At 38.9% G+C, this 288,358-nt stretch overlaps 3 protein-coding genes and 2 long non-coding RNA genes across 6 annotated transcripts; 1 reads left to right on the plus strand and 4 right to left on the minus strand.

The window, feature by feature from the left end:
- Positions 1-60,730: 60,730 nt before the first annotated feature.
- On the minus strand, positions 60,731-187,345 carry SNCAIP (synuclein alpha interacting protein). Of its 2 annotated transcripts, XM_058170999.1 has the most exons (12): positions 186,696-187,345; positions 123,664-123,766; positions 107,371-107,443; positions 100,094-100,941; positions 96,311-96,490; positions 92,642-92,755; positions 87,267-87,392; positions 84,880-85,049; positions 77,829-77,921; positions 75,516-76,563; positions 72,406-72,476; positions 60,731-61,394 (listed from the first exon to the last, which is right to left on the minus strand). In XM_058170999.1, the coding sequence occupies exons 2-12, from the start codon at positions 123,718-123,720 to the stop codon at positions 61,310-61,312; spliced, it is 2,865 nt and encodes a 954-aa protein (XP_058026982.1). In that variant the 5' UTR covers positions 123,721-123,766; positions 186,696-187,345; the 3' UTR covers positions 60,731-61,309. The 2 variants fall into 2 exon arrangements, with proteins under 2 accessions (XP_058026982.1, XP_058026983.1); XM_058171000.1 differs by lacking the exon at positions 72,406-72,476 and having other exon boundaries at positions 186,696-187,341.
- On the minus strand, positions 133,870-134,847 carry LOC131190721 (uncharacterized). Its single transcript, XM_058168076.1, has one exon. The coding sequence runs from the start codon at positions 134,845-134,847 to the stop codon at positions 133,870-133,872; it is 978 nt and encodes a 325-aa protein (XP_058024059.1).
- On the plus strand, positions 185,820-192,962 carry LOC131192140 (uncharacterized). Its single transcript, XR_009153652.1, has 3 exons — positions 185,820-185,903; positions 187,956-188,059; positions 188,962-192,962. It is a non-coding gene; the product is annotated as an uncharacterized LOC131192140 (long non-coding RNA).
- Positions 192,963-267,729: 74,767 nt separating this feature from the next.
- ZNF475 (zinc finger protein 475) lies at positions 267,730-281,375 on the minus strand. The gene is made up of 3 exons (XM_058173862.1): positions 280,638-281,375; positions 273,440-273,620; positions 267,730-269,475 (listed from the first exon to the last, which is right to left on the minus strand). Exons 1-3 carry the CDS (start codon positions 281,283-281,285, stop codon positions 269,324-269,326), a joined length of 981 nt encoding a protein of 326 aa, XP_058029845.1. The 5' UTR covers positions 281,286-281,375; the 3' UTR covers positions 267,730-269,323.
- A 37-nt stretch (positions 281,376-281,412) lies between these two features.
- On the minus strand, positions 281,413-287,549 carry LOC131190197 (uncharacterized). Its single transcript, XR_009153256.1, has 3 exons — positions 287,416-287,549; positions 282,237-282,351; positions 281,413-281,536 (listed from the first exon to the last, which is right to left on the minus strand). It is a non-coding gene; the product is annotated as an uncharacterized LOC131190197 (long non-coding RNA).
- Positions 287,550-288,358: the final 809 nt, after the last annotated feature.

The following is a 288,358-nucleotide window of genomic DNA, read 5'->3' on the forward strand; positions in this document are numbered from 1 at the left end:
CCGAGCTGCAGTCGATAACAAGCCAGCTGATGGCAGGTTGAAATCCCCCATGACTATAAGTCTGGGGGTCTCAACCGCCACAGCGGCAAGTACCTCCAACAGCTCGGGCAGGGCTGTGGTCACGCAGCAAGGAGCCAGGTACGCAATCAACAAGCCCAACTGATTCCTATGGCCCCACCTCACATAGAGGGATTCACAGCCGGCAATCTGAGGAACAGTGGCCTCCCTCGGCTCTAGATCTTCCTTGATGACAATTTAACAAGGTTAAATTAGTAACCTTGTTACTAATTTAAGAACTGCAGTGATTCACTTAAAAATGTGAGAAAAATGGAGCAAACTTAACAAATTTCTCAACAACATAAATTTTGGGTTCAATTGTGGTCGAAAATTGAGGACTACCTGTACTGCTCTCACCTTTGACAGTTTAGAAATTCTTTCTAAGGTGACATAAATGGCTGAAATATTGGGAAGTTACACGATAATGTAGACACTTGATTAACAAAACACAACAAAGAAATGAACTTTTATTAGATAACTAAAAGGTGTGTTTGTGTGTGTGTGGGTATTCTTAACCCTATCTCTCTAACAAAGGGAGATATTTCCAAACTCTGAGCCTCCTTAAAACCTGTCCTTATATCTGCATCTCTCAAATCCTTTCTCCAGTTTTCTTTCCTTCTAGAATATAACCTACCCATAAGATATCCTACATTGCCAAGGTTTCATTGCAGTTTCCTCACCCAATTTTAGGAATCCCTACTAAAGCATTATGGAGCTTCTTTCAACAAAGTATGCATAAGACTATGATTTAAAATATATTGATTATAGTGGGACTCATATACTACATCCACTGAATTTTTAAGCCTAAAATTGATTATTTTTTTGTAAGTTTATATTAAGAAACCTAAAATTGCATCATTTTATTCACCCAGGCTTAACAGCTTTTGTCTACATGATTAACCTTTAAAACCTTATCACACAGTTAATAGTGGGCCTCTAACTCTGATATTAACTATGAAGGGTTCCTTTTACTTACATCCTATTAAACTTAGATAGATGCATATGGCAATGGAGTAAAAGACAATGGAAAGAGTAGATCATTTTTAATTACACCAGCTAATTAGATTCTTAATGTGATTGATTTTGTGCCATCAAGTTGGTGTCAACAACCACATAGATAGATTTTTCTCCATGACAATCTGTCCCCAGCTTGGTCTTTCAGATCTTCGGGCAATGCTCCTATGGCTAATTAAGTCCATTTTTCTTTGGTAGTCCTCTTCTCTTTCCTTCCACTTTCTCAGCATTGTAGATTTCACCAGAGAGTTAGGACTTTACATAATGTGTCTGAGCTGGGATAATTGGAGCCTAGTCATTGTGCCTCAAGGGAAAACTGTGGTTTGAGGTGTTGATTTTATGAATTGGGATGTGGATCGAGTTTATAGAGTTAATTCACAATATGCACGCACGCATGCAGTTCCTAGAGAGGTTCATGTCAAATTTGTGAAAAGAGAGACGAGAGATGAAATTCTTAGAAAACATAGGAGTGGGGCACTGACTTATAGGGGCAGGGAGATAGCCATTCTGAGGCAGATTCCCAGACAGGTACGTGAAATGAGAAAGAAATATTACTTTTTGTCAAGCAAATTGTACCAGAAGGGAGTAGGCTTCAGATGGCTGATGCCAGAGGGATTGATGATTTTCCGGGAGGGCATTACGAAAAAAATTAGTACAATTGCGGAGGCCGCGGCCTACGTGGAGGAACACAAAGCCCTCCTGGAATTAGATGACCCAGGAATTGAAGAAGGGGAGGTTATAGACCATGGGGCGGAGGCAGCTGCCGCTGTTGCGGCCCTGGAGTTGGGTCAGGCTGAACCCAGAGTTCTGAGATCCAAAACTAGGAGGTGACAAAGATATTTGGTATTGTGTTGGTTTTACTTATTCTCTTTCGTATGATATTCTGATTATTCTTGACCCTTCTTTATTGCGTATGTAAGATTGGTAAACTTAGCTACTCAGACACCTGCTTGCCATATGGCTGTTGTATGTGTTTAAAATTTTGAGTAAAATTCTTATCATGTATAAGAAAAATGAAAATTTACCATACCTGATATGTATTTGTATAAACCTTTTTTTGACCAATAAAAACTTTTAAAAATAAATAAGGGAAAACTGTGGTTTGATTAGTTCAATGATCAAATTATTTGTTTTCTTAGCTGTTTGTGGTATTCTCAGGTGTCTGTCCAAAAACAGAGTTCAAAAGCATCAATATTTTTTCTATTTCTTAGGGTAACTTTAAAACAAAGATAGAGTTAGTATTCATTGTTGTGCTTCTTGTCTGGACTACTTCTCACAAGAGTCCAATCATTTTCCCCTTCTCTTTTACTCTCTGGAAACTTGGAGGGCCTTCCTTGAAATGCTCTCTCCTTCTATGAACTGAGAGATATTTTACATACTGCATGCCCAGTCTGTGGCTTTTCCTCCAGTCTCTCAAGGTTATTGATAGTGGTTCAGCAGTTTAGCAGTTAAGAAGCTAGGTTTGTCAGCTGGAAAGCTGGGAGTCCAGGTTCAAGACCTGAGCACACATGATGGAGTGAACTCCTATCCTCGCCCCAGCTCCTGCCAACCTAGCAGTTCAAAAGCATGCAAATGCAAGTAGATAAATAGGTACCACTTCGGTGGGAAGGTAATAGTGCTCCATGACATTGGCCTTGAAAATATTTACAGATCCCTCACATCCAGGACATAAACTGTTTCAACTCCTACCCTCAAAACGACACTATAGAGCACTGCACACCAAAACAACTAGACACAAGAACAGTTTTTTCCCGAAGGCCATCACTCTGCTAAACAAATAATTCCCTCAACACTGTCAAACTATTTACTAAATCTGCACTACTATTAATCTTCTCATAGTTCCCATCACCAATCTCTTTCCACTTATGACTGTATGACTGTAACTTTGTTGCTGGCAATCCTTATGATTTATATTGATATATTGACCATCATTTGTGTTGTAAATGTTGTACCTTGATGAACGTATCTTTTCTTTTATGTACACTGAGAGCATATGCACCAAGACAAATTCCTTGTGTGTCCAATCACACTTGGCCAATAAAAATTCTATTCTATTCTATTCTATTCTATTCTATTCTATTCTATTCTATTCTATTCTATTCTATTCTATTCTATTCCATCATGCTGGACAGATGACCATAGAAATGTCTTTGGACAGGATCAATGGCTTTGAAATGGAGATGTAATCAGCAATAACTAGCATAGTAAAATCCACAGGGACTCTTTTACCTTTTGTTTAACCTCCAGATCATTCCCATATACTATTAAATCCCCTTAGGTAGTTCAAGATATTGTCTATGAAATATGATAATAAAACATCCTTTTCCTTTTCTTGAAACTTTTTCTAAGTAATAGTCATGACACATTTTTAAAATGACAAGAGAGGGAAACTCTTCTAAAAGAGATATTCAATAAATATTACATATAATACAGGATCAATTAGACATCCAGAATACAAGTGGACATCCTTGCCAAAGAGAAAATAAAGTATGCTTTATTTGTAATTAAGAAATTAAAAATTAAGATAAAAGTGAGGGCATTGGACCTTTAGGATGAGAGACACATAAGTCATACCAGTTGCCTAAATTCTTATCATTTTCTCATTAGGCCCATCTATCATGGTCATTCATCTACTTATCAGATCTGTATAACAGTGCAAACATCAAAAGGCACAAAATGTCAGAAAAGTTCCCTGAAGGAATTACCATGTGCCTAATCTTTCAAAACAATTCAGCAAGAAATCAGGTTCTTATCATTACTCTACTATGATTAAAATTACACGTATTAAAGGCAGCACCAAAAATGGAAATGAGATTTTCTTCTTGTAACCTTGTCAGAGTTTTCATTTATTTCTCTAAATATATTAAAGGTAAGAAAGTTTTGTCCTTTTGATAAATTCTATTTTTGCATTGGTATGCTGTAATGCAAACTCAATGCATACATGATCAAGTTGAGTCGGAATTAAATTCTAATATTAAGAATTAATTAAAAACCTGGAAATAATATTCTGTCTTTCCAATGAATCTAGACACAATTTTAGGAAAGGAAAATATTCTGTTCCTGAGAATTGCTTTTTTAAAGGATAATTATTTTAGAATACTTTGAAAGCCCCCCAAAGTATTAATTAGTATTAATAAAAATATTAACCTTTATTAATCAAAACAAAATATTTTACTATAGATTTACATTGTTGTTATACCCTTGGCATTTGTACTATTGCAATTGGAGTTAAAAATAAATTACCTCTGGAAGTCTGATTCAAAATATTTAATTTGTGCTTATTACACGAACTTAACTTTTGTAGATGATAATTAAATACACTGCAGATTTAAAGTAATCACCTCCATAACTTTGAAGCTGCAGGAGAGACTGATGAGCAACAGCTACACAGCTGGAAGAAAGTCATGTTGTATGGTGCTACCATTAATAAAATCATCACTAAGAGATTGTTATAGAAGAGTAGTGCAGGTGAAAATGGCTGGTGAAGGGTATATTTATTCCTTCTCCTAACTATCATTTGTTTCTTCCATAGCCCTTTTCCCCATGAAAAGGGAAAAGAAAAATAGAAGGTAGAGAAAAGGTTAGTTGTTTCTTCCACTTTACTTCTCTATTACATATTGTTCTGTCCCAAACTGAAGTTCATTCACAACAGTTGCATTACTTACATGTTTGCTTCCAGATGAACAGCAAGCATTGCCAAGAAGAAGATGCTGTGTCTTTTCCATCTTGCATCTAAAAACATGCCCTAGCAATATCATTTTTCCTACCAGTTCCGCTTAATGTTTATTATTAATTGTTAGATTTGTACCCAGTCTTTCATTTGAGAGTTCAAGATTGTGTATATAGAGAGGAACCAACAGTTTATTCATCATTTCTTCACCCATAAAATCAGGACAGCATCATGTGGCAGTGAGTCAGAGTAGAGGCAATAAAAATTGGGTAAAGGAGTCCCTATGTGTCTTAGTCCGCTAGCCGTTGCTGACTGTAGAGGAGGTGCTCATCTCCATTTCAAGGCCCTTGAGCCAGCACTATCCGAAGACATTTCTGCAGCCATGTGGCCAGAATGACATCATGGAGTGCTGTCACCTTTCCACTGATATCTATTTATCTACTCTTGTTTGCATGCTTTTGCATACTGCTAGGTTGGCAGTAGCTGGGGTGAGATCAGGAGCTCACCCCGTTGTTGTGTCTGCGCCCCCCGAGCCGGGCCTCCTGCCAGAAAGTGACTTGGAAAGTGAGGGGGAAGGGCGTCAGGACTTACCTTGGGAGCACCAGCTCTCCTGGCTCAACTCCAGGAGCCAGAAGCAGGGCAGGTGGAAGAGATAACGAAGCCTCCGTCCCCTGACTCTTCCCCCCCCCAGGCCACACCTTCAGACCCAGCTGATAGCAATCAGACTTGGTTGGATCCTAGCTTTCGTAGGCAGGAGAAGAGGAAACAAGAGAAGCAGGGGTGGGGCAGGCCTAGGAAGTGCTGAGTCATGGAGCCACACCCCACAGGATATAAAGGCAGTGAGCACTGCTGTGTCTCTTTGTAGTTGGAAATGAACTGATTAACTGAGAACTGAAGTGACTCACCAGCGTCGAGGGAGATATCAGAGAACTTGGCAGACGTTCGCTATTCTGCTGCCAGAGCTGATAGTGCCGGCTAATTAAGTCATCACTCGGATAGAGGCGAAGGAGGACAGAACACCCGTCGTGTGGTGTTTGGGTCTCAAATCTGGGCTGCCGGCTTTCCAGCTGACAAGACCCCCATCTTAACCATTGAGCCGCCATGCCAACCCAGAGGCAATAAAGGCAGGATATAAATCAGCCAAGGGAGTGCAAATATGCCAGCAGTTTTCTGCATTTTGAGGATAAACGAGGCTCTTTTTATACAAATTATTTACACTCTTACCCAAAGCCGACTTCCATGTTGTTGACTCTGTCTCATCTCCAGACCATAATTTATATGGTATTTATCCTGCTCTTTCCCAAACCACAAGATACTTGACAGACAAAACAAGGATAGTGAATTAAGGCAAGCCAACACATCATTGTTCTGACACCACAATAAGGGCAAGGAGTTCTGTTCACTGAGCATATATTTCTTCAGTTCTTTGCTGAAGACTGAAATAGTATAACGGAGTAGAAAAGGTTAGTGGGAGAATTACAAACTGACAATACTTGGACTTTCCCACTTCTCAATAAAATGCAGAAAATAAAACAGTGATTGCACAATAGAAAATGAGATGCACTTTATCTATTTAAGATGAGCAGGGTTTATTCTGCTAGTGACTAGATCACTGGTCTTCAACCTTGGCAACTTTAAGCCTGTTGGACTTCAACTCCCAGAAATCCCCAGCCAACAAAACTGGCTAGGGAATTCTGGGAGTTGAAGTCCTCCAGGCTTAAAATTGCCAAGGTTGGAGATCACTGGACTAGATTATTGGTAGAGATATATTTCCTGAAAGGAAGGAATCTTTGAAATAGCAAACATAGGATCAAAGTAAATATATAGGGTAACTGCTGTAAACATACTGTTAATCCCGAGAGTCACAGAGATAGCTATACCATTGATTTCATCTGAGCCTAAGAAAGCTAAGCACCTATTTAGTACTTGAATAATGGATGACAAGGAAACCCTAGGATTGTGTACCATACAGGGAATTGAAACAACCCCACCCCTGCCACCAGAAGAAAGCTTCCCACCAGATCTCTGTAATAAATCTCTGTTCTGAAGATACATAACCTCTTATTCAGGAACTGAGTTACCTGGCAGAAGACATACATGAGATGACTTAGATAGAATGTCTTTATTGTAGACAAGATTGAAGCCACGCACAGAGAATATCTGCCCCTTCAAACATGTCAAAACGTGTCTGGGTATGTGTGTCAAAAGTAGCCTTTTTTCTCATTTTTTTTCCTTCCATGTAATCCAGCCGGTTCGAACCGATTCGCCCAAGCCAGTAGCGGAAATTGCAGGTGGGTGCATCCCGCCCCAGTTCTATGCTATCCTATTTAGGCATGTTTTTGAGGCCAGGCGCATGTGCAGAAGGCGTGCGTGCGAGCAAAGCACATGTCCAGAAGGCCGGGTGCATGGGCGGAAGGCAGGCACACGTGCGAACCGGGCGTGCGCGGGGTGAACCAATAGTAACATAATGTGAAACCCACTGCTGATTTAATCATGTCCAATTCTCAAAGACTGCCTGGACAGACCCCTGCAGTTTTCTTGGCAAGGTTTTTAAGAAGTAGTTTGCTATTTGCTTCCTTCCTAGGAGGCAAATGAAGTAACTTTGCCCAAGGTCACCCCAGCTGGCTTTGTACCTAAGGAGGAAGTAGATCCCATGATCTCCTAGTTTCTAGCCTGATGCCCTAATCACCGCACCAAACTGTCTCCTTTTTCCTCTTACTTGTTTGAATTAATGAATACACAGTGGTTTACTTGGTGGGCTTGAGTACCTGAGATACATTTACAAAACAGGGCTCGCTAACTGGGAACTCCTGGTTGCTACTTCACCAGATTCCCTCCCTCCCTCCTTACAAAAGAAACGGCAGACCATTTGCATATCATTGCTCATTAGGTTACATGGCTATGATTCTAAAATCACCAGGAATTGAACTCAGTTTGGGAGAATCCTTATTTATACATTGAGACAGCTCCATGCTCACACGTAGCTGCATGACATATGGGGCTTTCCAAACACAGAATTGTTTGAAAATGTATAAAATCCTTGTGATCTATAAAAAGCATAATGTTTTCGGATATGGAATTTTAAATACTAGATTCATGCCCGGAAAGTGTATTGGGAATATAGAGAGTAAGGAAATTAAAAATAAATGTTATTTTGGCTGATGATTAAGGCTCTCAGTTGTTGCTAGAAGCTGAATGGAATTCCTGTATAGACAAAGCATCGTGGGGCAACAGATCACAGTAATAACATTTACAATAAACAATAACAGAACAAAGCCAACTTCTATAAAAATCCCATAAGGAATTTGCTTTATCCATAATTTTTCTGTACATTTGAGGAACTATGTCAGAAAAGACCATTATGTTCAATGGCACCAATTAATTTCTTCAGCTTTTAATGGCATCTTCCTGAGTAAAAACCTCAGCTAATATCCCAGGCACATGATTGATGACAGCTTATGTTTGATTTCTACTGGATTCCTGATTTTTTTTAGTATTTTTAAAGAGTCCCACTGCAGCCAATCAAGCAATCAACATGAAATACTCAGATCCTTTCCTGAAAAACAGAAGAAAACCAAACACCAATGTGCCTTCTTTAGCTCGGCTGACAAAGTAGGGACGATTTTCTTTAAGCAATTTTCTGGAAGATGGATTACAAGAATTTTTAGTCCAAGAGAGAATGATAGCCAAGGGGAAATGTTCCATGTGCTTTCCAAATAAAGTATTGCAGTGTTCTTTACATAGTTGTTGCAATGCTGACATGAATATAATTGTTTCTGAAACACATAATAACAGATTAATCTGTTATTTTTCTGCTCCAATATTAGTCCACAATATTTATTTTAAAAAGAGTATTTTGTCTTTAACAGCCTTTTAGACATGCAGACATTGGAAACAGAACATTACTTCTGAGAAAATTAATTGAATGTTTCATGTTAGTTTTGGGCTCAGCACAAAATGGCTGAGTTGAGAATAATATAATTATTTATATATATGTGTGTGTGTGTGTGTGTGTGTATGTGTGTGTGTGTGTGTGTGTATGTTTACAGCTTCGTGCTTCTAGGAAAAATGTGTGATCGCAGCTATTTCTTCTCTGTTTGTTTCTGTTTGTCTCTGGCTCTCTAGCAATACCAGTTTTGCAAATATATACCTTATTTATGTATTTATATCTGACATTTACCAGCACCAGACTGAGTCCAAGATGCCTGAACCTTCAGCCACCCTGGCTCAATTCTGGGGCCCCTGTATTAAAAGAAGGGAAGTGGGGCACTGTGTGGATCCCTCTCCCCATATAATGACCTCCCTAGTGCTCCTTCATACATCCCTACTTTAAAAGAAGATAATTTCTTAATGTTCCACTCCTTCGTCCAGACTCACCTTGCATAAGATTCTATTTCAACACTTACCATGAATCCACCGGCTGCATTGTGTAGGGCTTTTCTTCAGGACTGGCCTAGCTTCTAACGTACCATTAGCCACAGCAATCCCTATCAAGGTCACAACCTAACACCAGTCTTGGCAACTACCACACAGGTATCAACACATGAAAATTTTTCCCCAAGCCCACTACTTAGTGCATGCAACCCAGTTTCTGACCAGTTCTGGAAATTTTGAGTAGTTCGGAGAACTGGTAGTAAAAATTCTGACTGGCCCCTCCCCCATCTATTCTCTGCCTCCCAATTCCCAGCTGATTGGGAGGAAATAGGTATTTTGCAGTAACTTTCCCCTGGAGTGTGGTGGGAATGGAGATTTTACAGTATCCTTCCCCTGCCACGCCCACCGAGCCATGCCTGCCAAGCCATGCCACACCCACCAAGCCACACCCACAGAACTGGTAGTAAAAAATTTTGAAACCCACCACTGATGCAACCCCTTTACCCAGTCCAAGTCCTCTCTTACCAGAGTTCGGTGCTGGGGTCCCATCCCTCTGTTCTATCCCTCTGGGGAGTTCAGTCTAACAACTCTAGATAATTGCACTTTCTGTTGCCCTCGGTCACTTGCATCCAAACTTCTTTCCACCAGTTCTAATTCAGGAAGCATTTTCTAATGAGATTAATTAACAATTGAAAAAAAAATCTAATTGAATAATTTGAATTATATTACCAAGTGCTGTGAGGAAAAGAACTATATTGGTTTGCTTTCCATCCTAGACCTGCAACTTCTATCAGCTTGAGGGTCATCCTGGGTTTTATGCTGTATATTGTGTGGATGGAGGTTCGTTCTCCAAGCTTGTGGGATGGTTTCCAAATGTTTTGTTACCAATCTAGGTAACATCTTCGGTAGAATTTAGGGGATGCCAGTGTCATTGTTCTGATGGCCCAAGTCCTCTTCTGGCCTCTTCTCTGGGCTAATAGAACACTGACACTGACATTCCCTAAATTCCACTGAAGAGATTACCTAGCCTGGTATCAAAAAATTCAGAAACCAGCCCACAAGCTTGGAGAGCAACTTCCACCCTCATCCTATACCCAAGCTACAAATATTCGCCACTATGGCAAGGGTATCATTTATGCCCCTCACTTTGGAGAGGGGCTGACAGGAGTTCTGAGGGGTGAAGTGGAGCCTTAAAAATCTTCAAGGCCAAAACCACAATTTCGCTTCTTAAAATGCCCCTTTCTCTAATGCATAAGGAAGGTTTTATGTTTTTGGTCCCACCCATTCTATTAGCCCACAGAAGGCGGCCAGAAGGGGACACGGACCATGGTTTTTACACCTACATTACAAAAGTTAGTAGTATTTTTTTGTACTATTGAGGTAGATTTTCAATTGTCAGCTGTTAAAGGAAATTAACATTTTGTTTCCAAATATTATATAGTGCTATACTTTAAATAACATTCATCGCAATAGTCAAGATCTTTCATACACACTCAGCAAAAGCCCTGTGAAAATTAAATAGAATTTTCATTCTCATAGTTTCGACTTTTGATCAGTCAACACATTAGGGATGAATTACCATTTAATTGTCCTGTAATTAGTTTTTCTGTTTTCTGGAAGCTTTGCTGTGAAGCAGTGTAATTTTTAGGAGAGACAGCAAGAGGGAGAGTGAATTATGGAAACCAAAGGAGAAATTAAATACATACCAGCAGAGAACAGGAACTGCTAATTAAGGACCAATTCAGTAGTCTTGAATCTTCACAGAAAATGAAGCAATTAAATACTCAAGGCAAAAAGAAGTTTCTAATTAAAAGAACAGCAGGCCAGAAAATGTTCTGCAGAACACTGCACAAGTTGATGTTCTACTGCGCTTTAAGTGAAGAATGGGAGAAAAAATACTAGAAATCAAACTTTAAAAAAAGATGAGACAAACAGTTCAGAAAAATGTAGAAGCAACTAGTTAAATAATAGTGTTTCAGTCAGGATTTTATGGTTAAAGTTGATAGGAAAAGGATGGAAATACTAGACTAAGTGTCTACTGTAGCAGCAGTTATTTCTCTACATCAGCGGTCACCAACTGGTGGTCCGCAAGAACATTTTGGCAGAAAAATTATTTGTATTTTTTTTATATTGCACTAAATCAGGGGTCCTCAAACTACAATCCCTGGGCCAGATACATGCAATAAACAGTTGTGTTGCATCAGATAGTCTCCCCCTTTGGGGTCTTTTTGTGTGGGTCAGAGGGAGCAGAAATTCCGACTTGGGGTCTGCTTCAGCTTCCTGGTGCAGGGCTTTGGGTGAAGGCTGGAGGGAAGTGCCGCTGGTGGCAAAGAACCAGAGGGCCTTGTTCCAGTAGGATTGCATCATGGCCTGAACTGGCTGACTATTTCAGCCTGCTGAGCCTCCAGGTGCCAGTACCTGGCCTTGTACTCCTGCAGGTCTTCCCTCTGCTTGGAAAGCCTATGTTCATAGTCCTCAGTGAGGTGCTTCTACTGAGCCTTCTTCTTGGTCAGATCCAGTTTGAACTGAGCCAGCTGTTTTGCCAATTCTTTCTCATGGTGGCTGCTTAGCTTCAACAACTGCTTGCTGTTGGGGCCCTAAGGAGCCTGGGGAGGCGAGGAGTGGCTGGGAGGGGAGTGGCAAGTAGAGGCTGGCAAGGTGCTCCTCCACATGAGTGACAGCGAGTTGGCCATGCCCACCCAGTCACATGCCCACCTAGCAACGCCCACCAAGCCGGTCATTAGGCAGATCATATTAGTGGTCCACAGGATTTAAAATTATGAATTTAGTGGTCCCTGAGGTCCAAAAGGTTGGTGACCCTTGCTCTACATCACAGAAACCTCTACTGTGCTTGTAAATATTTGTAAAACAAAAAGGGGGAAAACACAGTCATGTATGGTTTTCCCATACTAATCAAGGGGAGATTCACGTATCTTCAGACTTGTTAGTCTCCAAACTGCACTCTTTGATTCACTGAACTTAGCCATAATCAGTGCATACTTCTATTACCATGAGTTGTTTCTGTGACTTCTTTTCTGCAAGCAAAATGTAAAGCTTCATCCAAAGATTATATTAACTGACCTTCTTGCCATTTTCAATAATATACCAAATAAAATTATCCCCAAGCTAAAGATGGACAGACACACTAACAGATAATTCTGTGTGTGTGTGTGTGTGTGAGAGAGAGAGAGAGAGAGAGAGAGAGAAAGAGAGAGAGAGAGAGAGAGAGAGAGAGAGAGAGAGAGAGAGAGAGAGAGAGAGATGACTGGGTAAATGAAATCTGTCACTTAATGAATTTTACAACAGAGCACCTTCAGCTAAATTCCAGAGGGAGGAGATGAAGAATGGAGGGGAGAGCCGTCCAAACATCTCCAACTGTCATGTAGAAGAGAAGGAATTGAGGTTTGGGTAGAAGGACATGTTAGAGAGAACTTTATTTGCCATTAGAGAGAGTGACTTCTTTAAATAACTATCACTTCAGGTAAAAGAAGCAAAGAGGTACATTGACATAGATGCATTGCCTTGTTAACAGCAAGCCTATTTTATCCAATATAGAGTAATGCAATTTTCAAGCAAACTTTTAAAGTTGAATCATAAAAGGTATTTTGATTCCTGCTTAAACTGAACCTATTTATACTATCTCTACATTTCATTTGGGAAAGTAACAGAACAGTTCCAAATTGAGAAAATATCTGGTGGTGACAGCAATACCAGGGGAATGTTACATTAACAACCTAGAGAAAAGTTCTCCAATGTTTCTGGCTTGTAGACTGGCGGGGTGTGTGGGGCAGAGGGGATGGTTCTACACGAGTGGCTGACATGCGCACCTTCCAATCATATAAATGGAGCATGTGTGTATGCGCTCACCCACTGCTTGCGCAAGTGGGGATACTGTGGGTTCTACTTACCTTTACTACTGGTTTGCAATGGGAGCGCGCTCATGCTTCTGCGCATGCACAGATGTCAATTATGACATCTGGGTAAGTGGGTGGAGCCTCCCGCCACTTTTACTACCGGTTCTAAAGAACCAGACAGAACCAGGAGCAACCCACCACTGGGACACCCATGTGCACATGTGTGCTCACTGGCCAATTCTGTAGTCTGGTTACAATCCCTTCACAGTGCATTAGTGGGCCATGGCCCACAAGTTGGGAACCCTTGACCTAGAGGGATATATTTCTTAGTATTGGTTAACGAATATTCAAACAGCTATTGGCTTCCACAGTCAAAAAAGTCAAGTTGGTGTCTGAGGATGCATCAGTAAAAATAACTTTAATCATTCCCTTTGCAATCATTGGGGAATAATTGGGCAATATTCATTGGAGAGGGATGATTGAAAAGGATCTGCATTCACAAGAGGTATATTAAGAAGCCTTCCCAATGGTGACTTATGACCAGGCAGCCAAATAAGACGCTCACATATATTGGACACAGAATGGCAAACTAATTCTTCCGCCTTACCTAAATATCATTTGTAACTCTGCTGCTGTGTGGAAATTAGGAAGCTAACTGAGACATAAAAGAATAACTAAAAGTAGATTTTTAAAAAATTCTGGTCCATTCTGTCACCTTGTATACTACTAACTTGGGAGGAAAATTTAAAAGAGGTCCTTAAAGTGACCAGTGATGATCTAGTGGATGAAAAATGTGGAATACTGGAGTCATATTGCCTCTTCTATAGAAATATAGAAGATAAGTTTATTGCATCACCTCTTTTAGTGGGCTTTTCAGGATGTAAATACCATCCAAACTACAGCTGGCTTTTCTGTATGATTCCAGATCCTTTTACAGTGATCAAATGCAGTTACTCTGCTTTCATGATCAGAACTCAAATTTTGCCCTAGCAAGTTAAATAAATTGCTCCTGGGTAAGAATTTAATCTCTTTTCTTTTGGCCTGGTTTTAAAACTATGCACCTACAAGGTACATTTTCCCCTTTTCCCTTTTGTGTGATTTAGCCTATGACTATAAATTAAACAAGCTACCAATAATTGATAAATGCAGAATTTCTCAAAATTTCTTAGTTCATGGCACCCATGATATCTCGCTAATTTTTTCACAGTGTTCACAGCCAAAAGATTGTCAACAACCCAGCTTCACAAATTAGCATTGCAAAAATCTAAAATATTCTGCAATGTCTTTGTAAATATTGTTACCCATAATCTGTCCCATACATTCTAACTGATGAGAAGTATTTGGTGTTAATCAACTTGGGGAATATCTATATGGTTACTAAGAGTTTCGGCCATGTCATGTGGGGAAGTTCACTGGAGAAAGCAGTTATGTTTGGAAGAGTTAACGGTAAAAGGAAAGCAGGCCGCCAGATAATACAGTGAACGGATACCATCAAAGCTGACGCCAGCTAGAGCATAGAACAATTCAAAGAAGTAGTGCAAAATTGGAAGATGTGGAGAGACCTGGCCCATAGAATCAACAAACTCTCCATTCCTATCCCACTCCAGGGGAAGAATATTGCAAAATCTCCATTCCCACCCCACTCCAGGGGAAGGATACTGCAAAATCTCCATTCCCACCCCACTCTGGGGCCAGCCAGAGGTGGTATTTGCTGGTTCCCCAAACAACTCAAAATTTCCTCTGCCAATTCTCCAAACTGCTCAAAATTTCTGCTACCGGTTCTCCAGAACCTGTCAGAACCTGCTAGATTTCACCCATGGTCCTAAGACTGTTACCCCTTGCCATCATCTGTCTGTTTGCAGAAAGATGAGTAGTTTCTTCCTGGGGTCTAATTCAGTAGATTTATTGACTACAATTACCGGGCTTTGATCACACCAGAATCGGTGGTGTACTGCATGGGGTATAGCTGTCCTTTTCCAATTCACTCTTCTTATCAGGATACATGTCTGTTGATTTGTGGGAAGCTGGCTGTTTTTCGTTCCTGACAAACTCCAGTGATTAAAATGTAGTGGCTTGTTCTAGTTTCCCTGATAAAGGTGACAGCTGCCGAGTTTCCAGTGTTAGTGGATATGGTCCATGCAGATTGCTTTTTAATGAAAGCAATACATTATCTTACCCATGGACCTTGCTGCCTTACCACCTTAATGTATTCTAGCTTGGCACCACATTAATCTATAAATTAGGTATATTAAAGATACGTCTTCGTATTTAGCCTAACTTTAAACAGGTTTTTAACACTGACCTTTAACTTTTTTTCCTCAGCAATTCCACAACTAATGCCCTGTAACCAAACTTGGATTTTTTCTTCTTCTTTATGTTACGTAATCTCTTCACAGGCACTGCTGTCTGGAACATGACATTCCTTTCAAGGAGGCTATTTAAATATTATTTATTAAATTTATATGTTGACCCTCTTACAGATAAGTGACTCTGGGCAGCTTACGGACATAAAAACTTAAAAATAGTCAATTAAAATTAGTTATAATGCTATATAGAAACTAGAACCAAGGAGAAATAACCATTACGCCTGATATGCTCATCCAAGTATTGAATAATACTACACTGGCAAATTTGGAAAGAGATTTTGAGTTTCACTGTAGAGGAAACAATGTAAAACGAGGTGCTTTGTGGAGCATAAAGCTTCCACATCCAAATGGTCAGAGTCGCTTACCTTTGCTACCGGTTCAGAACTGTGAGTGTGTGCATGTACACGTGCTTGCTTTACTTACACGTGGTGCTTCTGCGCATGCGCAGAACGTCCGTGATGACCTCCGGGTGGTGGGTGGAGCCTCCCATCGCCGCCACTACCAGTTCACCCAAATCGGGGCGAACCGGTAGAAACCCATCACTGGTCAGAATGACATCATTTACTGTCTATGTCAAGCCCACCTCTTCACTAGTATGCAAGCCACATAATCTATATATTTTACATTCTGAGCTATTTCAAACAAAGCTTTCCATCATTCATCCCCATGCTAGATTAAAATGTCATTTTTAAATGCTACATTGTAGTTGATAAGGGAAACAATTGTTGAGCTTTTATCCGATAAAATAATATCTAATAAATCTCCTGCTAGGTCTAAGAGGGAAGCTTTCTGCAATGGATTCCATGTATAAATACTTCGAAACTAACAATACCACATGCACATTATTTTTTTAAAATAAAGCTATCTGCATTATTGTTAATGGTCATACCTTCCAATCTGTTAATGATTTTATGAGACTAATTATCAGCATGATGCTGTACATTATAAAAATGTATATAAAATGAATTTAGGCAATTCATTCATTTGAAAACTAATCCAATATGTTTTTGTTGCTATGGTCAATGAAACAAAGGAAGGTTTAAAAGCAAGCATAAATGCCCAAAATTAATTAAACTGGAGAAATTATCCATATATATATATATATATATATATATATATATATATATATATATATATATATATATATATATATATTGGAAGTGTCTTGGCGGCGTTTGACGAAGTCTCATTCGTCATCTTCAGGCTTCAGCTTCGTGCTTCTGGAAGCAATGTGGAAGCACGGCTGAAGCCTGAAGATGACGAATGAGACTTCGTCGAAACGTCGCCAAGACACTTCCAATTTTACGCGGGAGAAAACCCGAATAACCAAAGACCTACATACAAACACCCGCGAAAACCTCAGAAAACATATATATATATATATATATATATGTATATGTATATGTATTTGTATATATGTATATATATGTTTTCTGAGGATGACAAATGAGACTTCGTCAAAACGTCGCCAAGACACTTCTAATTTTACGCAGGAGAAAACCCGAATAACCAAAGACCTACATCTATCTATCTATCTATCTATCTATCTATCTATCTATCTATCTATCTATCTATCTATCTATCTATCTATCTATCTATCTATCTATATGTGCTTTCGTAGGCTTTCATGGGTATAGGTATGTAGCTCTTGGAATATTCGGGTCTTTTCCCGTGTAAGGTTGAGAGTATCTTGGTGATGTTTTGATGAGGTCTCACTCATCATCTTCAGGCTGGTGCTTTCGGCTTCGTACTTTTGCAAGCAAAGCGTGGTCGGAGCTGCCCTCTATAAATACTGGGGGGGGAAGTGGGGAATGTTGCTGTAAGTGGGTTGGTTGGCTGTGTGGTTGTATCTTGATTGGTAAATGGAGTGGGTATTTGCAGATTAGTCAGCTGTTTTGTAGCATCCTGTGTGGGTATGATCCTAGTTGTGTGCTCATTAGACTTTTGTGTTGTAATCCTCTGTATTTAATATTTATAGGCCATTTTAACTTATCCCCCAAAATTTAATATTGCAAACTTAATCATATTTTTTCAGTATTTCTGATCAACAGATTTTTTTGAAAAGCAGAACAGTTTAAGAAGTAGAACAGTTTTTAAAACCTAAAATATTTCATAATATTGTGTTCATATTAAAAATATGCAAACAAGGGTCCAGAAAATCTATTTTAAGTATCCCATCTAAATTTCTTTTTATCCTTTCCTAGTATACTCTAAGAAAGCCTGCTGAAATATTTTGAATGAAATGAATGGTACATCATTTTCAGTCATAGCTGTTCTTAACATCATTAACATACCACATTGCCCTTTGCAGATGATTTTGCCTATCTCATTCTAATGGCATTGACAAAACAGAAATATAAAATTCAGCATATTTTGATGATAATTAATTCAGCTTGGGGTAGGGACTGGGAATAAATAACCAGTGCTGATTTTATTCGCATAACAACAGCTCCCTCTACTGTTTTTCTTTGTAGAAATTTATAAGAGGATTTATTTATTTTTTTACTGTTTCACACATCAAGCGTTTGAAGGACTCCTTTGTTTCAGAACCATCCATCTAAAACTTGAACAGCTTCAATTACACATCTGAAAAAAATTTCATTTCATCCACTTTGTCTTCTTAATGGCCAGGGTGACTTTTTCACAATCCTTTGCTGGCATCTTCCAAATATGCTGGGAATGGATTTTGCCAATCCTAAATTTTGGCCAGGGAGTCTGGAAGCTGCAGACTAAATACATCTGGGACACCCTAGTCGAAAGAGGCTGAGTTAGAAAAAAAGTAGTTTTTTTGCATTGCTGAGTTCCTTCCTTTGACCTTTTTGCTGGAGGATTCTTTTATCTATTCCAGTGTTATAAAACAGAAGATATTCCAGCTGCAAAAAGAGACAGCTGCAGGACTGGGGAAGCAGGTTAGAATTACAGGTAGTAATTTTAAGCAACAACTGATTGTTTTACAACTGGTCAAAATTATGACAACCCTCCTCACCAAAAGCTACCTTAACCTTGTTCTGAAGTTCCAATAACTGCACACACCCCTGTGTTCACAGGACTGCATTTCAGGTGCTTGGCAACTAGCTTACTTTTATGGCCAAATGTAGCATTCCACCATCTTGTGACTATGATTTAAAACTTTTTTTGCCAACTTTGGCCTGTTTGGTTGGTTTCCATTAAAAAAATGCTTATAGGACTACCTGTATGTAGCTTACCCAGGTAAATCTGGTGAGGACTATTCATTTTTTAATCCAAGATATGCTTGAATTGCCCATTTCCATGGAGTTTTTTATGGACTTAAAAGGGATGAGATGGCTCAGTGGCTAAAACACTGAGCTTGTTGATCGAAAGGTCAGCAGTTCAGCAGTTCGAATCCCTAGTGCCGTGTAATGGGGTGAGCTCCCATTATTTGTCTCAGCTTCTGCCAACCTAACAGTTTGAAAGCACATAAAAAATGCAAGTAGAAAAATAGGGACCACCTTTGGTGGGAAGTTAACAGCATTCTGTGCACCTTTGGCATTTAGTCATGCTGGCCACATGACCATGGAGATGTCTTTGGACAGCGCTAGCTCTTCAGCTTTGAAACGGAGATGAGCACCGTCCCTAGAGTCAGAAATGACTAGCACATATGTGCAAGGGGAACCTTTACCTTTATGGACTTAAATTGATCACAGGGGGAACTTTAAAATCTAAATGACACAATCCAAATGACTGCTGCACCTGATTTTTGTAGTACAAAGTTCTTTAGGAAAACTCCCTATACTGCAGGAAATGTAGGGACTGGTAAGAAAAAAGTATCTGATAACTGCAGATACATCTCCTTAGGCTGCATCATAGCAAGGTGTGATTATTGTGCTAAATTTCATAAAAAGATAGGAATATCTCCCTTTATCTTAGTGAGGAGAAGGGAGAGTCTCATCCTGAGGGGCTTTCTCAAGTTATAGTTCTGCCCTGGACCAAGATTTCTTATATCTTCATTCTTTTTTGTCTTCTATTTTTTGTCTTTTTTTGTCTTCATTCTTCTCCCGGTGTTGCAACTCTTCCTCCTGTTATTATAACAAGTTATTGTTTCTACCCATTATACCTTTTGATTATTTATAGAATAGAATAGAATTTTTTATTGGCCAAGTATGATTGGACACACAAGGAATTTGTCTTGCTGCATATGCTCTCAGTGTACATAAAAGAAAAGATACGTTCATCAAGAATCATAAGGTACAACGCTTAATGATAGTCATAGGGTACAAATAAGCAATCAGGAAACAATATCAATATAAATCATAAGGATACGAGCAGCAAAGTTACAGTCATACAGTCATAAGTGGAAGGAGATGGGTGGTCAGAACAATGAGAAGATTAATAGTAGTGCAGACTTAGTAAATAGTTTGACAGTGTTGAGGGAATTATTTGTTTAGCAGAGTGATGGCCTTCGGGAAAAAACTGTTCTTGTGTCTAGTTGTTCTGGTGTGCAGTGCTCTGTAGCACTGTTTTGATGGTGGGAGTTGAAACAGTTTATGTCCAGGATGTGAGGGGTCTATAAATATTTTCACAGCCCTCTTTTTGACTCATGCAGTATGCAGGTCCTCAATGGACGGCAGGTTAGTAGCAATTGTTTTTTTCATTTGTGTGCTTAATATTGGTGTACGGAAAATTGAAGCAATATGCAATACTTAATTCTTATTTGCTGAATTCTGCTTTTCTTGATGTTTTGACTCTTTTTTCCTCACCTTCTCAATAATTTGGGTTTTTGCCAGTATATGAGCAGGTTTTAGGAATAAATTATACATTCTCTTTGGCAACTGGTCTTTGCCAATTCCAAACAATTAGAAATACTTTACGAAATGACTGCAGAGAGTAAAAAGTGTGATTTTATGCATTTATGCAGTAGGGCCAAAAATATTTCTTGGCAGACTGAGCTGCAAGCCTTTTCCATTTAGTTACATTATTCTGATTTTCTAAAATGTTTTCAGGACTAGACCAGGCTTGTTTTCCTTAGTGATCTGGTTATATAGGAATAGGTTGTAATACACTGTTCCCATTATTACCTGTGAACTTAGCTTTCAGGATTTCACTGAAAATTTGAGGAGATACAAATCTGCAGAGCCCTTTCCCAAAGTTGCAACTGGACAAGATTGGCCAGTTTTAAGCCTCAAGTTCAAACATTGGTCCCAAAGGTTTGTTATTTTTGAGTGACCACTTCTGCCTGATAAATTTCTCTGTACTAAATGGTCACTGCTTGCCTGTAGCCACTATGTTCCTGGAACAAAATGGAGGCACTCTTTTAGCAGGCCTGCAGGCACTATTAAACAATGGTATTAGACCAAAAAAAGTTGTTTTTTTGCAGCCAAGTTCACCTATTTATTGATAGATGGTTGTCCTTTAAAGGTTAAAGAAAGTACTTGATGCAGGGGTGAAATGCTACTGGATTGGACCGGATCAGGCTAGTAGGTAGCGGAGATTGGGTCTGGTTTGCTGATCCGGTAGCAATCACTGGCTGGCCACGCCCCCGAACCAGTCCACAGCCTGCAGTACAACCTTCGCAAGCCGGGACACCGGGAAGGCAGCTCGCCACCTGCTCGCCCTTCGGTCAGGGGCCAGAGGCCATTCCCTGAGGCCGCGGAACCGCTGCCTGCCCCAACCGGGTCAGGGAATGCACCATTCCCCAACTCTGGCCTTTCCCCGGAGCTGCTGCCCGCTCGCCGCCTGTTCGCCCTTCACCTTTGGTCAGGGTCCAGGGATGCCTCATTCCCCGAGACCCCGGAGCCATCACCTGCTTTCCTCCTGCCTCAACTGGGTCAGGGAATGCACCATTCCACGACACCAGTCTTGCCCCGGAGCCGCCGCCCGCTCTTCCTTCACTACACGGCGTATACTTACTTTCCTCCAGCAGCTGGCTGCCAGGAAAGGCAAGTGTCCAAAAGTTACTGGAGTCCCTCTCCTTGAATATGCTGCAGCCATTTCTGCTTGTTCCATGCACCAGCTGTGCAAGCACACACTGTTTATTTCATTTATTTATCAGCGGCAGGTTGGGTGTGCGCTTGCACAGCCGGCGCATAGAATAAGGCTGCATATTCAAGGAGAGCAACTCTGGGAACTTTTGGACACTTGCCTTTCCTGCAGCCAGCCGCTGGAGGAAAGTAAGTATATGCCACGTGGTGAAGGAAGAGCAGGCAGCGGCTCCAGGACAAGACTGGTGTCGGGAAATGGTGCATCCCCTGACCCGGTTGAGGCAGGCGGCGAGCAGGTGGCGACTCCGGGGCCTCAGGGAATGGGGCGTCCCTGGGCCCCGGCCCCTGACCAAAGGCAAAGGGTGAGCAGGTGGTGAGTGGACGATGAGTGGGCGGCAGCTCTGGAGAAAGGCCAAAGTCAGGGAATGGTGCATTCCCCAACCCCGTTGAGGCAGGTGGCAGCTCCAGGGCCTTGGGAAATGGCGCATCCCTGGGCCCCGGGCCCTGATCCAAGGTGAAGGGAGAACAGGTGGCAAGCGGGTGGCAAGTGGGTGGAGAGGCTGCAGCTGCAGGCATCTCGCAAAAAGGGAAAAGGCAGAATAGAAATTTAAAAAAAAATTCCTACTGGGTTCTGTGGGCGTGGCTTAGTGGGGGGGTTGTGACTGAGTCGGCATGGCTGTGAGGGACATTGAGCTGGCCATTCCCACTCAGTCACAGGACACACCCACCCACCAAGCCACACCCACAGAACAGGTAGCAAAAATTTTTAGATTTCATCCCTGACTTGATACGATTTTATCATCAAAAAACTGAACTTAAATTGTAAGGGAATTTTTGGAGTCCAAATAAATGTATCATCATCATCATCATCAAGCAACAAATGATACTACAACCAATCAGTAGCTAATTTTCAGCATCAGACTTTCTGGGAATGAAATAAGGGCTAAAAAATGTAGCTGGAGAACCCTGTAACTTGCAGGCTGTGGATCAGATCTTCTGCTAATATACTCTAGAAATTGTAATGGGGTACAAGGAATGACCTTGAGGAATAAGAAGAACAGCTGCTGCTAAAACACAGTCAACGAAAGAGACCTAGCTCTTTTCACTGAGTATTTATTTATTTATTTGTTCATACTTTTATACCGCCCTATCTCCCTAGGGACTCAGGGTGGTTTACAGCCAGATAAAAACATAAATATATACAGAATAAAACATTGATTTAAAAAACTTATTCAATAGGCCGAATATTTAAAATATAAATATAAATAATAAAACCCCATTTAAAACCAAATTTAAAATTTAAAAAATCCTAGTCCAGTCCTGCGCAAATAAATAGATGTGTCTTAAGCTCGCGGCGGAAGGTTCGAAGGTCAGGAAGTTGGCGAAGTCCTGGGGGAAGCTCGTTCCAGAGGGTGGGAGCCCCCACAGAAAAGGCCCTTCCCCTGGGTGTCGCCAGTCAGCACTGCCTGGCCGACGGCACCCTGAGGAGTCCCTCTCTGTGAGAGCGCACGGGTCAGTGAGAGGCAATTGGTGGCAGCAGACGGTCCCGTAAGTAGCCTGGCCCTATGCCATGGAGCGCTTTGAAGATAATTACCAAAACCTTGAAGCGCACCCGGAAGGCCACAGGCAGCCAGTGCAGTCTGCGCAGGAGAGATGTTACGTGGGAGCCACGAGGGGCTTCCTCTATCACCCGCGCAGCCACATTCTGAACTACCTGGAGTCTCCGGGTGCTCCTCAAGGGGAGCCCCATGTAGAGAGCATTGCAGTAATCCAGACGAGATGTCATGAGAGCGTGAGTGACCATGCATAGGGCATCCCGGTCTAGAAAGGGGCGCAACTGGCGGACCAGGCGAACCTGGTAAAAAGCTCTCCTGGAGACAGCCGTCAAATGGTCTTCAAAAGACAGCCGTCCATCCAGGAGAACGCCCAAGTTGCGCACCCTCTCCATTGGGGCCAATGACTCGCCCCCAACAGTCAGCCGCGGCTGCAGCTGACTGTACCGGGATGCCGGCATCCACAACCACTCCGTCTTGGAGGGATTGAGCTTGAGCCTGTTTCTCCCCATCCAGACCCGTACGGCTTCCAGGCACCGGGACAGCACTTCGATAGCTTCGTTGGGGTGGCCCGGTGTGGAAAAGTACAGCTGAGTATCGTCAGCGTACAGCTGGTACCTCATACCGAAACCACTGATGATCTCACCCAGCGGCTTCATATAGATGTTGAACAAGAGGGGCGAGAGAATCGACCCCTGAGGCACCCCACAAGTGAGGCGTCTCGGAGCCGATCTCCCCCCCCGTCAACACCGTCTGTGACCGATCGGAGAGATAGGAGGAGAACCACCGATAAACGGTGCCTCCCACCCCCAATCCCTCCAACCGGTGCAGCAGGATACCATGGTCGATGGTATCGAAAGCCACTGAGAGGTCTAATAGGACCAAGGCAGAGGAATAACCCCTATCCCTGGCCCTCCAGAGATCATCCACCAACGCGACCAAAGCCGTCTCAGTGCTGTATCCGGGCCGAAAGCCGGACTGGAACGGGTCTAGATAGATGGTTTCCTCCAGGTACTGGGGTAGTTGACGTGCCACCACACTCTCTACAACCTTCGCCGCGAAGCGAAGGTTGGAGACCGGACGATAATTACCTAAAATAGCTGGGTCCAGGGAAGGCTTCTTGAGGAGAGGCCTCACCACCGCCTCTTTCATGGCGGCCAGAAAGACCCTCTCCAACAAAGAAGCAAAGAAGCAGGCAACAGGAGAAAGTGGTAGCCTGCAAATTGTTGCTACGGTGTTTCAGAATAGGATTTTCTTAAACAATTTAGAGCCAAACTGGAATAAGGGCAAGATAGGACCTTCTTAAAAATTAAGGACAAATTGTGCCTTCTTTCACTTTCACAAATCAGACCAGTCCCTATTTTCTTTTTATTACCATATAGTTGAGGCTGAATTACACTTTACTACTTATTACTCTATATGCACTCATTTTTTTTTAATATGGAAATTTCTTTGTGATCATTATCTAGCTCATTTTTGGTAACTCAGAGAGAGAAAGCTCTTGACCAACACATATGAAATAAGAAATTGCAAGTGACTGGATGAAAATAACCCTATTTACTGCTCTTATAATTTTGTCTTTTAATTATTTAGAATCAAATAGAATATGTATTAATGACAGTCTAGCTTGTGTGAAAAAGCAAGTAATTTCTATAAATGCCTCTTACAATTAAATATTTTTTTTTACACAAAATAGGACATTATGAAACAATGTAAAACTACTTGATATAAATAACAATAATTTACTACAAGATTGTTTGTATTTTCCTGCTCTAATTTAATGGCTGAATTCCAGCCAGAGCTATTATTCCTGAATTTCCTTTGCCTGTGAAAACAGGATGTGACAACCTCCTAATATTATTAAGCAAACATTTTAGCTGCTTGTTACTGTAATATTGCGTGAATGGATTGAAATGCTCCAGCCAATTAGCCGATTCTAGTCAAAGGTTAGAGAACAAGTAACCAGGGACTACAGTAGCCAAGCGTGAAATAACACGTTCCAGTGCCAACAGCTTTGATTGCATCTGAAAGGAGAAGGGAAACAATGCAGTTTATGGAACAAAATCCTTTGTACTTGGTGTTGTTTTTCATCCTTCTCTATCAAGAGAGTGGGCTGCCTGCCTCAAAAGGTCTTCCAAGTGGAGATTACTGTAGTGAGGAAATCTTCTGTGAGTCTGAAAACTCAATCCACAGAAGCCTGCTTAGTTGAATTATCTGCCTCCCCTCAGGACCACCTAACCATCTGCCCTGCCTTGGCATGCTTATTGGTTTTTAAATAACATTTAAGCTCTTTGCATTTCGCATATAAGGCAGTTTGGGAGAATAAGACAGCCTGAAAAGCAGAATATAAATAACGATAATAAAGAGTGATAAATAAATGTTAAACAAGTGTGGATGTCATTAGCATGTTTTATGGACACATCCAAACAGACAAAGCATTAAGGCAACACCTTTTAAATAGCAATTGCAGCTTTTCAGCTCATCAATCAAATTTATTCTCATCATTGGAAGATGCATGGGTCAGGGTGCCCCTCCTCCGATGGCTGCGCTGAATTAACCCAGTTCTGTGCAATAGACTGGAAAGGCAGAGAGAGATTCTACTGTGGGGAAGCCAAATGGGCTCTTCCCTTGCCTTCCTAGGGTGCAGGTAATTTTGTGGATGGCTGGCAGAAGACTTGGCTGCAATGTAGAAAGAAATAATCACTCACTTGCTGGGAAATGCTGATCTTCTCTCATGTTAAGCACAATATTTTGTGTTAGGGGATTGAGTATATTGACCACCCCTTGGTAATTCAGAGTGGTTGCTAATTGAGAAATAATTGAGGCATTGCAGGTATAAAGAAAGGCCTTTACTAGATGTTTCAGGGCATTAACTACTCATCTGTCTTTTTTCCTTTGAAGGGCTGTGGAAATGTAGAGATTTCATGTCTTAAGCTCTGCATGCTTGAGATACATGAACTAGAAGACACACACAAACACACACACAGTGAAAATGCTCCATTGGTTGATTTATGAAACTAGAATTTATCATGACAGCCCTAACACTGGTAATATTAAGAGTTAGTGGTAGAGCCGCCTGCCAACACTACAAATTTTGCAAGTACTTCTAGAAATGTGGACACATTTTAGTCTTATGTGGCAAAAATGAACGAAGATCTCTGTGGCATCTTTCAATTAAAATATTCACAGGAACAGAAACCTTTCAGGCTGTGGTCCAGGAAACACCTGCCCTAATAACACTTTAATGTTAAGATGCAAGAAAGATATTCCTTAGATCTGTAACAGCAGCATAGAAGGCAATATTCTGCTACATGCATGCATTCAGTCATGTCTTGAGTGTAGATAATTGATTTCTTCTCCTTAGAGTCGGGTTGGGTGGGAGGTGGAAGCATAACCCAGCCTTTTTCCTGGCCATGGATTAGTACTACCAGATTCTATCAGAAATGCTTCCCAGCACAATATGGACGAGTAATCTGTATGTATGGAACCCTTTCATGCAAGGGATAATATTAGCATCAACTGAGACCCTTCTGCTTTGCCTGGTAAGTTATCAAATAATGGAGCAGAATATCCTGTGAATTCTTTATCCAATAAATTGTGATATAGCCTCTCCTTCTCTCTCTCTGGTTAAGTGACAGCAGAAGAATAGGTAATCATAGGGTGCTAAGTCCACACATCCCCTGTATTCTTTGAACATATCCAGGAAAATAGTGCACTGCATATCATCTTCTTGGGTATTTCAGTGAAATAAGCTGTATCTGAGGAATTTACCTTCTAGATATAATGATAGAGGAATTTTCTCAAAATCAAAATCAAGGACTTGATAACGAGGTTCTTCACAGTAGGCTATAGCATACACTTAAGTTGTTCAAGTATTTGTACAGCTTTTACAGCAAGAGGATTAGGTTAACATCATTATTTATATTTCTCTTATGTCTTTACAAATCTGAGCAGATATTCTTTCAAGATTCAGTAACACAGAGAACAGTTAGTGTTGCTTTCCCCATCACTGGATTATCTGCAGTCTAAAGATTCTTGTCAGGATTCCATCAAACGTTACTCTTATTGAGTTGTAATTGTATGTGGGGATGCTTTCGGAAGACAGGAAGAAGAAACGCAATCAAGGGAACAGTCAAATAAAAGACAATTTAGTCCTCAGCAGGAATGTGGGCAGGGATTCTCTCTAGCATCTTGGGCTAGAGAGAGGGGACTGAAGCGGGGAAGAAATGTACTTTCAGAGTTGCAAGATTCTGTTAATATAACCTAGCAATAAAGTGGAATTAGATCCACTGGCCATGTTTCTTGTCTGACGTACCACAAAAGGTGATAACAGTCATGGAATTAAAAGCAAAGGAATGACTGTGCAGATAAGGCATTAAGCGACACATCTTATTTGTGTTGATCACTAAAATTTGTCAGTTATCAACAACAGTTAAAGGTAAAGGTTCCCCTTGCACATATGTGCTAGTCGTTCCCGACTCTAAGGGGTGGTGCTCATCTCCATTTCAAAGCCGAAGAGCCAGCGCTGTCCGAAGACATCTTTGTGGTCATGTAGCCGGCATGACTCAATGCCAAAGGTGCACGGAATGCTGTTAGCTTCCCATCAAAGGTATTCCCTATTTTTCTACTTGCATTTTTTACGTGCTTTCGAACAGCTAGGTTGGCAGAAGCTGGGACAAGTAACGGGAGCTTAGGATGCCATTAAATGCTTGTCTCCTGAGGCTAAATCAAGTGTGTGAAATATAAAGCTTTACCTCTATTTCAAACAGTTGCATATTTCTTGATCACGTCCTAGTAAATAATGACTAGTCAAAGTTTTGCTTCATCCTCACTTAATAAGATTTTGTTTGGAAAACTGGGAAGGAACTGTTGACAACTGGTGTTGTGGTCCGCCAGCAGCCTGTGGACCTGGCAGTGGACTCAGTGAGGAGGCTGGGGAAAACAATGGGCTAGTCCTGGAGTCAGGGGAAGGCCCGGATGAGGGGTCTGCGTCGGAGGCAGAGATGGGGCCAGGGCCATCTGGGAGCAATGCATGGACTCCGGAGCCTCCAGAGGTGGACAGCAGAGAGGCAGAGGAACAGGAGGAGCCTGTTCCTAGTGCATACATGAGAAGAGCTGCCAGAAGGCAAGAGCAGCTGAAGCAAAAAGGACGACTCAGGAGTAAGGCCAGAAGCTGATTGGCCATTCCCATAAGGCTTAAAAGAGCAGTGATGAGCCAGTCTTTGTAGAAAAGCAACATGGATTCCATTGCTTCTTGTCAGCGTCTCTTGAACTTTGTGGGGGGTTTGCCAAAAAAAGCCTTTGGCAGGTTGCCAAAGACAACAAAGGTTGGTGATAAGGCCAAAGGACTGTTTCTGAAGAATTTATTTTGGACTTAGCTGAGAATGAATTAATTCTCAGCTGTTTTAATAAACTATGTTTGTTCACAACTAATTGTGTTTGGTTATCACTACTTGGACCTCGGTCACAACACCTGGGCCCTTGTATCTGCCTGGGACTTACTCCTTGATTTTTGTTCAGAAACTTAGAAGGTTTATTATATAGATGAATTTTTCTAATCACGTAACGGTTCAAAATACAAGGTGGACACAGGGGTGAAATATTCCCGGTTTGGACCGGATGGCCTGATCCGGTAGCGATGGCGATGGGTGGTTCGGAGAACCGGTAGCAAAAATCCCTGCCTCCCCCACCCCAACTGAGCTGCATGATCATCAGGTTTTGTTTTTTTTTACTTTTAAAAGCATTTTTTCTTCGGCCGAAAAAAATGCTTTTAAAAGTAAAAAAAAAAGCCTCTGATGATCACGCGACTCAGCTGGGATCATCAGAACCCTTTAAAAGCATGTTTTCTACAAGCTCTTCGGCTGAAGAGGTTGTAGAAAAAAAGCTTTTAAAAGGTTCTGGCAATCAGGCAACTCAGCTGGGATCATCAGAACCCTTTAAAAAGCTTTTTTCCTCTGGTGATCCCAGCTGAGTTGCCTGATCATCACAGGCTTTCAAAAGCATTTTTTAACAAACTCTTTGACCAAAGAGGTTGTAGAAAAAATGCTTTTAAAAGTTAAAAAAAAAAAGTTGGCCACACCCACCCAGCCACACCCACAGAACCAGTAGTAACAAATTTTACATTTCACCTCTGGGTGAACATCAGATGGAAAATTGTTCAATGCAGTTCTGATTGTATGTTTGGCTTACCAAAATGCAAGCATGATTCTACAATTGTCTCTGTAGCCCTTTTCAATCTTGTGGAAAATCTAGAACTACTTCCCCTTTCCTGCCCCTTTGAAAGGCTGGATATGCAAATTTCATGGAAAAATCATAAGCACGCCTTTCAGTGCAATGTATGAGAGCTGGCAGAAGACAAGCTAGCATTTTCTTGGCAGTTGATTACTTGCAAAGCCCGTGGGCATTTTAATTCTTATTTGACAATGTACTATCTTATTTCCTCTTTTCCACGGCATTGAGGAAATGTTTATGTGCTTTATCCAGCACCTATTAAAGCTTCAATAAACACCCACCTGCTTTCTTGCTCAAGAAATATAAGGGGCTCATTTACCTTTTACAGAAACAAAAACTGAAATTATTGATTAGCTGTTTCCTCTAGGGCGGCATTGTTAAACTGCTTCACTTCCATGCTGGAGAAACTGCACAAAGCAGAAAATCCCCCTGAAAATGTAAAAAGGTCAATGGTGCATTTGATGACATGTGTGCTTATGAAGCCACATAATTCATCATTTGTTGTGACAGAGCATGTTCCTGAGGGGCTTTACATTTGCCAATAAATATACCATATGGTTGATTCTATATGGAGATCTTTTTCAAGAGTTACCATTTGTAATCATTATAGGAATCTTAGGTATGAGTAAAATAGATCAAATCCACCAGGACACTCTGAACCAGTGAGCTAGAAGGTGACATCATGTTTTCCTCAAAGAAGTCCAGGAATTCATGTGTACTCTGAAAATATATTGCTTGTGCTTTTGGTCAGCAGCCAAATCTCCAAACCTAAGGAACACAACAAGGAGAGGAGGTACCTTCTGAATGTCTCCTCAGAAACAAACCTAAGGTAAGAGAAAATGGATGTCTATTTCCTGGTGTCTTCTTTCCCTTCCTGGTTAGAGAAGCTAGCAGTTAATTGGCAGTTGTGTTTCTTCGAGAATGATTACTGTTATTTTCTATGGATGGCCTAAAATAATAATCTAGCATTGACTTCCAGTTGGCTACGTTGGAGATGGAGACGGTCTCTTTAGACCTCCAGCCCTGAGATCATGTAGAACTGTCTAGACAGTGCAAATTGGCTGTCTGATGGCTCAGAAACCTTTTCCTTGGGAGAAGAGGGAATGGTGAGCGTATGGGTGGAGGTAGAGCTCCCTGGAAAGCCCCAGGAGTGATTCTAGGGGCTTGAGGGTGAGAGCTCCCTGTTTAAGCCCGAGAGCTCCGGATCTGGGATGAGTCTGCTTTTTAGCAGACCAAATCACCGCGACTATCTCTGCGATCAATATGATAATTTAAATTGATAAATGGTAACACAGACAGAGCAATGTCAGGAAGGTCGATAAATGCAAGTACCAGACCTTAACTCCATTTTTAAATAGTATTTGAGAAGAGTACTTAAGAAGAATAAGAAAATGGCATTTCTATCTAAAAGAGCGTGAAAGCGAAAGTTAAGGAAGTTCTCATTAACAAGGCTAGCGCTCTTAGCTTAGTTTAAATTTGTTGGAATTTACACCTACATGAAGATTTTATAAGGAGAATAAAATATTATCTTTTTAAAAAAAAAGATTACAGACTTACTGAAATTGTTGCAAAGTATAAAATTAAACTGATAAATGGATCTTAAAGATACAGAGTTTAATGTTAAGGATGGTGGAGTCTTGTCATTTCAAATACATAAGCTACAGGAAGATATGAAAAATTTTTTAAAGGGACTTTTAAAGGAAGCTTTGGAGTCACAATTTTTGGTTATAGATCAAAAATTTAAGCAGATTCAAGAGGAAATCCTGGAAATTAAAGATCAGAATGAGGATATAAGAAATGATGTGTTGGCAGCATTTAAATGACTGTGTGAATGTGTGACCCAGTTAGATGAAAGAGTAGAAGAAATTAATCAAGTTAATTTGAATTTGGAAAATAAAATAGAGGAGGTTCAGACAAAGATGGAGAAGGTAAACGATGAATTGGTGGTGTTGCAATTTAAATCAATGGAGTTTGCTCTGAGAGTTAGAGGACTTAAAGAAAATAAGCAAGAGAATTTAAAAGAATTTTTTGCGGAGGTTTTTGCACAGGTGACTGGAGAGCAACCAGAAGATGTTGTAATTCAAATTGAAAAAATATATCGTGTTAATTCTAAGGTTGCCAGACAGAAACAGCTACCAAGAGTTATTGTGATTTATTTTACAACCAGGAGGATGAGGAATGAAATTTTACAAGCATCTTATAAAAATAAAATCCAAATATTAGGTCAAGAGATATTAATTTTGAAAGAAATTCCTATTAAAATGTTAAGAAGTAGAAAGGATTTTGCTTTTTTGGTGGATGAGCTTAGAAATCGTCAGATATGGTTTAGATGGGATGTTCCAGCTGGTTTAACAGTAAATCATATAGGAAGAAGATATTGTCTTAATACAGTACCTAAAGCAAGAGATTTTTATATTAATGTATTAAAGGCTGGAAGTCCACATCAAATAGTTGGGATTAAAACTGATGCAGAAGAAGCATTGGAAAAAGTAGGGGATGTAAAGGAGAAAAGATTGAGTCAAGTAGTTATTAAATGTAAAGAACAAGGAGTAAAGAAGCAACAATTTCAAGTGAACAGAGTTTCTCTTTATGGGAAAGGTTAAATTATAATTAACTTTTGTTAACTTATATATATTTGTAAGAATAGTTATTTGGAGTTTGTAAAATTTATTTGTATCTGTTTGAATTTATAATTTAAATGTTGGGGAGGAGACTGTAGTGATGTTATTTGTTTATATATGGTTGAATTGTCAACAACTGAATTATTTGATTTGGGGATGTCTTGATAAAAACAGAACAAGAAATGGACTTAATTAAGGAATGCATGAAAATGGCTATAAATTATTTGGTAATTTATAGCGTTGGAAATATGGGGAAGAATTGGGTTTAAATGTAAATGGTATTGTTTGCATTTATATTCTAAATGTTGGAGTGATTGTAGTAATGCTAGTTGATTATATGTGGATTTGTTAAAATTTAAGTTAATTTGCATAAAAAATAAGAATAAGATTAGATTAATAATAGATTAAGAAATGGAGTATTAAGGATTGGATAAAAATGATATTTATTATCATGTATGATGGATCTATAAATCTGGTGGACTATACAAGATATTACTTCAAAGAATATTGGGGAGTAAATTGATTTTAATTTTAATATCAGCAATTGGACTTTTGCTACTGAAATATTGGAAGATGGAATATCATATACTGTTGAAGATTGGATACAAAAATTAATGAATTTAAAAGAGAAAGCAGAAACTTTAGAGTACTTAAAAGACTGTCTACAAAAGAATATTGGAATGGAGAAGAAGGATTGAAAAACTTAAGAATGGATAGAATGTAATTGTAATAGTTTGTTCTCTTTTCTTTCTTTCTTTCTTTTTTTTGAATAGCTAAGGGGAGTTAAGGTACTAGGGGAGGGATGGAAGTTTATAGATTGTTTGCTTATTCTAGTTTATGATTGTTAGGTGATATATCCTGTATTTTGCTCTGGGAAGTCCGGGGGTGGGGGGTAGGGGGAATTCCACTACATGTTTATTGGACCCGTGCCCCTCCTGGATGGTGCTGGCCACCCGGGAGGTTACACGAGGATGGCTCCAGGAAGTTACCAACGCTTCTTTGTTGGAGGGTGTTTTCCCTGCCGCTTTGAAAGAGGCGGTGGTGAGGCCCCTCCTTAAGAAGCCCTCCCTGGACCCGGCTATTTTAGCGAACTATCGTCCAGTCTCCAACCTTCGCTTTTTAGCGAAGGTTGTTGAGAGTGTGGTGGCATATCAGCTTCCTCAGCACCTGGAGGAATCTGTCTATCTGGACCCATTCCAGTCCGGTTTCAGGCCCGGTTACAGCACCGAGACGGCTTTGGTCGCGTTGGTGGATGACCTCTGGAGAGCCCGGGACAGGGGTTGTTCCTCTGTCCTGGTTCTTTTAGATCTCTCAGCGGCTTTTGATACCATCGACCATGGTATCCTGCTGCGACGGTTGGAGGGATTGGGGGTGGGAGGCACCGTTTATCGGTGGTTCTCCTCCTATCTCTGACCGCTCGCAGACGGTGTTGGCAGGGGGGCAGAGATCGGCCCCGAGGCGCCTCACTTGTGGGGTGCCTCAGGGGTCTGTTCTCTCGCCTCTCCTGTTCAACATCTACATGAAGCCGCTGGGTGAGGTTATCCGTGGTTTCGGGGTGGATTATCATCTGTACGCTGATGATACGCAGCTGTACATTTCCACCCCGAGCCACCCCAATGAAGCCGTTGAGGTGATGGGCCAGTGTCTTGAGGCCGTGCGGGTCTGGATGGGGAGGAACAGGCTCCAACTCAACCCTTCCAAGACAGAGTGGCTGTGGGTACCGGCGTCCTGGTACAGTCAGCTTACACCATCGCTGACTGTGGGGGAGGAAGTACTGACCCCCAGGGAGGGAGTGCGCAACTTAGGCGTCCTCCTGGACGATCGGCTGTCCTTAGAGAATCATTTGACAGCCGTCGCCAGGGGAGCATTTTATCAGGTCCACCTGATTCGCCAGTTGCGCCCCTTCCTTGACCGGGACGCCTTACGCACAGTCACTCATGCCCTCGTCACTTCCCGCCTGGACTATTGCAATGCTCTCTACATGGGGCTCCCCTTGAAGAGCACCCGGAGGCTCCAGTTAGTCCAGAATGCGGCCGCGCGGGTGATAGGGGGAGCACTGCGTTGCTCCCATATAACACCTATCCTGCGCGGCCTACACTGGCTACCGGTAGTCTTTCGGGTGCAATTCAAGGTCTTGGTTACCACCTTTAAAGCACTCCATGGCTTAGGACCGGGATACCTTCGAGACCACCTTCTGCCACCGATTGCCTCCCAACGACCTGTGCGCTCCCACAGAGTGGGCCTCCTCAGGGTGCTGTCGACCAAGCAATGTAGGTTGGCGGCCCCCAGGGGGAGGGCCTTCTCTGTGGCGGCACCAGCCCTGTGGAACGAGCTTCCTCCAGGATTACGACAACTACCCGACCTCCGGACCTTCAGACGTGAACTGAAGACTCTATTATTTCAGCGTGCGGGACTAGCCTAAGATAAAATGTTTTAGCATATTTTAATGGGGTTTTTATTGGTTTCTATTGTTTTAGTGATCAGGCCATGATAATATTTAGTTTTAACTGGGTCTTAATGTTTATTTATTATATTGTTTTAATATGCCTGTGAACCGCCCTGAGTCCTACGGGAGATGGTGCGGTATATAAGTTTGATTAATAAATAAATAAATAAAAATTGGGTGAAGGGGAGTTGGAAGGGACCTTGGAGGCCTTCTAGTCCAACCCCCTGCCCAGGCAGGAAACCCTACACCATCTCAGTCAGATGGTTATCCAACATTTTCTTAAAAATTTCCAGTGTTGGAGCATTCACAACTTCTGAAGGCAAGTCGTTCCACTTATTAATTGTTCTAACTGTCAAGAAATTTCTCCTTAGTTCTAAGTTGCTTCTTTCTTTGCTCAGTTTCCACCCATTGCTTCTTGTTCTACCCTCAGGTGCTTTGGAGAACAGCCCGACTCCCTCTTCTTTGTGGCAGCCCCTGAGATATTGGAACACAGCTATCATGTCTCCCCTAGTCCTTCTTTTTGTTAAACTAGACATACCCAGTTCCTGCAACCGTTCTTCATATGTTTTAGCCTCCAGTCCCCTAATCATCTTTGTTGCTCTTCTCTGCACTCTTTCTAGAGTCTCAACATCTTTTTTACATCGTGGCGATCAAAACTGGATGCAATATTCCAAGTGTGGCCTTACCAAGGCATTATAAAGTGGTACTAACACTTCACGTGATCTTGATTCTATCCCTCTGTTTATGCAGCCCAGAACTGTGTTGGCTTTTTTAACAGCTGCTGCACACTGCTGGCTCATATCTTAATGGTTATCCACTAGGACTCCAAGATCCCTCTCACAGGTACTACTATTGAGCAAGGTACCACATATATGGTACTGGTGCATTTTGTTTTTTTGGCCTAAATGTAGAACCTTACTGTTCTGTTTCCCTTCCCCCAATACTCCCAGCAAAGAGTCCGTCAGAGGCCTTCCTTTTTTCCTTTTATTTACATAGATACATGTCCTGGCCACGTCTACCCACGGGCCTGCCAAGTTTCTGGAGATAACGAGGAAATTATAGATAAGGCCAGAATTACTCACGAATATATTCTTCCCTCCATTAAAACAGTTAGCTCGCGCCAATTCATTAGCTCGCGCCAACTCATTACTTTGTCCAAGACAAAAAACCAGGAAGTCCCGCCTCCTATTTATAGTCTCTGCAGATGTCACTGCATGACAATTATGACTTGGCTTTGTCCCAACTCTTCCGCTGCTGCGCACGCCGATCAAGCCTTCGTAATCTTGCGTCCCTCCAAAACTGTTCTTGGGGCGTTGCCAAATCAGAAGAAGGCCCGGGAGAATCAGGCCTTGCCGGCCCCTCCCTTTGAGTGGGTGCCAGGGAGGGAGAGGGCTCAAGAGAAGCAGGGCTTGCCAGGTCTTCTCCCTCATTTTCTGAATCATCCGAGTCCAAATGTCTGGGTCCAGGAACCTGGGTCACAACACTATCCCTCACCGCAGGGCCCTTCCCCCGGGGCTGACGATCGGGATGCGGTCGGGCTGGGTTCTGCTCATGGAAGGCCTGCACCAGGTCAGGGGCATGAACGTCGGAGGCATCTACCCAGGAGAAATCAGTCCCGTATCCCTTCCACGCGATCAAATATTGGAAACGACCCTTTAGCCAGCGAGAGTCTCTTACGCTGTGGACTTCGTATTCCTCCGACCCGTCCTCGGCGACAGTGACGGGTGCTGTTGGGCACCGAAGGGGACTCGGTGTGGCCTCAGGAACCAGAAGGGACCGGTGAAAAACGGGGTGGATCCGCATGGATCGTGGCAGGGTCAGTCGGTAGGCTACCGGGTTGATGACTGCCTCGACAGGGAACGGGCCGATGAATCGGTGGTCCAACTTCTTTACCGGCCGGTCGGACGGGAGGTGTTTGGTGGAGAGCCACACCCGGTCTCCAACTGCCAGCGGGGGCGTTGCCCGTCGGGAGCGGTCAGCGGACCGTTTGTAGTCCTCCTTTGCCCGATTCAGCTGCTGACGTACCAACTGTTGGACCGCATGCAATTCCGTCAGGAAGGTCTGCGTTTCGGGAACAGGAGAGTCGGTGGTGCCAGAGGAAGAGCGCGGATGGTACCCACATTGGCAAAGAACGGGTCATCTGAGTAGAGGTGTGCTGAGAGTTGTTAAAAGCAAACTCCGCCAGAGACAGGTAGTCGGCCCAGTTGTCCTGTTGCTGGTTGATGAAGCAACGGAGATACTGTTCCAGTATACCGATGACCTTCTCTGTACCCCGCCGGTCTCCGGATGGTGCGATGACGACAGACATACCTGCACCTCCAACGCGCCATCAGGCTCTTCCAGAAGCGGGCTGTGAACTGAACTCCGGTCCGAAACCACCCTGTCCGGTAGACCATGGAGGCGGAAGATGTGCTGCAGAAAGAGACGGGCCGTTTTTGTGGCTGTGGGCAGTCCGCGGCATGGGATGAAGTGTGCCATCTTGGTGAGCATGTCCACCACCACCAGCACCGTGGTGAACCCAGAGGACGGCGGCAGGTCTGTCAGGAAATCCATAGAGATCGCCCCCCAGGGTCTGTCGGGTGTCGGCAAGGGTTGGAGGAGCCGGGAGGGGCCCCGTGGCGGTCTTGGCTTGCCGGCACGGTACGCAGGATGTCACGTGAGGCATGTATATCATGCCGCCCTCGGGGCCACCAAAAGGTCCGTGTCACCAGGTGGAGGGTCTTGAAGAACCCAAAATGTCCTGCTGCAGGGTTGTCGTGGCACTGGGTCATGACGAGGGCTCGGAGTGGTCCTGTGGGCACATATAATCGCCCCCGAAACTTGAGTAAGTCCTCCTCCAAGGTCCAAGGAGACGTGGGGCCCACCTCCGCTCTCCTTTGCTGCGACCAGGCGTCCTGGCGCTGCGCCTCTCGCACCTGGGCCCGCAAGTCCACTGGCTCCGTGCTGCGGCCAAGGCTTCTGCCGCAGCACTGTCCGTGGAGGAAGGGGTCCTTGGCGCAGAGGTACTCTGGCTTGCGGGACAGGGCATCCGCCCTCGGTTGTGACCGCTGGGAATGTAGGTCACGGAAGTTGAACCGGGCAAAACAACGACCACCGGATCTGCCGCTGGTTTAACTTCCGAGCTGTGGTGAGGTGCTCGAGATTCCGATGGTCCGTTCGGACCTCCACCTGATGTCGGGCCTCCAGATGGTGTCGCCAAGCCTCGAATGCAGCCTTGATAGCCAGCAACTCTTTTTCCCAGATAGTGTAGTTGCGCTCGGAAGGGTTGAGTTTCCGGGAGTAGTAAGCGCGGGAAAAAGTGTGCCACCATTCGCCGGAGCCTGTAGCAGCACCGCTCCCAGAGCCACATTGACGCGTCCGTTTCCACCACAAAAGGCCGGAGCGGGTCGGGATGCCTCAGGACGGGTTCCGTGACGAAGGCTTTCTTGAGGGCTGTGAATGCTTCTTGCTGCGGGGACCCCACCGAATGCAACCTTCTTCCTGAGGAGCTGGGTAAGTGGAGCTGTCAGTGTGGCGAAGCCGGGATGAAGGTCCGGTAGTAGTTGGCGAAGCCCAGTAGGCGCTGAACATCCTTCACCCGACGAGGGCTTCCCAGCTACACAAAGCTTCTACTTTACATGGGTCCATGGCTATGCCCTCGGGCGAGATGATATGCCGAGGAATTCTATGGAAGTCCGGAAGAAGACGATTTCTCCAGCCGCATTGAGTTGTTGCTCCATAGCGTTGCAGAACCAGACTGACGTGTCGAAGGTGGCTTTCCCTGGACCGGGAGTAAATCAGGATGTCGTCGAGGTAGATAACCACGAACCGATCCAACATGTCTCGGAACACGTCGTTCATGAAGTGCTGAAAAACGGCGGGAGCATTGGTCAACCCAAATGGCATGACAGTGTATTCGTAGTGTCCGTATCGGGTGCCGAATGCCGTCTTCCATTCGTCTCCTTCTCGTATCCGCACCAGGTTGTAGGCCCCCCGGAGATCGAGCTTGGTGAAGATCGTGGCCTCCCGCAACCTTTCCAGTAGCTCCGGGATGAGCGGCAGGGGGTAGCGATTCCGCACCGTAATGGCGTTTAGCCGGCGGTAATCACAGCATAGGCGCAAGTCCCCTGTCTTCTTCTTCACAAAGAGGACCGGGGCCGAGAGGGACTTTGAAGGCGGATGAACCCTCGGGCCAGGTTTTTGTCCAGGAAGTCCCTGAGGGCGGCCAACTCGGGCTCCGACATGGAATACAGGCGTCCCACAGGCAGTGGTGCGTTGGGCAGAAGGTCCACGGGGCAATCGTAGGGCCGATGCGGGGGTAGTCGGTCCGCCTCCTTCTCGCTGAACACGTCGGCGAAGTCCGTCAGCTCAGGAGGCAAGGTGATGGCAGCGGTGGGGACGTTCTGGGCGGCACAGGTGTGGCGGATGTGATCGGCGCACTGCAGACTCGGGAAAGAGATGGCGTTCCGCGACCAGGCCACCTGAGGATCGTGGGTCCGAAGCCAGGCCAACCCAAGGACCAAGGGAAAATGAAGGTCCGCCGTGACATAAAACTGGATCGCCTCCTCATGGTCCCCAATAGCCAGGCGCAAAGGCTGGGTGGCGAATTTAATGGGGCCGGACACCAGTTCTCGTCCATCAATTGTCTCTACCGCATCGGAGGTCCACGGAACCACGGGACCGCAAACTGGGTCACAAAGGCCTGGTCCATAAAGTTTGTTGTGGCCCTGAGTCCACCAGCGCATGCGCCTGGAGCCCGTCCGACTGGTTCCCCAACCATATCCGTGTGTCCAGAATCAGATGCCGAGGGGCCCAGAGTCTACTTCCAACGTCCAGTGGGGGCTTAGTACGTGCCCGACCTAGGGTTTCCCAGTCGGGCCTGCTCCGCTTCCCGATTGGTCACGCTGTGATTCGGGGACCGGCGTCGTGCCCCACTTCGCTTTCTGGGGCAAGAAGCGGTAGTGGCGGGCTCCCCACAGTACAGGCACAATCCCCTTGGCGCCTCGGTTCCGCTCCTGGGCTGTTAGGCGAGGTCTGGCCGCTCCCAACTCCATGGGCTCTACCGCAGGGGTTACAAAGCGTGGGGCGACCCTGGGTGCTGGTGGTGCAGGAAGTGGGGGTGCAGATGTCGACGGAGGGTCCCGGGGGGTGCGACGGGACAGTTGCCGTTGCAGACGGGCATCAAGGCGGAGACAAAGGGGCACCAAGTTGTCGAGGTCCGCGGCGCCCACGCCGGGCCAGCTCGTCTTGCAATTCCTCTGAGAGTCCCTCCTGGAACGCGTCCACCAGCGCTGCATCATTCCAGTCAGAGTCCTGACGCAAAAGATGAAATTCGGCGATGTACTCCTGTAGGGGGGGGGCTTCCCTTGACGGAAGTCCCTAAGGCGCCTGGTTGCCGTCAGCATTGAACGGGTCCTCATACATGGTGCGCAGGTGCTGCCAAAAACGCTGTTGGTCCGCCAGCAGGGGGCTGTCCTGGAGCAAGAGGGGCGTGGCCCATCGAGCAGCCGAGCCGGAAAGAAGGTTAATCACGAAGGCCACCTTAGCCCGGTCGTCTGGGAAATCCTCTGGCCTCATAGCCATGTAGAGCTGGCACTGTCCCAAGAAGGTCGGGAACATCTCAGGCTGCCCAGAAAACTTATCCGGCACGGTTATGGGGCCCTTGGGAGGGGGGGGAGGGGGGGGGGGAGGGGGGGGGGCTGCAGGCACATTCCTGGCAGCAAGTTGGCCTGCCAAGTGAGCCACTTGCTGCTGGAGCTGTTGATTAGCCGCGTGTAGCTGCTCTAACTGCTGCTGTACCTGCTGCTGATCCATCTTTGGTGGAAGATGTTTTAGTCAGGTCTTGGACAAAATGTTCTGTTTCCCTTCCCCCAATACTCCCAGCAAAGAGTCCGTCAGAGGCCTTCCTTTTTCCTTTTATTTACATAGATACATGTCCTGGCCACGTCTACCCACGGGCCTGCCAAGTTTCTGGAGATAACGAGGAAATTATAGATAAGGCCAGAATTACTCACGAATATATTCTTCCCTCCATTAAAACAGTTAGCTCGCGCCAATTCATTAGCTCGCGCCAACTCATTACTTTGTCCAAGACAAAAAACCAGGAAGTCCCGCCTCCTATTTATAGTCTCTGCAGATGTCACTGCATGACAATTATGACTTGGCTTTGTCCCAACTCTTCCGCTGCTGCGCACGCCGATCAAGCCTTCGTAATCTTGCGTCCCTCCAAAACTGTTCTTGGGGCGTTGCCAAATCAGAAGAAGGCCCGGGAGAATCAGGCCTTGCTGGCCCCTCCCTTTGAGTGGGTGCCAGGGAGGGAGAGGGCTCAAGAGAAGCAGGGCTTGCCAGGTCTTCTCCCTCATTTTCTGAATCATCCGAGTCCAGGAGTCTGGGTCCAGGAACCTGGGTCACAACACTTACTTTTTTCACTGTTGAATTTCATTTTGTTAGATAGCGCCCAATGTTCAAGTCTGTCAAGATCTTTCTGTAACTTGAGCCTATCTTCAGGAGTGTTGGCTATTCCTGCCAGCTTGGTGTCATCTGCAAATTTGATGAGTTCCCCATCTATCCCCTCGTCCAAGTCATTGATGAAGATGTTGAAGAGTACTGCGCCTAAAACAGAGCCTTGGGGTACTCCACTGCATACTTCCCTCCATGTGGATGTAGTTCCGTTGAGGACTACACGTTGAGTGCGGTTGGTCAGCCAGTTACGAATCCATCTGGTGGTGGTGCCGCCTAACCCACATTTTTCTACTTTATCTAGTAGTAGGTTATGGTCTACTTTATCAAATGCTTTACTGAAGTCCAAGTAAATTATATCGACAGCATTCCTCTGGTCTACTAATTTTGTCATTTTGTCAAAGAATGCGATAAGATTAATCTGGCATGATCTGTTTTTGACAAACCCATGTTGGCTTTTGGTTATTACTTTGTTTGCTTCTAGGTGTTTGGTGATTCGTTGCTTGATTATCTTTTCCAGAATCTTCCCCGGTATTGAGGTCAGACTGATAGGTCTGTAGTTTCCTGGATCTGTTTTTCCTTTTTGAAGATGGGAACTACATCAGCTCTTTTCCAGTCCTCTGGCAGCTCCCCTGTGCTCCAGGATCTTTGAAAGATATAGTTCAGTGGTTCTGAGATCACGTCTGCCAGTTCCTTCAGAACCTTGGGGTGTAATCCATCCGGTCCTGGTGATTTGAACTCGTCTAGGGTAGACAGGTGTTCACTTACCATTTTCTTCCCTATTTTAACTTGTGTTTCTAATCTGTTTTTTGTAGTGCTGTTTTGATAGGTTGGATTGTTTTTCCTTTTGTGTAAAGACAGATGCAAAATATGAGTTAAGTAGATCTGCTTTCTCTGTTGCTTGTCATCTTCTTGCCACTTTCTCCCAGCAATGGGCCAATTGTTTCCTTGACTTTTTTCTTGTTTTTAACATGTTGGAAGAAGCTTTTTTTGTTATTTTTTACTTTTGTCGCTAGCCTTTGTTCATTGTGAGCCTTAGCTTTCCTCACTTCATCTTTACAGGCTCGGGCTATTTGCTGATATTCTGCCTTAGTTATTTGCCCCTCTTTCCACTTTTTATATTTGTCCTTTTTGTCTTTCAATTTGTCAGATAGTTCTTTATGCATCCATGCTGGTTTCTTTTGAGATCTATTATTTTTCTTCTTCATTGGTATTGTGTTAGACTGTGGTTTTATAATCTCACTTTTCAAAATTTCCCAAGCTTCTTGAGTCGTTTTCCCCCTGAGGATTCTCATCCATTGAATCCTTCTCAAGCTCTCTCTAAGTTTATTGAAATTAGCTCTCTTAAAGTCCAAGACTCTAGTTTGACTTTGTTCTACTACTTGTACTTGCTTAATGTCGAATTCCAATATTGCGTGGTCATTTGCCCCCAAGGTTCCTGTAGCTTCAACACCTTCTATCATTTCATCTCTGTTAGTGAGAATTAAGTCCAATATGGCTGATCCCCTTGTCGCCTTCTCTATTTTTTGGGAAACAAAGTTGTCTGCTAGGTTTGTTAGGAACCTGTTGGATCTTCCACTTGGTGCAGAGTTTGTTTCCCAGTTGATGTCAGGGTAGTTAAAATCCCCCATTACTACTGTGATGTGCTTCCTACATACCTTAGTTAGCTGACTAGCAAAAAGTTCATCTACTTCCTCTGTTTGGTTGGGTGGCCTATAGTATAACCTATGGCATTATCGTTTTTCACCCCTTTTATATTGACCCAAATACATTCAAGATGATTTTCATCATTGTTGTGCTCTATTTCTGTAGAGATGTAGTTATTTCTTATATATAGTGCAACTCCACCTCCTCTTTTATTTGGTCTATTTCTTTTAAATAATTTATATCCCTCTAGCTGTATGTTCCATTTGTCAGTTTCATCCCACCAAGTTTCCGTAATGGCAACAATATCATATCTACCCTCATTTACTTGGATTTCTAATTCACCCTGTTTATTCCTCATACTCTGTGCATTGGTGTATAGACATTTGAGTCCATTTGGATTGACCTTGTGTTTACTGTCTACATAACCTGTGTTGACTGTCCCTACTTTCTTGCCACCTGTTGGTTTAGTGCACATGGTACGGCACTCACTGTTAAATGCTTGGTTTTGCTTGATAGCAGGGTTGATAGTCTTACCCATACAGACATCTATGTTACATGCACTGATAACCCTTTTAGTTTTCGATTGCTGGGGACAGAAATTTTCTATATCAGTTAATTCTCTGTTCCCACTGTTCAGTTTAAATGTTTATCCAGAAAATCTGTGAATGTATTGCTAAGTAACTCAGTCCCTTTCTTTGATGGATGCAATCCATCTCTTTTGTACAATTTTTCATTGGACCAGTTGCAGACATCATGACTAATAAAACTAAAGCCTTCCCTTTTACACCACTCCTTTAGCCACACATTAAACTCCACTACACGCTGGCCTTTACCTTTTTGTTCCTTATGTACTGGTAAAACCTCTGAAAAGTTAAGCCTACAACCTATGCTATTAAGTTCATACCCCAAGCTCTGGAAATCATTCTGCACAGAAAGCACATCCTTTTGGGACAGATCATTTGTGCCAAGATGTATAATAGCATCAACATCAGAATCCTTACTGGCATTCTTGACTATCTTAAGAATACGCCTCTTGTCTCTGCTGGCAGTAGCACCAGGTAGACACCTGACGTCTTTCAAAACCTCCATATCCTTTCCTAAATTTACATCCCTTACAATTGAATCACCAATCAGAAGGTGACTTCTCTTTTTGGATACCATGCTCTTCTTGTGTGACCGATCTGTAATACTTGATACACACTTTTCCAAAGTAGGTTCACACTTTTCCAAAGTAAGTTCTTCATCTCGAACCATAATCCCTTGATTGTTTGAGTTATCAGTATCACAACTACCTTGATCCAACATGGATTGGACATTTAAACCTTTCCCTTTTCTACTAGTTTCATCCAGGAATCACTCTCCTGCTATTGTTCCTGAAGGTGTTGATTACTGTAAAAAACTGTAAGTAATTATTGTGTCTGCAAACTGCTGTCTTCAGCCCTGTTTCTCCGGGTGTCATGTGCCTTCTTGGGTAGAGGGGGCTTGGAGGATTTGATGACTCCTGTTCAAGGACCATGTTGTGACCATGGAGGTCCTTGCACAGCTTCATGTTGGGCAGCAATTGCACCTGTTCTTGGATTGGCAGCAGGGGTGAAATCCAGCAGGTTCTGGAGAACCGGTAGCGGAAATTTTCAGTAGTTTGAAGAACCGGTAGAGGAAATTTTGAGTATTTCAGAGAATCAGCAAATACCACCTCTGGCTAGCCCCAGAGTGGGGTGGGATGGAGATTTTGCAGTATCCTTCCACTGGAGTGGTGTGGGGAAAGAGATTTTGCAGTATTCTTTTCCTGCCTCACCCACCAAGCCACGCCCACAAAACCGGTAGTAGAAAAAAATTGGGTTTCACCATTGATTGACAGGCTCTGCTCACAGTCACTCATGTCCTGCTCACCTCCCGATTAGATTACTGTAATGTGATTTAAATGGAACTGCCTTTGAAGGGTATCCAGAAACTTCAGTTGGCGCAAAATACAGCAGCACTGACAGTTATTAGAACAGCGCACATTACACCACTGCAAATTCCATTGATTGCCAGTCTGCTTCAGGGTCCAATTCAAGGTGCTGCCTTTGACCTTTAAAGACCTTCATGATGTGGGACCAGGTTTATATGAGGGACCACCTCTTCTCAATTACATCTGCCAATCTCATCAGTTCTGGTTAAGAGAGGTATGATTCTGGGTCCCGTCTGCCAGGGAGCTACACTTTGTGTAACCAAAGAGGTGGACCTTCTCTGCCATGGTGCCTGCCTTATGGAATATTCCCCCTTCCAAAGTGAGGTCATCTCCATCTCTACTTATTTTCTGGCTATGTCATCAGACCTGGGTGTCTCGGGAGATCAGTGAGATCTTAAGATGGCTCCCTTGCAAATCTAATCTTTTGTATGTTTCGTACTTTTAAAAAACTTTTTAATATGATTGTTTTTTTGACATGTTTATGGTTTTATTTTTTGTTGTTGTATACCACCCAGAGTTACTTCTTATGATATGGGCAGCCATATAAATTCAATCAATCAATCAATCAATCAATCAATCAATCAATCAAGGCTTCTGGGACAAGTGCAATTTAATAGTGAAACAGAATGAAAAAGAAAGTTATCAATCATGTTCTCCATGTGTTGTGTTCTAATTTGGATTGGTGACCTGCTTGGAAGTCTTTTCACAATACACACACACACACACACACACACACACACACACACACACACACACCTGGTTTGGTTCTGCAACAGACACAGATTTCAGAGGATAATTAGAACTGCAGAAAAAACAATTACTACCAACATGCCTTCCACTGAGAACCTGTTGTGTCTTGCCCGCCCTCAGACCAGCCGGGGCCTTCTTACCTGCTCCTGAACACTGAGGAATGTATGCCTTCCAGCCCCAGTCCTGGCTCCATGCCCAGACAAACTGCAGAAGAAGGAGCATCTCCCTGCCCCAGCCCTGACTCCATGCCCAGGCAAACGGAGCAGCTAGACCCCTCCCTCTCCTCCACAGCAGGTGAGCCTGAGGAGGGTTTACTCCCAACAACAGCTGATTGGAGTGACCCTCGCATCAGAAGATTGGAGAGGTGGAGGCAACAGAAGGAAGGGAGGGGCAGGCCTTAATGAGTGCTGAGTCATGGAGCCACACCCCATGGCCTATATAAAGGATCTACTTTCTGGCAGTCTCTGAGTCAGGCAAAAGTCGAACTTATCTTGCTGAAGTCACTTACTGGTCTCCTGCCTGCTCTGAGGACTTTGCTAGGACTTTGGGCAGAGCTGCAGAGGCAAGCCTGATTCGGATTTCCCTGACCCAGCCGTCAGTGGAGGAGTGGGACACGACAGAACCTGTATACTGCATGAGTCAAAAAGTGGGCTGTGAAAATATTTACAGACCCCTCATATCCTGGACATAAACTGTTTCAACTCCTACCCGCAAAATGACGCTATACAGCACTTCACACCAGAACAACAAGAATAGTTTTTTCCCAAATGTCATCACTCTGCTAAACAAATAATTCCCTCAACACTGTCAAACTATTTACTAACTCTGCACTACTATTAATCTTCTCATCGTTCCAACCACCCATCTCCTTCCACTTATGACTGTATGACTGTAACTTTCCTGCTTACGGTTTATATTGATTGATATTGATATTGTTTCCTGATTGCTTATTTGTACCCTATGACTATCTGTTGTGGTCCGCCAGCAGCCTGTGGAGCTGGCAATGGAGTCGGACAGCGATGAGACTGAGGTGAGGCCAGGGCCATCGGGGAGTGAGGTGCGGACTTCAGAGCCTCGAGAGACTGATAGTAGTGAGGCAGAGGAACAGGAGGAGCCTGTTTCTAATGCACGCATGAGAAGAGCTGCCAGAAGGCAAGAGCAGCTCAAACAAAAAGGACAACTCGGGAGTAGGGCCAAGAGATGATTGGCCCCTCCCATAAGGCTTAAAACAGACCAATAACGGTGTTTGGGATTTGCCGGAAAACAACGTTGGTGGTTCGTCTTCTGCTTCATCTACGTCTTGTATTTATTTTTGTGACTTCTGAACGTTTGCCAAGACAGGCCTTTGGCAGTTTGCCTAATTGAACCAAGGTTTGCGATAGGACTGACAAATTTGTATTGGGAGGAATTTGTTTTAATTTGAGTTGAACGATGCTGGGAATGAAGTAATTCTCAGCTGTTTGAATAAAATTTGTTTGTTTTTTATGGACTGAGTTTCTTACTACCTACTTGGGCCTGGGTCATAACAGTATCATTAAGTGTTGTACCTTATGATTCTTGATGAACGTATCTTTTCATTTATGTACACTGAGAGCATATGTACCAAGACAAATTCCTTGTATGTCTAATCACACTTGGCCAATAAAAAAATCTATTCTATTCTATTCTATTCTATTCTATTCTATTCTATTCTATTCTATTCTATTCTATAGAATCTATTGTGTCTCTTTGTAACCTTCAGTTGAGAAAATTTGAGATGTAGGGCAAAAATTATTGAAACAAGGAAACTCACATGGGCTGACTTACAAAATGTTGGAATCCATGACTTCCAAGGGAATGAAATTTGAAAAAGTAGTGGCTGCTTCAGCACCACAGAACCTTCTGATTACACTTCCCAGAAAGCCATAGGTTTCATGGCACATGGGAAAATGGGAGGATTATTTATAACTTTTCCCTCTCTCTGGCCCCTTCACTCAACTGGCTGGCAGCAATTATTGTTTTCCATGGGGTCGTGATGGGTCGGACACGACTTCGCAACTAACAACAACAAAATTGTAATATCACCTGGTATTGACCATCGATATATCCATTTCTTCTTTTCAACCACAGTTTAAATCTGTGCACCAAGATCTTATCAGTTTGTATTTGTAAATTCCACAATACTTTAATCTGCTCATTGTTGACTACTTTTTCAACTATGTATTCTCACCAATTTCCATTACGGGTGCATGATAATTTTTAAAGAAATTGCAGTAAATCACATATTATGTTTATATTTTATTTACATATTTATATCTCAAATTTCTGGATTACCCACCCCCATTAAAAAGGGACTCTTATTGGCATGGAATATGATTCCTTGTTCCTTCTGCTTTTTTGTTCAATCTGCACTTTGAATCATTTGTCAATTTTTCACTACTGATCCCGCTTCTCCATTTCTGAGCTACTTATCTGTCCTTCCATTGTGATCTGGCTGGTCTTTTTCCTGTTTGTGTTCTTTTGTTCTCAAATCTTCACTCTGTTCCTCTTGTGCAAGCTGGTAGGCTTCTTCTGCTCTACTCCAGGAGGTTTCTTTGTTCTTTTTTGTAATTGTTTGTAATTGTTGCTTTATTGTCTTCTATTTTAGGAAGCTCCGTCTTGACCATCTTTTCCATTTGGCTCCTCCTGTAATGGAATATTACTTACAATTGCTTTGTTAACATCCACTTTTCTGAAGTCAAAGGAATGCATTCTTCCATGCTCACTCTCATTTTTGCTTAAACCAAGCAACTGCACAGTGAGCGCGGACAAATATTTGAAAGGGGCCCCTCATAAAGCACTTTGATACAATTGAAACGCCCTTGCTCAAACTGCTAAGGTGTGACATCCTTGAGAAAGCTTGATGAGATTTCTCTAATGTTTTCCTTGGCTGTCCTTGGCACATGCCCACACAGAAATAGGCACTAGCTGTGCAAGGGCACACATTCACGCACTAATCAGGGGCAGCCTTGAGATCAGAGCTGTAGAGTGTTCCAGAAGAACAAGTTTTGGAGGAGGAATGCTTTCTATACTACTTGTTTTGCAAAATGGTACTTTGAGATTCTTTGCAGAGCCCTTTCACATAGTCATTTCCCCCTGACTTTCCTATTTCTACTTGCTCAACCAAGTCTTCTCTGGTGTTTAGAATGACTTAGCAGAGGAAACAACATTCTCGTATTGTTTTCCTGATTATTTGCCACAGGAGAATGAAATAGCTGTTCATGTTTTGCTAGTGTTTTCAATCTGTCCATTTAAAAAGCATGGCATCTGCAAAATTTCTAAAAGTGACAAGAAACATTTACTTTTTAAATACTACTGAGTTAAGTACTTCCTGGGCAGTAGTGGGTTTCAATTTAGTTTGCTACTGGTTCGCTTGTGCCTGCGTGTACAATGCGTCTGCACATGTGCAGAAGCATCTGGGGAGGTGGGCGGAGCCTCCCGCCACCACCGCTACCGGTTCGTCCGATCAGGGGAAAACTGGTTGCAACTCACCACTGTTCCTAGGACTTTGCATAGGAAGAAAACCGGAGGGAAAAAAAAATATTTTGGTATATTTACCATAGAATAAAATAATTTATAAAGAGGTCTATAAAACAAATGGCTTTGCTGTATGGAGGAATGAGTGATGTTCATTTTTACTGTTGATGCCATAAAACAGAACCAGGGCCTAATTTGGGTCCTGGAGTTATAGTCGTTTAACGGTAGAGTGCTTTTTCTCAATTCCTGATGAAAAACCATTACACAAAGATGCTCCAGGCCAGACACAATTTCTTCTTATCAAGCTCTCTGATTTTACTACAGTATTTTTACTGCTAAATATTGTCAAGAAACTTTGCATAATCTCTTCATCAACCAGCTACAGTATCATTGTTACAAGGAAGACAGGTTGGAACCGCTTTATATCGTACAGGTAGTCCTCAACTTACAACCACAATTGAACCCAAAATTTATGTCACTAAGTAACAAATTTGTTAAGTGAGTTCTGGCCCATTTTATGAGGCACCTTTGTTAAATGAATCACTGCAGTTCTTAAATTACTAACATGGTTGTTAAGTGAATCTGGCTTCCCCATTAAGTTTGCTTGTCAGAAAGTCGCAAAAGGGAATCGCATGACCCTGGGACACTGCAACTCTCATAAATATGAACCACTTGTCAAGCATCTGAATATAAATCACATGACCCAGGGGATGCTGCAGCGGTCATAAGTGTGAAAAATGCTCATGAATCCCTTTCTTCAGTGCCGCTATAACTTTGAACGGTCACTAAATGAACTGTTGTAAGTCGAAGACTACCTGTGTGCATTTTGGTACTTCTAAATCTAATCCTTCATATGCTAGGTTGACTTTTGGGATAAGATTTAGGTAGTTTAATTTTTAGTTTTGTTTCTGAAATAGTCACACTGGCCATTAATAACACACTTATTAAGACCGAGCTGATGAAACACATTTTTGACTTAGCATGATGTGATTAAAATGGTTTCGCTGAATAGGGATGTCTACTGGGGGGGAAGGCAGTGGTGGGTTGCCACCAGTTCACCCTGGTTCGGGAGAACTGGTAGTAGCGGCGGCAGGAGGCTCTACCCACCCACCTGGATGTCATCAAATACCCTCTGCGCATGTGCAGAAGCTTCTGGGTGAGTGAACCCTGAGCGTGAGTGAATTGGTAGCAAAGGTAAGTGAAACCCTCCCCTGGGGGAAGGAGATACCAAGAATGTCAAGTTGGCAATTGTGACTCCATAATCAAAGTCCCAGCCTTTTTTGTTTGGTCATTACTTGCCTTTTCCTTTCTGAAGATGATCCTATATCTGAGAATCTGACATAGAAAGAGAATTGGTAATCATTGTTTTGGGATTTTTCTCCTAAAATGCAATTTGTCTCCTGATTGAAAATTGTGGGCACAACTAGGATATAGCCGAACAGTACGTGAGACAGTTGGATAAATGTAGTCTGCTTATACAGGTTGTCCTCGACCTATGACCACAACTGGGGCCCATATTTCTATTGATGAGTGAGACACTTGTTAAATGAATTTTGCCCCATTTTATGACCTTTCTTGGAACAGTTGTTAAGTGAATCACTGCAGTTCAGTGGTGGGTTGCCCCCAGTTTGGACCTGTTCTATAGAACCAGTAGTAAAACCGGCAGGCTGTTCCGCCCTCTGACCCAAACGTCATCAAAAGTGATCTGTGCATTCGCAGAAGAGCGCGCACACGTGCTTGCTCCGCTTGCACGCAAATGCGAACACAATGCGAACCGGTAGTAAAGGTAAGTAGAATCCACCCCTGCTGCAGTTGTTAAGTAAGTAACAAAATTGTTAAGTGAATCTGGCTTCCTTGTTGACTTTATTTGTCAGAAAGTCACATGAGCCCAAGACACTGCAACTGTCATAGATATGAACTAGTTGCCAAGAGTTTGAATTTTGATCACATGACCATGGGGCTGCTGTAATGGTTGTAAGTGTGAAAAACTTCATAAGTCACTTTTTTCAATGGTGGTGTAACTTTGAACTGTCATTAAATGAAAAGCACCCAAAGGTGCTTTTTCAAGAAGCAACTGGACTTTCTGGTTTTTCTTTGAAGATGTTTCCCTTCCCATCCAAGAAGCTTCTTCTTAGATGAGAAGCAAATCGTCTTCAAAGAAAAACCAGAAACCAGTTGCCTCTTGAACAAAACAGGGACTACCATGACCTGGATGACTAAGAATCTCCATAGACTGTCACTCAATGAATTGTTGTAAGTCAAGGACTTCCTGTACATCTTTTTACTTGGTTCTCTCATTACACTAAGCTATAATTTCATTAATCAGGTCTTCTAAACACAAGTAGCAATGTTGATACATTTTGCTAAGCCATGCCTTAGAGACTACAGCAACTGGGTACATAGTTTATACTATATTATGAACAAACTATGTTACAGTTTTTATGTGATGTATAGCCCAAGCTATAATGTTTGGGTTTGCATCAGTGGTTGCCCCCAGTTCGGACCGGTTCTATAGAACCGGTAGTAAAACTGGCGGGAGGCTCTACCCACTGACCCAAACGTCATCAGAACTCTTCTGTGCATGCCACCCCTGGTTTGCATACTGCAATGCTAAATCTTGTTAGGGTTCAACCTTTCTCTTATATATTTAATCATTTGCAGAAGTGAAACAGTATTGTGAGAAGAAGGATTATATATATTTATAATCCCACCCACAATTTGCTGCAATGGGCTTTATCAAAATTTTCCACTTGTGATGTATTTCTATTTAGAAAATGTAATTTCTTTGCAGCAGATAAGATGAACTGTTTGAAAGGCATTTGGATTCCACATAACATAACAAATTCACATTTGTTGCCCAATAAAATAATAATTGGACAAGCTCAGAAGACAGCACTGAAGCTTCCCAACAGAAGGGGGTTGAGCAGCAGACCCCCTCCCACCATCTGCTTTGCTCATGTCAGCTGTAGTCTGGTTCTAATCTGGAAAAATGCTCAGAACAGATTCCACATATGTTAAGCATATCCAGTTTGGGGCCTATAAATATTCTGCCAGAATAGAGGTTTTTCTCAACCTCTCATTACTGAAAAGAGCTGAAACTGAAGCAAAAAAAATATTGATGATTCTTTGTAGGGACATCATTCTGTTATGGTATATATGTATGTACGCTTGTTTGTTTCTTATCTTTCCCATCATGGCTGGGGGCAATTACTAGATATCATTTCAAGTTATATCTGTTTTCTTGTTATATCAGGGCGGAAGCTCAATGAATGCCAGATTCTTTGAAAAACTATCCATTTCCAGATTTTTTTGGAGAGAGGAATAGAAGTTCTACTTCACTCTGCCTTCTCATCTTCTTGTGGTATTGGAGTTTGCCAATTCTGGAACTAGTTCAACTTTAGCTGATGCCAACCCACAATCAACTTTACTTTTGCCTACTGCAAACAGTTGAAAACACCATGAGCCAATCAATGCTCCCTCCAGCTGACCAATAGGAAAATGCAAAATATGTCAACGAATCAATGATTTGTCACTCTCTTCTGGGATGTCTTCTAACTACCCAACCTAACCTACAATCCTGGACTTTTCTGGTAGCCTATCATTTAGGTGTTAACCTGGTACAAGCTTGTTTAGCTTTTTCAAAATCAGTCAAGGTCAGTTTTGAAGCTGTCAGTTGCAGTGACAATGGCTCCATCAGGAATCAGGCTTGATTTTAAAGAATCTTTATCTTAATTTGGCTTTGAGCTTTGTTGCAGAAGTTAGATGGAAACTGAATAAGGGCTTGCTTTATAGGTGGTGGGGAGAAGAAGTCTGCTACTTGGTTTTAGATCTCCATTTTACTGTACATTGCTCTATATGCCTCTATATTTTTCAATTAAAGTGCTGTCTGTGGAATTTTGGGAGTTATAGTCCATACATTTTAAATTTGCCATGTTTGAAAAATACTACTCTAAAGAAAATTGACTTTTCATTGACTTTTCAACCATCAAATGGATGGTATGCTATAATGTCCATAAGGTAGGTTCATGATAAATTAACATCTTAGTTAGTGATTCACAATCTTTAACACTGGAGATTATACTGTTAGACAAAGTAGAGTTATAAAAGCAAATATCTATTTTTATTCCAATAGAAGAGAAAATATGCAACTCAGGGTTGAATAGTATACTTTTAGTGTTCTTTGTGCTTTCTGAGCTTAGTTTTCTTGCAGTTGTTTCATTACCCATTAGGTTCGTGGTGGCGAACCAATGGCACACATGCCAGATGTGGCACCCAGAAACCTCTCTGTGGGCACGCACGCAGTTGGTCCAGCCCAGCTCCAATCGCATTTCTCCATCGTGTTTCACTCAATCAGTTCCAACTTCTGGCGAAAGAAAAAGATCTTGTGAAGTTGGAATTGATTTAGTGAACTTCTTCATTTGCGCGCTTCACAGTGGGAGAGACGAGGTCCCATCCTCCTCCTGAAGCCCATTATGACGTGGAGCCACTATGTGACCCTGAGTCGGCTCAGCAAAAAAAGCTGTTTCTTTTCCTGCAGAGCTGCCTGTATTGGGATGCCCCACCTCCCCACCAGCCAGCCGAGCATGGGCACGCTGCTCATGGGCTCATGGGCCTTCAGATGTCATTCCCACCATCCAGCACCAGTTCAGGGGTTCCTTCCTCTCCTCCTATGATGGTGGGAGGACAGAGAGAAACAGAGGGAGACAGAGAAAGAGAGAGAGAGAGGGGGAGGGAAAGAGAGGGAGACAGAGAAAGAGAGACAGAGAGACAGAGGGAAAGAGAAATGATACTATGAAAGTTTTTCTTTTTTTATTGGTGCTAAACATAATGTTTCAAAAGCAGAAAAAGTCACCCTAAAGGAGTCTTTGAGGGCTGAATGCCAAGAGGCACAGATTTCCTCTGCCTTCTGTGTTCCCACCCTGCGCTGAAGCAAACCAAATGGGCTGGGGTCTTCCCTCTAAGCACCCCACTGAGCCCACTTGCAAACTCTGTCGAGCGCTGCTCCAAGCGTTTGACTCGCGTGTCCCTCCCAGCCACAGTGCCACAGTGCCACAGTGCCACAGTGGTGGTGGGGAAGCCCTGCCTGCTCTGGTCTCTCTGGTCAGAGGTGGGGCTCCATGCCGCCGCCTCCCAGCCAGAGCACCACCCATGTTTCCTTGCTGGTTGCCTCTGAGGAGGGAACTTTTTCTCAGGCTTCCCGGGCCCCTGTCGGGGGAGAGAGAAGGGGGGGATCCTCCAAGACAGGATCCAGGTTGGAATTGCCTTATTTTGTGTGGATCTCTAATGCTTGGCTTTGCCTGCCAGCCTCCACTCCCCCTCCACAGCCTACGTAGTTGGATTCACACAACACATGAAGCTGGATAGGAGAGCACGGATCGCTAGAGAGCTGGATAGCTGGAGGGAGGTGGAGAGAGAGAGAGAGAGATGAGACAGAAAGCAAGATAATGAGAGGGAGGGAGGAAAAGAGAGAGAGTAACAGAGAGAGGCAGCAAGAGAGATAGAGGGAGAGAGAAAGACAGAGAGCAAGAAAGAGAAGGAGGGAAAGAGAGAGAGAGAGAGGGAGGGAGGGAGTGAAAGAGAGAAAAAGAGGGGGGAGGGAAAGAGAAAGAGAGAGAAAGACAGAGAGAGGGAAAGAGAGAGTGGGAGGGAAAGAGAGAAATGATATTACAAAAGTTTTTCTTTTTGCTAAATGTAATATTTCAAAAGCAGGAAAAAAATGAAGGAGCATAAAAGTGCATTTATCATGTTTTTCTTAGAACAATTAGCTGAACTCTGTGTTGTTTATCATTATTTTAGTTAGCAAAACCTCAGTATTCAGGTTAAATTGCTGTGTTGGCACTTTAAGTGGATTTTGGGTTGCAGTTTGGGTACTCAGTCTCTAAAAGGTTCGCCATCACTGCACTAGGTAATACCGTCAGTGTGAGTGAATTTAGGGTTGTCTCTCTATTTATTTTTCTTCCTTTTTATTTTTTTTACTCTATCTTGTATATATATATATATATATATATACATACATACATATATATATATATATATATATATATATATATATATATATATATATGTAGGTCTTTGGTTATTTGGGTTTTCTCCAGCGTAAAATTGGAAGTGTCTTGGTGACGTTTGACGAAGTCTCATTAAGTCATCTTCAAGCTTCAACCGTGCTTCTGGGAGCAATGTGTGATTGCAGCTGTTTCTTCCTTTTAACTGCTAGCAGTTAAAGGAAGAAACAGCTGCAATCACACATTGCTCCCAGAAGCACGAAGCTGAAGCCTGAAGATGACGAATGAGACTCAGAAAACATATATATATAATTTCCTTTTGTCACAATAGTATACACAAACATTGTCATAAGTAAAAAAACATATCATGAAGAAAATATATATATATATATATAATTTCCTTTTGCCACAACAGTATACACAAACATTGACAAAAGTAAAAAAACATATCATGAAGAAAATATATATATATATATATATATATATATATATATATATATATATATATATATATATATATAAGTAAAGAATATGCATCAGCTATATTAATTTGATATAATAAAGGAAACAATAGGACAGGAACGGTAGGCACTTTTGTGCTCTTATGCACGCCCCTTATAGTCCTCTTAGGAATGGGGTGAGGTCAATAGTAGACAGTTTTTGGTTGAAGATTTTGGGATTTTGAGTAGAGACTATGGAATCAGGTAATGAGTTCCAAGGATTAACAACTCTGTTGCAGAAGTCATATTTTCTGCAATCAAGTTTGAAGCGGTTGACATTAAGCTTGAATCTATTTTTTGCTCTTGTAATATTGCGATTCAAGCTGAAGTAGTCATTTACAGGAAGGATATTGCAATAGATGATTTTGTGTGTTAAACACAGGTCATGTCCAAGTCGACGGAGTTTTAAGTTTTCTAATCCCAGGATTTCAAGCCTGGTGGTATAAGGTATTTTGTTGTTTTCGGAGGAGCGAAGAACTCTTCTAGTAAAATATTTCTGGACGAGTTCTACTGTATTTATGTCAGTGATGTGGTGTGGGTTCCAGACTGATGAGCTGTATTCGAGAATAGGTCTGGCAAATGTTTTGTATGTTCTAGTTAGTAGTGTAGAGTTTTTGGAAAAGAAGCTGCGTAAAATTAGGTTTACTACTTTTAGAGCCTTTTTTGCTATGTAGTTGCAGTGGGCTTTGGCATTTAGGTCATTTGATATGAGAACTCCAAGATCTTTGACAGGGTGAGGGTCATCAGTAAGGTAATGACCATCGAGTTTGTACTTGTTGATAGGATTCTTTTTTCCAACATGTAAGACTGAGCATTTGCTGGTAGAGATTTGGAGTTGCCAAGTTTTAGACCAATCGGAAACTAAGTCGAGATCTTCTTGAAGGGTAGAAGTATTGTTAGTGGTATTAAATAGTTTTACATCGTCAAATTTATAAATATTAAATACTAAATATTACTATTATTTATTAAAATATTTATATCTTTATTTTTATAGGTTCTTATTTACTATTTAAATATTTATTCTTTATCATTTTTTTCTCATTCTTTCAAATCAACATAAAGGGTCTTGGGCGGTTTGCTCAATACCTGATAATTCTCCAAAAAAATGAACTTATATGAACTCTAATGTGGCGGAATAAGTTAAAAAAGTAAATTCAGGGATGGCAATGCCACAGAAATTCTAGTATCCCTGCTGGAGAGGCAGGTGGGTAACAGCTCAGAATAGTGCTGACTATTTTATTCTGAACACTTTCTCACAAGTCCCAGAACAAAATGTATTCATCTCACCCCTTGCTTTCCCACTGTACACAAAATGCAGCAAGTTATTTATTCCATTACACAGAAGGAAACACAGACCCTTCCTATAGCTGCTACTATTTATTCAGTTGAACTTCAAAAACATTGCAACAACAACAACAAAATAAACCTAGGTAGGTATTAGGGGAAAACTGTAAGTGGAGAAAGAAAAGAGAAAACCTTATATTAAACAACATAGAGAACAAAAATAAAGGAAGGAAAAAAAGTAAGAAGGAAAAAATAAAACGACAAGAAAAAATACCAATAAACTGCATTAAAAAGATAATGGTCAATACTGATGAAAATGATAGAATGGATTTTAGAAGTTATATTACGTTTACTAGTCCTGCTTTATTAATTAAAATACATTTAAGATTAGTGTTTTTAACGTTATAAGCAGAGGTTTCAGCAGGTTCTGACCAGTTCTGGAGAACTGGTAGCGGAAATTTTGAGTGGTTCGGAGAACCAGTAGTAAAAATTCTGACTGGCCCCGCCCCCATCTATTCTCTGCTTCCTGAGTCCCAGCTGATCAGGAGGAAATGGGGATTTTGCAGTAACCTTCCCCTGGAATGGGGAGGGAATGGAGATTTTACAGTATCCTTCCCCTGCCACGCCCACCAAACTACACCCACAGAACTGGTAGTAATTTTTTTTAAAACCCACCACTGGTTATAAGCATTGATATTTAAAGAGAAGAAGTCATTTCAATCTATTCCTTGTTAAAGAACCATGTTTTTAGCATTTCAGAAACTAAAAAGAGGTTATGATGATAACCTGCTGACAATATTACCTAGTCTGGTAATGAAACCTTCAGAATCTGAATTGAAACAAACTTGGAAAGCAAACGACAGCCAAAATACTAATTAGAGGTCACTGATTCTGACACTGGCATTTCTGGGCTACAGTTCATTCCATTGTCTGCACTGACTATCAAGCACAAAATTTTCTGAAAATACACCCTTGCAATACCACAAGACACTGTGTTGAATAATGTAATACTTTCCCTAGTTCCCCTAATGGGCACTTCGTACTGATGCTACATCATCCAAATAGCAAATAACATGAGCACCACGTCAGTGGATCACTAGTTAAATATGTTTTGAAACAGGCAGGGATATGAATATAGCAGCTCCTTAGACTAAAAACATCTTTACCCAGGATTGTGCAGCAGCTGCTGAGCTTAGCCACACAGTCCTGCAGAAGGAGCTCTCTAGCTTATGTAGTTGCAGAAAGATGTTATGTTCATTCACACCACTGCACCCTCCAAAGATGGATGACTGTAATAAGCATCCTTTCTGTGTGGCTGCTTAACCAGTTGCAAATTCATTTTATTGCACTGTTCTCTGACACACATTGATCCACCTTGCACAGGATAACATCGTAAGAAACTCTGGCAAATGCTAGATTGAGATCAAGGCACACTACACCCACAGCATTCTCTTTGTGTAACAGACTAGTCCCTTGGTCATAAATAGAGACAAGTTTAGTCTGATATGACTTCTTCGTTTCCAGTCTTCTGGCTGCTCAGCATTTCTCTGGGAGTTTTCAACTATTATAGTGAGCGATTCTGAAATGTTTCTGCCACATTAAACATCCTGGTTGGTAAGTCATCTGGCCTAGGAAATTCGTTTGAACTGATAGTGGAGGGGCTTATGTGCTTTTATCAATCTTGAAACATGCTCCTTCTTTTTCCAATCCTGTAAGAGACTATGCAGAGATGAAAGGCACAAGTAATGTGTTAAGAAGTCCTGTCTTCATCCTATTACTCCAGATTACTTCTCTACCCCAAAACAGACAGACTTTTCAACTCTTCTTTAATCGCCAATGTTTCTCCTGAGTCACTTACTACATTTGGGATACTTTCCAGCCTCCTCTCTATGAGGTTCAGCCTAAAGTGCATTTCTACAAGCCTCAGCTACCAGTTTGTATTCCTTTGTTATGAAGGCATTTTTATATACGGTGCCTCCCTTTTGCTTTTCAGCTTGAAAGTGAGCTCACTGTTTATAGCCCTCTTAAAGCTTTTCCCATTTTTCTTCTTGTTAGGATTATTTACATGCAGGCTTTCAGCAATTTGTTTTTCATACTCATCCAATCTTCTTGTTTATCCTTCAAGATTTTGACCTATGGTACAATGCTAGCCTTTCATCTGAATGCATTAAACCTTCCTGAAATTCAATATACATTCCAAACTTTTCCTGCCCCAGTTATTTTAAACCTCAGCATGACACGGTTGCTTTCCCCCATGGAGCCTGACAATTTCAGTCCACAGATCAATTCCTCTGTTGGTCCAGAGTTAGCTCCTGAATAGCTGACCCCCTTCTTTTCTTTTTTTTCCTCAAAAAAATATTTGTTATTAACTAAATACAAAAAAGAGAGGAAGAGAAAGAAACAAATAATAAAAGAAACAAAAACACACAAGACATATACTCACAGAAACGTTGTACAATAAACACTTCAAAGAATAAAAATCACAATTCATTATAATTTTCCATAGCTAATCTATTTTGAGAAGCTATTGATTTATATGATGCTGGTAATATCAGCTCTATAGTCTATTGGAACTCCTAAATTTATTGTCAGGGTTCCAAATAACACCCCTTACCAAGTAAGAAGTTCCTCAAAGTTCCATTTTATCAGAGATGTCATATTAGCACATCTGGGAAAACCCTAATCTGAAAGCCCCTGGGTTTTCCCCACCCAAAGAAGTCAGAGTCCCTTTCCCTGCACCCACATGTCCATCACATGGTCCAATCAATCCACTATCCCAACTGAAGATGTCACACCTCTACAGGTGCAGGCTGAATGTCCTTGACTCCCTGAGAAAAGAATGTTGTTGTGGCTATTTATCTATCCATGCAACCTCCCCTTCCCAGTTTCCCACAGCAAACCTATGCACTAAATGTGGCAGCCCTGAAGATCTAAAGAAAAAGATGGCCTCCAGGGCTGACATTTATATTCCCAATGCTGAACAATGCTTTTAGCTGTTAAGTAGGGTTACAACACGGAATTTCTATGTTAAGATGTCAGCTTGTGATGGGATAGGAATGAACTTCAAAAGAATGTAGACTTCTGAAAATATTAAATCTCAAAACTAAATTCTTTCCCAAATGGAACAATTCTTGGACTCTGTCAAAACATGTGTTTAAATAAAGCATTAATTTCATTGCAGTTCCAACAATATAACTATTTCTATGTGCAGTGAAGTCCAATAAATATGAAATATTATTTGTTGTTGAAAAAGATCCAATCTTAGTTCTTTTGAAGTTTTTGGTATTTTCCCAACATTTTAATAATTCTTGTGAAAAAATATGGAAAAACAAAGAGAAAGGAAAACAATATATTTACATACTTAAATGATGGTTATAAACAGATTTTTCAAAACATTTTTGGAAAGTCAAAACAAACTCAGTGAATGAAGATCAGTCCAGATCAACTAGTCTTTCATGCCACTTAAAATAAGCCAGAATTAGATTCATCAGTAAGGGCGCCTAACAGTATAACTGGTTAGAAAATCACAATTTAATGCCATGTCTGGATGCAACCAGGTTTTGTCTAGTTTTTTTTTTTGGTTGAATATGTTACAGTATGTGAATAACCCATTGTAGTTATAGAAAGAAAACTAACTATAACAATGTATGGCTTAGTCTAGTAATTTAGCCAGTTGCCATTTAGAGAATAAGCCACAATTTGATGTAACCATGGCTTACAATATGTGACCTGAGTTAATTCTTTAATCAATCTCACTGTTTATGATGAATGACACTATCATTTTTCCTAGCTTTATGCAAATTCTCAGACATTGAATATGACAGAGTAACCGAAATAACTAGAAATTACTATGATATCACTTCATCTCTGGGTAGTAAAATAATGCAAATGTTTTTAAGTAAGTATTAAGAAAACCAGTTTGGAGTAAAGTTATGGCACCAGGCTAAAAATTGGCAGACTATGAGTTCTAGTCCTGCCTTAGATACAAAGCCAACTGGCACCCTTGAACTAGTCATTGTGTCTCAGTTCTATGACAATGACAAATCGCTTCTGAAAAACCTTGCCAAAAATAATGAATCCAGGTATTGCCAAGAGATAAGATTGAATTGAAAGAATACACAAAAGCCTTTCTATATAGATTATTTCTTTTAGACTGAATTACTTGCTTATGAAATCCATCCAAATTTATATTTAGAGATTATAATGCAACATCAACCTTGACTCTTGCCTGCCTTGATGTATTAATGTTTTAGGTAGGTGCTGCATGAACAATGGGACCACAAATTCACTTGGGACAGAAGATGTATCTACTCAAATAGATTCTATGTTGTTGTACTCTGAGCTGTTATCTTACTTCATGGACTCTATATCTATTGAACACTAATGGAACAAAACCTTATTCTAATTTATATAATTTTTTGATGGTGGTGAAAACAATGATGATCAGAGATCAAAACTTCAGCATCCCTATAAAAATGATTTAATATTAAAACATCCTAACCATAGTTTACCTATGATTATTTAAATAAAAGACACGAAGTGTTTCAAACGAATTGGATCACAAAGATAATTAAAAGAAATGAAGCAGAATACACATTTGAGCAGATATGCACTTTGTTTTGGTTAATACTGGTTTATTTTCTTTTATACAAACATTCAGAAAGAGTGACAAAATATAGGGACCAAAAGGAGGGAGGGAGCCATTGCCTTGGGCTCAGAAACAATCTGTACTTACAGAGCCTTTCTTTCGTCTTCTTTCTTCTTTAACAGACACAAATAGGTTTTGAAAAAGAGAGATACAGGACACGTTACATTATACCCATGCAACAGAGAATGTAAAAAATGGAGGTCAGATGATTATTTGGAAGGATCCTTGCATCACTGGGTTTCCAATCCATGGCTTTTTTCATCCCTGCCTTAAACAGAACACTTTACAAAAAGTGACATAGACACATACATGATTAATTTTTGTATATTGTCTAATGGCTACAAATTTAAGGCATCCTAAGAGTTTGTTATTTTGCTGGTGAAATTAGTATCTCGTATGGGTGAGTTCCAAGAGGGAAGATTTCAGGCCATGTTTGGAGGAAGACTATGAGATCCAATGAAATGTTAAGTCAAAGGAACAATTCTTGCAGCTCTGGTTCTTCAAAACAGTTTTTGATGTAAAAGCTCTGAGGTTTTTCATTGTAGCTGTTATGCCTAGCAAGAAAAAAAGAGAAACATTTATGATCAAATAACCTGTAGTCAATAATAATCCAAAAGTAGCATTAGTCTTAAATTGGCACAGACATTTGGTGGACCATCAAATATGTAGATAAATTTTAATCTTATAGCTAATAAATACCACAGAGATTATTTGTATTCCAATCTCCATCTATCCTGCTGTCAGGGACAATTATAGCATACCGTATGTGTATTCACTTGGACTATGATAATTACCTTGTGGGAAAATCCCAATTTTATAAAAATTGATTTATTTCCACCAAAGCAGCCTGGAATAAATATCTACAATTGGGAAACGAGAAATGATTTTAAACTCCAGTTAAGTTTTTCCCTACATCATAGGATGCAGAATGATAAACTATGTGGAAACAGATTGCAAATTTAGTTCAAATTCAGTGATGAACTAAATTTGAAAATGAGAGGTTCTTCTATTATGCATGTGCAAATAATTAAAAACTATGCAAATAATAAGCAGACTTTTTCATAATAATTTTATTCTGCCTAAGTAGACACTAATTGTAAAAATATGCTGTTTATCCCCCAATGCATAGATCATTAAGATTATATTATTCAAATACAATCATAGTATTAAAAAACTGTATACTATACATATATTTGCAAAACTGGTTTTGCACTGTATAAATAGCTGTTAATTAAGAATTGAATTTGCATTTATAGAGGAACTACAGGGAATATGTAAGTAAAGAAAATTAAAACCTCTTCCATGATATATTTCAAAAATATTCAGTAACTTTACCCAGTGCTCTGTACTTCTACGGTTTGCAATTTGGACAGAAAACTGGCTAGGTCGACTCTTTCACAGTAGGCAACTTTCAACACATGCTCCCTTCCTCATTGATAGTAGAAAGAACAATCTTAAAGAACAGCAATATCATAAAATCTGTAATGAACCTGTCACTTTCCATTTCACTCTCCATATTCTCTAATTAAATATGAATACATTGGTGTGACAAAAAGTTGCCACAAGCAGCTTGCTTTAAAAAAAAAAGCTCTGCTAACTGCACTATCCATTTAGTAGGATAGTCAGCTGAATTTCAGCTCTGAAACTTGCATATAGCATTTATTCTCAGAATCCAATCTAAACAATGCTTGTCAATTATCTCAATTGACTCTTATTGCTTGATTATGTGGTCAATTGTCTATAGCAGGATTCCACACCAGTGGTGGGATTCAAATTTTTTTACTACTGGTTCTGTGAGCATGGTATAGCTTGGAGGGCGTGGCAGGGGAAGGATACTGTAAAATCTCCATTCTCTCCTCACTCCAGGGGAAGTTTACTGCAAAATCCCCATTTCCTGGGACTCGGGATCAGCTGGGACTCGGGAGGCAGAGAATAAATGAGGGTGGGGCCAGTTAGAGATGGTATTTACTGGTTCTCCGAATTACTCAAAATTTCCACTACCAGTTCTCTAGAACTGGTCAGAACCTGCTGAATACCACCTCTGGTCCTCACCCCTGCTAGAGTTGTCACGCTGCTATAGTTTTCAGGTTGCTAAAGCTGCTAAAGTTGCCAAGGTTGAACACCCCTAGTCTATAGTTTGATGTGATGGTTAAGGTGCTGGATTAGAAATTGGGAGCATGTTTGTGCTTGTCATCCCTTAGACACAGAAACCATTGGTCAATCATTTTCTCTTAGCCCAACTCACTTTACAAGATTTCTGTTCTGAGGAAAATAGGAAGAAACATTATGTATACCTTCCTTGAGTTGTACAAAAAGAAAACAAGCTATAAATAAAATAAATAAAATTTAAAACTGCACAAATAAATCAAAATCACAAGTTTAGCAAGTATAGACATACAGTATATGTATAGTAACCATGTAAAACAAAAGAAATAATACGATGCTGTTTGATTCACTGTAATTTTGTAAATACTGCAGTCACTACTGTTCAAATGAAGTTCATAAAGTCCTTCTGTTCATCTACTACAGTTTTTAGCCTCCATACGATTGTTTCAAATTCATAAATGATCAGGTATAAAAGGCCCCATGTAGCTTCAAGTTTTCTGGTTTGAAGATAATTTCCAAATGAAAACAAAGTTTTAATGAATGAAATATCCTTATCATTTCTACAGAAAAATGCTTAGGATGACATGTAATATGGATGGTCCCTGATGGCTATGCTGCTATTTTATGAGAGTAATGTAAGAAATTCAACATGGTAACACATCAGTTCTTGGGATAAATAAAAGCTGTGGTGAGGTGGGTTTTTTTTGGTTAGAACCATCACACAAAAACCATGGTTTAATCCTTTTATTCCACGTTCTATGATTTTGATGGCATTTTTAAAGGAATTGTGGGTTATCTGCTTAAAACCTTACAGCTATTGTATGTTTTGGATGCATACATAAACATGCATATTGCATAACCCCCTCCTTGCAAATATGATACATAGCATAATTTAAGCTAAAACCCATTACAATAATTTTTAACTGACAACTTTGAAGGCTCACACCTTCAGCCCAGTCCATTCTATTGTTGTTTAAATGTTTATGAAAAAAATGCTGTATTCTAGGGTAGGTCATCTTGTTCTTTCTATTTCAATACATCAGGACTAATTCCAAGATTTTTATAGTCCTTTCTGGAACTTCATGCAAGCAAAGTATGTGTTTTAACAATGAACCATGCAGCTTTAAAAGCTTCTTAGATAAACTATGGCTTTTTGTGTGTTGATTATATGTAAAATGTTTTGTATATAGACACCAAGTTGGGAATTTAAGGAATCAAAATTCAGAAGTTGTAGCTAAATAAACCCAGAAATGTTTGAGTTGGATATAGCAAATCTATTTTTTTGCTTGGTTTCATACTACGTTTTCAAAGAGTAGTTTGCTCTATTTCAAGTAACTGAGCAAGAAAAAAATGCTTCATACTCACCATGATTGCCTGTTCTATATTTAAAACCAATTGTGGCCTTTCTAAGCTGATCTTCACAATGATCTAAACTTGTCCAGTTGAGAAGGCATCCTTGCTCAAATGTTTTCTATCTGGCAAATATTTTGTTTGCTGTAATTCCAGGCCACACCACAGACTTTCATATTACATTTTGGGATAATGCTTGCAAGCACTTTTGGGATGGTAATATTAACTAAGAAAACCCCCTTTTTTGTGGTCCTGCTTCTATTGATTGCAGACAAAAGGCCAAAAATAAAAATTTCTTCACATTTTTTCTCGTTAAGATTTACCCTATTTTTAGGGAAAGCTATTAGTTATGAAACTGAAAGATGAATTAACACTACCTATGAATTTTATTTTGTTCACAGGATGTTCTACCGCAAAAGCAGTGATGATATTATTTTTACCAACTCCCCCGCTGCCAACTACCATGAGGATCTGGAAAATATCACGTTCTTAGGAGCAGTTTTTGAAATTTCCCATACTGTACTTTAGAAAACTATTTTCCTCTCTTTCTCCTGGAAGAACTTTCACTGGATCCAAGTACTTTCTGCAGACAGAAGCTACCTTTCATTTATAGAATAGCATGTTCCAGATTTAAGCCAATGTATAGTCAGTGTTTCCCATCAAACTATAAGTAATTGTTTGTGAAAATTCTGACCTAACTTGGTAGATTTGGTTCTTATGGCTCACATTAAATTCTAAAGAGATGGGAACAAGCTGCTTTTAGATGAAGCTGAGAAAATGAAAAAGTTTCATATATTGGGAAAAACAGAGACAATCTTAGCCTCTACTCTGCATATGTAATCTGTTTAATTACACCTTTAAAAGTGTATATTAAAAAATTGCTACTGTCTTCAATGGAAGTGGTGAAGAAGTAATGTACAAATAACAGCTTCAGTAAAGATGCTATAGTTCACACTAGCATTTATCTAAGCACGAAGTTCATATCATGCCCACTACAAATTGTAGCCATGTGTTTAGCCTTCCTTCTTTCTTACAAGTAATTCATACCAAGTTTGCTTTCTGATAATAAATGGATATTGGTAATCTGAACACATATATCTAATGAAAAAGGAGTCTATTCATTTCTAAAAATGGATGGACTAACTTTGAGGACAACAAATATTGATCATTATTCATTATGCAGTATGTATAAAGGTAATAAAAGTAATATAAGAGAAATTCATGAGAAATGTTAAGTTCGGGAAGTAACGAGGCTGGAGACCAGGGTAGTGACAACAGCTCTTTAATATAGGGTGAACCCAGCGACAGGCTGGGGGAAAAACCTCTCCTTTTATACAGTTTTGCTGGAGGCTTCGTCCAATCAGCAACGTGCTGATTTCCCGCCCAAATATTTAAAGGCACAACTGTTAATACATAACACTCCTCCCCTCCCAGAAAACACTTGGTCTTATTTACATATTTATTTACATGTTATTTTTCGACGTAGTCACGCAAATAACCTGGGCGTCTCCTAGTTCTTTCTGACCTGCGCGGTTCAGTTCTGGGTGGTGTTTTGAGCTGGTCGGAGGGGCTGTTTTCTCCTCCCAGCTCTTTCTCTGGGCCATCGGGCTCTGGATTATTGGCCGACTCTTTTTCTTGGCCATCCGGCCTTGGATTAATTTTGGAATTTTCCTTGCTGTTTCCCTCGGGGACCTGATGGCGTCGCTGGAACTCTGGGACCTCAGCTAAGTCTTGCGCCTCCCCCGGGTCATTGTCAGCTGTGGATTCAAAGTGGTATTGGTCATTACCTGTCTCTGTTGGTTCGGTTTGGTTAGTTATTCGTTTCCTTAACTGATCTATGTGGCGCCGCCACACTCGGTTGTCTGGTAGCTCTACCACATACGATTTTGGCCCTGTTACTTTTGTTACTTGTCCTGCGAGCCAACTAGGGCCGTCCCCATAGTTTCGGGCCCACACCCGGTCGCCTATGCTTATTTCCCTTGTTTTTTCTAGCTCCCCTTGTAACCCTCGGGTGTGTAATGGGGTTCAAACGGTCAAGTGGGCACCGGAGTTTTCGTCCCATTAGCAATTCGGCTGGGCTTTTCCCAGTGGCTGTGCTTGGGGTTCTATGCTGGACGGCTAGGAAAAAGTCTATTTTTGTTTGCCAGTCACCTGGCTTGAGCCTGGACAATGCCTCCTTAGCGCTCGGACGGAACGCCCTGCAAGGCCATCCGACGCAGGGGGGAAAGGTGCAGAGAGGGCATGTCGGATGCCTTCCTCTGCCAGGTACTCTTCAAACTGGGCTGCCGTGAATTGGGGCCCATTGTCGGACACCAGAGTGTCCGGCAACCCGTGAGTTGCGAATAGGTGGCGCAGGGTTGCGATTACTGCTTGGCTGTGGTGGACTTCATAAGTATGATCTCTAACCATTTGGAAAATGCGTCCACCACCACTAGGAACGTTTGGCCGTGAAAGGGCCAGCAAAGTCAATGTGGATTCTTGACCAAGGCCCTTGGGGCTTTTCCCATTCTCTGACTGGGGCTGTTGGGGTAGCGGTCTGGACTCTTGGCAAGCTTGGCATTTCCCTACCCTCTCAGCAATCTCTGCGTCCATGAGTGGCCACCATACATAGCTTCTAGCTAACCCCTTCATCCTTACGATGCCTGGGTGACCCTCGTGGAGGAGGTCCAATACCTTTCCCTTAACTTAACAGGAATTATTACACGATCACCCCATAACAGGCACCCCTTGAGCCGAGAGCTCATCACGTTTCTTAACAAATTCTTTGAACCGTTCGCCCGCGCAGCGGCCACCCTCTCTGTACCCAACCGAGTACAGTCCTTAACACAATGTCCGGTATGATGCCCGAGCCACTTCCTTTGATGTGACTGGGCCAGAGTCCAACGAGTCAATAAGGAGGATGGGTGTCCCGGGTGGGGTCTTGATCGCCCCGGCAGTGGGCATCGGCTCAATGCGTCTGCATGCCCCACTTCTTTTCCCGGTCGATGCTGCAGCTTGTATGAGTAAGCGGCTAAAATATAGTCCATCGAGTCAAGCGTGGCGAAAGTGCCACAGGCGTTGGCGGTCGCCAGCCAGTAATCCCAGTAACGGTCTGTGGTCAGTCACGATTTCAAAATTCCGCCCAAAGACATACTCATGGAATTTTTGACCCCTGATACAATGGCTAATGCTTCTTTGTCTAATTGGCTGTAGTTCCTCTCTGGGAGGACATCGTTCTAGAGTAGAACGCTATAGGGGCTTCTGTGCCGTTTGGAAGTCTATGGCTGAGTACAGCCCCACCCCATAAGGGGACGCGCAAACCAGCACTAGGGGTAGTGAGTCGTGATATTGGATGAGCAGGCTATCACTTGAGAGCAGGTTCTTTACTGCTTCAAAAGCCCTATTTTCTGACTTTCCCCAAGACCAAACAGTATTTTTCCTAAGAGCCTATGCAGCGGTTCCATAGCAGTTGCTTTGTTCTTTAAAAGACCGCGTAAAATTAACCAATCCCAGGAATGCCTGCAGCTCTGCTTTGTTTTTGGGCGCTGGAGCCTTCCTAATTGCCTTAACCTTGCTCCCAGTAGGGTGAATTCCTTTCTTGTCTATCCGGTAGCCCAAGAAATCGACCGATTCGACCCCTATCTGACATTTATTTGTCTTGACTTTTAATCCGGCTGTCCGGAAAATGCTCAAGACCTTTCTTAACCGCTCCCCCAATTCCTCCATGTTTTCCCCTGAAATTAGGACATCATCAGTAGGAACTACCCTGGGAGCCCTTGCAGTAGTCGTTCCATCAGGTTTTGGAACAGCCCTGGTGCCACACTAACCCCAAATTGCAATCGGGTGCACTTGAATGCCCCCTGTGCGTCACAATCGTTTGGGCTTGGCTGTGCGGGCGTCTACTGGCAGTTGTTGGTAGGCTTGGGCCAAGTCTAACTTTGCAAAGACTTGCCCTTGCCCCAAAGAGTGCAATAAGTGTTGCACCACGGAACCGGTAAGCGCTTTTCTGTAAGGCTTTGTTAAGCGTCGCCTTGTAGTCAGCGCAAATTCTAATTGACCCGTCCGGTTTGATGGGGTGACGATTGGCGTCTCCCACTTTGCGTGATCGACTGGCACCAAAATCCCTGATTTATGAGCTTGTCCAGCTCCTTATCAATTTTGGTTTTAGGGCAAAGGACTCTCCTCGCCTTAAGCCTAATGGGGGCTACCTGGGGTCTAAGTTGAAGGAAATAGGGGTCCCCTTGTACTTGCCCAGGCAGTCCTTGAAGACATCTTGAACTCGTTAAAGAGAATGTCTTTCAAATTGCAGTCACTTCTGTAGATGCCAGTCACTCCCATGCCCAGGGCACGAAACCAGTCTAGTCCCAACAGACTGGGCAGAGTTCCTTCGACGATCGTGATGGGCAGGGTCTTTTGTGAGGGCCGTACTCGACTCGGACGGAGGTGGTCCCTCGAACAGGGATGCGATTCCCTGGTAGTCGTGCACTCGTAGCCGCTGTGCTTGCAGATGGCGCTCGCGACGGACGGCAGCGACTTCGCCAGAGTGTCCCAGGACATGATGGTGATCGCTGATCCGTGTCTACTTCAAGCCTGCACCGTACTCCCTCGATCTTGGGCTTTGTGAAAATCTTCTTTCCACTTTGGTTGAGGCGCGCCTATAATGACAGTCGTTTGGTTAGACTTCGCGCCTTTCTTGTTTGAACCAATCGCGGGCCGCCTTTCCGGTTCCGCTTTGATTGGCCGATTTGAATTTTCGGCGGAAGGTTGGGCCGCTCTGCAAACCTGAGCTAAGTGTCCTTTCTTCCCACACCGCCGCATGTCGCGTCTTTAAACCTGCAGCGTTGGCGCTGATGCTGCCCTCCGCAGCTTCCGCACTCGCCACGGTCCTCAGTGTCGCGTTTCTCGGTCCGGCAGACCCTTCCTCATCTCGCCTCACCTTCGGATTCGGACTGAATCTCCTCCTGGTGTACTGGCGTTGGCTTTGCGCCGCCTTGGATTGAAGAGGCTTTGCAGGGTCTCTGCTGCTTTAGTAGACATTTCGTGTGCTCTGGCCTCGCCCAGAGCGGTGGCTAGTGTCAGGTTGCTCCTGGCTAGCAGTCGCCGCCGTAGGCGGATGTCCTTGACCCCTCGGATGAGTTGCTCGAGTAGCACTGCCTAAGTCTCGGTATCCGCAGTCCTTGGACGCTCTTCTTAAAGCGGCCATGTAGTCACCGATGGACTCGCCTCCATCTGTCTCGTTCTCAATTCAAACCGCTGCACGTATTTGGACGGCGTCGGTGCGAAATGGTTCTTCAGCAAAGTCTGCAGAGTCGGCCACGATACCGATTGTATCGGCGTTGGCTCTGCCAGGGCTTCCGCAATCTCGGTTACCTCCGGCCCGCAATGGCTTAGGGAGTAAGCCCGTTTGCGGTTATCAGGATCCTGTAGTTCGTTGGCTTCTAGAAAGCTTTCGAAACGGGTCATATATGTTCCCCATTTCTCCTTGCCCGGGTTGTACGGTGCGGGTGGCGTGTTTGCCATTTCCGCGTTTCTGCCCTGAGTTTGCTGGGTTCGGGACTAGCGTGCTTCAGCTCGGTTCTGGTTCTCCTAACCTCGAGATCCCATCCTCGTCGCCAATGTTAAGTTCGGGAAGTAACGAGGCTGGAGACCAGGGTAGTGACAACAGCTCTTTAATATAGGGTGAACCCAGCGACAGGCTGGGGGAAAAACCTCTCCTTTTATACAGTTTTGCTGGAGGCTTCGTCCAATCAGCAACGTGCTGATTTCCCGCCCAAATATTTAAAGGCACAACTGTTAATACATAACAAGAAATGTATGAGATGTGATTAAAATACTTATCACAGATAAAACATAATAGATAGATAGATAGATAGATAGATAGATAGATAGATAGATAGACAGACAGACAGACAGACAGACAGACAGACACATAGATAGATATAGATGGATTTGTTTTTCAGGGTTTAATCATATAGTGTATGTGCTATATTAAACCATGAGAAACAGATGGATTTATCTAGCTTTTTATCTGTCATCTATCAGTCAGTCAGTCAGTCAGTCAGTCAGTCACAGTCAGTCAGTCAGTCAGTCAGTCTGTCTGTCTATCAATCAATCAATCTATCTATCCTGTTTCCCCCAAAATAAGTCATTGCCTGATAATAAGCACAATTGGGCTTTTGAGCGCATGGCAATAAGGCCAAGCACTTATTTCAGGGTTCAAAAAGATATAAGACAGAGTCTTATTTTTGGGGAAACACGGTATCTATCTATCTATCTATCTATCTATCTATCTATCTATCTATCTATCTATCTATCAATCAATCAATCAATCTATCTATACATTATCTATCTCTATAGCCAGCCCAGCCATCATCTATCTTATCCTAAAGTTGCATATGAAATTTTCCTCTAAATAAAAGCAAATATGACTGTATGGAATTTAAAAAGCTAAAATAAATTTCTTAACTTAAAGACACTTACTCCAAAATCTATTGCTACAATTATTTAACTTTTTATGTTATTACCATTCTTGTTTTATCATTGCCAACTTCTTTGTTACAATGGGTGATAAACTGCTAAAATAACTAAATTCCAAGAATCTGAACAACTATAAAACTGGTGGCTGCATTGGATCTTATGGACAACTTTAATTATACCTCACATCTTTTCCAAACGAGTGTCGAGTAAAAACTGAAATTTTGAGTCAGATCCAGACCTGTAGTCAGTGGAATTTTAAAACATAAGCGAAAGGGGGTTGTGGGGACCTTTTAGGTGATTTTATATTAGTCTTAAGCAGTGGTGAGATTCAAGTAATTTAACAACCGGTTCTCTGACCTAATGATTTCTTCCAACAACCAGTTTGCCAAACTGCTCAGAAAGTTAACAACTGGTTCTCCTGAAGTGGTGCGAACTGGCTGAATCCCACCACTGGTCTTAAGTAACTACTCTGAAGGACCTCTGGAGGAACTTAGCTCTTGGAATAGAGGTAGGCATCTTGAAAAGGATACCAATAAATATATTGTTCAGTACAATCATCTAAATTTCCATCCTGGTACAATTCCTACAAAAAATATATATGCCTTTTCCTACCCTTAGGGTATAGTCAGAGATAATTAGTCACCATGTCCTCCCCTGTCCCACTGATGATAAAATCAGGGTCAAATTAATGGTGGTAAAGGAACTCAAGGGCTCCGTCTTTGAACATCCAAATTCTTGCAGATATTTTAACTGATAGTACTGTAGTTAAGTTGCTTGTTTTGCTTTGTTGGCATTTAAACATACGAAGGCCTTTTTAAAATTCTTAATTGTAGCCATGGTTTTATTTTGATCTGATTTTCTTATATCTAGCATTCTTTTTATCATTTTTCTTGTTTTGTCTTCTTGTATTGTATGCTATGCTACATTGTTATGACTTGTGATTACAGCAATAAGCCTATTTATATAGTTAGTACTCTGGAGAATTGAGAAACTTTCCAAAACCATGTGAGAGGTAGGGCTGATGGCTGCAAGGAGAAAAGACATTTGGCAAAAATTGTTTACCAGCAGAAAACATTTCTTGGACCTTGGTTCTCTCTCCAAACAGAAGTAGCATTTCATTCACAGAAATGCAAGTCTGGTTCCAACCAAGTATATTTACATTTATGAAAAGAGAAAAACACTTTAATTTTGGCCTACTTAACATTATTTTTGCATTAGAAAATCAGAGTTCAAAGACAAGTTAGAAAGACTTGAGCCAATAGAGCATGAGGCACACTTTCTCTGAATATATAAATGGAATGACTTGGCCTATGCATAAGAGGAAATTTAATTTCCATCCTCATCTGCTGTTTGACTTCCATTCAAGAGGCTACACAATGCCAAACAGAACTAAAGGGCATTTTTGAATTTATGAGTACTAGTGTTTTTTATGCACACTATGCCATGGAACCATTAAACTAGTTCAGCTATGAATACTAGCAATGGTTTTTAAGAATTTACGGGTTTTTTTTTTAGCAGGTCAAAATTTTATTTTCTTTTACAGTTATCATCAATTGTTGCATTAGCTCAAGCTGTGAACAGTTGTAAATTGTAGATGCAATGAGAAAATAATAAAAAGCAATAAAAATGCTTTCAGTCTACCTCAGGACATACCATGCATTGTTATCGAGGTGGTCTTCAATCAGCATGCGAGTGGAAAAACTGGTGTAGCTGGAACAAAGAGCCTAAGGGAGGGCAATGCATTTGTCAGTTGAAGGGCCATGCAACAAGCTTCTCACATGCAAAACATACAGACAGCTATTAAAAAGGTAAGCCTATCAACAAATGGCCTGAACATTTACATTACAATTTGGCATTGGAATAAGCATGCAGATAGAGAGCCAGTTTGGTGTGGTGGTTAAGGCATCAGGCTACGGACCAGAAGATGGTATTTCCAGTCCCATCTTGGCTCCAAAGCTAGCTGGATGACTTTGGACCTGTCAGTTTCTCTCAGTTCTAGGAAGGAGCTAATGGTGAACCACTTCTGAAAAACCTTGCCAAGAAAACAGCAGGGACTTGTCCAGGCTATTTCCCAAGAATTAGATATGATTGAATGGAAGAAAGAAAAAAAGGCATGCAGAATTTTCAGTGTCTCACTAGAGTGCTGGATGGAAGGGAAAGCTGCTTCTATTCCACCCTAGAGATCAGGATGTCCTTTTGGCACACAATACTAATTTTCTACCTTGGTGATATAATGATACAAGGATGAGTCCCATTGGACAGTGTCTACAACTTTATCAGATAAAAAAGGAAATAGTGCTGATATCTGGCACTGGCTCACATCCATCAGTAAAGCTGAAACCAGGTAGCTCTGAAATAATGCTTTTTGGAGGAATGAATGTTGCAAGTATTTTTTTAAAAAAATCTTCACTAATACATTCCATAGTGACAATAAACAGATACAGAATGCCATGAAAACAGATCCCCCCTCCCCCCAAAAATAAGGAGAAAAAAATTATAGGTCTTTGCTTGGCGTTCTTGAAAAAATACATATGTTCCTGACCACAAATTGTCATTTAATCATCACTAAACCTTAATAACAGGATGGACAGTTTTTTAATGATTAAGGGCATGGAATCAGTGATGCAAAATATTTGTAGGCACATCACATCCAGACAAACTGAGATTTTCCTCTTTTCTTCTCTTGATTTTTGGGAAGAGATTGGGTTTGTAAAAATAAGAAAATGCTGGTTTAGAACTTATGCTATAGTTTGGGAATGTTTCTTATCTTGAAATTGCATAAAAACACAACATCAGTTTTCAGTAATCAGAGTTGGAACAGGTTATCAGGGCTACCACATAAACAAAAAGGCACTTGGATGCCTGATGCAGTCTTAGGATCAAAAACTTCTGTCAACCACTTATATATAATTTCAACAAATCCTAATCTATAGACAAATATATCATCTGCCCTGCCTTTCAGTACACTTTGGCTTCTTAGTCTCCTTTAACACATATCTTCATTATTAGAACCAACATGGAGGTAGAATTTATTCATATGAATGTTAGTCTAGTTCAATATTATAGGACCTTATTTTTAGGCTTACATTTTTGAAACCAAATGAACTATACACTGACTTTCTGTGAAAGCTTACTCTTTTTTTAAAAGCTTTCTTTATATAAATATAATACTTGTTTTTTCTTGGAATGGCACTGTAAAATATGATCCACCCAGTTATTTTATCAAAGCTGCCTTCCAAAACACCTGATCAGGAGTATGCAGCTTCTGTTGGCTAAAATATCCAATGGATGGAGCTAAGACCTCAAATGGACATGAGATTTGGGAACATTACTTTCTTTAAATGGAGAAAAGTGTGCCTTAGGCATCAACCATTTTCCTACTTAAAATCAACCTCCTCTCCCACCCACCTCCTCCCCAAAAAATACAGACTGAACTGTTTTCTTTTTTCCTATCACTTCCAGTGGATAGGGATTTGGAATCCAGGAAAGAATGCTGGCAAATTGAATCTACCTTATATTATTGGCACCTCTGTTCTAGACAAAACTTGTTTTTATACCTCTCTTTTCTTTCTTCCATAACTTTCATCTCTGTGGCAGAATTCTATTTGGAAGCGTTTCCCATTTCTTTGGATCTCTAGAAGCAAATCAAGTTCTCCAGAAGTCCCATAATTTCAGTGTTTTCCCTGGTACTCATCATTGTTATAAATAAAGGTTGAACCTTAGCTTCCTAATTCTGATCCCTTTGCCTCTCACTTCTAGTGCAGCATTACCCAATGTTTTAAACTACCCTATTCTTGTCCATCACCTACTGTATCTCTTTCTAAACCAATCACATTTCAGTTGCTTTGTGGCTTAATACATGATGGCCAACACAAGTAAACTATTTTAAATAATTCTGTATAATAGCTGGTAATGTCTTCAAGTAAGACAGTGTGCTTCATAACTGGGGTTTGTTTGTTTTTTGCTCCCCTAGCATAAATGCTGAAACAGAAAGGTTTGCACTTGTATAGAAGAGAAAATCATTCAAAGCTGGAACATGTCAGTCCATATGAATGTTTTAACACATTATAATAGCTGCCAAGCACAGCATTTAGGTAAGGGAAACAGAATGTAACACCATGCTTGGGTCCCCTGGTGCTTCATGTATTTATAGTTTAGAATTTCTTCATATGGCTGTATTCCTGTTTCTAGTTTAACAGCATTGCATGGATATGCCTCCCTAACAATATTTCTATAATGTATTCCAAATAAAATATTTATTACTCTTATCCAATCATCTTTCTCTCTCTCTGCATATATGAAGTATAGAATATTTTATCTTTTGCTGAGAGGTTTGGATTTTAAGAACCATCTACATAAAAAACTATTCCTAGTCTGAATTCATACCAAAGCAAAATGATGAGATATTCCTTTCATCTGTGACCTATATATAAAACAAAACACTCTGATATTTCTTCTGTGAGAATGCAAGCTGGCTTTTACTGTCATCACTTCATCCAAGCAAATACAAAAGTTCGCATTATGATCCACATTTTGAAAAAAGCTGATTCAGAAATCTTTTGTGTTACACCCTTTCCAATTTTTTCCTGCCACCTTCCAGATGTTCCCACATCATCATTCACCTCTCCTAAATTTCCCCAGTGATGATGAGCTAATATCAATTTAATCCTGCAATGCATATATCATTATTTTGGGCATTCATTTCTGGCAGAAATTATTGATGAAAAGCACAAAGATTCCCTCAACCCTTTATAATAACTCACTGGTTTATTTTTTCCTTTTGTAGAAGTTGCTGAATTTCCCTTGCTATCTGTGGCTTTTCTTCCTAATGAGGTAAAGGGTGATGAGGTCTTGATTAAACTTGAGGAGTGATAATTATTATTATTGTTCTGATTGCCACTCAGTGTCTCCATTATGGATCGAAATGTTCCAAATGGACGTTTCTGCTGCTCCGCAGTGTCAGTATTAGGTATTGGCCGTGGAAGAGATTTATTTTGCTCTTTGTCCTTCTCTCCATTTAAACCAATCTCTGTTTGCTCCAACTGTACCACAGGCTCCTCAAATGTCACTCTGAGTTTTGAATTCTGGGCAGTCCTGCGTTTTGAAGAGGGAGACTTGAGGGCACTCTTGGGACTCGTGGCTACTTTGGGAGCAATCGTGGTATCAGGATTGGCTTGACTGGGGTCTCCCCCAACCTGGCTTTGAGACACAGTTCCAGTCTGATAGTGGGATTCATTATCAGGATCGCTACTTTCAGAAGTGGGAGAAGGGCTGTGACCATCCACCGATTTTGAGGTTTTAATTCCAAAAGGAAACCGGCGCCCAGATGCCAAAGCATGTTTCTTAATCATGAGATGCAAATTCTCAGTGCTTTCAGTATTTTCCACTATAGGCCGTGGCCTGGGCTTATCAATTCTTTTCACCGGTGTGTTCTTTTGGTCTTCCGAATTATTTGAATCTGTGTCAGATTCACTGAGGGACCTCTGCATTAGATGCTTCAGTCTTGCTAATTTCAGTTCCTTTTTCTCCAACGGTACCTTCTTTGTATTCTTGGAAGCCTGAACATCCTGAAATTCTAAGGACAGTTTTTCCTGCATGCAGACATTCTCAGAGATTTCTTTCCCCAGCAACTGGCGCAGGATTTTGTCAGATTCCTCCTCTTTCATCTTGGGCCGATTAGGGTGGTGAGTTCCTGCACTGCCATGAATCTGAATCCCATCATGAGTGCTCAGTTTACTTTTTGGTGGAGTCACATCATCTGTATCATATTGTTTCCACTGAGGTTTGCCAGAAATTGGTGATGATGGTGAACTTCAGTGGAGAAAGAAAAAAAAATTAGTACAGAAGACCACAATCAAAATTATACAGACACAACATGGAAGTTTCCATTACATTTTCTTCCCCTTTCCTATGCATTCCTATTGCCTTCTATTTTTGACCTCATCCACTTGGAATATATTATGGACTTGCACATTTATGCTACATTTAAGAATGTAATTCTATTTGCAAGCTAGGATCTATTATTTTCAGTTTTTACTAGTCTCTCTCAGAATAATTTTCTAATAAACATTTATATTAGATGTTTGTAGCTTGTGAGTTAAAATCTAATATTATTCTTGATTATAATCAGCATAGTTTTGACTTCATGGGAATAGTAATAATATTATTAACAGTCAACCATAATACTAAGGTCATCACCAGCGAAACAGCATTGTCTATGCCTCAGAATTTACAATTCAGTTGATAGTCCTTATGTTAACACTGGAAAAGACATTGAGAAGGGGAGAGAGGAGTTGGAAATCTATAAATATTCTTCTCACTGTTATATTTGAATTTAATATGAATAGAGCAGCATAACTGATTTCCACTCCATTTTTACATATCAGGATGTAAAAATCCTGATATGTCTGAGCTTATCAATTCTTATCAATTTACATGTCTGAGGAAGTTTAGATGAAGAGGTTAAACAAGTGATCTGAAGCAGCCTTCTCCATCTTGGCATGGAATGTCTCCAGATGGGCAGATCAAGTATCAGGTCAGAATTCTTAGCAATGACCAGAATTTGGCTAGAACATTAAAATTTACACTTTGGACGGTAACTACACTGGTATGGTGGAATCTGCTTATCTTGTTGTTCTATAGTGATTGCAGTTAGTTTTGGCGATGGTTTTGTAAATAGGTGAATAGAAATAGACATACTGCTCTGATTAATTAGTGTTGTTTTAATTCTTTGCACCTGACATTAATCTCACTAGGCTAACTACACTTGCTTGGATCTTCTCAAAACTTTATGTATGCTATAGATACAAGATATTGGAGAAATTACTGCCTTTTTCTCAAGTTTTCCTTTTTTATATTATGTATTTCTGTAGAAGCAAAATAATCATACTTTTGCATTTGACATATCAGAACCTTCTCTATTTTGCATTCAATATGAATTTCTATTGTGTGATATTTCTGTTACATTTTTTAAAAAAACTCAGATTAAAATTTTAGTTGAAGCATAATTTAGTTGTGTAGTAATTATGAGAAATACCTGTTCAGAAACTGAATCCCACTTTTATAAACCTAGTTACCTTGAAGATGTTGACTGTGATTTTCCATCTGCCCTCTGAGTTTCTAGAAGCTCCTGGAGTTGATTCTGTAAACCCACACGTTCTACTGTCTGCCTGGAAGAAATATGACATTGTTACCCCATTTTTGTTCCTAAAAAAAGCTGTCCATCAATGTACCAAAGGAGGCACAATTGTTTTAGTAAACATCCCTTTAAAAAGAGCCCTGCTCATTTATAATTTAAGGGCTGCACTCAGAGAACATATACAAATGCCAACATACACAAAGGAGATCTCTGTTCTACAAATTGCTTCTAATACTTGTGACAGCACTTTGATCATTTTATTGAACCCTCTGAAAGTTGCCTGCATTATATATATTATTTATTACTAGCAGTGATGTTGCTGTAAACTGTGAGATTAGAATTTTAAGGAACAGATTGCCAGAGCTTTGGAATTCATAACTAGGAATTTACTGATGTCTGATTAAACAGGAGTCATTGAAATTTGGCAATACTTTTCTTTAACCACTTTTACCAATGACTTGAGGGGAAAATTAAATTTAAATGTTGGGTTTTTTCCCAATTTTATTTAGGCAGTAACATTTTTACTTGTCCATTTAATATAGTCTTGATAGATGGACAGGTAGTCTTCAATTTACAACCACAATTGACCTCAATATTTCTGTTGCTAAGTGAGATACTATAGTTGTTAAATAAGTTTTGTCCCATTTTGCAATCGTTCTTGCTGCAGTTGTTAAGTGAATCACTGCAGTTATTCATCTAATAATATGATTGTTAAATAAATCTGGATTCCCCATTGACTTTGTTACAAGGTCGCAAAAGGTAATCAGATGCCACGGAACACTGCAACTGTCATAAATATGAACCAGTTGCCAAGCATCTGAATTTTGATCATGTGACTATGGGGATTCTGCAACCGTCGTAGGTGTGAAAAACAGTTATAAGTCACTTTTTTCAGTGCTGTTATAACTTTGAAGGGTCACTAAATGAATGGCTGTAAGTCAAGGACTACCTGTACACAGAATGGTGTAAATAATTCTTTACTTGCTTTTTAAAACTACAGACCTTCCAAAATAGTTTATAGTGTAATGTAAAGTATACAATTTGGAAGGGTCATAGCTAACTCATCCCAGCTGATTTGACCTGGCCATTTTGTGGAGGAATGACTCACCACAGGATAACTCAAGAGAGGGTCAAGTGAATTGCAGCAAGCCTTGTCTTGCTTTAGTTTTGAACTGTATCAACGGTATCAACCGTATCAACCTTTGAGGTGAGGTGAACTGCAATTCTACTTGAGTTACCCACATTGAAATATCCCATGGTGAGTGGTCCTGTAGTGAGTAGGCCAGGGCAAGTTGACTGAGATGAGTTGGCTGGGCCGAGTTGGTTGTAGTGAGTTGTCCCATTCTGATTTGAAATGTAAAAAGTTCAGAAACTTTTAATATAAAAGAAATTTGAAATTAGCTCATCATGGAAGAAACATGTAATAATGAAAAACTTGCAATTAATTTTTTTTAAATTATTAAATGCATTCCTCCATTTCCCTCATGGTAGACACTCATTTAGAAGAGAGCTAGTACACTTATTCAGCATTCATTTGGAATGATGTGACTCAATAAACACAAAATGAGGGTGAACTGAGGCCAGTGCTTATAAGTCAAAACTAAAGAAACAAAGCAGTGTACTTTATACTAAATAAGTTTATAGCATTGTTAGCAACACGGAAGCAATATCTAGATTTTTCTGTTTCGTACATTACCACTTTCATATTTAACATTAAGTGGTCAAGTACCATGTACTAGATTATATATTTTATTTTAAAACATGACCCTTATTCATCAATTGGTTCTTTCCAATAAGATTTATGTTTAATAAAACTGCAAACTTTCTACATAAATCCTTGTTTAAAAATCTCTTTTCCAGTACATGGTACCTGTTTTAAGCATTGTGATACTACAATCCTTGAAAGACATTATTTTGTTGTTAGCTATACAATACTCTGGAGAAGTGATCTCTTTTTCTATATTTAATCAAAGATTTTACTGCCAGGGATTTAATTTTATTCCCCCCCTTCCTATTGTTAAAAAAGACTAATTTTTTAAAAGTAATTTAATTGCATAACATTATTTATGTGTGTCTGTGTCTGTGAATTAGTCTTTTATTTCTTTTTTCTTTAGTAAACTATATGTGGATTTTTCTCATAAATATGATTTTAGGTTTTAGACATTTCTTGAAAAACCCGTTCTAATGGGATATTTTAGGTAAATACTTTTAGATAGAATTTAAAAATGAAGTAAAATTAAAACACTAGCATGTTATTTATTTTATTGACATTGTTATTTATTTAGCTATAGCTATTGTTTTATGGGATGCAGTGGCGCAGTGGCTAAGATGCTGAACTTGTCGACCAGGAGGTTGGCAATTCAGCAGTTCAAATCCCTAGCGCTGCATAACAGAGTGAGCTCCCGTTACTTGTCCCAGCTTCTGCCAACCTAGCAGTTTGAAAGCATGTAAAAAATGCAAGTAGAAAAAATAGGGACCAGCACTCCATGCGCCTTTGGGGTTTAGTCATGCTGGCCACATGACCACAGAGATATCTTCTGACAGCGTGACTCCTCAGCTTAGAAACGGAGATGAGCACCGCCCCTAGAGCTGGAACCAACTAGCACCCATGTGCAGAGGAACCTTTACCTTTTATTGTCTTATGATGCTATATTTCCAGGAGTTTAGAAAGGGATAGTAGCAATAACACAATAATAAACACTACAAAACAGAACTTTGAATAACTCACTTATGCCATAGCTACATAAACAAATAAAATAGGCTTTAAATGACTAGTTATGATAAACACAGCATTCAGCAAACTCCTTTAAAAAGCAAAACTCTCACCTCTCTCTCCCCTTTCTGTTCTTTCAAATTCTCTTTCTTTTTCCAGAATGTCATAAACTCCATCCAACATTTCTTATTGAATCTTTCTCTTTTGACCCATTCACTCTACATTTTTTAACAACTTGCTACAAGAGCAAAAATCTGTGTACTTCATGCCTGGCATAAAGCTATAGTGTATTTTTCAGGTTTTCTCATTATCACCTCTTTTCCTCTTTCAGTCAAAACCCTGCCTAACATCCTCCCAGGCACACTTAACAAACCCATCCCTTTGTAATTATTATAGTCACTTTTGCTACAGGGGAACAATAAAAGCATTCTTCCAGTCATCAGACACAGATGCAGCCTTTGCACACATGTTAAGTAAGTTGCAAACCACATATATATTTCAACATTTCTACAGTTACACTATCTCTACCTGCAGCTTTACATCTGTCAACATTCACACATTATGACTTCTCATTAACCTTTTCTTGACATTTATAACATTTATTTTAATTATACTCTTCGCCACATAACTCTCATTTCCATACAAATCTCTAAAACACTCCTTCCTCAGGTTGGTTTCATCCCAAATAATTTCACCATTTCATTTTTAATTCCATTCACTCAACTCAAATCTTTTTGTTTAGTTTCTTTCATCCACTTCCAAAAATTGCTTTGCATTTTGAGGAAATGGTGGTGTCAGATTTTGGAGTCTCCATTCTCCATTCTCTCATTTCTTCATGTTAAGTGAGTAACAAGCAGTAGAAATGTTTGCAATTGTTACAGTAAGAAAAGAAAAGCTTTTTTCCAGACTTGTAAAACTATTTGGAGGAGATAAAGGTAGGGGACATGATTTTTTAAAAACCTCATTTTTAAAATTTAAACAAATTTACAATCTGCATAGAGACCTCTAGTTCCTAGTTAGACCAAAAAATATTAAATTTACTGTCATGAAATTGAGTTTTATTTGTTAATTTAATTCATTTAATTTTCCCCCTCCCCCCTCCATAGATTTTTGCCATTTTTTGCAAGATAAATTGCTTCATGTTCAATGATAGTCTGTGAGGGGCTATAATCTGACATAATTTATTTGGTTATAAGTGTTAATTTTTTTTAAAATTTGAATTTATATCCCGCCCTTCTCCGAAGACTTAGGGTGGCTTACATTGTGTAAGGCAATAGTCTCATCCATTTGTATATTATATACAAAGTCAACTTGTATTGCCCCCCCAACAATCTGGGTCCTCATTTTACCTACCTTTATAAAGGATGGAAGGCTGAGTCAACCTTGGGCCTAGTGGGACTCGAACCTGCAGTAATTATAATTGCAGGCAGCTGTGTTAATAACAGACTGCATTAGCCTGTTGAGTCACAAGAGGCCCATTGGTGATGGTGGTAATTGGTGATCTGATCCCTTTGGTGAAAAAGATGCAAATAAAGATGTAAAGAAAGAATGACATATAATTTATGAGGAGATATACTGTGTCAGAATCCTACTTCTAGTACAAGGAGCGGGATTTTGGTATACTTGGGAACAAGGAATAGTAATGAGCTTGAAGTAGGTTGGACCTTTGGCTTGATGTAACAGGACTCGTATTTTCTTTAGGTAATTGCTCTACTAGAATACATATAGATATATACGAAGTATCCTAAATTTATTGTGCTTCCTGTAAACGGTTTGGAAATTGACAGCTTTCATCCAGAGGTGGGCGTCACATAATGTAACAGCTGGTTTACCCAGAACCGAAAATGCACACATGCACACAAGTTTCGCTCGCGCGCCTTCCACACATGTGCACAGCATCAAAGACACGGTGATTATATAGGATGGGATAACACCAGGGCAGGTGGGCAAACCAGGGCCGTGGTAGCTCAGGCTGTAAAGAAGCCTGTTATTAGAACACAGCAGTCTGCAATTACTGCAGGTTCAAGCCCGGCCCAAGGTTGACTCAGCCTTCCATCCTTTATAAGGTAGGTAAAATGAGGACTCAGATTGTTGGGGGGGCAATAAGTTGACTTTGTAAAATATACAAATAGAATGAGACTATTGCCTTATACACTGTAAGCCGCCCTGAGTCTTCGGAGAAGGGCGGGATATAAATGTAAATAAAAAAAAAAAAACTCAGGTGCTGATCAGAACTACTAGTTTGCCCGAACCGGCAGCAGCCCACCTCTGCTTTCATCCATCACACATTTGGCTAGTGGGCTGCTACATTCTACACTATGGTACCCTTTTTTCCCTCCTATAAAAACTTGGCTAATGTTTAACTTTGAAATAGAAAATTTCCAGAACAGCTATATTTTTCCTTCTCTCAGTTTAAAGCCATATGATATTGCCAGAGTGTGCATAAAAATGCAGCCACCTCCTCATTACTGCTTTCACTTTCAGAATGATTTGCTTAAAATGTGGAACAAAACTGACAGCACAAGTCCAGCTGTGGTATATTTAAGTGGATAATTTCCTGGCTCAAAGGACATAGATTATTAACTCGCTTCTCAGTTGTAGAGCTTTTGAAAGGACAAATTTAAAGCTAGAAAGCATTCACATGATTTCAACCATATGTCGGCTGAATCTGTGGTACTTACAAATGGAAATGCTCATACAGCATAGCAAAGGATCTGGAAATGGCAAAACGTATTTTAAATGGTTCACCACTAGCCTAGTTTGTAGAACTAGAAACGCAGAATATTTTCTTTTTCTTGCCTACATATTTTCTTTTTGTGCTATTTATACCCCTACTATCTGTCAGCATTGGATTGCAACACAAAGTTCCAAGATTACCTCTTTTGCAGGCTTCTGAATTATTTCCATTTATTATTTCTGGCTATTGTGGCTCTACCTGTTTTTGTCTTCCAACTACATTTTTCAGTGTTAACGTTTCTTGAATTAAATACCTGATAGAGACCAAATCTGTCTCCAATGCAAATGATTACTACGTTAGGTATATTTATTTAAGGCAATTATAAATTGCAAAACAATGTAGACTTAAGTGTTTGACATTCTTCTATAAATATCAACTATCACAGAGATATTATCTTGAAATATAGGGATCTATTAAGTGGAGGCATAAGTAACCCTAAAAACCAAGTGTTTAAAACTCACAACACATGAATTGTAGGTATAAAAATTTGCAAAACAATAGGTTTCAACCATGGATGTCTGCAGGAGAAAGCCAAAAAGGGGCAAATGATAAGGCCTAATGGCAAACTTATATGCTTGCATCAATCTCATGTCAAGTACATAATCATGACATTATTATGACATTATTACACTGTGTTATCATTTTGGCATCATCGTAATTTTTTTTAGCTGGCTTCAACTTGATTATACAAAATCAGATCTAACTAACTGGGCAGCAGAGAAATTAAGCAAACAATCTAAGGAACTAGATTGACCACTGCTCTGGAATCAACAGTACTTTCTTCTTTTCCAACAAGAAACTTTGTGGTCTATCAGTCCTAACCTCGATTGTGAGTTGTGGCAGTTTCTTTAGTACGTTTAACAATCTTAGAGAACTATTTGTCAATAAAGCAGCAGAGCTAGGTTTGGAAAGGCATTCTCCTTGTTTAATCAAGCAACTGGGGTGAATCTGCTTTCCAATTCTTATCACTGAGCTAGTGCTGAATAGGAAAGTTTTGAATAAATTGCAGATTCCTAGAGAGAAATTATGAATAATTTAATAAGCATGTAAATGCTTTGCATCCACATTTCTATATATAGAGAGTGCAATGGCATAATGAAAGAAATTGTGATTTGATGGTGGATAAAAATTATTTATAAAAAAAAAGTAGAATTGAAAGTCAGAATTCTATGTTACAAGTGACGTATGTGTCATTAGTCTCACAGTCTAGGGAATTCAGGTTTATTTCAACATGCCTTGCTCAGATAGCATTCCTGGAAAACCTTTGCACAGTTTATGCTTATCCATGGAACATGTTTTCAGTATGTCCATCAGATGTCCCAAACATAAATAATAAATAATAAATATAAACATAAATAATAAGATATGCGGTTAACTAAGGACTCACTGCCTTTTGACTGGTGGTACATCTTCAATTCAAAGTATTATATAATCTACCACACAGATATGCATGAACCATAAAGCAGCATAAATTATATACAACATTAATAAAGCCCTGTTTTGAGAACAATTGGAATACCGCAATCAATTAATACTTACTCTTTTAGCTGTTTTGTTAACTTCACAACCTGGGATGCCAGTGACATACACGTCTCCACAACTACCAAGTAACGTGAACACATGGTGTATCCCTGCCGTTCAGCACTCTGGGAAGGTTTTTCTCCAACATGGTTTTGCATAGTCACATTTGCTCCATATTCCACCAGAGTCTAAAATATATATAAATATTAAGAGCAGCTGTTATGTTGAGTGGCACTGGGTTCAGTATATATTAGAGACATCTATGGCAGCCTTCCCAGTTTTATTCCCACCAGATATAATAGGTATACAACTTCAGGAATTAGCTAACAAAACCAACAGACATTCTGTCTGGGAATCATGGGAGTTGTAATTCCCCACAGAAGTTAATGAATCCAGCTTGGGGATGTCTAGCTTATACAAACTATTACTGTAAGAAGTGATATGGGAGAGTGAGTTCTCACACTGCTAGTAAAAAAGAAAACAAAATAAGAACACATTTCACCATTTCAAAAACAGAACACTGAGGGAAACAAGGCCAGCTCCTTTCAAAGTGGGGGCGAAGTAGACTATTACACAGGAAAGGAACAAAAACAAAGAACAAAAGCATTTGAACTGCTTTTTTTTTAATAAGTAAAGTTAGTTTCTGACTATAGCTTAACTGAAGTTGCTGAAATTTTTTTGGTTATGGTCGTCTAACTTTCTTCAATAAATATTAACTTTTTCTAAATTCTTAGATTTACTTGTGAGGTTCTAAGTGGTTTCAGTCCTGCTGGATGAAGCTAGACATGATGAATGCAGCAAGATTCAGGGAGAAGGAGCATAAAAGGAACTGGTATAAGTAGCATATTTTAGTTATTTGGTGAAAAAAGGATGTGATATAGCATTTGTGCTGAGAAGGTTACAATAATTTTTAGATGATCTTTAGAAGTTGAATGAACTAGGAGAATTAATGATCTGTTCCTTCAAGGTCTTTCATGTGTTCTTAACTTTAAAAGGCTTCAAAGAATGTGATGTAATACTTTGTAATACTTCAAAGAATGTCATTTCAATGATGGCCTTAGCTTTTAATGTTAAATAACTCACCACGGATACAAAATTTCCATTTTCATTTTCCGGTTGTTATATTTTATTTAATAAATACATTCTATTGAGTTACTATATTGTAATTATTTTGTTAGCTGAAATACTATTGAACAATATAGTATGCAGAGCACTTGTTATTAGTGCAATAATAGAATTAAAGCTGAATTCTTTAATCGAGCTGTTATTAATAAATAACCGCTATTATAAAATAAAAACTTGACTGCCCTTTTCCTTATTGGGAGTTTCAGAAGCTCCAGGATCATAGTAAGTTTTAGCATTTACAAAAACACAGCATTCATATCAGATCAGATCATCAGACAGAAGCATTCTACTTAAAAGATATTAGCAGTGAGAGAGACATGCAGTAATTTAGGGTGTGTCAAATTTTGCAACTTTTAATTTCTAAACATTAGGGGTTCTCAAAGGTTGTGACATGCCTTGGGGATTGTAAAGATATTTTGGTTATTTTAATATAATTTAGATGTGCTTGGTAAGTAACTACCTAAATATCATAACTTTTAACATTTTATTTCATATGCAGTATGATAGTTGGCCTAGGTTCCATATACTTCTTAATAAAAAATATCTATTCCAGAATATCATTTAAAATTATGTACAGGTCACTGATATGAACACTGTATATTGTTTTTTTCCTGAATTAGATGACCAACAATTTTTCTTCTTTTTTGAGAGGGGAATGTAGCTCAAAATCAGGCAGTTGAAATCTTGATTCATGATACCAACAGAAACTAAAAAGTTCTAACATAACATTCTAAGTGTTCTGAGCTTGAAACAATACCTCCCCATTTTGGCCATATCTTATGCAAAATCCCATTTTTCCTGCTGGCCAAACATATTGCCTCATTCTGTTCTGAGTGTATTAGAACAGTGTTTCTTAATCTCAACAACTTTAAGATTAGTGGACTGCAAATCCTGGGAGTTGAAGCCTACATACTTTAAAGCATGGGTGTCAAACTTGCTGCATCATGTGATGTTTCGCAACGGTTTTCCCATTCGTGGAGCTGGAGTGGGCATGGCCTGCAGGTGACGCATCTGGCCCGCAGGCCGCCAGTAAATCAATCTATCTTGCTGAGGTTGAGGAACACTGTTCTAGAACATAGCATACATCAACTGACATCCAATGTAATAGATCTTATGTTTCAAGTTAGAAATATTTCACAAGGGTGTTATTTGTGCCTTTCCGAATGTTGCTGTCAGTTGCCAGCATCCCTCACCATTTTGGCTGGGACTCCTAGGATTTGTAGCTCAGCAAAACCAGAAGGTCATAAATTTGGCAGCCTATTCCTATTTTGATTATTTACCTGTATACATCCTAAGTATCCATGCTGAGCAGCCACATGAACTGCACTATTACCATCCTGATCAATTTCATCCAAAGAAATCCCTTGCTCTTGCATAAACTGAAGAAGCCACAGAAGGATTTTTTCCTATAGGGAAAAGAAACATTTTATAAACTATGTAAAGAACAAAATATGCACAGTAAATATTGATAATTAAAGTGGTGTGATATATACATGTATAAAATAACACAATATGTTTAGCTAGTACCTGCACAACAGAATTTAACACTAGTTGCATCTTTAGGTCATAGAAAACCAGTGTTAGATGTTATTAAAATTCCGTTGAGTATTAATACATTTTAAATACTCTCATCCTACAGTTTGAAACTTTTCCATTAATGGGAAGTAAGCATTATTGAACTATGTTGAGTAAATATGCATAAGGTTTTGTGATACATCTATGACGATTGACTTTAAAATATGTGTGCAAATATTTGATACAGTATGTAACAAAACTGATATAGTTAAAATATCTATTATTTTCTTGGCATTAAATATTTGAACTAAATAGATAAAAACTACTGGCTATTTATCAATAAAGATTTAATGTACAAAAATGCAAGATAGCACTATGAACATGTGTTACCTATTAGTTAAGATTGCTATTAGCACCTGTCTATTGATGGCATATGTTTTTTCTCCAGTAATAACAAATAATGATTTGTCTAGTTGTACTGCAACCCATGTTGTATAATGATCTGTTAAACTAATTAGTCTATTTATATTCAGCTATTTGGATTACTCTTATATCCTTTCAGCATTTTTGTGTGTTTTTTTCTTTTAAGATGAAAATAGTAATTAAATATTGGGGGTAATAGGATCAACATTAATATATCATGGGGCAGGCTGATCCAGCTCTTTTGTACCCCAAACTGAAATTAATCATTTTCATGGCAGAAAAGGATGGTGTTACAAGAATTTTAGAAGCTGAACTATTTCCCACTTAGAACCTATTTATCTGCCAATACATTGTCAGAAGCATCTTAGGCTTCTTTCTAACAGCCTTCCTATGATGTAGTGAGCAGCTGAAACTTTCAACTGACAATGAATAAGCTTGATGTTTACATAGACACTTCCTATCTGTTGATCAATTTGGAAAACTACCATTACAAGCAGACATTTTCTTAATGTACTAAATATTCCTGAATCATCAGTCCCCTTGCTCAGGCTCTCAACCCCTGTCATCTCAGAGCTGGATATTGCAATGTGCTCTACATGGGGTTACCCTTGAAGAGGATTCAGAAGCTACAGATGGTACAGAATGCAGCTGCATGGTAGTTCTTGGGGTCCCTAGGGTGACCTACGTAATACCACTGTTGTGTGAGCTCCACTGGTTGCCATTTTGCTGCTGGATCCAATTCATGGTGTTGATTATTACCTTTAAAGCCCTTTAAGGCATTGCCCCTGGCTACCTGAGGAACTGTCTCACCCCAATGGGTCTACCCCATCAATGCTGGCAGAAGGGGCATGCTGTGGACCCCATCGGTGAAGGAATTCTGCTGGGAGGGCTCCAGGAGAAAAGCCTTTTCTGCTCTGGCTCCTGCCCTCCAGAACATTGAGCCCTTTGAGGTGAGATCCATACCCACACACTTGGTTTTCTGCAGGGTCCTTAAAACCTCGTTCTGCCAATTGGTTTGGGATCACAATGGGGATGTACCATACTGGAGGTGGTTATTGGACTGAGGCCGTGATGGCGAACCTATGGCCTGTATGCCTGAAATGGTATGCGGAGCCATGTTGCCTGGCACATACGGCATCGCCCGTTCCTCTTCCGGGTTTCTGGTGCACATGCGCATATGATGATCAGCTGGTCTTTGTATGTGTGGCAGTGCTGGAAACTGGAAGAGCTGGTCTTCCGTTTTCAGATGGGAGCATGCACGTCACATGCAGTAACAGGAAGACTTGCTTTGGCTTTCAGAAGTGGAAACTGGAAGTACCTTATCTGGTGTGTGCATGCCCCCTGGGCAGCTCCTCTTCCTGGTTGAAGAGCGTATGTGTATGTGTGTGTGTGTGTGAAGTGCTCCCTTTTTGGCACTTAGTGCTGCACGCACATGCGCCCTTTTCAACACTCGGTGTTGAAAGGTTTGATATCACTGGACTGAGGGAAAGTTTCTACTGCACTCAGGGCACTTTTCTCCCGTCCTTGCTACTTTTGTTAATTTTAATGTTAATATTTTTTTAATCTTAATATTGAATGCTGTACCTTGCTATTTTTAACTCTGTTGTAAACCACCTAGAGTTGCTTCTAAGTGAGATGGATGAGATATATGTTTAATAAATAAATAAATAAATAAATGCACAAATTCTGATGACATTTATGTTTTAAATATTTAAACCCTACCTCGTATCTAAGTAGTTTGCTGAAGCTCCACATTCCTAAAAAGACATGGCCAGGGACATAGCAAAAAAATAAATTTGATGTAAATCATATTTAATTAAAATTAATTTAAGTAAAGATAGTTATTATGATTATTCTGTATCTTCAAATTATGGAATGGCAAGGGGCCTTCTAGGCCAGCCATTTTCTCATTGAAGGAATCCAATTTAAAATTCTGCTTGAACACATCCAGAAAAGAAGTCTATTGTTTTGCTTGGTAATTGATCCACTGTTGATTTCATCTTCTTGTTGGGAAGTTATTTATTTCTTGGATATATATCCTCAAGGAGAAAGGTATAATGATCTCTTCTCCCATTTCCCCCCACAATTTCCTTATGAGATGGGTTGCGTTGAGAGAGATTGTTTGCCCCAAAGTCAATTAGTGAGCTTCTGAAGCTAAGGGTAGACATTCCTTCAAATATTTGTGAAAGGTAGCATATCTTTCTTTATTCATATTGCATTAAGATATATTCAGTTCTCTTAGTATCCTTAGTATTTTCTACTTCTTACATTGTAACTATGTTTAGATTTAGAATTTCCCATGAGTCCTCAGCAGTCTCAGCAATACAGAATTATAGTAAATAAATAAAATCATAAAAATCTGTTTATGCATTGATCAAACTGACAAATTTGCTTCTAAATGCTACAATTAATTATAAACTAGTAAACTAGTAACCAGGATTGCTGGAAATCATCAGTGAAGCAGACAAAATAAAGGCAGTGAACTGTAATAAACCTATATCCCACCCCATCCCACCCCCCGATAAACTCATTTAAAGCAATGGGAGAATGAGATTAGTAAAACTGTAATAAAATTCTGTGTAAGTGTTATTGAAGCAAAACAGTTGTTGTTGACATATAATAAAATATAGAGATAGAATTATATAGAAATGAACAATATGTATTGCAGCACACACAGTCCTGAAAAAAACTTCATAGAGCTGAAAGCTGTTTTGGTTTGGATTATGAGAACAGCAATATGAGTTAATCAATATAGTTTAAAATTGTTACACCAAAAGTCTGTAATCAGTCAGACAACAGATTTTTTTGAAAAATGTTCATTGGAACAAGTACTTAAGATCATTCAGAAACCATATGACTAAGATGGAATGCTTCTTCCATATGTTGAAAAAAAGGCTTATGTAAACTAAGGTTAGTTTTTCTTCAGAGCTATTCTTTTATGGTAGAAAATCTAGTTTTTACTTCGTGACCATTTGTCAGTTTTCTACAATCATATATAACCTACATACACTGAGCATTTTGAATTAATCATTCCTAAAAAATTGAAGAAGACATTGCCAATGAAAAAGGTGCCAAAATGAGATCACTGGGGGTGGCTGGGGATGGGGGTGGGAATAGATTTGAGCAACTTCAGACAAATTCCGGGGTTTGCAGAAGTATAAAAATATTTTAAAATGCTAAAGATGAACTCCATACCCACCAAACAGGTCTCATTTGTACATTAAAATAAAACACAGGATTTCTTTCCAACTATTTAGACCAAAGATGTGTTTGCTGAGCCAGTTTGTTATAAATAAGGCTCATTTTTGCTATTAATATATTTCACTGTCTAAAGATACACATTATTGGAGAAGTGCTTAATCTACATCTCCTTCTGATATCACCATCTGGCAAGGATCCAGCTGGCTCCTTTACTCTTTTTTGAAAAATTTTGGGTTCAAGGATATTCCTGCATTTAGACCTTGAACTAAGTCAAGGCAAGAGTTTTTTCCCCAAAAACATCCTGTACAAGCTTTGCAGGGCAACGTTGACATCAAGGGGTCTATTCTTTAGTGCTACCCCCACCCTTTTTAAAAACCTTTCCTATCATAGGAAGTATTTACTCAAAAAACAGATATCATGTGTGCCAAGTGCTAGAGGAAATAATTGTGTATTGAAACCATTCAAAAACACTAGTTCCTTGTAAAAATATTTCCCTTGACCTGCAGCCAATTCTGATGTTTATATGGGTTATCTTTTGCGTGAATAACTTTTGAGTATGTTAAAAAGTATCTTGCAATTCTTACATGTTAGAATTGTTTTACATTTATTTCTGCAGTTATTAACACTTAGAAGGACTTTGCATTTAGGCCTCACTTCGTGGTTGAAAGTAAGTTTCAGTTCTCCAGATATTTGCTTATTCAGCTCTTAGCTTGATTTGTCCGAGGATTCTCAGACATGATTTGGCTTGATTAGAAACTTCATTGCAAACAAGAGCAAAGCTTTAAACAGAGCAGTTGACTTGCCTACAGCAGTTCAAAGAGGTTAGAGTTAGTCTATGAGTCTTATACTTGTCTCTCCTTTTGATGACTGTGGTACACAAGGGATGAATGTTTACATAACGGTTCTCTTAAACTTGGAAACCACTTGCTCTTGTTGTGCCAGTCTCAACCTTCACGCTTAGCATAAAATGCAATTAAACAATGCACAGTTAGTCCTCGACTTACGGCCATAATTGAGCCCAGAATTTATATTGCTAAGTGAGAAATTTGTTCAGTGTTTTTGCCCCTTTTCTTGCTAGATTTGTTAAGTGAATCGCTGCAGTGGTTAAATTAGTAACACGGTTGTTGAGTGAATCTAGACTTTCCCATTGACTTTGCTTGTCAGAAGTTCAGAAAAGATGATCATATGACCCTGGGACACTGCAACCGTCATAAATATGAGTCAGTTGTAAAGCATCTGAATGTAAATCACGTCACCATGGGGATACTGTAACTGTCAAAAGTGTGAAAAATGGTCGTAAGCCACTTTTTTCAGTGCTGTTGTAAGTTCGAATGGTCACTAAATGAATTGTTGTAAGACAAGGACTACCTGCACTCAGGGAAAAAAATCCTATCTTTGGTACAGATATTACTCTAAAGTTCCTATTTTTATGGATAAGCAGAATACATAATGCAATGGGGGCAGCCTGAATCAATTATTTTATATACGCATGTATGCGATATCTGTCTTTCTGTACCTGCCCATAGCATCCGGCATAGTGGATAAGGCTCGGGTGATCCTTAGAGCAGCTCAATTCTGCAATAGCTTCTGTTTCACTCACCATCCATCGCACGCACTCCAGCTGACCATTCTAAGGAAAAGAAAGAAAAGGAAGACTTTTTTCCCTTCAGTTCCGCTTATTTGTAAGCATATCATCATCACAACGGCAAACACATACAAATAAATATCTGTCCTGATAGTTCACACGCCAGGCTGCTTTCTTATGTGCTTATTATCATAATGGCACTGACTGCAGACTTATTTACAATTTATGAGTCATTTCTGCTGTGCAAACATCATTTGCATCTAAGTGGCCTAAGAATTAAAATACTCTTGAATGCATCAGTGTTTCCTTGATGGCACGCTTGTAAGAATTCTTCTGTAAATATATATTTATTTCACGCAAACTCTTACCAATCACTGCTGCTTCCCAGATGTTTAGGACTACAGTTCCCACATTTCCCAGACAGGATGGCTGCTAGTTCTAACACTCTGGAAGCACCATTTTATCCCAATTCATAATGTTAATATTAAAAATAATTTAAACATGAAATTGACATTGTTTAATAAAATGCAGATTTTGAGGGAGAAGAAGATAATAGATCATAGGATATTAATTGTTAATACAAAAGAAAACAATAGTTCTATTTGGTAAGGGTATATTTCAGACCCAAAATATCTGCTGTATTTCTCCACAGCTTGACTTTTTTCCAATTTTTCTGATTTTGATTATGGGGTCTCTTGTTAGAGAAATCAAAGGGTTAGACAACTGTGTTTTTATTCTTGATATTCTAGCAAAAATAATACCCACAACCAGGGCTAGAGCATGCACATTATATATTTATAGCATTTTCTCACATACTTTTAATAACAGTCCCATGTTCGGTGACACTACTATGATTTTATGATGCAAGGATATCCTGCAGCAGGCTTATGAAAATAGGTTACTTTTTGGATAAAATTTAAAGCTTTTTTCAGTGTGATTGTATAAATAAGGATAAACGAGATGAAATAAGTACTTCTTATACAACTTTATTTCAATGTGCAACATTTAAAACTAAGACATCTTAGATATTAAAGCCTTCTCGCACTATCTCATGAAAATAAACATACTCTTTCAAAACCTAGCAGGCATATAAGAACAAAAAAGAGCTATATTCCTTTGTATGCTTATCTGGCAGCAAGTCTCACTGAAATCCAAAGGATTTATTTCTTAGCAGACATGCATACTAATGCATTGAAAAATAACACATTTCTTCTGGAAAAATGTCAGCTGACAGCTATGAAATATAAGAAAAATTACATTTTATAGTATTGCTGAGTATTTGTAAAATATAACAGCATACACAGAAGGACCATGTTAGAATGAAACTTCTGCAGCTGAAAATAATTACTATGTTTTGTAAAGTACTGTAAAGAAGACAGACCATACAGCAATTAAACAAAATATAACATATTTAAAGAACATTAAGATCCAATAAAAACATTAAAGATGCTCTCCCCCTCCCAAAGCTATATGTATTGCAAAAAGTAATTTTGGAGATTGATTACTAGATAAGGATGGAATCATAATGCAGCTGAGCTGCACAAATGATGGGTATATGTTTGTACCTCCCCATCACTCTTATGCAAATATAAGGTCAAGAAACCATAAAGCCCATCTATTGGCAATTTAATGAAAACATTAAATTGAAATCTTTTTGGCGGATCACCCAATTGTATTCTGTATGTACTTATAACATAGCTTATTCTTCATTTTCATAGTCATAAATTGCAACTGTCTTAGAAGTGATTCAAAGACAGGATACCTGTGTCTTTCTAGAAATTCTACTTAGTCATTTTGAAGCAGAAGCTGGTTTATCAGCCTTACTGGCTAATAAAGTATTTTATTTTAATATACAATATACCATTACAGTACTTGAAAATAATACTCTACTAAGTATACAGACTCCTCTCCAAATTAAGTGTGTATTGCACACTAGTATTTCTGCATAGGTTTATCCATGAGTTCAATAAAACTAGTAAGCGTGCATTGGTTTGTAACCTAAGGCTCCATTCTTATACCAGCCTTTGTAGGGGTAAGATTCTTTGAACATAATATGAATTATTTATTTGAGTAATCAAACATTGTGGTTTTCAAATTAATTTTGTATTATTTTTTTTGTGCTTGGTCCAGTGAGCACTGTTGCTAAAGAGCAGCCAGAGAAGAGAAACACTCAATGGTAATAAAGACCACAGAGCAGCAAGCTGAAGGCTGGCTCTTCCTCATTGTGCACAAGTCATTGTCTTAATTGCTGGCCATTTGACAGTATATGTGCCTTTATATGTTCATATTGTTCTTGTTTTCAGTAAAAAGGTAAAGGCAAAGGTTTCTCCTGTCAGCTTGTATCTGTCTCTAGGGGATGGTGCTGATCTCTGTTCCTTAGCAGAGGAAGCCAGCATTGTCTGAGGATGTTGTTGTAGTCATACGGCTGGCATGGTTACACGCCATTGAAACACCTTCCTGAAATGCTCCAGTGCTTCTTTTCCACAGATTGCCACTTTGAGGCAATTGGCAAAATGGTGCCTAGTGGTCCTTTTTTGTTTCTTACATGTTATTGAAGAATGAAAGGGACTAGACTAACTCTCCATTAATTTCTGGTTGCCATTCCAGGTACTGATCATCATCTAGAATAGCCCTATCTGGCACAGGACCCAGAGGTGGTATTCTGCTGGTTTGTACTGGTTCAGGTGAACCGCTAGTGGCAACTCCGGGTGGGCCCGCCCGGGTGGGCCTGTCCGGGCCAGCCTGGACGTAATGCCATCTTACGTAGTCATGTTTTTGAGGTAGGGTGCATGCGCGGAAGGCGCGCAAGCTAGCAAATCACATGCACAGAAGGCCGGGTGCATGCCCAGATGAGAGCAAAGCGCATGCACGGAAGGCAAACCAGTGGTAAGCATTTCTGAAACCCACTGCTGACAGGACCTGATTACTTGTGGGACCACTTCTACCCAAGGATATCTACCGGTCCCACCCATTCTAAAAGGCAGGCAGATTTTGGATTCCTTCCTTTACTTAGCTATTCACCCAGGAAGTGGACTGAGATGAATGAATTTCTAATCAGGTAAAGTATGAATGTGAGCCAGATTTTCTATTAACTTATTATTACTATCTCTTCCCTTCAGTGTGAAGTCACAGCTGCCAGTTCTTTAGCTAACATTGGCCTTTATACACACTGAGTTCTTCCCAAGAACCTAGGACAACATAATATATCGATATAGTGGATCGATATATATATATGGATCTAAACAATGTGGCCTTTTGAAACTGAGAAATGGAAATTTTATCAATGTACATATTTTCTAAGCACCACCTAAGATTTTACTAAGTGTCAATAAACACTGGAAGCACTATGTCATAATATTTCAATTTTTATTTTCAGATCTTGACACTTTGTGATATTCTCCAGTTCTCCACACTTCCCTTTTTTAAAAAGCACAATTATATCTGGTGTATTTTAAGTGAAGACTTTTATGTTCACACCAGTTTTTCATTTCATTCTTCTGGTTCATTCAATAATACAGTCCATATTATTATATCTAAGCAAATGTCTATTGACAAATGAGTACCATGTCTCTTAAATATCATCATAGAACTTTGTATTACCTTTATTGCTAAGCCCGCTGGAGTTAGCTGTTCGCTGTTCCGCTCATTCAGGCAGTCTTCACCCATCAGAGAAGTAAGATGCTGTAAGCACTCAGCATGTCCTCTCGATGCTGCAACATGCAAAAGATTGTTGCCACTTTCATCATGGATTTTGTCCAGATTGTCTGCTGCAAGGTGTGGCTGTGCAAAAAGATAAAAACTGGAAGCATTAATTCAGATTACATACAGATTAACAGAATTGGAATGGACCTTGTAGGTCATTTAGTCCAACCCTCTGCCCAAGCAGAAGATCCTGCACCATTTCAAGGTCAGCTTTCTTAGCCGTTCCTAAATTTGTTATGTTAAAAAATACAGATTGTTTATTGGATGTTTTTATATTGATACAGGTAGTCCTCAAGTTACGACTGTAATGGAGCCTGTACATCACAGTCAGAACTTGTGACAGTTGTAAAATGGGTTGGTGGTCATGTGAATAACCCAATTTTATGACCTTTTGTGCATCTGTTTTTAAGCACATCACCACGGTCATTAAGGGAATGCAATGTTTGTTATGTGAACTGATTGCTATGGGTGTGGTTTTGCCAAAAACTGGAAGTAAATGCTGGTTTTTTGGGTTTTTTTTTAGACAAAACCATCATAAGCACAGTCATGTAACTATGGGACATTGCAAACAGGTGTAAATGTGACCCAGTTGTTGAGCACTTGAACTACAGTCATGTAAACATGGGTGGGGGGAGGCTCAACCCCTGGAACTTCAAATCTGAGTTGTAAGTAACCCAAGATAGGTCTGTCTGGACTAGCCCCTTCAGTTGCTGAGCGAGCAGTGTAAATTGAGAACTACCTGCATGTAATTGAACAATAACTCATTTGTGAAATTTAAATAATCTTTTTTTTTAATTTGTAGAAATTATTAATGAGACTCAGACCAGAAATGGATAATTTTAAATGACCAAAACCACACTTTTGAAAATTTCTAGTCTCTCTCCCCACCGCCTCTGGTGTTCAAAAGCTGCAGGCTTGTAATATACTATTATAAGTACATGAAGGAGTAGGACTTTTAGGACCTTTTCATTTTGAAAGCTTTTTTTTTTTTTAAAACGTATCTGTCTAAGATTTAATACTTCATGTTTCTTAATGTTTTTTTTTTTCCAGTAAAAATCGCAAGGAAATTCATCCTGGGTTTGCTGAGTTTTGGTTGCATTGTCCAGTAAGAATTTTAAGAACAATGCACTTATACAGGGATTAGAAAACTGTTTTTGTAATACCTTGTATAATTGTCATTTTATTTATGTATACCTTTTGTTCCAGAATGTGAGGGGTGCAGAACTGGTTCTGTGTTCTGGAATGGTTTTCCCTTAGACTTACCCCCTCTTTGCTGAGTTTTAAGACATTATTGAAAACCAAATTATTTCAGAGGGTACATTCTTAATCTACTGTATTACATCATTTTAAATTCTTTTTGCATTTTTCCCATCACTGATTTAATTGCTACTTTATTATATAACTTGGAAGTTGCTGACAGTCAATTGGCTACGGTGGGGTATAAGTTTAATAAATGAAAAAAATAATGCCCTAATTTTGCAGATTTAAATCTTCCAAAAGTCTGGCAAAGTTAGAAAAGACCAAATGGTGTATTTTCCATGTATAGCATTTTCTCCTCTCCACCCAAATCTTACTGTTTATCTGACATAGATTTAAGAATTTTTTTGTACTGTACAAACAAAATCCAAACCACATCTGCACAATATCCCTTTTAGGAGCAACAAAATGACAACAAAGCAGACAGAACATTTTTGAATTCTCCGTAACTCTTTATGATTTAAGATATTATTTCTAATATTAGATGAAGCCTAACATTTATTGCAACTAGCAACTACAATTAACAATTTAATCAACATTCACCATAATCAAACTGATTCTGAACTTCAAAGTTTCCTAACTGGCTCCTCTCCATCATTTGGTTTTTAAAACACATGACGTATTGTTTCAAAACTAGAAAAACTAGAAAGCTTTCATACATCTATGTATTATTTTGAATGATTCTAATAAAGAAAGCTAATCAAACAGTGTGTTTTTTTTCCAGATAAATCAATATGGCTACAACTGTTTATTTATTTATTTTCTTACACATAGATTCTTTGAATCCTGGCTCCAAAAATAATTAAAGGCTTTCTGTATTGATTTTTCCCTTTGTAGCAGACAATACCAGAAATATTTAGATCTGCATAAATTGCTACAAGGTTACAGCTTTTATATGGCAGTTCCATAAATATATATATCAGAATAATTAACTGTTAAGGTAACAGTCATGTCTAAGTATCTAAAGAATCAATGGAACTAGCCTTATGAACAGTGTGAAAAAAGCATCATCAAAAGATTGGAAATAGTGAATTAGAGCTTGGGACTCAATGTCCAATATCATGTGTCCACATATAACCATCTATAACTCTTCAAAGAAAAGACAGAAAATAATTGGAATGCCCTAGAGGATTAAAAAACAGTGTTTCCTTCTAGGCTGGTGAGGCATAAGACCGTAAATTAATTGTATAATGCCAGTCATCTTTTGACGGCAGAGCCGGTCTAGGCAAGGATGAATATTGATCTACTGTAATACAATAGTCGCTTGTTCCTAAGGGATTCCTTTAGAACAATATAACAGTACATGGTGTGGATTTATTTTGTGTCTGCCAGTTCATCAGATCAAGCAAAAATAAACGCACAAGCTCATTCCACTCTGTGATTGTAACATCTATCCTGAATTTTTTGCCAGTTGCATTAGAATTTAGTGACACCATTACTATTTTAGGATTAACATCATCTTCAATTTTTCAGTAATAATATGACACAAAAACATCAGCTTATCCCAACAGGGAAAGCTCAGCAGTGAATTAAGGTATCACAACTGATCTTACTGTAAAGAGGAGAAAAAAAGCCCACAAACACTAAATGGCTGAATAAATAAATGGAAAGAGAAAAGGCAAAAGGGACAGTAATTAAGAAAATTCAGATAACTAACAGCTTTAGGCTGTAAAATATACTGATATTGGACTAAGCCCCACTGAATTCCAGACTTCAGTTGAAGAGATATGGTTAGGATCAGCCCTTAGTGACACTCAATACTTTTATTCAGACAAGCTGTATCAAATAACAAAGAGAAGAGAATAACTCACAGCTTTTACAATTGCAGTCTAATAAAGTAATAGCATCTATTATTTTATGCTGAATCTAATTAACAACTGTACTGTTTTTGAAAACATCGTCTAGGGGAATCAAAGCAAAACCAGGTATAAAATGAACAGTGCACATAAAACTTGTTTTTCTTACATCAACCTTATTCACTTGCATACTGTTACTTTGGAAATGCGTTTTCTCATGTCTGATCATAAAGCTGGGACTCTTTGTGTGGGTTAGAGGCCAATAGGGGCTTCTGTGTGAACTCCTGTTCATGAAAGCTGTTGCAATAAGCTGGGATAAGCACTCCTGAATAATAATTAGAACAAAACAGAAGACTCTCTGTTTCTATCCCTGGCCTCTAAATAGAAATTGAACTCATTTTGTTAGTAACTAAACAACTGAAACTGTACCAGTTTGAAAAACAGAGTTACATGAAAATTACAAAGGTAGAATATATCTTTTGCTAAATAAACCTTTTAAAATATATTTTCACTGCAGGCTAAAATCAATGCATATTTTGAAGATTACATATCATTTGTATGCAAGGAGAGAAAAATGTATATTTTGGGTTTTGTCTTGAGTGCCTTATTAATTATTTTAAAAACTTACCAGAAGTGAAATTTGTCCCTCTTTCACAATATTTAAGATGCTCTTAGCTTTTTTCACATCCTCATTCTTTTCTTCTGAATTTCCAGAACTGTTCCAGTTCACACTGCTGCTCAGTTTGTCATGCTTGCTTTCGGTACTTTGCAGATGGAAAGTCCTCAGCTGGCAATGGGATACAGACTTCTCCATTTTATCAGCAGAAGTCCTATTGAGGAAGCCCTTGCTGTGGGCTTCAGGTTCATGGACTGAACCACTTTTAAGGAGTGGCTGTGGAAACTCATGTTCTTCCACTAATTGCTTATGCTGAGCAGCGACAATGGACTGTGCTTTTTTCAACTGAGAGCCTTTCACAGGGGACAGAACACAGAACTGCGTTGTTCCTGTTGGGGCCTTTTCTGTGTCTCCTACAGAGCTGGACTTGCTGCTAAGACCATTCAATGTTGAATACACGTTCAAAATCCTTTTCTCAGGAGCTGCCTTTGTAAAAGCGGCAAGCTGCTGGTTCGATTTAATATAAGGCACATCTAAAATTTCATCCATGTCCAAATCATAGTGTTCCAGCTCACCGAGCAAAACTCCAGGTTCAACACATTTAGTTTTTAGGCTGTCGCCGTTATCTGGAGTTTGATCATCATTCTGAGTCATGGATGGAGAGTCATCGGCTTTCTTGTAGTCCACCTTTTGATTCTTTTGGTCATCACTCTCATTGTTTTCAGAGCTTTCCGGTTGGTGCTTAAGTGGTGATACCCTCTTTACTGGTCTGAATTTGCTATACATGTCTGCAATGCCTGTTGGTTTTTGTGTGTTTCCAAGGAGTGTTGAAACTCCTGAGCTCCAGTTTGTGGTGGACACTAGAAGACACAAAGACAATTTAGAATGAATCCTCTTCCATCATTTTGTTGCTCATGCTTTATTATCCTGCAAACGTTGAACAAAAACTCCAGAAAATAGAATTATCCTTAAGCAAAATACCGTGGAAAGGTTTTCTTAACTACCTTTATATCTTTATACATATAAGTTTGTAAACAAGAATTAGATTTAAATTGAAAAGGAAGTAATAATGTTAATACTTTAACTTATCTGGCAAAAGAATAGCATTTAGACTTGAATAAAATAGAAAACAAAAAAAATGTACATTGTAACTTGAAGTATTCTGAATTGTCTTTCTTTTTCCTCCTGGAATATAATGGTGATAGTTTGAAAGGAAATGAGGGGATTCAATGGATATGGGAGCAAGTGATGGTGGAAGACATTACAGTTTTTTTGAAAATAGCCATAAAATCAGTAGATACTTTCATAGCAATATTTGCATTTAGTCTGAAAGGGGTATAGTTAGAAATGAAAATTGAGAATATTGTGTACTTCATTTTATAAGTCACATTTAACATGCAGGACTAGCACAGGAAATGCAGATTGCTCCATTTGCAACTGTTTTGCACTCATGTGCAGCATCTCTGAGAAACATAATTTTTGAAGACGCAATTGGAATAAAATGGTTTGCAGAGCAAACATATTTAAAACCAGAAACTGATTAGACTTGTTACTATGGCTCCAAAAACATTTACAATGATATATAACTTGATAGTATTTATTACTCCATCAACAAGATTCAGCTTAAGAGTTATGCTAGATCTCATTCATTTTAGACGTTATTTTCATATAGTGTACAATCTTGAGTTCAAAAGGCAACACGTTTATGAAGACTTTATTTACATGTGAATTTTTTTCCAAGTGATAGAGGGGATGGATACCACATGTTTCCCAGCTGTTCTTTTCTGACAAAAAAACTCTTAAGCTTTGTAAAAACGAATTCTGTCCAACATTTTGACATAAGGATCTAGGCAAGTAAATGTGACAAGGCATCAATACTTCGTTAGTTTGCACTTAACTCTTCATCACTTTTAAAGGTAAATTAATATTTCATATTTTAGAATATCTGACTAATCAAAAAGAACTTCTGGGGTTAGACAGCCTGTCAAATTTATACTGAAAATGACCATACTCTTAGGCAATTGTAAAAAATAAATAAATCCTAACCCTTCCTTCCACAATCATGAAATCAAAGAAAAAAAATCATCTTTTTCTTTTATTTTTCCTGAACAAAATTCATAGTAACTTGGAGATGAATTCTGCAGAACATATTTATCTATTAATTCCAAACTGTTAGGTTTGACTTAGACCATTGAAAAGGGACTTAAGTTTGGAAATATGGAATGGGACTTTTATTATTATCTAGTTTCATTGATTTTAGGCATGCCTAATGCTAAAATCTATACAATATATTCAATTATATTACTTTCTATATTTAGGTTTCCTTTCTTTTACTATCAAAAGGGTGTTTAATTCATTATACATAATTATCTTGTCTTATTTTCATAGCAAAGTTCTGAATCTGGCTATTTGGAAAGATGGTAACTTGCCTTAAAAAAGCAACTTGATACTTCTTATATACTGACACATTTGGTACATAACCACATTTCATAAGATTATGTAGACTAGGGTCTTATTTATCAGGCAAATGAAATGTATTCTCAGTCAGCAGGTTAATTTTATACAGGTTTATAGAGAAAAAACAATAACTGAGTTTGAATAAAATATAATTAAAATATAGACTAATAATTTATGCTAAAGCTAAAATCTATGTGAAATAACACACTGACAAGTCCTGTCAGCAACAATCAATGACAATTGATGACTTAATTAATTCAGTAAACTTTCTGATTATGTAATATAAGAAAGAAAGCTGAACTGACAAAAAAAGGCAGTTAAAAAAGCCTTTGGGAAGAGAAGAATTTGAGAGAATGGAACTTTACTTCTTGAGTTATTACTGCTCTTCCATACTATGAGCTTCACAGACCCAAGTACTTTCATCTTTTGGTTAAGCTAGGGTTTGTTACAATGGCTGGTTTTCCCAATATACTTTACGATAAACTATAGTTTATAAAGCACTGTGACTAGATTGAAACTCAAATGCATTATAGCTTAGGGTGAAGAGCATAGTATTTTAGTCATTCATTCAAAAAACTATTTTTGTTTCAAAAATTTGTCTATAAAATAAGACATTTCTAGGCATTGCTTTAAGATTCTAAGTAACTACCTGTAGAAATTACTTTAACTTTCTTTGCTTAAAGCATTGTATACTTTCATAGGATCACATGTATCATCTGAGACCCAGTTTTGTATAGTGGTTAAGGCATTACACAAGAACACACACATAACATTCCAAGGTTGGGGACTTTTATTTGCATCTGAGCTGCAAGCAGCTAATTGTATCTGAGGAGAAGGACCTCTCCTTCAGTGTGCTGCACTGAACCCTGACAGCTCCCAGGTGGGGAGAGGGGCAAGCAGGAAGGGTGACGGGACTCGCTCCCAACTTTGCCGCAAAGGCTCTTCCCACTTAAGAATCCAGCCCGGAACAATGATTCCTGCTTAGCCCACCTTTGGCTGTCAGGAGTGAGTTGCCCTGTCACTGTCCTTGTTTGCCTCTCTCCCCACCCAGCAGCCACCAGGGTCCAGTGCAGCATGCCAAAGGAGCGATCTTTCTCCCCAAGCCAGGGCATGACTGGCAGTTTGCCAGCTCAGATGCAGATAAAAGTCCCCAAGCTCAGAATTGTGTGTGTGTGTGTGTGTGTGTGTGTGTGTGTGTGCAGAACAGTGACTTATGCTCAGCACCATAGGTGGGCAGTGCTAGAAAGTGAGGTGCGGAAGCATTCAAAGAAAGATTGCAGGCTGGTGGGAACTTTTGCCTCCCTTAAGCCAGGCCAGCTTTGGAGACCAAAGTGGAAGGCCCAGGCTCATGGGGTTGTTCCTGGGGTTCGCTGCTGGGGGTTCGCAGGGGTTCGGGAGAATCTCTAGCTAAGATTCTGTGCAGTTCAGAGACCCCTCAAATCCCACTCCTAGCTGGCCCTGCCCTGGAGTTCCCATGCAACCTGTTTTGGATGCAGGTAAGTGCAGGGCGCGCATGGAGGCTTGGGGAGGGTGAAAAATGGCCCTACCAGAGGTTGGAAAGGGCACCCCCCCCGCTGTGGTTCAGGAGGCCGACTAAGCCACGCCCACCCAGCAAATAGGCAGACAACCCCTTTCTAAAATTTTTGAAGCCAACCCCTGGGTTGTTCTTATTGCAAGTTGGCTGGGGCAAGATGTTATGCAGCGAGTTGGCCACAATGAGGCGACTGCAAAAAGGTGACAGTGGTGAGGTAGCAGCGGAGAGTGGTCCCATTTCAGCAGCTGGATGTTCCTGGGCCAGTCACTCTCAGCTCTAGGAAAGAGGCAATAGCAAACCACTTCTGAAAAACCTCATCAAGAAAACTTCTGGGACTACTCCAGGCAGCCCTCAGAAGTCAATAACTGATTTGAAGGTACAGTAAATAAAATACATGTGTATTCTCTACTTTTTCTTTCTGCCTACTGACTCTATGACTGAGAAAACTTCACTTTATGAACAGGTATTTATTGTACAAAGACACAGGTGGCTTTTCAAAGTTAAAAAAATAACTGTGTATCTCTCTTTATTTGTTTGGACTGCAAACATAAAGCTGATCCTTCCTCTGCCATAAATTTGGCCATCTTGTCTATGAAAATTTTGCAAGTACAGTTGTCAGCCTTTCAAGAGGCACAATATAGAAGGAAACAACTAGTCTTTTGGAGTTCTGAATCTGCAATTTCCTGCTGAACTCTTGCAAATTATTATTTTGAAAAAAAACAAACAAACCTAGCATTTATTTATATATGAGTGTGTATGTGTGGGTATAAAATCTTTTCTTGAAGAAACTGAAAATCTTTTGATCTTATGAACTAGAAATATAAAAGATGATCCTGATCTATAGCAAGAAGAATTCTGGATTATTCTGTGAGTGCCCCGAGAAGGCTCACTACCTGACTTTCCATGGGGCGAGAGACTTGGTATCCCCTCTTGTGATGCCCTCACCTATCCAGATATAGTCTAATTCAGGGGTCTGCTAACTTGGCTGTTAAGACTTGTGGACTTCAACTCCCAGAGTTCCTCAGCCAGGTTTGCAGTCCACAAGTCCTAAAAGAGCCAAGTTTTCAGACCCCTGGTCTAATTGAAAGGTGCTGTGGATGCATGGAACCAGACTAGGTGCATACAATTCTGCCTCTAGCCCCTTGATCTTTTTTTCTGGAGGGCAATCAGCCTGCACTTGTAGTATAATAGAGCAGGTTAAACTTGCTGCTCACAGTAAGACACATTTACCATCTTGATGCACAATTATAGGCTAGACAGAATGGAAACTAATGCCTTTGAATACATAGGTATATCCAGAGTATTGCTGAAACTGTTTCAGTTTCTGCCATAATTTGCAAAAATGTCACAGATGCTGATAAGGAGCAACTGCCTCCCATACTTTTGAAATATTCCCTGTTGGACCTGCATAAAGAGACTGGAAGTTTCTGCTTATATTTTAGTCTAATTGTAATTTAGCATGATTAATCATCTTACAAATAATGTTTTGAAGTCAGGGTGGTGTAGTGCTTCAAGTGCTGGACCAGTGCTGGGAAGACCTGGGTTCAAGTCCAAAGAAGCTCACTGAATGATATGGATCTGGTTTTTCTCTTGGTTCAAACGACCTCCAACCTACCCCAACCTATCCCTTGCTTTTGGGGGGGGGGAAATGTGAAGAGAAAGTGATGGGTTAAGATATTGGATGAAAGGCATGATATAAATCAAAAAGTAAAGGTGGTTTATGTGTATTATTTATGGGGATTTTTTTTATTAAGAATCAATCTCCCTCTCTTTTATTGGGTCTTGGGCTGAGAAGCAATTTGAGATGGAAATGTTTCATAATTCCTTATAAAGAAGCAAACGGTGTAAAATAATTTATCTTCTGAATGGATATTGTAAGTTTTCAGCAATACTATACCGAATAATATGCCCTAATTATGATAATCATCATCCCAAGTAAATCCACTGGCTGAAGTAGATTAAGACCTACTCATTGAAGGGTTATGGACAGTAATCTACCACCCAGATCAGGTTGCTAAATCAATGTTTTTGGACTTTCCAGATGAGGGCTAAAAGAAATTAACTGGCCTAAAGTTACCTAGTCAGTTTCCATCCCTAAGGGAAGGAGGGAACTTGCCTCCCCCTGAACCTAGTCCCAAAATGTAACCACTATACCACAGTGGTTTTCACTCACTCACTCTCTCTCTCTCTCTCTCACACACACACACCAGCCAAACATATAGACAAATCCATACAACAAGCATTCACACTTTTTTTTTTTTAAAAAGAAAAGCAGTTGAAACTGATTTAATCACTATAGTTATATACGGTTAGGGAGATCTCACAACAATATGAGAAAAGAGGAAGGTATTGGTTTTTGTTATTCCCTTGTGAGAGTCTATAAAAGGGATGGGCAGTTTAGTCATTAACGGCTGTGGCAAAAGAATTCAATAGAAGAATGTTTAGTTACAATTGTTGGCAATTTTCTGCTATGTGCAAGTTGATACAGAAATAAAATACTTACAAAAGCCTAACATAAACTGAAGCTTCAAATCACTACTATGGGCATTTTACATTCTAAAATATTAATGAAACCACTCTCTGATTTATGCATAATTAGGTTTTCAAAGTGCCATGCAGATATGTTACCCTCATCCATACAATTTGCTTCATGTTGAAGAAAGAAACAAAAGAGCTTAATCCGATTTACAAACTGAAAAACAACACTGAATGCACTTTTTTTTGGGGGGGAGGTCTCCAGCTGTTTCTCATCTCAGTGCCATGACTCTTCATTTAGTTTACACTATTAAACTCAAAAACTTTGCTTTCATCTTAACTGTTACAGCATGCTTCAGAGTAGATTCTATCTTGTAGCATTCTTGATAGAGTTTCAGAATTTGGCAAAACATTATGCTTCAAACTGGTCATGACCATCTGTGCAGTAAATGTATCCAACATTTTTTCATTGGCGCCTGCATCATTATGTCTTGTCACTAATGGTTTCTCGGGTTTTTCAGTAAATTGTTGCATATACTGTGGTTTGGAGTTGCTGAGATTAAACTCTGTGTTTTTCTGTCTAGCACCAAATCCTTTTATGGAACTTTTTCTTGGTGCCGTTGCTAATGATCTAACATCTTAAAAAAATAGAGGGGGAAAAATGAGGTTAGGTTTGGGGTTGGATGGTAGCAATGAAGAAACCCATTGTTACGGAAAGCTGTCATACAAAATGAGCTGTAAGAAGATTGTTAGGGTGAGGGGAAGGGGAGTGGGAACCACCCTGTACCAACTGTAAAAGTGAAGTATCCAAAAAGTAGAATACCTGTTCTGTCTTCATTCTGTGAATCACACTTCCTACGTAATTCTGGGATGGTCTTGAAAGAAGTTACTGAGTACTGAAAAATAAGAATTAAGAATCACATATTAACTGAAATCCAGTCACGCTGCAAGTAAAGAAACTGCTTCATTTTAATAGAATAATATATTATCCAGGACGTTATTATGCAGTGTATGCATCCATTTTGCTGGTGGGCAGGCTCAGTTGGATACAGCTCAAAAGTTTTGCTTTTAGGCATAGGGATTCATCTATCAGAAAGAAAGCAAGTCTGCATGAAATTCAACCACATCAAGTCAACTGACTATAATCTACAAAAACTAATCCAGTGCATGTAAATTTCCCACAGCAGATTTCAAAATCAAACAAGGCAAAAGGAGTTACTCACTTTTCTTAGATAAGCCCAATGTGATCAAAGAAATAAATGAAAGGAACATCCAAATGGCAAAATGCTTTCTGGCTTGTTTGCTTTTTAAAAACATAAAAAGTGAAATCCATCTAAATTGCAGTGTAATTATCTAGTCTTCTGTGCTTCTAGGAATATCATATTAAACATCCAAGCAGGCATTGCGGCTGATGGAATATGAGTAATGGATACATTGTAGAACTCTTAGATCACTGTTGCATTGATTATGGATTTTGATTTTTATTGTTTACATAGTTTGTGTTTTTAAAAGCGGTGTGTCTTAAAAAGAGAAAAAAACCACAAAAACGTTTTCTGGTATGCTATGAACTTATAAAGGAAAATAAACTGACTTTCTCAAGGATTAGGCATTAAAACAAAGGCTTCTTTTTATTTTGATACAACCTGATGTTCATGAAATATCGTTGGATTCACTTTTAAACAGTCAAATATCTGATAAATTGCAATAATTCTTTTTGGGAAGTCTTTAGTTACTCATATAATCTAGCATTGTTAAACTAATTTTTCTATATAACAAATCTAATGTTAAGGTTCCAAGTAACACCCCCAACAAAAGAAGACTCCAAGGCTAGAAGTTCATCAAAGTTCCATTTTATTAGAGATGTCATATTGGCACATCTGGGAAAACCCGAATCTGAAAGCTTTCAGGGTTTTCCCTACCCAAAAGAAAGTCTAAGTCCCTTCCCCCTACACCCACATGTCCATCACATGATCCAATCAATGCACTGTACCAATTGGAGATTGCCTCCCAGTCATGCCACTCCAGGTGCAGGGCAGGATGTCCTTGACTCTCAGAGAAAAGAATGTTATTTTGGCTAGATATCTCCCAACTCCATACAATCCCCCCTCCCAGTTTCCCACAGCATTAAATGTGGCAGCCCTGAAGATCCAAAGTAAAAGATGGCTTCTAGGACTGACATTTTATACTACTCATATTAAAAAATGGGCAAAAAAAATGCTGCTATACTAGCTAACGTACAATATATTAAATTTAGTCCAGTACAGAGAAAGGCAGGCAGGGAAGGAAGGAAGGAAGGAAGGAAGGAAGGAAGGAAGGAAGGAAGGAAGGAAGGAAGGAAGGAAGGAAGGGAAAATTCCATCTATGTCAACAATATCTTACCCCAAAGTATATTATATTAATAGAGTGTAAACCAACCAACCAGTTTAAGCTTTTTTGAGATCTAGGGGATTTGATATTGGCTGGTCCAGTCAGTTAATACTAATAAATCTTCATTTTTTTGGCAATTAATTTCATAACATAAGATACAGGTCCAATCTTTTTTACATAACCATAGTCTTATGAATAGTTGTGAAATGCAGTACATGTGAGTAATTTTTTTAATCTAATGCATATGAGGAGAAACAGAGGTATTAAGTTCTGTTTCTGTGATATCCTTCCTTTTTAAGCACCATTATACACATAAACTGCATTCCCACTTTATAAATTGGAATTGCAGGACTAGAAAAAGAGTCAGTATTAGATAATAACAAACTCTTGGATAAGCTGAAATTTTAGATGCCAAAATACATCTCAAAATTGGATTTGGCTTATCAGCAGAAGGGCTGATCCACAAGTATATACTACAGTAATTTTTAAAAGTACCGGTTTTAATCATATATAAGCCCATCCATAGATAATCAGACCCTCAAATTTTTAACCAAAATGCTATTAAAAGTATGGCTCAATTTACCTGGCATATACATATGACATTGCAGGACAATCAGATTAATTTTATTCTTTTATCAGACCACAAACCTAACATTACATACAATGCAGCTAAAATTTTTGTTTCAGCTTTCTGTAGCAATTTGTTAGTGTCCTAATAAATTAATGTAGAATCAGATCTGCTGTAACAAAGAATAAATATTATGTCCAGGATAAATAACATTACATGTTTATGTCATTAGAATTTGATGTACTGTTTTAAATCGGGGGTTATATGCTATATTATTGAAATGAAATTTTCCAACTACTTTATTGTTCTGATCATTGATCAAATAATTTGTGTGTGTGTGTGTGTCAGGGAATATGACCACAACACAGATACTTGAATTATAACATGAAAAATAATGTTCCTATTTATTAATGGCATAGCCAGCAAAGATCCAATTATTGCCAGACCCCAATATTCCTGAAAAAAAATGTTTGAATTCTTACAATATATTTATTTATTATTATTCAAATTTTTATACTGCCCTATCTCCTGAAGGACTCAGGGTAGTTTACAGCCTTATAAAAACATAAAAAACATAAGAATAAATACAAGTTAAAACAACATTTTAAAAAACTTATTACATTAGGCCAAATTTAAAAATATCAATTAAAATAGCACAAAACCCCATTTAAAACTAATTTTTAAAAACTAAACCCTAGGCCAGCCCCGCACAAATAAATAGATGTGTCTTAAGCTCGTGGCGGAAGGTTCGAAGGTCAGGAAGTTGGCGTAGTCCTGGGGGGAGCTCGTTCCAGAGGGTGGGAGCCTCCACAGAGAAAGCCCTTCCCCTGGGCATCGCCAGTCGGCACTGCCTGGCGGACGGCACCCTAAGGAGTCCCTCTCTGTGGGAGCGTACGGGTCGGTGGGAGGCAGTCGGTGGCAGCAGGTGGTTCCATAGATAACCCGGCCCTATGCCATGGAGCGCTTTAAAGATGGTAACCAAAACCTAATATAATCCTAACTTTCTTAAGAGCAGTATACAAAAAGAAACACTAAACACACAATATAGCACTCACATAGCTGTGGTATAAATGCTCCACATATTCATCTTGGGACAATAGACAAAGCCGATTTTGGTAGAAAAAGTATTTATAGGCAAATGATCAAAAATAAGCTATAGATGAAACTTGGGCTGTACACATATTGAACTTGTATCCCTACTTTACTGAATTTGCCCATTTATTTAACATTTTTCTCTTTATATATGGCTGTAGTTTTTGCAAGACTTTAAGCAAACTTTGGAGTAATTTGGGCAATTTGCACGTTCTCCTGCACCTTTCTTCTTCACTGTAGGATGGATATACATTGAGCTTGGTGAATCTTTAGCTCAGGCAGTCATCTTTTCTATTAGTTAACTCAGAACCATAAGAACTTTAACAGCTTATTCTACTGCAACATTAACAGTACACCAATATTTCATTTGTTACTTTTAGTTTATTACTTCACATTTGGATTAATTGTCCCTCCTTTTGTAACAGAGATGTTGTCTGACTAAATTCTCTGTCTACAACAGTGGTGGGTTTCAAAATTTTTTACTACTGGTTCTGTGCGTGTGGCTTGGTGGGTGTGGCAGGGGAAGGATACTGTAAAATCTCCATTCCCTCCCCAATCCAAGGGAAAGTTACTGCAAAATCCCCATTTCCTCCCAATCAGCTGGGACTTGGGAGACAGAGAATAGATGGGGGTGGGGCTAGTCAGAATTTTTATTACTGGTTCTCCGAACTACTCAATATTTCCACTACTGGTTCTCCAGAACTGGTCAGAACCTGCTGAAACCCACCTCTGGTCTACAAGTACTGACATTTTATCATCTGAAGTTAAAAGTTTAGGTATAATTTTCTATATTCCTTTAACTAATTTGCCTCCATTCTTCCATATTTTTTCTTGGATATTATCATCTTAGCCATAAATTTTCCTGTGATTTTTCTGAGCTTTTTGAAAATCTCTCTCCTTTTATTTTTCTTATTGTACTCCACCTTTTTTGAATGTTTTGTTTGAAATACCTTTCATTTTCCTTGCTCATAGATACTGGGAGTCTGTTTTTAGTTTTCTTCACACTTCTTTACTGTCCTAAATCTGCATCCTCCAGTTTTTATGGTGAACATGCAAGTTATGTATGAAAGTTGGATAATTTCCTTTTTGAAATGTTGGGATTTTTTTCTCTTTTGTTTTTTATTTTACTGTGTCTTTTGTCTTGTCCGATAGCACTCACAGAATAACAGAGTTGGAAGAGACCTTGGAGGTCTTCTAGTCTAACCCCTGGCTCAAGCAGAAGACTTTATATATTATTTTGGATAATTTATGTGAATTACATTTGTTTTTAACTTCTGTTTTATATTCTGTATTCCATGGGTCATAAACTTGTTGACATCTCAACATTTTAATTTTCTATGTTTCATCCTTTATTAGAGAGCTGCTGGGATAACCTTGGGGAAATATGAAAGACAGACCACTAGAAATACATGAATTGAAGTTGGTTAAACAAAATAGTCAAGAAAGAAATGTAAAATTACCCTATCTTAGCTCTCTTGGTATAAGAGGGAGGGAAGGGAAAATACTGTTCAATTTTCAAAATTCTATTATAGCCTATCAATAAATCTCAATTTCAGTATTTCATGTAGAGTTCTTTTCCTGATCTGGCTTAGTTTGAAGGATTGAAATCCCTATATTTGACCCTTAATAACCCATGTTTAGAGGGACACGGTGGCTTAGTGGCTAAGACGCTGAGCTTGTTTATCGAAAGGTCAGCAGTTCAGCGGTTCGAATCCCTAATGCCGTGTAACAGGGTGTCGTGTCCCACTCCCACTCCGACGAACGATTCAAGGAAGTCCGTAACAAACTTGGCAACGAAGCCTTTGCCAAGTTCCTTTGATGTTTAAAGTTGTGACTTCAGCGAAAGAGTCCGATATCAGCAAACTAGATAAGACTTTGCTTGACTCAAGGTTGGAATGCCAAAAGCAGGTCCTTTATATAGGCTGTGGGGTGTGGCTCCATGACTCAGCATTTATCCAGGCCTGCCCCACCCCTCCTTCTGCTGGCGTCACCTCTCAGATCTCCGGAAGCAAGGGTCCTCCCACTTGAATTGTCTTCAGCTGGATCTGCTGTCAGCTTCTGGGAAAGGGAGGGAGTAGGGCCGAGTAATTCCAGCACCTGGCTGGCTTCCTGCTCTGAAGGCTGAGCCAAAGGAACACATGCTGTATGAGTGAGGGGTTTTTTTGCATTTATATCCCGCCCTTCTCTGAAGACTCAGGGCGGCTTATACTATGTCAAGCAATAGTCTTCATCCATTTGTATATTATATACAAAGTCAACTTATTGCCCTTGTCCTTTCACTCCTGGAATCCTCTCCGGGCATGGGGCCAGGGCCGGGGGTTGGAGGCATGACAGGCTGTTCATCTTCATTATCAGACTCGGAGTCTGATAAAAGGCCCGGTTGGAGACGGGAGGGGCCTGGCTGAGGAGAGGAGGGAGGATGAGTCACAACACAGGGTGAGCTCCCGTTACTTGTCCCAGCTTCTGCCAACCTAGCAGTTCGAAAGCATGTAAAAAATGCAAGTAGAAAAAATAGGGACCATCTTTGGTGGGAAGGTAATAGCATTCCGTGCACCTTTGGCGTTGAGTCATGCTGGCCACATGACCATGGAGACGTCTTCAGACAGCACTGGCTCTTTGGCTTTGAAACGGAGATGAGCACCGCCTCCTAGAGTCAAGAACAACTAGCACATATGTGCGAGGGGAACCTTTACCTTTACCTTAACCCATGTTTGGTTTTCAAATTGGCTCTGGAAATCTCCTGGATTGCACTTCCCAATCTACTATTTAGCATTATGTATTTGAATTGCTATTTCTATTTGATTCACAAGATGATCATCTGGTGTTTTCCACATGAAGTGTCTATATTTATGTTGTTCAAAGCAGATGTTGGCAATAAAGAAAGAAGTCCATAAATTCTATTAAGTGAATTTTGCATCATTACGTTCATAGTCTAACTCCTCTCTTAATTCTAGGTTCCTCTCTTTCTCAGGCTTCTACATCAGAGGTGGGTTTCAGCAGGTTCTGACAGTTCTGGAGAACCAGTAGTGGAAATATTGAGTAGTTCGGAGAACCAGTAATAAAAATTCTGACTAGCCCCACCCCCATCTATTCTCTGTCTCCCAAGTCCCAGCTGATTGGGAGGAAATGGGGATTTTGCAGTAACCTTCCCTTGGATTGGGGAGGGAATGGAGATTTTACAGTATCTTTCCCTTGCCACACCCACCAAGCCATGTCCACCAAGCCACACCCACAGAACCGTTAGTAAAAAAATTTGAAACCCACCACTGTTCTACATGCCAATAGATAAACACTTAGGAATGACCTTTTGTAAATATTAGTTCCATCCTGCTCTGTCCTTATGCTTATTACCTAAAAGGTTGGCATCATTTTGGAGAACAGTGCTTTGTAACTGGTTCTCATCATGACAGTTCTTTTATGAACGGATATGTTTGATGCAGGAAAGCATTTTGCAAAAATGCCCACAATATTTTCTCAACATCCAAGTGTTTCCAGCAGTCCACAGAGTTTGGGGACTCTGCATGTGCAGAGTCACTGCACATACAAACCTCAAATATATTCTATCAATATGATGAAGCAAACATCTAACTGCATGTTCCTAAACAATAAGATGTTTTTTTAAAAAATCAGATCGGTGCTTCCCAAACTTTTCAAGTAAGAAGAACCCTTTTCAACATTAAAAAACTGTAAGTCTCGACAACAGTAATTGTACTTTAAATGCCTTGACTGAAATAAAACACTGCTAACCAAAGACTTCAGAGATATTGTTAAATGAATGTATCTTTTGTTAATTTATTTAAAACATGTAATTATAATAGAGTTCACATAGAATTAAAATATCATATTAGAGAAAGCTATTTCTATAGAAAGTTATTTTCCTGTTCAGAGGAGAATGCCTTCTGGCACCTTTAAATGGTGCAAAAGGCATTTCCCCCTTTTCATTCATGAAGAGATTAGAAACCAGAATTTGAGACTACTGGGTTAAAGTGTAGCCTCAAAATAGCATAGCCTTTTGAAATGGATTAAAGAACTTTCCATTTGTAGACTTTAATAACTGAAGAATATGTGAAATATTTGCTTAAATGAACCATTTACTGATAGTTTACCAGCGAAAAAGCTACAAGAGAAAAGAACATTATGTCCTTATAGAAACTTTTGATTTGTTGAATGCAGGTAATGTTACACATTGGAATAGAATTTATATACAGTATTCCACTGCAGTTAATTTTGTTAGGCTAATTTTTTTTCCTGTATATTGTTTTCCTTCTCATGGAAAGACAATCCATTTCATTTTAACAGCATTAAAATACCCTATTTCCCCAAAAATAAGACTTCCCCTGATAAATAAGCCCAATCGGGCTTTTGAATGCATGCGCTAAAATAGGCCTCCCCCCCAAAAAAATAATCCCCCCCAAAATATTTAAACTGATGAGGTTACAAAGGGCCTCTGGTGGCTCAGCAGACTAAGTCTGTTATTAACACAGCTGCCTGCAATTACTGCAAGTTCAAGTCCCACCAGGCCCAAGGTTGACTCAGCCTTCCATCCTTTATAAGGTAGGTAAAATGAGGACCCAGATTGTTGGGGGCAATAAAAGTTGACTTTGTATATAATATACAAATGGATGAAGACTATTGCTTAACATAGTGTAAGCTGCCCTGAGTCTTCGGAGAAGGGCGGGATATAAACTCAAATAAAAAAAAATAAAAATGCAGAGCTGGAAATCAGGTAAGACAGAAGAGGAGCCCCATCTTGCTCCACACGCCCTAAAATAATAAGACCTCCCCAAAAATAAGCCCAAGCATTTATTTCAGGGTTCAAAAAAATAGGGTCTTATTTTCGGGGAAACACGGTATATACAATTATCTGCCAAAAAAAAAATCTATTAAACATGTTATAAAATTTGATTGCGATTTTAATGGTGTATGGTTGATTGTATTAACAGATTTTCTTCAGTTCAGATCTTGAATCTCTCTTCTCTACCCTCCACCTCATATGAACATTTAAAATATCAGCCATTTCTGTAAATAGAGTAACAGAATTTCAGATTAGAAAATCTATTGAATAACCAAGAAACAACATTGCTCACTTCTTTCCTAGGTGACTAACAACTTTTCACTTTCTTCCGTTCCTTAGCTTCTATCCAAGTTCATGAGAAATGGCTATCAAACTATCTCGCAAGTCAGTTTTAAATATTGTTTGCCCCATTTGTTTGAGAAACACTACTTAAATGAACCCACACATTATGAAGGAAGCTAATTATAATCCCAGCAAATGCTGTATGGCTATTATATTTTTCTTTTTAATTTACTTAAAGAGCTATGTTATTGTGGAAGCAATTTTAAAATAAATTATACATAGGTGGTGGATTTTTAGTCATTGTTTTCTATAGAATATGGATGGATGCTTTGCTTCTACTGAACATACCTTTGACTAGACTGTTTCGTTAACGTACAGTTTCTTCTCAGCACAGAATTCAATTTAGTAGAAATAATACTAGAACAGCACCAGTGTGATTCAGGAAACAAACAAACAAATATATTTTAAAAGTCCTTATGGGCAGTATGTATCTTTTTCAATCTGAGAGGCCTGGGAGTCTGATAGTTTGGCTAGCTGTTTCTACCATTACACTCTTCTGGAGAGAGAGCTCTGATGTTCCTGAGATATGTTGGAGCCACTTTCCCAGTTTAAGAATCACAGTCCTAAGGCATCTACTGGGATTACTTTGGTCTTTAGTTTCCACATCCTTTCAAGTTCCTCCTTCAGCCCTGGTACTTCACCAGCTTCTGATACTCCTTCTTCTTGATGTTGCTGCTACTTGGCACTGCTACATCTATCACTTGCCATTGTCTTCTGGTCTTTATCTACTACCACAATGTCTGGTTGACTGGCCAGTACCTGACTGTACATCTGGATTTAGAAGTCTCACAGGATCTTAGCCTTGTTATTCTCCATGATATTGTGTGGACTTTCCCATCTGCAACTGTGCAGATGTTCTTGTACACAATGCCAGCTACCTGGTAGTACCATGTGATTTTCTTACCTGCATCTTACACCCTGCCACTATGTGTTGGGTTGTCTTTTAGGTCTTCTTTCACAATCTGCATCTTTGGTCCTGTCTAGGGGTGGTAGATCTATGTCTATGGATACCGTCTCCAGGAGAGCTTTTTGTCAGGTTCGCCTGATTCGCCAGTTGCGCCCCTTCCTGGACCGGGATGCACTATGCACGGTCACTCATGCTCTTGTTACCTCTCACTTGGACTACTGCAATGCTCTCTACATGGGGCTCCCCTTGAAGAGCACCTGGAGGCTCCAGTTAGTCCAGAATGCAGCTGCGCGGGTGATAGAGGGAGCGGTTTGGAGCTCCCATGTAACACCCATCCTGTGCAGACTGCACTGGCTGCCTGTTGTCTTCCGGGTGCGCTTCAAGGTATTGGTGACCACCTTTAAAGTGCTCCATGGCTTAGGACCGGGATACTTACGGGACCGTCTACTGCCATCTTCTATCTCCCAGCGACCGGTGCGTTCTCACAGAGAGGGACTCCTTAGGGTGCCGTCAGTCAAGCAATGTCGACTGGCGGCTCCCAGGGGAAGGGCCTTCTCTGTGGGGGCTCCTACCCTGTGGAACAAACTTCCCCCTGGACTTCGACAACTACCTGACCTTCGGACCTTTTGCTGCGAACTTAAGACTTATTTATTCCGTCTTGCTGGACTGGCTTGAATTTTTAAATTTTTTAGCTGATTTTATGGGTTTAAATTTTTATTAATTTTATAGGGTTGATTGTATTTTAAAATGGGGCCAAATTGAATAAGTTTTTTAATGTTTGTTTTTAGTATTGTATGCGTTGTTGCTGTATTTTATTTTGGCTGCAAACCACCCTGAGTCCTTTGGGAGAAGGGCAGTATACAAATTAAATTATTATTATTATTATTATTATTATTATTATTATTATTATTATTATTATTATTATTATTATTATTATTATTATTATTATTATTATTATTATTATTATTCAGTTCTTAGGGCCTGTCCTTATGCTGCTACGATGTGCCTCTGTGCTGTCTTTTAATCCAATCCCTTCCAGCCACTGGTAGAAGTTCCCAATGTCTGCCACCCCAGCTATCCGTCAATAGTATATCCCATGCAGAGTCTTGTCTTGCCCTGGCATTCTCTGCTTAATCCTCCTCTCATGTCTGCTGCCACTCAGGTGTCCTCTTAGCCACTGTTCTTTGAATGTCACCTGATTTATGTACTCCTGAATGTTCTGATTTCATCCAGGACAGTGGCTTTGACACTCACCAACACTTGTTGCCCTCCTTTGGCCAACTCACTATACCGGCAGGGTATCTGGTGATTAGGGCATACATGTTGATGGCATGGATATTGTTCTTCCCATTCAGCTGGCTCTTCAGGGCCTTTCTTATCCTTTGGTGGTACACTCAAGTACCATCCAAGATGTTGCTGTCTTGCTTCTCTTCATTGTGGGATACCAAGGGAATTGTATATGGTCTGTATGTCTACTATGTGGCCGACCTGTAGTTCTATCCCATCAGTCTTGATTGACTACTCTCTCTTGACTATCATCCAGCCACACTTCTCCAGTCCAAATGACATCCCATTGTAGAGCTGTCTTAACTGGATCAGAAATTTGATGTCTCATTCACTCTTAGCATACAGATTGATATTATCCATGTAGAGGAGGTGGCTGATGGTAATTTCACTCTTGAACTTACATCCATATCCAGCCCTTCTGATTATCTAGCTGACAGAACATCCCATGTTATGGGAAGGCAGGTTGTTGGCTGGTAGTCGGATGGAGCTGTTCCCTTGTGGGAGTCTTTCATGATCAAAACTGTTGGTAGCCAGTCTGGGTAAGAGCTAGTTGCTATTCATCTATACTGCTAAGCATTAATGCAGTGCGTTAGTTTCTTTAGCTACTAAGTGTGAATCATTCCTGGGCCAGATGCTATCCAGCCCTTCATGTACAGGTAGTCCTTGACTTACAACAGTTCATTCAGTGACTGTTCAGAGTTACAATAGCCCTGAGAAAAGTGACTTACAACCATTTTTCACACTTATGACCATTGCAGCATCCTCATATGATAAAAAAACAGATGCTTGGCCACTGACTCATATTTATGACAGTTGCATAACTGATCCCCTTTTGCAACTTTCTAACAAGCAAAGTCAATGGGGAAGCCAGATTCACTTAACAAACATGTTATTAATTTAAGAACTGGAGTGATTCACTTAACATCTGTGGCAAGAAATGTAAAATGGGGAAAGCTCACTTAACAAATGTCACACTTAGCAACAGAAACTTGGGGCTCCATTGTGGTCGTAAGTACTTAGGACTACCTGTACTTAGTCATTGTTGGATGTTTGCTACTGTGATGGTAACTGGTTCCTGTTCTTGGACGTTGTTGTGGTCTGTTCTCAGATCTTGCAGCCACTTTGTACTGTTGTTTCTTATCTTTCTCTTATGTATTCTTCTAGTACTGTTCAGTTCCAATAATGGTGGCTCTGTTTGGTGGATGATCTCTGGAGGGCCAGGGACAGGGGATGTTCCTCTGCCCTGGTCCTATTAGACCTCTCAGCAGCGTTCAATACCATCGACCATGGTATCCTGCTGCGCCGGTTGGGGGGATTGGGAGTGGGAGGCACCGTATATCGGTGGTTCTCCTCCTATCTCTCCGACCGGTCGCAGACGGTGTTGACAGGGGGGCAGAGGTCGACCGCGAGGGGCCTCACTTGTGGGGTCCCGCAGGGGTCGATTCTCTCGCCCCTGCTGTTCAACATCTATATGAAGCCGTTGGGTGAGATCATCAGTGGTTTCGGGGTGAGATACCAGCAGTACGCTGACGACACCCAGCTGTACTTTTCCACCCCGGACCACCCCAATGAAGTTGTTGAAGTGCTGTCCCGGTGTTTGGAGGCTGTACGGGTCTGGATGGGGAGAAACAGGCTCAAGCTTAATCCCTCCAAGACGGAGTGGCTGTGGATGCCGGCACCCCGATTCAGTCAGCTGCAGCCGCGGCTGGCTGTTGGAGGCGAGTTACTGGCCCCAAAGGATAGGGTGCGAACTTGGGTGTCCTCCTGACGATCGGCTGTCGCTTGAAGATCATTTGACGGCCGTCTCCAGGAGGGCCTTCCACCAGGTTCGCCTGGTTCGCAGTTGCGCCTTCCTTGATCGGGATGCCTTATGCACAGTCACTCATGCGCTCGTTACCTCTCGCTTGGATTACTGTAATGCTCTCACATGGGCTCCCTTGAAGTGCGCCGGAGGCTTCAGTTAGTCCAGAATGCAGCTGCGCTGGTTATAGAGGAGCTACGCGTAGCTCCCATGTAACACCGCTCCTGCGCAGCCTGCACTGGCTGCCTGTGGCCTTCCGGGTGCACTTTAAGGTGTTGGTTATGACCTTTAAAGCGCTCCATGGCTTAGGACCTGGGTACTTACGGGACCGCCTGCTGTTACCACATGCCTCCCACAGACCCGTACGCTCCCATAGAGAGGGACTTCTCAGGGTGCCGTCCGCCAAACAATGTCGGCTGGCGGCCCCAGGAAGGGCCTTCTGTGGGGCTCCCACACTCTGGAACGAGCTTCCCCCGGGTTTACGCCAAATACCTGACCTTCGGACATTTCGTCGCGAACTCAAGACCCATCTTTTTATCCGCGCGGGGCTGGCTTAAATTGGGATTTTAATGTTAAATTTATTAATTTTAAACAGGGTCTTAGCATGGTAAATTTTAATCACTGGGCTAATTTAAATAAGTTTTTTAAATCGTATTTTAAACTTGTATATTGTATTGTCGGTTTTATTATGCCTGTACACCGCCCTGAGTCCTTCGGGAGAAGGGCGGTATAAAAATCAAATCAAATAAATAAATAAATAAATAAATAAATAAATAAACTGTATCATTGCCCTGCTGTTGGATGGTTCTTTGAAGAACAGGACATTTATTTCTTGGCCTCTGTTTCTTTAGTGTAACTTCTTGGCCTGGTAACCAGTGCGGTGAGCCTTTGTTCTTTTTGACTATGTAGCCAAACATCTCCAGGATTATAGCAGTGCAATGATTTCAGTTATAGTGGTAGTAGGGACTGCTGTGAGGGCTCTCTTGACATCTTTTGATATATTATCTGATGGTATTTCTCCTTGAGCCTTGATAACTAGTCTTGAGGGTTGACTGTAGGTCGTTTGTCCATCATCTAAAGTCTCATACTGTGCTCTATAATGGAGCGGGATATCAGTGATGTTCCAGCTTCAGGTGTTGGCTGCATATTCAGGTTTCTTTCTAAGTATTCTTGAGTCAGGGATTTAAAGTGTAGTTGGTCTTTTTCAAGTTGTGAAAGCATCTTCTTCACAAATTTGAAGCATTGGTAACTAGCTGTTTCTTAGTTAATGTGGATGCAAATCTTCTATCCATCCATAGTTCCTTCATACCTTTCATATATCCCTTTTCATTAGGATACTGTTGTAGTAGAATTTAATTAATCCCAGGTTCTCTTGCTCATCCATATATGCTTTATTCCAGTAGACTACATTGCCAGATTTTCCTCGTTCCCCAATATCTGACATGGACCTTATTAATCTGGGCAATGTCCAAGCCAGCATGATTCTTCTACTTCATGTCACTCATATTTGAGTTGAACAAGTGAAGCTTTAGGAGGTGTTTGCCCAAGTACTTCTATTGGTAAGGTAGGTACATAATTAGTGCTGGTGAATTTGGTGTTTCCGTCCTGTTTATATATAGTAGTAGTTTGCCCTGTCAGTGTTGGTGGGAATGTGGGTTTCTTCTTGGTAGTTCCTTGATTAGGTTATTACCCTGAAATACTCTAATCAATTAACTACCAAGGAGAAAACCATACCCCCACCCCCACTGGCATTCTTGGGAAGGCACAAGACTGCCTTATTTAATTGCATGTCATCAATGGTGTTTTACAGCACTCATTATGAGACTGGAGAATTTGTATTACCTATTTCTAGAACTGACAGTAACATTCATTAGTGAGATGCTATAGGAAGGAAAGGTTGCTTTGTTTTATGCTTCCATAGGTTCTGGGATATGTTCCTTTATCCTACAGTGATAAACTGACAATTATTCTGAATACATTATACTATAAGCACTGGATCACTGTCTAATAAATTTGCAGTCCTTGCCTTAATTAAACATCGACACAAAGAAAGAAAAATTGTTCAGAATTTGTTCTACATTCAAGCAAATTAAAATTAAACAAAAGAGAACAATGGCACATAAAAGCCAGAATAAAAATAGAAATTCTGAACAAATATGTCTAATACCCTCACTTACTGAGCATTTAAAATTTATTTGATTTAAAATTGTTACTAGTATTCATAACATAAAACAATCTGTAGTCACCATCTCATATGGACATTGAAATAAGATGCATCATTAGTTCTGTAAGATTTTGCAGAGTGTGTGCCTTGGAATGATAGCATTTTAATAATGGAATAAGAATTGATTACTGAATTTAGGTTTGCTAAATGTACTACAGGCTAAATGGATTCTTAATTCCTATTAAAGTGAAACACTGAGCTTTCAAAATTACGAACTTTGGATGTTCCTGGAGGGGTTTGGAATAAGGAAATGAAACCAAAGAATATATATGTTGTTTATTCAAGATACAGCTCTATATTTCCACATCTTGAAATTACAGTTACAAAAACCCTCCAACAGGATTGTCACGTAACTGCTCTATTCAGTTTATTCTCTTTCCCAACAGTGAGTAGCCAGATATAGTAATTTAGGCAGTTTCACCACTAGGGATAACATGCCACCCATAATTATGGCTTGGATTAGTGCTTGGATTCCTTCATATTTTAATCTGTTTATTGGCTGATGCCTTCTCAGAATTTGCCTGTACTCTAAATTAAGATAATAACTCTATAAACTTTACTCAAGTGAATCAATAGAGCACTATCTAGGCTCACTGCAAGTTTTAATCATATTTGAAGTAGATAATTAAGTATTGGATTGTATGTTTTGGAACATATATGGTCCAGCACATCAATACTACAACTGAATCTTCTTTTTGCTTTAACTATAGCATAGCTTAAGAGAGTTAAGAATCTTAACATGTCATGAATCATGGCTTCAGTTATGACTCGTCACTTATATTCTGTTCTGATATAATGAATCAGCGCAGAATTTCAGGCTATCCTTGAAGAAGAGTAATTCTGATGGATTAGGAGAAGCAAAGAGCTAATCATATATTAGACAGTTGCCTCAGAACCCTCAGAGCCAGTTGCCGGGATCAATGGGCTTCTGCCCATAACAACTCCATCTGATCTATTAATTATTAACAATTAAGAAGAAGAAGAAGGTATTTCAAATTGTTTCTTTCCTCTGCTAAAGCTTAACCTGAAAATGCCTTCTTAATTATGTGGTTGATGAATAATACTTGCTGAACTGCAGCACAGTTCTTGCTAGTTGTAACTTTAGCTCTTCCAGCAAAGTTCTGGCTGATTTTGAAAAGCTCAAGAATAAGTATCATAGCACATATTAAACCATCTAAATTTAATGATATTAACCTGTGACTGTGTAGAAGTTGCTCAATCTCAATTCCATCAGCAGGATATGGTTGATAAGAATTATTGTCTACTAACATAGGGAGGGTTGTGGGTTACTCTTCTTACATTGGAACAATGAGGGAAATTACTCATTACGTGGACAGCTGGCTTGATGCAAATCTCATCTCCTGGAAATGTGGAACAGGCTGCAAGATTTAAAACGTTTTAATTAAAAAATATGAAATATAAATTTAAATCCATGTCACCATATTTCCTTAAGAGGTGTGGACTTCTCTTCGATAAAGTGCTGAAACAGCAACCTGACAGTTGTTTATTGATACTTCAATTTGGATTCCTGCACTGACAGATGCAATGGACATAATGGTCTGAGTGACCACTGGGTAGAGTAACAGCTTATTTTTTAATCAAAAGATTAAACTGTTAAAGATACTGAACCTTTTCCAACATTATATTTATTTGATGAAATAGCTGGATCATTCAAGCCTGTATTTAAAGGAACAACAATTAAACAGAAACAAACAGAAAAATCTCATACTTACAGAAATATCATCACTAAAATCTATTTCATCCAAATCTAGGTACTCAGGAGCTTCCATTATTCTGCTCTGCACATTTTCATTGGATTAGCTGAATACTGAAGCTCTGTTTCAAAACAGAAAAAGATAAAGATAAAATTAAAGCAATGCACTTAAAAGTAGACATGATTGTTGAAGTCGCAACGGCTCAGTTTGCAAAAAAACTGTATACTGATCATGACGCTGGTTAAATATTCTCAATAAGTTTTCAGCAGAGGTTTATCCATATTTTGAAAATTCTGCTAGGCTCATGAAAATGGTCTATGTGTATGAGTATCCCTGGGGAACTATAGTTACCAGCAGCAGCTGTAGAAGAGCTCCTTAGAGTTTCAGCCATCTCCCTTTTTAAAAGAAAACATATCTCAGATAAATTAGAGATCGGAGATACCAACTTAATTGCATTTATTAATTATTAAAAAAGGAACAATCTCAAAACTAAGTGGAAATAGTGGTTTTAGTTTTGTAACTTCCGTTTTTAGTGAGATGTCTAAATTTTATTATTTAATATCAATAAAGTATTTTATTATTTGAAACAGCTGAGTTTCAGTGTAGATTTAACACCTTTTAAATTTTAGGACCAGGAATATTGAGCAAATGCCTGTGGAGATTTTCAGTCATTTAGGTCATAGTTGTCTCAAAGGTGCTTTTTTCTTCAAAAGGCTACTGGACTGTTTTTTCTTTGGGGAAGAAGAAGAAAACATTTTGCTCCCCACCCAAGAAGCTTCATCAGTTTGTGAACTGCTCCTGTTCAATTGTTCATCCCAGAAGTCTCATCAGTTCAGAATTGATGATGCTTCTTGGATGATGTTTCTTCTTCTTCCTCAAGAAACAAACAATCCAGTTGCCTTTTGAAGAAAAAAGCACCATTGAAGAGTATTGAGCATTCAAGGAAAGATCAGAGTAATGAATCAGCTAAGAATTAAGGAGGTTATGCTATATATTACTTACTTCTGGCAGAAGCACTCTTCTGGGTGGGGCTGCAGTAGGACTTTTACTAGCTGCAGGGGGTGCTAAGATTTTATAAACAAAATCACCAAGAACATGCCTGAGTGTATGTATTCATTCGTTCATTCAGTAAATGGAGCTTTCTGAAGGTTGCTCTATGTTAAATGCAGGAAGCGTTCAGAAATTTTATTCTCAAGTCCCAGTAGAATTGTGAGCTGCTTCTTGCTGTCTAGCTTGCAGGCCATGAATTATACTTGATGGCTTTTATAGTTCTTTCTCAACTGTGATTTCTGCCCAAGATTTCAGGAATAGATAAAATAGGCTGGTAGTCTTCGCAAGCCATGTTGTTTATTATCAGTTGTACGGAATTAATGTTAAAGTAACTCATATGCTGTGACAACAAATTAATCTGGCTATTCACAATACACAGTATCATTTTATATTCCAACTGAGAGAAAAATGTCTGGGGAAAATGATATTTGATTTATAAATACCGAAGAGCTTTACAGACCAAACAAATGTATAGTTTAAAGTAAACCAAGTAACACAAAGAACACAATCAGATCCCAGAGAGGAAATAAATATTAATTTCATAGAGGAAATGCAGCCTGTGCAACTTAGATGTCATTTTTATACATTAACGATATATTGAAGGATCAGTATTTGCATACCAAGTAGAATATAATGATGTTCTTCAAGCTTAAAGTCTTAAATAATAATAGCTTGTAATCTGTTCTAACATGCTTTTCTTGATTACAACGGCCACAATTCAGCAAAGTTAAGCACTTTTAATTCCTATTTATTTTAATTCCCACTAAGCACATATATCTTTTCCAAGTGGGGTTAAAAAATAGTTAATTTTGACTGAATAGGTCATGCCCTGGGTATTTTTTTTCCTAATCTCCACACTTTATGTATTCATCATAGTTCTTTTAAAATGTAGAATGCAAGATTATCACTTTATTTATTAATTTATAAAAAAATGATCATAATGCAAATATAAAAGTCCTAATACAAATATCTTGGGACTCCTAGTGCATAATCACTTAAATATGGCTGCCAAAAAAGACAATATAGCTACATTAACAGAGGGATAGAATCAAGATTACGTGAAATGTTAGTACCATTTTATAATGCCTTGGTAAGACCACACTTGGGATACTGCATCCAATTTTGGTCACCATGATATAAAAAAGATGTTGAGACTCTAGAAAGAGTGCAGAGAAGAACAACAAAGATGATTAGGGGACTAGAGGTGAAAACATATGAAGAACGGTTGCAGGAATTGGGCATGTCTAATTTAATGAAAAGAAGGACTAGGGGTGACTTTATATCATGTTCCAATATCTAAGGGGCTGCTACAAAGAAGAGGAGTCAACCTATTTTCCAAAGCACCTGAAGGCATGAGAAGAAGCAATGAATGAAAACTAATCATGATGAAAATGAAAATGAAAAATGATCATTTGACGGCCGTCTCCAGGAGAGCTTTTTACCAGGTCCGCCTGGTGCGCCAGTTGCGCCCCTTTCTAGACTGGGATGCCCTATGCACGGTCACTCACGCCCTCGTGACGTCTCGCCTGGATTACTGCAATGCTCTCTACATGGGGCTCCCCTTGAAGGGCATCCGGAGGCTGCAGTTAGTTCAGAATGCGGCTGCGCGGGTTATAGAGGGAGCCCCTCGTGGCTCCCGTATGACACCAATCCTGCGCAGACTGCACTGGCTACCTGTGGCCTTCCGGGTGCGCTTCAAGGTTTTGGTAACCACCTTCAAAGCGCTCCATGGCATAGGGCCGGGTTATCTACGGGACCGCCTACTGCTACCGAATACCTCTCACCGACCCGTGCGCTCTCACAGAGAGGGACTCCTCAGGCTGCCGTCAGCTAGGCAGTGTCGTCTGGCGCCCAGGAATGGCCTTCTCTGTGGGGGCTCCCACCCTCTGGAATGAACTCCCCCCAGGACTCCGTCAACTTCCGGACCTCCGAACCTTCCGTCGCGAGCTCAAGACACATTTATTCATCTGTGCAGGACTGGACTAGATTTTAAATTTATAGGGGTTTTAATTGGTTTTTAATATTTATATTTATATTTTTAATAATTTGGCATTAGAATAAGTTTTTTAATGGTTATCTTAATTTGTACATAAATGTTTTATTTGCCTGTGAACCGCCCTGAGTCCTTCGGGAGATAGGGCGGTATACAAATATGAATAAATAAATAAATAAATAAATAAATAAATAATCATAACATATAACATAATAACAGAGTTGGAAGGGATCTTGGAGGTCTTCTAGTCCAACCCTCTGCTGAGGCAGGAAACCCTACACCATTTCAGACAGATGGCTATCCAACATTTTCTTAAAAATTTCCAGTGTTGGTGCATTCACAACTTCTGCAGGCAAGTTGTTCTAACAATCAGGAAATTTCTCCTTAGTTCTAAGTTGCTTCTCTCCTTGATTAGTTTCCACCCATTGCTTCTTGTTCTACCCTCAGGTGCTTTGGAGAATAGTTTGACTCCCTCTTCTTTGTGGTAACCCCTGAGATATTGGAACACTGCTATCATGTTTCCCCTAGTCCTTCTTTTCATTAAACTAGACATATCGAGTTCCTGAAACCGTTCTTCATGTTTTAGCCTCCAGTCCCCTAATCATCTTTGCTGCTCTCCTCTGCACTCTTTCTAGAGTCTCAGCATCTTTTTTACATCGTGGCGACCAAAATTGAATGCAATATTCCAAGTGTGGCCTTACCAAGGCATTATAAAATGGTATTAACACTTCACGTGATCTTGATTCTATCCCTCTGTTTATGCAGCCCAGAACTGTGTTGGCTTTTTTGGCAGCTACTGCACACTGCTGGCTCATATCTAAATGATTGTCCACTAGGACTCCAAGATCCCTTTCACAGGTACTACTATTGACCAAGGTACCACATATACGGTACCTGTGCATTTTTTTTTTTTGCCTAAATGTAGAACCTTACTTTTTTCACTGTTGAATTTCATTTTGTTAGTTACCGCCCAATGTTCAAGTCAGTCAAAATCCTTCTGTAAATTGAGCCTATCTTCTGGAGTGTTGACTATTCCTACCAGCTTGGTGTCATCTGCAAATTCGATGAGTTCCCCATCTATCCCCTTGTCAAAGTCATTGATGAAGATGTTGAAGAGTACTGGGCCTAAAACAGGGCCTTGGGGTACTCCACTGCATACTTCCCTCCATGTGGATGTAGTTCCATTGAGGACTACACACTGAGTGCAGTTGGTTAGCCAGTTACGAATCCATCTGGTGGTGGTGCTGTCCATCTGGTGGTGGTGCTGTCACCTTGCACCACCATCTTGCACCACCATCTGGTGGTGGTGCAAGAAGCAAATCAACCTAGAACTAAAGAGAAGTTTCCTGACAATTAGAACAATAAACCAGTGGAACAGCTTGCCTTCAGAAGCTGTGAGTGCCCAATCACTGGAGGTTTTAAAGAAGAGATTGGACAGCCATTTGTTCAGAATGGTATAGGGTCTACAGCCTGATTAGGCGGTTGGACTAGAAGACCTTCAAGGTGCCTTCCAACTCTGTTATTCTATTCTGTTACTCTTGAAGACTCCTATTGGCTCAGAAAATAAGACTATACAATAAAATGGAACATAAAATTAATATGAAGCAAACAAACCCCTCATGTGTTCTTCTATATAATTGCTACTTAGTTGGAAAGAACTCTGAGGTTAAGACTTCTAAAGCAATACTATGTAGCTAATGAGGACATAAAACATTATTAGGGAAGGAGGTGGAAACCTTATCATCTACAGCACCAAGAGGTCCGCTTTAAGCTTAAGAGGAAGAATTCTGTCACCTTGAAAACGTTGCCTTAAAAGTTCCCTGGTTAAAAAGTCTATAGGCACAACAAAACTACATATTTAGTAACTGAATCTCAAATGGCAGTAACTGATCAGGAAAAATGGAAACATGGCAACTGGTTCAATTAAAGTGTGGCTCCTGGGTCAATGGTGGAGAATCTATTTAATAATTTAATTTAATTTCTATTTGTTTCATATTGACAAAATATTGCTATATTTAAAAAAATAAATTGTAAACTAATTCAAAATATTTAAGGGAAAATATATAAACAGTTTAAATTAAAAAAATGATTAATTAGGTGAATTTTATATTTAGAAGCGAAATGTGCAAAATAGCAATCGCCTAAAGTTGTTGCAAGCTTGTGCACTGTGCAGGGTTCTAAGCACCATATCGTGAAAAGGAGATGGGGAGCTGAAAAATTTGCAGAACAGGACAAGGAAAATGATTCAGAGACTAAAGCTATTCCCCAGTAAAAAAAGATACTGAGCAATTGGGGCTTATCTTGGATCCAAGGAAGATAGAGAGTTTACATCAAGTGTAAAATTCTGTTAAGATTAAGAAAGTATGGACAGGTATGTGTTTTCATCTGTGTCTCACCTAGGAGAACTTGGGTTCATCTATTCCATTATACGTGGGGAAATTTAGGACTAGTACAAAGAAATATTGTATTCCTTATGAATAAACTTTTTACACTGTGTAATTATGACAATGACTCATACTTTAGAAGTTAGAAGTGGCCAAATTCAGGGAAGACTGGGCTACCGGTTACAATTGGTCTCAGTGGCTGTTTGCTAATTTTGAATGCCACTTCTTATGAAGAAATAATGGAGAAGGCACTGTTTGTGAACTTCTTTAATGCTTCTATATCAGTGATGGCTAACCTTTTCTGGACCTAGTACCCAAAGCATGCACCCAAAGTGTGTGCCCACATGCGCAAATGCATGAGCATGCAACCGAACCCCCAAAATGCAATGTGTGTGGGGGGCCCTTGCATGTGCCCCCCCACAAGCATGCCCCTGCATGTGGCCCCCAGCGCATGCACACGTGGTCCCCCACATGCGCACATGCCTGAGTTCCCATGCATGCACCCCGCCCCCATGCATGCACACGCCCACCACACACACCCCACCTCTCCGCATGCATGGCAGAGACCCAATGACCAGCTGGCCAGTGGGAGGTGCACATGCATGTACAGCAGAGCTGAACTGGGGCAATGGCTTGTGTGCCAACAGAGCGGGCACTACATGTGACCTATCGCACACACATCATGGGTTTAGGGGATGTCAGTGTCAGTGTTCTTCTGTTTATAAGGGCTTCAGATATGTGTGTGTGTCAACAGAGGGTCTTTTGACACCTGACCCATCACAAGACTCTCACTTGACATACCTCCACCTGAAGTCTTATAAACAGAAGAACACTGATACTGAAATTCCCTAAAATCTGTTGAAGATGTTACCTAGCCTGGTAATGAAATGTTCGGAAACCAGCCCACAAGCTCGGAGATTGAACCTCTCACTAATGTTGTTATCTAGTTTGGGTAATAAAACTTCTGCAAGGAAACAACCAAGCTCAGAGAGCATTAAGGACTCCTTGTTTCAACTCTGAACTTCAAACATTCTCATTTATTAGTTTGAACAGTCTTCCATTTTTTAAACAAACAAACAAAAAAGACACACAACAATCTTCTTTAGAAGACTTTAGCTAATTGTTCTGTTTTCTCTTAAAATCCCTATTGTGCCAGCATGATAGGTTTTTGTTTGTCCTTACCAACCTGAGAAAAAGACATTTTTCTCTTAATATGCATATTGTTAGCAAATTTTGATCTAAATTCCTTTCCACTCTCGAAATGGAAGGAACAGAGACCATGATTATTATACAGTCTTCCCAGATGCTGCTGTATTTCTCTGGTTTTAAATCAAGTGAGTGAAAATGGAATTTCAGCATTTACAGCTTTCCAGTGTTGGCGAGTCTGCTTAGGCTCTATAGGCTTGAACTCAATTTGCTGGCAAGCCCTTTGTTTCAGGCTGAACAATTAAGATTTAATTGGATCAGTTAAGCTAGCTATAAAACCAACTTTTCTGAGCCTGTAAAGGCAAAAGTAAATTGACAAAAAAAGAGTCTGATATAGACATACGAATGCAACCCAGATGACTGAATTCAGACATAACACTAAAGCATCATTAAGCTTCTAATCTTTTCCTTGTGGGCTTGTTGGAAAGAGAAGGGTGAGGGTGGTATATTTGACACTAAACCATAGTTTAGCATTGCAGATGAACTGAATCAAGATAAAGAATGTATCTAATCCTTGTAATGTTGATCCTTTTTCCAAAAGGGAAAACAGTTGCAGGGATTAGGCAAATGAGCCTTCTCTTCACATCATGTTACAGCATTTCTGTTGTATGTCTATATGTACAAGGTTTCCATCCAGAGATGATAGGAATCAATTAGATAAAGAATTATTCAACAGCTTAGAGAAAATTGAGACATTATACTATTAATATAAAATCACTGTAACGTAGAAAGTGTTTTGGGACTCTCACAAGTTAATGCTGGTTTTGGTTTAGACACCATGAACCAGCTGCTAGGCAACAGGCATTCAAAGGTTAAACAATCATGGGTGCATATAGAGAACAACCAATGTAAATCTCAATCATGTTTTTAATTTCCATTTATTTTTACTCAATTATAATGCAACAAAAATAAAAGATGTAGGCAATTTTAACCTCATAGCATTGGTATCATGAACCATATGTGGAAGAAGAATCAACTGTATAAACAAAGCTGCATTTCAGTAATAGCTATATGCTTTGTATTCAGAAGTCTAATCCCAATTTCAAAACACTTTTTCAGGTAAGATCAAAAGTACTCGAATCCTCAGAAACCCACTACCACCAAACTGATATAGTTAAGCAAATGGAGATTTTTCTTTTAATAAAAATATGTTTATTTCTCATCTACGCATTTGTTTATTTATAGGACACATATAAAACCAACTTTTCAAGGTATTTTAAAACTGACCCAAAATAGTACAGTATCAAAATTTTTAAAAAATGACAGTAAGCAAAACTTGATTTAGTGTGGATGCAAATGCAAAGCATGATGAAAATGACAACCCAAAACCAACCTTATCAAATATAAAATGGACTAAAAACAACCAATGAAAAACAAAAATTAAAACCAGCAACATGTAAGACTGATTAATATAGATTAAACTGGTCATACTCCCAAGATATGGCCAACCTTCAGATACCATTCTCTGGGCTGCAGAGAGTAGAAGAAAGTCGATATTGCAGAAGATGTGGTAGAGAGAATTTGAACGTCTGTGATTTTTTTTTATACATGCACAATTAATTTACAAAGTAATGCATAGTTCATAATTGTGGTGATTTCTCTTGGAGTATCTTAAATATATAGATATCCAGAATGAGTACTCGTATACATTCTGAACACAGTACATCCATTCTTTAAAAAAGTCTCCAAACTAGTTGCATTTTTTGTGAAAACCTGTGTTCCTTATGAAAAACACAATAATTATTCCCATGGAAGGTCGTTATAAAGATTTATTGAATACCTAGAGTTAGCCTCAGATATGTACGAAGTGTCACCAAAATGAGAAAGATACTTCTATAATGTATGATTTAGTGAAAAATTATTTGAAAAGCAAATTGCAGTCCATTATGATTTTTAATTATTTTTAATTATTATCTACATTTGTGATTTAAAAATATATTTTGAATTTGAAAATTAAAAAGATGAAATATTTAATATTTAATTAAACAAATTAATACAAACAACACTATCTACAATATTTAGCTCTGCAAATACTTTTGCAGCTTTTTGATAGATTCTAATGTACTTTATAGCATAAAAATTGCTAAAATAGTAGATTCTCCTCTACCCTAGAAAAAGCCTAGAAGGGATTAGTACCAGCTCATAACAAATAATCTTATTAAGTTATGCAAGTTATGAAAATTGGCCAAAATACTATAATTTTTTGATAACTGAAAACATACTTAAATATTTTTTGTGACCTTTTGTTTGGTTCTAATAAAGGCATTGTCTAATGGTTGGTAGGTAAGTAAACAGGCTAGCAGACCGACAGACAGACAGGAATTCATTTAGGATTTCAAAAAAGGTCATATTAGTTTTTAAAGATAAATGAAACCAAATACTTTAGCCAGAAGTCAAGATTTTATACAAGAAGTATGCCTTGTTTCAGATATGAAAATATAGCAGAAATGATCCTTCTAATTTTTGGAACAATCACAATATACATATTACCCTGTAGCAACAAGCTATCTGACAAATGTAAATACCATGGAAAGCATGAAAGTGCATCTTTAAGTCTGAATTAAATGCCAGATACCAGGTGATAATGTAGTTGCAAAAATGTTACACAATGGTATTTCCAACTTCCATCAATTAGCACATGCCCAAAGTGATATTATTGAGCTCTGCTAATTATTAACCAGCACTGAGCAGACAGTACCTACTTTACATTTCTTTAATTAATTCCCCTTCCTCATTTAGCCATTAGTTGCAGGGGTCCACATATAGCTTCTTCATTCTTTTTCTGAAAGAAACCCCCTGTAAAGTCATAACTATTCAAGAACATAGGTATTCTTGAATGAGAGGACCAAGGTTTGGCCAACACTTCCTTCCTACTGTGCGGCAACTATGCAGTTGTGGTTCTAGTATGAATTGTTTCTGACGTAGTGACAGTTTTCCAACTGAGTCTGCACCTACATCTAGTAATTTCCTCCTGGTAACTTAACACTACTGTAATTCAATGTTTTGAGGGGTTGCAGGAAAATCATTCTAAAACAATAGCTTACACAAAGTACAGTCTTTGGTTAATTGCGGTTACCATCCAAATGCCATAAACCAGTTTCATCTCCCAGTCTGTTTCTGGGTTCAGTTCAAAGTACTGGTATTAAGTTGAACAGTTTCAAAAAACAGAGCTCAGATTCTGGAAATCTGTGGTCTCTTCCCAGACTTTCAACCTTTTGACATGTTAAAATACCCATATTCTTGAATGTTTTTAGAGCAGTAAGGTTATGGGTGTTTTGTCTTTTGCTCTTCTCCGCTGTTTTTTAATTACTGCCTTGTAATAAATATTGTAAGCAGTTTTGTATTATTTAAAAAAGAGAAAAATAATACATATTTTTAAATATATAAAAATAAACATTGCTGCTAGAGCCAATGATTTGCCTATATGAAGATTTTTCTCACCGTAGTTTTCAGAAGCCATGGGAGAACAGGGGAAGATGATAATGAGTAGATACAAAAAAATCCTTGTTCCCCTTCTCACGTAATCTTTCCTATACACTTAAAGATACTCTTTTTTTAAAAAGACAAAAAAAACAAAACAAATTGTGGTTGCTAGGCATATGGAGAAACATCTACAGAAGAAGATACAGTTGATAAAGAAACTGTTTTCTTCTCAGCCTTATAACAGAAACACTTCACTTTTACTATTACTTTGTAGTTAATCAACATGAGGAAATAAGGGCTGACAGCTGAATATCCTGAAGATAGAATTGTCAGGACAGGTGGCGCAAAGTATTTAAATTTAAAATTCTTCAGGCACCTAATTAGGATAAAATTAGAAATCCAAAGTAAAATAATAACTGTTATTAATAACAGAAGAAATTTACATGCTCTGAGCACCTCAGTTTCACTAGCATCACGCCCAGCCCATATGCCTCCATATGCTGCTTTCTTATATTCGCAAAGGAGTTGTATTATACGGAATCCAACAAGCAGCATAGTTAGAAGTGGAAGAAGATCAATAGCCACCAGAAATAATTTTCCATAGAAAAATTCCACTTGGTAATTTTTATATTCATTCTTACATTTAGTATAGATGAAACTGCCCGTTGATTCATTTTTCATATACCCTTCATTTTTTTCTGTGTAAAGTGAAAATGGGCAACAAAATGCAAAAACGGCAATCCAAAGTATACCAACTACAATCAAGTGACACTTGCAACACTCTACAGTTGTTGTAGCTTCAGCTGGAGGATGCACCAGACGACACAATTTCAAACTGTAGAACACAACAATGTATAACGTGAACCATATGGCAAGAGTAGTAGTAAAGTTCGTGAAGAACGCAAGAACTTTGCACCTATTTGAATCCAATGTGATGCCAGATGCATAAACAATCTTCAAGACATTCACCACCAGGTTATATAGAAGATGGACAAGCGCAAGGTTGACTATAAGTATTAATGGGATTCGTGATTTATCATGGAAGCATCTCTTTGTGAAGTAAATCAGCAACGGATTTCCAATCATGCTGCTTGCGATTAAAATAGAGCAGACAACAATCTCCAGTGTGCTAATCCAGGAGTCCATGTTTTCTATTCAGTAGGTCTGTCCAGAATGTTTCTGATGGTTATCGCTTTTCAGCTTCAAAAAGACTGGTAAAATTTCTTATCAAACTCATTTTTGCCTCCTTTGGTGAATTTTCAAAAAGCATACAGAGCCAAGGAACTTCACATACAATAGTCAGTCTCTTCGCAGAGTGCAAAGATGAAAAACAAAACCAAGCCAATGTTTTTTTAAGTGAATGTACTTAAGTGACCTTTCATCATCATCACATGTGGTGCTATCATTATGTATGCTCACAAGGGTATCCTTTAATGAAAGGTTACAGGAATATAGAAACGACTTGGAAGCCTGCTTCTCTAAAAATACTTCAGCCACACAAGTTTTTACTGAACAACACACCCTATAACTGAGAAGGAAGGAAGAAAATAAATGGAAAGATTGGGGTCAAGGGAACAGAAAAGGATGTGGTTTGCTGGCTGCCTGGAATATTAAACCATAGTATGCTATTCTACAATTTCTTTCATCTTTCTTCCACTTGTAGTGATAAAATATGAAGGCCTGGGGCTGCTAGAAGATGTACAGACTAGGGAGAAAAGAGGTAGAAGTCATGTTTATTCTTTTCCCATGGATTTTATCAATGAAGTTTTCTTCTTGTAGGCTGAGATTCACATTTCATTGCAGGTTCATCTATATTGCTATAAAGTAGGGATAGGCAGGGGTTAATCGGAGGTCCATAAACCTTAGGGATGTGTGAATAGATTTCAGGAGGTCTGTGAATATGGCTAGGAAAAATAATTTTATTTCCTCTAATCTCTAACTCAAATTTAGGTGGTTTTTTTTTTCATTGAGTAAATAGAAGCAACAAAATAATTTATGGCCTCTAGACTCCAAAAATGTTTCACTTCAATAAATCTCACTGTCTTTATTGTATCCTTAAAAGGGGTGTTGCCTTGTTTGTTGTTGATTTAATGGATTACCAAAGAAACTCATATTTCTATATTTCATATTTCAATATTTCTGTATTTGAGCATAATTGGTTTCCTCTGAAATATAAGCTATATATAATTTTATGCACTTAAATATTTTTTCTGATATGGTACCCATAGCTTAAATGCATAAAACAAAATACATAGATATAGCTTAGCAGTTAATTATGGACTTCAGATTTAATCAAAGTTAAAATATACATTATCCTATAGTTTTCTGAAAATCACAGTGTAATGGTCATAGTATAAATGGCACTGGAATGTCATGATTACTCTTTTCCAAACTGTTGCCTTCCAACAGGGACTGTTATTTGATAAGCCATGATTACAACATTTAAACCAATCTAATAATTAAAGACTCCTCTTGGCAAAATCTTTGATACTCTAATATTAGATAGTAAAGCTACATTCGCAAAATATTTTCTCTGGGGGGTTTCCAATATTGAGGAAATTTTTGCAGAATACAGTAAGAATCACAAAGAGTCAACTGAGAGTTTTGATTATCTGTTTACTGTTCTGAAATCTTCAGTTTAAAAGCAATAATAAATATTTATCGAAAGATAAGAATGTGATAAGTTAATTGATAACTTTAATAATATTGTTAGTTTTATATAGAGAACTAGGTATATTTATTGATGCATTGGATTAGCTGAACTGAATTAGGTGTATTCAGAGTTAATATATAGTTCTAAAAACTGTATTCTTTATAGTAATTTTGTAGATAAGGCAAGGGGACTTAAATCCAAATCAAACCCATTCTTATCAACTTTCACAATAGTCCAAGTTGTATCTGGGATAGATCTTTAGGAAAGGAGAAGACTAGAAACAAGTCTCTTTCTCTGTTCAAATAAAAGCTTGAAGCAAACATTCCAAGCCTTTTTATCATTTCCCGCAAATTGCCTTTTTATGTGCAAAACCATAATGTAGGTGATTTTTTGAGGAAGAGATGAAATATTTAAGACTCCATGAACTGACCGTGGACCTTGTTAACAGAAGGTGGTGATTTTTTTTCCTCCATACGCTAGGAAGTACTCTGAGGATACAAAATTTCTTAGGATGGAAAAAGGCAGATACAATATGATTTTAGGATTAAGTTTTCAAAAATCTATGAAGTAATTTCATGCCTATATGTGTTTGTGAACTCAATCAATCAATTTATAATAAATGATTGTCCTTTGCCTGAAAGGCAGTAAAGAATTATTGTCCCTTGCCTATTGTCCTTTGCTTCACATGGCATCTTCATTTGTCAGTGGCAGAGACAAATGCGCATATTCCTTGAACATGTCTTAAAATATTGGATCCATTAAAGCCAATAGAAATATATATTGCAGTTTTGGGCTGAAGCCTTGCTGTATCCAGTAACAACGTATCATCTGCTTTTTAATTAGAGAGTCCTTCATATAATTATATATTACAGGTGAAGGAGTCTCTTTCCTCTTTTATATATAAATAAAATTGTTCTAAAAAAGGCTCAAAACTGGGAAAAGACCTTCAATTAAGTAAAGTACAGCTGAGCAGCAATCTAGATTTGGAAAGGAAAATGTGATTTGAAACAAACCTGGGCATACATGTTCCCTTTGTTTGTATCTCCTTAAATCAAAACATAGGAAAAAGCCACTTCTTTAGGAATTGCTGATGAGGCAACATGGGTGTCTCTACATATTCCAATTCGTGTTTTTTTTTGGGGGGGGGGAATTCTGATTGCTGCACAGCCCTCATATACTGTACATAAATTGTTCTTATCTAATCATCACCAATATGAAAATGCAAGAAATAACTTATTCCGGCTTAAACTAGAGTTCCTAAATATATAATCCAATTTTCCCCAACTTGGTATTCTCTAGTTGCACTGGGAAAAAAAGGCTATATTGGGAATTCTCAGAGTTATAGTCTCAGTGTACTTAGAGCAGAGGTCGGCAACCTTAAACACTCAAAGAGCCATAAAAGTCCTAACCGGAAGCCCCCATTCAATTCTGGAGCTGACCAGAAGTCCAGTTCCCCCATCATAGTCTCCTCCTAGCACGGCATCCTTTTTCCTCTCCCTGTCCTAACCGAAAGCCCTATCAATTGTGGAGTCGACCAGCAACAGGGAGCCGCAGCAGAGGGATGAAAGAGCCACATGTGGCTCCAGAGCCACAGGTTGCTGACTTAGACGCGCTGCTCAGGGAAGGTTAGTATAGCTTAATATTTTCTTTTGATCTTTAATGTGATTAGCTTTTCAAACAAATCTTAATTTCCAATAGGAAAAAACATAAAAGCTATGTAGAAGGAAACATAATTTGTCCCTCTCTTATATATTCATGTGACTTGGAAAGGGACTGAAAATAAAGGGCTTGCTTCTGTACTGTAAAGCCCTCTGGAACACTGAGCACAGTTCAGAAAGGACATAAAACTCAGTGTGATCTGCTGAGGTAGATACTCCCACTGGAAGAGGATGAAGCAAAAATTTATTAAGTAGAATGAAAACTCGAAAGAGTTTCATTTCAAAATTTTAAACTCACCTGAGATTATGGACAATTATGCAAATTCAGTAAAAAATGAGACAGATTCTCAGATATTTGAATGTTAAATATATTCAAAGCCTTGAGGAATGGTTTGTTATGTGAGTTCAGCAATAAGATCTAGGGGATGGTTTGACCATTATGACATTAAGTTGCTAAGTTGAGATATAAAGATATTGCACAAGTATCTACTTTCATGTTATTGGGGTGGGGGAGGGGAGTAAATATTCTTTCTGAAGACTTAAAATAATCCTCTATGAAGCAGTGGCAATTTCTGTCTTCGGCATTCAAAAAACCTCAGTCCTTTATTTTGGCATATCGTATCAAAACAGTTGGCTTCTCCTAATATAGTGACATAGGAAGTTCATTTTGGATCTCTTTAGGAATCCCAGATGGAAGAACTTGTGATTCCAGCCAGGTAGGTAGGCTCTCCCAACTGGCTACTGAAACAGCCTCACCTGAAGCCAGGCAAGATGCGTGACAGTAATAATCTGAAATGCTGAAATGAATGTTAGCTGGTGAGACCTTAATGTTGGGGTGGCTATAATTACTTCAATTTTTTAAAAGCAGGGATGTGTGATTCTGCTAAGTTTCAACCAATTAGTTCACTAAGTAGAATTAGAAAGCTTTATACTTGGCAGTGGTGGGTTATAACCAGTTTTACCACTGGTTCGCATTGCGCATGCACTTTGTGGGCAATCGCCACGTGCATGCTCGCTTTGCTCGCAAGCATGCCAAAGTTGCGTTTCACACAAGTGCACTGAGTAAAAAAACAGCTGATACACGGCAATCCACTCTGCAGTGCCTTACAGCTGAGCTAAAAACAAAGGAATAAAGGTAGGTATAGTGCGGGGGTGGGCGGGAAGGCTCAACTGACATTAGGAGCGAACCGGTTCGCTCTTATATCAAAATTTCCACTACCGGCTCTCCCGAACCGGGAGAACTGGTAGCAACCCACCACTACTTGGCACCTAAAACAGACATTGCAAGAATGAATGAATGGAGAATGAACAAGTGAATTTTAAATATCTGAAGTCATAGAGCCCACAACCCCCAAAATATATCTAACCTTCAAAAAGAGAGAACAACTATTCATTAGGCTGTTATGAGTGATGCCTCCTTGGGCAGCCATTATGTGATGGCTTTACCAGCTGTCTTGGTGGAGGTGAAGCAACAAATCCCTGCCCAATGCTGGTTTATGTTGTGAGGTAGAGGAGAAATTTGTAGCAGCATGGCTTCTGGTCCTTATGCAGAAGAAGGTTGTTGTTCCCAGGCCAAGATGCTTAAAAAGCTCTTCATTGTTTCTAAAATCCTTCCATTCAAAAGGCATAAAAATACATTTTTAAGCTCTGTGACTATTTGTTGCTAGACCTTTTAGTTCGGTTTCTTTATAGTTTCTCAGATGGGTTATAAGTTATAAGTCATGGACAAACAGGACCAATTAAATTTATAAGAGCAGCATTTCAAGCACCTAAAAGTGTATCAGCCCTGAGATTAAAAACTGGTTCTTTGAAGAGCATCATAGTTAATATTTAATTACTAGTTAAAATGCCATTATTCCCCCATAGGGTTACTTCCTTTTACTGTATCCTGTTGGACCAATTTCAGTTTTCATACAGCATTTTTAAGAAATGTTTATAGAAGTCTCATTATGTGCCTTCCTTCAGATGTTCTGCAATTTTTAGAATATATCTAGGGCAGTAAAATCATAAGAGAAAGGCTTTTAAGCATGACAGTTTGATCTCAAAGCACGCTAGAGATTGAACAAGAAGCCCTATATGGCAACTGGTTACTTGGGTTATGTCAGTTACTTCCAATGAAGATTATTCTCTGGGGCCCGGTTTGACATACTATCCTATGCATGGGGTTAATAAAGTCCCTACAGCTTGCTAAACCTGCCCCTGCAGCTTTATTGCAGTTGAATCCGCCCTTCATATATCATTATATTTTTCCTTTTATAATGACAGCTGAAGAAACCTAATTTTTCCTTTGTTATTTCATGTCCCAATTTGGGGTTGGTTTATTTAATTTTATACTAACTTCCTATTATCAGGAAGAAGAAATAATTTTTTTTGCTCCATACAATGTTGCAAAATGTTGCATGGCATCTGTCAATATTTTCAAGGAAATGATCTTGAATTTTACTAATATGTGCCTATTGGTGTAACTTTTATATTTAAAGGTTGTTTTACCTTTGCAAAAATTTGGTTGCTTTTAATTTTTTATTTAAATAGATTATCTTTGTATTTATTTGGAATATACACTTTTTTCCCCTAGCAATTTTTCTATAAGAGTAGGGTTTGGTTTTTTTGGATCAACTGAATATTGATCCATTGGTTGGTTCCTTCTTTCTCCAATTCTAGGGCCAAGAGCCATCCAATAAAGTGGATCGAAAGGAGTCTTAAATCAGAGGAGAAAAAGCATTTCCTTATGCAGTGCATAATTAGCTGTGGAATTACTTACTACGAGATGTGATAATAACTGCTATCCTGCCTGAGTTTTTTTTTTAAAAAGGTTGTGTACATTGATGGAGGACAGGTCTATCATGGGCTAGTCTCTTGTAGACTCAATGTTACCTCTGAATTGAGGTAATAGCATGCATCCACATATGACCTGCAATGGAATCAAAAGAGATGATTATGTCTCCACCTCTTTTCTGAAAGCACCCCAGAGATATTAGGTGGGCCACCATGAAAAACAAAATACTAGACTATGACTGGCTTTGGGGTTTGTGGTTATGGCTTGTGGTTATGGCTTGTGGTTATGTTTTTATGTTCTTATTTTCTGTGCTATTTTTTCTACTGAAGCTTATAACATATAAATATGCTAGTAGAGTTTATTTAAAATAAGCTGCTTTATTTAAACATTCATATTTCTCAGATTTAAACCATTCAAATTTATCAAGGAGCTCACTTTTCAAGAAGCATATTTTTTCTTCATAAAATTTGGCCAATTAGTGAACTTTTTTTAAAAAAACCTCTAAGGTCAAATGCTTTTCAGTGCAAAGGTACTACTTGGCAACATATTAAATGAAAATGGTACATTTAAAAATCCAAATCTTTCCAACCATCATTCAAGAAAATGTTGATCTGCACAGTAAGGTTAAACTGCACTTTTTAGAATCTGTTTGTTCCTTTTGTGTCAAAATCCTTGAGCATATTAGAAAACTATGTTGTCTTAAAAGTCTATTTGTTCCAATTTTAAATTTGCATTCCTTATATTCATGCTTTATGGAAAACATTTCAAAAACAAAACTGAGAAAGGTAGGGATTTTTTTTTGTACAATCCTTTACTAAAAAGACGGTCTATTAACAGTATTAAGCTATAAATTCACATATCCAAACAAAGTGACAATCTGACATATCAAGGCACTGCTTTGACAGTAATAAGCTAGATAAAGAATTGTAATATAGTCTCAGGAGCACTGATTATTTTTACTTGCTAGAACTTCTGTTGCTCATTTTTCCTTTGTCTAAATGAAGTAAAATAACATTGTTTCTATTAGATGTCATATACATAGTCTGGCTTTTCTCTCATTGACTGAGCATCTTTATAGCACCAGCTTTTCTTTTTTCCCTTTCATTTTTCCTCTTCTTGTTAACACAGTGTGCCAAGAAAAACAAATGTTACAGGATAAATTATGTGTTCAGTCATCTTACATAAAATTTAAATGGGAGGGTTAGATGCATTTTCAAAGCCCATACATGAATTAGAAGCAACACTTTTTTCAAAGAAAAACAAAAGACTAGCAGCTGGGCCACTGAGTAAAACAATGTGATTGATTTCGGTGGAGGGGTGAATTCTGGGACTGAGATTACCTTATCCCTTATCATGTTTATTCAGAAGTCTCCCTAAGTTCAAAAGTTCACAGCTGCCTATAGAGACCTGGTACATTTGAAGCAAGCCAGAATAAAAGTATTGTTTAAAACTAGCACACAACAGCTATCAAAATGTATTGCACAATTAATAACTGATCACACTCCATTATATGAAAGTGGAGGTCACTGAGAATGACACAGATTTAATCAGAGACTTCCAGTAATGTCTGCTGTTTGATCACCACATTTCAACATTCATTCAGAGAGAAGTTATATGGGATCCCTGAAGTTTGCGGGCTGTCCAGAATATAAGGATAACTTCTTCAGGTGCAGTCTTTTTACACATAACAAAGGCTTTTCCCTTACAGACTAAGCAGCTTACTCTCTACAGATTTACATATCTGTCCAGGGTAAAGCCCACAAGGCTCTATTTCTTTAAATAGTTACATCACCATACTGCAATAACCAAATTGGATCCAACCAATTTCATTAAAAAGACATCATGGGAAAAATCAGAACATTAAATGTATTTTTTAAAAAAACTGGATCGAAACAATGCACGCAAAGTGCATTTCAAATGTATCATCATAGATTTCAGAGTTTGTAAATTCCAAAATGTCCATGGAGATTCTCAGTCATCCAGGTTATGGATGTCCCTTTCTTTCATGGTTGCAACAAAAAGTCCAGTTGCCTCTTGAAAAAAGCACCTTTGGGATAAATTCCAAAATGTTCACTGTAACAGCCCCCAAACAGGGTTAGAAAAGCACTGCTAGATCACATTCCATGAAAACTGGAGAAATAAGCTTATTTCTTCCACTTGCACTAGATTTCCTTTTTGGGTTTCACATGATCAAATCCTCATAAGGGGATTCACATATGTATGGTGGGTTGCCACCGGTTCACCCCGAATTGGGCGAACCAGTAGTGGTAGCGATGGGAGGCTCCACCCCACAGCCAGACATCTCCGCATCTGATGCAGAAGCATCACGTGCGAGCGAACTGGTAGCGACCAAAATTTAAACCCACTACTATACTGTTTATGAAAGCAAACCAATCAATGTTAAAAACTGCAGTAGAAAAACAACTTGGCAGAATAAAAACTTTCCCACGAAGGGCTTAGTAAAACAAATGTACCTTTAGACTTTGTATATAAAATCAGCCAAGGAGGAGTTCCTCAATACCTACAGTTTTTCAGTAGGAGAAGATATTTAACAGCAACAGAATCAAAAGAGTACAAGCCATATTCCAGAGCCTGGTCAGAGACGAATTATGAATGAAAGAGTCATGAGTCAATTCAAAAAACAGGAATCAGGAACTTCTCAAACAGTGGTTAGGAAACCAATTGAAATTTGTCCTCTGGCAAAAGGTCAGCCTTTAAAAGCTGCTCTTTGTTGATAATAGTGGTGGTTCAGAGAATATAACTAAAATATATTAACGATCCCCAAAGGGAACATGGACTATGACAGGTATTATTAGACATCTTGGCAGGATAAAATAACGCTATTGAAACAAAGAATAAGCTTATATGCAAAAGGAATTGACTAACCTTATATTGCCCGCGGAGTAATAATAAAAATGCATTGGTAGATTACATTAAATCGCAGATTTTGAATTGCTGAGGAAATCAGAATCTGTGATATCAATTTTGTGAATATATGCCTGAGGGCAATCAGAAGTACTCAGTGTATAGAAAAATAATATTCTGTGAGCCAACTGTGAATGAGGAATTGATAATCACTTAAAAGCAAACCAACCACAGGTTTTATATCTGATGCATTAATTCAGGGAATATATTCAAGAATGAATATATGAATTAAAAATTCTCTCTGTGTGTGTGTGTATGTGAAAGAGAGAGACAGAGACAGACTGACTGAACTGCATGGTTATTTATCTGCAAGTATTTTTTGAAATGAAAGAGTGCAATGCAAAATTCTTCAAAGAAATTTAAAAATTAGTTAAAAAAAACAAACAACCACCAAAAATGGATTCTATTAATGTACCTTAAATCCTCATTGTGGTATAAACTGTGGAAAGATGCTGACAAATCATATACAAACTGTTAATAAATGCCCATTCCACATTTATCATTAAGAATGTTTTTACTGACCATCAACTTCAGCTATGTGAAAAACTGGTCAGGGATTTTAACATTTATCAGTCAGAGTTTTTATTGCAATTAAGACATTCCAAAAAGAAGGGATTGCAATATGCCCCCTTTCTTGTATTAAACAGAGATAAGCAGTTCTATGTAGATATGCAGTTCTCTTCTGTATTGTAAAAATGGAAAGAGCAGTAATACAGATTTTTGGAACCTTTGCATATTAGTTTTCATGTAAAAATAAAGTGACCAGATTTCAGCGATGGCAAAGTGGGACACCATTGACCGGGGGGGGGGAGGCGCTGCGCATGCACGCTGAGTCTTGCCACCTGCCTGAAGGAGGAGGAGTGGCTGCTTCTCCGCTTTTCCAGGCAGGCTCGGGTCTCCTCTCGGCTCTTCCAGGCAGGCTCAGCTCTCATCGGCTCTCCTCTCGGCTCTTCTCTTCCTCTCAGGTGAAATCAAGCGGCGTCTCTCCTCCCTCTCGCGCCCCCTTCTCCGCCACTCCCCCTTCTCCACCTCCTCCTCTTGCGTTGCCACCTCCTATTTTCAGAATGGGAGTGAAACAAAAAAAATCGGGACTTTTTGGAATTGTCGCGGGACGCGGGACAAATTATTAAAAAGCGGAACTGTCCCGCCAAAAGCAGGACGTCTGGTCACTATATGTAAAAACAAAAATATTCAATGTTAGGATCTAGCTTTATTCTGATGTAACACAACTTGAAATGTTTTAAGAGCCTTGAATTTGTTGAAACAGTAATTTGACATATTTCAAGTGTTTTTGCCACTGAAAACCAAGGAAGTTTGAGATCAGCTTCTGGTCTATTGTTTTTCACCCCAGTGCCCTAATAGTATGTGGACATGAGGCCTATGTTGAGTGATATCAAACTCGAGAGAATTTGGGTGAGGCGATAATTTATAAAATATTAAAATACATCCTCATATAAACAGTTGGAGTACAAAGCTATATTCTACTAAGATTCTTCTATTTTTTTAAAGTCTTCCTTCCCTTCCCCTTCTCAACAGAGAAAACATAATATGTTTTCAGTTTAAATAAAGTTTCTGGAACATGTAGCCCTCAAATAAAAATCAGGGAGCAGCTAGTTTATCAATTCTTTCAATTACAACATTTTCTCTGTAAGAGTTCCTTATTTTTGCACTAAAACAAAAATCTCCTTGAACAATGTTTCCATGTTGGCATTCCACTTACTAAGATCAAATAAGTTTTAATATGTTTAATATTTTTATGGCATCATTTTTTTTTCTTTGCAATCAAGCTGTTTGGTGTAAACTCAACAAAAATACCTGTAGTATACTTTTATTATTTTTTGCTTGCATGTTGTGATTGGTCTGGCTTATCACTGATTCAAGTCAAGAATTCCTGTTATGATTTGTTCTGAATCTTCTGACTCAGAGGCTGAAGAGGCAGACCAGAAAAACTTTGACAGCCTCAGCAGCTATCAGTTGGGGCATCATTAAGATAGTGAAAGGCCATATTCTAGCCTAGCACCTGGCCTGAGAACATTCTGCAGGGCAAGGGCAATCAGCACATCTCCATGAGAGGAGAAGTCAGCAGCCTCCAGGTTCTTGCCTTTTCATTGAAAACAACTCTGCACCTGCATATCCTGTTATTCTTACTCTTTGCCCTGCACTCAGTCCCTGAGCTTGATACTGAGATCAACTCAGGAAATTCTCTGGTGCTAAAATCCAGGATGGTTATGGACACAGTTTGCGTGTCCATGTCTGCCTTTCTCCTGCTAAGTGATCACTGATGTTTTAAGTTTCAAGGCAAGTCTCAAGTTCTCCAGCTAATTAACCTCAGTTGCTCTCAGTAAGTTTACTGCATGGCAATAAAGCTTTTTACACTAATATTGGCTTGCTTTCTGTTTTGCATCAGCTGGCACAAGTTTAAAACATTAAGCTCCCCCTCCAGGCCATGCATCCTCCCTCCAAACCATGCTGTTCTGAAATAATTCAATGGGTCCTTGGTGCTGTCTAAACTGCACAAATTCTCTTCTATTGAAATGGTTCAGTGGGTTTCAAGAAGTAAATGATCCAAGCTAGAAGTGGTTTCAAGAGTCATCTGGCCAAGAATACTCTATCTGGAGTTCTTCAAAGCCTATTCGGTTTAGAGAATTTACTTCCAGAAATCATTTAACTGCTCTCACAGTGGCAAAGTCTAGAACAGAATCACCATACTTCAGAAGGGAGACTGAATTCTGCAGTTTCTGATTACAAATGCAATACAGCCCAATGATTTTGCAGCTCACCTGTAATTTTCTAATAGGGAAGCTTGCTAAAAATAGAAATAACTTAGCTAGCAGGTTGTTGAAATGAAGCATATTACTTACCTGACAAATATGCAACTATAAACTATCACCTTCTTTTGTCTGACTATGCACTTAACAGCACGATTGGTTCTTGTAACAAAATCAGTAACAAAAACAAAAAAATACCCTAGCCCAGGAGTCTCCAACCTTGGTCCCTTTAAGACTTGTAGACTTCAACTCCCAGAGTCCCTCAGCCAGCAAAGCAAAGCTGGCTGAGGAACTCTGGGCATTGAAGTCCACAAGTCTTAAAGGGACCAAGGTTGGAGACCCCTGCCCTAGCCTAATCACAAATCTCAAAGCAATAGCTCCAGCACTGCGCTTAGATCAGCTGGAATTTTCAAAGCAAAACTATTCAAAATAGTGGGTTTTTTAAAAATTTCAAAACAAAGCTTTTAAAACATGCATTTTGTTTTATACTTTGAATATGTGAAATAGCCACAATGAGGTTGAAAAAAAATTACATTTCCCTAGTGTTGAGAGGAAATCATCTATGAAGCACTGCAATTAACTCATACATGATAAATTACAGGTTCACTGAGTCCAGTTACCAAAGAACTAGTCTAGCTGATTTAACAATCTTATAATGCATAACCTCAGCATGTGTTTCTTTATATATTCTCATGACCAGAATCTAATCATATATTGAATCTCTATCAGTCATTTCTGATGTATTTGAAAAGTGTATTGTCCATGTTTTAGGCGTGTTTCTGAAATGGATTCATCATTATATATTATATTAAATGTCACAATCTCACCAGCCAATTCAGCCTTACCAGAATGAACTACGGTAGTTTAATGGCTCTCTTGGTGCAATACCAGTTGAGGCTCTAATACTAGCTGCCCGAAATTGGTACCCTTGGAGAACCATGCAATAAGCATATTCACCCTCATAAAATTTATTTTTATTGTTACATCTTTGAAATTTGGCACCTTACTTAACTTGATGTTCTGGACAACCTCCTTGATGAAAGGGCTAGAGGTGTGTAACATTTTCTTGACAATATCGTTCTCTGTATCTCAGCATTCAAACATTTTTGCTTTGGTCATTATACAAAGAGTAAAAATCAAATTCAGGATAGAATAGTAGGAATCATACCTAGTATGTACATAAAGTTATAGAAATCTGCTTTTACCTTCTCTGTGTGCAGACTGCATTTCATTTCTTATTTCTTCCATAAAATAATGAATAAATGTTGTAGCATTATGTCAGGCTTTGCATTTTTGCCAAGAACCATGTTTTCCTAGTACAAATGAAGGCAGATCACAGATGTCCAGCTGTTAAATTCATCATACTATAGGGAGTGAAAACTCTACACCATAAATTATTAAAACAAATAGTTATAACGACATTTATTTTCTCTTCCATATTTATGGTTACACTGTTATTTCCTAAAATTTTAGAAGAGATTGAATATCAAGAAGCACTATTTCTAACTCTTTATTATATGCCCATGCTTTTATTAGAATTGCACAAGATTAACATAAAATCCATATATCTATTATACACCATGGCACTTTTTAACAGGCTGAGATTACGAATCGAAAATATATCTCTTCACCCTTCATAGATTAAAAGAAATCCTTGGACATATAAGGAAATCAAGATTTTATCAATAATAGCATCTGAGTAGATTATCTATTAGTCTGTAGTCCACTGCACAGCATCTTTAATTTTTCCATGTGTGAGTTTATTACCATGGACCCTTTTTTCAGCTTTTCTAACTTCTAGTTATGAATATTTCAGTCCTGCCTTCTCATGATATTACTACTCCTGATATTACTCTTGTTCAGTGGTGAAATTCAATTTTTTTTACTACCAGTTCTGTGGGCGTGGCTTGGTGGCCTTGGTGGGTATGGCACGGGAAGGATACTGCAAAATCTCCATTCCTACCCCACTCCAGGGCAAGGATACTGCAAAATCCCCATTCCCTGCCCACTCCTGGGAGAAGGATATTGCAAAATCTCAATTCCCACTCCATTCTGGGGCCAGCCAGAGGTGATACTTATCAGTTCTCCAAATTCCTCAAAATTTCTGCTACTGGTTCTTCAGAACCTGTCAGAACCTGCTGGATTTCACTCCTGATCTTAATAATAATAACAACAGAGTTGGAAGGGACCTTGGAGGCCTTCTAGTCCAACCCCCTGCCCAGGCAGGAAACCCTACATCATCTCAGACAGATGGTTATCCAACATTTTCTTAAAAATTTCCAGTGTTGGAGCATTCACAACTTCTGCAAGCAAGTTGTTCCACTTATTAATTGTTCTAACTGTCAGGAAATTTCTCCTTAGTTCTAAGTTGCTTCTTTCCTTGATCAGTTTCCACCCATTGCTTCTTGTTCTACCCTCAGGTGCTTTGGAGAACAGCCCGACTCCCACTTCTCTGTGGCAGCCCCTGAGATATTGGAACACTGCTATCATGTCTCCCCTAGTCCTTCTTTTCATTAAACTAGACATACCCAGTTCCTGCAATCGTTCTTCATATGTTTTAGCCTCCAGTCCCTAATCATCTTTGTTGCTCTTCTCTGCACTCTTTCTAGAGTCTCAACATTTTTTTTACATCGTGGCAACCAAAACTGGATGCAATATTCCAAGTGTGGCCTTACCAAGGCATTATAAAGTGGTACTAACACTTCACGTGATCTTGATTCTATCCCTCTGTTCATGCAGCCCAGAACTGTGTTGGCTTTTTTAGCAACTGCTGCACACTACTGGCTCATATCTAAATGGTTATCCACTAGGACTCCAAGATCCCTCTCACAGGTACTACTATTGAGCAAGGTACCACATATACGGTATCTGTGCATTTTGGGTATTTTTGCCTAAATGTAGAACCTTACTTTTTTCACTTTTATATTTCATTTTGTTAGATAGCGCCCAATGTTCAAGTCTGTCAAGATCTTTCTGTAACTTGAGCCTATCTTCTGGAGTGTTGGCTATTCCTGCCAGCTTGGTGTCATCTGCAAATTTGATGAGTTCCCCATCTATCCCTCGTCCAAGTCATTGATGAAGATGTTGAAGAGTACTGGGCCTAAAACAGAGCCTTGGGGTACTCCACTGCATACTTCCTCCATGTGGATGTAGTTCCATTGAGGACTACACGTTGAGTGCGGTTGGTCAGCCAGTTACGAATCCATCTGGTGGTGGTGCTGTCTAACCCACATTTTCTACTTTATCTAGTAGTAGGTTATGGTCTACTTTATCAAATGCTTTACTGAAGTCCAAGTAAATTATATCGACAGCATTCCTCTGGTCTACTAATTTTGTCATTTTGTCAAAGAATGCAATAAGATTAGTCTGGCATGATCTGTTTTGACAAACCCATGTTGGCTTTTGGTTATTACTTTGTTTGCTTCTAGGTGTTCGGTGATTCGTTGCTTGATTATCTTTTCCAGAATCTTCCCGGTATTGAGGTCAGGCTGATAGGTCTGTAGTTTCCTGGATCTGTTTTTTCCTTTTTGAAGATGGGAACTACATCAGCTCTTTTCCAGTCCTCTGGCAGCTCCCTGTGCTCCAGGATCTTTGAAAGATATAGTTCAGTGGTTCTGAGATCCGTCTGCCAGTTCCTTCAGAACCTTGGGGTGTAATCCATCCGGTCCTGGTGATTTGAACTCGTCTAGGGTAGACAGGTGTTCACTTACCATTTTCTTCCCTATTTTAACTTGTGTTTCTAATCTGTTTTTGTAGTGCTGTTTTTGATAGGTTGGATTGTTTTTCCTTTTGTGTAAAGACAGATGCAAAAATGAGTTAAGTAGATCTGCTTTCTCCTGTTGCTTGTCATCTTCTTGCCACTTTCTCCCAGCAATGGGCCAATTGTTTCCTTGACTTTTTCTTGTTTTTAACATGTTAGAAGAAGCTTCTTTTGTTATTTTTTACTTTTGTCGCTAGCCTTTGTTCATTGTGAGCCTTAGCTTTCCTCACTTCATCTTTACAGGCTCGGGCTATTTGCTGATATTCTGCCTTAGTTATTTGCCCCTCTTTCCACTTTTTATATTTGTCCTGTTTGTCTTTCAATTTGTCAGATAGTTCTTTATGCATCCATGCTGGTTTCTTTTGAGATCTATTATTTTTCTTCTTCATTGGTATTGTGCTAGACTGCGCTTTTATAATCTCACTTTTCAAAATTTCCCAAGCTTCTTGAGTTGTTTTCCCCCTGAGGATTCTTATCCATGGAATCCTTCTCAAGCTCTCTCTAAGTTTATTGAAATTAGCTCTCTTAAAGTCCAAGACTCTAGTTTGACTTTGTTCTACTATCTGTGTTTGCTTAATGTTGAATTCCAATACTGCGTGGTCACTTGCCCCCAAGGTTCCTGTAGCTTCAACACCTTCTATCATTTCATCTCTGTTAGTGAGAATTAAGTCCAGTATGGCTGATCCCCTTGTTGCCTTCTCTACTTTTTGGGAAACAAAGTTGTCTGCTAGGTTTGTTAGGAACCTGTTGGATCTTCCGCTTGGTGCAGAGTTTGTCTCCCAGTTGATGTCAGGGTAGTTAAAATCTCCCATTACTACTTTGATGTGTTTCCTACATACCTTAGTTAGCTGACTAGCAAAAAGTTCATCTACTTCCTCTGTTTGGTTGGGTGGCTTATAGTATAGACCTATGGCAATATCGTTTTTCACCCCTTTTATATTGACCCAAATACATTCAAGATGATTTTCATCATTGTTGTGCTCTATTTCTGTAGAGATGCAGTTGTTTCTTATATATAGTGCAACTCCACCTCCTCTTTTATTTGGTCTATTTCTTTTAAATAATTTATATCCCTCTAGCTGTATGTTCCATTTGTCAGTTTCATCCCACCAAGTTTCCGTAATGGCAACAATATCATATCTGCCCTCATTTACTTGAATTTCTAATTCACCCTGTTTATTCCTCATACTCTGTGCATTGGTGTATAGACATTTGAGTCCATTTGGATTGACTTTGTGTTTACTGTCTACATAACCTGTGTTGGCTGCCCCTACTTTCTTGCCACCTGTTGGTTTTGTGCACATGGTATGGCACTCACTATTAAATGCTTAGTTTTGCTTGATAGGAGGGCTGATAGTCTTACTCACACAGACATCTATGTTACATGCACTGATAACCCTTTTAATTTTGGATTGCTGGGGACAGAAATTTTCTGTATCAATTAATTCTCTGTCCCCACTGTTCAGTTTAAATGTTTATCCAGAAAATCTGTGAATGTATTGCTAAGTAACTCAGTCCTTTCTTTGATGGATGCAATCCATCTCTTTGTACAGTTTTTATTGGACCAGTTGCAGACATCATGACTAATAAAACCAAAGCCTTCCTTTTACACCACTCCTTTAGCCACACATTAAACTCCACTACATGCTGGCCTTTACCTTTTTGTTCCTTATGTACTGGTAAAACCTCTGAAAAGATAAGCCTACAACCTATACTATTAAGTTCATACCCCAAGCTCTGGAAATCATTCTGCACAGAAAGTACATCCTTTTGGGACAGATCATTTGTGCCAAGATGTATAATAGCATCAACATCAGAATCCTTACTGGCATTCTTGACTATTTTAAGAATACGCCTCTTGTCTCTGCTGGCAGTAGCACCAGGTAGACACCTGACCTCTTTCAAGACCTCCATATCCTTTCTAAATTTACAACCCTTACAATTGAATCACCAATCAGAAGGTGGCTTCTCTTTTTGGATACCGTGCTCTTCTTGTGTGACCGATCTGTAATACTTGATACACATTTTTCCAAAATAAGTTCTTCATCTCGGACCATAATCCCTTGATTGTTTGAATTATCATTATCACAACTACCTTGATCTGTCACTTTAGTGTTCCTATTAAGGTCAGCAAGGGCACTATATCTGTTATACTGGGACACTGTAAAAGTTTTGTGTTTATGGTTCACAGCTCTCACCCTGCCAGATCCCACAGTTGTCCATGCTGCCCTTCTCCTGCAGGATCTTTGTGGTAGAGGGGGCTGATGGCACAGAAGCTGGAATGGCTGAATTGGGAACCTAATTTCTGCTTGGAGAGCATAGATTAGAGATTCTAGATAGGTAATATGTCCACGTAGACTGCTAATTTGTTTACAAAGAGGACAGTACCCAAATTTGAAAAGAGTACTGTGAAAGACAGCTGCAAAACAAGTATTGCACTGAACTAAGCCACTCATTTTGAAATAGAATCAAACCACAATCTCAAGTGGACTAACCCTGAATATATTATTGCTATTTTTGATTTATAGTGATTAGATTAGATTAGGGTTGTGAAAATGAGAAAGGAATGGAAGCAGTTTTCCACCCCCAATCTCCCCTCAAACCAGCAACTCTACTCACGTGCTTTTGTGGAGCAAATGAGAAAGGAATGGAAGCAGTTTCCCACCCCCAATCTCTCCTCAAACCAGCAACTCTACTCACGTGCTTTTGTGGAGCCACTCACGTCATCTTGTTACTCCAAAAGGCACAACAACACACTGTGGCTCCCATGACCCCTAAAACATTGTCCACTTCTGAGCAAAAAATTAGTTTGACTGAATGCCTATAACTCCAAGCATTTCACCTAATGATAAATTTAAAGCCATTGCTTGCCTTGAGATGAAATACATACAGATTGTCTTTGATTTATGACCACAATTGAGCCCCAAATTTCTATTGCTAAGTGAGACAATTATTTAAGTGATTTTTGCCCCATTTTACGACTTTATTGTTGTTAAGTGAATCACTGCAGTTGTTAAATTAGTAAGACAGTTGTTAAGTGACTTTGCTTGTCAGAAAGTTGCAAAAGGTGATCAAATGACACTGCAACCATGACACTGCAACCATCATAAATATGGGCCAGTTGCCAAACATCCAAATTTTGATCACATGACCATGGGAATATTGCAATGTCATAAGCGTGAAAAATGGTCATAAGTAATATTTTTCGGTGCCAGAGTAACTTTTGACTGGTGATTAAATGAATGGTTATAAGTCAAGGACTACCTGTATCCTTATCAGAGCAGGATCTTTTCCAGTGCCAAAAAAAAAAAAACTTCAGAAGAGGATTCAAGCCTTTGAAGAAAAATAAAAGTGAGATTCTTCCCCTATTCTTTCTGACCTCTTGATAATTATTGTTGACTATCCCCAACCCCACAACATGATTGCATTTACATTGCTACAAGTGCTGTATGTTAAATGCACAGAAACATTTTATATGACTTCTACTTTGGCTCTTAATTCAAAGGCTCAGAACACTGGATAGTTTCAACATAATCCTGTTTAGCTTCCAAATAAACAAGAACATCACAGAAAATGCTTGATTTTGTTTATAAGTAGCTCAATAGTTTGAACTTTTATCACCGTAATTTTCTGTATCTTTGAAACTCAGCAAAAGACCTGGTAAGTGCCTGAGTGCAAGTGTAAATCCAACTCAGCTGGAAATAACTACATAATCTTGGTTGCTAATGGCATCGGCTGTGATTCAGGTTCCCTGACATACCAGGCTTTGTTCATGTCATTTTCAATATCTTATGCCAACAGCTACGCTTAAATAGAACAAAGATGTATCCGTTCAGCAGATGGCAGAATACATACTTTATTTTTGGCTGGATGCACAGAAATAACCACGTGAAGGATGTGTGTACAATGAGACACACCGAGCAATTTTATCTGCATTCTAAAATCTAATTTGTTGGCACAGATCCATCTCTTTCTTTATATGACTCTTCTCTGGTACATCTTTATAGGGTTTTCTTAAATGGACCCCCTGACACATGCTCACTCTCTTCCTTCAAAGCAATAATCTATCTGAAAACACCAGATCATAACGTTCTGTATTGACTCAGGGTATCACTATAAAATATCATGAGACAGTCTATATGATTATATGTTTGATATGGATGGAATCTCCCCATAGAGATAAAACAATGATAATAGGATAAAGTCAAGGGTAGAGAAAAGTCATAATAGATTTTATGTACTCTTGCAATATATTTAAGAGTACTTCATCATTAAAGAAAGAATATAATATCAATTTATAAGAGCACATTATACAATTCTTGTTTTTCATAACAAAATAAACTTGAGAATCATTTTACTTTTAGTTGATTTCCTGAAAATTATAAGAAGAAAGCAAAGTAAACAAAATATAGATTGACATGATAGAAGAATCAGGAGATAAACCTAATCCAATTTAGTTAAATCTAATGAAAATAATCCCAAACTCTGAAAGTTTCATGAAAACACAACCCAAAAGAATAGAGTGTAACAGCTCCCAATGATTCAAACAAGGAAGCCACCTATCTTCCTACAAGTGTAACCAAAATCTTGGTGTGAATAAAAAACATTTGCTAACTTGTCCATGATATATATATAAATTAAGGAAATCCTGTAGTCCAAGCCACTGTGTATCTTTGTGTATATGTTCAAATATAGGAATAAGGTAAAGGTAAAGGTTCCCCTCGCACATGCATGCTAGTCGTTCCCGACTCTAGGAGGCGGTGCTCATCTCCGTTTCAAAGCCGAAGAGCCAGCGCTGTCCGAAGACATCTCCATGGTCATGTGGCCGGCATGACTCAATGCCAAACGCGGTTACCTTCCCACCAAAGGTGGTCCCTATTTTTTCTACTTGCATTTTTATATGCTTTCAAAATTGCTAGGTTGGCAGAAGCTGGGACAAGTTACAGGAGCTCACCCCATTACACGGCAGCACTAGGGATTCAAACCACCGAGCTGCCGATTTTTCGATCGACAAACTCTATGTCCTAGCCCCTGAGCCACCACAAAAAAAACACCTCCTAGATATTGACATAAATTTATCACTGCTGAAGAAAACTAAAACTGATAAGATTAATTAATACATGCAATATCAAATATCTGAATCCCTTTGGTTATGCAATGCTGCTATAATAAAAAGGGGGCTGGCACAATAGTTTAAGGATGATTAAGAATATATGACCAGTATTTTTTCTGCAACAGTAGACAACAAGAAGCTTCCAAGAAGCTCCCAATGGATGGAGATAGTAATTACCTATAACGTTTATCTGGTAACAAACAATGAATGCAATATAGGGCTTTTGTCAGCATAATCTTCATTGCATCTCCAAAGTAGTTTTGTGCTAATGTATCTTAGGATAAAGTAAATTTTATGAACAAAGTTTCTCCTCTCCATGTAGTAGCACAACTTGCATTTCAGTTACAATGAAGGCATTAAAAAGCAAACAGTGACGTAAATACTAAAATAAGTAAGACAATTGGGTTTCTCCTTCTCCTCCTTCTCCTTCTTCCGTTTAAATTCTTCTTTATTCTAGACAGTCAAAGAGCATATGTAGCTCTCCAGCTCTTTTTTTTTACTTTCACAACAAACTTGAAATAAACAAAGCTGGGAGCAAGACTGCCAGGGAGCTCCACACCAGCTCTCTGTTTAACACAGAAGAGTAAAATCTGATTGTATCCAATGTGCTAACCATTAAACCAGAATAGCTTTCAATATGCAAAATTGAACATTTGTTATTATACTATACAATAAAGTAACATTCATTAAAGCATCATAAAATGCATGTGTTTTTATCTTTTACGAGAAAAAGGTGGCAAGCCATATTTATTTAGAAGTTTTTTTTTTTTTCAACTGTTCATTTAATGTAATTACATGTCCAGGTGGCACAGATTTTTTTCCCAGGATATAATTTGAGGAAGTTAGTACTTACCAAAAGTTTAACCTATCCATGTTACATAAAGTAATTGTATGTTCCTTATAATAAGTTAAGATCTCTCACCACCGCCACTTCCAAAGACCAGAGTTAAGTGATCTTAAGAAGTTGGGTCACTTCCCATGTTATTGACACCTCATGAATAAACAATACAATATCTCCTTGTTCAAGTTATTGTGGTTTTCATTTTGAATTCATTATGCATTGTATAGAATTCCAGTTCCAGTTCCTTTGCTGCTTGATGGAAGTTCCAGTTGGGAACGCGTGGCTTTTATAGGAACATTTCACACAATTAAAACAGAAAGTCATAAAAACTTGCCTTTTGCCAAGCAAAGATGGCACAGCAGATTTGACCCACCCATCACAGAATACATAAAGAACTGTCCAAATAGTTGTTGAGACATTACTTATTTTAGAGTTTTCAATTATAATTACTATGCTTCAATCTGACATGCTTACTTATTATTTATTGGACTTGTTCATGTTCTTCTAGTAGCAAGTGAATATGCATATAAATCTTTATTTGGCCTCAGTTACAAGCAATTCTGAAAACTTCACATTTATTCAAAATCTCAAAGTTCAAGTTCATGCATGTATGTTTGTGTGTTTCTCATGGATGTACTGTAACAGTGGCCTCCAACCTTTTGGGCACCAGGGACTGGTTCCATGGAAAGAGCATCCACTAGCACAGTCTGTAGAATTATAGGAGTTGTAGTACAAAACGTGGAAGAAAGCAATTTACAAAAGGCTAAAGTGGGCAACTACATATAGGTGTGGAAGCTGAAAGGAACACTTCCCAGAAGCAAAAGATGTAATTTTAAATGGGCAGAAACTAAGAGGAGCACATAGACAAAAAGCTCAGACTGTCAAGTTAGACTTAGCTAGAAGCTGTATTATAGTCCGCATAAACTCATTGCAATCTGATGCAGGTGGGTTGGATTAACAATTCTGCTGCTTTTATATTTGCATAAAAAGCAATTATTCTAAAACATTGGGGGGGGTTGTTTTGTTTTTGTATCCAATGTCTTGAAACTTCTCCCCACACAGTGAAGTAGAATACTTCCCTCCTCTCAAACTTATTTGTTTCAACCATTCATTGGTAGTAGAATGCTTATTTCCACCAGATTGAGTTTACATATTCATATAATGTTCTTTTGTTCTCTGAGCAACAACTAATTGGTCAAGTTGTCTGGAAAACAGATTGTCTGCATTTTTAAAGGAAAACTTGCTGCACCAAATGAGAGGGCTGGGGAGGGAGGGAGGGAGAGAGTAGAATATATATATGAAGTCTGAACTTCAGATCTACAGCAACTGCAGTTACAAAAGGCTGGCTGCTAATGCTGTTGAAATTTACTTAACAGACTTGTGGTATGTTGCTGCCAATTCAAACAGAAACATTTAAAAATCGGAGAATCAGACAGCACAAGTCATTAGATCTATGTGCATCTAAATTAAAGCTAGCTCTGACTTTAAAAGAGACAAGGTGCTGAGTGTTTCTACACTTTAGCCAGAGAATGAACTAGTAGTTCTGGCATTCACTCCCCTGGCTTCAAATTACTCTCTGTTCAGTCAAATCTGAACACAATGGAATATGAATGAAAAATGCAATTAAAAAGAAATACTACATCTATTAGTCACATTACAATAGAAGGAAACAAATGAATTGGTTTGTTCCTTTCTAACTTAGGGTTAAGAATAGAATAGAATAGAATAGAATAGAATAGAATAGAATAGAATAGAATAGAATAGAATAGAATAGAATAGAATAGAATAGAATTTTATTGGCCAAGTGTGATTGGACACACAAGGAATTTGTCTTGGTGCATATGCTCTCAGTGTACATAAAAGAAAAGATACGTTCATCAAGGTACAACATTTACAACACAATTGATGGTCAATATATCAATATAAATCATAAGGATTGCCAGCAACAAGTTATAGTCATACAGTCATAAGTGGAAAGAGATTGGTGATGGGAACTATGAGACGATTAATAGTAGTGCAGATTCAGTAAATAGTCTGAGAGTGTTGAGGGAATTATTTGTTTAGCAGAGTGATGGCCTTCGGGAAAAAACTGTTCTTGTGTCTAGTTGTTCTGGTGTGCAGTGCTCTATAGCGTCGTTTTGAGGGTAGGAGTTGAAATAGTTTATGTCCAGGATGTGAGGGATCTGCAAATAAGTGAAAGGCCAACACAATATTTGTTTTCTGCCTTTTCATTAAACGGATTAAGTGACTTGATTTGTTTGTTTATTTGGATATTTGGTGAGCTTCATACTGAAGACTGTGTTCACAAGCTGTGTGCCCTTCTTTACTTAAAATTTTATTTGCTCAAAATTCGACAGCTGACATTTATTTTATTGAGTAGCATATAATCTCTCCCATGAAAACTATTGAGACTAAAGCTGATACACTTTTTAACGAATATATGAAACCATTTCATACAGATGACTTTGGAATTATTTTCTTAATAACCTTACAGATGTACAATAATTGAAATGAGCAAGATTATTCTTTCAAATAAGGGCATTTTTACTGATTTTATAGCTCATTTTCTTTTCTCTTGGCGTCTCAGAATAGTAGAAGGCTTCAGTTTATGCTCACATCCATACATATGGAGAGGTGCATTTTCAAAGTCAATTGCATTCAGCTGAATTTGAAAGAGCTCTTGAAATACGTTGTACTCATAATGGCTATTTTGATTAAAATACAGTTCCTGTACTCCCTGGAAAATGATGTTATGTATGATCTTGCTTATACTCATAACTTTCTAGTGTTACAATAAATCTCAGTTTGATTAGTGAAATAATTCATGGGCTCAAGGATGTAGGCAAGACTCTATTTCAAGTAGAAATATACACAAGGACACCTCCTGTACACTTTCACACTACCTGAATCTATAATAAGTGATCCCTGCTGGAAGCTCTTTGTTATATGTTTTATGTTTCCTTACCAAGTTTGACTCTCCTGACCACAATGTAAGTGACGATAGGAATCATTTTGATTAGAAGATTTTCCAATTTACATGAAAGGAACCCCAATATTCATCTTTTGCTATCAGATGCAAAAACATTCATCATTATCATTGTAGAAATATAGTAAATACTTTCATGTGAATATTGATAAAAATTATTAAAGGTATTGAGAACAATTAAATCATAGTTCATAATATTTTTCTGATTAGGAAAACTTTCTTAAACATATTGAAAAACAGTTCTGAATATAATACACTGATGATTTAATAACAATTCCAAACCATAAATCTGTACTGAAGTCATACTGAGAAATGAAAAACAAACAAACAAACAAACCCATGAGTTTGAAAAAAATGGCTATTTTAAATTGGGCCATTTACAGCATTAAACCTAAATATATTGGCTAGGAAACTCAAATGTATTAATTAAGCATTGTGCCTTAGGATGTATAAAAATAAGTCTATTACAATGCATATGAATTAAATTGTACCCACATGGTCTCTTGTCCACAACCACAAGCAAAAAAATCACTATTCTGATAAAGATAACCAAATAAATAATTTAAATAAATTAATACAACATTCCCAATTATCACTTGATGTGAAAAGAAGAGCATTTCCAATATGGAATAAATCCTCTTCCAAATTAGAGTTAGGGCTAATTAGAGGTATTATCAAATATTAAACTGGTATGAGCAGCTACATCCCCTTTAATAAATTGTTTGATCACTCTATTCTATGTATTGCGACTATATGTCAAATTTCCTGTCTGGCAATCAATATATAGTAAGATGAGTTCTTCCCACAGATCTGTCATCAGTTAATTAGTACATGGATGCCAAATTCCATATTTTTCGGACTATAAGATGCACCGGACTATAAGACACACCTAAATTTAGAAGAGGAAATCAACAAAAAAAAGTTTTGGCCCATTTTCAGGCCTTTTTCAAGCCCATTTTCAAGGCTTTTTTCTGCCTGTTTTCTAGGCTTTTTTCAGCCCATTTTTGAGGCTTTTGTTGGCCTGTTTTGAGGCTTTTTTTCAGCCCATTTTCAAGGAGTTTTTTGGTCCATTTTTGAGGCTTTTTTCAGGTTATTTTTTCTGGAAAAAAATGGCCAAAAAGCCTTGAAAGTGGGCCAGAAAAAGTCTCAAAAATAGGCCAAAAAAGCCTCAGAAACAGGCTGAAAAAAGGCCTGAAAAAGACTCGAAAATGGGGTGTGCTGAGGCAAAAAAAAAAAAAAAGGCTGGCGGGTGGGCGGGGCTTTGGGAATTTGGGAGACAAAAAAGTGTGTCTTATAGTCCAAAAAATACGATATGTAATATGATGGTGATTAACTAGCTTACTGTGATGTAACTAGTATAGTAGAAAGTAACCAAACTTTGTGGCTACACTAACTTATTAAAAACAAGGTAAAGAGGAACCTTGAAAATGTTGCGTTTAATCACATTTTATTCTGAAACACCTCTAAACATCAGGAGCCCTGATGGCGCAATGGTTAAAGTTCAGTATTATAGGCAAACTCTGCCCACAGCCTGGAGTTTGATTCTGATAGGGCTCCAGGTTGACTCAGCCGTCGATCTTTCTGAGATTAATAAAATGAGGACCCAGATTGTGCGGGCAATATGCAAACAATGCTTTTAAATTGTAAACCAGCCAGAGTGTGCTGTAAAGTGCTATGGGGGCCTAAATACTACCATGTTTCTCCAAAAAGATGACCCACCTTGAAAAGAAGCCCTATCACGTTTTTGAGTGCATGCAATCAAATGAAGCCCCACCTACAAAATTAGCCCTAATTAAGACCCCACCAACCCCGGGGTGCAGGGAGTAGGATGAGGCACACAGGTAAAAAAATAAGCTAAGGTGGGAATGGGGTGGTGGTGGGGATGGGGGGGGTGGAGCTGCTTTACTTACCAGGCCTCGCACACCCCGACACCTGCCTCGCCTTCTTCTGCAGCCGCTTGCTGCCACTTGCATGCATTGCCTGCCCTCCATTTTGCCTTCAGATGCCTACTGGCATCTATTATCTGCAGCTGATAACAGAGCTCCGGATCGATACGGAACTGTTGTCAGCTGTAGATGCCTTCCAGCAGGCATCTAAAGGCAAAACGGAAATCTAAAAGCCGGGGTGATGTGTGCAAGTGGCAGCAAGTGGCCCAGAAGGAGTGGGTCAGCACTGGCTCCTGCTGGGTGGGGCTATCAGTGCCACCACTGCAAGGTGAGTCAATAATTAGAACTCTCCAAAAAGAAGGCCTAGCCATTTTTCAGGCCTTTTTCAAGCCCATTTTCAAGGCTTTTTTCTGCCTGTTTTCTAGGCTTTTTTCAGCCCATTTTTGAGGCTTTTGTTGGCCTGTTTTGAGGCTTTTTTTCAGCCCATTTTCAAGGAGTTTTTTGGTCCATTTTGAGGCTTTTTCAGGTTATTTTTCTGGAAAAATGGCCAAAAAGCCTTGAAAGTGGGCCAGAAAGTCTCAAAATAGGCCAAAAAGCCTCAGAAACAGGCTGAAAAAGGCCTGAAAAGACTCGAAATGGGGTGTGCTGAGGCAAAAAAAAAAAAAAAGGCTGGCGGGTGGGCGGGGCTTTGGGAATTTGGGAGACAAAAAAGTGTGTCTTATAGTCCAAAAAATACGATATGTAATATGATGGTGATTAACTAGCTTACTGTGATGTAACTAGTATAGTAGAAAGTAACCAAACTTTGTGGCTACACTAACTTATTAAAAACAAGGTAAAGAGGAACCTTGAAAATGTTGCGTTTAATCACATTTTATTCTGAAACACCTCTAAACATCAGGAGCCCTGATGGCGCAATGGTTAAAGTTCAGTATTATAGGCAAACTCTGCCCACAGCCTGGAGTTTGATTCTGATAGGGCTCCAGGTTGACTCAGCCGTCGATCTTTCTGAGATTAATAAAATGAGGACCCAGATTGTGCGGGCAATATGCAAACAATGCTTTTAAATTGTAAACCAGCCAGAGTGTGCTGTAAAGTGCTATGGGGGCCTAAATACTACCATGTTTCTCCAAAAAGATGACCCACCTTGAAAAGAAGCCCTATCACGTTTTTGAGTGCATGCAATCAAATGAAGCCCCACCTACAAAATTAGCCCTAATTAAGACCCCACCAACCCCGGGGTGCAGGGAGTAGGATGAGGCACACAGGTAAAAAAATAAGCTAAGGTGGGAATGGGGTGGTGGTGGGGATGGGGGGTGGTGGAGCTGCTTTACTTACCAGGCCTCGCACACCCCGACACCTGCCTCGCCTTCTTCTGCAGCCGCTTGCTGCCACTTGCATGCATTGCCTGCCCTCCATTTTGCCTTCAGATGCCTACTGGCATCTATTATCTGCAGCTGATAACAGAGCTCCGGATCGATACGGAACTGTTGTCAGCTGTAGATGCCTTCCAGCAGGCATCTAAAGGCAAAACGGAAATCTAAAAGCCGGGGTGATGTGTGCAAGTGGCAGCAAGTGGCCCAGAAGGAGTGGGTCAGCACTGGCTCCTGCTGGGTGGGGCTATCAGTGCCACCACTGCAAGGTGAGTCAATAATTAGAACTCTCCAAAAAGAAGGCCTAGCCATTTTTTCAGGGGTCAAAAGAAAATAAGACCCAGCCTTCTTTTCGGAGAAACATTGTATTCTATTGCTACACTACCCACAAGAAAAAATAACCTTTTTTCCTCTCACATTCCCAACTAATCTGCTAGTCAACACAGGAAATTTGCAAGCAGGGCTTTGAAGAGATACATCAGGTATGTGTGTGAGAGATACTAAATTATTGACTAGCTATTGCAGGATATGTAGACAAGGGCAGTCAAGAAAAGAAGTAGATCTTGCCACATAATTTAATTTTCTAACATCTTACAAAGCCTCTAGTTAATTCATTTTCCATATAGACAATAGTACAAAAGAATCTGTAAAAAATAGTAAGCTGAAGTCTAAAAGTAACACTGAAAGAAAATTAATGTTGCACATGTGAAAAAGAAAATACATTATTAATGTATATTTTTGGCTGACTGCACATCATTTTCCACTGTACTTGTAATAGCTGCCTGAAAGAAAAATTCTAAGTGTTAAAAGAAACTCAGAGTGAGACTTAACAGTCTGATACATACAGCATATATATATATATATAGAGAGAGAGATATATAGATATATATAGATATATATAGATATATATATATATATATAGATGTTTTCTGAGGTTTTCACGGGTGTGTGTATATAGGTCTTTCTTTAGAAATTTCCTATGATGGTCTGAAAAACTTTGTAAATCTGGTGAGTTGAAAAATAGCAAGTGGAAGGAGGACATTATAGATGCTGAAGTAAAAATATTAAATAACAACATTGAAAATAGGTAGGCATGACAATTATTACCCTTTGATAGGCTTGACAATGATCACATGACATTTTATCTATATCTCGCTCCTATACTTACATACATATATATATAGATATGAATGATATGGCCACAATCCAATGATGTGATGTCTAGAAGTAAAAATATTAAAATAAAGTAAAAAATATTAAATAACAACATTGAAAATAGGTAGGCATGACAATTATTACCCTTTGATAGGCTTGACAATGATCACATGACATTTTATCTATATCCCGCTCCTATACTTACATACACATATACACTAATGTTTCAACTATACATATTCATCTGTTTTTAATAATGTCAAACCATTTTATGGTGAAGAAATATCCAATATAGTGAACATAGCATCACTCATATAACAAGTACTTATATAGTTCAATTATCTTTAGTAAAAATTTAGATCCAACTCTGAACAAAAAACATATTAATGCTGTTATTTCAAAGCATAGGAAAACTTTGCAACCAATTCATTTGGGGTTAATAATTCCAGAGTGTTGACATAATAGACTGAAAACAGAAATCAAATCTTAAATATTGCTGAAAGCTAAAAAAGATAATTTCATTTGGTGATAACACCTGTTTAACTCCTTTTGTTCTTAGCTAATTTGTTACATTCTGTTACACCATCCTGTAATAGAACAAGCTACCATTTTTCAGATTTTTATGCCTTTACCTTTAAAGAGTTCCTGATGTTGTTGTTGCTACAAATTATTATAGATGTTCTGAATCTATCATTATCTCTTGTATAAACAAGAGAGAAACTGGCTGTGCCTCCTCCTGAGGCAAAAAGTAGCTTGTAAAAAGTAAATACACAAAATAAAACAATTCAAAAATTAAATGCACAAGACAAAATGCTTCTGGAACAAATGCCATAGTGCACAAAGAGTATTATCAGAATTGTTGATATATATAAATTGTATTCCTTATTGGATATTGTTGTACAAGTGCATTCTTACTCTCTCTCTACACACACACACACACACACACACACACACACACACACACACACAATTTTATTTGCTGCCTTTAAAAAACAATAACCCATCAGCTTTGGATGTGGACCAGTTACTGACTAAATATTGTTACTTATTTTCAAATTTCTATCTTGAACTCTGTTCAAAATGTATTTGTGGAAATATCACATCTATATATATATTGATTCTGAATTAACTAGATTACACTAGTTAAAAAAATCCTCTAAATCTAAATCATATTCTACTGTGTATATTTTAGGTTGGAATATTGTGCAATCATCTTCTCTCTAGTGGGAAATATTAGTCTGAAATCAGCCAGCATAGCAATAAAAAGGGCTACCCACAGATAAGGCAGAGGTTTTTACATTCTCAAGAAGGCTTCTTGAATATCCAGGGAAAAAATACATCTTGCAAATATAAAAGGATATGAATATTGGACCAAGATGCCTTTAAAAAACTGTCAATAAAGTATGTAATCTAAAGCTATTTCTCTGGAGCGAACACTAAAAAAGAATGAAAAGCCTGCAGTGATAAAAGCATGCTAATTTTCATGCTGTTTTCAACAAAGAATTTCCAAATAACACAACCGAGAGGGGAAAAGCACATGCCTGCCATACAATACCAAAGGCAACTGCCAAGTCACTGACAACAATCATATTGAAAACTAACTGTCCACTTTAACTAGTATACAGCTTCGAATTCTCTACTATAGCTTTGAGATAAGAATGTAATTTCCCCACTCTGCCTTCTACAATTAGGTTGGGGATTAACTGTGCATTTTGGTATGCAGACTGCCCCAAATGTGTCTTCATCATACTTTTCTGAGAACATCAGAAGGAACTGGGCACTTTGCAAAGCAGTTAGTATCATCTTTCTTGTCCCCATAAAAGAAAGCCTTTCTAAAGTTAAGAAAAATAGGTGATTGCAGCTCATTTTGTTCATAAGGATGCCTAGTTGACCTTTATCAAGATAAACCCAAGATGATAGGAAGCTTTTTAAGGGACTAGAGGGAACACAGTGAGGAGCACCCATTCAACTTTGCCTTCTGGTAGATGGGTGGTTTTTTACTTAAGCATTCCCCCTTTTGCTCCACCACCCAAGTCTAAAAGGCTTGAACATTTGATTCTGGATCTGTAATGCTTTCAGACTTGCAGGATTCTGTTAAGTAATCTTTAAAAAAAAGTAGAATTAACTTATCTGATCATGTTTCCTGTTTGGTCTACCTCATAGGATTGATAGATCAATGAGGCTAATGATTCCTCATGTAAAATCAATTTTAGTCAAATCTTAGAAAAATCTTATGAATATCTCTGTGGAGATTAGCCACACTGCAGACACAAAGAGGAACTGAACATTTATTGGGGAATTACATTCTTAGACAAGGCACCAATTTGGATAAGACTATCATACTAGTCTTCCAGAATCAGAAGCAGTTCGATAGAAAGAAAATGGAATGGAACATGGAACTCCAGAACCTGAAGATCATCCAACTTTCTTACTTTTAAATTGGTAAGATTCTATGAAATAAGTTTAATCTAAGATAGTAAGATCTGCAAGTTTCCCAAGCATTCTATAAAAGATAAGTCTCATGTACAGCTTTCTACATTAATTAAAAAATGTAACTAAGGCACTATATTTGAAACTTTTGATCCTTCAGGTGCCTTTATTCCTTCTACAGTTTCAGTTTAAGACCTAGGTTTAATTCACAAAAATCTGAGAAGGCACAAGAGGAATGATTGTAGGGTAAAGCACATCAGAGGAAAAACAATCTCTGGCCAAAAAGCCTTAATAAAGGTTTGATTGTGAGGGGAAACAGAATAGATATTTAGGTTCTTCATCTATTGAGCATCATGGCATTCCAGACATCATTTTATCTTAAAAACAGACATTAGATAAGGAGAGCTAAGTTGAACTGCATTATAAAGCATATCTTTTAATAGAATTTGTTAGTCAGTAAAGGTGCTATCAGCCTCTTCATAAAATCAAAATGTTTGGTTCCAATGGATAAAACCTTTGAGAAATGAATTTTCAGCAGAAAAGAAATAATGGATTGACAATACAAGTAGTCCTGAGATGCTATCACCTCAGACGCTTTTGGTTTTTTTTAAATGTTCTCAAAACCTAATTCAGTGGTGATTTTAAGGCATGTATGTCGTACTTTTTCTACTGAAATTGAAGTTATTCTTCAGTTTTAACTGTGTGACCTAAATATATTTATGAAATCATACCAAAAGCATTTGATATATCTACCCTTAACTTTCTCCCCTAATTTTGATAGCACTATACAGTTTAATTTAATTTTCTGAAAAATTTAAAGGTTTTACAAATGACTCAGCCAAAAGTATTTTTAGACATCCCAATTAACATTTTCATTACTCTGATATCATTTTGCCCCACTTCAGAAATATTTTATTGGGATTTCACTTTACCAGGATAATGAATATTAAAAATATGTTTATAAATATATTCCTTACTTTACATATCTCCTATTGTAATAGTTAAACAGAATCCAAAGCTCCATGGAATCTCATGCAAAGAAGGAACTCCCAACTATAAATGTTTTGTACTTCTTATAGTATCAGGGATAGCAGTCCTGAGGTAGAGCTATGTATATAGTATTCTGTAATGTCCACAATACTATCCCGATTAATGGTGAACTGCAAATTTAACTACTTTTAGAATAAATTTCACTGTCCAGAAGCACCTTTGCCTTTACTAAGTCACATATTGTTTATCATTGTAGTGTATCAGCTTAATTGGCTGTTTAAACATGCTAGTGACCTTATGCAGTTACTTGTTACCTTGGACTGCTGGTATATATTGTAATTCTTTCAGATTAACTGGAGTTAATCTATCCATGGTGCCCTATCCACCGTCACTCATGCTCTCGTTACATCTCGCCTGGACTACTGCAATGCTCTCTACATGGGGCTCCCCTTGAAGAGCACTCGGAGACTCCAGTTAGTCCAGAATGCGGCTGCGCGGGTTATTGAGGGAGCAGCACGTAGCTCCCATGTAACACCTATCCTGCGCAGACTGCACTGGCTACCTGTGGTCTTCCGGGTGCGCTTCAAGGTTTTGGTGACGACCTTTAAAGCGCTCCATGGCTTAGGACTGGGATATTTACGGGACCGTCTTCTGCCGGCTTCAATCTCCCAGCGACCGGTGCATTCTCACAGAGAGGGACTCCTTAGGGTGCCGTCAGCCAAACAATGTCGGCTGGCAGCCCCCAGAGGGAGGGCCTTCTCTGTGGGGGCTCCTACCCTATGGAATGAGCTTCCCCCTGGACTCCGACAATTGTCTGACCTTAGGACCTTTCGTCGCGAACTTAAAACCTATTTGTTCCGTCTCGCTGGACTGGCTTGATTTAAAAAAAAAATTAATTTGATTAATTGGGGTTTTAAATTTTTAATAATTTATAGGGTGTAATTGTGTTTTAGTTTTGGCCAATTGAATGAGTTTTTAAGGGTTGTTTTTTAATATTGTTTGTTTTCCTGTATTTTAACTGGCTGTTCACCGCCCTGAATCCCTCGGGAGAAGGGCGGTCTATAAATTAAAATATTATTATTATTATTATTAGTTAGTTTTTCTGGCAGTTTCCATAAAGCAAGCAGTGTAAGTGCTGAGTCCAGTGTCCTTTTTCTTGATCAGTAGAAAAAACACAACAGCCATCTCCTAGTCCTATATTTTCCATTTGTTTAATACTTGTAAATGATTATAATACTTATGATTTCTCTCTCCAACTCTTCTTCTCTTCCATCATATAGAAAAGTACCAGTATTGTATACAGAGAAGAAATCTGCTGGCTGAGTTCAAAGGCCTACCTATCCTAGCATCCCTTCCCAATAATGGTCAACTAGATCCACATGGAAAGTGGTATATGAGCACAACAAATCCTTCCTCTCATCTTCACTCTGGCAACAAGAATAAATTCACTCCATGGACTGGACTATTCCATGGCATTCCTATTCCATTGACATTTAAATGATCAAAGCAATTGATCAATATGCAGTTCAAATGATAAAAATGATATGATTGATTTTATCAAAATTATATGAATAATCAGAAAAAACAGAATCATATTCTGCCTATCCTTTTTTCTGGGGTAGATTATCCATCTAAGTGTTCATAATATCACATAACAGCTAGAAGCCAAAATGTAGTAAGATAATCAACATACAAATCCTATTTGCAATTGGATAACTACTATCCATTCACATCTTTTCTGAAAATGGGAGAATAAAATCTATATAATACATGGAACATTCTGTAGGAACAAGAAGAATATATTCAGGAACAATTGAATCCCTCAGCTAATGAAGAATATGACACCATTTGGATACAATATGACATTCATGCCAGTTCCATTATCTTTCTACCAGCAAAGCTTTAAAACCAGGAATAAAAACAATTAAGTAAATTAGTGCTGGCTGTGTTGTCCAAAAAACCCTGCCAACATCAAAGCATATACTGTTTTGCATAATAACACAATGTTGCAGAATCAAGTATAAGTATGTGATGACACGCAGGGGAGATAAAACAAAACCTTTCTGCTATCATTAAGAATATTCACAGTATCTCAACTTGGTATTGGGAAGGGTTATATAATCTATTCTGGAGTACTTTAAAATCTCTGAAATAGAAATACTGAGGTTGAACTGGAAAATAGTTAGGACACTTTGAAAATGATTTGAAAAAAGTGCTCTGTAAACTCAAGCAGCATTATCAATTTTCAAAATTACATGGAAGCCCCAAAAGGGTATGTCTGCTTTAATAATCAGTACAGAGGTTATCTACTTACACAGTCTGAATGGGTTTTTCCAAATAATTTTCATTTAATATATGTTACAGGAGAAGAATACTATTAAGTATTTCTCTGAATGGATCTTTGAATGAATTTCATACCATTAACGGTGAAAGCTGTTTCCATGACATACAGCTGAAATACTATTTACAAAGAAAAATTAACTACAAAACAACTTAATCAAAAAGTCATCAATTTACCACTGAATTAGATTGCTGGACAGGGACCCAGGCTGGACAGGGACCCAGGCTGGTGTAGCATTTAATATATTGGACTGAGACTAAAGAGGGACTATATTGGACTAAAGAGACCCATGTGCAGATTCATTTTCAGAAATAAAAGCTCACTTGGTGACTGGCCTAGTTATTATCTCCTAGTCCAGCCTACATGATACAACTGCTGTGAGAAAAAGATGCAATGGTACCTACACAATGGGAAAAATAATATATAATAATAATAATATATTAAGGAAAAAAATATGCAGGTTAATTTATCCCATATGCAAAACTTTCATTCTGAATGAACAGTAGAATTGAGTTTAATAACATTTGGTAATGACAGTTTGGTCCTAAAGTTTCCAAATCCTATTTTATTTTCAGATTTCAAAAGGCTCAGCTACTTCTCAGGGAGAACAAGAATGTCAGTCAGTAGCTGAAATAGGCATCACCCCAAAAGTCAGATTTCATTCCTATGTCAAAAGCAATATATGATCCCCAGATAGCAACAGTACAAATATATTATTACAATAGACTTCAAAAAATCTTTAATATTTTTAGGATTTTTTGAAACAGTATAAAAATGTGTTTAATGGCATTTAAATACCCAACTAATTGATTCATGTTTCATTTATAAAATAGTATAGTCCGCATTGTTTAACACATTCCAGCAGCCCTGAATGCAATCGGAAATACCACACTTGGATGCATGTATTAGAGGATACAATTAGTAAGCTTACAATTATTTTTTCATTGTTTGAAATTAAATACTGTCAAGAGCAATATAAAAATTGTCATCGCAGACTTCACATTACACACAAAGGAGTATTCTAAACAATGTGCTAATATTATCACCAAAACTGAATTTCTATGTACCACAAGAATATCTGAAGTAAATCCAAGATAGCTAAGTGCAAATTGACTGGCTTTTAGCAATTTTAGCCATGTGTTTTCAGAAACATGGCACTGTATGCAAATCAAATTGCAATACTGCAGCTGAAATGAATGATTTACTAGCAAATGATTTACTATTTGTAATCTCTGTTAAATAAGACTTTTTAAAAATCAGAAATCAGTAAAATAGTTTGCATTTAAGTGTATTCAGAAGTGTTAATAATTTAGAGCCACAACTCTTTCCTATATGAATGAAAAAATAAGCAAGATAAGAATGATGTGGAAGTATTCTCCTATTTTGCACCCTTCTGTTAGTTAAGTGTGATGCTCAGTAAATAAATTAATGGAAAAATTCTATTGATGGCTTTGTTGTTGCCTGATAGTTTTTTGATAGGGACACATTTGAAGTGATCTTGTCCAAAGCTGTTTTATTTTCTCAAAATGACCCTGGATCAACATTATGAAATAATCAGATTTGTGCCAAAAATTGACCCACTTATCACTTCTTCGGTAAAATCAAATGTAATATAAAGAGAGAACCATTGGATCTCATTGCAGAACTATTTACTCCATGGATGCTCCCAGGCTTCCATGAACTACTACTGTAGCTCTTGTAGTACAGTGTTACCACAAGTACTTTTCATCTTTAATTGGTTCCAGGAGGCATGACAAGTACTAAAAATGATGAGTGCCAAACAAACCAATGTGACTTACCAGATGGCCCTTTGTTTTGGCTGGGAAGGACTTTCTGTCTGTCCCTTTTCCTATGTCAATGACCTTCCTAGCATGGCAGACTTTCTCTCCACCTTCTGAGGCTGTTGCCCCTCTTCCTTTTGCAGCGACCTTCCCAGCAAGGTCGACTTCTTGTCCATTCTCCATGGTTGTCCCCCTTTTCCTATCGCAGTGCTTTGAGTACCAAACAAACAATGAGTACTGGGACAACATTTTCACGTCAAAATGCGTTGAGTACCAAATTCGATGAGTTTTGAAGCAGTTGAGTATCGAGGTACCTCTATACAACTTGTCTACCATCCTTACTCTTCCCCTCCTTTTAAATATGAATACTTTGATTTTTTAAAAAAATCCAGTCATCTCTTCCACAATTTTTTACAGTCTGAGAGGAAAACATTGTTTGCAACTTTGTGCCACAGTTATAAAAAACCTGAATTATTTCAGACTCCTTCCCATTACAATGTGGTACATGGTAAGGCTGCTCACTTTCATCCTTGCTATTATATTTGATTCTTAAATCTTTGGCTATATCTAAAGGCACTCTTTAGATATATTAGCAGACCATTTCTGTATGCTGATTGATTGATTGATTGATTCATATTTTTATACCGCCCTTCTCCGAAGACTCATGATGTTTTGGCAATTTTGGATCAATATTCTCCTTTCCTAATTTTATCAAGATTGTGCAGTATTTTGGAAAGTATTTGGGTAACAAGAAAAATTGGGATGAATCTAGTTTGCTTGTCCTGGGTTCTAATTAATCAATACAATTATGTAAAAAGACGGTGAGCCAGTTTGGTCTAGTAGTTAAGACACTGAGTTAGAAACTAGGAGTCTATGGCCTCTAGTCTTGCCTTAGGCATGAAAATCAGCTGACTGACTTTGGGCTCATCACCTTCTTTACCACTTACATCAGCTTTGGTTGACAAGCAGGTCAGTCAATTCCTATTGCAACCAATCAGTTGACTGTGGGGTGGGGGGAAGAGAAGCAGATCCTGCACTTGTGGGAAAAGCTAGTAAGGAAAATAAGGTTTTGCAAAGAGGTGGGATTTGTGAGTTCTACTGATTTTATTAAATATCTGGTGCTACCCAAAGATATTTCTAAGTACATGTAATAAATATGCTGAAATAGATGTTAATAGAGGGCTTATAATTTATTTATGTGTTAATGTTAATGTTATTAAAGTTAATGTTATAAAAATGAGCATTGTCCCTTATTTGATTTATATTCTTAGAGGCATTCCTATGTTAACATCTAATAAATATTTCATTTTGATTGATTATATTTAGGAGATTTATTTGGGAAAATGGACCAAGATTCTTTTGAAGAAGATGGTCTTTGTCTACAAAGATATTGTTGGACTAATATTTTACCAGCCACTTACTGGTGGAATAAAAATATAATGGAATATTGTCCTTTATTGACTAAATTAGAAAATTATTATCTATTTCCTTTGTGATCATGGCATGGGACATCATATAGCAGAAAAGCTTTTTCATTTCCAGGAGTTTGAGTATTGAGAAATCTTTGGACCATAATGTGTCATAAATGGAATTTTGATAGTAAGATTCATGAATATCTAACATTTTGGAAAAAAATTAAATTGAAAATTGGTGGTAAATCATTTCATTAGAAAGCTTGAGCAGAAGCTGGGGTTATCACTTTAATCCAACTACTATGTAATGACTATTTCAAGGAGTTTTCCTAATTTCAAATGGAATTTGGTCTTCCCAATTCACAACAGTGATGGTATCGTCAGTTAAAGCATGCTCCAACAGATCAATAAGCATCATGTGCTTTGACCACCTCAAAGGCAACTCTATTGCTTTCTTGCCTGATGGAATCATTACCTAAATAAAACCTATCATCTATTTCTATCCAAAACTCAATAACTTTTTTAAAATAGACATTTCTGGGATATTTTAAATATGGACTAGAAGAGTGGAATTTCGGAGAAAGCCATAGCAATGGCTTAAGATCCTTGTTTAGAAAATGCATTAATTTTTATTTATTAATTCTTTGATTAATAGAAAATTAATTTTCTATTAATTCTAATATTCTAATTAATAGAAATTAATTTTCTATTAATCAAAGAATGCAGCAATATGTGTTACTAGGGCAGAGATTCTGTGATATTATATAATAATAGTTTATATTGTTCATGTATAGAGCCAGTTTGATCTAGTGGTTAAATCACCAGGCTAGAAAGTGGGAGACTGTGAATTGTAGTCCTTCCTTGACCATGAAAGCCAAATGGGTAATCTTGGGCCAGCCACTCTCTCTCAGCTCAACTCACCTTACAGAATGTTGCTGTGGGGAAAATAGCAGGAAGAAGGTGTGCGGGATATGTTCAACACCTTATTTGTAAAAATAATATAGGGAGGATACAAATAAATATAACAATGATGAATTAATTGATAAACCAGTGAATATTGATAAGTATTAAAAATAGATTTTCTTTTTCATCTTTGAAAGTTTGTACTTTATAATTTTCTTTTTGAAGATTAAATAAGTTTTTGTTACAAAAATATAATTTTAAAATTACAAATTGATTTCCAAAGAACAAAGATATCATGTTTGGAAGAAATAGAGAACTTTACAGATTTTCCTATTTTCAGTTTGTAACATTGACATTCCTTAAATTTATTATTTGTGCCAGTAAAGTAAAATATTTTATAGCAATCATATTTACATTATCTCTGCCAATAAACAATACCAGTTATTGACTTCCTGTTTGGCACCGTAGGTGATGGCGGTGATCTTTACGATCACCAACCTCTGGATTATGTGGAATCGCTAGGACAGCTTAAATCTGCTGTCCAGCGGTTCGAAAAAACCCCTCTTCGGGAGAAGGAGAAGGGGTGAGCTGAGGGCAGAGGTTGAATTTCCCTAAAGCCCCTGAGAAAAAAGGGGTTTGAAGGGTTAAGTTCCCTCCAGCAACCCGAAGAGCTCCAGATCCGAGGATTCTTCTGCTTTGGCGGAACCAATCACCACGACCAAACGCCGAGATTTATTTTGGACAATAAAGGATTATACCGGACAGAACGAAAGTGGGAGAACTTTAAGCAAGTAGCCAAGCCGATTCCCCGATACTTTGTAACAAGCTTGAAAACAGCAAGAAAATGGAGGCGAATTGTTAACAAGTTAACGAGTGGAAAGCGAAAGTGATACTTTCAGCGTGTGCCTCTGCAGTTGGTAATTTGCATGTTACTTGCTGCTTTAACTCTTTGCTGCCTGCTGATAGAATCTAGGAGATTTTTAAATACTGCTTTAAAAGACTGTGTTTCTCAGAGTTAAGAAGATTTAAAGTGAATATTAAGTTGGAAATAAATAAATAAATAATTTTATAGAAGATGGCAGCCAAACAATTAAAGTCTACTGTAACAAAGAGCTCTGGAACTTTATCAGCTGGTGCCTCTCCAGCTCATACAGCAGAGACTAGAACATTGAATTTAGAGGCGTTACAAGAGAACTTAAAAGGCTTTATAGAAGAAAAATTTAAAGTAATAACTGATGAGATGTCTGAAATGAAAGAGCAGATATCAGAAATTCAAGTGGGAAATAAAGAAGTTAAAGAAGGATTTGTAATGGCAGTACAAAGTTTGGCAACGAATGTGATTTTATTGGAAGAGGAGGTTGAAGTAATTAAGCAACATAATTCAAAATTAGAAAATAAAATGGATGAATTTCAAAGTAAAATGGAAAAGACAGAGGATGAAATAGTTTTGATACAATACAGAAATATGGAATTTGCTCTTAGAATCCGAGGTTTGAAAGAAAATAAGGAAGAGAATTTAAGGAAATTTTTCTGAAGTATTTGCTGAGATATTAGCAGCTCGTCCAGCAGATGTGGCTTATCAAATTGAAAAATATATCGTGTGAATTCTTGGATAGCAAGGCAAAAAAGTTGCCAAGGGATGTTGTTATTTATTTTACAAACAGAATAGTGAGAAATCAGATTTTGCAAGCTTCATATAAGGGGAGAAGATTCAGATTGCTGGTCAAGATATCTTGATATTAAAGGAAATTCCACCAAAATGTTAAGGGCTAGGAAGGAATTTGCCTTCCTGGTGAATGAACTTAAAAACATCAGATTGAATATAGATGGGATATTCCAACTGGTATAATAGTATATTATGCAGGAAAGTACATCGTTTCAATACAGTTGGAAAAGCAAGAGAATTTTATGTTGAGGTATTAAGTTGGAAGTCTTCCCCATTGGAAGCTAGAAGAAGGAGGCTGAAGTGAAGGAAGAGAAGTGAAGCAGGTACAAGAACAGATTGTGATGGAAGAAGATTTATTACAAGTGTTGGAAATACCTACGACGGGTTTAGATTCAAAAGAACAAAGGCTGACTAGAGCTGCTGCTAAACGCAAGGAACAAGAGATGAAGGCACAACAACAACTGGCAACTACTACAATGGAAACAGTGGGAGGAGCAAGGCCTAAAGTAAAATGTGATCTGCGGCTGGTGTTCCAAAAGTTTCCTTTGGCCGATAATGGCAATTAAACTATTATCTTGGAATGTTAATGGCCTGAATTCACCGCAGAAGAGAAGGAAAGTATTTCATTATTTGAAATAATTTAAAAATGACATTACCTGTTTACAAGAAACACATATTAGATCTTGCTAAATGTTGGAGATGCGATTGTGAAGATGCTACTTATTACCATATATGGTGGACTTGTAAAAAAGTTAAAGTATTTTGGATTAAAGGCTGGTGGATCATGCAGAATATTTTGAAAAAGAAGATTAAGTTTACTCCGCAGTTCTTTCTACTAGGAATAATTATGGACTATACAGCTATAGAGACTAAATTGATTTTGAACTTAATAACAGTCGCAAGACTTTTGATTGCTCAGTATTGGAAGAAAGAAGAATTACCTACAATCAAGAATGGACAAAACAAAACAACAAATGGACACTCAAAGTATCAAATCTGGCAGAGATGACAAAATCTCCGCTAACTTGAAAGACTATATACTAGTAAAATATATTTTAGAATGGAAAATGTGGATTGATTATATTTAAAATAAGTATCAGATAAAAAAAATATCGAATAGCATATGAGTAAATTTAGGAAATATTTTGTATTAGATATATTTTTGAAGGAGAGGGGAATTGAGAGTGTGACTAAGTGTGGTGTGACTAAAGATTATAATTTAGGAATTATTTTGGATTATGATTGTTAGTTTTGATACCCTGCATTTTGTTCTGGGAAGTCGGGTGGGGGTGGGGGTAAGGGGAGGGAATTGGGGGTTTGGTAGAGATGGAGTGATGGTTAATGTACAGGGATTATTGAAGAAATATAATTAATGTAGGGTCGGGTCTGCATAGTTACCATTTTAGAACGGTGGGGAGGGAGAAAAGAGAGAGTAGGAGGTAGGAAAGAGGAGAAGAGGAAGGAAGAGGGATAGTAGAGGGAGAAGGAAGGTGTAGGGTGGAGGGAGGAGTGGATGTAGATAAGAGAAGGAGAGGAAGGTTTGGAAAGTAAAAGAAGGTAGAAGAGGGAAGAGTGTTAAAAAGGGTGGTGGTGACTGGGCAAGCCCGACTAATTGTATATAACTGTACATTGGATGAATTATTTGATATGATTGTAAAAATAAAACTTTTTATAAAAAAAAAAAAAAAAAAAAACAATACCAGTTATTATAAGCATGCATCATTAATTGTGCATATCCTTCCACAGGCTATTTCATGCGGAAGAACTTAAAATATCTGAACTGAACTGAATTGAACAGTAATTTCTATAGCAGAAGTACTATGATACGGTTACTTATCTTTTTCTCACTAGGGTCAATGGGACTGAAATAAGCTTAACAATACTATTGCCTTGCATTTTTATGAAAAAATAATTGAAACACATGTATGTCGTCTTATTATTTCATCTAAAATATAACTGCAAAAGTTGTAGTAACTTTTTAAAACATTACTAAAATGACTAATTGTCAGCCTGCCCCAGATCAGAAAATAAAAACCCAACTTCATCATGTTGAAGAATTTGGTAATCTTTATCATACAAGTCTGGATGCGGTGAAAAGCAAAGCTGGAACTGGAAGTAAACCAAAACCCCAGAGTCATATTCTCTCCTGAACCCTCCCCCTACTAGAGGTCATACAGTAATAGTCCAATGTCTTCTTTCTCCTCAGCCAAGTGTAGTTTCACTTCCGATATTCTCCCTCTGTCAATCTTCCGAATGGAATGTGGAATCAGCAGCTGCCGTTACATTCACGCGCCAACACAATTCAAACCTCTGGTTTTGAAAATGGCATTTCCCCTCTCCCCCACATACAATGTCAGCCGACGCTGGGAACAGTGAAAACCTCCCTCCCCTCTCCATAAAGCATGTAAGACAATCAGTAGAGCAAACTTTTAACAAGGTAATAAAATAGTCAGATAATCTAGTAGGAGAAATACACTAAATTAAAGCGGAGGCTGACACTAATAAACTTTTTAAACTAACTTCAAAAAGCTACTCTCTAATCAACTATGACTAAAACAAGACAAACTTTTAAAAAACCCTACCAAAACATATATATCCCCTATAAAATAAAATAAAATAATACCCCCAATAACTTCCCAAGCAGGGGTTTTTTTTTCCCCCGTCTTCATGTCTGTTATTGGGTGGGCATTAATTTCCTTCTGGGAACAATTGGTCATGGAAGATAAACTGCAAGCACAGTCATGGATGACTGGATAGCTATCCTTCTTAATGAAACAGAAGAAGAGTTTTGTGCAAGAAGAGAGAACAAATGTTGTATCTTATAAAATGATATAAATTTATTCAAGCTTAGGGTAAATCTAGACAAACCTCCTTTCATGCAACCTGCTACAAGTTTTTGTAAAGAAGTTGTACAAATAATATATGCAGTTCTTTGAATCCATTTCCTGATGTTTTTTTATGTAAAAAAATCTGTATGTCATTAAACACAGCAGTTTTCAAAGCATTAACACTTTTTTCCCTTCTGGCTGTTCTTCATTTATACACACAGACATGTCTCATAAAATTATTATATTATGCTTAACTACTTGGATTTTCAAGGTCTTCCCACCCTCCTTTTTGCCTTTCTTTTTAACAAAATGGATCTAATTTTTTGTATTTGGAGGCTCTGTATGTACAATTATAGGATTTTCTGGAAGAAGGCCAAAGCTTATAACTCTGGAGAAAAAAAATGATATATAAAATGAAGGTCAACAATGAATTTAAATGAAATACAATCATACTGAGCTGAATAAGCCAGTACAAGAAAATTCAAATATTTCTCTATTTCAGACCCACTACTCTTATTTCAGTTAATGTTTAATTGTTTGAAATTATGGATGCATGGAATCATCTATTACAGTCATCTGCATCTTTTTTTCTCTTTGTCAAACATTTTTTCCGACGCTATCAAGTCAATATTTAAGGTCAGGATTATTAAGAATTTAGCTGCAGCCATTTTTTTCATGAGATAAATCCTAGTATGCCTTTCTATCCCTCAAATGGCTGCTTCTGAGTTTTGCATTTTCCTATCAAATGTTACAATATATGCACAAGTTATGTGACATGAAAGATATAAGAAATATGAGGCCATTGCTTAATAAATACGATAAATAAAAGCAAACATCTAAGAGGTAAACTGTTTGTTATTCGGTCTTCCCAAAGCTTTGATGAGGCTCAGTCATTAACAACTGAATTCAAATTAATGAACATCTGGCTACATCGCCCAACTTCAGAAAGAATATAAAAGGGAAAATCTGATTTCAGCTAAATGTGAGTACTTAGCTAACTAATCAACAGGTAGTGATAGAAAACCTCAGTATTTCTCCAGGGAAAATTTACCCAGTATGATTTCAAGGGATTTCCCAATGTTGGATGATATCAAAACTTAAAATAAAATATTGTACACAATTGGCACATTTTTTACACGCTATTGAATGGCCCAATAATGTCAGTGGGTCCTTGTAACTATATAAAAGTTTCTGCTAAATTTTCTCCTCATGAAAAAGAAAAAGATGGAAACTTGACTTGGACAACCCTATTCACTTGGGGAAAAGTATTTAAAGCAGCGGTGAAATTCAGCAGGTTCTACCAGAGAACCGGTAGCGGAAATTTTGAGTAGTTTGGAGAAAATTTTTAATTTCACCCCTGATCTAAAGGTTTTCAAGGCAGAACAATTGCAAGTCATACTGTTGCATGTAAGCTGCTTCCACTGTGCTGAAAAACAAGGTTTAAAAATTAACAATGCAACTTGAATATTACTACAAGTGCCGGAGAAAAATAAGGATATTTGAGTAAATAAAAGACATACTGATCACACAACGAACAGTTGTGATAATGTTTTGGTTGATCTTGCTATGTATTATTGTATATTCTGAATACACCGTATCTAATACATGAAGAAATATACTTCATTAAGTATATATAGTATCCAAATATATATATGGATATTAAGGAATCAGAGGTATCTACTGAATAGGTTTTTGTGAAGCATTTGTAACTGACAGATTCTTCCTGTCTCCTGTGGGCAATTTAATCATCCAGAATTTTTGCCATTCCAATTCTGAACCTGTGGAAGTTTGTAAAACATTTTTGTATAATGTCAGATCCAGCAACAGCCTAATGATGCAAAAGAATCACAATGTCATGAAAACAAGCAGGGTTAGGCAGGTTCACCGCACTAACATGTGAAGAATATAAAATGCTATAGAGAAGCATTGATTGGCTTCTTTGATATTTCCAGAGATGTAATGCATTATGGCATCCATAAGAGATACTACTACCTAAGTAATGGGACAAAAGAAAATTGGCCTGTACAATATGACCTATTATAACAACTTTTCTGTGAGAGACTGAGATTGTGGATATTATTAGTTTACTTATGGCTTAGCACACTACATAAGACCAGCCACTAGTTGGTAAACAAAGATTTATGCCATTGGTATGATGAACAAAAACGTCTTATGAAAGTTATATGTAATTATGTAGAAGAGCTGTTAGGCAAGAACAGCAGACCTGTAGCCCTTGGTTACAAAAAAAAAACGAGCTGTAAAGTTGCCCCATGACTGTTTTCCCCATCACCATTTGGCTGCTGGAAAACAGAAGAAATGTGTAAGGAAAATTTGTTACTTATTTTGGTTTTAATCGTTCTTCCAAAAATCCAGTGTTTCTGTTATAGCCATCTGTAAGAGATAAAATTAAGAAATAAACCTAATGCTCATAATCAGCAAATTGAAGCCTCACTGGATGATAAGGCACACTGAATGACTGAATTTGCCCCAACCCTGGTCTATCCACAATTTTGGCAATATCTAGATGAAATTCTGAAGTGATTTATCTTGGTTGGATTAATTTACATCCCCCAAAAAACTGGCATTTTAACTGGGGTATGCAGATATCCACTGTAATCATGTCAGTTAAGTAGGGCTAAAAAAATACCACAGCTAATAGATACCAGGAAAGAGCGCTTTCTCAGTTACTTTGCTACCATTTGGATTTTTGTATCCTGGATAGACTTAAATTATTGACCAAGCTGCAAAACTGAGCAGGCCTTTGTATCATGAACTCCACTACTTAAGCCAAACTATTACACTACATACCAAATCAGGGGAATGTTATGAAAGAAGTTATATGGGTTAGGATTGCATGATTTAAATTAAAATTCAAAGGAACAATCTACATGAATATATCATCTTGATTACTTGAGAATAATTATATTTCTCTGGCTCAAACTTAAACATCTTAGAGTACTCCCTTTTTTGCTATATTATGAAACAAATTAATGAGATCAAATGGAAATCATTCAAAGTTCTTAAGGAACAACTGTGAAAATGCTCAGAATATATAACATTTTCTAAGTCAGTGTTCTTAGAGGACTTGCAACACTCCTCCCTCCCTCATTTATTCTTTTACACTAAAACATCAAGAAAGACTCAGGAGATTAGTGGATATTATTCTTGATTAGGTGAACATCAGTTCTGGATAGATTTGTGGGAAGTATTCATGTATTATTTGTAAAATAGCACAGAGGAATCATTGAACAATTTCATTTTTTGCTTTCCTTAAATCTGGAGGCAGGAAAGAACATCAAGGTCACAACTGGTTCAGCCTCATACTGAGGATTCAAAGTTGGATAGGATAAAACTCACCAAGCATAGAAAGCTTAGAGTTTGTTGGTTCAGAGCCAAAGATAAAGTATATTTCTGATGTCCTCTTTGAAAGGACTTACTTGGGGACAGAACTCTAACTTATAAGAGAGAGTTTTTTGGAAGGATACTATATCAGAATTTGGTACTAGATACACTCAGTAGTTTGATAAGACCTTGATTCTAAGCCTCATTGTTTCCATTATGCTGGAAATAATGTCCTATTAGGTTTCGGATAATATCCCTACATTTATCCTTGATGTTGATTTACTGTCACTTAACTCTCAGATTGACATTGGATTTTGTTTTTGGAACTACTTGCTATTTACTTCTTGCTTGAACCTTGGACTGGATGCCAACTTTGTTGCTGACTGTGATAACTCGGACCAGGTTACTAGTCATCCATAACCTCGCCAGGACAAAACATTAAAGATAAAACTAACACTGTAGAATGAAAATTCTTTCTGGAAAATCAGAATGGTTCCTAATTTTGCAGAGTCAAGTGCATATCAACAGGCTTATGGATCTAATAAATCCTGTGAAGTCACTCACAGGCATTTTGGAGTTGGATGGCCTAGAAATTAGATAAGTAGGTAAATAGAAAGACACAGCACAAATATTAGCTACAAGCAAATTTTGGCTGTCATTTGATTTCACTTATAAAAATGCATGAAGGAAAATCAAGATAGAGTACACTTTTCCCCCCCAATTAAGGTCCAGGGAGATTTTTCCTTTTTTCTCCCTGCAGCAAAAGGCTCTTTGCAGAAAGGCTGCTTCTCCCATAATGATTCATAGATTACCCAGTGACATCAGTGGTTATCCCCAAAAATACTGCAGGAGAAGTTTCTTTGCAAAGAACATCCTCTACCCTCTAATCAACCTGACAACGTTTTCCCATTAGACTGGAAATCTGTCAAAACAAATACTTTCTGCTCATCCTAAATTGGGACCAGTGCTTTAAACTTCTTTATAAATTATTTGGAATCAAGAGGTCATGCTTACTGATGACACTTAATTATTTAGAAAACCTAACACAAAATAGAACAGCAAAGAGTGCTAAGAGGATCCGTCAAAACAGTGGGAGTGAAATGAAAATGGCAAATATAATTCAACAAAGAAACGTGTAAAATTATTTATATACTGTAGGAACAAAAAAAAAAATAGCAATAGCAATAGACTTATATAGTGCTTCACAGTGCTTTACAGCCCTCTCTAAGTGGTTTACAGAGTCAGCATATTGCCCCCAACAAAAAGGACGAAAGGCTGAATAAACCTTGAGCCGATGAGACTCAAACTGCCCAACTGCTGGCAGCCGGCAGTCAGCAGAAGTAGCCTGCACTACTGCATTCTAACCACTGTGCCACCACGGCTCTTCCTAACATCACAGACATAGGCTGTGGTGGTTATTTTTTAAAAAACCTTGATATAGCGTAAAGACACAATAAAAAGGTAAGAACTATGCTGAGGTTGATTGGGCAAAAATAAAATAAAATAAATAAAGCTGCTTTTATAAATTCTGTGCTATGATCTTACTTGGAATGCTTTGTGCAATTATGACCATTGCACAAAAAATGGAAAAATGCAGGAATGGAACAGAAAAATAAGGATAGGATTATTCCCCTCTTATTATACAGTACTAGTATTCAATTATGCTGAATAATGAGAGGTACAAGATAAACAAATGGAAATCATTTCTCACACAGCGTTCAGGTAAATTGAAATTTGCTACTGCAAGATTATGAGAATCGTCATTTATTTCTGAAGAGGACTTTCTCTCAAAAGAGCCTAAAGCAAAATAAAAACAAATATACATAAAATCAGCCATCCTTAAATTTAAAAAGTTATATTTATTACAAGAAATCAAACACTTTTAGGTCTTGAACTAGTAGTGTATGGGTGAATAGTTAGGTTTTCAGTTGTTCCTTTGAAAAAAGACAGCATTTTAATCAGCTGAAGCTCCAATCAGGATGAAGCCAGAGATGCAGTGATGGCAGCCACTTTGCAAACTTTAAAAGGAGGATAGGCAAATTCATGAAATATAGTAATAGCAATAGTACTTATATACCACTTCATGGTGCTTTACAACCTTCTCGAAGCAGAGAGTCAGCATTTTGTCCCAACAATCTGGGTCCTATAAAGTTACTACTAGTTAGTAATTATGATGGCTAAACATTAGTGCACTTTCTGATTGTTCAATCCCTTTAATTAATCCTATTCTTAAAGGCTGGGAGAAAAGAGAATAAAAGGGATGTGAATTCCTTCTGGAATCTGTTTGGATGAAAAATCCTTCAAAATTTAAGGGTTTGAAAGTTTCTTTCTTCTTTCCCTTTCAAAACACTCCTGTGAGAGCTCTCCTCCTTCTTTATTTCTTTTGAAGGTATCCTTGACTGTACAGAATAACAGAGTTGGAAGAGATCTTGAAGATTTTCTAGTCCAACCCCCTGCTCAAGTAGGAAACCCTACACCATTTCAGACAAAGGTTGTCCAATCTCTTCTTAAAAACCTCCAGTGATGGAGCACCCCCAGCTTCTAAAGGCAAGCCATTTGACCATATACACTATTGCACTGTGAGATGATTATCCTCTTAAAGCAGGGGTGTCAAACTCAAGGCCCATGGGCTGGATCCGGCTCACTGTGTGCTTAGAACTGGCCCACAGGGAAACAGGAAACATTGAAGGACCAGCCCGTGGTGCCTCTGCCAGTGAAAATGGAGCTCAGGAGGGCAGCCCTCCCTGGCTCCGTTTTCACTGGCAGAGAGTTGCAGGAGGCCGTCGCACCCAAAAACGGAGTTCAGGAGCCCATATTTTGCTGGCAGAGTTCTCGGGCCACCACTCGCACCCCCGACATGAGTGAGGTCAAGCTGGCTATGCCCACCCTGGCCACATCCACCCTGCCCCTCTCAAGGTCAAACACAACCCTGTTGCGGTCCTCAATGAAATCGAGTTTGACACCCCTGTCTTAAAGGAAGCATCAACAGGACAGAGAGCCCCTGTATTCTTCCCCCAGTGGATTACATTTAACCTTCAAAAATAAACCATCTTGTCCATCAGTGCCCCCACAATTTTTTAATGGTTGTACAAGATAAAGAGAAAAGGTAGATGTCTTTTTTCTGTGCGCAAATAATACTCTCACAAAAGCAGAGCAAAAAAAGCAGCTCAACTTTATTACAGTATTCATTACCTTTCTTTCAGTATCAGAGACAGTATACCTATCCTCTGAACATCATTTGTTCTTGAATACTGGAAGGATATTGTAGCCTTCATAGCCTGTTTGTAGACTTCTGCTTGCTAACTATAGAAGTTAAATGCTGAATTGCAGGCCACTGGCCTTATGTTCCAAGTTGAACATAATGATGAAAAATGTACTGAATGGCAACTAATCTGCTGTAATTGGCCTTGAGCCCATCTCCAAAAGTAAAGTGCTTTTCACACCCAATTTCTCCTTCACATGAAATATGGCATAAAGGTATCATCCTGATTCTTGAATCAACCAACAGCAACTGAATGTTTAAAGTATCTCAGATTTTTTTTTACTAGAATACTTGTATGAGCAAACAGCAATATTAATCTTTAAATCTTATTCCTTGGATTCCTTATCATGTATTTAACAGAAATCTAAAAAAATAGTACTTACACCAGATAGAACTTACATCAGATATGCAAAAGACAAAGAGTTTATAGAGCATTGTAGGACAACAGAGTTTTCCTCCAAAATCTTAAAAAAAACAACAGAAGGCTGGACCCAAATCTATCTCCAATTCCTTTAAAATTTTGTTACATGCAATTTGAATATCTGTCATTTAAAATATTTTCAGCATAAGGAATACCTGGCTCAGAAGTAAGCAATTTGCACTGAAATCATAATTTATTTGGAAGAGACACTGAAATTAAGATTATGGTGACCTTTCAGAGATCTGATAAGGATATGGTTAAAATAGTAATACATCCACTGATTTCTAGATTAAATTTCATTAAAAAAATATACTACAGCATACTAGTTCTGTGGTTTTTTTTAATCCTTTAGAAGCCTGACCACTCTTGTTCTTTGATTGATACCTGCCAACTGCAACTTGATTAGATCCTTGTTCACTGTAGGAGCAAGTTCAGGAAGCATAAGCTAACAGCAGGGCAATGGCATCCTGCTCACCGGTTATTCTATGCAAGCATAACATGCAACAGGAAAAACCAATTACATCCGAGAGTTTTGCTCAAAGTAACATCGAGAATTGTCAACAATGATTATTTCTGAGGACCATTTCTTTCATTGCATGGACTTCAGCAAAGAATGCTAGCATTTCCTGTGGAAACTTTTTTTGGGGGGTGGGGGGGCAGTAACATTTCACCAATTTCGCTCTTTTTAAAAAACGTTTTTAACCACATAAATAGATACACCGTGGGCATTCTGACAATAACCACAATGAAATGTTCACACAGTTCACCACCTCGCTGACTTGTTTCAGGAAGCATCAGGAGACAAGAAAACTAAAAAAGAAGGGGGGGGGATTTACATATCATCAGAGGCAAGTCAGAATCCGGAGCGCCTCTTAGCCGTCCATAAAAGTGGCTCGCAAATCTCCGAATCAAATTATAAATGGGACTTTCAGGTCTGTTGCCTTTTATTTTTTTTTATCCTCATTGATCTCGCATGCTTTTCTCTCTCTCCCTTTCTCAGCCTCAGTACTCTACCACTACTATACGTTACTGGTTTCTAGACGTTGTTTGATAGCCGCCCATTCAAAGTAGGGTAGTCTAAGACACCTTTTCCCCCCGGCTTTTCGAGTGGATAAGATGTGATCTTTCCATAGTTAGCTATGGGAACATCTCTCATTCTCTCACACTCCGTCTCTCTCTCTCTCTCTCTCTCTGTCGCGCACACACACATTTAAGAGGTTTCCCTGCTACTACAGGCAGCATTCGTCCCATTTTGTTATCCAGAGCCTCCCGCTTGGCAGGAAACTGCTCCTGGAACAGAAAGCTTGAAGGAAAAGGGAAAGAAATATATATATATATATTTTTTAAAAAGGTAGGCTACAAAAGAGGAAGCCGAACAGCGCAGAGAGACGCGAGCAACAAGAGGGACCAGGCGGCTGCTTGGGAGCTGTTGCTGCCGGCTTCAGCTTCCCGTTCAAAGAGCCCCGCAGCTGCGGCGTTACTATAGAGACACCGCCGCCAAACCTTAGGGCAACCCGCGAGACCGGGGCAGACCGAGTCCCAGCCGAGCTCGGCGCCTTCTCCGCCTCTTTCCCCCACCCCCTAAAAAAAAAAAAAAGGAAAGAAAAAAAAATCCAGGCAACAGACGAGAGAGGAGAGTCTCCGCAGCAAACTTGTGGCAGCCGCCCGAGCTCCCTCCTCGCGCCTTCTCGCCTCCCCTCAGGTGGAACTTGCTCGCCACTCACCCTCTCTCCAGGCTCTCGGCTCCTCCGGGGACTCCTCGCCGCGGCGGCTCGACAAGCTCCGGCTTCCTCCTCCTCCTCCTGCTGTTGCTGCCGCTGCTGCCGTCTGGCTCCAGCAGAACGAGGCACGGGAGGGCTTGGGGACGCGGAGCGCCGGCTTCTCGGCTGCTTGCGTCACAATAAAGCCGAGGCCATTCCCCACGCCGGGAATTCGGGGGGCTGCCGAGAAAGGAGGGAGGGAGGGAGGGGGGCTGCCACGTGACTTCAAAGGGAGGCCCGGAGGGAGAAGGAGGAAGAGCGGGCGGAGAGGTGACGGCCGGCGGTCAAGCGAAGGCAGCTCTCCCCAAGCTGAGGGCTGAACGGCTGGAGCTTCCCCACCCACCTAGCTCCTGATGCTGAAATAGCCCCTTCAAGCTCCCTCCTCCGGCCGCTCCTCACCGACCACGCGTCTCCCCTACTGTACTCGTTCGCCTCAGCCTCACTTCTTTTTCGCTCTTCTCCACCCTGCCGCTCATTTCTCCCCCCCCCCTCGTCACAGGTCCTGTGGTGCCTCTGCTCCCTCCTTTCCTCTTCTTCCCTTCTATCTTTCCTCGCCTTTCCTTTGGCGAGCGTTCCTTGGCTCGCCTGCCTGCCTGGCTGGCTTCCTGCCGTCTCCCGCCTTCATTTCTCGCCCAGTCCCAGTTCTTCCCGACCCATTTTGCCCGTCCTCCCATCTGACCTCGTCCCTTCTCTGGCTTGTCTTCCTCAGCACCTCCGACTTTATTCCTGCGCGTGTGTGTGCGCGCTGGGGGGGGGTATACTTTTCTAGACGTTTTTTCTTTAAAATATTCTCCTGCTCTTCAAAGCTGCTTCTGTCTCTACGTAGCCTGAACAATGGGTAGCCTTGGCATCTCTTGAGAACCTAAAGGGTTAATAAACTTTTGTGCAGAACAAAATGTGTTGTCTGCGCCAGTTGAGAGGATAAATAAAAGGAGTTTATTTTCAGGCTCAATTAAGAGGACATGAGTATGATACTGTCTTGTTTGCCTCTAAATAAATATTGCCTTTTTTGTTTATTAATACAATTTATCTGGAGCATCTCTTGTTGCTTTAATGTAGTCATTTAAGGCCAGGGTGGACCGAATAAATGCATGCGGATAAATCATCTCTCCTCCTCATTGTATTCAATAATAAACTAACTTTGAGGTTTCTGCTCAGACGGATAGCTTGGAAATGATCCTGGTGAGTGTGCTGTACTTGATTGTGAAAATGCTTGCTATTAAGGCCCATGTGATCTGAACAGAGGATGGACCAGAAAAAAATAAACTCCCTGGAAGAAGAAGTAAAAGAAGGAAAGACAATGGGTGATAAAATGGATTGAAGAAACTGTAAGTTTGTCCTTGAAAAAGCTACAAGTTTTTTTTCTCCCAAAGACATTTAGTCACCAGGAATTAGCTGGTGCCAGATCTGTTTCAACTAACTACAAGTGGACAAGGTGGAACCCCCTCCTCCCTTTTTTCTTTAATCTTTAATCAGTTCTAAGCATAGCCCAGTTAATGGGGTGAAAATAAAATATAGATCATTGGAATGGTAGTTGTGTCACCTTAATATTGCTGAGCAACTGTATCCAGCAGCCTCAGCCAGAATGATCAATAGTGAAGGAGGCTAAGGGCTGCAGTTCAGGAGTATCTGATGGGGCTGGTTTTTCATTATTTTGCTGTTGTCTATATGGTGTTTCCAGATAAGTATTAAGTTTTTGCAAAATGTAGGGAGTCTGTAGGAAACAGACCATTTGTTAGTCTTGAAGAAAAAGAGGATACATACCTTTCAGAGAGGGAGGGAGGAGAGAGAGAGAGAGAGAGAGAGAGAGAGAGAGACCAAGAGCAATAGGATTCATAGATGAAAATAACATCAAAAAAGCAAGAAGTGTATGTTATTCCATGCATCAATTCCTGTGTTCCTTAGATCTAACAGTTTTTACTTATGCAGGAATAGAAAGAATCAGCAGGCAAGAGAAACAGGCAGTTCGATTATAAGGGGCGCTTAAATTCCCAGAGAGAGTTAGGACTCCAGTTCTGTTGACATTAGATGTAGAATAAAAAATGAGTAAAGTCTCTGAGTGTTATGCATGTTTCATATGAGGTATTAAGGAATCTAAATCGGTCTAAAGATTGTAATTTATCAGTTCCCTCTGGTATAAAGTATATAATGTACATGCACATTGTATTGTTCCGTCTATTATGAGACAATAGAAAATGTAAGTAATTTTCCTCTTCTTGGCTCCATTTAGTTCTCCAAGAAAATCATCCATCCACTTCACAAAATAGAAGAAAAACAGCGATAAAGGAAAGAGAGAATTCTTACAAGTTTACTTTGGATTAATAAATTACATGGCACTTTGGAAAAATAATGGATTTTAGAAAAGGACAGAGCGTGAAAACAATCCATATAGTAAAACATCTTCTCTCTCACCACAGTGTAAAATAATCCCCCTCCAATGTAAAAACTGTAAAGGTCCATTTGGCAGACCCTAAGCGGTGGACCTTTTCTGATGTGATGCCTAAATACTGTGGAATCTTTTCCACCCTAAGGTGTGGCTGGCCTCATTGCTGTTGAATTTTTGGAGGTCCCCCAAGACTCGGTTAAGCCAGCATGAACCCCAGGGGATATGTGAACTAGTGAGGTGGCTCCACTTCATTTAACATCCCTTCATCTATTATTCAATGTTTTAGTTTGGTTTTTATGCTTTATTTATTATTTATTACCGGTAATTCTTTTAGTTCTCTTGTACGCTGCCCAGAGTCACTTGTTTATGAGATTGTCCCAAAAGTGCATTTTCAAGAGACAACTGGACTTTCTGGTTTTTCTTTGAAGACTGTTTCACTTCTCATCCAAGAAGCTTCTTCAGCTCTGACTGGACGGTGGGGAATGGAAGGATTTATACTCCTTGAAGACAGCTGGTCATTTGCATTATTTTAGCGCAGGGATGTCAAACTCCCAGGGCCAAGGGCCGGATGCGTCAGGTGCTGGCCATGCTCATATCTGGTTTAGCGAAGGGGGGAAAAGTCCTGATACATCACGAGATGCCGCCGTGACAATGTGAGCTTGACATCCCTGTTTTAGTGAGTCATTAAGGCCACCTGGAGGTTTACCTGTGTCATCAGGGTCACCCGAGTGGTTGTTTCTGATAGCTATACAAATTGGTTTAATAACTAAATAAAAAGGAAGAAACAGCAACAGTTCAAGAACTGTTAGCCTTCAGAAACCCACTCAAATAAAAAATTTTCCAGGCTTCCCAATTGCCAGCAACAAAAGACACATGTGTGCACTTGGAGACAAAGTGTCCAAATATATTGGGGCTATAATAGAGGTCTGTCTTTTGAAGGATGGAATGCGACCATACTCTCTTGAGATCATCTGGCAGGATGAATCAATATAAGGCAGGGGTCCCCAACCCCTGGTCCATGGCCCACTAGTGGACCATGGCCTATTTGTAACCAGACTGTGGATCATTGCACACACATGCACGCACAGCTTGACTCCTGCGAGCAGCAGGCCAGCATGCATGTGCATGCGGGTGCAGCTCTATTAGCAGTCCAGCTGCCTGTGCTTGCGTGGGTACGCTGACCCACTGCTCACGCAAGTTAAGCTGCATGTATTCCTGCCCACCACTAATGTGGCCTAGTTCCCCTCTCCCAGCTGGGCCACCAAGCTGCAAAATTTGGTGAGGGCTGATATAAGGAACTGTGGTGGTGCAGTGGTTAGAATGCAGTATTGCAGGCTAATTCTGCCCACAGTCTGGAGTTCGATTTTGACTGATTCAAGGTTGACTAAACCTTCATTCCTTCCAAGGTCAATAAAATGAAGAGCCAGATTATTGGCTGCAATATGCTGACATTGTAAACTGCTCAGAAAGTGTTGTAATGCACTATGGAACATTATATAATAGCAAATGCTATCGCTAGGTGCTATGGGCATAATCATTTTTGAGAAGGTAGCCTTAATGTAACTCTATTTAGAGCAGACTTGTTGAAAACCATGGGATTTCAATAGACCTTATGCTTAATTTTATCTAAATTTCACCATCATTATTTTACACTATTTTCCTGAGCTATTCTAGCCAGTTTATTTATTCATTAGATTTATAACCTATATCTCTCCAATCAAAAAGAGCATTTAATAAGAAAAAAGTCAAACATAAAATCAAATTAAACATCTAAAGAAAAGACATTTCTTTAACATCTAATTAAAGAGCAAGAAGTTTAAAAATGGAACTATTCAAAATGCTCAACTGAATTACATACCAAAATAATTCTTTTAAAAACCCACAGAGAATAAGGTTCTGAAATGACTTTTTCTGCAGTTTGGGAATAGCTAAGAATAGGCTAATGTAGTACAATCTTTCAAAATATTTTTGAAATTCATTAAAAAAACAGCTGAGTTTTCAGATTTAAAACCATAGATATAGAAATCCTATATTTCTCCAATAGCATTAGTATCAGAACTTATAATATGAATATTATTTTTTATTATTTATTATTATTATTTATTAAATTTTTATACCGCCCTTCTCCCGAGGGACTCAGGGCGGTGTACAGCCAAAAGGTAAAAAATATAAAAAATATACAATTAAAACAACAATTTAAAACCGAGCAAATTAGAAAAAATGGCCAATATTTAAAATTTAAAATTTAAAATTTCAAACCCTAAAATGATAAAACCCCAGTTAAAAATTTAAAAATATTAGGCCAGTCCCGCTTGAATAAATAAATGTGTTTTCAGCTCACGGCGAAAGGCCCGAAGATCAGGCACTTGACGTAATCCAGGGGGAAGTTCGTTCCAGAGCGTAGGAGCTCCCACCGAGAAGGCCCTGCCCCTGGGGGCCGCCAGCCGACATTGTTTGGCGGACGGCACCCTGAGAAGACCCTCTCTGTGTGAGCGTACGGGTCGGTGGGAGGCATAAGGTAGCAGCAGGTGGTCCCGTAAGTACCCGGGCCCTAAGCCATGGAGCGCTTTGAAGGTGGTGACCAGGATCTTAAAGCGTACCCGAAAGACTACAGGAAGCCAGTGCAAGCCGCGCAGGATTGGTGTTACATGGGAGCAACAAGTTGTTTAAATGTTTGATATGTTTGATATGTTTAAATAACTTTCTTCTGAACATTATCACAAGTGAAATCAAACCTATATGGCAGGGGTAGGTCAGTTGTGGGTTGCTCCCGGTTTTCTCCAGTTCTTGTGAACTGGTAGTAAAAGCGGCAGAAGGCTCCACCCACCTGTCCTGACATCATATTTGGTGATAGCCCATGCATGTGAGCGAAGTGAGTGTGCACGCATGCTCCCGTTGCAAACCGGTGAGCAAACTTGTAGGGTGGGTTCTACTCACCTTTACTACCAGTTCACAATGGGAGCACGTATGCGCACTCACTTTGCTCATGCACATGCACAGATCGCCAAATATGACATCAGGGCGGGTAGGTGGAGCCTCCTGCTGCTGTTACTACCGGTTCACAAGAACCAGAGAGAACCGGGACCACAATCCACCACTGATATATGGACAATACTTGCTTGACAAAAACTGTGCAAATAAGGAACTTGCAAAGTTGAATTTGATTCCAAAAATACAGGAGGATAACATAGCCCTGTAATCAGTGGTGGGATTCAGCCAGTTCGCACCACTTCGGGAGAACCGGTTGTTAACTTTCTGAGCAGTTTGGCGAACTGCTTGTTGAAAGAAATCATTAGGACAGAGAACCAGTTGTTAAATTATTTGAATCCTACCACTGCCTGTAATGTATGAATTGATAATAGCATGATTACTTTTGTTGCATGCCAAATATTTTGTATTTCAAAAACTATAGGTCGGCTCATACTCAGAGCTATTCTGTTTTGGGGGATACTTAAGTCTAAATGTTTCTCACTATAGAAATGATTTTTTAAAATTCAGTATTTTGAGATAGGCATGCAATAAATGATTCTGGGAAATCAGCAGTGCCTATTCTGGTGTTGTATTACACTATTTAAGATAAATAACTATTAAGTCATACCATGCAGATTTGTACCTACCCTTTGCACTAATTAAGCAACTACAAACATATTTACCATTATTAGGTGAATATAATATACTGTAATTACTAAAAATAATTATTACGTTCTATTGCTAATGATTTTACATCAGCTGATTATGAGAAAATGTATGGCCAGAGTATTTCTAATACTCATAATGATAATTGTTTGTGCCCCCAGCCCCTACCCAATATAAACCCCCCACCCCATCTTTTTATTGCATTTTTTGTTTTTGTCCACTGGATCCAATAAAATAGTAAACAAGAATCTGCAGAAAAATAACTTTTAACAGAACCTGTATAACTATTGCAAAATAAATGAAAAATGGGAAAGTAGATATGAAAAACATATGGTCCTTCTTTGCCTTTTTAGTCAACTTACAGGAGAAGCACTAAAATACAAAGGCTATCTACTGCATGCAAATATTGACAATAACAATCAATTCAATTCAGTTCAATTCATTAAAATGATGCTTGAGCCCAAACAACCCTGAGGGGATCTTAGTATTACAAAGAAAATAAGATGCAATACAGTTCAAAAAACATAACCCGCTTCCCATACACAAATAAGTAAAAGTAGATAAAAAACAACTTGGCAAATCCAACCAAAAATGGAAATCACAAGAGTATCCAGCTACCTTAGCCAAAGGCCTGGGAAAAGAGCCAGATCTTCAATCCTTCTGAAATGCTATTAGGTTGGGAGCCATCTGGATTACAAGGGGAACTTCGTATCATCATGACAGAGAAGGTACATTCCCTGTGTCACAAAAAATGACACTGTTTTATTGAAGGGACCTGAAATATACCAATTCTGTTGTTGTTAGTTGCAAAGTCGTGACCCACCCATCACAGCCCCATGGACAATGTTCCTCCAGGCATTCCTATCCTCTACCATCCTCTGGAGTCCATTTAAGCTCATGCCTACTGCTTCAGTGACTCCATCCAGCCACCTCATTCTCTGTCGTCCCGTTCTTCTTTTGCCCTCAATCTTTCCCAGCATTAGGCTCTTCTCCAGTGAGTCCTTCCTTCTCATTAGATGGCCAAAGTATTTAAATTCATTCTGTTAGTTCATACCAATCAGGAAGACACCAGAGGAGATAGGTAGTCACTAAAATAACCAGGTCCTCTACAAGGTAGGGCTTTATAGGTCATGTTGTGACCCAGGCCAAAGTAAGTAGTAGGAAACTCAGTCAGTGTAAAAACAAACTTTATTAGAATATCTGAGAATTAATTCATTCTTAGCATAGTCCAACTAAATTAAAGCAAATTCCTCCCAACACAATTCCTCAGTCCTATCACTAGCCTTGGTCCAATTAGGCAAACTGCCAAAGGCCTTTCTTGGCAAAAGTTCAGAAAACACCGATACGAAACAAATGCAACAAGACAAAGCTATCAACGTTGTTTTCCGGCAAACAGCCCAAACGTGGTTGCTGGTCTTTTAAGCCTTATGGGAGGGACCAATCATCTCTTGGCTGTACTACTGAGTCGTCCTTTTTGCTTTAGCTGCTCTTGCCTTCTGGCAGCTCTTCTCATGTGTGCATTAGGAACAGGCTCCTCCTGTTCCTCTGCCTCACTACTGTCAGCCTCTGGAGGCTCTGGAGTCTGCACATCACTCCCAGATGACCCTGGCTCCACCTCTGCCTCCGACGCAGAACCCTCATCAGGGCCTTCCCCAGCCTCCAGAACTGGCCCATGTTCTTCCTCAGCCTCATCGCTGTCTGACTTCATTGCAGGCTGCTGGTGGATCACAACAGGTCATGGCCAGCATGTTGAATCATACCTAGAAGGAAACCAACAGCTAATCTGTCCTTGCAAAACACAGGTATCACATGTGCAAACTAAGGCATTTCTTTACAGCTTGCACCATTATATTCTGGACCAAATGAAGTTTCTGAGCCTTTTAAAGGGCAGCCCCACATAAAGCACATTTCAATAGACAAACCCTGGTGTGACTAAAGCATGAGTGAATGTCTGGAGAACAACCTAATCAAGAAAAGGGCATACCTGGTGCATCAAATGAAACTGTGCAAAAGCCTTCTTGGCTACAGATGTCTCCTGTTTAGGAGGAATACTCCAGAAAGCACATAAGCCTTGAGGAGGGGATGTACAACCACACCCAAAATCAAAGTTGGAATCTCCCAGGATCTAGGGAGTCCTAACAATCAGTGGCAGCTTCATTCATTTGATTCATTCAATTGTGAGCCATCCAGTGTTTTCTATAAGGTGGGTGGTTATATAAATATTTTATATAGATAAATTAAGATTAGAATTGAAAGACATAATTGGATATCATCAGCATATCAATACCAAATCTTAAACAAGCAGATGACTACACCCAGCAGTTTCATGTAGATGTTGAATAGGAGGGGAGAGATTCCTAAGTACAAGGAGGGGCCTAGGGAGTGACCTCTCTTCCCCATAACCAACACTAACTGAAGGTGGTCCCAAAGGAAGGAAGGAAGAATGACTGCAGAATGGTACCTGAAATCCCTAGCGCCTATCCAGAAGGATATAATCATTAACAATACTGAAACCAGGGGTGAAATCCAGCAGGTTTTGACAGGATCTGGAGAACCAGTAGTGGAAATTTTGAGTAGTTCGGAGAACTGGCAAATACCACCTCTGGCTGGCCCCAGAGTGGGTTGGGAATGGAGATTTTGCAGTATTCTTCCCCTGCCATATCCACCAAGCCTTGCCCACCATGCAACACCATGCCTACCAAGCCACGCCCACAGAACCGGTAGTAAAAAAAATTGGATTTCACCACTCACTGAAACTATTAAGAAATCAAGGATGATCAAACCTCCATCCCAGATTTTCCAGAAGTCATCAACAAGCAAAAGGGAAGATTAGAGATGGGATGAGAGTTAATCAGGACAGTTGACTCTAAAACTGGCCTCTTGAGTAGGAGACGTACCGTGTTTCCCTGAACATAAGACAGGTCTTATTTTCTTTTGACATCCCCCCCCAAATAAGGGCTTGCCCTTATTATTGGGGGGGTCTTATTATTTTGGGGGGTGCAAGAGGCAGTGAGTGGGGGACTGAATGTCCCGTCGCTGCTGTTGCCTCCCCTCCCTGTTCTTTGCACCGAGCAGACCAATTCATCCCACCTCACCCCAATGGCAACAGCTGCTTCCTTTCCCCGCTGTCTTTTTATCGAGAGGGGTGGCAGTTGGAGTGGGGGAGAAGCGAGATGTGTGGAGCGAGACGTGGCTCCCCTTGCTGCCTCTTCTCCCCCATCACCATGTATGACAGGACTCCTGCCCTTTGCTTAGCCACCACCCCCTTTAGGGATGCAGTTTGGAGGTGGCAGGTGGGGTGGGCGAGAAGCAGGAAGCCGGTCTTACCTTTCAAGCACTGTTGCTTTCCTCACCGTTGTCTCCAGGGAAACACACTGTACAAGAAAATCTTCTCACGAGTTCAATCAAACTTCTCAAACTCGCGAGAAGGTTTTCTTTTACAATGTGTTTCTCTGGACGTAACAGCGAAGAACACGACAGAGCTGGAAAGGTAAGATACGCATCCCACTTCTCACCCAACCCACCTGCCAACCCACAAATTGCATCCCTAAAGGGGGTGGGTGGCTAAGCAAGGGGCAGGAGCTCTGCCATGCCCGGTGAGGGGGAGGGAAGAGAAGAGATGGCAAGGGGAGCCTCATCTTGCTCCACGCATCTTGCTTCTCTCCCACCCCATCTTCCACCCCTCTCGATAAAGAGATAATGGGGAAGGGAAGCAGCCAGGCTGCTGTTGCCATTGGGGTGGGGTGGGACGTGTTGGGCTGCTTGGTGGGTACGAAGAACAGGGAGGGGAGGGGAGGGCCTGTCCTCCCCTCCCCGCCCAGCCTCGCCTCCTTACATTGTGTTGCTTGAGCGGCAAGCAACCAGAGGAAATGGCGGGGCCGGCTGCGCATGCGTGTAAGTAGCCGGTTGGGGGGGGGGCTTATTTTGCAGGGGTGGCTTATATTATCACATGCGCTGAAAAGCCCGATTGGGCTTATTATCCGGACATGTCTTATTTTCAGGGAAACACAGTACCACCCCTTCTTTCAAGGACAGTTATTATGCCTCCCTTAAAAAGGCTGACATCACAGCATAGGCTGCCTTCATGTCCCAGGAAGTACCTGTGTGGAGTAAATAGATGGTCAAACTCACAGTGCAGAGAATCCTGTCCATTTCCTCAGAAGAGTTACTGGTTGGAACTCATCCCATCCCATACAACACGAACGCTTGCTAGCACATTGTCTGGACCTACCCAATTGGAGTCCAACTTGAAGTGGATCTGAGTGATTTTTTTTTTCTGTTAAGAGGCCAGAATATTCCTCACAATAGCTCTGCAATGATTCTGTGGCCCATTCCTGCCGAGTAGGCATTGGGTCACCTGAAACAAGACCAATGAATGGCTATCTGTGTGTTCTGTCCCCCCCAACCACAATCAATTAGAAACGCAAACTGACTAGATGTGCTAGCAATTTATTCTTGCCAAGTCGTCTTATCTATCAGAGCGACTGCAGTCCGAGCTGGAAAATTCCAAAGTTCAGAAGGAAACAAAACAGAATCCAAGAGCCAAAGTACAGCCAAAGTTTTCAACAGTCAATTGTTTGTTCATCACAAGAACTATAGGGCAGCCCCTCCTGCTTTTATATCCTGTGGGGTGTGGCTCCATGACTCAGCACTCTCTAGGCCTGCCCCACCCTTTCTTTTGATGTTACCGTTTCTCCTGTCTGCGATACTGGGGGTCCAGCCACTACTGATTGTCAGCAGCTGGGTCTTGAGGCATGGCCTGAGAGGGAGGAGATGCAGGAGACAGAGGCCTCGTCATCTCGTCCATCTGGCCTGCCTTTGGGACTTGAAGCGGAGCCAGAGAAGGAGGCTCTGCAGAGGGAAACCCTGTCGGCTCTTCCCCCTCGCTCTCTGAATCACTTTCTGCCAGGAGGCCAGGTTCGGGTGGGGGGGGCTGAAGACACAACATTGTGGATGTAATAAGGGTGATAAATATTGATGTTTTGCTCTCCTTATTGCAATGAAGTAATTCCTAATATGAGCCTATACTTGTGTTTAGTCAGACTCCCTCCAAGTCTTTCTTCAACATCACTCCAAGCTTTTCTTATCATACTTTATCTCTCAGAATTTTTTGTGGTCAGCCAGCAGCCTGCAAACTGGCAGTGGAGTCAGACAGTGAGGAGGCTGGGGAGGACAATAGGCCAGTCCTGGAGTCAGGGGAAGGCCCGGACAAGGGCTTTGTGTCGAAGGCAGAGACGGGGCCAGGGCCATCTGGGAACGATGTGCGGACTCTGAGCCTCCAGAGGCGGACAGCAGAGAGGCAGAGGAACAGGAGGAGCCTGTTCCTAGTGCACGCATGCAAAGAGCTGCCAGAAGGCAAGAGCAGCTAAAGCAAAAGGGATGACTTAGGAGTAAGGCCAGGAAATGATTGGCTCCTCCCATAAGGCTTAAAAGAGCAGCAACGGCTCTTGGACTTTGTAGGAAAGCAACATTGCTACATTTGTTCTAGTCGGCATCTCTTGTTTCTGAACTTCGTGGGGGCTTTGCCAAGAAAAGCCTCTGGCAGGGTGCCAGAGACAACAAAGGTTGGTGATAAGGCCAAAGGATTGTTTATGACGAATTTGTTTTGGACTAAGCTGAGAATTAATTCATTCTCAGCTGTTCTAATAAAATAAGTTTGTTCAGGACTGAATTGGTAATCATTACTTGGGCCTCAGTTACAACAGAACTCCTCAGTAAATCATGGTATGCCCCATGACAGAGAGAGGCCACATGAGGGTAATGTGGCTTAGCCATCTGCCCATATATATATATGCGGATGCAAGAGCCTCAGCCAAGACCTACCAGATTCTGGGTAGAAACTCCAAGCTGCCTCTGAAACTCTACTGTCTCCATCAGTCGTTTAGGGTGGGCTAATTGAAGGAATCCTAATTCTGTATGGAGAAGAGTGACAGTACTGAGCCAGAAGGCAATCAGAGAGTAGTCTGTCCATGACAACAGACTGATATTAATGTCCTCCACTATTAGATCAAGAGTGACTTTGATTTTGAAAAACACACACACACAAATTCAAATCTTATGAGATATTCAGAAACTGAAATCAAGTTAAATGGAACCAACAATCTTTTTAAATGAGATTACTCAGTTCAGGAAAAACAATAACAAATTGTGATCAAGCCGTAGGGCAAGAATGGGCAACGAGGCTTGAAGACTTCATTTGGCCCATGATCTCTCTCTCTCTCTTTTAAAAAAAAACTTCTGAAACTGCTTCTGACCATAGTTAGTGAAAATCTGTGATCTTTTCCTGCTATTTCCTGAGATGGGAAGTACTCATTTTTGTCAGTGGTAAAATAGGCTGCTACAATTAAAAATAGAAAGAAACCCCAGCTTTCTTCTGATCCAAAAACTCCCTTCCAAAATATCCTGGTCTCAGTTACTTTATATAACCACCACATCCAGTACAGCCTCCACACCCAAAAATGTTAAGTGCGACTCTCAGCAATTAAAAGATCACCATTTCTTTTATAGGAGGTTTAAAACAAAATTCAGTGTTGAAACAGCATGAATACCTATGGTAATCTATAATCTCCAATAATTGGTTGGAGAACAGGTAACATGCAAGTGCAATAGACGCTATTAAGCATGAGTGATTTTTATAAAAAAAATAAAATGGGAACCAACAACGAAGATTTGTTATGCCTCAAAAGGACTTTCCCCACAGGCATCAGGCTGGCAGAGTCATAGAAACAAATGTTCAAAAGAAGGTATGTGGTATAATTCAGCAAGGCAAATTTTACATTATAAGAATATTCTTGTATTATAATGAATATTATAAAACATGAATTACTCTGCTATAAGCATTAGACTAAAAATACCTAAAAATGCCCAATAGAATTCATGCACATCTGTTTAAAATAAAACCATGTTTCTTGGCTTTGTTAAAAACTTGGAAAGTGTGCATCTTGCTTCCTTCCAGAAGATACAGATGGAATTGGGGGCACCATTCAAATAGAGAAAGCACACTTCCATTAACTTAACCATAATTCTCTTTCGTTAGAGAACAATATTTGTAGAGCACTTAGAATTACCAAAAATTAGAAACCATTACTTTATGTCCCAAATTTTTCCATATATATTCTGTGCGTTGTCATATGTAAGCCAAGTAGTTTTTGTGCTTATATCTTGCACTCTTTGGTTTGTAGTAACAAAAAATTTCATAGTGGAGTTAACTTAGTAACTGATATCATTTCAAACTAAAATCATATGGAAATGGGAAAATACTGTGTTAATAAGTATTTTGGCTGGCTTGAATGGATTTTTAAAATGTATTAAACTATGTTCTCATGATTTACACTTTAATTACACTCTCTGATTTAACATGTTTTCCTATCTAGAGGCCAGATTTTTTTCTGTAAATCTCATGCTTTTTTTTTCAACCCTTTCTTAAATTTTTCTTGTTCTTTGTTATTGTTTGTTTTAATTTTAAAACAAAAATCAGCTATTCTGACCAGTGAATGCTGCTGGAATTCTATACAAAGAGTGATGAGCTAAAGTTAACATTATGCATAATTTTGATCTGGCAATACAAGTAGATGAAATGACTACCATACTTAGATTGCATATAGCATATAACTAGGAACAATCTTTTTGCTTCATTTGTTCTTCATTCCATATTTAATGCCTTAGCAATTCATTTCTTGGCCTTCCTATTGAAGAGTACAATTAAGACCATAAAGGCAATGGTAAATCATGCTGCATAAGTGAGCCTGGCAGCTAATTCATTTCACACTGTTTTTTTGAACATCACTAAATTGAACTTTCAACCACGTTTGATCATAGAAGTATGTTCTGTATTAGTAACATGAGAAGTAAAAGCAACTGTCTTTTTAACTACCCATTGCAGTTAATGTACAATCATACTATTATGGGAAGCTGCCTACATTTTCAAAAACCCAAGTGCTGGGAATTAGCTAAGGCTGCATTTTGAGGGAGAAAGGAAAAAAAAATGCTTGGCTAAAATTCATCCTGAAAATGTTGTTACATGGAGAGTACAGAAATATTTTGCAAGGTTTATTTTGGAAACGTCCAACAAATGCTGACTCCTTGACAGGAATATTTGGACAACACACTTTCACACTTGTACATATATGAAGTCTAAATAACTATTTGGGGTATTTGAAATGCATTTGATTAGGTGGGTTGGAAAGGGATTTTTTTTGGGGGGGGAGAAGGAATGCTGGTCAGCTGTATGTGATTAACTGGTTTTGAAAAGAATGCAGGTCAACTACAAAACACCATGTCACAAATAGGGAGGGCTGCTCTAAGAACTCAGGAGGGGCTGAAAAGAAAATAATTGTAGAACTATAAATGCAATTACAGTTTAAATGATGTCATTTATGCAAATTTGTGCTGAGCAGGGTTTTTTTTCTTAAATAAAACAATAAAGCCGTGGTTTTCAAACTTGGCAACTTTAAAATGTGTAGACTTCAAGTCCCAGAGCACATGCTAACTGTTTTAAAGCATATGCTACCTTGCTAAATTTCAATAGGAACTAGTAGTCATGGTTTCATCTTTCAGCGACAGTAGCAGAACTACTACTCATATGCTTAATAACAATTTACTGCAGTCAAATTTTCATCTGAATAATAGAAGCAACTGTATTCTGCAAGATGTTCTACACATTTCTGATCTGCTTATTGAAATCCCAAGGAGTAACAGCTCATATCACATATATTCATATATGTCTTTTTTTTTGACATGCTGAATTTAAGACAAAATTTCTTTTCCCCTAATTTACTGAACTTTGCCATCCATTATGTCCATTATGAACTTTGCCTTCCATTAAAAAAATCTACTTGAATATATTATCTGTTTTCCAGGTTATACTAACCTCATTAAATATAATTCCTCCTTATGCAAACACCTGATTACTCAAATATTTTGGATATCACTCAAGTCATTTGGATACAAGAGCTATTTGGCAAGATCAGTTTTGCAACACATAGGAATGGTATTTCAGTTTCAATGGTGATGCTAATGGTGATGTTGCAAATTCAATGAAGAGAGGAAGATTACAAGGTTGGCTGATGTTGAGAGTAACAATTTATATCTGCAGGTCCTGTCTTCATTATATTAACATGAAAAGAGAATCCTTGCAAGATTGTGTACTACAGAAATTTTGAGGTCAGTGTAACTTTATTTTACTGATCCAACACTAAAGTCAGAATGAACCATTACTCTGTGAAAGCAAATATAGATCAGCCCTAGAAATTAATCTCCCAGTGTGCACCCTTTATAAATTGTTAAGTCAACAGTTTAGATAATAACAGCGAAAAACAATAAATGATACTAAGCATATGCATTGTATTTTTAATCTATAAAATAAGCAAAAGCTGTAATCTGAGAAATGTTGGATACAATCACATATAGATTTGGCACTTAAAAGTGATTTCTATGAGAGAAGACAAATCAATTAATATTGCATTGCATTGCAATAGTCTATAAAAAGTTATGTTATAATAAATCTGGTAAATCTTTACAATTTCAGGTTTCTTCATTGTTTTATTTTTCCTTAATGTTTATATTGCGGATTATTTTTGGCTCCAATAAAATTTATATGCAATGAATCTAAAGCTTCATATTTAATTTCTGTAGCTTTATTTATTGTTTTACAGTGGCATTTTTGAGGAGGCTGCAATATAATTTTTTTCTTTTCTTTCATTTCTAACTTGAAACTGATTTGACATACTGAATTGTGGAAAAAAGAGCATTCTGATTTTTTTTTCCCCTTTAAGGAAGAATGTCGTTGAAGAGACGAATATACATTATTAACCCCCTAGACATCTTCTTTCCAACTTGTGGCATGTCACACAATATTTGAGGAAAGAAATGTTCAATTTTGTTATAGTTCAGGACCATACTTGGTCATTTATTTTTATTTATATCCTGCCTTTAGGATATTTATAAATAACTCATGGCAGTGAATATGCCCTTTCTCCCTCCTATTTTCCCGACAGCAATCCTGTGTTGCAGGTTGGGCTGGGAGAGAATGAGTGGCCTAAAGTTACAACATGCTGAATGCAAATGAGGAGATAGGTCCAAGACAAAAGAATGGACAGCACCAAGGCCAAATTCCATTCAATTTACATTGGATTAAATGCGATTTTACGTAATAGCTGCTTGCATGTTTCATCGTTTTCCCCTTATTGTTTTACACATTATAATTTAGAAACAACTTTTGCAATTCAGTAACAACTATGAAGTGGGAGGTGGGATCTTCATCCAATTCCGGAGTTTCAGATTCTGCACCTCTATTTTGGGAAGGAAAAGGACATGTCTTGGGAAGCAGGATTGATTTTACTGATTTTACATTGCTCATTTCTATCTGCCAGAGAGAAAACTGGTAATTGCATGGATGTCAATATCTCCCTGACATTTGCATGACCGGTCAATGAACTTAAGTGGCAGCAGATGCGGGCATCTATATTCTTATAAATTCTATGCAGGTTTTCTATTCTGACATTAAAAACATACACCTTAGTGCGCTTGTGTATTGTTCTGTACACTAAAATATTGTACTTCACATTAATTGAGATTTTTCCACAGTCTCTTCCATGTTCTTTCTTTGCTCAGCATTTTTTGCCCTGCAAGTGAAATAATGTTGTCCAGTTTAGAGAAGAGCATCAAAGCTTATTGGAACAAATGCAGGTTTTGCCTGTTTCAAAATTGTAACATCATATTGAAAATAGCGTGCAGATCTAGAGGGAGAGTATATTTGCAGGCTCCCTGTTGTCTTTGCCATTAGATTAAGAGAACAAAGATGACACTTTTGTTTGAAAAAGGCTGTTACTGAATAAAACCACTGGATGTTTCAGCATGGAGTCATTCTTTTTCTTTTACATTACAGCAGGCAGTACTACGAAAGCGCTGAAAAATAAATCTACCATTCTAGAGTAATGAAGCTGCTGCATCTGAAGAGAGCTAGGAGATTAAACTCCTGGGACTGCAATAAAAATGAATTATATGCCATACCATGGTTTGCCTTGGCCACACAGATTTCAGTGTTGCAGAATTTTCAATTGGTATTATAAACAAGGAATCTGAATGCATTCATCATTTAAGCAATCACTAATCATTGACAACTCAGGGGGGTGTTGTCTCAGTCAAACTGGCAAGGTGAGGCTTAGGAATATTGGAAGATGAGATTAGTAACACAAGAATAATTAATGTGAGTTCTGTTATTACCCACCTGATCAAAAGACGGTGTCTGATGTCTGGAGCAAGAGAAAAGTGTTTATTGACACGAGCTTTTTGGGCAGCATAGATCTACTGACTGTTTTCATGCATGCTTGTATGTCGTGAAGTCAGAGAAGCTTAGTCGACTAAACGGATCTTCAAATGCTTGCTTTTCACTAAGAACGTCTTCAGACATGTTCACTAAAAGCTTAAGTAGTTTTAACATGGCTTAAACCAATATTAATCCATTGGTATTAGACTTCAGCTCGCATAATTCCCTTTCATAAATATAGGTATTAAGAGATTTAATTGGTATGCTTTCCATCGTTCCACCTTTCCGAGATCAGTAAAATGAGGACCCAGATTTTGGGGGGCAATATGTTGACTTAGAGAAGGTTGTAAAACACTGTGAAGCAGTATATAAGTCTAAATGCTATTGCTAAGAATCCATAAATAAAGATATTAAGAAATCTAATCAATATGAAGGTTAAATGAAACTTGTGGCATAATTCCGTAAGCTGTGTGCCAGAAACAAGTGGCATGCATTATTTGAATCTGTAGTGAGAAAGGGGTTTTGGATCTGAGGTGGGCACATTCACTGTCCACAACTTCTCAGGTAAATTTGAAGCACCTTTCTTGCATCCGAATTCCTGAACATCCCTACTGGGAATAAACAGGGTATAAATATTACTTTTATGATTGCTAGGTCCTGTTGGAATACAGTACTGAACAAAATGGGAGTTTAATTGATCTAGAGGGCACTTTTTACACGCTTCATGGAAATAAAAATGAATGCCTAGCCAGAATTCCACTTCTTCATCTGTTAGTCACAGGTGATGAATTCATTGTATAGGTCAATGCTGAACAGAAATCTTTTTAGCCAACAATTTTCAGCATGAAAGCTGCTATTAAGAGCAGTATCACTAAAAGCACCCTTGCTGCCAAGAATGGGTGTAAATTTACAGAACAAATGGTCCCAGTCCTCAATTAACTGACTGTATTATTTTAATTGTAAGTATGTATTGGGGAGTTACATATGAGCAGGATCTGCATATTGCAATGACCGATAAGCCTTGTAAATAAACAAATGGATAGTCTTGTATCATGAACTATGATATGAAGCTGTTGAGAGCTCCAGTTCCAAATCCAGTTCGACCATAAGGAGACCAAAGACAAAAGGGCCAAGGATAGATGCTGTGGTTGAAGTGAACTTGTGTTCACCTTTTAGGCAGACAGATATAGATCCAAAAAGGAAGAATGAAATGACATGGTTTAAGAAAGCGGTCAGATTATGATTCAGGAAAAGAAAGTAATCATGTGGACAAGGTAAAATGAGACAAGTCTATTATAAGCTATCTATCATTAGCCCCTTTTAATGATACCACTGGGTGCAAGCACGTCACTAAATCTTATGGGATTTGACTGATATGACGCACTGGCTGAACGGCTCTAGACTTTGGTCACTTTAAGATGTGTGGACTTCAATTCCCAGAATTCACCAGAAGTGTACACATCTTAAGGTTACAAAAGTCGAGAAACACTGACTTAGACTCACACCAATATTTATTAGGCACCTTTGACCCACAGAAGTTAATCTGCCTGGTTTTCTGAGAAACCAGATCTCTCATACTGAGCTGGGATGGTTGTGTTTTTTTTAACTGTGGCCCTTGCACTCTGGAATAGCCTTCTTTTGAGGTTTGGTGAGCAATATCACTGACAGCCTTCTGTAAATGATTTAAGGCTGGGCCATTCAAGAGGTCATTTGTGGAATGTTGTGGTCACTGTTACGCTTATTGCGTTGTTACTGAGGTTGTTGTTATTATATTTCTTTTTAATTTCTTTTATACCCTTGCCTTTTGTCATAATGTCAACCACATGAAGACACCAGGGATTGTAATGGAGTTAAATATAATTAAGAATAAAAAAAGAAAACATTTAAAGGGAAACAGGAAGCATTTTTCTGAAGATTCAGGAGAGGTTTCCAGACTGAATTGCAGCCATAAAACTGTGCCACTCATCCCTAATTCTCTGTGCTAATTCTCCAGAAGGATATTATGGTTGATGCAGTGGTGGGTTGCTCCCAGTTTGCACCGGTTCAGGAGAACCAGTAGTAGAAGCGGCAGGAGGCTCCACCCATCCACCTGGAAGTCATCAAATACGCTCTGCACATGTGCTGAAGTGGTACATTCACGAAGCAATTGCACGCGCATGAGCGAACCAATAGCAAAGGTAAGTAAAACCCACCACTGCGTTGATGGTATTGAAAAGTGAAGACATCTCAAGTAGGACAAAGATGAATGTACAATTCCCATCCCGTCCTTGCCAGAGGTCATCCAAAAGTGTGACAAATGCTGTTTCTGTCCCATACCCAGTACAGAATCCCAACTGAAAATGATCCAGACAATTTGCTTCAACCAAGGTCCTGTGAAGCTGCCACATACCCCTGTCTCAGACATGCTTTCCCCAGAAGGAGAGCTTAGATACTAGACAAAAATTGTTCAGTATAGTAAGGTTTTGCAATGGCTTCTTGAGGAGGGGGCAAATCAAAGTCTTTTTAATAAGTAAAGGTACAACCCCCTCACTCAGATAAGAATTGATCACCTACCCACATGATACCCCCTTAGCTGCTTTAACAAGTCAGGAGCAGTAGGGATCTAAAGAGCAGGTGGCTGAGCTCATTGCCCTAAGCACCCTGTCTATTCCCTCAGATTTAAAAGGCTCAATTTCTTCCATGATAACTAAGCAAGTATCTTTCTTCCCCATGCATCTCCCTTGGACCTGCAAAAAGGATGCCATCCAAGATGCTGGACAAATTCCTTCACATGCCTCTCCTCCCTTACCCAGGAGGGCTCAAAACAGGGCTGTAGGGCAGATATATGTGAATCAAGAAGAGCAAAGACAGGCTTTAATACCAGTTCTAACCTATGTTGAGTTCAAGCTTTGTTGAGTTCAGCAATGCTCTAGATTTATGTTCTCTCATTTCATCCTCCTCAGCTTCTCTGTGAATCAAGGGGAATGAAGGATTCCCCAAAGGGAAGGAGTTGAATGGGCACAATTCAATCCAAAGATTCAATTTTCACCTATTCCAAGCATCAACCAAGGCTTTGAATGGACAGTGCAGCAAACCAGCAGGGACAATCCCAGATCCCTCTGAAACCATCCAGGTCCATCACTTGCCAAGGCTGGAACAATCTAATGGATCCAGCCTCCTTGCAGTAGATATTGATGCTAGAGTATCTCATGATAATCAGGATGGGATCTGACCATGACATGGGAGATATGAAGAGTTCATACAATGCCAGTCCCTGAAAGCAATAAGAGATTCCCAGATGACAATCATCATCTCTCCACCCCTTGGTGGAGTCTTGGCTGGTGACACATCTGAAACTCAACTGGGCATAGCTCTAAAAGGGCTATCCATCTACCCCTCTTTCTGGACCTAGCCAGGGCAGAAGGCACTAAGATATGTCAGGCAACATCTTACCAGAAATAATTCTTTGGGTCCAAGCTAGTTTTTCAGGGAAGATCTATTTTTTTCCCCCACAAACAAACATGTGCATGTAGAATTGCCAGATGACACGTCTTCTTTGTGATGGCCTCCTTGGGATTGGAGCAAGTTATAAATTCTGACAAATAAGTAAGTATTCATAATGTAAAATAGATGAAATCTCCATGGGTCATTGCATCAATCAAACCCAGTTTATTAACCAAAGAACAGTTACGGAAAACAAGATCATCAACAATTTCTGATCCAGATGAACTTTAAGGCAACTACTCTATTTTTTTGTGTGTTTTGACAATTCATAATTGGCTTGAAGGAGACTTTTAAAAAATAAGCAACCTGATTTCCATTCTTGGTGGTCCATTCTATTCTGCAGCCCTTAACTAGCATGCCAATAAAATATGAACAGTGCCATAATAGATATGGATAAAATTACAAGTAGTGTATATGGTAAAATCATTACTTTGATCACCACTTTGACATCAGAAAAAAAAATACTAAAGAAATCCAGATACCTCTCAAGTGTATGTTGCTGCTGCTGTGTGATTGCTGCTGTTTTTGTGTCTTTTAAAACGAGACTTCTGAATGAGAAACACTTATTAGGAAGAGCTGTGTTAAATTTCAATTTTAATTTAGATTGCCTTTTCCTTGGGGCTGGTATTAACTGATAAACAGCTGTTTGATTAGTCCCAACTCATGGTTTCAGAAACATACAAGCTGAGTAAGCAAGTGAAAACCAGAAAATGTAGGGAAAAGTTTAGTCCCATCCAAATGGACACCTGCTCATTCTGACCAGTGAGCACCAATCCTAGTCTCACTCTTCACTTATACATATAAACCAGTTTGTATACCCAAAAAAGAAAGATTTAACCATAATCACCACAATTTTCGTGAAGGGCAAGAAAGATGAGCCAGTCAAGTACCATCTTGTCATCCTGCTAAGTATTATTAGCAAGCTTTTATGCCAGACATTTGTGCTGGAAGCTGCTAGACTGCCTGGAGGGGGAGAATATCTTGGCAGTCGAGACAGAAAGCTTTAGAGCAGGCCAATCTACTCTGGATGGAGGCTTAGTGCTTTACCATCTGATTGAAAAATAAACTCAATTACCTAAAGCAGCTTTCTGTGCTGTCTTTGTAGACTTTAAGCAGGCTTTTAATTTAAAATCTAGAGAAATACTCTGGTGCAAAGTCTTTTTCAGATGGTCTGTTGCCTCTTTCCTTCAAGTGTGCATTACATATAACGTTAGTCCAGAGGAAGGTGTAATGTAGCAGGCCATGTTTCAGAAGCAGTTGCAACAAGAGTCAAACAAGAGTCAAACAAGAGTCAAACAAGGATGCACCTTTGTAATCGACTCAGTTACAGAAAATCTAACTGAATAGGAACATCTTTTCTCATAGTCAGTCTAAAGTATAGCATCAAATCTGTACTTGATGATACTCTCATCTGATCCCTCCTTGATTTAAGGAGATCACTGAAAGCTTCAGTTTACATAGTGATCATTCTGTACTAAGCAACATTGAGAAAATCACAATTATTTGAAAAGGTAGAACAGAAAAGAAAATAATAATAGCAGCAACAAAACACTGGCCTGCAGAATTGAGGAGGATACTTTAAAGAATTAGGATTTGGATTTCAATCCCATGGGAATAAATCCCCATATTGCTCATACTTCCTAATATATGTAAAAGAACTTCTCAGTAGGATACCCTCAAGCAATATTAAAATTATTTGAAAATAAGGCACTATTGCCATAAATCTATGGGGCACCACTAACCCTATGCATCACTTTAGTCAAAGTTAAGGCTGTTCACATTCATATTTTTAGAAAGTTGTTTCAAGCTCGGCATATTTTTATTGCACACATAGAAGCAGGATGGATTATGGTGGAGCCTCAATACAGATGTATACTTTCAATTATTGACTAGATTTAAATTTTCTACCACAAAGTTTGGCTAATAGTTACTGAACCACTTGGAAATGTACATTGCTATCAGTGGTGGGATTCAATTTTTTTTACTACAGGTTCTGTGGGTGTGGCTTGGTGGGAGTGGTATGGCTTGGTGGGCATGGCAGGGGAAGTATACTGTAAAAGCTCCATTCCCACCCCACTCCAGAGGAAGGTTACTGCAAACTCCCCATTCCCTCCTGATCATCTGGGACTTGGCAGAGAATAAATGGGGGCGGGGCTAGTCAGCAGTGGTATTTACCAGTTCTCTGAACTACTCAAGATTTCCTCTACCGGTTCTCCAGAACTAGTCAGAACCTTCTGGATACCACTTTAAACAAAGGATTCTGGACAATGAATCCCAAAATGAACCTAATAGAATTTCCATCAGGGTTGACTTTGAAAACCGTAATAGTTGTTTTAAACCAGGAAGATCTTCTGGTCAACTTATGGTTTACAAATACGGTAAGTTTTTCATATTAGTATGGTTTGTTTGTTTGTTTGTTTGTTTGTTTATTTATTATTTATATTTTTATACCGCCCTTCTCCGAAGACTCAGGCCGGTGTACAGCAAAAATAAAACATAAATATCAAAACAGTTTAAAATACAATAACCATTAAAAATCTAATTCAATACGCTGAAAGTTTAAAAATTTTATATAAAAGTTATAAATAAAATTAATCCCCTTAAAATCCTATTAAAACATTCAATTTAAAATTGTATCAGGCCAGCCCTGCTTGATGAAAAAAGGTTTTGAGCTCGTGCTTAAAGGTCCGAAGATCAGGGAGAAGTCATAGCCCAACGGGTAGTTCATTCCACAGGGCCGGAGCTCCTACAGAGAACGCTCTCCCCCTGGGGGTCACCAGCTGACATTGTCTGGCTGACGGCACCCTGAGGAGGCCCTCTCTGTGGGAGTGCACAGGTTGATGGGAGGTTACCGACGGCAGTAGGCGGTCCCGTAAATATCCCAGTCCCATGCCATGGAGCGCTTTAAAGATGATAACCAGAACCTTGAATCGCACCCGGAAGACTACCGGCAACCAGTGCAGCCTGTGCAGGAGAGGTGTTACATGGGAGCTACAAGAAGCTCCCTCAATCCCCCGCGCGGCCGCATTCTGTACCAGTTGGAGCCTCCTGGTGCTCTTCAAGGGGAGCCCCATGTAGAAAACATTGCAATAATCCAGACGGGTTAATGGTTTGACATCTAACCATTAACAAACCTCAAGGGGAGATTAAAAGTGAACCAACTTTTGCTGTCTGGGTGTACTGAGTCACTGGATAAAATTCTTTCCTATGATGATTTCTGTGTAGACTAGCATAATACTCTTGTTGTGTCTTGCCCGCCCTCAGAGCAGCCGGGGCCTTCTTACCTGTTCCCGAACACTGAGGAATGTATGCCTCCCGGCCCAAGTCCTGGCTCCATGCCCACACAAACTGCAGAAGAAGGAGCATCTCCCTGCCCCAGCCCTGACTCCATGCCCAGGCAAACGGAGCAGCTAGACCCCTCCCCCTCCTCCACAGCAGGTGAGCCTGAGGAGGGTTTACTCCCAACAACAGCTGATTGGAGTGACCCTCGCATCAGAAGATTGGAGAGGCGGAGGCAACAGAAGGAAGGGAGGGGCAGGCCTTAATGAGTGCTGAGTCATGGAGCCACACCCCATGGCCTATATAAAGGATCTACTTTCTGGCAGTCTCTGAGTCAGGCAAAAGTCGAACTTATCTTGCTGAAGTCACTTACTGGTCTCCTGCCTGCTCTGAGGACTTTGCTAGGACTTTGGGCAGAGCTGCAGAGGCAAGCCTGATTCGGATTTCCCTGACCCAGCCGTCAGCGGAGGAGTGGGACACGACAACTCTCCTCACACCTGTTTTTAAAGAATTCCTTGGTAAATTTTGGAATCACCTTTTGTCAGACAGACGTGTGAGACAAAGATTTTAGAACAATGGTTATTGAGGCAAAATCCACATTAGAAATCCACAGAATTCACTCCTTATTAATAACACTGTGATACAGTAGAAGACAACATAAGTAGAAGACCTTATGTTGCTGATCGAATATAAAACAGTAGTAACGTCAGTGTAATGTCTTTGGCAGTTCATCTTACTGTAAGCTGTCTCGGTGTACATATCAATGTGTTATATTTTATCTTACTACTTCAATATTTCTCAATGATTGCAATAAAGTACCTTTGATTTATTTTTCTGCTAAGCCTTTATTATTCATTTGGATGGGTGAGTGCTAGCAACATAAATTATTAATATACAGCTTTAAGAAAGATTTTTTATTGTGGGCCTACAGCATAGTTACTCCTAGGCAAGAAAAAATAGGTAATGGGAACTCTAGAAGCCGAAAAGATTATCTGCAGTTTATTCATTATGCCTCAGGAAAAAACACATATATTTGGATTAGGATTATGTGCGTAAATCCCAATTTCTGGTACATTTTAAAGAGACATTCAGAAGTTTTTGGACTGGGGAGCACAAGAGTATAAGTATGAAGCTTTTTTTCATTTAACTTTACACTATGTGAACATTATATCCAAAGCAGCCAACCATTCCTTCCATCTATTCCAAAGTAATATAAGATATCATGCTACTTCTCAATCTTTCTTAAATAAACTACATATACAGAAGACATGATATTTCTGGGTTGTTAAGTTTCATCATATTGAGATTGCTTTTAGCAGCTGGGTAGGCACTTGCATCAACCTAAAAATAAAACTTGGTCTTCACCCATGAATGTCAACGGCATATTATCAATGTGTTTGCTGGACACATGATTTTGTCGTGTCCCCCCCAAAAAAAATTGTTTATAGCAATCAAACATGCAGAATCTTCCTTTTTATGATCCTTTTTAAAGGGATTTTGCCTTCTCCCATTGCCAAGGTTTATTAGACCTTGAGGGGGGGAAAAGACAGAAACACAATCAAATTTTATTTGATAGTCTTTGCTTTCAGTGAAATTGCAGAAAAGAATATTACATTCTTACAATTATAGGGTAAACCTCCAAATATTATAGTAATTTTCCATCAAGATATATTTTACACAATATAGTTAATAGATACGTTAGCTTTTGCAGACAATCGTCTATGGTAATAGCTTGTCATTTGCATGCATTGCTACATGCTGTACTTGGCTTTTGTCTAGCCACCGATAATTTACAATTAGATACTTTTTCTCAAAGTCTTTCCTCAGTGCTGCTTTACACTAAAATTCTCATAAAAATATAGAGATCAATTATTACCCAGCAACCTATAAAGATCAAACTTTATTTTTAGTCTGAGGCACTTTGGATCTCTTTCCTTCCCTCTCCCAGGAATTGGCTTACTTTCCAAGAACTCAGTCAATGAATTTGTGTCACACGATGGAATATTTACTTCTCTCCTAACGTATACCTCCTCATCTATTATTTTGCAGAGTCCAAAGGCCAAATTGCATGTTACATGAAATGTGTTTTAGCATCTGACTTTAGAATATGTTTTCACAGGAAATACCCCCAAGGGAATTTGCACAGCGATGAAATAACCTTCCACAAAAATTGGCTTCCCCTTCACTGCAAAGGATGTTTCTAGTGGTGCCATAATGTCTGTCTTTTCAGTAACATTCACATGTCATGCCTCTAACATGATGCTTTTCGGCAATTGAGTGGCTCAGACTGTTAAGACAGTCTGTTATTAACAGCAGCAGCTTGCAATTACTGCAGGTTCAAGTCCCACCAGGCCCAAGGTTGACTCAGCCTTCCATCCTTTATAAGGTAGGTAAAATGAGGACCCAGATTGTTGGGGGCAATAAGTTGACTTTGTATATAATATACAAATGGACGAAGACTATTGCTTGATATAGTGTAAGCCACCCTGAGTCTTCAGAGAAGGGCGGGATATAAATGCAAATTAAAAAAAATGTTGGTTTCTTGGCATAGTCTTCATAAACTGATGTAATGGGCCATAGGAATAAACTTGAGAACCAGGAAGAAGAGCTACAATCAAGACAATGGCCAAATAAAAGAAATCTGACTCTGAGCAGAAATTTAGTGTAATCTGAGACAGTGTCCCAGACATTTTCAAGGACTGGCTCTAGGTTAAGGACAAGGAGGCACCAGTCTAGGAGCAACCAATTTTAGGGACACCAAATTGAAAAGACTTCTAAGAAAACCACAATAAAAAGCAAAAAGCAGTAACACAGGATTCTGTCAGCCAGCATGCCCATTTGGGGGTTAAATATAATTTTGAAGAATTGAGAGGAGTGTCAAACTCAATTTCATTGAGGGCCACATCAGGGTTGTGATGTGGCCAACTCAATGTCACTTGTTGAGGCTTCATTTTTGGCTGCGACAGCCTCCTGCATCCCTCCGCCAGCGAAAACGGAGGCCCAGGAGGCTGCACCTAGTCTACCTAAGCTTTGTTTTCACTGGCAGAGGGCTGCAGGAGGCCATTGTGGCCAAAAATGGAGTCTGGCCCTCCCAAGCTCCATTTTCTCTGGCACAGGTACCTGGTCCTTGGCTGTTTCCAGGGCAACTCTCAGGCCAGATCTAAGTACCCCCGAGCCAGATCTGGCCCATGGGCCTCGAGTCTGACACCCCTTGTCATATGACATATGACATAAAGTTACTTACCGTGTAAATAGAGTGAAAACGTCTGTAAAAAGCGGGAAATTGTCTGGGGCTGAAAATTATAAGTGTAAAATTCAAAAACTCAAAGAAAAAGAAAGAAAGGGGTGCCTTTTGGAAAATCCTAATAAAATGGAGAATGAGCCAAACCACAGAGGGTACAAATATGATTTTGCCTAGGGCACCTAGGGCACCCCCTCTATTCCTCACAAAGATAAAGAGAGGGAGGAGGGGAGTGCATTCAGATTTGTAAGATTCTGTTACTGTAGCCTTAAAATAAAAGTAGTATAAGCATTCATGGTCTTGGTTTCCTAGTCTGAAGGGCTATAAATTTGGCTAGTTTTCTCTGCTTTTATAGGAGGTGAGCTACAGTGTCAGAATACTCAGGCAGTTTCTGGCAAGTGCCAACTAGACAGTATCTTTCAGGAAGCATATCTTTCATATACTAGAAACTATGGTAAATGAAGCCTCAAAAAATAATCCTAACACAGCCATGGTTGCTCATGTCATGGTTTATGAGTGAACAGTGCCTTGAGGGAGATGTGAGTAAATAACGTTATTGTTAGTTTTCTACTACTAGGGTTCAATACAGCAGCTGCTGGGGCAGCAGCTGGTCAGTCAGAAGGATCTATTGTACATTGTCATGCAGCCTACAGTGTGTGCTTGCCTGCTTTATACTATTTGGAGGTTCCAACTCAATTAGGGAAACAACAATGGAATAATTTTCACAGATCTCTCCTTTGGGGAAAGCATGTATCTTCTCACATCATTAACATAAGAGAATTACTGCCACATTTCAAACTCTCAAAGATTAGAATATGGTCTTCCCTTTTATCATCAAACAATAGCTTAAAAAGTGCTTTGCACTAAAAATAGAAAGTCCAGGAAAGTAACTAGTCACTGGTGATTAACTCAATGGTGGTGTTGAACAGCAATAATTAACTCTGCCAATTTCTTTTCAGGGACCCAAGATTGTATCTGTTTAAAAAGATTTTCCTGGATTTCTGAAGAATTCTTCCAAAGAATAAAGTGGGAGAAAATAAACATATTTTTCTGGAATGGGCAAACATGTGAATGAGGAAAATAGAATGTGATACCCAACTTTGCTAGATACATCTGGGAGACTTCTTGAATGCAGATTTCCACATATTTCTGACTCCCTTAGTTTGATTCTACATGACTCGGAAAAGTAATCAATTATTTTGTGGGAAATGGCTACTTAATTACAAAACATTTTCAGAGCTAAGATTTATTATTTATTTATTAATTAAACTTTTATACCGCCCTTCTCCCGAAGGACTCAGGGCGGTGTACAGCCAAGATAAAAAGCAATAAATATACAAAGTTAAAAATCAATTTAAAATACTTATTCAATGGTGGCCGAATTAAAACCGTCAAATTGACGAACCTAAAATACCCCATATAAAATTACAGAAGATTTAAAAATTTAAAATTAAAATTTAGAAATTTAAAAAGTTTAAAAAATCAGTCCAGTCCCGCTTGAATGAATAAGTGAGTTTTTAATTCCCGACGAAAGGTCCGAAGGTCAGATATTTGGCGCAAACTGGGGGGAAGGTCGTTCCAGAGAGTAGGTGCTCCAACAGAGAAGGCCCTTCCCCTGGGGGCCGCCAGCCGGCATTGCTTGACGGACGGCACCCTGAGGAGACCCTCTCTGTGGGAGCGTACGGGTCGATGGGAGGCATAGGGTAACAGCAGGCGGTCCCGTAAGTACCCGGGCCCTAAGCCATGGAGCGCTTTAAAGGTGGTAACCAAAACCTTGAAGCGCACCCGAAAGACCACAGGTAGCCAGTGCAGACTGCGCAGGAGTGGTGTTACCCGGGAGCAACGTGGTGCTCCCTCAATCACCCGCGCAGCTGCATTCTGGACTAGCTGAAGTCTCCGAGTGCACTTCAGGGGTAGCCCCATGTAGAGAGCATTGCAATAATCCAGGCAGTGGCGAGCAGGAGTGACCGTGCATAAGGCATCCCGGTCCAGAAAGGGGCGCAACTGGCGAACCAGGCGGACCTGGTAAAAAGCTCTCCTGGAGACGGCCGCCACATGGTCTTCAAACGACAGCCGTCCATCCAGGAGAACGCCCAAGTTGCGCACCCCTTCCATCGGGGCCAATGACTCGCCCCCAACAGTCAGCTGCGGTTGCAGCTGACTGTACCGAGATGCCGGCATCCACAGCCACTCCGTCTTGGATGGATTGAGTCTGAGTCTGTTTCTCCCCATCCAGACCTGTACGGCCTCCAGACAACGGGACAGCACTTCGACAGCTTCGCTGGGGTGGCCTGGGGTGGAAAAGTACAGCTGAGTATCATCAGCGTACAGATGATAGCTCACCCCAAAGCCACTGATGACCTCGCCCAACGGCTTCATATAGATGTTGAACAGGAGAAGCGAGAGAATCGACCCCTGTGGCACCCCACAAGTGAGGTGCCTCGCGGCCGATCTCTGCCCCCCTGTCAACACCGTCTGCGACCGGCGGAGAGGTAGGAGGAGAACCACCGATAAACGGTGCCTCCCACTCCCAACCCCTCCAGCCGGCGCAGCAGGATACCATGGTCGATGGTATCAAAAGCCGATGAGAGATCTAACAGGACCAAGGCAGAGGAGCAACCCCTGTCCTGGCCTCCAGAGGTCATCCTGTGACCAAAGCTGTCTCCGTGCTATGCCGGGCGGAAGCCGGACTGGAGCAGGTCTAGATAGACAGCTTCCTCCAGGTACTGAGGAAACTGCCACGCCACCACTCTCTACAACCTTCGCGATAAGCGAAGGTTGGAGACTGGACGATAATTACCCAAAATAGCTGGGTCCAGGAAGGCTTCTTGAGGAGGGTCTCACCACCGCCTCTTTCAAGGCGGCGGGAAGATCCTCCATCAAAGAAGCATTTATAATCCCCTGGAGCCAGCCTCGTGTCACCTCCTGAGTGGCCAGCACCAGCCAGGAGGGGCACGGGTCCAGTAAACATGTAGTGGCATGCAGCCTCCCCAGCAGCCTGTCCACGTCCTCAGGAGTCACAGAATCGAACTCATCCCAAACGGTATCAACAAGACGCGCCTCAGTCATCTCATCTGGATCATCGCAATCTTGGTCCAAGCTATCCCGGAGCTGAGCGATTTTATCGTATAGATAACTGTTAAACTCCTGAATGACAGGTAGAAGATGTAGACACAAAGGGAGACCCTTACCATATGGGGAATAAAGGCAGTTGTGTTTATTTGTTGCTTTGTTTATTTGTTGATTGTAAAATAGAAGAGAAGGCAAATGTCTGAGTCTACAAAGCAAAAATAATTTTGAGATCTATTTCTGATAGGACTGAATCTCAGAAAATCTCAGAAAAAGAACCATCCTGGATTAGGATGTTTGATGAAAAATGATATGGAATAAAAAGCTGGCCTTGATGTGTTTCACTCCTTAGAACATACAGCTCTTAGAGTTATAAATGCAACATTTTTAATCTTAAAATCTTAAAGTCATGGTTAACTCCTGGCAAGTATTGGAAAAGTTCCCCCAGTTTTTTTGGAAATATTTCAGAAGTGGTTTGCCCTTGGCTCCTTCCTAGGAGTGAGAGAGATTGTCTGGTCTAAGATCACTGAGCTGGTTTAGTGCCTAAAGAAGGACTGGAACTCACAGATAGAATAGATAGATACAATTCTCTATTGGCCAAGTGTGATTGGACGTCAAGGAATTTGTCTTAGGTCTATATGCTCTCAGTGTACATAAGGAGGATAAAATACATTCATAAAAAATAAAAAGATATAACACTTAGTGATAGTCAAGGTTACTAATAAGCTATCAAATCGTACTAGGAGTCCCCCAGTTTCAAGTCTGATGCCTTAACCGCTATACCAAACTGGCTCTCATCACTAAACTAGGTTTTCTATATCCTATATAGTACTGTGCATCTGATTTCTTTGTTCCTAATTCAATAATTTTGCATTTATGTCTATTAAATTTCATTATTGTATAACATCTAATCTATCCAGTCCATTGTGAATGTTGATTCTATCTTCTAGAACATTAATTATCCTGGCCGGTCATCTGCAAATTTGAAGATCATTCCTTTTATCTCTTTATCTAAAGCATTAGTAACGATGTTGAAAAGTACATGGCCAATAACTCAATCCAGTTTAATAAAAAACCACTGACTATAGTTTGCAGGCCAGATGTAACTAAACATAATAGATAAACTATCTGACACATTTCTTAATCAACATATCATGAGGGCTCTTGTCAAAGCCTTTATTGAAAGCAAAATATGTGTTCAGGATTCCCAAAAATTAATTAAGGGAGTTATTTGTTTATTATGTTTATAAAACACACTTTCCTAGCTAGGCTAGCCCAATTTTAAAAAATGACCTTGTGTTAACCTGGTAAGGTTTTTCTTTTGTTAAGAAATCCATGTTGCATTCCTAATGATGCTTCTATCAAATGGAAAGCTTTATTTAAGTTCAGCTTCTTCAATTAGCTCTTTAGAACATATTAGTTGGTAAAACATATTATTTCTTTGCAAAAACCAAGGCAAATGGCTGTGTGATTCTGCCAAACCCATCAGGAGAGCAAGTTGGTTGGGGAAGATTGAATTGCTTGTATTTAGTCCATTTTGTTCAATTACTTAAACAAATATTCATTTATTTGACAAAATAATAGGTCACCCTTAAAAACTGCTTTCCCATAGCAGCTTAAAGTCACAATTTAAAAAGGAAAGTAAGATGTGGATAAGGACATACAGCATATAAACCACAAAAGTGGAGTCATATGCCCTACTATTTAACGTCCCACGTTCTGACTTATGATTCATCTATTGATGCATTCTCTTATGGAGTCTGTGGTTAGAATCCTACTTTCTTCAGCCCTCTCTGAACATTCATTTCTTCTCTGTTGAAAAAAAAAACCCTTTTCTGAGTTTATTCTGTAATTTCCACATGAAAGCATAAGCAATGTACAATTCTCTAGTATTTTGCAATCTAATTCAGAAAGTAAAGTAAATTTCCATTGCCTTTTTTCAGATGCAAGAAGGCTTTTTGTATTTCATGGAAGTTTCATACCTTTTTACATTGGGAATATGTGATATATTTTAACAATCTATGTGTTCAGATCTTACATATTAGCTGCCCTGCATTTAGTAATAGCACTAGTGGCATCAGGCCAATGTGTTTTTGCTGTTCTGGATCTTTGTTTCATATCTCTTGATAAATGCTTAAAGGTAAAGATTTCAATTGTTGTGATGGGTTTGAACTTGTGGATTATGTTCTGTTAGAACCGGAAACAAGACATTTCATCTCTCGTTTTACATTTCATCTCTTGTCATCTTATTTCCACTGGAACACCCATTGCTAACATCTAAATATGGCCTTCAATTAACATGCTGTTTTTATTGGTACCTATATTGTGATTTTAACAGGAACTGTCCTTCTGTACTACGTAAGTGTATATTCAAATCATCCAAGATTGAACACAGCATTTCACAAGCAGCAGTGAAGTCCTTAGGTTTCAGGATGTAAAAATCTGCTTTCTTCTAGTCATTTGTTCCGGGTTTTAAACCTCATGAGAATAAATTCTTTGTAAATCTATTCTATGAACAGGTGAAGCAGCGGCCTGAATCTCAGTTACAGGTATGCCTTGCAAATTTAAACCTGAATAGTGTTGGTTTTATTTGCATCATTAAACATTGCTCTATGACCCAGCTCAATTTAACATAGTTGAATCCGGGATGAAAAAGTCTTTTTTCTCTGTCTCTTCTGGGAGCAAATGTTGGCCTTTCACTCCCTTGCTAATGCATTGTGGCAGGAACATACTAGCAGGAGTAAAGTTTAGATAGCATTCATCTTTCTCTTTTAAAACAATCCACTGGGAGATTATGCTTACTGTTTAAAATCTACAACATAGCCCAGGGAGCTTTTCAAACTTTCTTTAACCTTTAAAAAGCCTTGTGCATTCACAGCAGTCCTAGATTTTTTTTTACAAAAAAAAAAGCAAAAAAAAAACCCTTTTCTGAGTTTATTCTGTAATTTCCACATGAAAGCATAAGCAATGTACAATTCTCTAGTATTTTGCAATCTAATTCAGAAAGTAAAGTAAATTTCCATTGCCTTTTTTCAGATGCAAGAAGGCTTTTTGTATTTCATGGAAGTTTCATACCTTTTTACATTGGGAATATGTGATATATTTTAACAATCTATGTGTTCAGATCTTACATATTAGCTGCCCTGCATTTAGTAATAGCACTAGTGGCATCAGGCCAATGTGTTTTTGCTGTTCTGGATCTTTGTTTCATATCTCTTGATAAATGCTTAAAGGTAAAGATTTCAATTGTTGTGATGGGTTTGAACTTGTGGATTATGTTCTGTTAGAACCGGAAACAAGACATTTCATCTCTCGTTTTACATTTCATCTCTTGTCATCTTATTTCCACAGGAACACCCATTGCTAACATCTAAATATGGCCTTCAATTAACATGCTGTTTTTATTGGTACCTATATTGTGATTTTAACAGGAACTGTCCTTCTGTACTACGTAAGTGTATATTCAAATCATCCAAGATTGAACACAGCATTTCACAAGCAGCAGTGAAGTCCTTAGGTTTCAGGATGTAAAAATCTGCTTTCTTCTAGTCATTTGTTCCGGGTTTTAAACCTCATGAGAATAAATTCTTTGTAAATCTATTCTATGAACAGGTGAAGCAGCGGCCTGAATCTCAGTTACAGGTATGCCTTGCAAATTTAAACCTGAATAGTGTTGGTTTTATTTGCATCATTAAACATTGCTCTATGACCCAGCTCAATTTAACATAGTTGAATCCGGGATGAAAAAGTCTTTTTTCTCTGTCTCTTCTGGGAGCAAATGTTGGCCTTTCACTCCCTTGCTAATGCATTGTGGCAGGAACATACTAGCAGGAGTAAAGTTTAGATAGCATTCATCTTTCTCTTTTAAAACAATCCACTGGGAGATTATGCTTACTGTTTAAAATCTACAACATAGCCCAGGGAGCTTTTCAAACTTTCTTTAACCTTTAAAAAGCCTTGTGCATTCACAGCAGTCCTAGATTTTTTTTTACAAAAAAAAAAAAAGCAAAAACAAAAAACCACCACCCTTCTCACCTCCTGTGAAGTTTCTGCAATACTTTATCAAGTCTGGCAAAAAAAATAAATAAATACACATTTTTAAAGTCCTACTCTTCTAATGCGAAAAGCAAAATAAAACAAATACTTGACAAATTTAGTTGGTTGAAATCTATGTCTAAATAGATAGGAATTTTAGTGTGTATATTATTTTGTCCTGGTGGTGTTATAACAAAACTAACTCTGTTAGGTTGCAGCTGTGGGTTGCATTAAGCTAATTATATACAAAGCATAAGTTGGATTTGATGTCTTTAATAGTTGTGAATCTTTATGCGGTTTAAGAAAAAGAAGGGTAACCATGATGATGTAGTGGTCGTAGAGTCTTGGGGAGGGAAGGATATTTTAAAAATGTCAAGATAGGGACAGAAGGAGGTTTTTAAAAAGGCTACATGGTTGCCATCAAGATCTGTGATTGAAGCTCCATGCTTTTTATGAGTGACACATAAAGTACTTTGGCTTTGACTGCACAGTTATGACTTCTTTCTTGACTTCTTTGATGTCTACACCCTACAAATCTGCCTAAAGGTAGGCATGGTGAAGATGTCTGTAGATTTTGATGTATTGTTGTATTTGTTGATGTATTGTAATGGGCTGTCAGAATATCCTTGAGAGTCAGGAAGAAGAGCTACAGGCCGGACAATGGTTTGATGGCCGAAATCTGAATCCAAAGCTGGAGTAGGGTTGAAGAAAAGATCTCAGAATTGATTCTCCCTAATTCTCTAGAACAGGGGTCTCCAACCTTGGTCCCTTTAAGACTTGTGGACTTTAACTCCCAGAGTTCCTCAGCCAGCTTTGCTGGCTGAGGGACTCTGGGAGTTGAAGTCCACAAGTCTTAAAGGGACCAAGGTTGGAGACCCCTGCTCTAGAATGTAAAGGCAAGGGAGTGAGGGAGCACTCTCAGACTTGCAAGATTCTATTATTGTAACCTGACAGTATAGGTAATATAAATTACCTACAACTTTGGTTTTCCGATCTGGACTACTTTGAAGGGATGACAATTATTCATTTTTCCACCTTATTTAGCATGTACTTCTTCATCCTGAATAAATTGCATTTAAAGAACAGTTTTTATATCCATTCACATTCTCTAATTGTTATAGACAGGGTTTCTTAACCTTGGCAATTTTAAGACTTGTGGACTTCAATTCCCATAGCTTCCCAACCAGCATATACAGATGGGTCTATGACAATCCATCTTGTCACGGCCAACTCTCCGCGAGCAACTCATCAAGGCCAACTCTGCCATGGCCAACTCACTGCAGGACAACTTGTTGTGGGACAAAAGTTAGACTAATATCAGATAAATGATGGAATAGAATCATAAAAGAAAGGATGCCAAAGGAGGGACAAAATGAAACGTGAATGGCAAAAATTAAAATAATTTTTTATTTATTTTAAATAATTAAATAGAATTGCTAAATTGTCCTGCAGTGAGTTGTCCACTGGCGAGTTGGCCGCAGCGAGTTGGCCCATTCCCGATACAAATACTGACTGGGAAATTCTGAGAATTAAAATCCACATGCCTTAAAGTTGCCAAGTTTGAGAAGCCCTGTTCTACGATATGAGGTGGCAAGGCAGAAAGAAATATGGGCCAAAGAAATGCTCTCATTGTGACCATGGCACAAACAAAGACATAGATTCAGGGACATTTTACTTCTCCCCATGATATATATTTTTGATTCTGTTGCTTTTTTTCAGGGCGAAAATTGCAGCTTCCAAACATATACAGTAACATTTATAATTTGTGCTTTTTTTAAGCCTTAAGGTATTGTTTAGAGAAAATATACATATCCTTTCTTGCATTTAAATGAATATATCGTTTTTAAACCTTAATAAAAGACCAGCAATGACATATTTTTAACTGTAACAGTATTAGCTTGAACTTTAGGGTTCAGTCCTTTAGGGTATACTTTCATGCTACTTTTAAATTAATGTATTCTTTTTAAACCTTAAAAAAAAGAGCAGTGATGACATTTTTAATTGCAACAGTATTAGGCTGAACAGCCTGAGCAGTACTAGACGCTGGGATAATAGAGTCTGAAGTAGGGTCAGGCTGGATAAACTTTTCTCTTTATGCGTGAAATGTACCTTCACAATACATTTGGTTTCTTGTTGTTTTCGGTTTCCTTTTCATTTTAATCCTTGAAGCACAATCCATGAAAATTTTATGATGGTATGGTTTGAAATTTGCAATTAAGACAACAGGGCAGTTGTTCATTTCCTACAGTAATGCATAAAAAGGAGGCTTATACCCTATTATATTTTCCTGCAATATTAACCCTAACATGTTTAAGCTGCCAAAATCCAATTAACCACTAAATGGATTCAAAGACTGTCCATTGAAAGATGGGTTCAATGAGTATGATGATATATGGATGGGTGGATGATGGATAGATAGATGATAGATAGATAGATAAGAGATATGGATGGATGGATGGATGGATGGATGGATGGATGGATGGATGGACACATAGGCAGAACTGTAATACTTTGCCTCTATTGACTGTTTAGCTTCTTGCAGTCTGATAACATCAAAAACATCATCAAAAAAGGACAACAAAGAATGTTCTTTCTGTGCTAACTCAGAAAGCTCAAACTACCCAAGGAGCTGCTGATCCAGTTATACAGAGAATTATTGAGTCTGTCATCTGCACCTCTATAACTGTCTGGTTTGGTTCTGCAACCCAACAAGACAGACACAGACTTCAGAGGATAATTAGAACGGCAGAAAAAACAATTGCTACCAACCTGCCTTCCATTGAGGACCTGTATACTACACCAATCAAAAAGCGGGCTGTGAAAATATTTACAGACCCCTCACATCCAGGCCATAAACTGTTTCAACTCCTACCCTCAAAACGATGCTACAGAGCACTGCACATCAGAACAACTAGACACAAGAACAGTTTCTTCCCGAACGCCATCACACTGCTAAACAAATAATTCCCTCAACACTGTCAAACTATTTACTAAATCTGCACTATTAATCTTCTCATTGTTCCCATCACCCATCTCCTTCCACTTATGACTGTAACTTTGTTGTTTATATCTTTATGATTTATACTGATATTGTTTCCTGATTGCTTATTTGTAGCCTATGACTATCATTAAGTGTTGTAGCATTAAGAATTAAATTTGTACCCTATGACTATCATTATGTGTTGTAAGTGTATCTTTTCTTTTATGTACACTGAGAGCATATGCACCAAGACAAATTCCTTGTGTGTCCAATCAAACTCGGCTAATAAAAAATTCTATTCTATTCTATTCTATTCTATTCTATTCTATTCTATTCTATTCTATTCTATTCTATTCTATATGGTGAGGCTATGTAATAAAAATGCACTATTACTATTACATTTGTCTGTTGCTGTATCGTTTGTCCTCCCAATGGTAGCAGTGCGAAAACATACATTCTGTGATGATGATGATAATACCTTTCCAAACTTTCAATATTGACAGAAAAAATAAAATAAAAGCAACACCACCACCCCCCGCATTTCAAATTACATAAGGTCCAAAAATATACCAGGAGTGAACAATCAATCAGTGAAAGTTTCTCCAGAGTATGTTCTTTTTTGAAAGGCTGTCATCAAGAGACCCAATCTTGCTTCCAAGTGATTTCAGAGAAGTGGCACTATGATGGAAAAGCAGCATTTTCTGGCCTCAGTTCTTCTATCTTGCAAAGTTGAGACTCCGATATCAGTTTCTCCCAGGAAGATCTCACTGGATGTGTTAATTCAGGTTAGAGGGATGGTAAAGCAGGTACCTTGGTGCCAAGACCTATTGTAAAAGAAGTCAAAACAAGCATTTTGAACCATACCTTGTAATCCTAATGATAATAGTGGTGAGAACAAGTCTGCAAGTAGACTGCTGCACTTTTAATCAATCACTGGTTCCAAGCAGTCTTGGAAAGCAGCTGTAGATAGAGTTCATTGTAGAAAACCAACCAAGTATTGGTTAGTATATGAGTCATTAAAGCCAGGTTCTCTGGTACCAGAAGGATCTACAGTGGATGCATTGGCCAAAGTGGGATAAAGGCCACTCTGGCCACAACCTCCACTTCTGCATGTAACTATGAGTTCAGGAAAATCCCCAAACTCCCTATAGCCAGCAGAGAGCTGACATGAACAAACTCTCTTTCTTGGTTCAACTGTAACTTGTTTTGGCCTGTCTAGACCTTAACAGCCTCCAGGCTTTGGGATAAGATATTAATGGCTCCTCCAATTGGATTTGGGGTGAAAACATATATTGGCTATCAAGAGAAAAAAGCCATTAAGGAAAAAGATAAGCAATATAATCTATGACTCATCATCTGCTCGTGATAGTTTTGTGACGTCTTCTTTGTTACTCCCAACTTACCAAAGATATATCTAGGACAAACTATTGATGCTCTAGGGATGATGTAAATTCTGCCTACAAGATGGAAAACATGTGAAGCTAAAAGAACAAAGGAATGAAATAAAAAATGGGACCAAGTAAGACCAAATATGTATGTTCATCATTCTTTCAATGGATATGGACAGAACATATAATTATATTATTTGATTATATTATTTGATTGACTTTCCAAGAAAAAAGGAAATCAGGAATTAATGTATCAGAGAAATTCTTTTAAGTATTCAGTTAAAGATATTTCAAGAATTTTGGCTTTTTTGTTTTCCTTACTGATGTTTGAAAACAGGAACCAACATAGGCAAGAGAAAAACAGTGCTGAATTCCTACTTTTCTCCCTATTTTTCCCCTGTTTTTCTTGATGGTGGGATTTTTAATTATTTAAAAGCAGGGGAAGGGAAGAGAAGGAAAGAACTGTAAATGTTTCTGTTTCTCTTTTTTTATTTTTTTCTGCCAGGGCTGGCAAGACGTCTGTTAATGTCAAAACACTCTGACTGCATGAACAATAGGATTGCTCTGTAAATCTGGTTTATGTAGCATGAATACTTGATGAATAACCTCTGGATATATGATGCCATAGATAATTTATTTAATCCCTAGACTCCTAAATAACTGCAAATAATCACATGCTACAAATCTTTCTTTCCAATATGAATCAAATATCATTAAAAAGAAAAAAAACCTGGAAAACTAAAACATCTTCATTTCTCACTTTCATTTCTCCAGACTTTAATAAAATGCTCAGAGAAAAATGTATATTTGTAGTTGTTTGAATTGTAAACTGTTCAGTTAGAAGAAGGGTGTCAAACTCAAGGCCCAGGGGCTGGATCTGGTCCATGGGGTGCTTAGATCTGGCCCGTGGGGCCACCCTGGAAACAGCAAAGGACCAGCCCAATGTGCCTCCGAGCTCCGTTTTCACTGGCAGAGGGTTTGCAGGAAGCTGTTGCAGCCAAAAATGGAACACGGGAGTCTGTTTTCGCTGGCAGAGTGCTTGAGCCATCACATGCACCCCCGACACAAGTGAGGTCGAGCTGGCCATGCCTACCCTGGCCACATCCACCCTGCCCCCCTTGAGGTCAAACACAACCCTGATGCGGCCCTGAATGAAATCAAGTTTGACACCCCTGATTTAGAAAGTCATCATAATTAATTAACTTACAGATGCATTTTAATAGCAATCACAGTAGTTACTGCAACATGTACTTAAATAAATCTTCATTCAATCTGTTTCTGTATTCCATCACCAAATGGAGAACCAAAGGAATTCATTCAATATAGTCTTGTGTTGTGGCTCATATTCATGTTATCATGAAGTTTGGGAAAGAAACTAATCCATCCAGCATTTGTGACTATGTAAGTATTATTTTTTCTCCCATCACAACTTCCAACTTAACTTCTAAGATATAGTATTTTCAATACATGAGGATAGATATTAGTTCCTAAAACACACATTTTCAATATTTGGAGACAAAGTGCTCTTAATGCTGACAAGGGTTTTAGGAAAGTATTTTGGTGGATGTGTTATAAAGTTAAAATATCACATGATTAAAGTAAAAAGGAATCAAGCCACTATACTCTGAATCAATCCTGTATATCTACGTTATACAGAATGGTATAGTTACTTCAAGTAGCTGGTTTTAGTGTCTTCAAAGGATAGTTTAATTTATTCTCATTGCAATTTTGTTGCCAAGGTTGAGAGAATGCTTATTTTGTCTCCAGTACTAAAACAACTGGCTAGCTTTGTTTGTTATGCAAGTTGTTTATAATTTTGCATTTGCTGTTCCATTTTAAATAAGGCAGATCTTTCATGTCTCTGATCTCCTAAATAATATTGTATGTTTTCCTAGTAGTGGCACTAAAAAAAATTAACTTTTGTACAGTCTCCCCTCCCCCCCCCACAGTTTTTCCTTGATATGTTCTTCACGTCGGGACTGCTCAGAGGAGGCCTGTGTGGAGATCAGGAGGGGCAGAACCAAGTTTGTTCACATTTTAAAGAATTGAAGTTTCACAAAAATATCCCTCCAAGCACCTTTAGAAAGCGTTGCATTTCTAATCCGCAGACAAGAATGATTGTGGTATTGAAGCCAGCAGAGTAATTTCTGTACATGCAAAATACATGAGCAAAATTCACTTCTGTCAGAACAAAATGGCAGGAAGACTCACAATCTGAATTAAACCTACCACAGTGTGCCTGTGGCTTCCAGCTTGGTTATATCCCTGCTGACATGTGAGAAGCTAACATATAAATGGGGCTGAAAAAGGTATTAACCTTCCTCCATCCCATTTGCCCTAGCTCTGGTCCCAATCAGACTCACATTTATGTGTTGGTTTTGTTTTATTTTTTTTAAATGAAGGGTTGTGTTGGAATCTATCAGATAGGTGGTTGAGATCCTGTCAACAATTTACCTGGTTATTTGCTGAGCACCCAAAAGGAAATAATAGTAAGCTTAAACTATGGATAGGTGTGCTGTATGAACATTAATGAGGAGTCCTTGGTGTTCTCTGAGCTTGCTTGTTTTCTTGCAAATGTTTCATTACCCTAACTAGGTAACATCATCAGTGCTAGTAAGGAGTGTTATTTGCTGTCAGTTTACATTCTTGCCTGTCTGTGTAGATGAGGGAGATCTTAAAGATTGTTTGGTTGGGCTGTTTGCTGATGGCTCTTTGCAGTGGTGGATTCAAATTTTTTTGCTACCGGTTCTGTGTCTGTGGCTGAGTGGGCGTGACAGGGGAAGGATACTGTAAAATCTCCATTCCCTCTCCACTCCAGGGGAAGGTTACTGCAAAATTTCCATTTCCTCCTGATCAGCTGGGACTCAGGAGGCAGAGAATATAACTTCTGTAACAGAGTTATTAATACTTGGAACACACTACCTGACTCTGTGGTCTCTTCTCAAAATCCCCAAAGCTTTAACCAAAAACTGTCTACTATTGACCTCATAGGGAGGCGGTGGCTCAGGGGCTAAACAGCTGAGCTTGTTGATCGAAAGGTCGGCAGTTCGGTGGTTCAAATCCCTAGTGCTGCCGTGTAACGGGGTGAGCTCCCGTTACTAGTCCCAGCTTCTGCCAACCTAGCAGTTTCGAAAGCATGTAAAAATGCAAGTAGAAAAAATAGGGACCACCTTTGGTGGGAAGGTAACAACGTTCCGTGTGCCTTTGGTGTTGAGTCATGCCGGCCACATGACCACAGAGACGTCTTCAGACAGCGCTGGCTTTGAAACGGAGATGAGCACTACCCCCTAGAGTCGGCAACGACTAGCACGTATGTGCGAGGGGAACCTTTACATTTACCTATTGACCTCACCCCATTCCTAAGAGGTTTGTAAGGGGCGTGCATAATAGCACAAACATGCCTACTGTTCCTGTCCTATTGTTTCCTTTCATTATATCCATTTAATATAGTTATTACATACTTATATATATGCTTATATATTATATAGTTATTTTCATGCTTATGCTTATATATACTGTTGTGACAAATAAATAAATAAATAAATAAATAAATAATAAAAATAGATGTGGGTGGGGCCAGTCAGAGGTGGTATTTACCAGTTCTCCAAACTACTCAAAATTTCCGCTACTGGTTCTCCAGAACTGGTCAGAACTTGCTGAATACCACCTCTGGCTCTTTAGCAGTTTCTTGATTGGGGTATTGCTTACTTGATTGTTGGTCTGAAGTTAACCTATCTATGAATGTATAAACATTCCCTCAGGAATAATTATCTAACTATTATCTAATATTTCAGAGTGATTACATCCCGTCAGATTAATTAATAGCAGTCAGTGTATTCATGCCCAAGCTCACAATGACAAACATTCATCCCAGTCTGCTAAAGCAGAGCATTGATTATATTCAACAGTCAAGCATAATGTGTACCTACAGTAAATCTCTTAATCCTGGCATTGTATAGCAGAGACAATTTTCAAGCGATCTGAATTCTGCTTCTTAGCCCTTGTATGAAGACTTTTTCAAGCAGGCTATAACTTCTGTCCGAGTTACAGTATGTGTTTAATCTTTGATCCTCTTAACTATTCTGTTTTGCAGCCAAAAGAAGAGATTTCCCTGAAGCCATTTCATATGTGATTGTATACTTTGATTTCCCAAGCAGTTAGATGTTCCAGCTAGCTTTATAAAGAAGCCAGATAATATTTGGGAAAGAGAATATCCATCTGTTTGCTCCCCTCCCTCAAAAAAAGGATGGGTGGTAGGAAGCAAACAGATATAGATGCAGGCTGTGCTGATCCTAAAGCAGCTGTATTCCTCCTCAGAGTGAACATCTGGATCATCTACAGTTCGCTACTCCTAATATTTTGACAGTACTATAACTGGAGGCATTAGTAAGTAAAAGAACTTATTACCATATCATGGAAAATTCTATCTTTTAATTTTGACAGATCCAGTTTCTGCTAATGACATATGACCATGCTAGGCTCAGTTTTTCAAAACTGATGTAGCAGATGCAGGCAAACGTAGCAGAAACCCTATAGTAATATCCATTTCCCAAAAGGAACAATTCCATCTGATCCAAAGTTTTCTGGTTTTCTGGTCAAATGTACAAACACTTCCAGCTTTACCCGGGGAAAAAAAATCTATATTATCTACAGCAATTAGCTTCCCTAACAGATGAATTTGAAATTGTAAAATTTCCCAGTTGGGTCACTAGGAGCTGTGAATAGTAGTGGTAAAAAAAAATTATAGTCACAGCAGGGCAATGAAACACCTGTCCTTTGTACAAAATGGGATATCAAAGCAGCAACACGAGGGGCAGGGTTTCAATTGTACTGCTATGACAGTCATGTTGACTGTTTTGACCCCTTTCCCTGCCGCGGCTGTTATATCCTTGAATGAGTGTCTGGGGAGGGTATGTGTAAGCAGATGATAAGATGTGCATCTTGACATTATCCTGCCAATGATGTATATTATGAAACTTTCAGGCTGATATCATGACACATGAGCTATCATTGTGGTTTTCCATAAGATGCCTATGGTATTCATTCACAGTTTACTCATTCTTAACTCATTCACAGCTTGAACATTTAATTTCTGAATTTTACAATATACTTTAGTTAGAAAATAATATTCTGGCATTTTAGAGAAATTAGAATATTGGGTAAATTAACTGCAAAAATATTCAAGGCCCCGAAAATGCATTATTACAGGGAAATGCACCTCCTAAAAATATCAAAACAGTGTAATGCTGTTTTTTAAAAAAATGCCAATTTACAGATAATCAGAACGCAACAAACTTAAAAGTGGAAACATGAAGCAAACCAGATTTGCCTATCCTTTATCACCCATCTATACAAGAACTTTGATGAATAGTTCTTTTCTGACTTATACAAATTATGTATGATGTGTTTAATTTTAAATTTTATGCATCAAAATTAGTCCAAATACTGCTAGTATTGAGGAGGTAGGGTATGTGCATTAATTGCATGCTATAATAAGAGACCTGGCAGAAAACATAGAATGTAATTTTTATTGAACTGATATGGTAGTTTAATGTTAAATTAAATTGCCTATTATTTAAATTAGGTATTTTCTGTTGATAACAGATTGATTATGATCTGTTGAATATAATTAAATGTTGAAATGTTAATTGAATTCAAAGTCTTAGTGATCTTGTTGCTGTAACAGAGTAGCCCTTGGTTTTTACTTGGTAAGTAGAATTAATTGAGAGAAAAGGAAGCCTGCAGTAACCTTTTCACCATGCTTAAATCTATTTTGAGAGTTAAGATGTTTAACACTATAAATGGATTTTAGACTGGACTTCCAAAATACACCTGCTAATTTGTAAATGCTTAGGATAAGCAAGGATAAACCATTTCCTTACACTTATTTTTAGAGAACTACGGATATGTAGTAGCTTTCTAAATGAACATGTTCAATTTTGGTTTGAATTACAAAAATATGGTATATGCTAAATCCAGTTCAGGTGAATTATAGATGTAAGGGGGGAAAAAACCTGTGGATACACTTGAACTTTGATCATTCTTTTTGCAGAATATTGAAACCATTATCCATTAATAGCACACCAGATTATCTCATCTATAAAACATATTTCTTTTTTTTTTTTTGAAAAAGAGAGAAATAGATAAAAATATGTTCTGCCAAATTTATTATTTAGGTCAGATACAATTTATGATAAGCCTTCTGTTTTATAGAGATCTTGAAGTATAAAGTAGGGATGGATAATCAATTTGCCATTGGGTTTTCAAGGAGCTCATTGGTTTTTAATTCCTAAAATATTCACAAGATAAACTATGCAAGCAACCTCTCATATTTGTTTGGTGATTATAAAAAGCATGGGGAAAAAACATATTTGCAGAGATCCCTTTGCTGCTGCCAGCATATACAACATTTTTGTTATTAAATGGAAAGAAAAATCTAACAACCCTAACCCCATTGTAAATTTTCAGCTCTGAACATTATTCCCCTTTGGACTGGTAAATCTATGTCTGGATTTTTAATTAAAAGTTCAGAGGCAAAACTGCTGAACTGAATCTCTGAATCCCATAAAGCAGTTAATGAAACACATTATACTGATCCACACTTTCCTAATTCTGAAGCATGTCAGATAAGGAAGTCTTGGTATGGATATAAAGGACATTGTACAAAACCCAACATAATTTGGTTATCTCAACCCCATTCTCTCTCCTCCCACCTCATCTCCTACAAAGAAGGAACACCTCCTAAGTCCTGCTAAATAACATTGTTTTGTAGAAGGGACTCAAACCTGTTTATGTAGCCAGGTGTCAAGCAACAAACAGAAGTAATTGAAGATAGGTAATCCCATAAATAGTCTATCCCTGTGCTATGGAAGGATTTAACATGATAACTAGGACCTTGAATTGCACTCAGATATTTATGAGGAGCAATCAGCTTAAGAAATGGTGGCATTACCTAGACCTATTAGGCAGGGGTGAAATGCTACCAGTTCAGACTGGTTCGGGTGAACTGGTATTAAAAAAAAGCTACCGGTTCAGGTGAACCACTATTTCCGACGATCAGCTGGGTGACGATCAGCTGTGATGTGCAATTGATATTAGCTAGAATTGTCGGATTTCCTGCTTTCTAGCTAATCTAAATCGCGTGGCACAGCGGATTTCCCCCCTTGCTGTTCTACTTACCTTTGCAGACTCAGAAGGCTTCAAAATATTACTTTTTTAGTGCTACCAGGCACGCTCGGTAGCAGACTCACAGAACTGGTAGCAGACTTCAGAGGATTTCACCGCTGCTATTAGGGTATCTTTTTTCACTAGCTGAACCAAGTCCAGTTGATTTTCAAGGGGAGCTGGCAAAGGCAGCTCATTGCAATATTCCAAGCAGAAAATGAGTAAGGCATGAATAACTCAATCCAAGACTGGGTGCAACTGGTATACGGTAGCTTTTCCCCCCCAAAAAAGATCTCCTAGCCATGATGACCACCTGCTCTTCCAGCAGTAGCTAATAGTTCAAGTGTCCAAGAGGACACCCACACTGCATAGCAGTTCTATCTGGAGGACAATAGTCCCATATAGAACAAAAAAACTGAGTTCCCCAAATCAGGGGATTAAAGAAAAGATAACAAAACTATCCAAATGGTCTTCACTAGGTTGGGCTGAAGCCTATTCTTTTAACATATATACAGATCACTACAGTCTTTAGACAAAAGGAAAACAAATTAGGAAAAAACCTAATATTTGGTCAATCTAGAATGGAGATATATATAACTAGGAGTCATCAATGATACCAGACAGCCTACAAATGGATAAACCAGTGATTTCGTGTAAGTGTTAAACCAGTAAGAAAGAGAGAATAGATCACAGAGGAACACTCACCAACACCAAATGGAACTGGAACTGGCCCTAGAATAGGAATGTCAAACTTGCATCATCACAGCAGTGTCATGTGATGTATCAGAACATTTTTCCCCTTTGCTAAACTGGGCGGGGGAAGGGCCAGCACTTGATACATCAGGCCCACAGGCCATGAGTTTGACACCTCTGCTCTAGAGGAAGGATAATTATTGTTGTACTATATTTATCACTCGTATAACTTACAAGCAAGTCTACAAAGATATCATGACTGAAGATAATGAAAATCATCTGGAGATTAAGAAAGGCTAGATGGTTATATTCCTGTCATTGAGCATCAAATGTGATCACTGCTATTTCAATACTGTATCTTGACGTGAAACCCAGCTGAAAGGGATTTAGATAATCTATTTCCTCTTGGAAAGTTGGGGAGTGAACAAAAATTGTCTACTGTTGCTGGATCCAAGAAAGGCTCCCTAAAGAGGAAATGAGCTACTACCTCTTAAAGAGGTGATGGTGCAATTCCTTCTCAAAAGAAAGCATTTACTATGGATCAAAATATGTTTATTTTCCAGGGCTGTCACCAACCAGGAAGGACATGAGTTTAATACATAAGTAGTTGAAGTCAGAAAATTGGAGACTAAGTGTGTAGGAACAACTGCTTCAAATTGTTCCCAGATAATTAAGCTAGACAATGACCTAGTCATTTCTAAGGGACCCTTCGCTTACCAGGAGAGTTTCATAAAGTTATCACACAAAGTTATCTGCAAAGCATTGGCTCTGAAGGCCATCAGAGTCTCTCAAATAACTATAGTTACTCCATCACCTTTTCTCTGGAGTCCTTGCTGGTGCACCACTTGAAATCCAGGTAAGCACATTTTCGAGAGTGGAGTGTACAATTTTATAGTGATCTGTACTGGACCTGTCTTGCTCTACTGTTATTGAGCAGGGAGCGGTTAAATATTGCCCATCTCATTCATCTGGATTTTGTGTGTAAAGTAAATATTATTTCTGATACTGAAATGTAAGCATATCTAGATAAGGGGCAGAGTGATGTACCATATGCTTTCCTCCAGAAATACAGATTGATTCTCCAACATATGAAATACACTTCTATAATCTCCCCTCTCTCTCTTGCTGGCACATAGGAAGAGTATATGCAGTTTCCTGGATTAAGGAGCCAACTCCTGGAAAGTCACAACAAACTGGCTGCCAAATTTAGCTTGAGAAAGCGCCTGCAGGGCATTTCCTTGGCTGTAAATCTCATGCTCCAGGCATAATGTCCTATTGGGATATGGGATTGCTAGTAAAATCCCATTAACTATGGCAGAAAACGTAGGCTTTGGCCAATATTTTTCTGCCTATTCCTCTCTACCATTTCCCCAAGGTTAGAGGAAGTTTTCCTTTGTGAAAAGGAAGAGGGGATGGCTTGCACAACAGGAAGTGACATATTACCAGTGGATGATTCTGTGAGGAAGGACATCAAGGATATTAATTTCCAAATAGCAAGGAAACCTGGCCAAATTGTGCTAACAGAAAATGCAATCAAAAAGTCAGAATTGGTTGAGCTTCCCCAGCACTGGACTAATTAGGCTGTAAAAAGAAATACCATTTAGGACAGATTTGTCAGGATTAAATATTTCTGCACCCATAAGAGAGCCACCTGAATCTTGGCATTTAAGGAGTCAGTCTGTAGTTTTCAAATATTGGAAATGTCCCGTTCTTTTATTCAGCTTCTTTCTCCTATTTCATTTCTTTAGAATTTCCTGACTTGACTGATTTGTTGAGTTCGGGCCCAATTAAAGGATTCAAGGATCCATTTCAAATTGTTGTGTTCTATGACACTGTTTCTCAGCCTTGGCAATTTTAAGGCATGTGGACTTCAAGAATTCTGAGAGTTGACGTCCAGAGACGCCTTAAAATTGTTAAGGTTGAAAAACACGGTTGTGTGAGAAAACTTGGTAGGTTTTCTTCCCGATGTGCAGTTTCTTCTTTAGTTTGACATTCTTGGAGTTCAATTTGTTGTATGTTGAAAGAAAAATTACTTTTTAATATATAACATCCATATAAGTTTTGAGTATTTGTATTTACTCAGAAATAAACTCAGGGCGTTCCAATCCAATTCTGGACAGCTATGAATGAGGAAGGGAGTTTTAAACTAGTTTTTCCCTGCTGCTTATTTCCTCGGGGAAATTGATTGCACAGGAAAGGATTAAATTCCTATTGCCATCTTGTGTTTTGCTTTTGATGGGGTATATTATCCTTACTTTTGCCTAAAATGTCATAAAATAAATGTAAAATACAGGCTAACTCTCAGACACACTTCCTGGTTTATGTTAAATACCTGGCCGAAAATCTTTCTAAATGTTTTTCATTGAGACAAGTCACTTTTTCTACAGTATACAAGCAAGTAACAAATAGTTTTTTTTCAAAGCATCATTTAACATGTGCTTAGGTTGATAGTGCCATGACATCATATAGAGTGCAGTCACAAACTGTAAAATAATTTCTTTACTTCTATGATGTCATTGATAAAATTGATTGCTCTCCAAAGTCACTAGTGGGAAAGGAGAATCATTATTTTGCATAACTGGAGTTTGATGTCTGCATTTCTTGGCCAAGCGAAGATGGTAAGCATCTCATGCATCTCCAGTTCCAAGGTTGGGAGTAATTCATCTGAAACAGATATATCTCTTACAATGTCAGGCACAAAAGACTAGATCCACATGTGAAGGTTCAATTAATCTGATTGATTGCTAAAGTCTATGCATAGGAACCTTTTGATCTAAAGGTCAGCACCTGGTTAGAGTCAAATAAGGGCCAACATCACTAAAGGAGGGTGGGACTTAATTTACTTGTGGCTACGTAGGAATTGTAGACCAGGGGTCTCCAACCTTGGAAACTTTAAGCCTGGCGGACTTCAGCTCCCAGAATTCCCCAGCCAGCTTTGTTGGCTGGGGGATTCTGGGAGTTGAAGTCCTCCAGGCTTTAAGTTGCCAAGGTTGGAGACCCCTGGTCTAGACTGATCCTTGTTTTCACTCCATCATCAGGTTCAGCCATTCCTTTGCCTACATCCAATCACTAAAAAGGTTCAGGAGAGAAAGTTGTGATTGTGTCAGAGTATGGAACTAGGTTTAAAATTACTTCCATCATATTCTATTAAAAACAATCATAGAATGAGAGATGGAAGTAATTTTACTTATTTCATTAAATATAGCCGAATACAGCTGAACACCCAACAGACTCTGAGTGGGTTATGGAAAAGTTATTTAATATGATACGTCTTAAGTGCTTGAAACAAGCTTTGGAGAGAACTGAAAAATCCTGTGTAGAAGAGAATTTGGACTTGGTCACTAATTTACTTATAACAATGAAACAAGGTACCATTTGACACTGAAAATCTCAACTGCTTTTATATTAAATGAAAAATGACTTGATTTGGAAATCTAGGTGACTTTTTTACTTGGCTTAGTTTTTATTTTTAAAAAGTACATCAAACTAAAATGTTGCTATGTGGAGCTTGAATATGCATAATTGTACTATTTGTTTGCTATACTGTCATACTGTCAAATAATCTGTCATACTGATTGATTATGTGCCATCAAGTCATTTTCAACTCCTAATAACTATATAGATAGATTTTCTCCATGATAAAATCTGTCATATGTATATATAAAAAGCATAATAGTGTAAAACTAATATCACAATTTAAAACAACTTTAAAAAATATGTAAAGAATACTCATGACGGATTTGCTTTTTATTATAAACACACTTATATGCATTTAAAGTACCCACAATCTTAACTGAATTCTCTAGATTGTCTAGAAAATTTGCCAGGTAAATTTGGTATGTATTTTTCCTCTTAAATTTCTTTCATCATTTTGGTAAAGTACAGGCTATTTTTTGCCTTCAAGTGCTTAAAGGGAAATGTTTGCTGTTTCAGACATTTATTTTATTTCTAGCCAGGAATTGCTCTATTGGTTTTCATTGGCTTTCTATTGTTTGTGATCATTTTTCAAGTAAAATTTATGTTGTGTTTTTCTTGTTTGAATTCTTGTGAATATATCTATAGTCATGCATGCTAATCAGCAATGTATATGAAGCTCTTCAGTACTAAATGTAATTTACTAACTTGAGACACCAATTGCAGAGAACTCACAGCCTAATATTAGCCTAAAAGATATGGTTGTGCAGTGAGTAGAATGCAGTATTGCAGGTTAATTCTTTTGACTGCAAGCAGTTTGATTCTCACTGGCTCAAGGTTGACTCAGACTTCCTTCCTTCCAAGGTCAGTAAAATGAAGACCCAGATTGTTAGGGCAATATGCTAACCAGTGGTGGGATTCAAATAATTTAACAACCAGTTCTCTGCCCTAATGACCAGCTGGGTGGGCGTGGCCATAGTGGGCATGGCCAGGGGGTGTAACAAGCAGTACTCAGCCTCCTGCACTTACCTGGGAGCCAAACCTCCCGTTTTGGGCCTAGGAGGCCTCCCTGCACTTACCTGGGAGCCAAAATGGGGTGCATGGGGACTCCTGGAAGAGGCGGGGAGGGGAGAGGTGGGGCCAGCTAGCAATTTAACTACCGATTTGCTCAAACTGGCCCAAACCGGCTGAATCCTACCACTGATGCTAACTGTGTAAACTGCTTAGAGAGAGTTGCAAAGTACTGCGAAGTTGTATATAAGTCTAAGTGCCATTGCTGCTGCTTGTTGAATGTCTTTCTGAAATATGAAGCAAGACATCCCAGGGATAGAACAAGAGGTAGAGCTAGACATAAAGAAGCAGTCAATCACACAAGAAATCTACAGGGGAGCTCCTTTGAAGACAATAAGAGTAGGGTCGAATTTTTACAGCAATGGTCATCTGAAAGTTACATTCATTTTGGAAAAGACTGTTCCATTGGGTTTCCAATTTAGGAAAAGATACACAAGGAAAGTTGGGAGAGCAAGAAGCAGAATACAGTAATGCAAAATGACATAAAAAGAAGAACATTATTTTGTAAAGGAGGAGAAGTTTTTCCTGCTTGAAAAGCTTCAGTTCTTCCAAAAGAATGAAGCAGTCAGCACTTCTAGAGCTTACTAAATAAATTCCTAGTGCTATGCCCAGTAGCGCTGTTATAATTAGGGGCTTATTCCTAATAAACCACACATTCCAGCAGCATTTAAATAGCGTACCGTAGCCTATTGCATACATGAAATTACTATTGGCAACAACAAGAGAAATGTGAAGTATGTTTCCATCTTCTTTATGTGGGTTGGCTCTTCTTTCTTTTAAATGAAAAACATAATGTTTGTACCATCACTGTACAGTAATTCTGGTGACATGTTGAAATGCACTTTAAGATTGAAAAATAGTATCGGTAAAACGTTACAAAGAGTATCATATTCACTAATACTTGATTGAAAGAGTCTGAATATCAAAGAGAAATTTGTGTGAGTACGTTAAATTGCTCTACAATATTAGCCTGTCAGATCTGGTATTCCTGACAATGAGCAATCTTTAAAACACAATTGCAATTTCAAAAAACCCACCTCATCCATTTGATTTTTGGAAATGGTACAAAGTCAATAATATTGTTTTTGTGCTCCACAAGGGAGGAAAAACACATTAAAATAATGTTGAGGGCCTGGATGAAATTAGAAACAAATTTCAGTTGTATTTCACTCTGTTCTGCCTATAATGCAGCACAACTTAGTTTGTCAGAATAGCCAGGGGCATCCAAATATTTGGCAAAGATTGATGCCAAACTATTCCTCCTCTGAAGGATATTTTCCAACTATTCCTCGGGATGTTTTCCTTCCCGTCTTTGTTCATAGGTTAGGAAAGAGGGGTGACATTCATTCAGCTTGCATTCTGTTTGTAACAAATTTTATTCTCCATCCTTCAAGATGTTGCATGCTGTTTACTTCACTATTCATTCATGTGTACATGTGTTCAATATAATCATGATTATATAGTAAACTTGTATCTATTTTTAGTCAGAACTCATTAATTTTAGTGGAACTTTACTTCCTTAAATTTCCAGGCCTGATTTTCAGGCACTTTTGCATGGCCAGCTGTTAGTTTATGCAGAAAGAGTTGATTTGGAAGTAAATACCACTTTGAGGAACACAGAAGAAAAAAATTCTACATAGTGAAAATTTATAGTTGCTTCTGGGGAATGATGGTTAACTCATTGATTCAATCTATTGATTGATAATAATTATATTTATATGATCCACATACTGAAATTATTCTCATTTATTAAATGACTACCTTCATATCCTGATACAGAGTGGCGTAATGCTCAGCAATTAAGATGCTAAGCTTGTCAGCTGGAAACCTGACAGCCTGTGTTCCACACCTGAGCACTGCCCAATGGGGTGAACTCCCATTACTTGCCCCAGTTTATGCAACCCTAGCAGTTCAAAAACATGCAAATAACAGTAGATTAATAGATACCATTTTAGCAGGAAGGTTACTTAAGTATATTACTTATTTTCATGCTGGCCATGAAAGGTTTAAACCTTTGAACCTTTATATCTTGATATTTTGCCAAGAACACAAAGCAATGTAACATGTTGTGTTCCAATGTTTTTCTCCAGTGATTGGCCAAAAGTCATACAGTAAGCTTCCAAGGCTCATAGTGGATTTAAGCCTCGCTTCCCTGTTCTCCTAATCCATAATTTCAGCTGTAAGAATGACTGTTTTGTGATGATAATAGCATCCTATTATGTGGTAGCAAACCATAATTACAATCTAATGGTCTTAGAATGGCCTAATTTTCTTTCTTTCTTTTTTTTTTGCACTTTTGTTTGCTAAAACATTTATTGCATTCTCAGAAATAATAAAAAAAGGAGTAACACAAGAAATGGATATAATAGCATAGGGACAATGTTTTTACCTGGGATGAGGAAACAATTTGTGAGAGTATCCATGAAGAATGCGTATCATTGGCACATTTATGCCATCCCTCTAGGTCAGAGGTCTGCAACCTTAAACACTCAAAGAGCCACTTGGACCTGTTTCCCACAAAAAAGAAAACATCGGGAGCCACAAAACCCTTTCTATTTCTTGAGCGGCCACAAAACTAGCATATGTAGTTGAATTAAACAGACTGTTTTCTTCTGAAACTTTTCTTTTCTTGGATTTATCCATGGTTGGCCTACTGGGGGTTGAAAAACTCAATAAATCGTGTACCGGCAGGTGTCGCACATTGGCAGTTGCACATTTTGAGGGAGCTGCAGCAGAAGGGTGAAAGAGCCACATGCGACTCCAGAGCTGCAGGTTACTGAACCCTGCTCTAGGTATATGGGGATCCTTAGCAGACATTCCTGCCTCTCCAGATCAGGAAGGCAGAATTTGTTTGGAAAAAGCAGTCAGATACTATTCCTTCTCTCAGGTCACTCTGCTTCTATCTTAGCAGATAACAGAATATGTGCAGAATCTTCTCTGCACTTTTTCATAGCACAAAACAAGTTTTAGGTTTTTTTTAAAAAAAATTCTAATCTCCCTGTTTATCTTTTTTCAAGAATTTGCATTTCAACTTCTTACTTCCCCTGCAGCTCATTTTTTTCTGCTACAATTTCATTCTTCCTTTAACCTAATTTCCATAACTGCTGTTCAGTCATCAGCAAATTCTCAAATAAGGGACTTCACTACTCCAATTGATAAGAAAGTACCAATATCAGTTTTGAAATCCTTCTTAGCTTTTATTAGATGCATGGATGCTTACCAGGGGTGAAATCTACTTACCTTCCTTACCGGAAGTGCACACGCCCCGTGCGTGCGTGAGTGTCACATGTGCACGCAAACTTTCTGCGCATGCGCAAAAACCTGGGGTGGGTGGGTGGACGGAGTTTTGCTCCACCATCACTACCGGATTACCAAACTACCAGCCACTATGGCTACCGGATCGCGTGATCCAGTCTGATCCGGAAGCATTTCACCCCAATGCTTACTTATAATGATACATCAGATTGGGAGTATATTGCCCATAGAAGCAATTGTATTCTTTACTATACTTGTAATCGCAGAACAAAACTAATTGATAAATTGATGGGCACATTTGCAGTTACAATTTTGCTGCCTCTGTTTTGTGTATATGCTGATTTGACTGTAAACCATTTTAAGACAATTCTGCCTGGACTAAGACACTTTGGCAACAACTTACACGGTATTTGGTTAAAACATCTTTTGGTGGATAGTATTCTTGGGGACATTATTTGTGTGTGTGTGTGTGTGTGTGTGTGTGTGTGTGTGAGAGAGAGAGAGAGAGAGAGAGAGAGAGAGAACAGAAAGTGAAATTTATTGTACATAGGAGTTAAAACATGAAAATGCATACACACAGGAACAACAAGCAGCGCTTTTGTTAAAAAACATATTTTTTTGCTGTACTGTTTCTTTCCAATAGCTATTTTATTTTCTCTGCATTGTCTACTTTCCCCTCAGGTTACAAAGTTTTCCCAGTTTGAGAACTGGTGGGTGGAATGTCAGATGACAGGAAAAATGCTGAAATAGTGCACTACCTTAGTTTGTTTAAGAAAGAAAAAGGCACAGGGAAAAGTAAAAAAATTAATCAAATATAGGTAGTAATTAAAAAGTCAGTCTGGTTTTGGTGGATTATTCAAAATGTACTGAAGAAGAAGATAAAGTTCCTGCCACAATTTTTCCTTTTGGGAATTATAATGGATTGTACAGGGATTGAGACTAAATTGATTTTGAACTTAATAACAGCAGCAAGACTGTTGATTGGACAATACTGGAAGAAAGAAGAGATACCTACAATAGAAGAATGGATACTGAAAGTTATTAATTTGGCTGAGATGGCTAAAATCTCAGCGTTTTTAAAAGACAATACGCAGGAAAGATATTTAATTGAATGGAAAAAATGGATTGATTATCTACAAAACAGATATCAGATTAAGAAATATCAGATTGCCTTTGAATAATTAGAAAGTTATTTTATGTAATGGGGAGGGGGTTGGGAGATGAAAAGCTTTGGATGTGGTTATTTGGATTGGAAGGGAAAATTTTATTCTATGTTTGGTTTATGTATAACTTTACCTTGTGATTGACCCGGGAAGCCGGGGGGTGGGGGGGGGTGTTTTGTTTTTTTTTGGGAGGGAGGGGGAAAAAAAGGGGAAAATGTTTTTGTTTTTTTAAAACTCTTTCAATAAAAAAAAAAAAGTCAGTCTGGTTTTAAACTACTGTACCAATTTTGCATTTGCAAAACAAGTGCTTAAACCAGCGTGCTTTTATACGGTTAATGATAAAAGAAGTCTTTAAAAGTTATTAGAGAACAAAGTAAGCAGTGGCTCATTTAAAAAGGCATTTCTTTCTTTGCAAAGCAGCCAATCTACTCCTGGAACAATCCTGCTACAAACTCAAGAGTGCTGTCTAAAATGAGCAGGAACACTCAAGGCACAAGTACTATCTACCTAAGTAATTTGGTTCCAGTAGAAAAGAATATTTGTAACTCAAAAGACTGAATTGTGGAGTCTGTGGTGCTCCCTGAATTTGGATGTTTGCTTGCAAACATTTCATTACCTGACTAGGTAACATTATGTGAATGGTGAGTGTGGGGTTTTGCTCTCCATTTATATATAGTAGTTTGCCTTGCCAATGTTGGTGGGGCTATGATTTTTTCTTGGGTATTTTCTTGAGGGCATATCTTGAAGTAGCTATCTTGAGATAGGTAGAAGGATGGGCTGCTGGGGGTTTGCAAGGGTTCGGGAGAACCTCTAGCTAAGATTCTGTGCAGTTCAGAGAACCCTCAAATCCCACTCCTGGCTGACCCCACCCACCCCACCCCTCCCAAAAGTCCACACGCGGTCTGTTTTGGATGCAGGTAAGTGCAGGGCATGCGCGGAGGCTCGGGGAGGGTGAAATATAGACCTATCAGAAGTTTGGGAAGGCCCCAGAGGGCCGTTCTCGCCCTCCCAGAGGCTCGAGGAAAGCCTCCAGAGCCTGGGGAGGGCAACCCGCCCACCACCATGGTGCAGGAGGCCAATTAGGCCATGCCCACCATGGCCACACCTACCCAGCAACCAGGCAGAGAACCCCTTGCTAAAATTTTTGAATCCCACCCCTGGATAGGTATTTTCAAGGTAGTTCCTTGAAAGAAAAGAAAATTGCACCTCCACCAACACTAGCAGGGAAGCTACTGTAGGGAGCAAACTCCACACTCACTATCACTGATGATGTTAGCTAATAGGATAATGAAACATCTGAAAGCAAGGAAGCAAGCAAGCCATCAACCTCTGAGAGCACCAAGGACTCCGCATATAATCTTAGACTGGAGCAGAAAAACATATCTTAGGGTCATTCTGATGATGTATAGGGGAGTAACAAAGAGACATCTCCTCTTTCTATCTTTCTTAAATGGCTTCCTGATAATTGAGCAACCAGATCCTACAGTCAAGCCCTGGAACAGGAGAAAAGAGGTGCTATGATTGGGGTCTGAAGCAGAGGTAGAGACATTAGTTTGGAAAACAGACTTTCCACTTATGTACATTATCTCTCGCAGTCTTATATCACAAATCTAAATTCCCAGAGAATTTCTCCCAGTTTCCAGGGGGAGTTTAAGCGAGATTTTCTGGGCCACATTTCCCTGGCTCTCCTGTTGCTGAGCAAGCACTACTGCCTTGGAAGATGTGACATGCTTGTCTACTTTTGGACGGGCTCGGTAGGAATATCCAAAAGCTGCTGCTGAAAAATTGTACAGTTGGAAAGTTTAAACTTCCCATGATGATGCAGGGATGAATTAGTAGCTTGGAAGCTGCCAGCTGGATGTGGCCTAGTTTAGTTAATAGGCTTCTTTTAATAGGCTTCTACCTACTGAGAGCAGCCGAAAATCACAGAAGCTTAGAAGCAATTGATAATTGCCAAGTATTTTGTGTTTAGGATTACTAAACAAAAAACATCACAGCAGACATCTTACCCATAAAAATAACAGATACAAAACTGGCATTAATAAACCCCATGGGATGTGCCAAAGTAACAACTGTAGCATAAGGACATAGCCTGTTAGTGACTAATGGAAATTAACATTCTGATTCTGGGTTCTCTGAAAATGATATACTTCATTCTCTATTATTTTCTAGTTTACTGTGTGGTGGTTTCAAATGCCGGAGTTCCAAGAGTATGATTGATTAACCCTCTTAGGAGGGTTAGAGGACAATGCAAGAAAGAACACTGCAAAAAAAAAATCCAAATGGGGTTGGGTATATAAAGAAAAAGGATTTGAGACAGTAAAGAAAAAGAGTCAGATGACTGTAAGGAAAACAAAAGTAGTTGAAATGCAACTGGATAAGGTAAAATCCTTGCTGTGCAAAAAGCAGAATTAGATTATTATTATTATAATTGCTTCATTGCACTGGCAGCCGGATGTTACACTGGATTTGGCATTTTTATCAAGTCCTTCCCAAGGACCTGCGATAGCCAGATGTTATTTGAGAGTACTAAAGGTATCGGCGCAGGATGTAAGCTGGTCCGAGTAAGGCTATCTTTTGGAATTGACTGGTGATAATTTTGTCAATGCCGTTAGTGTTCAAGTGGTGCTTTTTTTGGCCACAAGCATTCTACTTCTATCCGCAGATCTTTGTATTTTGTGATTTTCTCCAGTTTTTTCCCTTCTCTTCTGCTCTCTCCAGGTACTACCACATCCACTATTCAGTTTTATAGATGACATTGTTAATCTAATAAATCTAATAAATCAGTAGATATGTGTACCTACATCCCTCTTTAAAATGCACCTTTAAAAGAATACTATGTGATTATTCATAGTTCTCCAGCTATGTATGTACACTGAAGAAAACAGCACCCTTATATCATTAATCAACCATTTCCTGTTTACAAATCTCTTTTTAATTGTCTAAAGAGAAGATGAGGAAAATATGGTAATCCAGATGCTATATACTTAAAAACATTTCCAGAATAGCACAAGAATGGAAATCACATTATTCAAAACATATCCTCCCCCCGCCCCCCCCAAAAGCTAATTAGAATATCTGGAGAAAAACCCAATAGAATCAAATGCGATCTGAAGCATCTGCAGCTAGCTTATTGATGCCAACATAATGAAACACGCATTATGATGTCATGATGTGAGCCCTGCTTTTTTTTGTACTTGTGGCGTCACCTACCGTCCCTGTCCTTTGTTGTTGTTGTTGTTGTTAGTTGCGAAGTTGTCTCCGACCCATCGCACCGTCCCTGTCCTACCATCCCCATTTATTCGTATTCTTATTCTGAATTCATAATCATGTCTATACTTATATCTGTAATCCTATACGTGTTTGACAAAGAAAGAAAGAAAGAAAGAAAGAAAGAAAGAAAGAAAGAAAGAAAGAAAGAAAGAAAGAAAGAAAGAAAGAAAGAAAGTGGGATTTGCATTGCAATATTGAAATGTATATTTTTTTCACTTGCTGTTACCCCCTTTGAATAATAAATATGCAATAATGTTATCAAACACATTGAAGATGTCTTCCGTGTGACTTGAGTAGCCACAGCCAGATGAAAAGCTAGCCTATATTACCTTTTAAACAAAGCAAAACAAAACAACAACAAAAAAACCTGGTGCTATTACATAAGTTTGCCTTTTTAAAAATCATTAGAACTGTACCATGCTTTGGATTTGATTTCAAAAAGCTTCTTCAGAATTTACAGGCACGTGGATTTAGCATCTCTCTGCAACTCTTTAAAGTTACCTTGTCTTAAAACACCGCTATGGATCTCAGCACAAGAAGCATTGTATAGAAAACAAATCAACAGGCAAAGGTAAATGGCTAACATACCAGTAAGCATTGGAATATCAACAAGGCAGAGGTGGGTTTCAACAGGTTCTGACCAGTTCTGGAGAACTGGTAGCGGAAATTTTGAGTAGTTCAGAGAACCGGTAGTAAAAATTCTGACTGGCCCCACCCCCATCTATTCTCTGCCTCCCGAGTCCCAGCTGATCGGGAGGAAATGGGGATTTTACAGTATCCTTCCCTGAAGTGGGGTGGGAATGGAGATTTTACAATATCCTTCCCCTGCCGTGCCCACCAAGCCACGCCCACCAAGCCATGCCCACAGAACTGATAGTAAAAAAATTTGAAACCCACCACTGCAACAAGGGACATATAAAGTTAAATCAAAAGACCAATTTATTTATTTATTATTTACATTTTTATACTGCCCTTCTCCGAAGACTCAGGGCGGTGTACAGCAAGATAAAACATAAATTCCCCAAAAATTTAAAATACAATATTCATTAAAAATCTAATTCGATACGCTGAATATTAAAATAGATGTATAAAATTTTAAATAAATTAAACCCCTTAAAAGCCCCACTAACAAATCTACAATTAAAATTTTAGGCCAGCCCTGCTTGGTGAAAGAAAAAAGTTTTGAGCTCGCGCTTAAAGGTCCAAAGATCAGGGAGAAGACGTAGCCCCACGGGTAGTTCATTCCACAGGGCCGGAGCCCCCACAGAGAATGCTCTTCCCCTGGGGGCCGCCAGCCGACATTGTTTGGCTGACAGCACCCTAAGGAGGCCCTCTCTGTGAGAGCGCACCGGTCGATGAGAGGCTACTGGCGGCAGCAGGCGGTCCCATAAATATCCCGGTCCCATGCCATGGAGCGCTTTAAAGGTGATAACCAAAACCTTGAATTGCACCCGGAAGGCCACTGGCAGCCAATGCAGCCTGCTCAGGAGAGGTGTTACATGGGAGCTACATGACGCTCCCTCTATCCCCCATGCAGCCGCATTCTGTACCAGTTGGAGCCTCCTGGTTCTCTTCAAGGGGAGCCCCATGTAGAGAGCATTGCAGTAATCCAGGCGGGAAGTAACGAGGGCATGAGTGACTGTGCATAAAGCATCCCGGTCAAGGAAAGGGCGCAACTGGCGGATCAGGCAAACCTGATAAAAAGCTCCCCTGGCGACGGCTGTCAAATGGTCTTCTAAAGACAGCCGTGCGTCCAGGAGAACGCCTAAGTTGCGCACCAATTCCCTGGGGGCCAACGATTCGCCCCCACAGTCAGCGATGAAATTAGCTGACTGTGCCAGGACACTGGTATCCACAGCCACTCCGTCTTGGATAGGTTGAGTTGGAGTCTGTTTGTCCCCATCCAGACCCGAACGGCCTCAAGGCACCGGGTCATCACATCAACGGCTTCGTTGGGGTGGTTCGGGGTGGAAATGTATAGCTGAGTGTCATCAGCGTACAGTTGACAACTTCACCCTAATGGCAGAAGGATAGGGTTGTCCATGGTTTTCACATTTATAATTATCAGAAAGATTTCAAATGGATAAAAAGACTTATGGTAAGGAGCATAGTATGACAGAATATGAAGTGTAATTGTGTATGAATGATGTACACATAATTGCTAAAATATATCAACTTTTGTTGAAATTTGAAATGGAAGAAGAACAGGTTAAAGAATGTATGATAATAAGGGCTAAGAATTTTTGTCATAATAAACAAATGGATCAGTGGAAGAACATGTAACTGCAAGAATTGAAATTTACATTATGCTATGATTTTAAAAATAATTTTTATAAAATGAGGTATCGTGGTAGATGAAGCCAGAGAAATTATCTATAATGTATAAAGGCATTTCAAATGTATGCTGGAAATGTGAGCAACATGAAGAGATATTTTAAGTTTGGTGACATGTAAAAAAAACTAAAAAAATATGGACTCAAATCCGAACATTTATATAGAGGATTTAAAAGATTAAAATCCAATTGAAGTCAATATTCAATTGATGCCAGAACTATTCCTTTTAAGACTAATGGATAAACAGAAAAGAAGCCTGGAAGATTATATCGAGAGATGATTACTGTGACAAGATTACTATATATACTATATAAGCGCACAAACGTGCCTACCGTTCCTGTCCTATTGTTTTTCTTTTCTTCTTCCTATATATATGCTTATACCTCCTTATATTTACTATATAATCTTTTTGTATGATACCTACATATATTGTTGTGACAAAATAAAATAAATAAATAAAATAAAATATACATCAAGATGGAAAGATTCTGCATTACCCATAATGGAAGAATGGTTGATGAAATTGACAGAATTTGCTGAAATGGATAAACTGACTTCTTGATTAGAGAGAAAGAGATCATTACTGATATTTATCAATGACTAGAAACTCCTTTGGGATTTTTTGTCTAAGAAAGAAAATGATTTTGTGACTTATGGTTTTGATGATTAGAAATTATAGGTTCTGGAAAGCAGGAATTGATGAAATCTTGGAGAAGTTTGATTAGAATTGTATAAATACAATTAAGTAATTAAATAATCAAATAACAGTAGTAATTAAGAAATTTGCAGGGCTGATTTAGTTACGGTATATATGTACCAGATTCCAGTTATTAATTATGAGAGTTGCTTTTCAGGACAAGGATACAGAAGTGAGGTCAATATGTATACATATATGTTTGTGTGTGAGTGCGTATGTGTATCTGTGTGTGTGTGTGCGTGCATGTGTATTTTCTGTTTTTTATTTTCCTTTTACTGTTTTCTTTCTTTTTTCTTTTTCACATTTACTACTTTTTTCTTTCTTGAAGGTATTTCTTACTATCTGCATAATTTTTTTAAAAAAATATATTTATTTATTTATTTTTAAAAAATAATTGCCATGTCTTTTCCCAGAATTTTTTTTATTTATTTGCATTTATATCCCGCCCTTCTCCGAAGACTCAGGGCGGCTTACAGTATGTCAAGCAATAGTCTCCATCCATTTGTATATTATATACAAAGTCAACTTATTGCCCCCAACAATCTGGGTCCTCATTTTACCTACCTTATAAAGGATGGAAGGCTGAGTCAACCTTGGGCCTGGTGGGGCTTGAACGTGCAGTAATTGCAAGCAGCTGCTGTTAATAACAGACTGTCTTAGCAGTCTGAGCCATTCACTGTAGAGGCAGCCATGTGATGCTGGAGAAAGAGGCAGGTATAGACAGGTGCCCATATTGAATCTGGAGCAATGCACAACCCATCGTTTCTGTCATATTCTGATGCAAAGATGATAATTTCTTTATCAGCATTGGTCATCTAGTGATAAGGAGAGAAGACCTGGAAATACACGTTGTAAGATAGAGGTTAGACAAGTCAATGGGGTAAAGTAAAAAGTGCAAATGAATTTCACCTATAACAGGCCTTCTCCAACTTCCAATTTCTACATCTCCATTGTTTAAAGTAGTAATTAAGAAACTTGCGGAGTTGATTTAGTTAGATACGTATGAAGCTCCATTAATTAATTATTAGAGCTGCTTCTCATGAAAAGCATACAGAGGTGAGGTCAATAACTGTTCATATGTTGAAGTAATTACATTAATGTTGTTACCGTCAGTTGCTGAACATAAAAATCTGAACTTTGTAAGCAGGTGAAGGTGACAGATAGTCTAGAAAATATGCAGAACAGCACTTACACAGCAACACAAAGGCATCTAGTAGTCTTTAAATCTATCAAAGACTATACCAACTTCCATGAAACTTATGCAATAGCAAATCTATTAGTGTTTAAAGTGCCTTTGTTTCGTCATTGTTGTGTTAGTCTAGTATAGCTATCCATCTAGAAAAGAAAAGCAGAAAAGGAAGAGGGCAAATATTTATTTATTTCCTTCCTTTATTATTTTTTTCAAATCACTCAAGGCAGCAAACATATCCACCACAGCCTCTTCCTCTTGTTTTTCCCACAACAACAACCCTGTGAGGTGAGTTGGGCTGAGAGAGAGTGACTGACCCATCAGAAGTGGGTTTCAGAAGGTTCTGACCAGTTCTGGAGAATAGGTAGTGGAAATTTTGAGTAGTTCGGAGAACCGGTAGTAAAAATTCTGACTGGCCCCACCCCCATCTATTCTCTGCCTCTAAAGTCCCCACTGATTGGGAAGAAATGGGGATTTTGAGGTAACTTTCCCCTGGAGTGGGGAGGAAATGAAGATTTTACAGTATCCTTCCCCTGCCATGCCCACCAAGCCATGCCCATCAAGCCATGCCACGCCCACCAAGCCACACCCACAGAACCGGTAGTAAAAAAAATTGAAACCCACCACTGTGACCCATGTGATTTTGGCTGGCTTTCATGGCCAAGGCAGGACTTGGACTCAAGGTCTTTTGCTTTCTAGCCTGATGCCTTAACCACTAGTCCAAACTGGCTCCAGTTTGTTATAGTGATAACAATAACAAAAACAGTTTCTATTCTTTCTGAATCAGGTATCCCCCCCCCCAGGAAATCCCTAGGGTATATTAATATTGATTTTGATAGAAAAGATGGAAATTGTAGTACACACAATGCTTTTGCAGACCCATTCAAGCTCCTCCATATGTACTAAAATAATTAGCAGGAGAAAAAAAAACCTACATGTAAAGCAAACAAACCTAAGTCAGTGGGGACATTGCTTGAGAATAATTCACTTAAGTTGCTCAGTTTTTATGCGTGTGAAACAATATGATATGCGAGAGGAAGGAAATGAGAAGATGCAGTTTGCATCCATAACCTTATCAAGTTGAAGTAGTTTGAAAAGCAACTTGGCATCATCTCAGCATTTCTCTTAGCCAATGAAATGTTGCAATAGGTCTGCAGTTAAGCTTTTGTCATTTAGAGAGCGATTTCCTTTTCCTCTAACAACATAAGAACAACTACATTATTCTATGGAGCACTATAACCTAGAAACCCGAGTGAGTCATACGTTTCCCCATATCTATTGTTCTTCTGGGTTAGTCATAACAATTTTTCTGTATAACAGAAACTTTAAAAAGTTATTTAGAAGGGGGAGGTCAAAGCAAACAGATTTGCTATGGTTTTCTTTTTTAGTTTTTAGGATATTTCATCAATCTTAACAACTAAAATGGTGCCAAAGTGGAAATAACACACAAAACATAATGTCAAATATGTCTTATCACAGGGCCAGAGCTCTGGGACAGGTCTTGATGACACAAAAATTTCAAAGATACTAACAATTTCAAAGTTACTAACAATCTTTCTAATAATAATTTTGTCAGATAAATAAGATTGAATGCACCCAGTTACAGCCCTGTTCAAGGGGACTACCGTGTTTCCCTGAAAATAAGACTGGGTCATATTAATTTTTGCTCCAAAAGACACATTAGGGCTTATTTTCTAGTTAGGTTTTATTTTGGGGGAAATACGGTACTAAATGCGTCCGTCTGGCTGATGATCTGAACTCGAGTAGGGTTTATATTACAAGCATTCTGAAAAATCATGCTAGGGCTTATTTTCCAGCTGGGTCTTATTTTTGGGGAAACAGGGTAGAACTCAGGGGTGAAATTTAATTTTTTTTACTACCAGTTCTGTAGGCATGGCTTGGTGGGAGGAGGAATGTGACTGGGTGGGCGTGGCCAACTTGTTTTTTTTACTTTTAAAAGCATTTTTTCTACAAGCTCTTCAGCTGAAGAGGTTGTAGAAAAAATGCTTTGAAAGGATTCTGACAATCCCAGGTGAGTTGCCTGATTGCAAGAACCCTTTCAAAGCTTTTTTTTTTACAGTCTCTTCAGCCCAAGAGTTTGTAGAAAAAATGCTTTGAAAGGATTCTGACAATCCCAGCTGAGCCATGCGATCATCAGAGGCTTTTTTTTTAACTTTTAAAAGCATTTTTTCGGCTGAAGAAAAAATGCTTTTAAAAGTAAAAAAAAACCTCTGATGATTGTGCAGCTCAGCTGGGCAGGGATTTTTGCTACTGGTTCTCCGAACCACCCGCTGCTATTGCTACCAGATCATGCGATCCGGTCCGAACCGAGAGCATTTCACTCCCGGTAGAACTTGATTCTTCCAGGATTTAGTACAATGTTCTTAGAAGTTGCTTAGAGATTTGAAGGCAACTGAATTAAATGTTTTAATAGTTAAAACCAAGAGCATTTCAGTAGAATTTATGTTAGTTTAAATGAAGAGTTGTTTATTCATTTATCTGCAGCTAAAGATTTGAGTTCTTTCCAGCTATGTAGAGGGAAATTTTCTTATCCTATTAACTGTTAGATAATGGGTACTTTCATCGGGCTATCTGTGATTTCAAACATTTCTGATGTGAAAGCACTTTGCACATATGGTGGAAGCAAAGAAAAAGGTCTTTCATCCTCTGTGCAACAGCCCTTTAAAACCATCATACTTGACATTCATGCCTGCTCCTTGTTCTTGAATTATTTATATTTTTATTTATCCATTCTAACTCCTGTAGTAGATCTGGGGAATTTCAATCATTCAAAAGACATGAGAAATAGTTTAAGTGCTATCAAGCTGATTGCAGTGCTCAATGGCTCTGCTATAGTTCTATCATAGAAGCGATGGAATGCCTCCCCTTGCCAAAGATCCTATCTTGTAAAGCAGAGTGGGGAACATATGACCCGTTAGTTCTAGCTAAACTACTTTTCTTAATGTTCTTCCACAGGCCATTGCTGAAGGAGGTAGACAGAGCAGTGCAGCAAACACTGATGCTACAATGTCTAGACACGTCTGCCTATAACAATTTTAGCACTTTGATAGAGGTGTTAAAAGAGCAATTGTGTAGCAATTGTCTCACTCTGGAGTTAGAAAATCCAATGGAATAGTAATGTTATTGTGCATTGTCTACAAGAAAAAAAGATGCTTAACAAAGGGAAGGAAGAAAAAGTAGCATTGCCCAAATCTAATTGAAAGCATATTGCTATCATGTAGTTGTCTCATCAGGTGTCCACAGGAAACACAAGAAATTTGGACTTCCTTTATGGCAAGCAATTCTGCACGTTTGTGGGCTTCTCCCCTCCTTTTACAAAGGTATTTGTCTAAATGAACTGTGTCTGATGTTGTACTGGTTTGCATCAAGCTATGATATGTCACATCTGCTACGCACAGTAGTTTATGTACTGAAAAAACGATGAGGTGAAATAGAGGTCAGAAGGATACGTTATTCCTGCTGTGTATGGGGGTTTCTTGCTGATATGCATGCATTTGGGGGGGACTTTATTTTATGTTTGTGGATTCACATGATGAACTTGAGCGTGAGAAATGCTGAGCCATCCCAGCTGTCACAATCAGCTTCTAGGATGAAGGCCCCAAATGTCAGAGGATACAAAGGAGCCAAAAACTAACTATTCCTTGCTTGGACAATCTTCTCAACTCTTATTTTAATGAGCTACAAACTCCCAAAGCCCAAATGCTGACTTGGAAAATGTGGAAGTACATGTTGCTTCCAAGTTTTGTAGCTTGAATCCATCTACAAGTGTAACTATTGATTGTGTCTCCTCACTGGAAGATGCTACATGGAGGAGGGGAAATTCACACATCCAACATCAGAATAAAAAAAAGATGTAATGCAGCAGCTTTTGTGGGGGGGGGGGGGAAGGAAACTTGGATATTTTTTTTAATTGATCAATGTTCTTTTCCAAGCCGTGTTACACTTGTAGATATCCTGGTACAAATCCCGAGAAATTGAACAGTATGAATGGCAGAAAAAATGCCTCCATAAACTCCTTATGTCAATCATTCTCTTTTATTCATTTTCGGCAAATAAACGTCTCTCCCATCTGTCTAACAGTATGCAGACTAATGAGACAAAAATCCACAAGATTTGGAACATTGAGTATAATAACCAGAAAGATATATACAAATAAATAGCAATAAAAATAATTTGATAGCAGGAACTGAAAGCTTCAGTGAGTTTTTCATGTTCAACTACACTACAAATTCATGATATTCTCAGTTACTTTTGCCCGCTTTTTATTAGGACTACTCTAATATTTGAAGGACTACTGTAGGGAAGAGGACATTGATTTATTCTCCATAGCACTCAAGGGTAAGACAAGAAGCAATGGGTGGAAGCTCCTCAGAAGGAGATTCAACCTAAGAATAAGGAGGAATTTCCTGACATTGCAAATGATTAATCAGTGGAGTTCTGGTTGCTCCATTGCTTGAAGTTTTGAAGAAAAGATTGGCAATCCATTTGTCCAAGGTGACATGAGGACTTCTGTGTTGGACAGGAGGTAGACTTGAAAAACTTCAAGATCCTTTCTAAGCCAAGGCAGGCAGGCAGGCAGGCAGGCAGGCAGGCAGGCAGGCAGGAAGGAAGGAAGGAAGGAAGGAAGGAAGGAAGGAAGGAAGGAAGGAAGGACACTTGCGGGATTTTCTTAGTAATGTTTCCTGCTGTAATTGATTTCAGCTCAGCTCTTGAAGCCAGCATGAATTTTTCAAGAAATGCTCCTGCCACTTGAATCTTATCTTTAGCTACTTGAATTAATAGAATGCGGCTAAAAGACTTAATAAATAATTGGTTGTAAAGAACTTCAGGCAATTAAAGGTGCTTTAAAAGTGCAAGTACTTTTATTACTTTCTGTCAGATTTTAAAATAGTATACTGAAAGTTCTACAGCTTCATACCTCTCCTGCTTCTTAGTTTCATCCAAAGGGACTCTCTGGTTACTTAATGACCAGTAGCTTCAAAAAACATTTATATCTAACATGGTAGTTTTTCCTCTTTTAGTTTTTGAGCTGTTAGCAATTCTCTAGCACATGAGGTAGCAACTAAAACTGCCTACCATATATCTTTCTGTTGTATGGGAGATATGGAATTTCTTAATATAGACAGTATGTTTTCAAGTAAGAGATACGGTTTTATTGTCAGAAGAAAATTGTTCCAGTGGATTGAACAATTTGAGTAAACAATTATTTCTAGACAAGATGTTTATAGTCTATCTGTTTCATTTGTACATTTTTATTGGGTTGGGATAATGCTAATATCCAAACATTTTCTGTATATAAAATTCCTATCATTTTCTTCAGTTATTGCTCTATACAATATTATCTTGTTTAGTAGAATGGCACTTTAAAAAATCCCTTTAGGAGTAAAGGGATTTAAGAAATAAGAATTTCTTATAAAATAACAGAGTTGGAAGGAACCTTTCGACGTCTTCTAGTTCAAACCCCTGCTTAAGCTATACCTATATCATTCCATACAAATGGCTGTTCAATCCTTTCTTTAAAACCTCCAGTGATGGAAAATACACAACTTCTGGTTAATTGTTCTCATTATCAGAAAATTTCTTCTGAGTTCTGGGATCTCTCCTGATTAGTTTTCATCCATTGATTCTTGTCCTGCCTTCAGGTGCTTTGTAGAATATGTTAATCCCCTCTTCTCTGTGACAGACCCTCAAATATTAGAAGACTGATATCATGGCACACCTAGTCCTTCTCTTAGTGTAGACATACCCAGCAGTGGTGGGTTTCAATTTTTTTTACTTTACTTTATACTTTATATACTTTATATACTTTATACTTTATATATTTTATATACTTTATATACTATCGGTTCTGTGGGTGTGGCTTGGTGGGTGTGGCTTGGTGGGTGTGGCATGGCTTGGTGGGCGTGGCTTGGTGGGCATGACAGGGGAAGGGTACTGTAAAATCTCCATTCCCACCCCACTCCAGGGGAAAGATACTGTAAAATCTCTATTCCCATCCCACTTCAGGGGAAGGTTACTGCAAAAATCCCCATTTCCTCCCGATCAGCTGGGAATTGGGAGGCAGAGAATAGATGGGGGCGAGGCCAGTCAGAATTTCCACTACCGCTTCTCCAGAACTGGTCAGAACCTGCTAAAACCCACTTCTGATACCCAGTTCCTGCAACATTTATCATATATTTTAGCCTCCAACCCCCTAATCATCTTTGTTGCTGTTTACACTTTTTCATAGAATCTCAACATTTTTTGTATTGTGGTGACCAAAATTGGATGCGGTATTCCAAGTGTGGTCTCACCAAAGCAGTATAAAGCAATAGTAATGTAGCTTTGATACTTCCCCTCTGTGGATGCAGCCTAGGACTGCACTGGTTTTATGGTAGTTGCAGACATTTTGGCTCATATTTAAGTGGTTGTTCACTGGGACACCTTGATTCTTTTTGCGGTTATTACCATTGAGCCAGGTACCACCTATCCTCTCCCATCTCTTTATATTTGGTTTTTCTTGCCTAAATGTAAATCCTTACTTTTCACACCACTGAATTGCATTTTGTTGGACAGGGGCCAGTGTTCAAGTTTGTTAGATTCCCTCTGGATCTTGAGCTTAAAGTGTTGACTATTTCCCTCCAGCTTGGTGTCATTTGCAGATTTGATGAGTTCCCCTTCCATTCCCTCATTTAAATTGTTTATGAAGATGTTGAAGAGTATTCCTCCCAAGACAGAACCTTGGAGTACCCCACTGCATGCTTCCCTCAGTGTAGATATAGTTTCATTGAGAACTACATATTGAGTGCAGTTGGTCAGCCTGTTACTAGTCCATCTAGTGGTGATGCTGTCTATCCCACATTTTTATATTTTACCAAGAAGAAGGTTGTGGTTTAATTTTTTTAAATGCCTTACTGAAGTCCAAACACACTAAGTTGACAGAATTTTGTTGATCTGCTAATTTAGTCACTGACAAAGAATGCAATAAGCTTTTTCTGGCACAATCTGTTTTGACAAAGCCATATTGGCTTTTAGTAATAGCTTTGCTTGTTTCTAGGTATTTGCAGATCCGTTACTTGATCATCTTTTCCAAGATCTTCCCAGGTATTAATGTCAGGTTGATTGGTCTGTAGATTCCCGGATCCATTTTTTTGAAGATGGGAACTGCATCAGCTTTCTTTCACTTCTCTGGTAGTTCCCCAGTCTCCAGGACAGCAGTGAAATTCAGCCGGTTCTATCTGGCTCGGATAAACCATTAGTGGTGGCTGTGGAAAGCTCCGTCCACCCGTGCGAACATCATATCGCTTTTTTGTGACATTTTAAGCCTCTGCACATGCGCAGAAGGCTTTGTGCATGTGCAGACAATGGCGTACACGAGCAGAGTGGGCACGTGTGTGACACGTGCACATTGGCGAACCAGTAGGGAAGGTAAGTGAACTTCACCCCTGGTCCAGGATCTTTGAAAGATATGGTTCAGTGGTTCTAAGACCACATCTGCCAGCTCCTTCAGAAGTCTGAGATGTTTCCATCTATTCCTGGAATTTAAACTCGTCTAGAATGAGTAGGTGCTGTCTTACCATTTTCTTGCCTATTTTGGCTTGTATTCGTAATCTGTCTTTTATGGTACTGATTGTGATAGGTTGGGTTGTTTTTTTCCTTTTATGTAAAAACAAGTATAAAGAATGAATTAAGTAGTTCTGTGTTTTCCCTTCTGCCTGTCACCTCCAGGTTGAAAGAAAGTTGTTTTTATTATTTTTGATATCAGTTCATTCTGAGCGTTAGCTTTCATAACTTCATCTTTGCACATTCAGACTATATGCTGGTATTCTCCCTTAGTTATGTGTCCCTGTTTTCATTTTTTTATATTTGTCTTTTTTTTTTTTTGTCTTTCAGTTTATCAGAGAGTTCTTTATGCAACCATACATAATACATTTATAACAGAATTGCCCCTGGCTCATTCCATCATCTGAACAGGACTTACTTTCTAATAAAGAGAGATAGTCCTGAGACAAAATCAGGTATTATAAACTAGCCACAAATTGTAGCTAAATAAGAATGACATGTTTATATGAAACTCTTTCTTAGAATATGGTTCCACTCTTTAATCGTCTATGACTTCTTTTATCCTCCCAATTTTTTTCTCACAACACTATTAGCATCCAAATGAACTCTACATCCTTGTTTTGACTGACCATTCTTCTGGTATCTGCTAGCAATTACTTCTGGGCTAAGAAAGAACAGATTTAACAGGTTAGGATCACTAGGAAATTTTGCCCATTTCCTAATGATATTAGAGGGAGATCTAGAGAATGGCTTAATGGCTTGATGTAATTCCCTTTTCTATAAAATGCATTAGATATAAAAGGCCAGAGAGTGGAATCCTACAGAAAAGGGAAACCTAGAAGTACATGAGATAAAGGTCCAGTTACTTGGAAATATATATGGTCATTTTCATTCCAACATGTTATGTTATTATACTTTCCTTCTAGGATAGGGGTTTGACTTGCAGCTCTCCGGATGCATCACCAGATGCATCATGCGCTGGCCAGGCCTACCCCCAGTTTAGCGAAGGGGAAAAAAGCCACAATACGTCACGACAACATGATGCTCTGAGTTTGACACCTCTGTTCTAGAACCACTGAAGTTTGAATAGTGGTTAAAGATTTGTTGCAGTTTAAGGTAGAAGGAATTTGTTTACAGAATGAATACAAAATAGTTTCAAGTAAGCTGTAATTAGAAGTACTACTACTACAAGAAATTAACGATGTAGAGCTGATTAAAGTTTTCTCCTGTACTTAAAATTGAGGAGATATGATGGTCAGGGAAAAGATAGAAAAAAAGTACACAAAGGAAATAACTATTTCCTTACTGCTTTTTATTGTGATTGTCTTAGATAATAACAGTTCTAGTTTCTCATTTTCTACAATGAAAAAGAACTAAGACAAGATAACTGATATACATTAATCCCATTATTTCTAACATATGTTATTAAATTATTTGAATAAATGCAGAGGAAAAGAATAAATTCCAAAAGTATTTGGGGGAGAGGAATTCTACTCCTATAGATTGCTTACAAAAGTAATAATTTTAAAAAAATCATATTTTTAAACTGTTTAGATTTTTGAATTTCATTTTCTTGATTTATGCTGCTAGTATTTCACTATTTTTTATAATATGCTGGCTAATTTATTAACACAGAAATTGTTCATTAATGAATACATCCCTGCTTTTTTTTTGTTTCATCTTTATGATTTAATTGTTTTCAATTTATCTGACAATATATATCAAATAATATATATGAGTTCTAAGAAATCACACCCAGTGTTCTTATTTTATTGAACAAAAGCCTGGACAAAAATTTTTATAGTAAGCTATAAAGCACTAGAAAGAATTACACACACTTAAGTCAATACAAGAGAGGTTCAAAATTCTGGAAAGTAGAAGTGTCTCTATTGCCACCTGCTGGGGTTTGTTGATTCATGAGCAGGACAATTTGATTCCTTTCCAAGTATAAAGTTGGATGTGCTATTGCTGTCTGGAATGTCACTTGTATAAACAAGCAGGCAATTGATCTATTTCTCAGATTGGGCTGAGACAATATCAGAATTAGGAACATCAGCTTTTTGGTGTTAATTTATAGTGGCAATCTCTTGCAAATATTTAAAACATATGTTGGCTCACACAGCTGAGAATTTCTTGTCTCAACTAACTTTTCAAGTGGGATGTTAATCAATCATGCTTTCCCTTTAGGTTTAAGTGAATTTATTTGGGTCACACATATGTCCAGTATTATTAGCAGAGTGCCCTCTGAAAGGTCACAGAGAATGTTGGAGTGTGCTGAATGAAAAGGGTTCTATTTTCCATTCTTCCAAGTTTTCTAATGTTTTCTACTGTCTTAATAGCATGTTTAGGATTGCCACCTCAGATATAACTCTAAACTAAAGAAGATTGATGCACGTATGAGAAGATATAGATACAGGGCTTTAAGAAACTGTGTCAGATGGTAGTAATAAGTGGAAACTTCATGATTGGGAGAGGGCAATTTTAGACCACTTATACATTGATTTGTTGATTTTCCTCTTTTGGAAGCTTCCGTGCCAAAGAATAAGCATTTATAAATCCAAGATACAGAAAAAGATATTCGAACGGGTCATTACAGAGAGTAGTTTAACTAAATGGGAGAGAGTTCACAATGCCTTTCAACAACATGTTTTCATTGGCAGCACTATAAATACAAGCAGTTGCTTGTGATAATCAATATAAAGACAAATAAACCCATTAAAATACGATTCATAAAGATACAAAACACACAAGTAATCATTAGCACGAGCAAAACGTAACTATCATATCATTAAAGTATCAGGATCATTTGAATAGTAGAAAAAGGAAAAACAATTGAGGATTGAGACTCCAGTCTCTTTGTTTGATCTTACTGTGATATTAAATCAACATAGGACTTGAAAACAAGGGGGCAACCCATTTTTTGAAGATCTGAAAGGTAGCCGGTATATCAGTGGTGGATTTCAAATTTTTTTACTACCGGTTCTGTGGGTGTGGCTTGGTGGGTGTGGCATGGCTTGGTGGGTGTGGCTTGGTGGGTGTGGCAGGGGAAGGATACTGTAAAATCTCCATTCCCTCCCCAATCCAGGGGAAGGTTACTGCAAAATCCCCATTTTTTTCTGAACAGCTGGGACTCGGGAGGCAGAGAATAGATGGGGGTTTGGCCAGTCAGAATTTTTACTACCAATTCTCCAAACTACTCAAAATTTCTGCTACCGGTTCTCCAGAACTGGTCAGAACCTGCTGAAACCCACCACTTCTTATATCAATTAATAGGAATAAATGATATTTCTTTTACCTTAGAACAGTGATGGTGAACCTTTTTGGCACCGAGTGCCCAAACTGGAATGCGCATGCACGCGCTCCGGAGTGCCAGAAACCTAAAGACCAGCTGGCCAGTGCGTATGCGTGTGCTAGCTACCTGGTCTTCAGGTTTCCTTAACTCCAGCGCGCGCATAGGCCACTTGGTCAGGGCACATGCACACGCTGGAAACCAAAAGAGCAGGTGGCAATGGCACGTGTGCCCACAGATAGAGCTCTGCGTGCCACATCTGGCATGCGTGCCAAAGGTTCGCCATCACAGCCTTAGAATTTTTAGCTTAAGTATCATTTGCTCAAAATCCTAAGTGGCAATAACTTCAAACTTGTTTGATATCACATAGGCCAGCAACACTAAGTTATATTGACTGATAAAAAAGCAAACCTCTGTGAACTCTTACCTTCTTTTACTGTATATGTTAGCAATTTGGAAATATAGAAGAGGTTAGTGGAGATGGATATGGTTTGCTCTGATTGCAATGATAAAAAAATATTTTATTTATACAATTTCTTCCAACTCTTGTTGCATCTATTTTTCCAGTCCAAATTGACAAAACAATAATCAGTTGATCAACCAAGAGTTGATCTGACTACAGCATAGAACTCAGTTTTATGCTGAGTTCTTGTTAAGATAATATTAGATCTGTTTTCTCTCTTCCTTAAAGGTGGCACTTAAAACTCACCCTTTTTGCTACTAAAAATGAAACGTGAATGTTGGCAATTGCATTTGCTTTATGCCTCTTTCCTGCAACTGCACTGCACTTAGACTATAAACTTCTCAGGAAAGGAGCACATGTCATTAGCTTGGGCTGCTGATCAGAATGCTATATAAGTATCCAGTGTGCAATTTAACCTTGGAGATATTGAGTTCTTGCCATTGCCAGCAAAGCAGTAACATAAGGTTAATTGGTGTTAACAAAAGGCTTTTCTTTTTACAATTGCTTCCCAGAATTATTTCTCCAAATATTGTGAACTCTAGATTCTCTAATGAATTTTGGATACTTCTGAAATATAATGATAATTTAAGCCCTATAGCAAGACGTTTGGAAAATATGTTAGTAAATGAGTGCAGATTTTGGCCTCAAGTGTTCTGAATGCAAAGATAGAAATTTCAGAAACTTTAAATGTAGCAATTAGCAAATGGGCATAAAATCTTCCAGATAATTAAATGCTTACAAAAAAGGAATGCAAAGGACACTCTATGACATGCACTATTTACGCATGTGCATTAGTGTCAATTTCTATTGCAATGTGTAAACACAATGAATCTTCACCCTTTCTACTGGCTAACCTTTTGTCACATGTTTTCTACTTTGCGTGTGTGTGTGTGTGTGTGCGCACGCACGCAAAAATGAAAGAAATAATAGAGATTACTTACTTTTAGTCAATTCTAAACTATTGCCCCTTAAAAAAAAATTGACCCAGAGTAACATATCCAATAGTGTATAGATTGAAAGTTTCCTCTGTCCAGTCATGACCAACTCAAGGGGGCGATGTTCATCGCCAATTCTTAGCTGAGGGAGCCTGCATTATCTGAGAGACCTTTCCATCATCTTATGGTCAGCATGAAAATACAGGACACAGTAACCTTCCTGCTGAAGTGGAATCTGTGAAACTACTCACATTTGTATGTATCTGAATTGCTAGAAGGGCAGGAGGTGGGGCAAATAATGGGAACACAACCTGTGATGCATGCAGCACGTGGGTCTCAAATGTGGGCTATCATCTTTCCAGCTGACAAGCTTAGCATCTTAACCGTTAGTCCCTCACGCCACCCCATGTATATGTTAAGTCTTTCGGTTATTTTTTTCTTTTAATGACCCTGTAATTCCTTGCATCAGGGTGGTGTTGGGGTGACTGAATGGAGCTGAGCATTTACTGGCTGGATTCTTTTCCTGATGCCTATGTGGAGTTCATAGGGACACGGTGGCTCAGGGGCTAGGACGTTGAGCTTGTCGATCGAAAGGTCGGCAGCTCGGCGGTTCGAATCCCTAGTGCTGCTGTGTAACGGGGTGAGCTCCGGTTACTTGTCCCAGCTTCTGCCAACCTAGCAATTTCAAAAGCACGTAAAAATGCAAGTAGAAAAAATAGGGACCACCTCTGGTGGGAAGGTAACAGCGTTCCGTGCGCCTTTGGTGTTGAGTCATGCCAGCCAAATGACCACGAAGACGTCTTCGGACAGCGCTGGCTCTTCGGCTTTGAAACGGAGATGAGCACCACCTCCTAGAGTCGGGAACGACTAGCATGTATGTGCGAGGGGAACCTTTACCTTTACCTATGTGAAGTTCACAGGAGGCAATTACTCATTGCGCCCAGAGAGAGAGAAATATTTGTCACTATCTAGGATTGAACTCAGAGCCTGTGGATTGTAAGGCTAGAGCTCCACCTCTAGCCCCCCCACCCACCACTGCCCTCATTAAGTCCCTAGTCATTGCATTTAAAATCTTTCTTAAAATTTTATTCTAAAATTTTGTGCCAGAACATTAATTCCTTGTGCAATTTTTCTACATTGTTGAGCAGCATATTTATTATTTCTGAATCATTTGATTTAAACATGTTTGTTTAAATTTATATATCTCATTTAAGCATTTATTAACTGGCTTAAAAGCAAATTCATGTTTCTTTTTTTCTATATTATACTGAATATGTTAAACATGTTAATGGAAACAATGAAGTCTTATTTTATTTCTTTATTAATTTTTTTAAGTCTTAAAAAACTTCTATTGAGAGTCAAATATTACAGAATACAATGGAATTTAGTCTTAAGAATATGTCTAATAGTCAACTGTCTCATTTGTGTTCTAGCATTTATAGCTTTTAATACCATTTCAGAGATTCTACTGAATGCCCAACAACATTTGCATGATTTTCTTCCCAAACTCAGTTATCTGAATTGTTCCTGAGAGTCTCCTGAATCCCAGGAACATTTTGTTGATTAGAAGTTAATTACAATAATGAAAATGCCAGAATTTAATTACAGCAGAAGAAAATATATAACTAAATTTACACAAATGTTGAGAAATTAACTTAACTAAATTTGCATTTAATTATTTTGTTCTTATTCATGCATCTTAATAAGATTAATTAGTTTGAATCCCTGTTTAAATCTTATGGTCGCAGTCTGATGTGGCAAGTTATACAAAGGGATGTTTCTCTTTATAATTGAACGTTTTGTGGTATTTGTTTATCTCCACAACTAGTGGCATAAGAGTTACCATATTTTTTGTGGTGTGACTAGAGATTATAATTTAGGAATTATTTTAGATTATGATTGTTAGTTTTGATACCCTGCATTTTGTTCTGGGAAGTCGGGTGGGGGTGGGGGTAAGGGGAGGGAATTGGGGGTTTGGTAGAGATGGAGTGATGGTTAATGTACAGGGATTATTGAAGATGTATAAATATAATTAATGCAGGGTCGGGTCTGCCCAGTTACCATTTTAGAACGGTGGGGAGGGAGAAAAGAGAGAGTAGGAGGTAGGAAAGAGGAGAAGAGGAAGGAAGAGGGGTAGAAGAGGGAGAAGGAAGGTGTAGGGTGGAGGGAGGAGAGGATGTAGATAAGAGAAGGAGAGGAAGGTCTGGAAAGTAGAAGAAGGTAGAAGAGGGAAGAGTGTTAAAAAGGGGGGTGGTGACTGGGCAAGCCCGACTAATTGTATATAACTGTACATTGGATGAATTATTTGATATGATTGTAAAAATAAAACTTTTTATAAAAAAAAAAAGAGTTACCATATTTTTTAGAGTATAAGACACACTCCCCCTTAAAAGAGGCTGAAAATTAGGATGCATCTTATACACCAAATGTAGCCCCCCTCTGCACCCACCCGCATGCCCCCACCCTTTGGCCTCTGCCTCCCAGGAATTTGCCTCCTTGCAGCAAACAACCTGCTTCAGTTTCAGTTTCAGCACAGCCTGATTAGCACAAGCAGCTGGTTGGATCGGCCTCCCGACGATCAGGTGTTTCAGGCTGCAGGGATTGCCATAGCCTATTGCCGCCTCTGTGCACCCCATTTTCGGTCTCTGCATCCCATTTTCAACCTCCACATGCCCCATTTTCTGCCCATTCCAGGCAGCGGGGATCAGAATGAGTGGAAAATGGGGCATGCAGAAGCCGAAAATGGGATGCGGAGGCTGAAAATGGGACACGGGGAGGCAACAATAAACCCTGGCAATCCCTGAAGCCTGAAACAGCTGATCATCGGGAGGCTGATCCAAATGACAATCAGCAGCTTGTGCTAATCAAGCTGTGTCTTATACTCCGAAAAATACAGTATGTTGTTGAACATCCTTGATGTGACCCTGGATGAAAACCTTATTCAGTGTGATTCTCTTGAAATCAACCTATCTTGCAGATTTTTTTCCCTTGTCTTTTGTTGAATACCAAAAGTGGACTATAGCCAGCTTTGGTTACTGTTGCCAATGTGTGCTATGTGGTGTTCATGCTGGCAGAATGGATAAAGTAGCAGAGGTAGGGAAGTGGGAAGGAAGGAAGGAAGGAAGGAAGGAAGGAAGGAAGGAAGGAAGGAAGGAAGGAAGGAAGGAAGGAAGGAAGGAAGGAAGGATGGAAGGATGGATCTAATTAGGGAAGAGCCAGAGGAGATAAAATGTACTACATTTAGGATGCACATAGCAAAAGGTCAGGGCTGACATCATCTTGACTTTCTTAATAGCATCAACCACCCTACCTAGATGCTTCTGAGAAGACAAATGAGAATTATTCTCTGCAAAGAAGATTTTTGGGTCGCTGGAAAGCATTATATGAATGCCAGGGTGCCCGAGCTGTAATATTCAGAACTTCAGCCTATTAGTTCTAAGCTCTAACTGCATGATTGTATAAAAAGCATAAGATCTCTGCTTTCTCTTTTCAGTGATATTCATATGTGCTCATAAACCTAAGAAAATTCTTTCATGGCTTGAAATGAATGCCTTAGACCAGGGCTGTCAAACTCCCAGCCCACGGGCCAGATGTGTCACATGCTTGCCACACACCCCACCCGGTTTAGCGAAGAGGAAAAAAGTCTTGATACGTCATGTGACACCGCCATGACACATGAGTTTGACACCCCTGTCTTAGAGTCATGGGATTTCATTTGGATTTACGCAAGGCAGCATTTGAGAAGAGGAACTGACTTACTGACTTAGTACATTGAAACTGGTTCTCCCTTTATACAGATTAAAAGGTTTACTGAAATATCACTAATAGACCTAAAAAGTATTTTTCTCACATAATATGGAGATTGTGGGCATTAAATGCCATTTTAAATAAACTTCTTTTCAGGTCCATAATCAAGATTGATGATTTTTATTTTTTTTTAAAAAATTATCTATCTATCTGTCTGTCTGTCTGTCTGTCTGTCTGTCTGTCTGTATCATAACTAGTAATATTGTTCTTGTTTTCATCAGAAGGCAAAGTGTGAAACATGATAGCTTGGCAATGAGAAACAGTTGGTTCTCAGCTAGCTTCCTGTTCCATGGAGACCTCCAGCACACTTCATTTGGAAACAGATGCTGGTGACAATTCTCTCAAAATTGTCCAATTTGTTATGAATACCTACAATCAGCTGTAGGACATGAAGATGAAAACTCGAAATATATCGTTCCTTCTTATATTGCAGACATTTTTATGGCATTATTGGGTTGGATTTCAGCATGCATTTTCCAGTAAACATTTTCCCTAAGCAGATATATTCTGTGTTTTTTTTAAAAATTGATTAAATGGTGCTCGACTCAATCACAGTTTTTAATTTGCACTAGCACTTAGTAGTTTTCAGCTGATCTGAAGACTAATTGCTGTACATATAACAAGTCCTTGGATGCTTCCTTGATAATGAAATCCTTTATATTGGCCCTTTTGAAGTCATCCTAAGTGATACATCAAAGCCCTGGTGTGAATCAGAATTTTCCCTTTTGGAGTTCCAAATGAGCAGAGTTCCCAAATCCAGGTTGGCTGATAAAATACCCTTTTCTATTCACCAACAATACTTCCAACTTCGCATAGCTTCTAGATATTTTGCAGTTTAATATTAATTAAGCAAATTTGTTTTAATAATTTCCTTCAAAAGTGCATGCCATTGTTTCATGCACCTTTCCTAAGATCTCACTTACTACTGATTAAGGATGAAAAAAGAATAGTAGGTTGGAGATTGAAGCTAGATTTGCAGAGGAACAAGACTAACACCCACAACTCTTGGATTACTAGACATCATATGGTACACCATATGTGTTAACACAGTTAGTCTTTTCTTCATAATTAGGGTTAGAAATGCATTTTTTTGGACATGAAATCTAAGACATCTCAACCCACTCCAGGAAACATGATTCTAGACATATGGAATGCACTGTTAGAAACAATAATTCCTTATTATTGTGATTTGAGTGGTGCACAGCACAGTGTGAATTTGTGGCCAAAACAATTTCCAGAATATGGAGAGATGAGAGCATGCACTCTCATTTTGATCTGGCAAGTTGGAAAGGAAAGAATTAGATTTGCATAATCAGATGCAAGGATGCTGATTTGCCTATTAAGCTTAGCATAATTCATCTGAGACATCTAACCAACTGGTCAAATGACTCCCACATGAGACTTGTGTTTTATATCCAAACTTCCTTCTCACAGTCTTCATGAAATATGAAGTTATAAAGCAGTTGAAAATTAAAGAGCATGAAAGATGTCTCAGTCTTCTCCAACCTGGCACTTTCCTGCTGTATTAGAAACTAAAATCCATATTGTGTTGCAATTGTGGGAGTTGCACTCCCAATATATCTGGAGGGCTATCCTCTTCCCTCAAAGGGCAGCATTATTTTCTCTTATTTTAATCAGTGTTGGAAAATGCCAGGTTCATGTTTTCATATTCATATGCACAGTAAACCTGGTATAGACAGATTCTTTTAGGCTGGTAAAGGCATTCAAAATTTCAAATGTGGTTGCTATCACAATTAATTGGCCACAAGGAGGGTCTTGTAGAATTTAAAAACAAGACAATTTTGCAGTTCATTTTTTTTACCTGGCTTTCTTTTTGACCTTTTCAGAAAGGCTGGTCTCTCCAATGAATAAAATAGAATTCTTTATTGGCCAAGTGTGATTGGACACACAAGGAATTTGTCTTGGTGCATAAGCTCTCAGTATACATAAAAGAAAAGATACATTTGTCAAGAATCATAAGGTACAACACTTAATGATAGTCATAGGGAAACAGTCAATATAAATCTTAAGGATACCAGCAACAAGGTCACAGTCATATAGTCATAAGTGGGAGGAGATGGGTGATAGGAACGATGAGAAGATTAATAGTAATGCTTTCATACTGTATATAGCCTTGTGTCATATGAGTTCTACGAATGCTGGGCAAATCAGAGTGAGTAGTCAGTCTGGGTCTTTTTATTATTTCTTCATTCATTGAAATATATTTCTTCCAGGTTTGTTTTGAAAGAGAACTAAAATAACTCCAATTTGAATGTAGGGTTGGGTTATTTCAATTTACATCTTGATGGTGGTTTATTCTTTTTCCTTTACAATAATTATCTGACCACATCATGTTTTGTAGTCAGCAGACTGTCATATGGTAAGATGATTACTTAAAGAAACTTAGTAAAGAGAAGATTATCAATAGAAATATTCATAGTACTAAGTATGGATGCAACCTTTGAGGTTAAAAATCAGTATGTGTGCTCACTAATACTGTTAAAACTCTTGTTGCTTACTATCACATTCTTTCTATAGTGGTTACTGGACTACATATGGTCACTTGGTCACTGTTTGGTCAGGTAATCATTGCAAATAAAAAAAGAAAAAATATGTCTATGGGAGTGATAGCAAAACTTGTCCTTTGATGCTCAAACAGCATACAGAGGATTAACGGTATTCCCCTCCCACCTGAATTCTGAAGAAAATTGCATCATCATCCATCCTTTCTTCTGGCACTTTGAATCCTGTCTTCCACCCTTCATATTGGAAATCTCAAAGAGCAGCAAACCTTCTGTATAACATTATAACCTGCGAGCATAAAACAAGGTTTTACCTACAGTTACCTTAACTTTAGTTTTATGAATTGAAAAACCAGAATAGACCTCAAACTGACCTAGAAATTTCATGTATATGTTAAACAGGGGGTGGCGGGGTGAGAGGAATGGAATTATGGGGAACAGTTGACCTTTGTCCCAAGGACATTCAGAACCAACAGGTGAAGTCTGTTCAATGATTCAAAATTTGGGAGGGGGGAATTGAAATAATTATATCCACTTTTGATGAAGGCTATCAAAACTTTTATAGTCCTTATGTTGCTGTTGATCGATCCCCTAAACCGAAAATTCATTACTAAAAATAAACGTTCTTATACATGATTTACTAAAAGAGGAGTCTATCAAACAAAACCATTTCTTAAAAGACATTGCAATACTTGGAAGAACGGTAATCACTGAACAACATGAAGGCGACTGTCCGTTCTGTGAAGACTCCATGTTGCAGATGTTTCCATAAAGGTTCTTTTTGTCCTTATGAACCACTTCATCAATAATTGCTGCAAAACACCGTCACAGGTTCTACATGTCCCATATGTCACTCACGTAATCAATACTATGGTAATTTTATGCAGGGCAGATTTGGAATGATTATATATAGTTCAATGATTCTTCAGTGTCGAAACTTTCATTCTAGAGGTCAGAGTACAATTTTGTTCTTTAACTCCTTAACATGAGGAGAACTTTATTTTGGTGTCTTTGGTTTACAGGACCGCTGATGGACAATCAGTCTGTCTGGCAGAAAGGTACGGCCACAAATATCACATGGAACTAGCTGGCTCTGGGCGCTTTGCCACGCAGACTCATTTAAAGCATCAAGATCATAGTAACCTTTGGCTGGAAAAAATTTAAAAAGAGGGAAAATATCAGTTTTCATTCTAGAGAATCATACTCAGTTTTTATGGAAAATAGTTTCAGGAAATACCTGTTGACTGAGCCTTTCAGTTGTAACTAAATCATAGCCCTTATGAGGGAAGAAAAACCCAGCAAAACTCTGCTTGTTGTCTCAGGGGTCACATAAAGCTAACTACAACTGAATAATCTTGTACTTCTGGAGAAACCATTTCAGCATGTGCTGCGTTATACATTCTTAACGTATTTGCCTACCCTTCAAATATCAGACTGTGTTACCACATCTTTTTTTAAAAAAAAATCCTGTTTAATGAATCAACACTATCCAACCAAAAGGATGAAGGAAAAATGTGCAGTATTCTCTCACTTTTTCACCCTTGCTGTTTGGGATAAAGAATTCCGCTTAGTTCCAATTTCATTTTTTTTTTAATGTCTTCAGTGTGACTCAGAGTACTATAAACTCAATGACCCAAAGAGCAAAATCAGCAGACATCAGGTTAAGTCCATTTTCATATCCTTTCCCATACACAGCAATTTCAGCTACAGTTTTATCAGTAATTATTTAGAGATTAAGGCAGCTGGCATGCATTTTAAATGCTATAATTTGCATCAACATCTTTGCTCCCGTTTTTTGACTTATAAAAGGCATTGAATGCAATTTCTATTTCAAAGAGCTACCTTTAGCTGAAGTTTGTGCCAGTAGCATCTTGAACCTCACATTCTTTATGGCAGAGAAGGATGAGAGAAATCTCAAATAATTTGCTTTTCTCAAAAGGACTGGCATTTGAAAGCACAGCTTTTAACCCATTAGCTAGATTTGAAGATACTAAGTGCAAAATTCCTGAAAACAAAGGTTATTTCTGTCAGAGGCAAAATGATATCTTTTTTTTCCATAAGAAGCCATACGCTTGAACTATGATTCATGTAAGGGCAAGCTTTACATCTTTTAATGTCTATGTTCCTAATATACCTCTTTGCTAGATGAGCCGTCAACTGTATTCTTTTGGCTACAGCAATTATACTCCTTTTCAGGAAATGAACGTGCATGCCATATATTTAACATTAAGCAATGTAAAGCAGCACTACATTGGCGTCTTCTCCTTCCAAAAGTATCTCTCTGGGGGAAGGTATTTCGCAGTTAAAAAGTGAGTGGAGAAAGTGAATGCTTAATCTTTTCCCTGTTAGCTGCATTCCCTGTTGAAGTTGTCTCCAAAGCTTTCTGTCTCGTATAAAGTTCAGCGTTTCGGATTTATACTTATCTTGCCAGTATGAATCCAGAAGCACTGGAGTTGTGAAGAAAAGGCTGAATATTAAGGAGAACATGAAAAATAAAGGTAAAGGTTCCCCTTGCACATATGTGCTAGTCATTCCTGACTCTAGAGGGTGGTGCTCATCTCTGTTTCAAAGCCGAAGAGCCAGCGCTGTCCAAAGATGTCTCCGTGATCATGTGGCCAGCATGACTAAATGCCAAAGGCACACGGAATGCTGTTACCTTCCCACCAAAGGTGGTTCCTACTTGCATTTCTTATGTGCTTTTGAACTGCTAGGTTGGTAGAAGCTGGGACAAGTAACGGGAGCTCACCCCATTACTAGGGATTCAAACCGCTGAACTGCCAACCTTTCGATCGACAAGCTCAGCGTTTTACCACTGAGCCACCATGTCCCTTTTAAAAAGAACATTAAGTTAACACTATTTCCTCCCTCCTCCCCACACACACCCCTTTTCAGTAACCCTCCAGCCCCAGCCCTGGCAAAATAAAAAGAGTTTTGGATGGCTACATGCAACTCTTGCATCACATATAATTTGAACATTTTGGCAAAGAAAAAGTAAAACTGGGGTAACGTATTGCATGATTGTTCCTATCCATCTTAAAAGCTCTTAGATATTAGAGCTGTCCAAGGATCTAGCTCAGAGATTCAATCCAAAAGCAATTTGATGAATCCGTTTAAATTTCTAAATTCAATCTCCATGGTAATTTAAGTATCGAATAGAGTCAGGCACTTATGAATCAATTGGGGGGGTGGGGAATGGTAACAACATGGAGAGGTTTGATAGCTCTGATAATGCATGTCATATAAAACATTTGCTAGACCAATTCTAGAATACAGCTCGCCTGTTTGGAACTCTCACCACATCTCTGACATCAATACAATTGAACGTGTCCAGAAATATTGTACAAGAAGAGTTCTCCATTCCTCTGAAAACAATAAAATACCTTATCCCACCAGACTTGAAATCCTAGGCTTAGAAAACTTGGAACTCCGTCGCCTTCGACAAGACCTAAGTTTAACTCACAGAATCATCTATTGTAATGTCCTTCCTGTTAAAGACTACTTCAGCTTTAATTGCAATAATACTAGAGCAACTAATAGTTTTAAACATAATGTCAACCGCTTTAATCTAGATTGCAGAAAATATGACTTCTGTAACAGAATCATCAGTGCTTGTAATACTTTACCTGACTCTGTGGTCTCTTCCCATAATCCTAAAAGCTTTAACCAAAAACTTTCTACTATTGACCTCACCCCATTCCTAAGAGGACCATAAGGGGACGTGCATAAGCGCACAAATGTGCCTACCGTTCCTGTCCTATTGTTTTTCTTTTCTTCTTCCTATATATATATATGCTTATACCTCCTTATATTTACTCATATATGTGTTTATATACTATATAATCTTTTTTGTATGATACCTTCATATATTGTTGTGACAAAATAAATAAATAAATAAATAAATGTACAAATGTGCTTTTTCTGAACTGATGCAAAAGTTCAAACTGATCCTTTCACAAATTAAGATTGTTCTGAATTTGCATATGCTTGCTAGAAATCTGTGATTGTCTTTCTTGTAGCCATCTAAATTTTCATTCCTATGCTTAAGAACAGCTAAAACAATTCAAGTATCAATAGTGGAGCACAGAAAAAAACAGCTCCTCATCTGACTTTCAAATATTTTAAAGAAACAACCAGTCTATATAGGATGGCTTAGTTTTGCAGGAAGGTCTGTTAAATAAAGATGCTTAGCTGAAACCCACAGTTACTTTTTCAAAGATGGCCATGGGACTTACAATAAATTCCATTATTCTACTTCTGGAAGTCTTCCAGGATCCAGACAACTTCATAGATTTGGGCAAATGTTCAAGGTGTAAAATTTGGCCAGGGTTCCATTCCCTAGTTCCCCAAAATTTATAATCTTTCCATAGTTTTTATTGAGTATTTTGAAGGGTGGGGGTTGCTATGCTCATATCAAACTGTCATAACATTTTAAAAGTAATCTGTTTTTTAGTTTTAAATATATATTACAGTTACAGGGAGGGGGGAGGAAACCACTGAATAAAATATTCTGGAATTTTTCTGGGATCTGTATCACACAAGTTCTTCTCAATTATGTCATGATTGCTTCCTGATCCATATGAAGGTCCCTGGTCCATATGAAAAAATTAACTTTTTATAATACTGTGTTCAAATGTGGTTGCAAACAGAGGATGGAAGCATTTCATTTAAATCTCCAGGATATTGACTGCAATTTGAAGGGTACCTGATAAAACTTGCTGATGTCTTTGAAACCTACTCTAGAAGGCATATTGTCACAGCAATACCGGCACTGTGAGGCCATGGATCTCATGTATGCCAGAGAATTTGGTGCAGCCTTTCTCAAATTGGTTTTATTATATTCTGTGGGTTCCGTAATAATTGAGGCTCCACAGATGTTCACACATAGCGTTTATTTTTAACTCACAGAGACCAGCAACAACACAAGAACAGTGTGCCTGCTTTGACAGCCCTTTTATACTCGGCTGTCAAAGCGGGAGCCAATCAGAACAGAACAAGAAACCATCTCCACCACTAGGGGCCGCCACTGCCGGTGCAGGACATAACAGGTTTCATCCTAAAGAGTTGTCCTTCATACCTAACCAGCATCTGCTTGGCTGGCTTGTTCGTAACTTACCTCCTATGGAACAGACAACTGGTTTTACAGGTTCAGCTCTTCGCAAATGTTTTGGCAGTTGATTGTTCTCAATATGCCATTTTTTCAGACACTGTGGTTCATGGATGCCTATGGAATGGGTTCCATACTCACGGCCACAAATATAACAAATAACTGTAGGAGGTCGCCTTATCATGGGAGACTGCAAACAACAAATGCAGTTAAAAGACAATTGAACTCTTAAAACAAATTAAATTGCAGGAAGGGAGTAATGTTGCATTAAAGGAAAGCCTACTGATAATGAGATAGAAAAGCAAGCTCCAAAGTGCATGATAAGGTATTTTAATATCTACAAAACATGGATTCAGAAATTGGTAATTTCTAATTTATAGATAAATATTTGTACCAGTTACATGAATCTCTTGGGGGCTGGCTAATTTTCCAAACTTTTAAATGGGTTATTATTTGTTTTTATGAAATCTGCTTGGACATTTCATCAAGGAGACGATAAGAAAACAGTTGAATGGAAAGTTTACAAATATTGAAAATGGGTCTATTCCAGAGGTGTCTGTAGGAGATGTAAGATAACAGCTACAACCAGGTGACTGTAGCCCCAGCCCATTTTGATGGATGTCAAGCATGTGACACACATAAAAAAAGGACAGGCTTTGGTCATGAGCTGAGCTGTCCTCTTGACTTTTTTGAACGTTCCCTCAAAGTAGCACTTATATATCACTTCACAGTGTTTTAGAAGCACTCTCAAGATGCTCCTAATCCACAGTTACCAACCATTCCAACTTGGTGGACTGGCAGGAGGGGAGACAGGGGATGGTCCCATGCGAGTGGCCAGCATGTGTGCTTGTGCAAATGGAATAGGTGTGTATGTGTTCATACATTGCTTGTGCAAGTGGGGATGCATGTGCATGCTTACCTACCCCTTCCAGGGCCTGGTTCCAAATGGCTCACAGCCCAATAGTGGGCCGCAGCCCAGGCTTAGTTCTAGTCTGTGTAACAACTTGTAAAAAATGTTCTCTGATCTATAGTAATAAATCTGGATTGATTTATATTTGTCTAACGTTCCTGCAACGTTTCCGAGGTGGCAATTGCATCCTCCCTGTTAACTTAAAATAATTGAAATAATAATTTTACCTTAATAAAACATTCAGTTAAAACTTATTTTCATTGAAATTAAATAAAAATGACTGAAATCTCACTAAGTAATCCAGTCTTTTGGGATGTTGGCATTCTCAAATCTCATAAGATTTGGGGTGGGATGAGATTCCAGAATATATTATGGAATGTGTGAGGAGGCAGATCCCCAGAAGGGAAGGGACACCACTCAACCCAGATATAATGTATGAGAGAAAGAGGGTGAAGACAGCTCCTCTATGTTAGTTCATAAAGTGTATTGTAGATGCAGATACTTGGTCTGGCAAGATTTTGCCTAAAGGTGTGAGAAGACAGATTGAAAAAATTGCCATGTGTCATTTTGTTTTGGACTTGGGTACAATCACCTAAAATTATGGATGTTGATGATATGGTCAGATTTTAGTCATTTAAAATGTGTTGGGGCAGATATGCCAATGCTATTACATGATGTAAGACAATGTCGGCGAACCTATGGCATGCGTGCTGGAAAGCAGCACACAAAACCATCCTGCAAGGAATGTGCGGCCTCGCTGCCTCGTATTCCACATTCCTGTGATCACACGCGCACTGGTGAGCTGGCCGGCTTGCGCGCGCGGGAGCAGCACAACATGGAAGAGCGGCATTACTTCACACATGTGCAGGCCAGCACCCGACCTTCTGGGTTGACGTTGTGTGCATGTGCAATGACCAGCTGTTCGTCAGGTGCACTTCCATCTGTTTGGGTGCTGGCTCGCACATGCACAATGGACTGCCGCTCTTCCAGGTATTGGCGCTCCCGCACGTGCGAAGGCCAGTGGAGCCACTTTTTTTTTTTTTCAACCATCGCGGGATGGTTTCGCATGCCACTTCTGGCACGCAGGCCAGCACGCAGGCACGTCAAAGGTTCGCTATCACTGATGTAAGACAACAGCATTTAATATTTGAAAAAGTTGCTAGCCCCTTGCCTTGCATTAACTTATACAAATAAACGATAGCAAACCCACTTAATAAATGCTGGAGAAAATCTACCTATCTTAACTGGAGTCTTTAACTTGGAGAGATGAGAGACGATTTTATAAATGCAAGGAGTTCTACTAGATTATACGGCCCTTTTTTTCAAGATGTGAAAAGTCCCCATATACTAAAAATAGAAAAGATTCAAAGCTACCTTTGAGTGACAAAAGCGAAGACACGTTTTAACCAATGTATTGTACTTGCTAATAGGTTGATAATGGGGACTTTTCAAAGTAGAAATAATCATCCTGCCTTCCACATCATGAAGTTCAATAGTTCAATATTTGAAAGAATCCAATGGCTGAATATTATTCATCCAAGGCAGCAAATCAATTGGTTAAAATATAATGCTAAGAATTAATTTGTTTTGGGATTCCAGCTCCCACTTTTCCTGAGTATTGGACTATTGACTTCAGCAAGGAAAACAAAAGAATGAGAAAATTGTGGGGATGACGCACAGATGAACTTTCTGCCTCCTTGAGGTCCTGCTTCAGAGTCCAAATTATTTTTATTGTTAAACATATATATTGATTTCCTGGATTTTTAGCCCTAGCATGGCAAATGGGGGGGCAGGGGGGATGGATGGATTAATAAAATCACATGCATTACAACATTGTCACACAAATGACGGGAATTGTGTACTGAATGACATTTGTGTCATGATGTCATAATGGAATTGCCACACAAATTGCAGACCCTTGCAGTTATCTGGTCAATTGTTTAAAATACTGTGGGGAATTCCACTCAGATGTAATATACAATGATATACTTAAGGTATTCAAATCCTTAGAAATCTGTTTTCTTTCAAAGCTCACAGTTTTCTGGTCCAGTATTGTTTTTTCTTTCTTTCTTAAGGATTTAATAAAAAATAATGATTTGGATGGAAAACATTGTTGAAATTGGTAAGTAGCCAAGAGTTACAATTCCACCTTTATTCAATTTTATTCAGTTTCATTGGAGAAAAGGGATCTTCCCTTTGTTAGCACTCCCTGAATTGACCAGGTGATTGTGTTCCCCACCCTCCTAACTTTACTCCAACATTTGTCCAGAATAGTCCCTGAAAATAACTTTGCAAACAATAAAGTGAAAAGAATTTGATTTGAAGAAGAATTGATGATAGCATCTAGTTATTAGCTAACAATTAAACAGAAAAATATTTCACTCAGCCCTATAGAAAAGGAATGTTTGTGTCATATATATGAACCAAAGACGATTTTATGAATTGTCAGTCTTTGACCTTCCTGTATTTTATTTCTCTCTGTCCACTTCTTTTATTATCTATTCCCTAGTGTGTTTGAGTGTGTACACTCTTTTCTTCGAAGAGAATTCCATACATCTGATGATCATAATGTCCAGAATACCCTATGCCTTAATAAATCTTTTTAGATGTTGCCAAATTCTTTGGCAGTTTTAATGCAACCGAGTAACAGAACTATCCCCCTGGAAACTGGAAAAAAATGAAAGCTTTGTGACTTCATTTTTTAAAATGATGTAGTTGTACTGGAATTCAAATATGGTTTTCAGGGTGTAATGGTATGTGAGATTGACCTTGGGAGACAGGAGGGAGAGCTTCACACTACCTAACTAGCTGTATAAAAGATATGTCAGCCCACAGAAGGAGGGAGGACATGAGGAATGTATCAGAAGGGAGTCCTCCTAGATTTCCAGAGACCAAAAAGGAAAGGAGGGGAGAAATGCTTTCAGTCTTGCAAGATTCTGATAATGTAACTCTTCATTTGCAGTGATATCTTGGTACTCATCGTTAATTGGTTCCAGGAGGTCAGTGAGTACCAAAAATGATGAGTATCAAACAATTTTTTCCCATAAAGAATAATGTAACAAGTCACATGGATGCTGATGCTGACAACTTCTAACTTCTGGGTTGAGTACCAAACAATGAACACTGGAACAAAAATGTTGCATCAAAATGTATTGAGTACCAAATTTGATGAGTTTTAAAGTGTTTGAGTACTAAGGTAGCACTGTACTTTATATTCTGTTATTATTCTGTTACCATAAAGACAGAGCTAGTATTCCTGGTTGTGTTTCTTGTATGCACTACCTCACAGGGAAAACACAGGGCAAGAAGTATCTTTATATTTGCCATTCAGTTGCAGTGACAACGTAGAAACACTTCAATTTTTGATGACCAGTGACAGGAAATACCAGAAACAACATGTATTTTTATTTTATAAGAGGGCTTACAACAGAGAAAAGCAGCAGATGGCAGTATCTGATAGTCAAGAAGCAGAGCCAAGGGAATTAAGTGGTTGCCGTGGATTGACAAGAAGAGCATCAAAACAAGACATTAGAAGCATTTAGTAGCAACCAAGGCAGGAAGTAGGAAAAAATTTCCATGGAAGATCACAGTCGTTTTTTCTCACTGGAAGAATATTAATCTCTGGAATGCTTACGCTTCCCATATCAAAAAGCTGTCCAAAGCAGGATTCAAGAAGCAGGATATCCAAACAGATCTACACAGCTTAGGCAAGCAAGCTTTTGATTTTTTAAAAAAATAATCAGCAGTTTTCATCTTAAAGTTGCTCAGGTTGAGAAACACTGCTTTAGACTATTGCTTGAGGTGCAATCAAGCTTGGTTAATCCAAATGAGCCCATATATTCCTAGCAATTGCATAACAAAGCAATTATATTGGACTAACAAGTTCATAATAGAGACTTGCTTTCTCTACAGATCAGAAAAGATTCAGTTGGGAATAAATCAGGCCTTGGATAAAAATTCAGTGGAGTATTTTTTTTATTGGTTTTGTATGGGGACCATCATTATCTTTAAGAATAAAGTTATGATTGATAACAGTTTAATGGTTTTAAAGGGTTGAGAAGATTAAAGAATGACAGAACAAAAGCAATGAAGAAAAGTATGCCTTACAAGAAATTGCTGAAGCAGAAGGATTTTTATTTCCTTAATCCAAGAGTATGAAATTATTTCCCCTATATTTTCTGTTAAAGTGCATCTCATGAAACTCTCAAAAACTTAGTTTAAATACCATCCATATTGTCCCAAAGGTGCTTTTTCAGGAGGCAACTGGACTTTCTTGTTTTTTCTTTTGAAGACGTTTCACTTCTCATTCAAGAAGGTTCTCACCCAAGAAGATGTTTTGCTTCTCATCCAAGAAGCGAAACGTCTTCAAAAGAAAAAACAAGTAAGTAAAGTTGCCTCCTGAAAAAGCACCTTTGGGACAACCATGACCTGGATGACTGAGAATCTCTACAGACTACCCTCCATATTGTTTCCCTTTTCTGATTGAAGTGCTGACTCAGTCCCACAACTGGGACTGTATATTTTCAGTTGTATGTTGATAAAATGTTGTATTCAGTTGTATGTTGATAAAATGTTGATACTCTATTGTTCAGTGAGAGACATTATCAGACCAGTCTTTAGAACAGTGTATTTCAAACTTAGCCATTTGTGTTTTATCTATGCTGTACACCGCCCTGAGTCCTCGGAGAAGGGCGGTATAAAAATGTGAACAATAAATAAATAAATAAAGATGTGTGGACTTCAACTCCCAGAATACCTCAGCTGCTTGCCTGAGGAATTCTGGTAGTTGAAGTCCACACATTTTAAGTTTGCCAAGTTTGAAAAAAGACTGCTATAGGAGGACCCTGTGGGTTGGTCTCCAACTCATTTATTCCTAAAAATTTCCCAAGCAAATCAGTGAAATAAGCCAAATTGCCTCTTGTTTTAAGTTAGTATTGATGCCATGGGTGCAGTTTCAAACAATTCAGTAAAGGAATGTACATTTAAGAACCTAACTCAGTATGGAGAGTAAGGATCCCCAAGGTAGTAAAAGAAAACACTTCGCTTCTGACTGAATTTTGTGCAGATTCATTAGTTCTGGGAGAAAAGCTCTCAGTTAATGACCAGTCATTGTTAGATCTACAAGAGCATTCTATTTGCTTGATTTTCACTTAGTACTTCCCTGGGTCTGTTTGAATATGTAAATTCTTTACTTAGAAAAGAACTCCATATTTGATGATCATAATGTTATTAGTAGTAATATTTTAAGTAGATGGCATAATCATATTATAGCCCATTCTACCTTACTCCATTGCAAAGAAAAGTTATTAATTCTCTGGAGAAGCAAAAGAAGTATTTTTGAATTTATTTCTGGAAGGGAAAAAAAAGTCCTTTAATAGTAGCTGAAATTTTAATTTTTCCCTATGCACATTCAGCCTGAGGGAAACATAGAGATGGAAACCTTAATGAATTCAATATTTAGCTGATGTCCATAACTGTTGCTGTATTCCTAGATGATGTTTAAGAAATATATTTTCTCATGTAAATTTTTGTAAATCACTGTTAAAGGACAAGCTCATGAAAGATTCTATGCATACCCTGCAAGAAGCAATTTACAATCCTCTCTACTGTCCTGCTATACATCTAGTAATCTAGCATGTAGGATACATAAAAAGACTTAAATGACTTCCATCACAAGAAGTTACAAGTTAATCTGCCTTTTGAAAAATATTGGTCTTTATCCTAGCATGGCTATAGCAATTTCAAATTGCAAAATGTTTTATGTGCTTCATGTTAATTTTTACATTCAAATACATTAAATTAGTACCATTGCTACAAAAGAGCAAACTGTTATGCTGAGTATTCTATCAAAATGAAATAATATGATTGCACCTTTCTTATTTCGTCCTAGACCACACCTGAGCATTCTACAGCTTGCGGGCCACATCTGGCCCTTTTGCTGTCCCCGTCTGGCCGATGGCAGAAATGGGGCCCACAGTGTTGGTGGGGGCTGTGGTGGCAGGGGCTGCAGTGGCGGCCCTATAACTCAGCCCTCCACCACAGTCCTTTGGAAAATTAATTGCCCACCCTTGTCCTAGACATAGGTCTTAATCTGAACTTCTAAGGTTTTGTTGTTGCTGCCATTTGCTTATAATGTAAAATACTTATTTATATTTTCTGGAATAAGACCCTAGCATGACTGAAATCAAGAGTGAAGATTTTACCATTAACTTCAATTCCAGTAGAATATCATCTTGCAGTCTGCACATGAGAACAATGGGGGCCTCTTTCAGCTAGGTACGATGCCTTCTCATTTACCTTGTCTGATGATGATGCCCCATAACCTGTAGATGTAAGCAATTTGGAGTTTGAAGAACCTGGATTAGGCTTCAGTTTACAACTCTTTTGATGTATAAGGAGGCGATCTGGTAGGAAAGTGCGACCACAGTTTGGACAGGGCTGGAGCTGAGCTTGAAAACTTTGAGCTGCTGCTTCATTTTCAGCTGCTATACTGGAAAACTTTCCAGAAAGAGCCTGAGGTTTAGCAGGTGGTGCTCTCCTGAGATGCTTTGGTAGTTTGCTATTTTCAATATGCAACTTCTCCAGGCATTTTGGTTCATGAATAGGAAGAGATTGCGAACCAAACTCTTTGCCACAGATATAGCACACTCTTAAGCCTGGTCTTCTTGGTGGAATAACTGGTCGATCCCATTGATCCTGAGACATGCTTCCAATGTTTGACCTTTTTGATACTGTCACAGTCTTGGGCCTCTTCTTTCTAGGATTTGTTTTAACAACGGAATTTAAACTCATTACATCTGGTGAAAATGCAGGAAGCTCAGATCCAATGGATGTTGAGGCCTTTTTTGAAGACAATCTGCTAGGGACATTAGTAATGGTTTTTCCAGAAGTTGGCAGAGTTTTCTGATGTTTACTCAAAGTCTTTTTCATTAAAGCTGTTTCCATGAAAGTTATAATATTCCATTACAGTCTCTCTGGACATAAGTAGTTGTGCTTGTTGGACTTAATGTTCTCTGTGGTTATCTTTCAGTTGATTTTTAAATACTATGAAGTTATAAAAAGATATAAAAAATATCAGAAATTCTAATCTTAAAGAGTAACTGACTACATCTGCAGTGCTCTGATGTTTCAATAAGGTGGTTTCTATGTGTTCTTTTTTGATTTTCTGTTTTTTGGGGGAAGTGTCTTTTTTAATTCTGGAAAGAAATATATGAACACATTTTATTTTTTTTAAAGAAAATAAACTTTTTTAAAAAGATAAAATATCCAAATTAAATAAAAATGATTTTGAAATATATCATTACTACACTTCTGTCAGTTGAGCAGGCCTGGCTAGCTGACCACAGTGGAATTTATTCTGAGTATATGTATAGTATATTCATGAATGTACTTGAATCTATCTTTCAAAGGCCACTAATGAATCATTTTTTAAGTCATGTCATTGCCTTCATATTAGGCAGTATTATTTTGTATTCATAACCAAAAAAAATAATTAACATTACAGCATTTGGGTTAAGTAGATTTTAGCATCTTCATAATGAACTTTAAGATCTCCAACACTTTGAGCTGCAGATTTCATCTGCCACACAACATAGAAAATGAAAGAATCTGTCATCCATAGTAGATGGATTTTAATAAGGTGGGTAAAACCATACTCATAGCTTGTTCCTTGAATATTCATTTGAAGAAATAACACATTTGAAATATTTATGTATCCTGGTAACCTTTTTTCTCTCATCATGAAACTACAATAGTAAATAATGAAATGGATATGGTGAAACATGCCATGAACCTAAGGGCTTCACAGAGTTACAAATGCTAGGTTGTTTAGGTCTTGGAGAAGGAAAATGTGAGATTTATTAGAGGGCCATTGGGAAGAAACAATGGAAAATATACCTTGTTTTCAGCCTGCTAAGATTTGGTCCATCACTCCAATTTGCATTAATTGATGCATATCAAGATTGACCAAGCTGTTTACCATTTAAGGTATTTTTAAGCAATACTGTAGGTTCTGGGAGAAAAAGAATGTTGAATTAATTATACCATTTTGCTGAAGATCAGTTTAGAAGAGAAAAAGTAAACAACTTGATGGCAGTGTCTATTATTGGACTTCAAAGTTCTCAATGGGATACAGAATAGATTTATGTTTTATTGTGAGATTACACCATGTGATCTTTTTTTTCCCTTTCTGCTATGCTGGAAGTGACCTGTAAGTTCATATTCATAAATTTGAAAACTGATTATTATGTTCTCAATCAGTTGCATAACACATAAGTCTTTAAAAGTAATCTAAACATTTCTTTATAAAAGGCAAGGTGAAGTATTGTTTCTTTGAATGTTAGGACAAAACTAAATAGCCATATATGGTCATCATTTTTCCTTCATACAATACTTGACACATTCAGAAATCCTCAGTGATGGCTTTGATTCACAAACTATACACTTGCAATGGAAATAAATTTAAAATAATAGACTTTCTGGCTCCAAATAAGAGTTTATAGGAACAGAGGAGGTAAGCCAAATGCTGTCAGAAGGGGATGCTTTATATTTATAATATCTCATAATAAATGGGTAATTTAAGCTTAAAACTATTTTTTTATTATTTTTGATGACAAAGAGATCTAACTTTCTCCACTTGAACCTAGAAAAATAAATCGTGACCTTTTAAACGTTATCTTTATTGCTTAGTTCCTGTGTGTGCTTCAATACCAATAAGCAAAAACATGTCCATCCTGTAAATCAATAGCTTCCCCCAAAGTCTATTATTTTATTGGTTTCTTGATTTGTCTTTGGAAGTAACCACAATATTTGTTTCTTCCATCAGGGCATACATGCATTGAATAGTTAAATCCCTTCTGTCCTCTGCTCCTGTTGGTTTGATTCTAATCCACTTGAAGGAAATCCTGTCTGGTCCAGTCCAGTCACACCATATTTTGCAACAGTTTGCAAGGGATTTAGTCCAGACAGTAGGAAACCAGCAAGAAAAGTTGCAAATCATAGTCATGTGATTGTGGAACTCTGCAATTGGTCATAAAGACTAGTTGCCAAGAGCCTGGCATGCAGTTACATGACTTTGGGGAGGAGCGGTGGTGATTCAGCCGTGTATTACTATTATCCGTCTCATCTTTCCTATTACTTTCTCCTATTGATATCTTATCATTTATGACTTTGTTGTTTGTATCTTATGATTTATGATTGTATCTTATGATTTATGACTTTGTTGTTTGTATGTACACTGAGAGCTTGTGCACCAGAGACAAATTCCTTGTGTATCCAATCACACATGGCCAATAAAGAATATTCTATTCTATTCTATTCTATTCTATTCTATTCTATTCTATTCTAGTCTAGTCTAGTCTAGTCTAGTCTAGTCTAGTCTATTCCATTCCATTCCATTCACAATGGCTGGGAGGTGCTTTACAGGTCACAAAGTACCAGTTCCATGGCCACCATACATATGGTCATTAAGCAACTGGTTCTTAGTTGTGGACAATCTTTATAATGTAGCACTCATGGGAAGAATAGTTCTAAAAGGTATTACAGATTATCATAAGCAGTGACTCAGTTAAAGGGGATTCCTGCTTCTGTGAAGTAGCCATTTAGCTCTTGGGTTTAGCCAGCAACAAACCTAAGAAAAGTATGCCCTAAGGTCTTTTGATAGATAATGAGGATTTAATAAAAGGTGACAATGGGGTAGCCAGGCAGTATGAATAAGTCCTCAGTTTATTTTATCTTCTCAGAGATTTCTCTTTGTAAGCATTTCACAAAATTCAGGCCAGGATTCTTTCCCTTTTTTTGGTTGTGTAAAAAAAAGTGTGATTTCAGTTTTGTTTTGTTTTTTAATGGGAAAAAAACCCCCACAGGATTATTTTTTAGGAAGTGCTGTTTTTTTTAAAAAAAAGGCTTTGACAGCCAAAACTGTCATGTATTTTACCTACACGCACAAAACCAAGATGGAAAATAACTACAATTTTTATTATATCAAATATCTTGTAACATTGTAGCCAGAATAAAACATGCAGAATTTCTAACATTTCATTGTAACAATTACTTTCTTTTGTTGTCAGAAATAATTCTGGGAGTTTTTTTTTTTCTGGGTGTTTCAGGGTTCCAAGATTTTTCACCACAGTGAATCATCATATAAAAGGTGACTATATGCCTTCCTCCTCTGGAAAATATTCTTGGGCTTAATAATCATCATTAAAACTTAGCTTTTTCAGACTAAATAATGAGTCCCTTAGGCATCAACTGAAAGAGCTCTACTTGTTTTATTCATCCCCCAAGGATTATTGCAGGAAGACAGAAGTATCCTGTGTATTCCTGTTTTTTACCTTTGCTAATTTAAGCAGCATGTTAAGTAAGTAAATAAATGGTTTAAGCAATAATTGGACAGATTTATGATGAACAGTTGAGATGGGAGGAGCCATAAGAAGAAATAAATATCTCTTCCCAACAGCAACTGCCCTAATAGAATTTTGAGTAACCTCTGCCTGCTTTTCTAAATAAAAACAACTACTAAACCATTGAAAAATCCAGTGACTCTTTCTTGTGTGTGTGTGTGCTTGTGCGTCCCTTAACTGTAGGTATGATCTGGATGTCCCAATCTGGCAGAGTGTATTTCAGAGTTAAACCCTGGGTAAAGCTATTTTCTTTCCTAAACCACTCTTATTCCCCAGGATTGTCTATTGACAGTAAGTGACATCTACAAATTATGACTCTATGATGCCCACAGTGATCTGGGAATTCTGATGCAACATTTTTTCAGTGGTTTGTGGAAAATGTCAAATGATCTCTATTGTTGCTGAGGATAAAGGTAATATCTAGTTAAGGACTCCATCTTGGGGATTAATTAGCTATTTGAACTCAGAGATATTGCTCTTCTTTTCTGTAGTCCATGAGATCTCTTGGTTAGGCTGAAGATATAATGAGAACTCAGCTAATTAAATGAAATTGGAATATCTTTCCAGTATTTATTTATTTATTTTATGTTGCATAAGCAAACTCGGTGCCCTGGATATTATAGTTATTGGGTGATTTAGAAGTAAATAACTACCATCAACATTAAAGTATTGGGAGAACTGCCTCACTCCTTTAAAACTTGTTTGAAGATAATCTACTCATCTTCAAACACCACCTCCCATCCACATTCATATTTTATATTCTTCTCTAAAAAAAAAAAAGAGAGACGTACTGGTTCCTAAGAAGGATAACTGAAAATACAACAAGCTTTGCAGCCCTTGAAAAGGGAGGAGAGCAAAATAGGGAACTGGGAAGAGTCTGAAACCAGGAAAATGGTTTCTCAGAAGTTCCACAAGGCTGCAGCATTAGAGAAGTAAGTTTTATTATGACTTTAAGCACACTGCAACAGAGCGGGAACTAAACTGATATAGTTCTCAAACACAAGAAATGTTGTTGCGTCACAGAGATGCAAAATTATTTTTGAACTGACAATGTTTGTGGTGAATTGACTACTTTTTATTCTCACTCATATCTACTTGTTGTTTCCTACAGCTAGGACACTCTGCACAGCCAACTGCCAGCATTAGTTTCTTGCTTCTTATGGGATTGCTGTATGAATTTGGAAATAGTTCAGAACTTGTGTGGCCCTATGGTGTTAGCTGTGTTTAAGAGCTCAGCTGACTTAGTTCTCATTCAGTTGCAACATATTTGAAACTACTGTAAGCTGGACTTAGCAATGGCAACAGAAATCAGGAAAGTAAATTTCCTGAGCCAATCATGAAGATACTTATTGTTGTCCAATTTGTGGGTTTGGAAGAGACCTAAATTAATATAAAAACAAAACTCACAGAATTTTGTAACACGGTGAACTTGCTTTATAGCCTACGTATGTCTTCAGTCCCTCCCTATCCCAAATTAAATGAGAACTATTCTAGGGATCATCTGTCCATGTGTCAAGTCAAATTATACTTCTACTGTTCCTTGAGAGATTCAGTGTTAGGATGGCATATGTCCATTCATTTATCCCTTAATATTCATTTCAGCAGTTTTCACTTATTCAGATTCCTCATTATCAGCTATCTCATATCTTCTGCTCCGTCCCAATACTTCCAGCCATTTATTTTGATAGTCATAATATTTGCCTTCAGAATCACCAGAGGCCAACTATCCCCATTACTATTTTAAAAGTTGCACTGCAAGACTTTTCTGTCCCAGCATATATATAGCTGGAGCAATTTCATATTTTCCCATCCCTTTCGGTCTGCGTCTATATTAAATTGTCAAGACACACACACCCCCGCCGCTATAAACAATTGTTTTCTGTTTGGATAGAGTACCATGTACCTAGCTGAAATTACAAGGGCTCTTATTCTTTAATTCTTATATGACAACAGATGATTGTGCCAGAGAACATAGCCACTGAAACATGCTTATATTCACCCTGATTGAGCAGTAATTATTTAATAGTAGGGTGCTTCCCTTGTACTATTTCTTAATCCTCATTTTTATAACTGTGAAATTTCTATTTCATGAGTTTTTCACTAGCCAAGTTGCTAAAGTTTTAAGGGTCAAATAGATAGAGCAATAATAGGAAACATTCCATCCAGTATGATTATGTATAGTAGTCAAAAATTGGTACAGCAAAACAGATTGTATGTAAGCTAATTATAGTTATTATCCGTAGCCAGAGCCATTGCAGCTCATTCTCTGAGAGGTGTTATACCAAACTTTTGGCCAATTAGGAATACTGGAAGCATAAGAAAGTATTTGTTTCTAAGTTTATACGTTCATAAAATTAGACACTTTCATGATAATTTTCCTGTTAATTAGCAAAGCATCTGTGTTTCTGACAGCTTGTTATTTTTCAAAAATATGTCCTGTAACTTGCAACAGCTTAACCAAATAGAATTATATTTAATTATGTCCCAATTTGAATATATACAAATGAAATTTATATATATCAAAAGCAAGCAGGAACCTGAATTTCATGACTCTAAAATCTGGCATTAAACCAACATAACATAATTAACTGTATATCTGTATTATTTTTATACTTCACACAAATGTTTTTGTTCAATAACTAAACAGTAATTTGAACAACAGTAACTGAACTCACCTTCTACTCACAATTGCATTTCTTCACTCCATGTTTGCTGTTGCTTGGTCTTACCTTGAAACCTTTCAGTCTTTAAACTTCTACTTAATGATTCCTCTGAGTACGCTGAAGAATTAACAGAAGCAAAGCACTAGGTCTTAATAAGGCCTATCTTACTTATTTAGTATGTTAGCATCTGATGTTGCTACGGTAATGGACATCCCTTTCTTTGTCTCTAACATGTTGCCTAGCTGCACGTATCAACAAAAGTGAATGCACAAAAGTGAGTTTCGGTGAAGTTGATAGCTCTACAGCTTGTTTGGGAAAGGAAAAAAAAGTGTGAGCAGGACCAGTTTTCAGTGAGAACAATCAACCCAATGGAACAGTTTGCTTTCAGAAGTTGTGGGTGCTTCATCACTGGAAGCTTTCAAGAAGAGACTGGAGAGCCATCTGTCAGAAATGGTATAGGGTCTCCTTGCTTGAGCAGGGGGTTGGACTAGATGACCTACAAGGTCCCTTCCAACTCTATATGCTCTTTTATTCAGCAATAAATATAGAAATTCTCCAAAGCTCTTGAAGGGAAGTTCAGTCTTCCTTGCTTTTCCTCTTACTTGCCAAGTACTTATTGAAACAGACCATATGTTAAAGGGACAAATAGTGAAAAAACTACTGTCAGATCCTGAAGAGTTTAAAATGCCCGCCGGGTTTCCGTGCATTCCATCATCCGAGGGCCCAGGGTAGGGGTGGGGGGGTGGCGGTTGTGATTAGAGAGAGTCTAGAGCCGAGGGAGACCACTGTACCTCAGATTGCCGGGTGCGAATCCCTCTTTGTGAAATGGGGTCGTAGGTGTCAGATGGGTTTGCTGATCACGTACCTGGCTCCTTGCTGCGTGACAGCTGCCCTGCCCGAGCTCCTGGAGGTGCTGGCTGGGGTGGCAGTTGAGACCCCCAGACTTTTAGTCATG

This window comes from Ahaetulla prasina, chromosome 2, assembly GCF_028640845.1.
Source record: "Ahaetulla prasina isolate Xishuangbanna chromosome 2, ASM2864084v1, whole genome shotgun sequence".
Lineage (NCBI taxonomy): Eukaryota > Metazoa > Chordata > Lepidosauria > Squamata > Colubridae > Ahaetulla > Ahaetulla prasina.

Bases quoted from the DNA above. Each gene is read 5' to 3' on its own strand.
- ZNF475 (XM_058173862.1), bottom strand. From the start codon at position 281,285: ATGGAAACAGCTTTAATGAAAAAGACTTTGAGTAAACATCAGAAAACT. The intron at 273,621-280,637 runs GTAAATGAGAAG...TGTTGTTTGCAG, and splicing joins GGGCATCATCATCAGACAAG to TCTCCCATGATAAGGCGACC. The intron at 269,476-273,439 runs GTAAGTTACGAA...AATTTTTTCCAG, and splicing joins AGTTGTCTGTTCCATAGGAG to CCAAAGGTTACTATGATCTT.
- SNCAIP (XM_058170999.1), bottom strand. From the start codon at position 123,720: ATGGAAGCTCCTGAGTACCTAGATTTGGATGAAATAGATTTTAGTGAT. The intron at 107,444-123,663 runs GTAAGTATGAGA...CTTATTTTTCAG, and splicing joins ATTTTAGTGATGATATTTCT to TACTCAGTAACTTCTTTCAA. The intron at 87,393-92,641 runs GTACAGAAAGAC...TTTTCCCTATAG, and splicing joins ATGCCGGATGCTATGGGCAG to GAAAAAATCCTTCTGTGGCT.
- LOC131190721 (XM_058168076.1), bottom strand. From the start codon at position 134,847: ATGGACTCCTGGATTAGCACACTGGAGATTGTTGTCTGCTCTATTTTA.